Consider the following 288,358-nt stretch of genomic DNA (forward strand, 5'->3'; position numbering starts at 1 on the left):
CCATTGCCATCCCAGAAGATTATAAGATCATACGCAAGGACCGTACCGGCCACACAGGAGGAGGAATCGCTGTCGTCCATAAGAAATCAATCCGCATCTCAACCTGCTCTGACGCCAACCTCGCCAACTCCGAACACCTTCACTTCCAAATACACATCGACCCCAAGACCACACTCAGAGGCACCCTCCTCTACAGACCACCAGGACCCCGCGCAAAATTCAGTGAAGACATCACGGACTTCATCACTCCACACGCGCTCCCCTCCAAAGATTACATCCTTCTGGGAGACCTCAACTTTCACCTTGAAAAGATCAACGACCGCAACACCACCACCCTCTTGGACAACCTCGCCAACCTCGGACTTAAACAACTAGTCACTTCCCCCACCCACATCGCAGGTCACACATTCGACCCCATCTTCACCTCCAGCAATCATGTCTCCTTCAGCCACACTACGGATCTCCTCTGGACTGACCACAGCTGCGTTCACTTCACCTACAACAAGCCGAAACCCACCAACCACCTCCAACCAACTCTGCAAAGAAACTGGAACAAAATCACCACTGACCAGATCTCCGCATCGCTCCTTCTAAACACCCCAGCCCACTCTTCTAACCCAAACCAAGCCGCCGCCAACCTCACCCTATGGCAGAGGTCTTCAATCTGTGGGGCGCGACCCCCAGGGGGGGCGTGGAGTCATCTGAAGGGGGTCGCGCATTCACCAGCCTCACGTCTGCCTCATATCCAAAACGTTTCCTCTTCGTTTTGGATTAGAAATACTCGCATCTCAGGAGGCTCTCTGATTGGAGGACTAGGTAAAATAAGCCAATCATAATGTGGCCACGTCATCAAAACATGTCCTCCAATCAGAGAGACTGCAGCATGCATACCAGGAAATGCCCGCAAACTTTGTCCATAAAGATGGACCAGAACCTTTGAAATGCAGCCTGTACTTCGAGGGAGTTCTGCAATATTCACGCTGGTACTGCTGCCTTCCTTGGCCATCCCTGCTTTCACCTCGTGTGCTGCTTTGTGCCTCGTTGCTGCCTCTTCATTAGGATCTCCGCGTTACTTCCGGCTGATTTCCAAGGCAACCCAAAGCTTCCCAGTTTAAGTAGGTAACCTGCCTCTTCCCCGCTGCAGACATACACTGAAACTGACTTGCGCACACACACACAGATTCTTATTTGTTTCCCGATTGAGCCATGAGGGGATTTGGGCAAAGGCTCCGGTTGATCTTTATTTTCTGTGTTCTGTCCGTTTTTATTCTTTCCTGCATGTGTCTATTTATTTATGCTGCCTTAACTCCGTGCTCAATTTCATTGATTGCTCCAGAGAAACACAATGGAAGATTGAATGTTTCTATTTAAACACAGCGCGTCCCATAGCTGGCAAGGTTTCAGATTACTATGTGTGACATTTTCATAAATTCATTGCAACAACCATGAGAGACACTCTCGAGCAAAATCAAGCAATGAATATCAGTTTACCATGACTGAATATTATAGCATGTATTCAGTATAAATAAGTAATGTTAACTGTATACAATCGGGTGTGGAGCTCATTTCCATACAATAATCTCTCCCTGTGCGTTAGCTTCTACTGTGCACAACATGAAAAGAGCCTGCACTCAGCAAAGTATGCTGTGTATGAGGTTGTGTGCATGTGTCTGCACTCAGCACAGGGCATGAATAGTGAAGTAAAGGCCGCAGTGTGCGCGTCTGGCTATCCTAGGTAAGTAATAAGGCACAAAGTGTAAATGTCTGGGCTTTCTTCCTCCTCCCTGGCAACCAAACAAGTAGCATCAGTCTACTCCAGGGCTTATGTGTCCCACGTGCACCCGGGCCGAGATTCCTAAGCTGGGAGAGGCCCCATCTCATCAGCTGCATAATAAATGAATATATCCACAAGACTCGGCTGACTCAAGTCGCCCGAGTCCCCGCAGACTGGCACTGGGCATGTCTCACGACAGGGAGGTTGAAGCATGCTACATGTATAGTTACCTCGAAACAAAATAAATAGAAAGAGAGGTGGGACGGGTTGTCATGATTGTGCGCTATTAAAATATTATTTTGTGTAATAAAAGCTGCATGTGGCTTTGCAGATTCAGTGAATACGCTAGTTTTGTTTGCTACTCACTGCTCCCTCACACCAGGGCTCCTAATGCTTAATCTTCAATAATTCATGCGCCTACATAATAACACTGCTGGCAGGCAGAGGCTCAAAATTATGGCAAGCATAATATTTGGAACTGTAAATGAATTGGCTATTTAGAACGTATTGTTAAATGCGACCTAGGCTTGCCTTGCACACACTCACTTTTTGCAGCGTCAGTCAGAGACGAAGGCTCAGTTTAGCCAGTCTGACCGTGCAACATGTTGTCCAGCACCTGCACCAAGTGCATGGGAACACATGTTCACAATGGATGTCATTCTCCTTCCAGATACTAAGCCTCCCACTGTACTGAACGTATGGCCTGCAAAGAAGGGCACTTCTAGGGACACTGATGTGAAAATGGTCATAGGGACAAGAGATGCACCATGAGTATAGGTAGTCTGCTTCAAGATGAACTTTGAGTATAGCCCAAGCACACAAATTACAAGGGCATACCCATTGGCCGTACTTGTACCACGAGAACATAATTATAGTCTAGGTGACTGGACACCCAGGCAGCCAGCCGCTTAGCATTTTCTCGTGGCCTTCAGAATTTATTGTTCACTTGGCCAAGATGGTTACCAAAAACTGAAACAAATAACAAAACCCAAAAGACCACGAACCATAGTCATCTACAAACATTTGGTTTTGCTAAACACTGTTTAATTTAATTTCCCAACTGTAAAATGATTTGCCGTGAGAATTGGGGGCGCTTTTGGTTGTCGATTATGGTGCGTACGAAGTTCTAGACATTTTGGTCAGGAAGGGGTCCTCATGCCTAACATTTTTTGACAGGGGGGTCTCTGCATCAAAAAGTTTGAAGACCTCTGCCCTATGGTTATCCAACACCGCCGACACCTTAGCACCACTGAAAAAACGTCAAAGCAAACCTGGCAACAAGAAGGCCTCATGGTTCAATGATGATCTTAACCCTTTCGATGCTGATGACGAGCTCAGCTCGTCATGATGCACGGTTGAGCTGTGCTGATGACGAGCTGAGCTCGTCATGAACAATGGTGATCAAAGCTTTCCAGCACACGGGAAAAATATGCCTAGCAGCCAAGGTGTTAAGAAGTCCAAGAAACTCTGCCGCTCCCTTGAAAAGGCCTGGAAAAAAGACCCAACCACTAGCACCAAGGACGCCTTCAAAAACGCCACCCGCACTCACCACCAACTAATCCGAAAAGCCAAGAAAACAGCATTCAAGGATCGACTCGACAACAACGCCCACAACAGCAAGGAACTTTTCAACATCGTCAAGGAATTTTCCAATCCCTCGGCCAACTCCAACGACATCACCCCCTCTCAAGCCCTCTGCGACTCCCTAGCCTCATTCTTCCACAACAAGATTGCAGACATCCACAACAGCTTCGACAACCAACCCGGAGACCATCCCACCCAACCATTTGCTGAACATTCTCCCCCCGTGAACACCCTTAACGACTGGAATCCAATCTCCACTGAGGACACCATCCGCCTGATGAATTCCATCCACTCAGGATCCCCCACAGACCCATGTCCTCACCACATCTTCAACAAAGTCTTCCGCATTAATCGAGAAGACTGGAGAGGCAGACCGCCGGATTCGTGGCTGAACACTGCTTAAGGTCCAGGGACATACGGATCCTTTTATAGCAACGCCTACACGGTAGGAGGGGATTCCCTCGCCCGCATTGGAGCACGTAACTTTGAATATCGTGACTGCGTCTTTATTAAAGATTTCGAAGATTCGTGAGAGGATCTATTACAACCATTGAACATACATGATACCCTTACCGGGTTGGAATTATCACCGGTTAAGTGGGACTACAATATTCGCCATCATTGCAAGAAAGCCCTGAAGAGTCAGAGCAATCTGTACTCTGACGAAACACGTGTCGGCTGGCGAAAAGATTTTTGGGCAATAAAACAGCAGAATATTGCTCAAACAAAAGAAGCGGAAACATTTATTTTCTAGGATGAAATTTATTGATGTCTGTTTATAATACAATTTGTACCTTAATTGATTTGTGTGTGCATAGGAAATTGCGTTGTATGTAGTCCAGGTGTTGTAAGAACACCGTACAAAGGGTTCAGAGGGTTTCCCTTTTCCTGTGGCACCACTGTTTTACACTACCTTTAACTTGACAAGTAGTCAGTAACCTAGTAGAGCGCAAGCAGTTCCTGTCGATACAAAACCCATTGCCGTTGAGACTATATCTTCAACAAAGCAGACTCCGTCATAGCACCGCACCTCCAACACGTCATCAACTGCTCCTTCAACTCCGCCACCTTCCCAGAACACTGGAAACACGCTGAACTCACCGCCCTTCTGAAGAAACCCACAGCGGACCCCACCGAACTCAAAAATTACCGCCCCATTTCGCTCCTTCCATTCCCGGCCAAAGTCATCGAGAAAGCTGTCAACAACCAGCTCACCGCTTTCCTCGAAGCCAACAAATCCCTCGACTCCTCACAATCTGGCTTCCGAGCAAAACACAGCACTGAGACCGCCCTCATCGCAGCAACAGACGACATTCGAACTCTACTGGACAATGGAGACACAGTCGCCCTCATCCTCCTCGACCTCTCTGCAGCATTCGACACAGTCTGCCACAGCACCCTTTTACAATGCCTCAATAACATCGGAATACAAGGAAAAGCACTTGAATGGATCACCTCGTTCCTCACCGGAAGAACCCAGAGAGTCCGCCTTCCACCATTCAAGTCCAAGGCCACTGAAGTCATCTGTGGCGTACCACAAGGATCCTCACTCAGCCCCACCCTCTTCAACGTATACATGAGCCCCCTCGCGGCCATCGCCCGCCAACACAACCTCAACATCATCTCTTACGCGGATGACACTCAACTAATCCTTTCTCTCACCAATGACCCCAGCACCGCCAAAACTAACCTACACGAAGGAATGAAAGAAGTTGCCGAATGGATGAAACAAAGCCGTCTGAAACTGAACTCAGACAAAACAGAAGTCCTCATCTTAGGTACATCCCCCTCTGCATGGGACGACTCTTGGTGGCCGGAAGCCCTTGGAAAAGCACCCATCCCGACTGACCACGCACGGAACCTAGGCGTCATCCTGGATTCTTCACTCTCAATGAACAGACAAGTCGGCGCCGTATCCTCATCCTGCTTCAACATTCTTCGCATGCTCAAAAAAACATTTCGCTGGATCCCCACCGAAACCAGGAAAACAGTCACCCATGCTCTGGTCACGAGCCGACTGGACTACGGAAACACCCTCTACGCAGGTACTACCGCTAAACTCCAGAAGAAACTCCAACGAATCCAAAACGCCTCAGCCAGGATCATATTAGACATCCCGCGCAACGAACACATCTCTGGTCACCTGAAAGACCTCCACTGGCTACCCGTCAATAAGAGAATCACTTTCCGACTGCTAACCCACGCACACAAATCACTCTACGACATCGGACCGGAATGCCTCAACTCACGACTGTCCTTCTACACCCCCTCCCGCCAACTACGTTCTTCCAACCAAGCCCTCGCTACTGTACCTCACATCAACAAGACCACCATGGGAGGCAGATCCTTCTCATACCTGGCTGCTAAAACATGGAACTCACTCCCCGCTCACCTTCGCCTCACCCAGAACCACCTAGCATTCAGAAAGCAACTTAAAACGTGGATATTTGACAAGTAATCCTCCTCCCCTTCCTAAGCGCCTTGAGACCCTCTGGGTATGTAGTGCGCTATATAAATTCTCTGACTTGACTTGACTTGACTTCAGTCTTCTACGTTGAGTAGGATGTCAAAGGGTCCAGAGTTTCGTTTCTTATGTTTCTTCAGGATAATCTGAGTTGCATTGGCACTGCTCCCACTCCTTTTCGAATCTGGTGGGCTGGATTACCTGCTAGGTCCCCTCCTATGGGTGGGACCCAGGAAGGGGGTGGATACACCCCTTACCTTTGATCCAGGCGGCGCTGGGACTGGGGCTGGTGTGCCCCAGAACCGGTTTGGCCGGATAATGCAAGGGGCAGCCTTGTGCTCCCCAGGCAGTGTCTGGTTTCTTTGAAACCTCCCTGCTACAATCTGTAGGAGAGTAGGGTCTGCAATCCTATGATCACCCAGATTTTTTGCTTTTGTTTCACTGGTTTACGACTTTCTCTGGCTGTGGGCCTGCTAATCAGACCCACAGCCTTGCTGTTCTCTCACTAAATTGACACATGTACCTTAGGTGCATTATCCAATTGGTACTGGGCCACCTTATCAGACCCTGTAACTCAGGGCATAGGTATACCCAGGGCCTACCAGGGGCTGAAGCATGTATTATGCCACCCTTGGATGGCCATCTAAATCTGACACAACTGGCTGCACGACAGCTGGGGCAAGGTGGTGTAATCACCCTTTGCTTTAGATATAGTATACCTATATCTAACCCTAAAATGGACACACAGATTCCTATCAGTCACTCCTATGGCAGGCCTTGACAATCCTGAAGGCAGAGTGCTTGGAATCGTGCGAAGTGGTGCTCTGGCATGAGCCGAGCCCATTTGCAACTTGCGGAACCAAGTCCTAATAGCTGTTCCATGATAACGCATTCCATATACTCTTAAGTGCATTATAATCCTCGCGGTTAAATGCTATCTTTGGTATCGCTTTATCAAAACATGTCGAGTAAGGTGTCATACGAATTGGAATACTAACCCCTCGCCAATTCTGGCGACGGGGTTAGCATTCCACCCTTCTAGAGGGACACGACATGTATGTAACTGTGAACCCCGGTTAAAGTTAACTCTAGCCTCAGCATCACAAAATGGATGCTGCCACCACAGACACGAGTCTGACCCCCTGCAGCTGGGAGTCCTTCCAGCGAGGGGAGCTTGGACAAAGGGTTTCCTGTCAGGGGCGGTGCTAGCACCATCCCAGACAGGGTTTTTTGTATCCTGGGTAGGCAGGGTTTTACAGGAAGGTGACTGCAAGTGGCATGGCGGTGCTCACTATGCATCTGCCGGCTAGAACCAGTTCCAGGGGTAAACCAGCCCCTGGACTGGGGAAAGTCCGGCATGGGAGAGGGGTGTAACCACCCCCCTTCCTGGTCCCACCCCTAGGGCAGGACCTAGTCGCGTACCCACCCCTTTCTTTAGGATAAAGGCAGGAGCGGGGACCCTTCCAAATTAGATCATCTTTGAATCAAGACACTACTTTCTACGAAAGGAACTCTTGCCTTCTTCTTAAGATTTCTCCCTTGTGACTAAGGAGTAGTCACCCTGCATCCGCAGGCACCATCTAAGAACTCTGCGGTTTGCTGCACATCCTTCCTCCTGAATCCGACTGACCAGCCCGATGAGACCCGGCTTCCCTGGCACCTCTGACCTCTACCTACCTCTACAGCTAAGCTGAGAACCGTAGGTGCGACGAGACCTCGAGGGACCGGCCATCATCAGAACTGCACGACTTCTATTCAGCACGACCGCCGAGGGATCCTCTGGTGAGTGCTTTGGGGTCCGAGAAGCCCCGACCCTGAGCAGCTCCAGCACCGAAGACCAGCCCCCCAGCATCCACGAGATCTGCGTGGGGCCCTTCTGCTTTTTGGCTGCTCACCGCGTTGTCTGGCTACTAGCCCGCTGGCTTGTGGCCTTCCCGACGACGACCGACGACATCACCACTGCTAGTCTGGTTGCTCCAGACTGGCCCTTGCTTCCTTCCAAAAGAGGAGCACCCCGGACCCTCCTGGTCCACTCCAGACGCCATTTTAGGTCCACCGCGTGGGCTTGAATTTGCCAAGACTTGTTGCCCCAATCCTGGATCCAGCAACGTCGACAGCATCAACCATCGTGGGACAGCTCGCACCTCCATCCTGGTCGCCGACAACGCCTCCTGGTCCGTGAGACTGCAGAGCCCAGCGTCGCGCACTCACCTGGTCGAGGTGACTTCGCCCGGTACCATCCTGGTGCCCACACAATCACTGGCTAGTGATTAAGAACTTGGTCCCCTCTGCTTTCAGGTGTCATCCATCTTCGATCCAGGCTTGGATCACTTCGAACTTCAACACTGGTCGCCTGCCAGCAACTCCTTCTTTCAGGCTCCTGATTCGTCAACGAGGATTCCCGACGTCTTTTCAGACCTATGCAGCCTCAGCCCCTGGGCTAGGTAACTTCGGCATTTTGGTGCCCCAGCATAGCCTCACTATCCAAGGGTCCAGATCCACTTTCGTTTTCAACCTACCTAGTCGGGTTCGCCCGAGAACACTAACTTTGCTTTTACTAGCCTCCATAGACTTTGTCCCGCATCCCGCGTGAGAGCGCACACTCTGCACCCGAGTCCCCTAGGCCTCCTACTAGTAATCTGAAGGTTCAGTAACGTAGTCCTAGCAATTCCAAAGCCTATTAGTCCAGTACTTACCTGCTAGTAATTTCGCATTCCACTTTCATAGTATATGGTTTTTCGTGCCCCTCGGGCATTTGTGTAAATTGTGCAACTTAAAGTATTTTCGTAAGAGTTTTGTTGTGTGCTTAGTACCCTGTCCTCATAAAGAGTACAGGGCTGTTGTGATCTAAATAAATACACTGTTTATTTTCATAACACTTGTGTGGTGTCCTTTCACTTGGTGTTCAAGGGGTATATGTGATGGTATAACAGCTGGCTTAACACGCCCTCTAGAGTTTAGCCCGAAGACTGCTCGTATCCATGCTACTAGGATAGCTGGTCTATAAGGTTGACTTACAACCAATCACCATAAGGGTTGTTTGGACTGATACAAAGTGCTCACTAGAATAGTGAACATTATATATCAGGCCAACTTCTCACATTGGTGAGCAGCGGTTGGGATTTGAGCTTGCTGTTGTTTTACCACACTTATCCTAAGAATATCATTGTGAAAGATCACATAAGTTAAGGTACATATAACTTAGCTTAGAATACTCTGAGTTCTACTGAACCAGCTGTTGTAGTTCAGCAAGGCTTAGCACACCTTGACTACAACTCTTAGCAAGGGATCAGTAGGCAAACAAATAGTGTAGGTAGGTGCATCACTTACACCACACTAGAAGCATGTCTAACCACGGAGAGTCTACAGAGACCCCTCTTGTGGTTGTGGACCTTCCACAGGCCACTTCCAGATATGCTGCTCTTAGCTTCCAGGAGATGAGGCAAATCTGCACATCCAGGAAGCTAAAACAGGGTTCTAACCCTACCATTCCCTTTCTGATTGGTCTCTTAGAGACTTATGATGCCAGGAGGTCTGCCAACACAGATCCTTCTCATCCAGATGGGAATATGCCCCCCTTAGAGGGAACCCTTGGTGGCCCTGACCGCCACCTCCAGGCAGCAGATGATGCTGAGGGGGAGGAGGAAGATGAATTATCAGAGGATGAGGCAGACAAAGGTCAGGTAGAAGTCAGTAGACTCACTAGGACCAACTTAAGTAGGCATGAGAATGGATTTGGGGGACCCCCAGGGCCACTCTCAGGCAGACTTAACATTGGGAATGGACGAGATAGGTCTCTATCTAGAGGTTCTAACAGATCCATTCGAACCAATGGCTCTCAGACCTCTTCTCACAGAGGGATGTCATCCCCTAAGAGAAGGGAGCATGAAGCTAAGATGAGGGAAGCCAATCTGAGGATTGAAAGCGAAGAACTTGCCCTGGCCAAAGAGAGGCTTGCCTTTGCTAGAGAGCAAAAGTTAAGTGGGTTAGATCTCACTGGTGGCAGCATTCTCCCAGGAGAAAAAGACAGGAGTTTAGACAGTAGACACCTGAGTAAGATAGTGCCCCCCTTTAAACAAGGGGATGATATCCACAAATGGATGACTGCTTTGGAGAGGGCTTGCACTGTACAGTGTGTTCCCCAGAGTCAGTGGGCAGCTATCTTGTGGCTCTCCTTTGAAGGTAAAGGTAGAGACAAGCTCCTCACTACTAGAGCTGAGGATGCTAACAATTACCAAGTCCTGAAAAATACACTGATAGATGGGTTTGGCCTAACCACTGAGCAGTACAGGTTGCTGTTCAGGGATACCCAGAAAATTCAGTCTCAGGATTGGTCTGACTTTGTAGATTGTGCCACTAAGGCTTTGGAGGGCTGGTTGCTGGGCAGTAAGGTTACTGATTATACAGGATTGTACAATCTGATCATGAGGGAACAGATTTTAAACAATTGTCAGAACCAGTTGTTGCATCAGCACCTTGTTGACTCAGATCTGACCTCTCCCCAAGAATTGGGAAAGAAGGCAGACAGATGGGTCAGAACAAGGGTTAAGCAGAACCAGGGCCAGAACCAGGGTGGTCAGAAGAAAGCAGACCAGAAGGGTAAAGATACTAAAGGGGAACAAAATGACCAGAAGTCTTCAACAGGTCCCCAACAACCCAAAGAGGGGGGGGGGGGGTCAGGCTTCCCAGAAGAAGAAGAATCAAGAAGGCCAATCTAAAAGGTGGTGCCAATACTGTAAAAGTAAAACTCACTGGTTTAGTGAGTGCACCAAGAAAGGAGGGCAAACTCCTGCCACTACAGCCCCTAAGGCAACTGCACCCCCTAGTACAGTCAGCAGTGGTAGTGCACCTCCCAAGGGATTAGTTGGGTTAACCTTGGGTTCTGAGGGGTATGACAACTTAGTTGGCACACTCACTCAGGCTGTCCTTGTCTGTACAGGGGATATGGATATATCCCCTGATGTCAGTCCCAATACTTTGGGCAAATACAGGCAGACACCTTTGATAAATGGCAAAATGGCTCAGGCCTATAGGGACACTTGTGCCAGTGTCACCATGGTGGCGCCTAACTTTGTGGACCCTGGACAGATCATGCCAGGTACAGATTTCCTGGTGACCAATGCCAGCAACGTCACTACCAGTCACAGTATGGCGATTGTTGCTTTCTCCTGGGGAGGGGTAAATGGCCAAAAGAAGGTTGTAGTTGGTTCAGACCTCCCAGTGGATTGTTTGTTGGGCAATGATTTGGAGTCATCACAATGGTCAGAAGTGGAGCAGAGGACTCACATGGAGATGTTAGGCTTGCCAGCACATGTGCTTGCTGTGACTAGGTCACAGGCCAGAAAATGCCCCACTGAACAGGTGCTGGATCCTGGAACAATGGACCAGACACCTTCCAAGAAGAAGAGCAGTAGGGTTAAGGTATTGCCTTCCCCCTTGCCCCAGGTTGAGGATCAAGTCTCAGAGAAGGCTGACCTAGAGGAATTGAGGGAAACTGAGCCTAAAGAATTTGAACTTGATCAAGTTGAATTTCTGGGCTCAGGGGGACCCTCAAGAGAAGACCTGGGGAAGGAACAGTTAGACTGCCCTTCCCTTGAACCCCCCAGAGAGCAGGCTGCTGCTAAGGTTGCAGGGAACGCCACAGGTACCCACAAGGTATACTGGGTTGATGGACTCCTGTATACTGAGGCAAGAGACCCCAAGCCTTGTGCAACCAGGAGGCTGGTTATCCCCTTGTCTCAGAGAGGTTTCCTTCTTACCTTGGCCCATTAGATTCCCTTAGCAGGACACTTAGGCCAGACAAAGACTTGGGACAGGCTTGTCTCACACTTTCACTGGCCTCACCTGAATGGAGATACCAGGGAGTTTTGTCGCTCCTGTGTCACTTGCCAAGCCAGTGGTAAGTCAGGTGGCACAACAAAGGCCCCCCTTATACCAATGCCTGTGGTGGGGGTGCCCTTTGAAAGAGTGGGGATTGACATTGTTGGTCCAATGGAACCCCAGACAACATCAGGGCACAAGTTTATACTGGTGGTAGTGGATCATGCCACCAGGTATCCTGAAGCTATTCCACTTAGGACCACTACAGCACCTGTAGTGGCAAGAGCCCTAGTTGGAGTGTTCTGCAGAGTGGGCTTCCCTAAGGAGGTTGTCTCTGACAGAGGTGCAAACTTCATGTCAAGCTACTTAACTGCTATGTGGAAGGAATGTGGTGTCAACTACAAGTTCACTACACCCTATCATCCACAATGCAATGGGCTTGTTGAAAGGTTCAACAGGACCCTAAAAGAGATGATTCATGGGCTACCTGAAAAGCTCAGGCGTAGATGGGATGTCCTGATTCCCTGCCTTTTGTTTGCTTACAGAGAGGTCCCACAGAAGGGGGTTGGCTTCAGCCCTTTTGAACTTCTGTATGGGCATCCTGTGAGAGGACCCCTGTGTTTGGTGAAGGAAGGATGGGAGAGACCTCTCAAAAAACCTGCAACCAGCATAGTGGACTATGTACTTGGTCTCCTCTCCAGGATGGCTGAGTATATGGAAAAGGCATCTGAAAACCTTAAGGCCAGCCAAGAACTCCAAAAAGCTTGGCATGACCAAAAGGCTGTCCTGACTGTGTATCAGCCTGGACAGTGATGAAAAGTGGAAAATGACTCACTCTCCCCACCAGGGATCTATCCAGCAGTTTGCATAATAAAGCAGCAAAGGAATTGACAGCCAATCTGTAAAATTAAAAGACATCTTTATTATAATTAATTATGAGGCTTCGTCGTCCAACCGTAGTTTTACAATTGAAAGAGGGAGCCTGCCTGAGCTTTCTCAGGCAGGCTTTTTATACAAAAAGTTTGCCCCTAGGCTCACATTCTTGCTGTGACACACATCATTGTAGGTCGCTCCCATGGTACCATAACAAAGCAGGCTATAATTATGAATTCCATTCTACTTGCCCAAACTGACCAACCCATCTTCCATCATGAACATATGTCAAACTTCACATATTTTCCTGTGCAGGCTGGAGAAGCTCACAATAGAACTGGTTTCCTCCCCATCATATAAACAGTCACCTCCCCATTGTAAAAGCCCAGAAGCAGAGAAACAGAGCCAGGTGTGGAAGATAGAAATGTAGGATAAGGGATGCTTGTGGGTCATAAACAGGCATGGCTACTGTATTCGGCCTTCTAATCTTGCTCAGGCCAATGTACACAACAAGTTGCTCAGATCTTTAATATAGATTGACTAGAGGGCATGGACTGGTTTGGTGAGGCCAACATCACGTAGGCAGATTCAGCCTGTTCAGGTCAAATAGGAGTCAGAGAAAGGTGGACGTGTCCTTTGGATCAAATTCGGCCTTTAATCAATTGACTATATGAGGGCAAGACACAAGATGGATGCCGTGGGCTCAGGACAAGAACAGTGATTTAAGGGTGATAGCATCACTCGATCGTGACGCAAATACACAGGCATAATGTCCTGCTCATTACCGGTCTATTGATACCAAATTCGTTGTGGTATGATGATATTTTCTGCACGAGTGTTTAGGCCTTGGTACACCATTATGGCAGGGTCCGGAATTTTCAGAACCACAGACGCTCCTTTTGCCCTTATATAGGCAATAACCTAAACCCATGTCTGTCTGAATCTAGGTCTACACTTATCAGATCATCAAGGGGTTGCTGTAGTATTATCTTACTACTTAGCAACTCTCTCGGGACAAGTCTTCTTGCCAGGGCCGGACTGGGAACCAGAACCGGCCCTGGCAAAGTGCTCGGCCGGCCCCCCTCCCCCCTCCGGGAGGAGAGGGGAGGGGGGAGAGGTGCGACCGCGCTCTGTGACAGGGCCGGTTTTCGGCCGTTTTTGTTACAGGGCCGTTTTAGCAGCATAACGGCCCTGTAACAAAAACGGCCCCTGGGGCCCAAAACCGGCCCCCAACCATGCGGCCCACCGGGGAATTGCCCGGTGCCCTCAAAGGCCAGTCCGGGCCTGCTTCTTGCCCACGTAGTGGTACAAAGGCCAATATATGGCAGGACCAAATAGTGAACACCTCTATCTGTAGTATGTGGTATAAGATCACCCACCCAACAATTAGTGATGTTCTAGTGTTGATGTAGAAGCTGTACAGAAGGGTTTATCAGTAAACTCTGGCCTAACCAATGTATGTTCAGGTAAAATATGAACGTCATGTGAAGAAACAGTAAAGAAAGAGTAGGTTGAGAAGTTGGTGCAGACGTCAATTGTGTAGAAGAAACAAACCAAAAAATATAGTAGCCAATAAAATACATAAAGGTATTAAAATAGATAGAGCTATACCGCACTTAGAGAACAATATTCTATAATGTCTGTTTTTCATCTCTTGCTTTTTATCGTCATTCCTCAATACAATCTCCATTTTCTAATGTCGCTCACGCAATCTTGATAGAGTACTTCAGCTGTGATTATTAGCAGGTCATAGGGACACTGCAAGTCCTGCAGGCCTACTGCCACTACTCAGGTCACAAACTGAACCGTTTGTACTCCTACGTGACCCTGCAACTGGCAAATGGTAACCAATCAAGAAATTTAACAGAAAACCATAATACAATTTCAGAAAAAGCAAGAGAGAAAAGGAAAAGCAAAAGTCAAATGCAAAGAAGTAATAGTAGGAAGAGACATAGGTTGGGAGGTGGGTACAGATGTCAATTGGGTAGCAACAAAAACAATCCCACCCATAAAAGACAATGTCATTTTAGAATAACACTAGAAAACACGTTGTTGAGAACATATAGACCACGGGAGGACGTAGTGACCATTATTACGAATGAAATCATAATTTTCCACAATCCTAAACAGAAGGCAAATCCTAGAATTATCTAATAACATTCCATATAGCTTCCTATGCATTTCAGTAATCTATTATATGTTCAAGTGAAACAGTGGCGTTCCTGATCAATGCTCTCAGATGAAAAAGGGATACACTTCCACAGAGAGACTTCATTCTGCTTTTACTAAACAGAATAGTACTTTAAAACAAATGCCAGCAAAGCAGCAAAAATTAGTTTCCAAACTTCAAGTCTATACAAGCTCACAGAAAATACCCAGAGTCCGCCAAAGCTTCTCCTTGCAGGCTTCTATTGTCCATCAAATCCGCTTCCAGTGTCTTCTTCGCGTTGGGCCTCTTCAATTCAGGCTTTTTCATGAGAAGACAATACTGTTTAGTAGGAGTGCCCTCCGGGCAAACACTCACAGCTCACTCGAAAGTCTCAATGTCTCAAAACAATGCACCAGTGTCTCTTCTTTGTGGCAGACACTACAAATGATGCGCTCTTCATTAATCAAGGGCACAAAGCATCTCGTGCAGATCCAAGCACCACTTAGCAACAAACCTAGCAAGGTCAGCAGCACTTTCAGACTCCAACACTCATCATTTAGTGTCAGAGGACGCTCAAGCTGCTCTCTCATGGGCACCAGAATGTAGTGCCTTTTTCCAAACGTGGATCCTTGGGTGCACTGCCGTTCCGCTGGTACAGAGCCCAAATGAATAACTCTAATTCTGTGGAAAACAAGGAACCGGCTTCTCCTTTTTTCTGCAACGCCTTTCAAGCAGATGCCTTGCTTTTGGAGGTACCACTGATGTCGCGCTGATGATCGCTGTCCAGCTTCGCGATTTCCTTGTTGCAGGATTTGTAGAGCAATCTGTAGCGGTCACTGATGGGGAGTGGGTTTAGTGTTGATCACAGGTCTGCAGGGAATCACTCTTCCTTTGACTCTGGAAGATCCGGCAGGAACCTAGTGATGTAGGATATGTAACACAATTGTTAGTTTCCTTCAAGTCAGATATAAAAACAGTTAAGCAAGTGGCCTGTAATCTGCAAAGGAGTGGCAATACACCATGGGAACCTAAATGGATGCCCTCACACAGTGGCATTGTCTAATGGGGTACATTATTTAATGGGGTAAATACATATTCTCCTTAATGATGAAGCCTAGGTGTTCCTAAACTCCTTATCTAGAACATCTCAAATAGAGCAATGACAGAATACACATTATCAAGGACATGAAGAAGTCCCTTCTTTAAACAATGTGCATCAAATGCGCTATGTAATACAAAGGCTAATGATCAACTGTGCAGACAAAAGGACAAGAACTAGAGAGTCCTGGTATCTGCATGATTAGAACACATCTTATTAAAAAATTGGAACAGCAGAAACAGAAGAGAACTGAAAAATTAAAAATAGACATTAAAAATATGTTGTACTAAAAAGAATGTAAACTTGAGATATCTCCTATTGAGATGGAAAATCTCCTATTGAGATGGAAAACTTGTATTGGGTCAATTTAACCAGGCTATCACTATCCTGACAGTCAGTCTGAAAAGGCATTTGAAGTAGGCCTAAAGAAAATTCTTGAGAACCAGTCTGGTCACACAAAAGGGAATGGTATGTAGCATAAGGGGAGTTCCTAATACATCACTGCAGTCTAGAAGTGTGAACATGAACAATACACCCATAATAATAAATGGGTTGACTGGTGAAAGGAAGATGGAGAAGGGAAAATGGAAGTAGGACACAACTAAAAAATCTTCAATAACAAACATGATGCAACATTGGTCAGGGAAGGAGCAAAAAGAAAAATCTATAGGAAGGACAAGAGTTTGCTTGGGTGGCCTAAGGCATGTGACACAGCACCAAGAGCACGGGGATACATGAAAGACCAATGTTACAGAAATTTAACTCTACCGCTGACAATCTATACCCTACACGATAATTCTAACTAATGTTCAGTTGTCTCTTCAGGGAAAAAAATGAATCCATAGGCTTATTCAGGAATCAAAAAATGCGATCAAAAAAAAAATGCGATATCGAAATTAGGCCACCTTTAGTCACGGATCTATAATTCCATCCTTAGGCCCAATCAAGGATACATAAATGCAGAGCTGCCTGTCCTTAAGGAAAAAGGCAGTTAAGTGACTAACAACGAATAGCACACTTTAATCCAGTATATCATTTTAGTTTTCTTAAAAAAATCATTACAGCCAAATTTAGGCATGCACTGGAAAAACTGCTGCCTTACTCGCTCACAGTATGTGGTGCATATCTGTGAAATTTATCTTAATACAAATTCATCCAATTTATTGTGAAACAATGCATATCGTCATATGCGTTCCTTCACAACACAGGGGAACTTGTACACAAAAGTAGCACCATAGAACAGAACATACACACAAAACATTAAAATAAAGAAATCAAATAACGCGTTTCAGTGGACCAAATGTATAAATGAAACATAAACACACATTTTTTCTTAAAGAAATTACGCAAAAAAAACCCATTTCTCTTCAACCAGCCAACTCACGTGTCTTGTGAATCAATCCATGAATTATCTGTAGGAAGAAGCAGAAAAGATACACAACACACACATTTCTCATAATATAACATCAATTATAACCCTTTTTATCAGACTACAAAACATGACACAGCGTGACATATAAAAACTTTTCATTACTTACCTGTAACTTTTTTTTTATGTACTTTGCAAAAACACCCGTTCTCACTCAGGCCTAAGGCCTTTAAGTTGCAGAATTTTGGGGAAGGGCTTCTACTTATTGCCTATCTAAAACTTAATGTAACACTTCGTTTTTCTTTTTGTCAAATAAACTTCCTAGCATGGAGACACACATATACCAGTTCTACAGATCATTTAGCAGAATGTTTGATATTTGTTTTCTCAAAGAAATCACTTTTGCATTTGCCCTTTTAAAATCATGTTCCTTCATTTTACACAGTGCTTAATTTGTAAGACATGAAGTGCAGGTGCTACAATTTTGCATGAAGGAATACCTTTCCTATTTGTTTATTATCTCAGATGTGTGCTTTTAACGCAGATGTAATGTGAATGCGGTAAATGAGAACAAGCCAGCCTGCAATGAATGAAGGTTACAGATTTAAATCATATACAATCAACTACATCTCATTATATAGCGCTTGTGTGCAGCATTATGAAAGCAACTGGGAGCTATGCAAACCACGTGTGGGCTCTAAAATCCTTCAGGGTACTGACAAATGAGGCTGCAGTTTTACAAAATTAGTGTTCCTTTTATTATTATTAGCGGGATGCAATGCTGTGTCAGCACATATCTAATTGAAAATAAATGTGTTGGTGACATAATTTACCAAACAACAAGCGTTTTGAGGAACATGCTGGAGCTATTATTTGTTCTTTGGCTAAAATGCAATCATCATTGATGTACATGGCCCTGCATCCTTTGCTCATTTTAGTTCCCAAAAACGAAAATCCCATCCCAGCTAATGTCATACTTGTAACGCTCTAAGAAGATACTTTTAAATTATAAACATGAGCAGGAATTAAATTTATCGGAGCAAGTCAGGCTATTCAAGTGACCTCAGGTCAGGACCGTGGCAGGGGCAGGGATTTAAATACAAAGAGGCAGCTGAAGTTAGCATCAGATGCATGTTTAACCATGTCATGCTGCATTCCACAGGCGAGGCCCTAATTAAAAGGTCACAAATGTCAACAAGACAGCCTTACAAGATAACATCTCGGCCGCTACTGCTGGAACACGTTATACAGGTTCTGCCAGTCCCCTGCTCGTGGTAACTGAAGCTGACAAGGCCAGTAGGTTTAACCACTTCCACATAACCTGCAATATTTCACTATATTTAAAACAATAATTTCTTTCTTTTTTTTTCTTGCAATTCTATGACACATTGACTCGCTGAATCATAAGAAGGCACAACCTGCAAACATATATATTAAGATCTAAATGTATGTATTTACTAAAGAGACACTTTAAAAAGGGGCCCTGAAACCATTCAAAACAGTCTATTTATCTGAAAATCGACTTTGGTATTCTAGATACTAAGAAATACATATCCTACAATTTTATTGCATAATGGGTATTACTAGAATGTCTAATACCTAATTTAGGAGTCATACATTTGAAAATAATAATTTATACCTTATAGAAATGAGCTTGTTTGAGCCTAGGGTAAGGGAAATTGCGCACAGAAGTGTTTGGTCATTTTCGTGGTACAACATAACTTAAATCAAACATTTTAATGCTAAGGGGTCATAGTATGAGTGTTAAGCTTCACAAATATTAAAAAACGATTTTTGTAGCACTTTGTTTTTAATATTTATTTTTCATAATTAATAATTTTTTCCTCCTAATGAAGCCTAATTATTGCTATTTGTGACTGTTCTACATGTAAAACGCTCACTACATCCCTTGCCTATTATTTAGATACATATTAACACACAAGCCTAGGCGCAGCTGCCTAACTGGGACTGCGTGAGATTACTGCGCCACATTTATTTAAAAAGGACTGTTTGCAAAATTCCACCACCCGTGTTTAACTAGAGAGGTGCTGGCTGAAAGAACATTCTTATTAGATATACTACAGCTGAAAAGACTTGGCTGTGAACCTCTAACACCGTGTGTCTAAAGAACAGGCAATTTCGTTTTTTCATTTTTTTTTTCTTGGAGCCTTATTTACATCTATCGAACGTGACCCATACACATACATACATTGAGCTCATTCCAGACACAAAACAGAAGGGGGTCAAACACTCAGGACACACAAAACAGCGCGCTCTAACCATTTCTTGTACATAGCGCCGTTCTTGTACATAGTGCCGTCGCAATTTACAACAAAACCCACAAACAACATAGACATTTAAACACCCATTTTAACCCATAGGTCAACACTTAGGACAGGAACAAGGAACAGCCTACAGACTGTGTTAACCTGCCAATACTAGTTGTAAACCGTATTTACAACAAAAACGTTTTAGTTCCTATTTTTCTTTCAGATTTCCAGAAGGCTGCAAAAGGGACAGCCTCACAGACCTTTAAAGAGAGCTCATAAATTGGAGTTCCAACCGGAGGTATCAGACGCGAATCCTCCAACCGGGAATCCTTTGTTGCAACCTAGTCAATACTAATACAAAACAAAATACCGCGACCAGGCATCTGCGCTCACTAGTCGGGTTTCAAACTTCATGGGGCTATCTCCAACGATATACACGCAAATGTACGTGACCCACGGTTTTTGAATACTGCAGTGTTCAAATAAAACTAAGGAACCAATACTGAGGAAGATTATCCAACGATAATCTGAACCACAGCAACCAAAGGCCTACCAAATGAACCAAATGTACCGGTACCCAAACCAAAGATTATCTTAACAAAAGCAACCATTGATAATCTACAAAAGCAACCAAGACTAAGGACCGCGTCACATTTCTGCGACCAATAAATAACTAAGGACTGCGTCACATTTCTGCGACCAATAAATAACTAAGGACTCAGAACCAAAAAGGACTTGGAGCGACCCATTTTTATTCTTCAACTAAAACAGATGGAGAAAATATCTCTTCAACTGCCTATACAAATTGCAATTTGCATATACACAAATATTTGTCCAGATTATAACTGTCAATTCCCCACTGCACTAACAGTCTGTTAAAAAATACTTACAGCAAAAAAAAGAATGGGTTCCTTAGTCAGGAGTGACATCTTTAGGGGAGTTTTAAGTCAGAAAAATCGAAAAACATACTGGGCCACAGAGACAGATAATCCCCCAGAAAACCCTGTGCCCAGAGTACCTCTTTTTGGTAGAATTCTGTCTTGTCTTCCCCAGCAGTTCTTCCATCCTTTGACAAAACACTCCTGCAGATAACCACTCCATGATAAGGCCCCACAGTGGGCGCCAACTGAGGAAAAGTGGAAAATGACTCACTCTACCCACCAGGGATCTATCCAGCAGTTTGCATAATAAAGCAGCAAAGGAATTGACAGCCAATCTGTAAAATTAAAAGACATCTTTATTATAATTAATTATGAGGCTTCGTCGTCCAACCGTAGTTTTACAATTGAAAGAGAGAGCCTGCCTGAGCTTTCTCAGGCAGGCTTTTTATACAAAAAGTTTGCCCCTAGGCTCACATTCTTGCTGTGACACACATCATTGTAGGTCGCTCCCATGGTACCATAACAAAGCAGGCTATAATTATGAATTCCATTCTACTTGCCCAAACTGACCAACCCATCTTCCATCATGAACATATGTCAAACTTCACATATTTTCCTGTGCAGGCCGGAGAAGCTCACAATAGAACTGGTTTCCTCCCCATCATATAAACAGTCACCTCCCCATTGTAAAAGCCCAGAAGCAGAGAAACAGAGCCAGGTGTGGAAGATAGAAATGTAGGATAAGGGATGCTTGTGGGTCATAAACAGGCATGGCTACTGTATTCGGCCTTCTAATCTTGCTCAGGCCAATGTACACAACAAGTTGCTCAGATCTTTAATATAGATTGACTAGAGGGCATGGACTGGTTTGGTGAGGGCAACATCACGTAGGCAGATTCAGCCTGTTCAGGTCAAATAGGAGTCAGAGAAAGGTGGACGTGTCCTTTGGATCAAATTCGGCCTTTAATCAATTGACTATATGAGGGCAAGACACAAGATGGATGCCGTGGGCTCAGGACAAGAACAGTGATTTAAGGGTGATAGCATCACTCGATCGTGACGCAAATACACAGGCATAATGTCCTGCTCATTACCGGTCTATTGATACCAAATTCGTCGTGGTATGATGATATTTTCTGCACGAGTGTTTAGGCCTTGGTACACCATTATGGCAGGGTCCGGAATTTTCAGAACCACAACAGAAGGTATGGGTGTTGGAGCCAGTGGCCCCAGCAGCACTCAAAGACAAATGGTCTGGGCCCCACACAATCCTTGAGCAAAAGGGAGAGGTCACCTACCTGGTGGACCTTGGAACTCCCAGGAGCCCCCACAGGCTGCTCTATGGAAACAGGCTCAAAGCATATGTCGACAGGAAGGACATGAGCTTGCTCATGGCCATAGATGAGGGACAGGAGGAAGAGAGTGACCCTCTCCCAGACCTGCTCACTCAGAATCCTGATGATGGATCAGTAGATGGTGTTGTCTTTTGTGGCAGCCTCTCTGAACATCAACAGAAGGATTGCAAACAAGTTCTTCAATCCTTCAGGCATATGTTCTCTCTAACACCCAGTCAAACCAATTGGTGTACCCATGAGGTTGACACTGGTGACAGCTTGCCAGTTAAGAGTAAAATCTACAGGCAGCCTGATCATGTTAGAGACTGCATCAAAACAGAAGTGCAGAAAATGTTGGAGTTGGGAGTCATTGAACCCTCAGATAGCCCTTGGGCTAGTCCAGTAGTTCTAGTGCCAAAGCCTCAGACCCAGGGTGGTAAGAAAGAGATGAGGTTTGACACCTTCGGGTTTAGTTTGCGCGATATAAGTTGCTTAATAAATAAATAAATAATGAGGTTTTGCGTAGACTACAGAGGCCTCAATGCAGTCACTAAGACTGATGCCCACCCAATACCAAGGGCAGATGAACTTATAGAAAGATTGGCTTCTGCCAACTACTTAAGTACATTTGACCTGACAGCTGGGTATTGGCAAATCAGGTTAGCTGAGGATGCCAAGCCCAAGACAGCATTTTCAACCCCTGGTGGACATTATCAATTTGTGGTAATGCCCTTTGGTCTGAAAAATGCACCTGCCACCTTCCAAAGGCTGGTGAATCATGTTCTCACTGGGCTGGATGACTTCTGTGCAGCATATCTTGATGATATAGCTGTCTTTAGCTCCACCTGGGAGGATCACCTGGTCCACCTGAGGAAAGTGTTAGAGGCACTGCAAGCAGCAGGTCTCACTATCAAGGCCACAAAGTGCCAGATAGGGCAGACACAGGTTGTATACTTGGGCCACCTTGTAGGTGGGGGCCAAGTTCAGCCACTGGAGAGCAAGATACAGTCAATCAGGGACTGGGCTCCTCCAACCACCCAGACTCAGGTTCGTGCTTTCTTGGGCCTGACTGGTTACTACAGAAAGTTTGTCAGGAATTATGGATCAATTGTGACTCCACTTAATGAACTGACAAGTAAAAAGATGCCAAAGAAAGTTCAGTGGACAGCAGGCTGTCAAAAAGCATTCGATGACCTAAAGCAGGCCATGTGCACAGCACCTATCCTCAAGAGTCCAGACTACTCCAAACCATTCATTGTGCAAACAGATGCTTCTGAGTTGGGTGTGGGAGCTGTTCTATCACAACTGAATTTTGATGGTCATGACCAGCCCATTGCTTTTATAAGCAGAAGGCTGACCCCCAGAGAGAAGAATTGGGCAGCTATTCAGAGGGAGGCCTTTGCTGTGGTTTGGGCCCTGAAGAAACTGAGGCCATACTTGTTTGGCACTCATTTCAAGATTCAGACCGACCATAAGCCCCTCTTATGGCTAAATCAGATGAAGGGTGAAAACCCCAAACTGCTTAGGTGGTCCATTTCCCTACAGGGGATGGATTTTACAGTGGAGCATAGACCTGGCACTGATCATGGCAATGCAGATGGGCTCTCCAGGTATTTCCACTTAGAGCAAGAAGACTCACCTGGTCAAGGTTAGTTTATTGTCCCAAAGTTTGGGGGGCGGGGGGTCATGTAGGAGAGTAGGGTCTGCAATCCTATGATCACACAGATTTTTTGCTTTTGTTTCACTGGTTTACGACTTTCTCTGGCTGTGGGCCTGCTAATCAGACCCACAGCCTTGCTGTTCTCTCACTAAATTGACACATGTACCTTAGGTGCATTATCCAATTGGTACTGGGCTACCTTATCAGACCCTGTAACTCAGGGCATAGGTGTACCCAGGGCCTACCAGGGGCTGAAGCATGTATTACGCCACCCCTGGATGGCCATCTAAATCTGACACAACTGGCTGCACGACAGCTGGGGCAAGGTGGTGTAATCACCCTTTGCTTTAGATATAGTATACCTATATCTAACCCTAAAATGGACACATAGATTCCTATCAGTCACTCCTATGGCAGGCCTTGACAATCCTGAAGGCAGAGTGCTTGGAATCGTGCGAAGTGGTGCTCTGGCATGAGCCGAGCCCGTTTGCAGCTTGCGGAACCAAGTCCTAATAGCTGTTCCATGATAACGCATACCATATACTCTTAAGTGCATTATAATCCTCGCGGTTAAATGCTATCTTTGGTATCGCTTTATCAAAACATGTCGAGTAAGGTGTCATACGAATTGGAATACTAACCCCTCGCCAATTCTGGCGACGGGGTTAGCATTCCACCCTTCTAGAGGGACACGACATGTGTGTAACTGTGAACCCCGGTTAAAGTTAAACGAAGCCTCAGCTCCACAAAATGGATGCTGCCACCACAGACACGAGTCTAGCACCATCCCAGACAGGGTTTTGTGTATCCTGGGTAGGCAGGGCTTTACAGGAAGGTGACTGCAAGTGGCACCCCGGTGCTCACTATGCATCTGCCGGGTAGAACCAGTTCCAGGGGCACACCAGCCCCTGGCCTGGGGAAAGTCTGGCATGTGAGAGGGGTGTAACCACCCTCCTTCCTGGTCCCACCCCTCGGGCAGGACCTAGTCGCGTACCCACCCCTTTCTTTAGGATAAAGGCAGGAGCGGGGACCCTTCCAAATTAGATCATCTTTGAATCAAGACACTACTTTCTACGAAAGGAACTCTCGACTTCTTCTTAAGATTTCTCCCTTGTGACTAAGGAGTAGTCACCCTGCATCCGCAGGACTCTGCGGTTTGCTGCACGTCCTTCCTCCGGAATCCGACTGACCAGCCCGACGAGACCCGGCTTCCCTGGCACCTCTGACCTCTACCTACCTCTACAGCTAAGCTGAGAACCGTAGGTGCGACGAGACCTCGAGGGGCCGGCCATCATCAGAACTGCACGACTTCTATCCAGCACGACCGCCGAGGGATCCTCTGGTGAGTGCTTTGGGGTCCGAGAAGCCCCGACCCTGAGCAGCTCCAGCACCGAAGACCAGCCCCCCAGCATCCATGAGATCTGCGTGGGGCCCTTCTGCTTTTTGGCTGCTCACCGCGTTGTCTGGCTACTAGCCCGCTGGCTTGTTTTTTTAAAAAAAATTTTTTATTGTGTTTATCATGCAAAAATAACAGCACATTACAATGTACGAAGAGCCATTCGCCTACAACCCATCTCGGGCCGGCAGTGGGCTGCCTCGCCACAATCATGACACTTACGTGTAGCAGGCAGAAGGGCATATAGATCAAGTTTAGGTCTCAGCAGCAGTGCGGACCAAGCAGGACTACCCCCGCCTGCTAATCCTATCTGTGTTGCGGTGTGCACTGTGTATATATGAACAAAACTGTACATTTTTATCATTTTCTCCCAACCAATACCCCAACCCATGAACCCCCCCAACCCACAACTGTTCCCCTGTTTGTGCTCCTCGTGTTTGTTAGTGTGCGTCCCGGTGACGTGTTTTGGCTCGTGCCGCATGCAACCTTCCAGCAATCTAGAGGGTGTCTCCTATTGTCTCACACAGTTAGGGGTGTGGTGGCTTCTCCCGCCCAGTGACATACTATAGTGTAGGGAAGAGCCCTGACGGAGTTATCCAGGCTCCATGTGCGGGTCACTCTCTTGGTCTTCCCCCTCCCCCTCCACAGACACATCCTCGTCCATTCTGGAGGTTAGGTAAGTCTGATATAGCCCCCAGAAGTTCTTGGGTCGACTTCGGGGCGGGAGGAGCTTGCTGTATGCGTCCGCTTGAGTGTTGCAGTACTTCATGTCGCCAGTCCACCTCTTCAGTGTAGGAAGGGGGCCCCTCATCCAGCATAGAGCCACTACCCGTTTTGCAAGGAGCATGCCCATGCTCACCAGTTTCCTCACCGAGAGGGGTATCTCCTTTGTGTATCCCATCAGAGCGAGGGCCGGGTCAAGTATCAAGTCCAGCTCCACTATATTGCTAATTTCTGCAAATACGCAGGCCCAGAACTTCTGAACTCCCGGGCACCACCAGGCTAAATGCAGGAAGTCCGCCACTTGGGCATGACATCTCTCACAGCGTGGCGTGTCCCGTAGGCCGTACCTGTGCAATCGTTCCGGCGTGTGGTACACCCGTTGCAAGAATTTAAAGTGGATCAAGCGGTGCCGTCCGTTCAGGGAAATGCGCCTGGAGGCCGCGCAGCAGTACTCCCACATGCCGTCGTCAATTTGGGTCCCTAGATCAGTCTGCCAGGCTAAGCGCGCCCTAGTGTAGTGTAGTGCCGTGTGCTCATGACCTATCTTATAAAGCCTAGAAATCAGCTTCTGCGGGTTCTCAGTATCTATGACGAATACTAGTTCCGGGACTTCAGGAGGTTCTTCCAAGTCGGGGCCCAACTGATCCAGCAGCGCACTCCTCACCCTATGATACTGGAAGCGTTGAAGCATGGAGGTACGCTCCCCCCCGTGCGCGAGCTGTTCCCACGTCTTCACCTTCCCTTGCACAAAGAGGTCCCCCATGGTGCGTGCGCCTAGTTCGTTGAGGGCCTTGTATACACCGGGTTCCGTCAATGTTGGGAGCCATAGCGCCCACTGTATCGGCATGTTGGGTGCGTACATCAGCACTTTGTCCTGCCGCTGCAATTTGGAATGCCAGACATGGTTAGTGGACAGGAGGGAGTCCAGCACGCCCACTCTGCGGTCCTTGGGACCGCAGATGGTCGCTGGAAGTGGGGTGGGGTCCGCGAACAGCCGCTCCAGGATCACATGCGGGATGTCCTGGTCGCCATGAATCCAGGTGTGGAGATGGGAGGCCTGCGCAATCCTGTAATAGCGCTCCAGGTCTGGAGCAGCCAGACCTCCTTGCTCGTATGGCAATTGTAGTACCTTCCATTGCACTCTAGGTTGCTTTCCAGCCCACGCCAGTCTCACCAGTAATTTGTTCATGGTCGCAAAGAAAGCTTTCGAGAGGACCATCGGGAGGTTATTGAAGAGAAACAGAAGCCTCGGGAGAATTACCATTTTCATCATAGCTATTCTACCCATCAGCGACAGCGGAAGCTTAATCCAAAGCTCCACGTCGTCTACGAGTTTACTGTAGGCAACCCCGTAGTTCTCCCTCATCATAATGTCAGGATCTGTGTGGAGCATGATGCCCAAATACCTTACCGGTTCTGTGGACCATTGGAGCGGGTAGTCCATCTCGAAAGGTTCGGTGATTGGGGTCAGCGGGAAGGCTACTGATTTTGACCAGTTGACCTTTAGTCCCGAGAGTGCGCCAAACCTAACCACTTCCCTCAAGACCGAAGACAGATTATTGGCCGGGTCTCTGACGTACAACAGAGTGTCATCCGCATACGTGGATATGCCAATCTTGTAAGTAGGGTAGCTGATGGCTTCATAGGAGTGGTATTCCCGAATCGCGCACGCCAGTGGCTCCGCCACCAGTGCGTATAGTACCGGGGAGAGGGGGCACCCCTGCCTCGTGGCTCTGCTAATGGCGATCGGCTTCGAGACTGCGTCCCCCAGCCTGATCCTCGCCGTGGGCATATGGTAAAGCGCGCCCAGGAGTTGGAGGAAGAGCTCCCCCAGCCCCAGCCTCTTCAGCACTTTACGCATGAAGGGCCACTCCACGGAGTCAAAGGCCTTCTCCATGTCGAGGAAGACCGCCATGGCTTTAGTATCATGCCTAGTGTGTTGCATGGCCCCCATGACAGTGCGGATGTTGTAAGTGAGGTTCCTAGCTGGGATAAACCCTGCCTGCTCCGGGGCTACTAGCTCCGGGGCCACCAGTGCCAGTCTGGTCGCCAGGACCTTCGCATAAAGCTTAGCGTCTACATTTAGAAGGGAAAGAGGGCGGTATGAACCTGGAAGATCAGGAGGCTTGCCTGGCTTCAATATCGTGACGATGAGCGCCTCTCTCATCGAGGGCGGCATAGCGCCGTACTCGCATATCTCGTCAAAGAGGGTGGAGAGGTAAGGCAACAGCTTGTCCTTGTACGCCTTATAGAATGCCACCGTCAGTCCATCTATCCCGGGCGCACTTTCGGACCTCATGGTGTCTAGCGCGTCCGATATTTCCTCACGGAGTATAGGGGACATCAGGAATTCCCTCTGCCAGTTCTCGAGGAACGGCATTTTGATATAGTCTAAATAGTTGTCAATTTGGTCTTCCACCCCTGTGATCTTGGTAGTGTATAGGTCCTCGTAAAATCTCCGAAATTCCGCTAGAATGTCGTTCTCCGTAGTTACCATCGCCCCCCCTGGAGTTTGTAGTTCCGGGACTGTCTGTCTGCGCCTGGTGCCCTTCATTATCCTAGCTAGCAGTGCTCCAGGACGATCTCCCTCTCCATACGTGCGCGCTGTCGCATATTTCCCTAGATGTCTGACCTCTCTATCTGCCTCCTCGTGGAACTCTTTCAGTAGGCCTTGCAAGGGCCCATCCCCGAGCGGCGTCGAGTCCAGTAGCTGGCGGCGTTCGCAGTCTGCAATCTGCCCCTCAAGATACTTAAGCCTGTTTCTAATCGCTTTGAGGACACTGGAGTGTTTCGCCATGACTACCCCCCTGACGTACACTTTGAATGCCTCCCAGACTGTCCCAAAACTGTCCACTGAGCCTACGTTAGTGGCGAAGAAGGTATCTATGTCCTCCCCCAGGTCAGCCCTAAACGCCTCATCTAGTAGTGAATAAGGCGGGAAGCGCCACGTGAACGGAGGGATCCTCTGCTTGGGAGTAGTCAGTACCAGCAATACTGGGGAGTGGTCCGACAGGGTGCGGGGAAGCACCCTGCAGCCCCTAATCATGGGGAGCAGTGTGTGTGTGGACAGCCAGTAATCTATCCTGGTATGGATGTTATGATACGCGGAGTAGTGTGTGTATCCCCCCTTGTCGTTGTGCCTATCTCTCCAAACGTCTACCAGTCCTAGTCGCATCATTTCAGCCTGCATCTGTAGCGCGGCCGCCGGCGGGCGCCGGGGGGGCCCGCCGACCTATCTAGCTCTGCGCTAAATGTGAAGTTGAAGTCTCCCCCCCAAAGCATTCTATCAGCGGGGCACTCAGCACAGTGGCCCGCCACTGCCGCATAGAAGTCAGGGGAATCATAGTTCGGGCCATAGACGTTCATGACTAGTATGTCGTGGCCCTTGCCTACGCACCTGTTCAACACAAACCTTCCTTCCGGGTCCGCTTTCAGTAGTGTGAGAGATAGCTTGGATTTCGGGTTGACCTATGTGAGAACCCCTCTTGCGTGTGTGGTGAAGCCCGCGTAAGTGGCGTTTCCCTGAAGCCCCCTATGTGTGAGCATCTTACTGGTGTCGGGCAAGTGAGTTTCCTGCAGTAGCGCCAGGTCTATGTTATGTCGGAGTAGGTATTGCAGCACCTTGCGGAGTTTTCGGTAATCATTTAACCCCCTCACGTTCCATGTGACAGCCTTGAGGGTCTCTGTGTCACTCAGTAAGTCATCATGTGATGCATCACCCATTGTCCTTCAAAGAGCACATCAATGTCAAAGCCCTTACATTCACCACCCCCCTCTGTACGTAGCATCTGCCTACGCCCTCCAAGGTACACAACATTTCAGAGCACAGTTTGGACCCCCCGAACATTTCTGAACCCATAACTCCCATCTCCCCCCTCCTCCCACAGTCAACCAACCCCAACCTGGTGTGACCGAGTACCCTGCATCCCTCCCCCCCACCCGCCTTCAATCCCATTCAAAACTTCCCCAACCAGGCTCAATAAGAGCCGCAAGCACTGTAAGCACTAGGGCAGAGGTAGCCTACAAAGATGCTTTATCGTCCACCGTCCGTTCGGACCTCACGTGCAATGTCCATAAGCTGCTCCTTCGCCAGCGCCCCCATATACTAGTGCGGCAATGAGTAGTAAGTGCAGTATCCTACCGGCATTCACGGGCCTTCCCCCCCCCCCCACACCCCGACCTCTGTATTCCTTCCATGTGTCAGGCCCCCTCGAGACCGCCCCAGCCCAATTTCACAGTAGCATGGTGATCGCAGCTCCCCATTAGAACCAATGCAGCCTGTGCAGATCTCACCCATAATCTCGGATACAGTAGTCCGCCTGCCTCAGTGGCGCGCTCCGAGTGGGCACTTCCCGGTCCGTCAGGTGGGGATTGTCACAGTGGCCAGAGTATCTGAATCTCCGGAAAGTGCCTCTGAGTCCCCTCCTTTCCTCAGTCCTGCTCATCCAGGTCTCCTTCGCCAGTGTGTTCCTCTCCAGGCGCCGTCGGGTCTCCTCGGTTCTCCTTCATCCATTGCTTCAGGGATTTTTGCAGTTCTCGGGGATCAGTGAAAAAGTGCGAGTGGCCCTGCCTGTTGATGCGCAGCCGCGCCGGGTACAACATGGCGTAGTCCAACCCCAGGTCTCTGAGTCGCTGCTTGTAGGGGACGAATCGCCGCCTCTCCTCCTGTACCTTGGAGGTGAAATCAGGGTATAACGAAATGTTCATTCCCTCGTACTGCAGCTTCCCCTTCTCTCGAGCGGCACGGAGGGCAGCGTCTCTGTCTCTGTAGTTGAGAATTTTCGCTATTATCGGCCTAGGATTCGCACCTGGAGGAGGCCTTGGTCCCAGGGTGCGGTGGGCGCGCTCCACTATGAACATGGGGGAAAGGGTGTCGTCCCCCAATAACGCATAGTTCCATTTTACCCGTTTGGGTCGACTCTGCCACACCCGTGACGCGGATGTTAGATCGCCTGGAGCGCGCCTCCAAGTCTTCCGATTTCTCCTGTATCACCTGAAGCAGCCTCCCAAATTGCTTGCGGTCAGCGTCCCATTCAGTCTGCGCCTCCTCCGCCTCCGTCAACCTGCGCTCTGCCATGTCCAGCCGCTCCGCATGCTTGTCCACTCTCTCCGTCATCCGGTCCATCCGATACGCCAGGGCGTCAATCTTGGTGCCAATGGCTGACATGCCCTCCTGCAGGCCTTTCTCCATTGTATTAAGCATACCTTTTATTTCTGCGCACAGTGCGGCACTCGGGTCAGCAGCAGCCCCCGGGGACTGGGCGGCTGGAGGTTCTGGCGCCTTCTGCCTCCGCTGGTCAAATGTGAGTTTCGACTGCGTCTTGTCCCCCTTGCCCATCGTTCCAGTGGCTGGGGAGGCCAGTGTCCACAAGCCTAAGAGTTCAATAGCCCCCCAAATGAGCGATGAGGGATCCCTCCCCGTACACAGGCCGGTACCGGTGGTCCGTTGGCCTGGCCTCCTTTTCCGTATAGGCTGGCGTGCTCAGTGGGGCCTATAGGCCAAGATGGCCAGTCGACGATAATCCCTACACAAGGTTCGTCAACCCTAGGACGCCCCTGGGCCTCCTCTGCTTGTAGTCCTCGTGTCTCTGGCCCTCGGTCCCAAAGCAGCCTCTGTCTCCCCAAGCCTTACGCCGCGACTTCAGATGACCAGGGAGTCCTTACCGGCAGTGTGCCAAGGCGCTTGAGCTAGCGCGGGGCTCCGCCAGCGCCACGTGGGCTCGACCGGTGAGTACCCTGCAAAGTCTCCTCACGCTGGATTCCACTGTGCGCTTCGGCGCGTTCAGCGAGCTCTTCAGAGGCCCTTCGCTGTGTTTGCGGCGCGCAGGAGGGGCCGCAGGAGCTGCCGACCACGGGGCTCAATCAGCGTCGGGGCGCTAATACCAGGCGGCCGCACGTCGGGTGACGCAACACGGCTGCGTGTCCCAGGAAAGGCCGGGGATCTTGGCCTGGTCCGTCGTCCTCCGACCGGCGGTGCTGCAGGGGGCTCCCGTGCCCGCACCTCACCCAAATTCACGTCGGAGGTCCACAGGGGGTAGGGGAGTCAGCCCCCACTGGAATCAGACGGTGTTCGCCGCTATAAAAGGATAATTTACGGATCTTTGGCAGCGCTAGCACGGAGCTCCGCTCTTATGCGCCCGCCATAGACGCCGGCTAGCTGCGCCCCCCCTAGCCCGCTGGCTTGTGGCGTTCCCGACGATGACTGACGACATCACCACTGCTAGTCTGGTTGCTCCAGACTAGCCCTTGCTCCCTTCCAAAAGAGGAGCACCCCGGACCCTCCTGGTCCACTCCAGACGCCATTTTAGGTCCACCGCGTGGGCTTGAATTTGCCAAGACTTGTTACCCCAATCCTGGGTCCAGCGACGTCGACAGCATCAACCATCGTGGGACAGCTCGCACCTCCATCCTGGTCGCCGACAACGCCTCCTGGTCCGTGAGACTGCAGAGCCCAGCGTCGCCCACTCACCTGGTCGAGGTGACTTCGCCCGGTACCATCCTGGTGCCCACACAATCACTGGCTAGTGATTAAGAACTTGGTCCCCTCTGCTTTCAGGTGTCATCCATCTTCGATCCAGGCTTGGATCACTTCGAACTTCAACACTGGTCGCCTGCCAGCAACTCCTTCTTTCAGGCTCCTGGTTCGTCAACAAGGATTCCCGACGTCTTTTCAGACCTATGCAGCCGCAGCCCCTGGGCTAGGTAACTTCGGCATTTCGGTGCCCCACCATAGCCTCACTATCCAAGGGTCCAGATCCACTTTCGTTTTCAACCTACCTAGTCGGGTTCGCCCGAGAACACTAACTTTGCTTTTACTAGCCTCCATAGACTTAGTCCCGCATCCCGAATAAGAGCGCACACTCTGCACCCGAGTCCCCTAGGCCTCCTACTAGTAATCTGAAGGTTCAGTAACGTAGTCCTAGCGATTCTAAAGCCTATTAGTCCAGTACTTACCTGCTAGTAATTTCGCATTCCACTTTCATAGTATATGGTTTTTCGGGCCCCTCGGGCATTTGTGTAAATTGTGCAACTTAAAGTATTTTCGTAAGAGTTTTGTTGTGTGCTTAGTACCCTGTCCTCATAAAGAGTACAGGGCTGTTGTGATCTAAATAAATACACTGTATATTTTCATAACACTTGTGTGGTGTCCTTTCACTTGGTGTTCAAGGGGTATATGTGATGGTATAACAGCTGGCTTAACACGCCCTCTAGAGTTTAGCCCGAAGACTGCTCGTATCCATGCTACTAGGATAGCTGGTCTATAAGGTTGACTTACAACCAATCACCATAAGGGTTGTTTGGACTGATACAAAGTGCTCACTAGAATAGTGAACATTATATATCAGGCCAACTTCTCACACAATCCACTATCTCCTGTCTGGGGTGGAGTAACACCGCCCTGCGACAGGAAACCCTTTGTCCAGGCCACCATCTGCTGAGTTTCGGTCAGCAGCAGGAGGCCAGACCCGTGTCTGTGGCAGAGGCATCCATTTTGTGGATCTGAGGCTCTTTTAAAATCAACCGCGTTTCAGTAAAGTAACATGCCTTCTCCCTCTAGAAGGGTGGAATGCTACCCCCGTCGCCAGAACTGGCGAGGGGGTAGTATTCCAATTCGTATGACACCTTACACGACATGTTTTGATAAAGCCAAGCCAAAGTTGCTATATAACCGCGAGGATTATAAGGCACTTAATAGTATATGGTATGGCATTATCCCGGATCAGCTTAGGGAGTTGTTCCCGACAGCTGCAGACAGGCTCAGCTCATGCAGAGCTCCATCTCACATTAAACCACGCACTCTGCCTCCAGGATTGATAAGGCCTTCCATAGGAGTGACTCACAGGTTTATATGTGTCCAGATATAGGTTTAGATATAGGTATACTATATCTAAGCAAGGGGTGATTACACCCACTTGCCCCAGCTTAGTAATCAGCCAGTTGTGTCAATTTAAGAACCAGCCAGGGGTGGCAAAAGCTATGCTTCAGCCCCTGGTAGGCCTTGGTGGCACCTATGCCCTGAGCACCTATAGTGCATGGTACAGGGGCTGACAAGGGGTCCATTTCCAATTGTGGTATGTACCTATAGCACATGTATTACAAATTTAGAGAGAGAACAGCAGGCTGGGGGTCTGATTAGCAGGCCCACAGCCTCAGTAAGTCGAAAACCAGTGAAGCAAAAAGCAAAAATTGGGGTGACCATAGGATAGCAGACCCTACTCTCCTACAGTGTGTATGCTGCTACTAACTTATTCCCCCTCAAAGGCACGGGATTAAAAGCACGGAACATATCCTCGATAGCAGACGACTAATCCCATGAATTAAGAACCACCAATAACCACTGGATTTCCCTCTCAGTGTCAATGCAACAATTTTCAGATATGCATTAAGAAACGCACCCACTGTGGCGTGTAATCAATCCGGGTTCTTCAATGGTACCTGTGGAGGACATGATGCCTTGTGATAACTCCGGGCCATCTCAAACAACCAGTCCCTCGCCAGGGTATCCTTTCCTATGCTGCGTCCCCCTCTAATGGAATCCTGCTCTCTGTGTTCTTCTTCTAGTTTCTTGACTTTGGTGAATTTTGTGCATCCCTCCACTTTTTTTTTGGAGATGGTCTCCTTTTAAACCAACGAACCGGACCTGCCATTTTGTCTGACCTTTGTCCCGTTCCTTTTTAGGTTTTGCCTGGCGTCCACTGCGCAGCAGAGCAGCGCAGGCGAAATCTTTTGTTTTTCAGTACGGGGCTTTATTCAGCCTCTCTCTTCCATTGGCTAGCTCCATAAATGGAGGCTAGCATTGGAAAAGAGATCTGTCAGTAATTCTCCGAGCAGATTCGTGGGCGTTCCGGTGATATTTTCTCTCTCCGCCCCTTTTAGAGCGTCATGCGGCGGTGGGCAGTAGTTTTTTTTTCTACGCCATGTTTTTGTTATTTCCATCATGTCTTTTGCAGGAGTGGGCTGCACTTTGTTTCCTGTTGTCTCCGTGTTCCGTTGTCTGTGGCTTCTTTCCGTCTTCTGTTTTTGTTGTTTTTGTTATTTTGTAGGTCTACACCGTGCCCTGTCACATGTCCGCCTTTATCATTATTTCACTTTTCCTTTCCGAACTATGCAAGTAAGTGCGTAGGTTCATAGAAGCCTGTAGCTCTCAGACCACGGGTACTCTGTATGGGGTCAATGAAGGCTGCCCCTGTCTCCCCCAGAAATATGGTGTCTTCTACGCCCCTGGTTACTGAGACGGATGAGCGGTAGCGAGGAGCTGTACCGTTCGTGCACCGGGGCTACAGAGGAGCAGGGCTGCCGAGGAGGAGCAAAGGTTCCGAGGATGGACAGGGGACAGCAAGTGACCACCGGAGGGGAGCTGGCAAGGGGCAGATAGTGTCTAAGATCAGCATGGCGCAGGCAGGAGCGCTGTGACTCACAGTGCACTGCTCTGAGGAGGGGCTGGAGCAGAGGGGCGTGGGGAGGAGAAGGCTCCGATCCCACACCCGGAGCGCGCAGCGCCGCGGAGAAGTTCTGTCCGAGCCACGGACTTCACTGAGTTTTGCGGGTGGATTATTGACTGGGGTGTGCGTTCGCTGTTGGATCGGGTCGTCTTCTCTGGATGTGATCTCCTCAAACTGCTCTGTTCTTGGTTGCCTGGATTTATTTCTTCTTTGTTTTTATTTTTATTTTTTTTCTGTCCTGTGGATCTCACGTTTCCCAACCCCCTGGTCCTCTGGCGATTCTCCCCCCCCCCCCCCTCCCTGTCCTGACTACCTCGCCTCTGACGTGACCTCTTTTCCCAGGATACAATCCACATTGTGCGCTCCACACCCTTCCCAGGAGTCCCGTTTCCTTCGTAGCTTAAGAAGAGTCCCCTGCCCCTATCCTATGACCCCAATACTAGCCCTCCCCATGCTCTCCCAGTCCCAGGGATACATCACTCAGGGGTACTCCCTGCCAGTCCCTATTTCTCTGACACTTTTTTTTATCTGACCTTTCCGACCCTAGAGTGCCGCCCTGTTTCCTCCCATACCCGGGGTCAAGATCTTGCCCACTCTTTCCCGTCTCAATCACAGCCGGGCGGGGCCGGTGGCTGATAGTAGTAACTAAATCTTAGGTTGTAGTCGCCGACCGCGCCTTGAAGACTTCCAGCAGTGCTGCTCCCAGCGCAGGGGCCAGGGGTGCGGGGTGATGGTGCATTGCACCCACGTGGGGTGGGGGAAGGGAGAGGGCAGGCGAGGAGACTGTACCGCATATGTGTGTGCCAGACACAGCCCCAGCCCTCCTTCCCTCGGGTGTGAGGGACCAATAGATCAATCTTTGAATAGACAATTCAGTGAATGAATGAAGGAATGAACCCCGTCGATCCAAGCGAAGCGCCTCTTGGTCCGTCCGTGCATGCCATGGCACCCCACCACTCCCCTCCATTGTTTGCGCCCCCAGTGCTCTTGGGTTTGCTCTGATTCACATAGCGCCTCATGCGCCAGTCTAGCGCCCACGGTGTGAGGAGCGCACTTTCAGAGTCATGCCTCCTTTTACCACAGAGGCCCCGGTACCAGCCTAGACCCCCAAAGGAATGTTGTGGCAGTGTGCGGTGTTCACCTGCCTCGCAGCGTGACAGTGTGACGCTGTGACACGTTTTAAAATGAACCCCTCAAGGGTGGCACCGCCCGGCGGCCCTGCTTCTGCCAGAGGTGTTTGTTTTGTCAGCCTCTTTCTTATGCATGTGTGTACCTCACACTCATCTATTAAACAATATCATTATTAAATGTCGTTCCTGCCTTTGATGAGCATGATTGCGATTGTTCTGAACGCAGAGCCACGAAGAACCCTCCTTTCAACCTTTCCTGAAGTGACACCGAGCGGGCCCAGGCCTCACTGGAAGCAGTGCCCTTACCCTTTCATCATTCCTTCTCTCCATGTACCCAGCCGTCCGTTCACCCACCATCAATCGATCCATTCTATCGGTCCATCCTTTCACTGATTGATCATTTCACCCTTCGACCCCTCCTTTCACCCTTCCATCCCTCCTTTCACTCTTCCATCCCTCCTTTCACCCTTCTATCCCTCCTTTCACCCTTCCATCCTTCTTTTCTCCCTTCCAGGGCAGAGGGCCGCTCAATCGTTCCGCCACAGCATCCTAGGGCATTATCCTTTTAGAGCCTGTGAGAGGCGCTTGGGCAGTTTCTGATTCAGAGTCCCCCGAGCGGGACGCCAACGTTCCAGGCATTCCTTAAAGTTGCGAGACGCGTTGCTCTCTGCCCTCACAGGTGCCCTCTGCTCTGAATCCTCTGCCATCTGATCTCACCTCGGGCCCTCACTCACTCCTTACCCCTGTACTCTCAGCTCTTACCTGTGCCCTCCGATCTTACCCGTGCCCTCATCTCTTACCTGTGCCCTCGGCTCTTACCCCTCTGCCCTCAGCTCTTACCCTGCCCTGTGCCCTCAGCTCTTCCTAGACCCTCGCTTCTGACTCCTGTGCCCTCAGCTCTAACCTGTGCCCTCAGCTCTTACCCCTCTGCCCTCAGCTCTTACCCTGCCCTGTGCCCTCAGCTCTTCCTAGGCCCTCACTTCTGACTCCTGTGACCTCAGCTCTTACCTGTGCCCTCAGTTCTTACCCCTGTGCCCTCAGCTCTCACCTCTCTGCCCTCAGCTCTTACCCCTGTGCCCTCTGCCCTGAACCGTGCCCTCAGCTCTGACGCCTGTGCCCTGTGACCCTCGCCGGTGACTATGGCCAGCATGGCGGGGGAGATATTGGCCTTCCTGCTGGCCCTGTCGGGCTAGGTGCTGGTCTGCTCCACGCTGCCCACCGACTACTGGAAGGTGTCGAGCATCAATGGCACGGTCATCACCACGGCCACCTTCTGGTCCAACTTGTGGAAGACCTGCATTGCCGATTCCACCGGCATCTCCAACTGCAAGGACTTCCCGTCCATGCTGGCCCTGGAGGGTGCGTCCCGATGGGGGGAGGGGGGACTGTGTGTGTGTCTGTGTTTATGGCTCTGTGTATGTGTGTGTGTGTGGCTCTGTGTGTGTGTGTGGCTCTGTGTGTGGCTCTGTAGGTATGTATGTGTGTGGGACTCTGTGTGTGGCTGTGTGTTTGTGTGTGGCATTCGCGAGAGATTAAGCTATTGGCATTGTAAATGACAGTGCCATTTATTTATCTGTTTTCAAAACAACACATACATACAAATGTTGTCATTTCCAATGCCAATAGCTCTAACTTTTTCAAAGGCGAGACCGTTGCATTGTAAATGCTTGTTCCCTCATGATTCCTCCTGATGACCCTTGATCGTTTTTCTCTTTTTGGTAGACTGTCTTAAATATATATATATGTAAATATATATTATATAATTGTCCAACCCTAATTGCTGTTAACATGTAATCCTGTGTGAATTTACTATTTGTATATGTAGAACTCTAACCACTAGTTTATGTAGTAGACCTTTGTACTTACTACCATTCCTATGTGACTTTAGAGTTTTTCTGTTTGTATCTCTTCCTTGAGTGACTTTACAACTTGTACATGTGCAACTTTTTCCTGTTTTTATCTCTTTCTTGAATGACTTTACACCTTGTACATTATTTGCAATTTTTTTCTGTTTGTATCTCTCATGCAACTCATGTAATCCAAAGTCCTTATGTAACGCAACTGGTTCTTTTGTAAGGCGCTCTGACACTTTCGGGTAATGTTCGCGCTATATAGAATCGCATTAAATAAAAAATAAAAAATAAATACTCTAGCATCATGGCGTCCGGTATTGCCTCACTTTTGTTACTTCTCGTGGAAGTCAGTGCTCTAGTGCAATAGAATGCCTCTGTGCATTAATTCACAGCAGTCCGTCTTTTCTCTCAGTGCCACGGCCCTAGCGACTAATACAGGATACTCTTTGCTGTGGCGCATGTTCCCTGACTTTGTGGAGCAGAGATAAACGTTTATCAGAAAACTCGGCACATTAGCGGAATAAACACAGCATAATAGTCGTGCTCAGTGAGCTCTATAATAAATAATGTGTGCCATGAACTTCATATTGAAATAACTGAGCATCATAGTGGCTGACCTGAAAATTATAATGACATAAAAAACAAGAGGCTTCCAGGCGCACACCGGCCTGACTCGGTTGTCAGTAACTGACGTCATAACTCGAGAGCAGGACTGTGCCACGTTACCGCCGCGCTCCCTGCTTCAGGGATAAGACTCCGCCGGACCTCGACCCCTGCAAGATGGCGGCTACAAGCGTGAAAGTTACCCACCTGTCCGTTCTCTATTTCCATCATAACAAACTCGTGGTCCAATCAGACAGCGCCAAGCCAGGTTTGCTGGAAAACTACCCCTCCCGGCAGACACTGCGCAGGAGACGTCACTGGCGAGTTAAAAGGTGAGTTGACAGCAGGAGCAGGAAGGAACTGGAAGAAGAGACCCAGGTGAGAGGAACTGGGGGCCCTGATTGCATAGGGTGCCCATGGGCTTTAGGGGGGCTGAGTTATCAGCTGGGAACGGGTACCAAGTAGAGTAAGGTAGGAGGAACCATCATGAACACCCTGAAAGCATAGGAGAGATGCATTACACTGCCCCAATTTTTTGAGTCTGCAGTAGTGCTTTAAATGGGCAGGTGCTGTCCGGTACTGAGCCCCTGCACTTCTTTCATTTGAAACGGAGAGTACCAACAGGTCTCAGTGCTGCTGCAGTACATGTACTCTGAATAGTAATTGCCTGCACTTCTAAATTTCAATTTAAAGCACTGATCTGCAGTCTCAGTCAGTCAAACATAAATTTATTTTAGACCTTGGCCTTTAAAATCATATACACAATAAGACTCTTATCTGGGCAATGTAAAACCATTCTAGATAAAATCAATCCAACCCTACAGTTAGTAACATAAAATTGCTCCTGGCCAATAATACAGTAAAATTCTCTAATGTTTGTTAAAACTTTATTAACAGGCAATAAAAATTGCCCCAGTGCTCAGGTTACATCCAAGAACTGCACATCCAAAAATAAATAAATGAGCTCTATCCCCCTTTCTCTAATGCCGTAGTTTTGTAAAATTGACTTTAATAAAAAACTTAGACTGGACCATAGTGGGAGGTTGCAGGAAAAGTATTCTTTCTAAGCACCTACCTTCTTCGGAATCCCAATTTGATTTCCCACTGATACAGACTACTTCAACACTGTAATGGAACTGTGGCCGTATCGTTCCTTGATATGCTGCTAGTACCGGTTTTGAGGAGGGACCTCCGTACACTTTATAATTTTTTTTAGCATTTCTACAATCAATCAGGGGGTTTATAGAGCTCGCTACTCACCCTTGAGGGTCTCAAGGCGCTAGGGGAGAAGGGGGTAGGCAGCTCTGGCTCAGACGAAGAGCAAGGTCTTGAGGACCTTCCTGAAAATGTGCAGGTTCAGGGAGCGTCTGATAGTGACTGGGAGTTTGTGTAGGTTCAGGGAGCGTCTGATAGTGACTGGGATTTTGTTCCAGGTCTTCGCTGTGATGTAGGAGAAGGCCCTTCCTCCTGCTCTGCTTCTGTGGATGCGGGGGTCTCTGCTAGGGTGAGGTTGGCAAATTGGAGATTTCTTTTGGGTGCGTGGAAACGGACTCTCTCGTTGAGGTATTTGAGTCCGATGTTGTGGAGGAATTTGTAGGTGTGGGTGAGGATCTTGAAGGTTATTCTCTTCTCGACGGGGAGCAAGTGTAAGTCACAAGGTTGTTGAGTCATGCGTTCGTGCCGAGGGGTCCCGAGAACGAGTCTGGCCGCAGCGTTCTGGATGGGTTGGAGCTCGTGGGGAAGGGTCTTATTTATGCCGGCGTAGAGTGCGTTTCCATAGTCCAGTCTGCTGGTTATGAGTGCGCGGGTGATGGTTTTTCTGTGCTCACGGGGATCCATTTGAAGGTTTTTCGGAGGATGCAGAGGCAGTTGAAACTTGTGGAGGCGACAGCGTTGATCTGGCGGGTCATGGTGAGTGAGGAGTGGAGGATTTATTTGACGCTGAGGTTCTGGACGTGGTCTGTCAGGGTGAATGAATGAATGAATGAATGAATGAATGAATGAATGAATAAGGAACTTGGTTTAGCGCACTGCGGCCAAGCGGCTTCCTGGCGCTGAGGACTCAACAATACTCACAGATGGGATCCAAGAGGACTAGCAGAGGAATGCCTGAGAAAAAAGGAAAGTTTTGAGGGCCTTGCGAAAGTGGGTGTAGATAGGAATAGAGCGAATGGAAAGAGGAAGACTATTCCAAAACCGGGGAGCCAAAACCGGGAAACGGGTGCCCCCTGTGCGTGATTTCCGGAAACGGGGGACGTGAAGAAAAGAAAGTGATGAAGAGCGGAGAGTGCGGCTAGGGGCGTGAGAAGTGATGAGAGAATTGATGAAATGTGGGGCGGAACGAGCGTGCGCCCGAAAGGCCAAGCAGGCTAATTTGAAGTAGGATCTGAAATGAACCGGGAGCCAGTGGAGGGACTTGAGTGCAGGGGTGATGTGAGAAGATTTGGGAAGGCGAAGGATGAGGCGGGCCGCCTGGTTTTGAATGGCCTGGAGGCGGCGGGTTTCGTAGGCAGGGATGCCTACGTACAGGCCATTCCCATAGTCCAGGCGAGAGGTCATGAGAGCCGTGGCGATGGTTTTGAGGGTATCAGCAGAAAAAAAACGGGAAATCTTACGGATTAAACGAAGGGACAAAAAACAGGAAGACACAACGGAACTAATTTGGGCATGCATGGACAGATCGTCGCTGACCTTGATGCCAAGGGTCCGAACAGAGGAAGCTGGTGAGGGAGGGGGACCAAAGGAAAGGGGCCAGTGTGCCGGGGACCAGGGGTCAGAGAGACCACCAGTGAGGACGAGCTCTGTCTTGTCCGGATTGAGCTTCAAATGATTGAAGCTCATCCACTGAGAAATAAAAACTAAAGTGGAACAGAACTTGGGAAGAGAGTCAGCAGGGGACGAAAGATCAAAGATGAGCTGGAGGTCATCTGCGTAGTTGTACACAGAGACCCCCAGCTCAAGAAGAGAAGAGATGAGAGGGCGGATATAAAGATTAAAGAGAAGTGGGGAAAGGGAGGAGCCTTGAGGGACCCCACAGGTGACCGGACGAGGGGGAGCGGAAAAACCGGAGAGGTGAACCGCTTGCGATCTTCCTTGAAGGAAGGACGCGATCCAAGAAAAGGCAGTGCCCTGGATGCCCGCTGCGCTGACACGATCGAGAAGAATGGCATGATCGACCGTGTCAAACGCAGCGGACAAATCAAGAAGGACCAGAGCTTGGGGGAGGTTGCTATCAGCTTTCGCCTTGAGTTCATCCAGGACCGCAAGGACCACTCCCTCAGTGGAATGGCCAGGGCGAAAACCCGCCTGGTGGGAGGCCAGAAGATGATTCTCCTCGATGTAGGAGGATAGGCAAGATGTTACGTGGCTTTCGAGGATCTTCCCTAGATAAGGGAGCAAAGAGATAGGCCTGAAATTAGATAGGAGAGAAGGGTCAAGACCAGGTTTTTTAAGGATAGGAAGAACTATAGCAGATTTAAATGAAAATGGGACAGAACCCAAAGCCAGAGAAGCATTGAGGAAAGTGAGGGGAGGGACAGGGAAACTAGTATAGAGAGTTCTAAGAATCCGTGCGGGAGCGCAGTCCGCCGGAGAACCAGCCTTAACCTTAATAAGCAAGTCAAGAAAAAGCTCAGAAGAAATGGGTTAAAAGTGATCCAGAGAGGAAGAGAGCGGAGGAAGGGAATCAAAGAGTTCAGATTGAGGCACAATAGGGATGTTGGCCTTAATGTTAATGATCTTGTCAATGAAATAGTCGTTCAGTGAGGAGCAGAAAGTTTGAGATGGTGGGGGCGCTACAGAGGGCAGAGGGCCACCAAATGTCGTCCCATGCGGAGGTCGAGGGTCCCAGGATGAGGACCTCTGTTTTCTCTGTTTTGAGCTTCAGGCTGCTCTCCTTCATCCAGGTAAAAACATCCCTCATTCCTTCCTGAAAGCTGAGCCTTGTGTCTTTGGGATCTTTCGTGAGGGAGAGGATGAGCTGGGTGTCACCAGCGTAAGATACTGTGTTGAGCCCATGCTGTCTGACGATGGCGGCTAGGGGACAATGTAGATGTTGAAGAGCGTGGGGCTGAGCTCAGTGGGTTCGGAGATGAAAGGGGGGAGTCTGGTTCTCTGGGTTCTGCCAGAGAGAAAGGATTGGATTCAGTTGAGGGCTGTTCCTTATATTCCAGCATTGTGCAGTCTGGCTGCGAGGGTGTGGTGTGAGACGATGTCGAAGGGCGCAGAGAGGTCTAGCAGGATGAAGACTGCGGTGTGTCCCTGGTCGAGTAGCATGCAGATATCGTCAGTGGTGGCGAGGAGGGCAGTCTCGGTGCTATGGTTGCTGCGGAATCCAGACTGGGAGGCGTCTAGAATGGAGTTCTCTTCGATGAATGCGGTCAGCTGGGCATTTACGAGTCTTTCGGTGACTTTGGCAGTGAAAGGCAGCAGAGAGATGGGCCGGTAGTTCTTCAGGTCCGTAGGGTCGGCCGTGGGTTTCTTCAGGAGGGGCTTGACTTCTGCCTGCTTCCAATCCTCCGAGAAGATGCTGGACTGGAGGGTGGCGTTGATGGTCCGCCCTAGTTCGGGGGCGATGGCGGCCCGCTGGTAGATGTGTAGAGTCCTGGTGGTGATGGTCGGCTGGTGGTCAGCGGAGGGGGTAGGGGTGGTGAATGGCGTCTGGTTATGGAAGTGGTCGTAGAGGGCCTTGATCTTCTGATGGAAGTAGGAGCTGAGCTTCCAGAGTTCCTGGGATGGTGTGACATCCGTGGCCTCGCTGGGGGGTTTGGTAAATTGCTCTATGATGTGAAAGAGTTCTTTGGAGTTGGTTGAGTTGGTGTCGATTTTGCTCTGGATGAAAGTCCCTTTGGTGTCCCTCATGAGCTGGTGGTATCCCTTCAGGGTGCTCCTGTGGTTGTTAAGGTCTTCTGTGGTTTTCCGGCTTCGCCATGTTTTCTCGAGGCGTCTGCAGGTGCGCCTGGCGACTTGGAGTTCAGTGGTGAACCAGGTGGCCTTCAGGGGGCGTGGTTTGGCAGGGTGGTGGAGAGGGGCAATCTTAGTGGCGCATCTGGACATCCTTCGGTGAACTTCTTTGGCTGCTGAGTTGGCGTTGGTGATGGGGGTGGGGGGGTCTAGGAGGAGGTTATAGTTGGGGTGCTCCTCTGTGATTTTTCTCCAATTCCGTTGTGGCGGGTGGGGGGCCGGTTTGGGTGTGGTGGTGTTTAAGGTGAAATGTATGCAGTGGTGGTCGGGGGCTGTGCGATGTGGCTGAAGTGGACATTTGACCCTCCTGCGAAGATGGGGTCAAGAGTGTGTCCTGCTCTGTGCGTGGACGTGTTGACAAGCTGCTTCAGTCCGAGGTTGGAGAGGTTGTCGAGGAGAGCGGTAGAGTCGGGGTCACTGCTGTTGTTGAGGTGGGAATTAAGGTCTTCGAGTAGGATGTAGTCCATGGAGGTGATGGCATGGGGTTCGACGAGGTTGGTTATTGCTTTTGTGGCCGGGGAGCGGGGTCACGCGGGTCTGTAGGCGAGGGTGCCGCATAGGTTTGAGGGAATTGCATTCAGACGACCGCTCCACGTATCCACATCTCTGCCCTAAAAATGGAGCACTTTTGGGAGTATTGACGTTTCCAAGTCACCTTTAACTATATTCCAAACCTCTAGTTCGGTTGGAACACCATGTTTTATTAAGCAAATTCGAGTGGGCGTCACCACTGTTCTCTATCTACCTTTCTCATCTTCCAGTGTTTGTCATCTACTGGAATAAGACAGGCTCTTTACCAGTTAACATAATTGTGCATGAATACAGACTTCCTGAAGAAGGCTCACGCCGAAACGCGTTGAAATGGGAATGCACTTCTGTATTTTATAAATTAATTGGATTGTTTGTCATTATCCACACATTTTCTGTTATATGTAATGGATTTTTGTATGTACTAAGTTATAAAAACAAGGAAAAAATGTATTTCAATATAAAAGTTGATATAAAAAACAATAAAATATTAGAATGTATCAATATATATCTTCAGTGTCAGTTTAGTCATTAGCGTTTAGTTTTCCTTCTCTTTAGTTTAACAGGCACAAAACCCGGTGCAACTTTGCCCTCTTACCCCATATGTTGTTTCCTTGCCAGGGTTTATCCTATTAGGCAGGGGCCCCTTTCTTTCTAAAATGGCGAAGGTGCCGCATAGCATGGTCCTGTGGGATGTCCGGATCTGGAAGTGGAGGTGTTCTGTGATGGAGTGGGGGTCGCTTGTGCTGGAGGTGAAAAGTTGGAGGGGGGTCTTGTGTGCAATGGTGAGTCCTCCTCCTGGGCAGTGAGGGCAGTCATTCCCCTGGATCTTGTACTCTTCGGGGATTGCGGTGGCGATGGTCCAGGTTTCCGTGAGGAAGGCAACTTCGGACTAGAGGGTATCGATCAGGTCCCAGATCTCTACGGCATGTCTGTGGAGGGAGCGCACGTTGAGGAGGATGCACGTCAGGGTATTAGGGGCGTGGGCGTCCCGTGGGCCTGCGGCTGGTGTGTGAGTGCTGTTGATGGTGCAGGAACATTGGCAGTGTCTGCTGGTGAATGGTCCATGGGTGGTGTTCAGTGAGGCGTTCTGGCAGTCTGGGTGTCTTCCGGAATTGAGAGCAAGGACGGTGGCGGTGCCATTTTGGGGGGGGGGGCCTGGGGCCAGGGTTCCTGGCGCTGGCCTTGGTCGGGTCGCGGACGGGCGCAGACGGGATTGCCTTCGGTGCGCCTGCTGCACGCGTCCGCTGCGCGACCGCACTTCGTCGGCATTATGGAGGGGAGGGACGCTCAGCTGGGAGGTGCGAAATGGGCGAGGGCAGGGGGGAGGGGCCGCGGGTCAGCAAGGGCGGGCAGCAGGGAGAAGGGAACTGCGAGTGGAAGAGAGGGGCAGTGAAACAGTGAATGGAGAGCAGAAAAGAATACAGTGAACGGGCACAAGCACAATAATGAACGAACCAACAGACAAAAAAATAAGCAGTAAGGCAACAGTAACTCAGAGGTCAACAGTAACAGCGAAGCGACAGGCAGGGCATAAAGCAGCCTCAAACTCTCAGGCAGGGGGCTCAGCGGCGGTGACGGAGCGAAGGAGGTGCCGGGGAGTGTGCAGGCCTATGACCGGGTTCAAGGTCTTACCTTGACCTACAGAAGAAAGTTATTTTTCTTGCAGAGTTTTAGTGTGATTTTTTTTTTTTCCTCAAAATAAATTATTTGAGAACCGCATCCCAAATATTTGTATTTGGTGGCAGTCTTGATTTTTATTTTATATGGCCCAAATAGATTTTATCCTCTTAGCCCCAATAGGGAGCACTTTAGTCTTCTCCACATTTATAGTTAGTTTTTTCTTAGTACAGCACTTTAGTCTTCTCCACATTTATAGTTAGTTTTTTCTTAGTACAGTAGTTGTAGAAGACATCTAGCTTCCTCTGTAGGCCGATTTCTGTCAGAACTGTGATCACTAGATCGCTCGCATATAGGAAACAGCTTACATGTATAACATTTATTTTGGGGCAGATACTATTAGATTGGCTTAGCATTTTTATTAAATCCACCAAAAATAAAGAAAACAGTATATGTGCCAAAACGTAGCCTTGTCTAAGGCTGTTCCTTGTATCTATTCTCCTTGAAATAGACCCCTCGACATCTAATTCCACTTGGACTGTGCAATTCCTGTAAGAACAAGCTTAAACCATGCAGGATTTCTTAATGTTTTTAGACCATCCCAAAATAAGTCCCGATCAACAGAATCAAACGTGGAGCGAAAACCCACCAAGCAGCAATATAACCCTCCACATTGCTCTATCAATTTCTTGGCTATAGCCCATAGACTGAAGTAGTGATCTGTTGTCGTGTGTCCCCCTTTGAATCGTCCTTGCTCTAAGGGGATCACTGAGTTTTTTTCTGCCCATTCTTTCAGTATCCCCAGGATGATTTTCGAAAAGACTCTCCCACCCACGTCTATCAAATTTATTTGCCTATAATGTCCCGGAAGGGGGTCTCACCTTTTGTATATATGGGTTTAATTACCTCTATTTTCCAGCTGTCCGGAAAGCTGCCTGTCAGTAGGATTTTTGGAATAGGGGATAAAACAGGCTCGTCCACCAGTCGACATTTGTTTTTATTATAACTGCCGGCAGGTTATAAGGCCTGGCTGCTCTTGTGAGCTTTAGGGACTCAATTGTCATCTTAAATATTTCTATAGAAATTGCTCCTTTATTTCCTCATCAATATAGAAGTTTTCTAGGCGCTGAATAATTAATACATCTGTATTGTACACTTTCTCCAACTATTCAACCCAAGCTTCTTCTCCCACTAAGCATTTCAGCTTCTCCTGGTTCTTTCCTAGACCATAATGTACCAACTTCCAAAACCTTTTGATATTATTCGTCTCTATTGTCCCAAAGATGACATTCCAGCATTTTTCAGTATGCACCTGTTTCATGCTTGCTATCAGTCTTTTGAGCTCTTTTTCTTAGATCTGTGAGACGTTTCTTACCCTCACTGTTCCTAGAGAGCCTTGCATATCTTTTTAACTTCCTTATTCTTCTTTTTAGAAGTCTATATTCACCATCAAACCAGATGTTCTTTGTTTTTCTCTATCATATTTCTACATTGTGTTTTGTTAAATCACTTTAGTTCCCCCTTTAGACATGCTACTACTTCATTATTTTGATCTTCATACCACATATCCAGGTGGTATCTCTTCTGCTATAATTTCTCTATTTTTGTATTGAAGAGCCTTTATCTGATTAACCCCTTCGAGGCTGATGACGAGCTGGGCTCGTCATGGTGTAGCCTCCTCAAACACTGATGACGAGCCCAGCTCGTCATGAACAATGGGTTTTTTAAAAAGTCAGCATTCCAGCAGAATCAAAGCAGCGCGCATGTGGTTAAGTGCTTCTCTGATATCCTTGTTCGTAACCTTTTAGGATAGCAAATAAATAGGAGGAGCACTTGCTTCTTCTTAGCAGTGAAACGCAGTCTTAATGTTGTGCTTTGTGGATAATGATCACTCCCTTCTATCTGCAGTACCTTGAACTTCTCAATGTAACTCAAAGCCCACGCTTTAACTAACACATAGTCTATTGGGCAGTTCTCATTACTCTAGAGAAATGTTTTCCTTGCTGGACTATCTGTTGGAACACAACCATTCAGACTAACAAAACCATTTGATGTGAGAAAGTCTAGCAGGGATCTATCTCATGCTGTTGCAACATACACCGGGAAGCTATCAATGTTTATGTCAAAGGTAGACAATAGGTCTCTATACCGTTGATCAGTCATTGCGAGAACTAATTTATGATTAAAATCGCCAATTACAATACACCTAACTCCATTTCCCTACTCTGAGAGAAGTGGGAGGGCTGGCTTGGGGCTCTGGAGGATGAGGATTGGAGGGACGCCCTGATGGCTCCTAGGACGATTGCGGTATTGGCGAGGCTCCGCCTGGTCCAAATCTATTTTCTGCATGCCGCCTATCTTACACCCCTGTGTCTCCACCAAGTTGGGCTTCGGCCTGACGCCCACTGCCCCGCTGCTCCCACTCCCACGCTGATTTCTACCATATGGTGTGGTTGTGCACTGTGATTCAGGGTTATTGGGAATCTTTAACACAAGACCTGACGGGTCCTGGGATGGGAGGTGCCTCTTGATCCCATACGTGTTCTGCGGGGCGTCACCGACGGATTGGACGGCTCCAGGGCTGAGAAGCTCTTCAATCAATCAATCAATCAGTGACACTTATAGAGCGCGCTACATACCCGTAGGGTCTCAAGGCGCTGGGGGAGGGGGGGTGCCGCTACTGCTCGAACAGCCAGGTCTTCAGCTTCTTCCTGAAGGAGAGGTGGTCTTGGGTCAGGCGCAGGTCGGCCGGGAGGGAGTTCCAGGTCTTGGCGGCCAGGTAGGAGAAGGACCTTCCTCCTGTAGTCGCTCTTCGGATGCGGGGGACGGCGGCGAGGGCGTGGTTGGCTGATCGGAGGTGGCGTTTGGGAGCGTAGAAGTTGATCCGGCTGTTGAGGTAGCTCGGGCCTTGGTCGTGTAGGGCTTTGTGTGCGTGGGTGAGGAGGCGGAAGGTGATTCTTTTGTTGACAGTGTTGGTGGTTGCCAAGAGGGACATTGCTGCTCACTGGCTGGACACTCTAGGGCGCTGGGCCCGGGGGGTGGATTGGTGCGCTGCGCAGGAGCAGCCTCTCTACGTAGCCAGGGGTTGTCCTGAGAAATTTCGCCGCATGTGGGGCAAATGGGTTGGGGTAATCGACGACTGAGATGGAGTGGTCCGCTCTTCAGATACACGTGGATACACTATTATTGATTTCCTTATGTAGCCTTGATGTCACTGGGATGTGTTTGAATCCCTAATCTGACATTGTACTATGTAGCTCTGAATGGTGCTGTTTGTTGTTCCATCCAAAACTCAATAAAATCGATTGTAAAAAAAACAAGCATTTACAATGCAATGGTTTCGCCTTTGGAAAAGTTAGAGCTATTGGCATTGTAAATGACAACATTTGTATTTATGTGTTGGTTTTGGAAACAGATAAATAAATGGCATTGTCATAAACAATGGCAATAGCTTAATCTCTCGCAAATGTGAGACCTATTGCATTTGCACACACACATACACACAGAGTCACACACACACACACACACACACACAGCCAGCCGCGCGCACACACACACACACAGAGCCAGCCACACACACACACACACACAGAGCCAGCCACACACACACACACAGAGCCAGCCACACGCACACACACAGAGCCAGCCGCGCACACACACAGAGCCAGCCGCGCACTCACACAGAGCCAGCCGCGCACTCACACAGAGCCAGCCGCGCACTCACACAGAGCCAGCCGCGCACTCACACAGAGCCAGCCGCGCACTCACACAGAGCCAGCCGCGCACACACACAGAGCCAGCCGCGCACACACACAGAGCCAGCCGCGCACACACACAGAGCCAGCCGCGCACACACACAGAGCCAGCCGCGCACACACACAGAGCCAGCCGCGCACACACACAGAGCCAGCCGCGCACACACACAGAGCCAGCCGCGCACACACACAGAGCCAGCCGCGCACACACACACACAGCCAGCCGCACACACACACACACAGCCAGCCGCACACACACACACACACACAGCCAGCCGCACACACACACACACACACACACAGCCAGCCGCACACACACACACACACACACAGCCAGCCGCACACACACACACACACACACAGCCAGCCGCACACACACACACACAGCCAGCCGCGCACACACACACACACACAGCCAGCCGCACACACAGCCAGCCGCACACACAGCCAGCCGCGCACACAGCCAGCCGCACACACAGCCAGCTGCACACACACACACACACACACACACAGAGCTTGGCCTTGATAGTACAGGTTTGCTTTAGCTCTATTTGTAAACTGGCCTGGAAAGGAAGTTAAAAGGGATGTTTCCGAAAGAACCGCATTTCCTTACAGCAAGTGAACACACACCCTGTACACTTTACTCGAAGCAGATAAGCTTGTGTGATTAAAGTGAAATGTGTAAAGGATAAAAATTGTATTTATTACTTATCCAATAGTAAAGGTTTTTCCTACATACAAAAGACACAAATCATTCTCATGGTTGTGCCTTAAAGCATCTGTATTACGTTCTTAAGACCATCAGCAGAAGTAGAGACCTTAGACTAACGAGTGTAGAAGTGAGGCTAACCACATGACAGAGGATTCATGCTGTTCGGGGTAAACCACGAAGGATCATTTGCCTTCAAAAGACAGCTGAGCTAAGGAGTCTCATTACTCATTCTAATGACTGTCAACAAGAGAACAGAAACACACTCTAAATACAGACTATTTATGACATTTCTCTTAGTGGTGCAAACTATGAAGTAGAAAAATCCAACCTGTCAAATTATTTAGTGAAGAAAAATATTAACAATGGCTACTTTCAATACATATCCCTGTGTAAAACCAGACATGTAAAGTAACGAATAGCTTCTTTAACAGAGTAACCATCAGAAATCAACGCGTAGCTGCTGTACCGTTTACAACCAAAGGGCTTGAAAAGGTTTAATGTAAGGCATGAGCTTTTCAGAGCAACTTTGTTGGGGACCTTTAAAACTAGAACCTCAAAGATAAGTCTCTGTGCCAGACTCTGTAAATAACTGAAGAGTGCAGAGCACGAATGGAAAGTGATGGCAATCAAAGGACATGGTTGGTCTACACTGTTAGCAACTGTCCACAGTGAGGGCAGAAGTGAGTACCAACAGTTCAGATGGCAGACACGTGAAAAAAGACGGAGCAGCCCCATGCCTAGTTCGCACGATTTGTGGCAGGGGTGTAGTGTGTGCAGGGGCGGCTGGAGTTTGTACCCAGTGTGCAGGAGGTGAGTGTGCAGGTGGCGCAGCACCTTACCGAGCTCGCAGGACTTGTGACAATTTGCAGGGGGTGGTCGTAAAATGTTCCTAGATAATGTTGTAATCTGTGACGGAGGGAAGGTACATAATTTGCAAAGATAGATCATGTTCTGTACAAATCCATAAGGTTAAAAAGACGGACCCCATTTCCAGTGTCTGGCTAGGAACCAAAATCAACACTAAAGAAAACGATCACTCTAGCCCTACCCCGCAGGAGATTGTTGCTAAAATAAGGCCATGGTACTCGGGAGCCCATCCTTCTCTGAAAGCAACCACCTAGCCTGCTGTCTGACGTTTAAATACCAGGGCTGCAGAATGGTCAGTCCGGATCTACCCACATAGTCAAAACACATCTAAATTACAAAACCGGACTCCGGCTGTCCGAAAAAGCCACTGTGCCTCGTCAGGGACGATGTTAAATGATAACTTATACTTGAGCATACACAGGACTTAAAGGTACGGCAGCTGACAGCAAGCCTGCCCTTCTCACGTGACTCCACTTTACCCCCATAGTTCGCCTGTATCTTAGTCTTTAACTCGAGTCCACAAGCGCCATTTCTTACCCCCGTACGGCTTGCTCAGGGAATGCTCCAGCTTCAGATATTCGTCAGTCTGGTCTGCCAGTAAGACCTCCGCGAGAAGTATTAAAATATAAATTAAAACCGTAAAGTTGTTCTGCCACCGGGAGCCGCCAACAAACGCCATTTTCTTCCGCTCTCACCTGCGAGCAAACCCCGCCCATAGAGCTCGCATTGGACGAATATGAGCTTTTACCCGCCTTCCAGTCGTTAGTTCCTCACTATTCCTACTTGTATACAAACAGTTGCCTGGCATTACGCTGGTCACTTCTATTGGTCTCTGAACACATCGATCAACGTGCCTGCCTTTCCCAAGACCAAAGGCCGGCAATGCTTGACCCCTTAGGGTTTGTCTAAGATTTCAGTGTCATCAAAGGTCATACCACGCTGTAGAATTCTATGGGGCAGAGTCGGATTAGCCAATAGGACAATCGGGCAGTGACCAATGGGCTTTTCTGATTCAGCACGGGGGGGGCGGGAGAGGACACGGACGGCGGGAGGGGGGCGGGCGAGGACACGGACGGCGGGAAACGTGCACAGGACAGCGAGGGGAGGGGGGACGGCGGGAGGAGGGACAAGGAGGAAGGCAGGACAGCAGCAAGCACGGCCCAGCCGGACCAGATTCGGGGGCGTTCCCGGCTTTTGGCTGACGTAGCATGACGTAGCCAAAAGCCAAAAATTCTCGGGAACGCCCCCGAATCTGGTCCGGCCATGACGGACGCCTCTCTGTTCCAATGGCTAGCCTCAATTTATGGAGCTAGACAATGAAACAGAGGGCGTATTCCAAGAGTCCCTTACTGAAGACTAGAGATTTCTCTGGGGGCGGAGCTCACGCTCCGTTCCGCAGGCGAAACCTAAAAAGTGGGTAAACTGCTGAAAGCTCAAGCCTGAAGCCTGTCTCCGCTTGCGGTCCTAGTGGAATCTTGAGCCCATGACAAGCTCAGCTTTCACGTCTGGCTCCCTCCCTCTGCCCAGGATGTGGCGTTACGGCCAGTGCTTCTGACTTTGTAACTAGGGAACTAGGTTTGAGTCACACTGTTGGCTGAAAATTCAGTGATTCTGGGCAAATCGCTTGACTGAAAATCACTTGATTTCCCTGTGCCTATAAGTGATGAATGAGACCTTGTGTAATGTAACTGGTGATCATGTAAAGAGCTTCATTTGGCCTTTGGGTGGAGTTCATGCTGTATAAAAATTGCACAAGGAGGTAAAAACAAAGCCTTAACACAAGGAAAGACCAAAAGATCTTCATTTCCTGGCTGATTTGTATTAAAGTGAAACCAGAAAACCAGGATAAATCGTGGCATCACCACTTAAACTGTGTATTCTTAGGCAAATATTTAATTTCATCAAAACTCTTATTTTCTTCATTACTTTTAATACATACTCCTCAGTACAGTGATATAATGTGACGTACTAATGTCAAAGCATCGCATGTTAAAGTAATATGCTTTTTTAAATATTAAAGCAATTGCATCATATTTTACCTGATGTTTGTTGTGTGATTTACAGAGCAAAAATTTTTAGTGCTCGGCTCGTGCACAGGCTCTAAAATCCGAGCCAGACCCGTGTCTTACCTCTGGCTCGGCTTTCCTTGTAAATGTATCCCTCACCTTTTAATTTAAAAAAAAATGCAGGAACTTCATGCAGGGGACACAAGACAAACAGCAGGCATGGCTCTTAGAAAGTACGGGCATTGACGGCGAGATTTAAAGCAATAATCTAGGGTGGTTAACACAACACAACCTTGTCTGTGAGGGTGTCTACACTGTCCAGTCCCCCAAAAACGGATTTATAACTAAACACTACAGCAGCAACATAGTCTCTGAATTACTGACATGGAGGCAGGCGGTGGAAGGAATTATGTCAGATTTTCGCGCTGAAAGGTAAACCCAAGCCAGGAATTCTCTCGGGGAAAGTCAAGTCAAGTCAAGTCAAGTCAAGTCAAGTCAAGTCAGGAGATTTGTATAGCGCGCTACATACCCATAGGGTCTCAAGGCGCTTGATGAAGGGTGGGGAATTACTTGTCGAATATCCAAGTTTTAAGTTGCTTTCTGAATGCTAGGTGGTTCTGAGTAAGGCGAAGGTTAGTGGGAAGTGAGTTCCAGGTTTTAGCTGCTAGGTAGGAGAAGGATCTACCTCCCATGGTGGTTTTGTTGATGCGCGGTACAGTGGCAAGGGCTTGGTTGGAGGATCGTAGCTGATGGGAGGGGGTGTAGTAGGACAGTCGTGTGTTGAGGCATTCGGGTCCAAGTTCGTAAAGTGCTTTGTGTGCGTGGGTTAGGAGGTGGAAAGTAATCCTCTTATTTACGGGGAGCCAGTGGAGGTTTTTCAGGTGACCAGAGATGTGATCTTTACGCGGGATGTCTAGTATGAGCCTGGCTGAAGCGTTCTGGATGCGTTGGAGTTTTTTCTGGAGTTTTGCGGTGGTACCGGCGTATAGGGTGTTTCCGTAGTCCAGGCGGCTCGTGACCAGTGCGTGGGTGACCGTTTTTCTAGTTTCGGTGGGGATCCAGCGAAATGTTTTTTTGAGCTTCCGAAGAATGTTGAAGCAAGATGATGAATCGGCGTTGACTTGTCTGGTCATCGAGAGTGTGGAGTCCAGGATGACGCCCAGGTTCCGTGCGTGGTCCGTCGGGAAGGGTGCTTTACCAAGGGCCTCTGGCCACCAAGAGTCATCCCAGGCGGAGGGGGAGGTGCCTAAGATGAGGACTTCTGTTTTGTCTGAGTTCAGTTTCAGACGGCTGTGCTTCATCCACTCGGCTACTTCTTTCATTCCTTCGTGTAAGTTGGTTTTGGCGGTGTTAGGGTCTTTGGTGAGTGAGAGGATTAGTTGAGTGTCGTCAGCGTAGGAGATGATGTTGAGATTGTGTTGGCGAGCGATGGTCGCAAGGGGGCTCATGTATACGTTGAAGAGGGTGGGGCTGAGTGACGATCCTTGTGGCACGCCGCAGATGACTTCAGTGGCCTCTGACGTGAATGGTGGGAGGCGGACTCTCTGGGTTCTTCCGGTGAGGAACAAGGTGATCCATTCCAGTGCTTTTCCTTGGATACCGATGTTTCTGAGGCGCTGTAGAAGGGTGTTGTGGCAGACTGTGTCGAAGGCTGCGGAGAGGTCGAGGAGGATGAGGGCGACTGTCTCCATTGTCCAGGAGAGTTCGAATGTCGTCTGTTGCGGCGATGAGGGCGGTCTCCGTGCTGTGTTTGGCTCGGAAGCCGGACTGTGAGGAGTCGAGGGATTTGTTGGTTTCGAGGAAGGCGGCGAGCTGGTTGTTGACGGCTTTCTCGATGACTTTGGCCGGGAATGGAAGAAGCGAGATGGGGCGCTAGTTTTTGAGTTCGGTGGGGTCAGCAGTGGGTTTTTTCAGAAGGGCACTGAGTTCTGCGTGTTTCCAGCTTTCAGGGAAGGTGGCGCTCACTTTAATTGCAGTGGTGTGTATTTACCTTTGCTCTGACGGGAGAACATGGCCGCTGGCCTTCCAGCCTCAATACCTGCTTGCTGTCAGCACTGAATTGCGCCCTCCTGGGGATACTGGGTGCGTACAGGGGGGGCTCCAGGTAACCGTCGCCAAGGTGTTGCCGCTGAGGTCCAGAGGAAGGGAGGCCCGTCCGCGAGCACTGGGGATAGCGTATCCGGAAGTAGGGCTGCGCCGTGCTGCCTGTCAGCAGAGGCAGCGGGCACTATCGGATAGGAGAGAAATAAATGAAGGTAAATAAGAGAGGGCTGATAGTGGATAGGATCGGACTGGGACCAAAAAACAGAAGAGGGTCCCTGAAAGTCAAAATACAGGGAGAGGAGGGCAGGGAAAATCAAAGAACAATAACAACAAACCTCCCCCTATCAATTAATTAATGTGTAGGTAATACATCCAAAAATGGCGAAACATCGTTGTCCCGCAGACAATATTGTTTTCTTAATTTATTTTATCAAACAATTGTATATATACATTCAGTTATGACAAATCTAATCATTTCTAAACATAAAATCACTAAAGCAGCCTCACCAAAACATAAAGCAAACAAGTCAGGTCCCGGGCCGGCCAGCCAATCACAGCGCGGCCCGGGGAATGACGTCAGTGGGGTGTCCCGGGCCGGCAGCCAATCACAGCGCGGCCCGGGACAAAGGGGCGGGACTTAAAAAAAGCCCGAGAAACGCCCCCGAATCGCGTTTTCCCGAGAAAGCGTGATTGACAGCCTCTGTCTCCCAATGGCTAGCCTCCATTTATGGAGCTAGCCAATGGGAAACAGAGGCGGTCCGAACATCCCTACTGTAGACAAAAGTGCCCCTCGCCAGGTCGAAACCTAAAAATCACCCATTAGTACAAGCATATAATCTGGGTACAAAGATAGTATTTTGACCAGGTCCTCCTCAATTATCTCCATATTTCTCACATAATGGAAGGTACTCTCTGCGTGCAGGGAGATATAAAGAACAATTGAGCCTGTCCTGTTAAATATAATCTTGGTCTGTCCTGACATTAGACAGTTTTACTCCACAAGCTGAAACTCAGTTACTTCTGGTCTGAATTTCCCGTACCCCTGAATCAAAGTTTGTAGATATTAAAATTAGCATACTCACTGATGGAAGTTATTTGATGCACCCTGGTAGACTAGCGCAAAGCCACTGATCTGTGGGGGTTCCTGCGCACAGCCATGTTTCCTGGAAACATGCGATCGCATACTGATCTAATTTTTTTTTTTAAAGATTTGCTGCTTCAATATGTTACTAAACCCATGTGTATTCCAGGAGAACAGTGTAATGCTGTGCACAGCATCGCATTCCTAGTCTATATTGCTGAAGTTGCCCCAATCCTCCTATCTTCTTTATCCCATCCTAGGCAGCATACTTATTTGGGCCAGGTTGGTATTGCCCCCCTTATCGCCCTCCCTTTATGGGGCAGGATAATTTTCAGATTAACTTTGCTACTTTTCAATATATGCCTGTGTGTGTCCAGTCTAACTTTACTTAGCTGGAGACTTCCATGGCATTACAAAAAGCCCGTCATTGGGGACTCCTTCCTTTCCAGCTCCACCTCCAATGAAAGTTCTACCCCTTGGGAATTTTAATTCGCTTTTGGCATTACGTAGACGATACCCAGATTGTAGTATCCATCTCAAGCAATCTGGAGGAAATGGCGGCTCGCTTCAATCCGTGCATATCCCACGTGGACCTCTGGATGAACGCAAACTGCCTAAAGCTGAATGGAAGCAAAACAGAGGTTCTCCTGTTCGGATCCTATCTCCTTTTGGTCTCAGAACTGGTGGCCTCTGGGTATGGGAATACTTCCCACCCCAGGGCACAAAGTCAAAAATCTGGGCTTCATCTTTGATGACAGAAATGAAATGAAATGAATGAAATGAAATTTGATTTATAAAGCGCATGGCTGCCAGGAAGCGTCCCAGCGCTACCCGGAAGCGTCCCAGACTCACCTTCCAACATCAAACTAATAAAGTCGCCTCTCAGGTTCATCTAACACTAAAACTAAACCGGAAGGGGAAAGCATACATTCCCCCAGCTGCAGTAAAAACATTGGTAACGACCTTAGCAATGGCCAGACTGGACTATGGAAATGCCCTTAACTTGGGCCTCCAGAAACAGCACATGCAGCTGGTTCAAAACGCTGCAGCCAGGATGTTGCTGAATATTCCTAAGTTCCAGTCTGTGTGCCAAGGCCTAAGAAAACTACACTGGCTTCCTGTGAAAAAGAGATCTGAATTCAAAGCCTTGTGTCTAGCATTCAAGGCTTTACAGAGAATAGGACCCGCATGCCTGAAACAGCATTTACTATGGTACCATCCAGGCAGAATGCTTCGCTCAGCTCAGAGCAAACTTCTCGAGATACCCAAATTCAGGAGAATTTGTTAGGTAGGAATTAGCTTTCTCCTCAACACCGTAAAATTATGGAACTCACTTCCTTTAGCCATAAAAAACTACCCAACATTACTATCCTTCAGAAAAGCTTTCAAAAACTGCCTTTTCTCAAACTAAATCTTCTCCTATGACTCATTTCCGGTAGACTCCTCCGCTGCAGCGACTAGACGCCCTCGGGTATTTGAGCGCTATATATATATTTCAAATTCAATTCAATTGAATTAAGCAGGCCATCTCTAATTACGACTGAATATAGCAAGATTTTTGTTACATCTGTGCCTGCTTTGTTCACAGAAAGCTGACATACTTCATATCACTGAATGATATTAAATAGAGGCTTGGGCAGTTTGCAAATATCTGGAGCAATCAAGATCTTTTCAAGGAGTTTAGCTTCCTGCGTCTTTTCCCACATGTGCTTTCTGCATCTGGTACCAGAAATACCCATAAGCAACTTACGTTCTTCCCTTGTATTTCTACATTCCTTTTATGTATGAAGGATCCCACTGCCTGTTTATCACCAGACATACTACCCACTTCTGCTGTAGACATTGCTTGCGGATTATGTACATCTAACCCAGCTTCCTTTTTCCAGGGGCCCTCTCCATTGGGACCATTGTTCTAGCGAGTTCTCTCTGTCCACAGGTATTATATTCCTGCCACCATTTATGGCTGCGAGACCCATTTCTGCTCTTTTCTTTTCTACAGCCAGGAGTCTACCCTCCACAGCTCGTCTTCTAGTCATCCTTGCTATAAGGTTGTCCTCCTTATTGATGCGGCCTTCAGGGTCACTTGGGGTGTCTGACCCACCTGTGTGGGAGCCTGGTACCCTCTGCACTACTCTTCGAAAGATGGATGCAGGGGCAACACCTTCTCTGTGTAGGTGAAGAGGTTGGGAATGACCCCCCCCCCCCATCCCCATCACTACTTTCTCCTCCTGCAAGAAGGTCCACCTCTCAGAAGGGTGTTCCTTCGCATATTCTGCCAAGAGCTCCTAGACCTTGGTCTTGGTAGGATAGGAACCAGTTTTAAAGTCTACAGATTGTCCTTAGCTCCTTCATGCCAAAATGGAGGCAAGGGGCTAGGTTGATCTCCACAACCACATTCTCTGTATCCATTATTTTACTAAAGTTGGGGCTTTCTTTGAAAGGGCCAACAAAAACTTTCACCCCATAGTATAGTTGGCTTTTTAAACTTTTAAAAATGCAAAAGGGACTTAACCAAGGCACTAACAAGAATTAAAAAAAATTGGAAAAATTGTTGCTTCAAAAATATAGTTGAATCTAAAGGCAATTTTGGATTGTAGACATAAGGTCTAGTATGCACAGTCCAGTGGCTCCCCAGAGCTATGCAGGGGCTTAGTAGATAACACTAATGCTCTCTTTTGTGGTAGCTTGTGCGAACACTTAGGCTTATCAGAGGACAGTGCTAAGCATTTCTTGTACACACAAAGGCAAGAAATGATTACACACACTCAATGATTAAATCCAAGCCCAAGGTATGTAAAAATATTACTTTTAGTATATTTATTTTATAGAACTAAAGATACTTTATTGTAGTAAAATCCGTTTTGCAATAGGACTGTCTTTCAATGTAAATAGTGGACACTTTGCATTTTGCAATCAGTACGATGTTATCCTGTGGGTGGAAACACAATCAACAATATGCAGGTAAGTAAACGGTTTACGAAATTGAGCTTTTGGAGGAAGAATCCGTACCAGGCAAGGTTCATGTTAGTGACCTCATTGCACCACCAGCGGCACAGGGGCGACCAGGTGCAGAGGTCAAACTCGGGGTCTGGTGCCAATGTTATCCAGTGGGAAAAGGGGGCAATTTAAGTGGTGCTACTTGCAGGTGATTTGCATGGTTTTGGAACCAAGTCTCTGGGGGTTACATTAAGCACAGGGGGGCAATTAGGTAGCACCAAACTTCTGCCTATAGTGGCACAGAGGTGGCTGGTTGCAGAGTGCCAAAACAGCGTTGGGTGCCCAATGCAAACCAATGGGGAATCTCATATTTGGAAACAGGCTGGATGGAGGCTCAGGCCAGGAGCCTGGATGAAAAAACCTACGGCTGCACAGGTAAGGTGGGATGTGTTGGGGCGTCGGGACAATGTTGATTGATCTCCCCAAGGCCCAGGAGGTCCGGGTGTAGGGGTTTCCTTCGGCATCAGAAATCAGTTTACGGGTGAAGGTTGCGATTGGGGGAGTGGCTGTGCAGAGGCTGCAGGCATCAACGTGGAGTCCAACAGGGGTCAACCAATGGTAGACTCTTGCTCCAAATTTCTGAGAAACCTCTGCTGGACCAGTGGACCACTGGAACTCCGGCTGTGGGCATCGGGTGCAGAGATTACCGGTTTTCTGGTTCCGCAGGCAGGGTACTTTTCTTTTTAAAGTTGGTTTTCGTCTGGACAGGTTCTCTGTCCATGGGAGATTAGGAGTCTTTTTAGAAGACACGCAGTCCACCCAGGGTGTTGGAGGTCACTGGTCTGCGGGATGAGTCGCTCTTGTTTAGCAGGGTCTTTGAGGGCTGCAGATAGGCCGGTATGGCTGGGGCCAAGTCAGTTGATGTCTTCAGTCTTCACTGCTCACAGCTGTTCTTTGTCTTCTTCATAGGTGGTCAGTAATTTAAGGATTAAGGTTTTTTTGGTGCCTCTAAATTCTCAATTTAGGGGCGTTACCGGGATAGAAGGTAGTAGCCAATGGGCTACTTACATTTTGGGTGATTACACTTTTTGTATGTCCACTACGTCTAGGGAGGGGGCATAACCCTAACCCTATTGGCTAGAATCCTCCAAAACAATTTGGAGGATTTTCAATGGAGGGGGTCACTTCAGCTCAGGGCACCTTAGGGGTGGTCGTGGTTGAGTCGGTACACACCTATCTTGTTTACTAATTTTCCCGCTGCCATAAGTGGGCCTTGGTCAGGGGGGTGGGCATCTCCACTATCTGCAGAGGCTCTGGTCAACCTAACAAAGGGCAGGAAGTCTTTGAGGCTAACTGCTGTTCTATGCGCCTGTTCCTGCTTCGGGGTAGCGGTGAAGCACCTCCACCCATAGGAGGCGTTGTTTCTGACACACAAGAGCAAAAGGCTCCGATCTCAGGGGAGGATCACTGAAAAAATATCGAGGGTCTAAATATCGACTGGCAAAAATATCGTGGACAAAATATCGACAGTCAAAATATCGAGTTTGTATCTACAAACAGGTAAGTACAAAAATATCGAGTACAAAATATCGTTTACAATAATATAGTTATAAAAAATATCGACTTTGTTAAAAACAGTGTTTAATTAAATTAATATTAAAATGTAATTACTAAAATATACTTAAAAATACTTAAATTAAATTATAATAATTAAATAATAAACAAACTTAATAAAAATAATTTTTTACAATCATATTTTGAAAAACATATATATATAATAACATACTATAATTAAATAGGATACTATTCTATTAGCGTACAATACCAGAAGTGTAAAAAATACTATTCCCACTCCAAAGAGTAACGACGGTCACATTATCGACTTGCAAAAATATCGTTTAAAAACTGAAAACTGACCCTGAACCCTAAAAATACCCCTTTACCCAAAAACCCAAAACTGACCCTGAACCCTAAAAATACCCTTTTACCCAAAAACTGAAAACTGACCCTGAACCCTAAAAATGCCCCTTTACCCATGAACTGAAAACTGACCCTGAACCCTAAAAATACCCCTTTACCCTAAAACTGAAAACTGACCCTGAACCCTAAAAATGCCCCTTTACCCAAAAACTGAAAACTGACCCTGAACCCTAAAAATACCCCTTTACCCTAAAACTGAAAACTGACCCAAAACCCTAAAAATGCCTCCTTACCCAAAAACTGAAAACTGACCCTGAACCCTAAAAATGCTCCTTTACCCAAAATTTATCAATATTATTTAATTACCAATTAATTATTAATTAACAATAAAGTTAATATATTAGCACATTAGCTGTAATTATTTTAATAATTAATATTATTTTTTCCCAATTAATTACTTAAAAATAACACAAAATTATATATATTAAAAATGTACTCTAATTAATGTAATTAACTAATTACAATTAATTAATTACCAATTAATTATTAATTAAAAATATTAACAAACATATATTAATTAATTAATTATTATTAAATTACTTCCCACCCTATTTCCCTATAAACCCACAACCCGCTACAGAATTACATTACGCAATTATTATAAAAACAAAATTCATTTAATAAAATATTTTATAACATTAATACACACTTTCCACACATATTATTACATAAAAATACACTATAAAATATTATATATTATTAAAAATTCGATATTTTTGCTATCTATATTTTATACAGTCGATATTACTTCACTTACCTGAAAAACGATATTTTTGTAGTCGATATTATGTCCAGTCGATATTTTGTCCAGTCTATATTTAAAACTCGATATTATGTCCAGTCGATATTTTGGAGTCTATATTTTGTCTGTACACCCTCAGGGGAGTCAGACAAATGTTTATAGGTAGCAAGCTGGTGAAGATCAGTCAGGCACAAAATTCTGGTTTGGTAGGTTTGCATGGGGCCCCCTGAGGTGCCCTCCTAATGCATTTGTTACTGAATCCAACATTGGCATCAGTGAGGGCTCATTAATCTGAGATGTTTAGTGCCAAGCATCTTAGAATTCGGTGAAGCCATCACAGAGCTGTGGGACTTGTAGTGTCAACTTCCCAGCCTTGTACTCAGTATGACTTCACTGTGCACCTATAATGTCTAAGAATGGACTTAGAAACTATAGGGGCATATCTGCTCTTGCAGTTATGCCCTCACATAAGGTATTGTGTACCCTGCCTTAGGGCTGTAAGGCCTGCTGTAGGGGCAACGTACCTATGCATCTTGCATTGCTGATAGGCCTGGCACACAGAGATGTGTGCCATGTTTACTCTTCACTTTTGTCTGCACCAAAACACACAGCTGCAGTGGCAGTATGCTTGTGTTTTGTGAGGGGTCTCTAATGGTGGCACAATACATGCTGCAGTCCTTAGAGACCCTCTCTGGTCATAAGGCCCTTGGTAGCACTCGTACCTTTTACAAGGGACTTCTATATGAATCAGAGGTGTGCCAATTGTGGAAATAAAGGTACTGTTTTTGGGAAAGAACACAGCCACTGGAAACCTGGTTTCCAGGAACACAGTGCACACTCAGTCAAAGATACATCAGAGTCAGGCTAAAATGGGGGGCCTTGCAACAGAAACCCACTTTCCTACACCAGCCACTGAACTTTCTATTGGTTCAATGACCCCTCAAGTTGGGTAATCTGTCTAGTTATTGTCTTATGGGAGCATGCACACGGTGGGGAATAGGCCTCACTTTCTGTGCAGCAGGTTAACTTTAGGTTTCAGTTTAATGCTGTGTTGATTGTCCTTTAGCAGCCCTAACCATGTAAACCAGTTCACATTGAGGGTTTCACTAGCAGTCCCTGGTCAGGGCTATTAGCATCTAATCTTATACCTAACTCCATTTGATGACGCCACCCTAACAGATTGGACCCCTTCGTAGACTTTCCCCACCGTACTCCTCCTATAAAATGTATCTTCATATTGATCATGCCTTCCAGCGGGATGAGATTGCTATTGTAACCCCCTGGTTTGATGTCTGGTTCTTTCAGTTCATTTTTGCTTGTCTGGGAACAGACCACGAAACAGATCCTTATCCTCTATATTGCAAGGCGAACAGGAATCTGCAAAAACAGTGATGGGCGAACTGTCAATAGAAACTCTGCAAGAAGGACAATTGTGGTGTTTAATTAAAAAATGTTTTTGATTTGTTCTTGATTTACCAGCTCAACTGCCAGAACAGGTTTGGAGTGCAAATTCCTGCAGACTCTGGCGAAATGCCCTTTTCTCCCACATTTCCGGCAAGTGACTGGTCTGGCCTAAATTATTAGCCAGCTGTCCCCTACTGCCACACCTGTGACGTTTAAGTTTGTCACCATTGACTCATTGACTTTTGTGTTTGACATCTTTTTTTCTATCTTGTTTACTAACTTTGTTAACTTCTGGTTTGGGATCATTGCGCACCTTCCTTCCTTGAAACAGTTAGCAGTCTGTTCAGCACTTAAACCAATGTCTATAGCTATTTTTAAATATATTTTTATTTTATTTTCTGTGACAAACACGTTATACCTGGAATCCTTGGCGTGGCTTCTCCTGCTTTTTAGAATTATTTTCTTTACCTCTGCCTCTTGTATTTTTTCTGTGTGCTGGATTTAGTTTTCCTGCTCTAGTTGTTGTAGGTACTTTGCCACTGCTGATCAGTGCCAGAGTGCAAGTGCTCCCTATATACATTGTGTTTATGGATTGGTGTTTCCATGATTGGCTTATTTGGTTTACTTCTAAGTTCCTAGTACAGTGCAATTTGTGTGCCCATGGCCTGTAAATCATAGGCTGCTAGTGGGCCTGCAGCACTGGTTGTGCCACCTACACAAGCAGCCCTGAAAAGGGTTCTCAGACCTGCCACTGAGAGTGTCTGCGCAAGGTTTTTACTGCCATGTTGGCCTAGCAAGTGCACTCACTTGCCAGACCCTAACCTCCCCTTTTCTCATATATAAGACACCCCTAAGGTAGGACCCAGGTACCCCTATGGGCAGGGTGCAGTGTGTGGGGGAGAGGTAGGACATGTATTGGTGTTTGTGGCATATCCTGATAGTGAAATACTGATCATTTTGTTTTTCACTATTGAAAGGCTATGTGTCCCACAGGGTTACATGGTAGTGTATTTGTAACCTCTTAGAAGTATAACTTTCCATTGCTTACAAGGAACCAAGAGGGAGATAAGAGATGGGCACGCATAGCGTGAACACGCACTCCGATTCCGGGCTGACACAGCCACACAGCCACACACAAACACCCCCCCAACCCCTCTCCGAAACGTGCAAAATCACCCGGTGCTGCAGCGCAGTACTCCAGCTCCTCCAACGCAGCACGACGCGGGGCTCTCCCATTAGGCATGGGAGTCCCTGCTATTCACTGGTCTTCACCCGGGCCCTTTCCTGGGACCCGAGACTTGTTATTCCTTGGCATAATGGAGCACCTCAGTCAGGCAGGGTCAGGCTTTCTCCAGGCAGTGAAGTTCGAGACAAGATGGAGGCGTAGCTCGGAGCTGCGTTATCGCGAGACTTCCGCATCACGAGGGCCGTTCCCTTAAATTGCCGGCTGTCTTGCAGTGCCGGTAATATCCAGACTTTGGGGAGACACGTTGGAGTACTGGCATTGCCCGCACCTTCGACCTGGTGTGTGAGGACCCCATGAGCGCTCTTCCCGCCACACTTGTGTTCTGCTTGGACTTAGCATAACCCATGCGATGCCCCTAGTTTTACTGCGACACTTGCAGCGATGTCTTTATAACTTTCTACGATCACTGAGCAAACGCTGGACTTCCGAATGCCCGGGATATTTTCGCCCACTAGTGCGCTTCTAACGTGCACAACCTGACACGCTGCTTGCTGGTATAGGCGTCAGTGACCGATACCGGCAGCCCTTAGTTTCACTGCGACCCTGGCTTGCAGCGACGTCATTTCAACTTCCGACGACCGTGGAGCAAACACTGGGCTTCCGCTCGCCCGGGATTCTTTCTCCGACTAGCGCGTTTCCAACCACCATAACTAGACATGAACGTCTTTCAACCGTGATGCTATTGTGGGTGAATTTTTTACCCTCCACCTTGCTGTTCTCTCTTCTTTCTCCCCTTTTTCCTCCCTAACAGGCGGTTGTAAAATGACTATGCCAGGCAGGCAAATGTTCAAATTGTCAGTCCTGATGATGATCCCATATATTAGAGCATAAGGGATCGAAACGTCGACTTGTTTATAAGTGTTTTCACAACCCGACTATTATGTTTGATTAATGTAGTGTCTAGCACTTTTTGGGCATTACTTAAAACCAACACTGAATTAAAAGTGGCCAATAATGCTCTCCCTTGCCTGAAAAATTCCCTTCCCTGTGTGTCCCCAGTATGGTACAGGATTGTGCCTTACCTACATTCCTTTGTGTTTTCAATTGATGAAAAATAAAATACCCTGTCCAGCTGGACAGTGGACAAATATAGTTCCCATTGTGGCCTATGTTTTATCCCTATTTTGATCCTAGATATACTAGGGACCTTTGTTCCTTCATAAATCATTGACACCCACGGTCCTTAGTTAACTGAATGGGTTCCCTTGTTTACTTATAAAGCCTGATGGTATAGGCATCATTGACTGACACCAGCAGCACTGGTTGGCTCACACACCCGCTTGGTGCCCTTCGTCCACTTCGGACAAGAAGTACATATCCCACTTGCCAAATAGGGGTCCATACATGCTCACGCCCCATTTTTCACGCTAAAACATAAAGCAACTGCTTGTTCATCCTGTGTGTGTTCTTTTTACTCCCAGTGTCTACATAGGTGGCAGAGGTCTGGGGCATATTTTAATGTAACACAATCCAGGCAAAAGAAGCGTATTTTGCTCCCTTTAGGGTAGCATCTAGTATGCTCCTTCAACTCAATAATGATTTTTTTAAACAAACTTTATTGAGATTTCCAGTTCGGCGCAAACACATATTGTATACATTGGTATCGGAAGCTACATATCAAAGGAGGTAACGATATAGTCATATAATACACAGCAAATGATACCTTCAATGCCTGGAACTTACCCTCCCTCCCACCCTTTGTGAAGAAGGAAAAAGGCTACAAGGCCCGACCCCCATATTGCGTCGCAATCACACAGCACTCGTTCTGATGATACTTCAATCATAGCTCCTTTCTGAGCTCCTTCAACTCAATAATGAGGAGTCTATTGTTACATAGGTGCTTTCTTGAAAACCGCTGACCGTGCTCGCCTATCGATGAACACTGTCTAAATCTGAATTATACAGTTATGCTTCATGCATGGCTTTTACGTTATGGCCGTCATAGCTTGTATGTTAAATATTTAATTTTATGACTTGTGTTTTTAACAATTTATATGTTTTATTTCACATTGTATGTGGTTTTTGTTGTGTTTTAACAGACTTTTAGGGATAACTTTGTACCCGAATAAAGATTAAATTGAATCGTGTTTTTTCCTCACGTGGTCTGTGACTGCTTAATAATTCTGTGTCACACTCTGTGTAGTCTGTGTCATCCCATGTGCGTTCTTTTTTATGTGTTCTCTGCTTGATTACTGAGTCTGTGTCTTCCTGTGTGTGTTCTGTTTCCTCATGTCATTTGCAATGCAGTAGGCCTTGCAATTGTGAGATTTTCATCTTTTGGTGTTGTAAATGACAATGCCTTTTATTTATATGTTTTGAAAATTAACACATAAATAAAAGGCAATGTCATTTACAATGCCAATAGCTCAAACTCTCGCAAATGCGAGACCTATTGCATTGCAAATGCTTGTTAGTAAAGTTGGTTCTTGAATTGTGTGTTTGAAAATGCCAATTTTAGAAAGTGGTATTTTTCTTGCTTAGCCATCCTATGTGCCTTTGCTGTGTTGTGTATTGACTGTCTGGTTTTGGAGTGACAGGAGTGACAGGAGCGGGGGATGTGCATTCACTGTAGACAGCCACTGGGAGGGTTGAAGTATGCAGTGCCTTTCCTCGATGACTCAGAGCTGAGCTGAGCTGAGCTGAGCTGAATAGACCTGGGCTGCATTGAGATTAGTGGGAGGGTTTTTTCTTCCACCTGAATAGGGCCGCTCTCCTGTGCACAATGCTGTCTCCACCTCTTGCCAAGAAGCTGGACCAGAGAGGACAGAACTGGTTTGGAGTGAGCTGAGCGACATTTTGCCAACAGAGAACAAAGGAAAACGTGGTATAAATATTGGGGCCCAGTACTTTAGAATACTTCTGGGCTCGAGAGGAACCTCTGCCAAGGAGAAGAGCTGGAGAAGCTGAAGGAGGAGTACTGCCCCATTGCTGTGTGTATGCTTTGCTGAGTTGGCCTGCAGTGGCTGCTTCTGCCAAGGAGAGGACAAAGATTGAATTGTGCTGCGTATCCTGCTTGAAGCACATCTCCAAGTGCTTGGTGTAGAGCTTGCCTCCTGTTCTGAAGTCTCTGGGACACAAAGACTTTGTTTCCTCTGTCCTCCTGCACCTGGAACTGCTGTGTCAGCTGCCACGGAGGGAAAATGCAACACTGACGCTGGCGAGCGACTCTGCGACCTGCAAGGAAGCTGTGGGCACTGTTCGTGAAGTGCACAACGCACCGTCCGACTTGCACCCCAGGCACGACGCTGCACTGTATCAACTCTGACACCGTCACCGAGGCCGCTGCCTGCACCAGCGCCGAGGGCAGCTCTCGTGACACACTGCCTCGACTCACACCACAGCCGAATGCCGGTGCTTCATGATTGCGGAGCCGATACCGGATGTGGGTGATCTCCCGAATCCATTGACCCCCGCACTGTCGTAAGGAACCAACTCATCGTCGCCAACGCCAAGTCATCTCCCCGGTAACAGCAAGGAACCGACGGCTCGGCTTCCCTGCCTCGCAGTAAGAAACAGACGGTTTCTGCCCTTTGACAGCTACCACTCATATGCTTCTCATTTTTATAGTTCTTTGCTCCTGAACATCCTGCCAACTCCAGAGCCCTTGCGGTATTCAGGATGCTGGCACCAAGGCCGATAAATGAACCGTATCCTCATAGTATAATGGGAGTTTGGATGTGTAACAGTAGGGTGACCAGATGACTTCAAGTCGCGGGACACCAGTTTCACAGTCTTGGGATTTAATTTAACAAATCGATGCATTGTAGATAAGAGACGATTGGTTTGATTCCATTAAGCCAATTTCACCAACACACCTGAAAGTAATTACTGGTAAAAGGAAAGCCCAGGACTGGAAAACTGTTATCCCAGTGACGAAGAATCACCTGTTTACCATACATAAGCGGGCCGTGTTGTTACTGAGTGTAAGTGGGACCCCTGGATATATTTGGTTTGAGATACCACGTGGCATTTGAGGAATGGAACTAGAAGGCGTTTAGGCGAGAATGGCTCGGCTGGTATGGAGGTCTGAAGCAGCATTAGGGTTTGGGGTAAAAGATGCACTAGGCAGTTTAAATTATTGGTGGGCGCCTGCAGTTATTTGGTGTAGGAATGTCAGGAGTAACTGCGGTAGGAGAGGCAAGGGAGTCTTGTGTAACTATCCAGAATCCTTTTCTGTTCATGTTCTTTCACCAGCTGCTTGCAGGTTATCACAGGCAAGAGGCATCTATAGAGCTTTATATCTGTTTTAGTTTTGGAAATCCGTCTAGGAGCAGGGCAACAGCCACTCCATCTCCTCCTTACCTTGAAATGTAGAACAAGCATTGAAACTGATTCACATGAAACATTTGTCTAACACAAAATATATTCCGTATCATTTCCAGTTTGGATTTAAGCCAAAAATAACCTAACTTAAAAATATAATATAAAATCTGTAAATTCATTATACCGGTTAGTACACACAGTTGTAATGACGGATTACCTCAACTGGCTCCTCTTCCAGCTTTGTTTGTTAAACAACTGCTGATCACCCTTAGCCTGCTACATCCTCAGGTTTATTTCTCTCGCTCATTGTGTTGCTGAAACAGTTCATCTTCATCCATCTGTTTCTTTTTGTGAGAGCTGGAAGATGGAGACCACAAACTTCAGTGCTTTAAAGGAGTGAGTGTCAACGTGTCTTTCTTGGCTCTACATTACCGACTGTAACATTCATGACGCGGGGTACCACGCCAGACCCTAAATAGGGCCAAGTACAGGAAGAAACGCACTCTAAATAACTTCACCTTCCTCCTGTTGTCAGGATCTAGGAATGACCGAGATGATGAATAATCCTTCCGCGAGCTTACACTGTGCGCTGTACAACAGTTCTGATAACGCTGCAGTTCAGTGGATCTTGCAGAAAATTCAGCTGTCTTTAAAATGGTCCCAACATATGCTCCCTGTCACACTGAAACTTGTTGAGGCCGAAGTCAGAAAGCTGTTCGTGTTATAAATGACACTTAGCACTTTCGAGCGCAAACCCACAAAAGTAAATGTGAATTGTAAATCGATGTACTCCTGTATGACAGTAGTAGGGCTTAATTTTATGAGTGCGTAAAGAAATAGGTGCTGTTTGTGGGCATTTCAGAGTGGGACACCTGCAAGAGTGCTCATACCCACAGACTGGCAGGCTTATCTTTATTCACCAACATTTTGCAGGTGGTTTTTAGGCTGAAAACGATTGCAGAATTGCTCTGGTCTGAGTCAGACGTACATCCATTTTCAGGGTTTGGAATTGTAGGAACCCCTCAAAATAGATGAGGATGTATAGGAAGAGATTCTCCACAGTGAAAATATTTGGTCAGTGGAGAAATAAAATCAATTTAGCAAGTGCAAATGCAGTATTGTATCTTTGTTTATCAGGTAATAATGGATACACCGTCTCCATGTGCAGCAATTCTTCGTAAGTGCTGTGAGTATATTATTCGCAGCACACAACAGTTTTAAGTAGAGTAGAGAGAGAGTTTTAAGTAGAGAGATTAAGCACTGCTGCAATGCATGGTCCCACCGGAAGCGTGTTGGTTTGTTTTATTTCCACAGTCCTGGTTCCAGTGCTTTTTCATATCTGCAGTGGGCATGACACTATCTGTTGAAGGACATCTGTGGAGTGTTTAGAATGATAGTACCCCAATCTATGCCTAACCAGCAAATACAAGTCATGCCTGATTTTTACAGTTTAGGAAACTTGGAGTTGTTTTGCTTTAGTTGTTCCTCCGTGACTTGTGGTTCACACAACATTCCGTGAGGTACATTATCTCAGAAATAATACATTTGGGTGGTTCTGGTGACCTGAGAATAAACCTTGTGGTTTGTACGTTTCCACTGGACCCTAAACTATAAGCATTGGCCCATACTGCATATGGTGCTTGTAAAATATTGCTATATTGTATGTACATATTTATACACATTTAAATTGTTATTTTACTGGAATGACATGCATAGTTCCAATTCATTAAACATCTAATTCACTGCAGCGACCGCTCATCATTCCTGTTTATTGTGAGTGTAAAAACGGCCGCTGCTCGAGTATTAACCGTAAGCCATGTCAGGCGAGGCTTTGGGCACAGATGTTTCAGGAGCTTTGCAAAGCTTGTGGGGAGCAGGAGCTGGACTCACATCTGACACCAGATTCTTGATTTTGTTTTCAGACGTGCAGTCAAGATGCTGAAAGCAGTGATCCTGATTGGAGGGCCACAGAAAGGTGAGTGCCTGGTGGGGAAATTTGCTCAAACTCATGGGTGAGCGTGCTTGAGTATGTTGGTTTGGTGTTTGAGTATGTTAGCTCTTCATGTCCTCATGGTCCTTCTGGTATCGAAGGGCACTAGTGGGTTGACTAAGTTAGCCAGTCTTATTTGCTCTCACTGCAGCTTTTAAATCTGATTACTTTGGGGCGATGAGTGAGCATCAGTCTGTCTTAAGTACAGGACTGAGATTGGAGGCGCCCAGGAGGGTAAGTGAGGCTGTACTTGAGTCTGTCTACATCACACTCAGGAGCGTCAGAGAAGTTGGGCTGGAGTCTATTTTAAACTCCTTTCAGATCAAGGATCATATTAGTTCAAGAAGACTCAGCAGTACATCAGGCCACTTTGATCTTAGGGCAGGACTTGAACCGGAGGGCCCAAGGAGAGTGAGACAGTAATTGAGTCTGGCCTAAGTTTACGTTTGTCTGGAGAACTCGAAGAGGCTGAGGCAGTACATGTGATAGAGCGCGCAGTTCACCCGGGTCACCAATTTCTTACACGCACTGGGCCCCGGCGTGCATTTAGTTTCAATCAGTGATTCTCGTGAACCGGGTGAGATCCTGGCACGCTCCTATGAGTAATCAATGGTTCAGAATTACCTCTGCTTACCATGCACCTGACTTACCACAGGCACAAACTTTCGATGGACCTAGAGCTAAAAGGGAAAATAGTAGACAGGACCTTAAAACATTTCTTTACGTCCATATATTTTATCCACTTTCTGTAAAATGACCACAGACACCTGATGAAGTTTTGATACTTTATATGAAATTCAAAAGGAAGATGCCAAGACAATAAGCGATATGCAGAACACTATGTCAAACATAAATATCAACATCAAAAGGTAACTTTGCACAAAGAAAATCACGACCATTAAGATATATGGGAAAACTAGAGGTAGGGTTCGAAACAGAACTAATCACGGCAACGTTATACTAGGACACGAGGTATAAGGTTGGGACCTAAACATGTACTTAATCCTTAAACTATTCTTTCTAAGTTCACTGCAATCAACTAAAGGAAAGGGAAAAACAGGAACATACTATTATTTATGATAAACACAATGAGCTCCTAAAGGGAGGGGGAGAGAGAAGGAACCAAACTAAATCAGTAACGGCAATAGAGCAATATCACAGGTAATAGTGCTTTAATAGATCATACGAAAGAGAGAAAGGAGAGAGAGAGAAAACAGGCTACAGAAAATACGCAAACCCACAAGCAATATTTACCTAATTCAGATTTGAAGTCTAACCCTGGCCACGGGTCAGATGGGAAGACGGGGACAAGGACCCTCGGAAAAGGAACACCAGAATGCGAACAGGTACAACCCACGGACAGATCAGGACAGGATACCCCTCAGGTTCGGGTCAAAGGACTGGGCCTCCCAGGGAAACGACCAACACCCACAGCTTCGGACAGCAACGCCTGCGTTACCCCTTTCTGCAAGTAATCCGCCAGAAACCCCGATTGGATTTTCGAATCTCCCAGCAAAGTGCTTCGCCAGCACTTAGGAATTTCCACCCCTTAGGAGCTTGTGGAAAATATGGACAAAGTGCTCCGCAGCACTTTCAGATTGGACACCTATTGAGATCGTAGGGTCAGTGACAGGTCTGCTACTCGGACAAGTCGGACAATTTCCATAAGCTAAACTAGGGCAATTATACTGTTTTGGGGACCCTCAGACCACCCACTAATGTTGCCAGTGACAGTTTCCCATATTATGATTGGTCAGGAGAGGTGGTGCGGTCATTACCACCTCCTAGAATTCCACTTTCTCATACTTAATATGCAATTTTATACACCCGCCCCCCGGGTTCACGTTCCCATCCATAGAGTACAACAGAAAATATGAGCGCATAAGACAGTTGCAACAAGTTTGTTAAATTCAAGGTGATTGTCCACACTGGGTGCTGGATTCCCAGGCGCATTTTGCTTCAGGAGCCAGCTGGCTTTGTTCAGCTTCTGCGCAGTTTGGATTTTTCCCAGTCACGTGACGGGGTTCAGAGGAGCCTCAGCATGGCGTCGCTCATGTATGCCCCAGCCCACAAAGACGCGGTACATGAAAAGTAAGCGAAAACAAATTAAAATCACATATAAAATGATCACACTGTATACCAGGAAAAAATCTTATCCCACCCTTACTTTATAATGACTATAGCATTAAGGGTTTTAGTGCGAAAAGATAGATAGGCTGAAGCAGCAGCAATAGCAGAGAGCGTGGTGAGAGTCAAGCGGCCATTTTAGCAACAATGCGCATGTGCACATAACTCCCTCCAGAATGCGAGTGCGTCACATCACATGGGTATGACCGACGCATGCGCAGACTGAATTTTAGCGAAGCAGCCATTTTCCTTAGCGCAAGCTTCGTTAATATGGAAAAAGACATACAGGCAAGCATCCGGGGACACCCGCGTGTTTGGAAAAACGTGTAATAAACGACAATAATGATTTTTAGTAAGGTTATACATTTGGCGAGGTTCTTGCACGGGGCAAGGCGCTTCACGTGCAAATCCTTGCTCCATCAATCCCCTCTTTGATGATATTTACTATCATCACTACATAATGGAAACAGATGCCAACTTTTTCTCATTCATCCACATCACTCATGTCAATTTCAATAAATTTATTGTTCAGTTTTCTTTCAGCTTCTCTATGAGAGTGGTGATTTTTCGCCTTTTTATAGATGGAATTCTTCACCTCTTCTAATTCCAGTTCATCAATATTTCTTTTCACCCCTCTCTGATTTACTGTGTATTTCCTTTTGCACTTCTGACATTTGCAGCAGATAAAAATAATCAATATAATTACACCTATCACAATTATTGGCATCACTATTTTCCACAACAGGTTTCTACCTAGGTTAGCAAACCAACTACCTATAGAGGAGAGACCTCCAGTCAGTCTCGTCCAGGCACTGTCAACCTCCAATGGTTTGAGTTCCTTTTCCAAATTAGTTATGTTCTTCACATATTGCTTTAATTCGATACTTTTGTCAGGAATGTAAGTGCAACAATGTTGCGCTTTCAGCATTCTACAGACTCCGCCCTCTTTTGCTAATAGGGTGTCAAGGGCAAGACGGTTTTGTAAAACCATTGATCTGATCGCAACCATTTCAGTATTGACCAGCAGGAATCCAGCAGCAGTGTCCGTTGATAACCGGTCCACTACTGTAGACAATTTGCAGATTCTATGGGTGTTCAGAACTACCCCCATTCCAGGTATCAGTGCACTGAATATATCACCTATAACTTCACCTACACTTTCGCGCTTACTACGCACTAAGCCATTAGTTTCTTCATCGCTTCCAGCTGCATTATTCACATGGTATATTTTCGGGAAAACAATGCCAAAGTAGCAGCTTCCATACCAGTGATCCGGCAATTTGAAATACGCCTTGTTCCCACATATATAATATATTCCAGGAAACACAGGTTCTGACCCATTTTTGAAACCCCAACCTCCAATTACCTTGTAATTATGTTCACACTCGCTGGAACCGATGAATTCATTGTTATAGTACTCTGTCTTTTCCCTATGGATACAAAGTTTCCCTTTTCGTTCAAAATCCAGCAACAAGGCAGGATTAGCTTCGCCTTGCGAGGTGTTATCCATGTGTTCAGCCCACCTAGGGACTCTATCTTTCTCGTCATTTGCTTTCTTTTGAAACTTTTCTCTCCTTCTGTCTGCCATCTTTATGAACATCTTTTCCTGCTCTTGCAGAGAACAGGTCAGATTAGATTCTCTTGCTTCATTTAAATCTATATTACCTATAGTCAGAAAATATTCTCCCATATAACGGGTCACGTCACTTGTAGTATGTACACGGTTCAAGTGTTTTCTAACAGGAAGTTCAGAAAAAACTACGTCATCATTTGAATAATAATATTGCAAGGTGCTTCTATAGAACAAGCTAGCTAAAATACTACAGGAAATTCCATAGGTTAACGGTAGGTGATGATATGTCACACCTTCAGCTACTGAGGTAGGTAGCTTCATGCAGACATAGCAGTCCTCTATTTCCATAGCTTCTACGTAATGCACTAACAAGTTAGCAAAGACATTTAGATGTGTCCTGTTTTTCATTTTGTGAAAATGTAGTCCATCCTCATCTGATGCTTCTAATTTAGGTCGTGTGTGTGTCAAGCCTACTAGCTTGTCGCGTCTTTCTAAGCTTCGTGGTGTTTCTGCAGTCGGGTCAGCCCCTACATCTACTGCCTCAGGTTCAGTAGGGGAAAGGTTAGGATTCTTACTTATCATAAATGGTAAGAAGATTGTTAGTCCTATCCATATTACTATTAGCACAGCTACGCTACATAAGCATACTTTACAGCAAGTTTTTAGACACCCACATCTGGATCTCCCAGAGACACTCGGATCAGACATTTTAGCTTACAGGTGGCTTTCGCTACCCCTCTTTGTTTCCTTGTACCAGAGGTTCACTTCTGGGCTCTCTCAAGGAGGGTCTTCGTCAGAGCTCCGATCAGCAATGGACTCGTCTTCACTGTTGCCACTGTGGTGTGGTTCGTCTATTTCTTCCAACACATAGTAAGTCCACTCAGGGCTTCGATACTGTTTGCTCTGTTTCTTTATTCTGTCGCTCTTTCTTAGCGATTTTCCTTGGGCTGTCCTTCTTTCACTTTGAGCCCTTTTTCGGTCTTTGTCGTGGTCTGCGGCTGTCTTTAGCCTGAGCCTCAGTCTTTTTACGTATCGAGGTGCACTTCTGCCTCCTTTCCTTCCAGTAGTTGAGGAAACTTGCCCTTCTTCGTGCACTCTTTTTACTTTTTGTTGTGGCACTTCTGTTTCCCTACCTGACTGGCTAGTTCCAGGTCTTTCATCTATCTCTTCTGCCTGGTCCCTAGTCTGACCCTGCTCAGATTCAAACCGCACTTTCTTTTTCTGTTTAGTTGATTTTATTTCAGATGTCTGAGCACATTGATCTATTTCTATCTGTTCCTGTTCATGCGCTTCGATCTCTTCGTTTTCTTCTGCATGAACGTCAGCTCTAATTACTATTTGTCCCTTTCCAGACTCCGGAGTTCCAGGAGGAGTCTCGATGCCTTGATCTGACCCTACTTGGCCTACTTCCTGATCAGGTGTGATGTGATTCTCGCGGACCTGATCTGCTTCGTCTATTTCTAGCTCACCTGGACTATCCCACTCACTGTCTAAATAGGAATACTTCCTGGTTCGTATTGGATCATGAACCGGGTCGTCGGCGGGATACCATTCAACGTCTCGACTGGTGCTCGGCAGTTCGATGTCAGCTAGTTCTGGACTCTCCTCTTCGGAAGCTTCCTCAGCTGAGCTGCCTTCAGCTACAGTCGCGTCTTCTCCAGCTACCCGCTTCGTGTGGCTGGCGTGGATCCACTTCGGTACACCAGCACACTTTACAGCAGTGGTAGTGACGAGGATCACTTGTCGTGGCTTTCCCCACCTGGGTTTCAGGCAACTGCTCCGGGTGTGTTTCTTTAACGCCACCCAATCTCCTGGTCGCAAGTTGTGTGCTGGAGTCTTTGGCCACTCGTCTTCTGTCTCTCCAATCTGCTGAGAGAGAGAACGCACTTGGTCACCCAGCTGCTTGCAGTATTCTAGCACCATATCATCAGAAATGCTTAGCAGTTTGTGTCCGGGTACCCATGCCTGCCGCATCACTCTTCCCATCAACACTTCATGGGGACTCAGGCCAGTCTTTCGGTTCGGGATACTTCTCAAACTCATCAGCACAAGGGGTAAAGCCTCTATCCAGTTCATTTTTGTGGAATCACACATTTTTCCCAACCTGGACTTCAGGGTGCCGTTTATTTGTTCCACTACCCCAGAAGCCTCTGGACGGTAGGCACAATGTATTCTTTTCTTCATTTTGAATGCTTTACAGAGTTCTTCTAGGACATCGTTGGCAAAATGCCCACCTTGGTCCGTTTCGATAGTCTCTGGGATTCCGTACCTAGGTATCAATTCCCTAAGCAATAGCTTAGCTGTAGTTAAGGCATCAATTTTCTTTGCTGGGTAAGCCTCCACCCACCTGGAGAACAGACAAACTATGACTAGGATATATCTATATCCCTTGCAATTTGGCATTGTTACAAAGTCTGCCTGCATTCTTACAAAGGGACCTACTGCCTTCCCAATGGTACTCTGTTTTACTACAGTCTTCTTTCCTGCATTAAATTGCTGACACACTAGGCACCTCTGGCAAAACCTTTCCGCCTGGTTCCTGAACTTTGAGTTACAGAACACTTGTTCAAACACCCGACACATAGCGTCTCTTCCCATATGTGTTGGTTCATGTATCATTCTGACCATGGGGTCCACCAAGCTATCAGGCAGTACAGGCACCCCAGCCGAATTTACCACCACACCATCCTCTCTCAACTCGCATTCATTTGCTGCCCACCTTCCTTTTTCTTGCCTGTCTGTAGCCTGTTGCAACTCCTTTAGTTCCTCCCACGTAGACACATTCTCAAACAACATAAGTTGGCAGCTGTTTCCACTCCACAATGCAATTTGGAGAGACATGTGATGTCGTGCACAAAACTGTGCCATTTGGTCAGCGTATCTATTACCGGCGGTCACATCATCATTTCCTGATCTGTGAGCCGCACACTTGACCACAGCCAATTCTTTGGGCAATTGGATAGCTTCCAGTAAGTTATGCACCACTTTTCCATTTCTGATAGGGGTGCCGGAGGAAGTCATGAATTCTCTTTGCAACCACAACTGGCCGAAGTCATGAACAACCCCGTAACAATACTGGCTGTCGGTGTATACAGTTATTCTTTTGTTCTTCCCCCTCTTACAGGCTCTAGTTAACGCGATGAGCTCTGCCACCTGTGCAGATTTCACCGCGCTCAGGTATGATGCCTCTATGGTCTTTGTCAATGTAACCACAGCATAGGCAGCACTCAGGCCCCCATTCTCATGTCTTAAACATGAGCCATCCACGAACATTGTCACATCCCCAGCAAGCAATGCTATTTCACGAATGTCTGGACGGGGCTTTGTACTGAACTCAGTCAGATCAACGCAATTATGGTCCCCTTCTTCTTCGGATTCTACATCCAGGGGGACAGGTAACAGTGTCGCTGGGTTTAGGACATTGCACCGGGAGATGGTGACGTTTTCAGCACCAATCAGGATTCTTTCATACTTAGTCAGCCGACTAGGTGTGAGGTACTGGGTCTTGGTTCTAGTTAGCAGGATTACAACAGAATGAGGAACATATACAGTGACGTGATGTCCCATGACAATGTTCTCACTCTGTTCCAGGCTGACACAAGTAGCAGCAACTGCCTTCAGACACCCCGGTAGTCCAGCAGCCACTGGATCTAGGGTGGCCGAAAAGTAGGCCACTGGGCGTCTAACTAACCCGTGCTCCTGAGTCAGAACTGAAAGAGCACAATTTTCTCTGGTGTCACAGAACAGTTCAAAAGATTTAGAGTAGTCCGGCATACCTAATGCAGGAGCGGTACATAGGCAATTTCTCAATGTTACCCACGCATTCATGCTTTCACTGTCCCAGCTGACGGGGTCTTCTACTCCTTTCTTGGTCATGTTTATCAGGGGCCTGGCCAGTGCAGCAAATCCTACAATCCATTGTCTACAGTAACCCACAACTCCTAGAAACATTCTCACTTCTTTCTGAGTTTTGGGCAGTTCCATTGCTCTAATTATTTTGATTCTTTCAGTAGTTACTTTCCTGATTCCTTTTTCTATCTGGTGCCCCAGATACTTCACGGAGTTTTTACAAAACTGCAACTTGTCAGGCGACACTTTATGTCCTCCCTTTCCTAGGTGATTCAGCAAGGCAATGGTGTCAGTGACACAGTCAGTTTGGGTTTTAGATGCCACTAACAGGTCATCTATGTACTGCACCAGAACAGACTCTCTTGGTAGCACTAGGGATTCAAGGCACTTTTTCAGTATCTGGTTGAAAATCGAGGGACTTTCGGTGTACCCCTGGGGGACACGATTCCAGACATAGATATGGCTGTCGAATTCAAAACTGAAAAGGAATTTGCTTTCTGGATGCAATGGGATAGAAAAGAATGCATGGCACAGATCAATGACAGTGAACCATTCTGCATTCCAGGGAATCTGGTAGAGAATGACTGCAGGGTTGGGTACAATAGGACAGCAAGGTACGACAATTTGGTTTACCTTGCGCAGATCTTGCACTACCCTGTACTTCCCACTAGGCTTTTTGATCCCAATGATAGGCGAGTTACAGGGGCTGCTCATCACTTCTTCTATGATTTCGGCTTCGAGCAGCCGGGTAATTTCAGTCGCCACTCCTGCTTTCACTTCTGCACTCATCTTATACTGTCTGGTTTTGGGGTATATAGCATTCGTTTTTATTGCTATTTTAACTGGGTCCACATTTGCCATCAGGCCTACATCTTTTCCTGTGAAATCCCACACTTCTGGTACTACTCTTAATTGGAGCTCTTCAGGTAAATCTTCAATTGTCAAAGTCTTTATATCCGCATCTTGTCTAACTAACATCAGTTTGTATAGGCCATCTTCATCGGGGGTCTGAATTTCGACACCATTTGGTGTGCAATAGATGGTACAACGCATCTTGCACAACAAATCACGTCCTAGCAGGTTTACAGGACTGGAATCACAGACCACAAATCTGTGCATTTCCTTGAAATTCCCTATAGAAATTTCCATGGGTTCAGTTACTGGAGTACTTATTATTTGATTTGAGACTCCCACTACTTGGATTGCTTCTCCCGAGAGGGGTAGGTTAGGAACATCCACTGTTCTCACAGTAGATCTGGTAGCACCAGTGTCCAACAGAAAGGTGACATCTTTTCCTTCAACCTTTCCTTCAATGTATGGTCCAGTCTGGTCTACCGGTAAGGAGGCGCCAAGCACACACTCCTCATCCTCCCCTCTCAGGCCCCGTCAATCTTGACCTTCACAAAGGAATGTATCATTTAGCAAATACTGTGGAATGACTGCGTTTCTTTCACTCTCGACTTCCCATACTTCCGCCCTTTCATTCTGCTGACCCTGAGTCTTAAAATTCTGTCTAGGAGCGCGAGGCACTGGGGGTAGCTTTACCTGTTGCTGGTTCTTTCTCGTCCCCTCTTTCGGCACCTGTGGATTTAAACCATTTACAGGGGCATTACCGGCCTGCAGGTGTGGACACTCGTCTCTCCAATGCCCTATCTGGCCGCACCCATGGCACGGGAATTTCTTCATGGCTTCTTCTCTACTCATCTTAGTGCGGGGCTTCCCTCCTCCCCCAGCAGTGGCATTCTGAGTATTATTATCAGAAGTTAATCTACTTAACTGTTTTTCTTGCTGTTCGGCTAATTTCACCTGTGCCCACATAACTTTCTCTTTGAGGGCCTTCCTTTTGTTTTCGATTTCATCTTCACAATATTTTGCATATTTCAGGACAGCGTCTATTGGTTCTCCCTGCCAACTGATTTTATTGTCCCTAATCCATTGGGAAATTTCAGGCCTTAATCCTAGCACAAACCTGTAACTGAAATGGGTCATGTCTTTCAGGTCCACATTGTCGATACCGCTGTATGTTTTAAACACTTGCAGTAACCTTTCATAGTAGGAGTGAACAGTTTCATCACGTTCTTGGGTGGTTCTATCTATTCGGGTCCAGTCTGTTTCCTTTGCGGGAACCTTTTTCTTGAGATATTGTATGACTTGATCATACTTCCTCATTACTTCAGGTGCAGGCGCACCTGTTTTCTCATCTCTGGGAAATTCCTCACTGGGCCAATCAATTTCAATTTTACAGTCGGTCCACAGATCTACAGGGACCACAATGTCGAAAAACCCATCCAAGTCTTTCAGCAGACATTTCTGAACTTTTATGAAGCGCTCTACCTGCCTGTACCAATCAACAGGCTTCTCCCGTAATTTCGGGAAGTCATTTGTAAATGACACAATATCCTGTCGGGACCAAGGGACATGGACATATTTTCCTCCCGGGACCTCCCTCATGGGGCACAATTTTTCGGCTGGTGTTACTTCCTTTAATAAGAGTTCCGAAGTCACTGACCCAGCCCTGCTGCTTTCCTTTTTCTTTGCCCACCGGGTTCTCCACTTCCCCACCTCGCCCCATTTCTGCAGGAGTTTCAACAATTCCTTTACCTGGATCTGTTTTCCCATTACATTCAGGCTTTCTAAATCTTTGTCTGAAAAATCCACTCTGTAAGGTTTCTGAAGGATTTTGGAGCGACTAACATCTATTCCCATTTCTTCCGCTGTATCCATTATCCTTTCATGGAGCGACCTAGCGTTCCGGGTCAGATATTTACTGATAAACAGCAACTCTTCTTCGTTATACGAGCTTAGGCGCTCAACCCCTACGTTCCCAGCCATCATTTCTTCTATTTCTATTCTCAATTTATATATTTCCAATGCTTTAGGTTGGGGAGTGGCCTCCTTCTCTAGCTCCTTTGTCCATCTATCTAGTTCTTCAGGGGAAACTAAAGTAGCACTCCTAATTCCCGTTGCACTTTCAATTCCCACCTCCTTTGGTCTGGGTTGACTTCTAGTCCCTATTATGCTGGCCCTTGATTCCCTTATGGGCAGATCCATCAAGCTCCCCGATTCACTCACTCTCTTGATCATCATCTATGAATATCTCCTTTTTCGAAGTCAAAATGCTAGAAGTAGGCAGCATCGAGGGGAAAACAGGAGGCTGGGGACCGGTCATGTCATTTTTATACAAAGGAATAGCTGGACCAATGGTTACTGGAATAGTCAAGGAATCAGGATGGGGCTGCATTTGGGTAATGGTTCGAATTAATTCATCTCGCTGTTTAGTCAGGACCTCTCTCTCTTTTTCTCCCAATACCTTTCCAGTAGATTTGTCATGCAATACCTGGGGTACTAGGGACGGATAAATATTCGGAGCGGTCGGAGTGACCAGCCGCGGAGGATCTTCTCCGAACGGCTGATAATTCGGAACTGTAGGTTTGGGTCTGCAAAACCCGTCCTTTTCACTGGTCTTACTGTCTGTCCCGGTTCCATCTGTATCACTATCCCTCCTACATCTGGGATACTTTGCAAAGGGATTTCGAGAGGGCACAGGTTCTGAGTCTGCATCATAGGGAGGTGGATTTTTCATTAGTAAATCTTCCAAGTGGTCATCATCCAAGTCCCCCATAGGAGCTAGGTGATGGGTCTTTTCTTTGCATTTTTCTTTCCTTTCCTCAACCACCCCCATCATCGGGAACAGCCCTTCAGTTATCATAGACTGCCTCCACTGTTTCATTTTCTGCTCTTTAGTTGGCGTTGGAAGCTTAGGATACCATTTACTCACTCCCTTATCCATCCTGGGTTTATCTCGCTCTGCAGCCTCAATCTCCCATTCCTCCAGAGCTTCGTACTGGGTCAACCTAGGTCTAGGGTGCAATTCATTCATGCGGGTCCTTAGGTTAAACAGGATCCGACCATTAAAAGTACCTTCAACAGGGAATGCTAGAACTCCGTCATCTACTGTATATTTTGCCCAATTTTCTAACCAAACACAAGTATGATACCCTTTATCAAACATCATGAAAGAAGCAGGGGTATTTGGTGGGGGAATGAGCACACCCTCCCTCGTTCTAATGGGCTTGTCGGTTTTGAAAAAATTCTTTATTTTGTCAGAAAAAGACAATTTCCTCTTTATTCCGTACATCATGTGTGGTCTACCTCGCATAAGCTGATCCTTATAAAATCCTAGGTACTTTGGATTCGGTATAAAATCTGGATACCACATATAATCTTCGGGACTCTCTTCGAACTCGGCTTGATTAATTTTGTTTACCTTTGTGCTTCCAATGCTAGCGCGACTTCTATTTCTCACTACCCAATCAGGCCAGAGAATACAAAACTCTTGGCCAATGGGTGCGCGGCCTTTTCGCGAGACAGAGTCTCACTCTGCGGCACTCACCCCTCCTTTACAAATTCAGCTTCACTACACGCCCGCTGTCTTGACCAATACCAGCGCGGCACGGAGTGACGTCAGAGCAGCTCTCCGACTGACTCCCTCCTTTACAAGGTAACGGAAACTTTTAACTTTTCCTAAAGTGCGATTGTAAAACTTAGTTACCAACACACAACGTCTGCCACTATGTCTGAGTGTTCTAAAAAGATAGAAAGACTTCCTCTCACTGCAAGTAAACCACTTCTGTCTACTTCTCATTCACTCCGGGTAGACTTCTTTGCCTATCCTCACACTCGAGTAATATAGAACCCGTTATTCTTCCGACTCATCCACTGTCGTCAGGGATATGTACTGAGCCGGGATTTCACCAGTGAACTATTTTACTTACCAGACAAGCCTCGGAGACCCTACTACTCCTTCCGTATGCGACCCTTACTAGGTGATATCGCAATGAAAGTTTTATACCGGACTCGTAGCTATCAATTATTCAGATATAACAAAGATCCTAATTAGTGCTTCCAGTTATTCATTTAACCCTGCACTAATGTTTCAGACCCTAGTGACTTCAACAGCTAACCGGATTCTACTCACCGTTAGCTAAAATACTTCCCCGGGGATTCGGACTACACTGAACATTCACAAACAATTCTGGGTTAATTCAACATTTATAGCAGCAATGTAAAATCATATACATTTACATATAAAAATTTAAAACATTTCAAAAATTTCAAACAATATAGTAAAAGTCAGCAGCGCATTAATTTTCACGGTTTGTTCCCTGTCTACCTAATCTAACTAGTCCAAACCATCCTCTGGCTGCCAGAAAATTACTGATAGAGCGCGCAGTTCACCCGGGTCACCAATTTCTTACACGCACTGGGCCCCGGCGTGCATTTAGTTTCAATCAGTGATTCTCGTGAACCGGGTGAGATCCTGGCACGCTCCTATGAGTAATCAATGGTTCAGAATTACCTCTGCTTACCATGCACCTGACTTACCACAGGCACAAACTTTCGATGGACCTAGAGCTAAAAGGGAAAATAGTAGACAGGACCTTAAAACATTTCTTTACGTCCATATATTTTATCCACTTTCTGTAAAATGACCACAGACACCTGATGAAGTTTTGATACTTTATATGAAATTCAAAAGGAAGATGCCAAGACAATAAGCGATATGCAGAACACTATGTCAAACATAAATATCAACATCAAAAGGTAACTTTGCACAAAGAAAATCACGACCATTAAGATATATGGGAAAACTAGAGGTAGGGTTCGAAACAGAACTAATCACGGCAACGTTATACTAGGACACGAGGTATAAGGTTGGGACCTAAACATGTACTTAATCCTTAAACTATTCTTTCTAAGTTCACTGCAATCAACTAAAGGAAAGGGAAAAACAGGAACATACTATTATTTATGATAAACACAATGAGCTCCTAAAGGGAGGGGGAGAGAGAAGGAACCAAACTAAATCAGTAACGGCAATAGAGCAATATCACAGGTAATAGTGCTTTAATAGATCATACGAAAGAGAGAAAGGAGAGAGAGAGAAAACAGGCTACAGAAAATACGCAAACCCACAAGCAATATTTACCTAATTCAGATTTGAAGTCTAACCCTGGCCACGGGTCAGATGGGAAGACGGGGACAAGGACCCTCGGAAAAGGAACACCAGAATGCGAACAGGTACAACCCACGGACAGATCAGGACAGGATACCCCTCAGGTTCGGGTCAAAGGACTGGGCCTCCCAGGGAAACGACCAACACCCACAGCTTCGGACAGCAACGCCTGCGTTACCCCTTTCTGCAAGTAATCCGCCAGAAACCCCGATTGGATTTTCGAATCTCCCAGCAAAGTGCTTCGCCAGCACTTAGGAATTTCCACCCCTTAGGAGCTTGTGGAAAATATGGACAAAGTGCTCCGCAGCACTTTCAGATTGGACACCTATTGAGATCGTAGGGTCAGTGACAGGTCTGCTACTCGGACAAGTCGGACAATTTCCATAAGCTAAACTAGGGCAATTATACTGTTTTGGGGACCCTCAGACCACCCACTAATGTTGCCAGTGACAGTTTCCCATATTATGATTGGTCAGGAGAGGTGGTGCGGTCATTACCACCTCCTAGAATTCCACTTTCTCATACTTAATATGCAATTTTATACACCCGCCCCCCGGGTTCACGTTCCCATCCATAGAGTACAACAGAAAATATGAGCGCATAAGACAGTTGCAACAAGTTTGTTAAATTCAAGGTGATTGTCCACACTGGGTGCTGGATTCCCAGGCGCATTTTGCTTCAGGAGCCAGCTGGCTTTGTTCAGCTTCTGCGCAGTTTGGATTTTTCCCAGTCACGTGACGGGGTTCAGAGGAGCCTCAGCATGGCGTCGCTCATGTATGCCCCAGCCCACAAAGACGCGGTACATGAAAAGTAAGCGAAAACAAATTAAAATCACATATAAAATGATCACACTGTATACCAGGAAAAAATCTTATCCCACCCTTACTTTATAATGACTATAGCATTAAGGGTTTTAGTGCGAAAAGATAGATAGGCTGAAGCAGCAGCAATAGCAGAGAGCGTGGTGAGAGTCAAGCGGCCATTTTAGCAACAATTCGCATGTGCACATAACTCCCTCCAGAATGCGAGTGCGTCACATCACATGGGTATGACCGACGCATGCGCAGACTGAATTTTAGCGAAGCAGCCATTTTCCTTAGCGCAAGCGTCGTTAATATGGAAAAAGACATACAGGCAAGCATCCGGGGACACCCGCGTGTTTGGAAAAACGTGTAATAAACGACAATAATGATTTTTAGTAAGGTTATACATTTGGCGAGGTTCTTGCACGGGGCAAGGCGCTTCACGTGCAAATCCTTGCTCCATCACATGCGTCTATATTAACCTCAAGGCAGGACTGGGATCCGAAGGCTCCAGAAAGGTGAGGTAGTGCAGGAGCCTGTCATAACCTTGCTATTTGACCCTGTTCAGGGACACTGAACCGACGGGCTACTGGGCCACAGCAGTTGTGGTTGAGGTCCTTTCCCTCTGTGCTTCTGCATATGGGACGAAGTACAACCCTTTCCGCACTTGACTCTCCGCGTAGCAAGGGTGAGCGGTCAAAGGCTTTTCAGGGAGGTCCAGTAACTAATGTCTCACCCAGTAATTATCTTTTTCAGAAAAGAAAGTACTTTTTAATGTCACAGCAGAGCTAAAAACTACACAATTCAATCCAGTAGACAGGGTAGTGGTCTTAGTTATAATTCCACATTTGTAAAGCGTGAACTTATCACCCCTAAGGGTATCCAGGCACTGGGCCGGGGGAGCATCGGGGCGATAAGTGAGCTATTCCAGCTGTTTTCCTTAATTCTAATTCTACCTGGGGATGCATTCATGGCGTGATCCACCACATAGGGTTTATCACAGTAACATGAATCAGGGTTTAGTGCAGAGCCAGTTGCCCCACAAGTCAAACGTGCACTAAGTTCACATATCTCAAGATTACTGCCATGCATTTAGTCTCTCACGCTTTTTTCAAGCGGATCCCGCATCCTTGCTGATCTCCGGCAGATGGAGGCTGTGGAGGGCGAAGAAAGTCTTGTGCTACTGAGGGGGCCTGTGATCAGAGTACTACAGGAGGGTAGTGTACGAGTCTGTCATAACATCAAGGCAGGAGTAGGATCAGAGGACCACTGGACAGTGAGAGAGTGCATGAGTCTGCCCTAACCGCACACAAAGCTGGGATCAGAGGTCCCCCGGAGAGGGATGCTACATGAGCCTGTCTTAATCTCACACCTGCCTGGGGTTAGAGCGCCCCATAATTCAAGGAAGGACTGGGATCCCAGGGAGGTTTGCCAGTACATGAGTCCGTCTTAACAGCAGAGTAAGATTGGGATTGGGGCACCCGGGAAAGGTGAGGTAGGGCAGGAGTCTGTCACATGTTTCCAGAAATAGGGTAACTCTGTATTCAAGGTATCCATACAGTTAAAGCAACAGCAGTGGTTACCCTGTATTTCTTTACATTAGTTATAAGTAGTAATGTGTGTTTCGAGACTGCAGTAGCAACTATTGTGTGTTTTATTCTAGAGACAGGCCTGATAACATATACGTACAACATGGATGCAGGGCACAGTGTTTGTGTGCTCAACTCAGTGATGCTGATGCTTTTGGGAATGAGAATTTCAAACAACATAGCAAAGTCTTAAAAGGGAGGAGTATAATTTCAGTGACGAGTTGCTCCAGATTGAGGTAAGTCTGATGGTAGTCAGTGAATGAGGGCATCGGTAATCTACTTGTACAGAAGTCACTGTTTTGACACCGAGGTAGTGAATCCATTGGTCATTTCATGACAGAAAAGATGAATGAGAGCATCGGAGAAAGGACTTATAAACTCTGTGAAGAGACATTGCTCTGTGGCTGCCGTACTGGGACTCTTCACCGCTTTACCTCTCCTTTAGCTGGCGGCACCTTTTTTAGTCCTGTCTTTACTTCTGATGCATCAGCACTGGGTTGCTGAATTTAGAGAAGGCAAACCTTTTATGGGTAGGTCTAACATTCCATTATGCTGAGGTTTAGGGTATAATGTCTCATTATGAGTAGCCCAGTAACCCTGCTAGGTTTGGAAGCCAGAGTTAAGAGCCCCGCTAGGTTTGCATTGTCTGCAGGAAGGCTACAGGACTAGAGTGTTTCTCACGTATGCTTCGCCTACTCAAGCAGGCTAAAGGTCTGAGTGAAACTCTGGTGGAAAACATGAATGAATGGCTGCTGGAACACCGCTTTCTGCATATTATTCCAAATTATATTCATATAGTTAGTAATTCTGAGACATAGGAATTGTGAGATGATTACTCGGCCACTAATGATGGCCCGTACACCCTGATTTGAATAGAGGTGCAAATTGTGCACCTGATAAATACTGAGTTCTCACAGTTTGTTGCTTACTGGGTACCTTTATAGTGAGCGACCCATTTGCATTAAGCACATTGCATGGGAATAACATTCTAATTGCACATTTTAGTCTCCCTTCTTAGGTTCTCACCCACCTCACGTGTGGTGATTGTGAGTTGTACCAGGATTGAGTTAGCAGAAATCGCACAAAAAAACCCGCTGGGGTGCCCAATTTACTCCCTGGTTGCAAAACAGGATCTGGGCTGATCTTGCTAGTTGCACAGCAAATTGTAATCAAGGCCTGGGACATCACTTTGTTGCTTACCCCAGCAGAGGCCAAGTGGTCTTCATGTTGTGGTCAGGGTGTCATGAAGCTGAGGGTGGCGTCTTTGTGAAAGCCCAAGGACATGGCACTGTTGGCGTAGCTTCGGGTGAAGCATCCAGACTTTATGAGCCCCTCTTATATCTAGTGTTTGAAACCATGGGTGAATACACATTCCTTTTTTTATTAATCTTTTTATTGCATAAACAAAAGCAACACAGACAAAGAATACTGAAGTGCAGTGCAGTGCAATCTCTATCATTGTCAACAATCTCATTGAAGCAGTACAACAATTATCATAGCGATTCACAGGATCCATAATGCAGTTGTGTGCCTCATATAGTACTTTTTATTCAAAACATTACTCAGCTTCATGGTCTGCCCGCAGTGGGGAAGCGTCAGTGAAAGTTGTACATATCAACCCTATGCTTACATACCATGGACCCCAGATTCGAGTCCATTTCTCTGGGCATCTTCTGCCTTCATATATGACCCTCTCCGCCTGCATGCACCAATCCATATCAGATTTCCAGTCCCTGAACCTTGGCTTAGCCACTGCTTTAAGTGTTCTAGCTATGTTGCATTTTGCAACCATACACCCCAGGGAGACCCGCAATCTCTCAGTTCTCAACAAGTCGGTAGCCTCCCAGATGATAAGACACAGGCGGGGTGAATTTCGAAAGATTTATGACAAGTTAAAGACAGCTCTGTTGTAACCTTTCCCCAGTACGTCTGAAGGATTGGGCACTCCCACCACTAGTGTAGGTAGGTCCCAGTGAGACCACACCCGTGAATATACATTCTTGTGCAAAGAAGATTACTATATAAAAATGTGCTGCTTAGTGGTGCTTACCATCTCAATACTTAAACACATCGGAATCTTACTGATAACAATTTTCTCTCCTAATCCTTTCTTCCTCTTTGTTTACTACTAATACATTTATTAGCACCACAAGGACTCCTGTTTCTACTGCTGATCTATGTCTCCAGCGTTATAACCACTAGAGGCAATTTTCAGTAATTTGAACAGGTAACGAGGCTGTAACTAGCTCATGCTTGCATCATGATCTTTGTCTGAGACAGATATAAAGTCACACATAATCCTGGTAATGGGGAATTCGCTGTAGTGCAGAGGAAGATCCGCCTGTCGGCTTTCTTGGCGAATCCTCTGTCGATAGTTGACACCTATTCACCCGGCCTCCACAAAGTATCACATGTAACACGTGCTGTGGGCGAGCCAATGGGTATTCTGCCTATGCTGACAAGAACGATGACTATACTTACATCTACTCCTATCACACTAGTCTTACCTTTTTGTCTAGAGGGTCTTTGAGTTCTAATAATGCTTGCCCACTAAATAACTCACCCCACTCTTTGCAGAGAAAAGGATCAAACCCCCCCTACACACCCCAAAGCTGTCAATCATAGCTGATGCCTCCACCCACACTCTGGCCAGAGAATGTGCCCACATCTCAGTAACTCCACTGACCTATTTCATCAGCAGCTGTTTTCCCCCAGAAACCGGAGCCAAATCTGACCAAACAATCAGTTCGCTTGTCAATCCTCCCAGAACATCTCCATTGACTGTAACGTCTGACCATATCTCTCAACAATGTTGGAAAAATTGTTTGGATACCATTGCAGTTAGAATCCTTTTGCATTCTAGAACCCTCCACATATCGCTCCTTCCTCACATCCTCAAATAACATCATGGTCCATGCAGAGACCATCAAGAAGTTCTGCTAGACATGTCCGATGCCTTCAACACCGTCCTCTGTAACTCATAGATTCACACTGAGAGGCATCCATCGCCATGTGTCCAGTGCGCCAACTGATGTCTATCATTAACTGGGCTGCTTTCAGCAGAATTGTTCCTTCTGACATACTCCAGCCAAACTTTCCCTGTCCTCCTCTGCCCCTCTTCAAACATAGTCAACTTTATAAGCTGCCCTATAACCTCCGAGTCCTAGAACGGGCATCCAGACACGTGCAAACCAAGCATCTGCTGGTGTTAATCAAATATGTGAATGAAGAATCAATATATTTCCTGATTTCATTCGAATCAGTCGCGTGTGTAAAAGGTTCATTGTGTTTCGGTCCTATCAAACATACCTATTCAACATCTCCGCAGCAAGAAAGGAGTCCAGTCTCTGAAGTCTGGGAGCCTAAATACAGCCGGATTGCCTGTCATCTGGGTCTGTGACTGCAAAGAGCTGGCTTCATATGCTATTAATGAAGCAAGTTGATATGTCAAGAACGTAGATGAGAGTAAAAACCAAGAACCATGTCATTCCGAACAGTAAATGTGACCAGGAGATTGACGTGCACCAGAGTACCATTAATGCCCCAATGCCTAAGTAATTAGTTGCTTTAGCTTTCAACTGAAATCTAAACTATGCAAGTATCCTGTTCAAAGGCTTTTAAAACACGTCCTTAACAGATCACAGAAAACGTAGGCACAAATAAGTCACCTCAGGGATAAGAACAAGTTATCTCAACCCTGCAGTACCTCAAAAGCTGCACTGGCTCCCAACTGTAGTGAAATACTGTGCCTTATTTACAAAAAGTCTAAAGAGAATCCCTGGAAAAAGCAATTCACTCACTCACACTGAATTTTCTCAGTATTACTTGTAATCACTGGTCACAAACTAATTTATACCGTTCACAGACTTTTTAATAAAAAAACCACATGTAAATAAAATAGAATACATTACATAATACATTTTGTAATTCATAAAAAGGACATGCACTACATGCAATATATAAAAACAAAGTTAAAAATAATTCATCAATGTATACAAATAAAACAGAGAAGAAAAATGCACATTTTAAAGTGTCAGCAAATCCTAACAAGGTTCATCACAACTTAATCTACGGCAAAACATAGAACACCTATGAATCAAAAGCAAGACCCCACAAGAATAAAGAACACCTGTTTCTGCTACTGATTTCAAGATTCAAAAGCCCTTGCAGTGTTTCTAAGACAAATCTCATTTCACAATAAACCTAGTTGCAGAGATTTACTGGGCTTGAATTCTGAAAAACAAAAAAAAGTGTCGACGCGTTTGCTTTTTCCAGGGATTCTCTTTAGACTTTCTGTCTGTAGTACCCTGTTCCCTGGAACTTGTGGCGTCGTCTCTCTTCTTGTTGACCTTATTTACAAAAGCCTCACCCCATAGCTCTCTACCATTGCTGTCACAGTATCTCATACCTGCAGCCCAGCAGACTACAATCTACCAGCAACCGCCTTCTAGCCAGTCCCATCTCCGGACCTGCACTGTAACTATGTATATATATATATATACAGGCCTGCATATTCATCTTATGTATTCTTCAACTGTGATTTCACAAATTAATTATGGATGTGTCCTAATATATACTAATATATGTTTTTATATCCTTCCTAAATTACTCAACATAGACTCTGCAGAGAATTTTACGTTTTCAATATGTAACCCACTGAGCAGTGCACCAGCACCCTGGCTTTGCGGTGCATTGCTGTGACATTACTAACACGTAAGGAGGAGAAAGATACAACCCGGCTTTGATTTTGTGTACCTGTTTTGCATGATCGAAGTGACGTAACACACATTTGTTGGAAGGAAGTTGTTGCAGAAACTGAGGAGTTCATCCTGTACTTAGTGTGGGGTTAGTGGATTATGTATTTTTGTATGAATATGGCTGGACGTGAACCCCACCAGAAGACCATGGAGCGCTGTACATGGTGGAAGACCAGAATGAACTCCGTGAGTGATAGGAGAGGTCGCTGGGCTGTGGACAGTTCATGCATGGTCATGGAGTGATCCATGAAGAGACAAAGTCTTCAACTCTTTCTTAAACTGGAGCAGCTCCGGGGCAGTCCTGATTCATCTGGGAACTGTGTTCTAGATCCTAGGTACAGAGATGGAAACGGCCTGTTGTCCTGTTTTTTTGTTTTTTACACGTATTAGTCTGCAGTCTGATAGTGTTCTGTCTGCGGATGTGTTGAGAACCTCCATGGCTGATGCTGTTGCTTTTGAAGATGGTGCGGAACGTGTTCATATTTCTTCAGGACCCGGATAAGACATGCTTCGGCCTGTAGGGAGCCCCAAGGGGGTATCAGGGAGGCCATGAAGTAGGGCACTAACACCATCCAGATTCATGCCAGCTATGCATGCATTGTCTGCCAGATGGTTATTCTTTTCAGGGTTTTATATACTTTAGCTGTCTTAGGCGATTGGAAACTTAAAGATAGCTCCACCTATTCCACGTAGTGCTGAGAGGTAGTGAGATGTATTGGCAGCAGTACTTTAAATTACTTGTATTGCAGTTATTGACTCAATATTTCTCTCTCTCTCTCACTTTCCATCTCCCTTCCTCATGATACCATTGCCTAAGGAGGGGGAAGGGACAAACAGGTTACATTATTAGTTATTAATGTCCCTCTACATTTTGCACTTTTGGCTCAGGTCATTAATGGTGGGACAGGCACTAAACAGTTGTTAATGCCCATTGGATATGGCATTAACCATTTTCTTAATAATGACCGCATGCAGACCTTTAAATAGACCGCTCTGGTTGCCTGAACTTTGAATGGCTCCGGAGGGTCAATGGCATTCTTATTGTGTGAGCTTTTAATGGTTCACAGAGCCTCATTGGTCTGAAATGATGTTGACTGTTTCCAATGTCTCGTTGCAGGTACCAGGTTCCGCCCCCTGTCGTTTGAGGTGCCGAAGCCTCTGTTCCCTGTTGCTGGAGTCCCCATGCTCCAGCACCACATTGAGGCATGCACCAAGGTGAGTGAAGGGTGCCCCATTTTAAGGGGCATTGGAAGTGGGGGAAATGCACCAAATAAGTGATAAGAAATTTCCCCTTTATAAGGGATGATGTCAGCAGGCCTTGAACAATTAACCTAATAGTCAATAGTGGTCCTATGAGTTTTAAGCCGGTGGTGAATTTCCTTTTTATAATCAACACATAGCTATAATATGGATATTTTTATTTTCCATACTTATTGTGCACAGTTCTCTGTATGTTTAGTAGAGTTGGGCAGGAGGTGGCTACATGTGGCTTGCTCTCCTCCATCTGTACAGACCTTTGATGCAAACCTTCCATGTTTCCGACTCATCCTAAAACCTTCGGAGCTTTCAGGGCTGGTCCTAACGTGGTTTGGTGTGCTCTTTTCTCATAACATTTTCTGATGTGCTGTCTTGACTCATGGCTGAGTCCACCTTAACCCTACTGGCTGAGGAGAGAAATGAGGGCGACTATCATGCTAGTGCGACAGTAAGTGTAGATTTAATAGATTTAACTACACAAGTACACACATACCTTGACACACTAATATGTATGTGTATATATATATATATATATATATATCTTCAAGGTATTTAAATGTCAAGTTAACAACAGTTAATTTGTATGTACCTTTTCTTTTGGGAGGAGATAAATAAGGCCATTACATTGGATACGTTATTTGACTATTTTTCTCCAGGTACCAAACATGAAGGAGATTTTGCTGATCGGGTTTTACCAGCCCAATGAAGCTTTAACCAAGTTCCTAGTAACTGCTCAGCAGGAGTTCAGAGTGCCAATCAGGTAAGACGTCAACTGTGTGTGCCTCACAACCCTGGCTGCAGGCAACTTGCCTTAATTCTTTTGACCCCTCAACCGTCCTCCAGCCTTTCCACGACCTGTATCCTATCTGGACCTAAAATACTCTAGTATGCCTAAAGGCCCGCCTGAATGTCCAGCCACGCCTCACCATTGGCCCTTCCTACTCTGCGAGGGGCCCGCCTTGCCTCAACAGCGACATTCTAAGCCCCTCAGTGTACTGACCCTTTACCTCTCTCCTCCAACCCCATGTAACAGAACAAGATGCTTCAAAATTTAAACTAACTTCAGCTTGTTCATAAAAACTATCAGACATCTGGAACAGCAGCATCACTTGTGCAGCATGTTTGAATTAGAAATGCTCTTAAGTTCCTGATAGTCCTAAAAAGACTACATCCAATCTACAGCCCCTACTGCTGCAATCTAAATTTTCACCTATACTCGGCCTTCCCCTTGCACTTCAGACAGCAGTGGCTTTATACTAGTCGGTATAATCACCTGATAAATCACTTCACTTCATCACTTGTTTAGTCCTCCTTCCTGTTATATCTAATACAGTTTTAGGATTTCATGATGACCGTATCATTGATACTGCTGTCCCCCCAACCACATGACACCCACAAACTCCTCTGCCCCTTTCACAACTATTTCATCATCTGGATTTATCCTTTGCCACCAATCTCATCCACCGTCCACGAGTAATGCAAAGTAAACCTGCCGGCACAAAGATCCTATACTGTTCACTCTGTGGATCGCTCCAGATATCTACCTACATCTTGGGTCGCCGGCATCTGCTCACTAAAATGTAAGCTATTCTGAGGCCAGTTTTTAATTTGAGACGGTGGTTGCAGGTGGGGCCCACTTGCACTCATTGTTTGAGACCGGCTCTTATTTTTCCTCATCAGATTTTAATCCAGAGGAAGAAAGGGGAAAACACAAAAGAGGGAAAGAAAATAGTAGGGAAAGACAGAAAACAGTAACAAAGGGAGAAAGCATGGATGAGAAAGTACCTGCATAAGTTAAATAAAAGGGCAGGGAATGTCTGGTTGTAGATGAGAGGCATAAGGGGGAAACCAAGAGTACACAGTCTTAGTTTTTGCTACCATGACCTTCAACACCACAGACTACGGGTTTCTAAGCACAACTTTGGGCGCCGGTACTTATTCTTCTACAAATGAACTGCTACATGGTCCTTGGGTGAATGCAAAGGTTATTGCATCACCCACAGACCTACACTTCGAATTTGCCCCCCCCCCCCACACACACCAAGTTGAAATAAAAAGCCAGGGAGGAGGGATTGGGATTTCTTCCTCTATCACTTTCAACCATATTGACACCAATGATGTTTTAACAAAATATTTTTGATTTTTAGAAGATTTGTGCAATAATATACAACAGCATAGGCACAGAGCTGTGTGTGGAGCTCTGTTCATGGAAAGTGCATGAAAAATACTTTTATAGTTACAACAGATCCATGTTGACTTAACCTGAATGGTTGACCTTCACCTGGGAAACACACTCAGTAGTTATTAAATGCATCTACTATGCCGTTATATCCCACTATTCAGCGTCAGAGTTTCTTTGCCTCTGAGTCTTCCTGTGAAATCACGTTGTGTCATCATAAAACCAAAATCCTAAAATAATTTCCCATATTTCTGAAGTTCCCATGCATTCTATTTTATATAATGACATGAGTCTTGGCCTTCTCCATAGAGGTGAATTAATTCTGATTATGGCCTCTGCTTCTGGACCTTTGTTTTCTGGTGAGACTCCTTTATGGAGATTTACAAACTGTACTCTCTCTTTTAATTGGATGAGGCGATGCAGCCTGTACTGCCTGACCTTTTAATGCAAGGTCTGCAGCCGTTGAGCATCTAGGATATGAGGCTCTGGCTAGGTTGCAGGGGACCTTTGTAGAGTGTGTGTCTGTGTACTGTGCATGGATTATGGTTGGCAACCCAGTCCTCACATCATCCGTAAGCACCCAGCCTTCTGAGTTTTAGCCTAGTATTTCCTTACTGCATGAATCCAGATTGGTCTGAGTGGAGCAGCTCTGCCCCATCCCACCCTGATAAACTAGGTTAGCATTCAAACCATTCAATCAATCAATCAATCAGTGACACTTATAGAGCGCGCTACATACCCGTAGGGTCTCAAGGCGCTGGGGGAGGGGGGGTGCCGCTACTGCTCGAACAGCCAGGTCTTCAGCTTCTTCCTGAAGGAGAGGTGGTCTTGGGTCAGGCACAGGTCGGTCGGGAGGGAGTTCCAGGTCTTGGCGGCCAGGTAGGAGAAGGACCTTCCTCCTGTAGTCGCTCTTCGGATGCGGGGGACGGGGGCGAGGGCGTGGTTGGCTGATCGGAGGTGGCGTTTGGGAGCGTAGAAGTTGATCCGGCTGTTGAGGTAGCTCGGGCCTTGGTCGTGTAGGGCTTTGTGTGCGTGGGTGAGGAGGCGGAAGGTGATTCTTTTGTTGACGGGGAGCCAGTGAAGGTCTCTCAGATGTCCGGAGATGTGGCTGGTTCGTGGGATGTCGAGGATGAGTCTGGCTGAGGCGTTCTGGATCCGCTGGAGTCTCTTCTGGAGCTTGGCGGTGGTACCGGCGTAGAGGGCGTTGCCGTAGTCCAGTCGGCTAGTGACGAGGGCCTGGGTGACGGTCTTCCTGGTCTCGGTGGGGATCCACCAGAAGATCTTCCGTAGCATGCGTAGGATGTTGAAGCATGCCGAGGAGACGTTGTTGACTTGCCTGGTCATGGAGAGGGAGGAGTCCAGGATGAAGCCCAGGTTGCGTGCATGGTCTGTCGGCGTAGGAGATTATGCTGAGGTTGTGTTGGCGTGTGATGGCCGCGAGGGGGCTCATGTAGACGTTGAAGAGGGTGGGGCCAGGAACCTCCCACTCTATATTTGGGCAATGGTACCACAGTAAGCACCATTTCCAACCTTTCCCTATCATCTCTCGCAATGTCAGAGCTGGCAGTTTCACAAGAATCCCAGAAATCTCCTGTTTATCTATCTGTGTTTCCCTAGTAGAATTTGTTAAGTGTTTATTGAAAACCCAAGCAATACCTGCATTCCCCATAATCTGTGAACCGTCCCGAGCCTCAACCTCAGCAGTCAACCTATCTCCAACACCCCTTCTGCTGAGCCTTGCTACCAACTTCATATATCTCTTCTGCATGACTGTGTAATGGTTGCTTACTTCTTTGTTAACCAACTATAGGAATTCTAATTTCTTCAGTTTGGTTTCCTGTCCATGGCAGGGTCCACCCTTCAAACATCTTTTCAAGTGTCAGAAGGTCCGTCTCACCCTCTATTGTTGCCTGCTTCCGAGGTATCCTACCCACTTTTCTGTTAATTCCTTTATTTATGACCACATTATCTGTACGCCTCCCAGAAAGTAACCTCTGACCTGATGGAACATTTGTTTTCCACAATACTTAATTTGTCCTTTTCTGTATTCTGTCAGCCTTTTCTTTTGTCTCTAAATGCCCATTCACTGGTTTCCCTCCCAGTCCATATCAATTTGCACAATCAGTAAGGGTGTAGGGTCTGAGTCCTCGGCAGTCATGGGTGTCCTCATTGTACATCGGACAGAAGTTCAAGGGAGCAAATAATTCAAAGGTTCCCTTTGCTTTGAATCCCAAACCAACCCCCTCATCATCAATGGGGAGACAACACGTTCACAGGAGCTCCACCTACTTGAATCAAAGATGGGAGACCACACTGGAGGGTCCCATACATAAAAGAGGGCGCCTTGGAGGGCAGTTGGAGCCCGATGGAAACCACATGTCGGTCGGTTCTTCTCTTGCAAAGCCTCTTTGATGGACCGCTCTCTACCAGTATCATCTCTACACCTCTTACTACCCTGAGACTGTGCGGCACCAGACTTCACTGTCGTTCTCCAGCCCCCGGCCAGCCCCAAACATCTGGTGATGTGAAGTGTCAGGACGCCTCCAGAATGTGTGGCCTCGTGAGGAACATCATTTTGAAACAAATTTCTACTTCACAGTTTACGAGGTGCTTTCCCAGCTCTAAAAGGAAAGCCGATGCTAGTTTTGGTCAAGCTGCTCTGAGAAACCTCCCTCCTTAACTCAGAATTGAGGTTCCTTCAGATTTCTACTCTACTCTGTTTACATTGTTTTTAGGTTGAGGGCCAAAGGCTGCGCTTGCGCAGTCTCCGGGAGGAGATTTAATGATTTTGAGTATGGGGCTTGAACCCGCCTCTCTCCTCCATTGGCTGGCTTCCTAAACGGAGGCCAGCCATTGGAGGAGAGGGGCATCACTCCGGTTAAGCCCCGTCTCTTTCGGATTCGGGGGTGTGTTTTTTTGCGTTCTTTCGGCTGTGACGTCATCTGTCACTCAGAAAGCCAAAAACACGCCCCCGAATCCGAAATTTTCGGAGCTTTGCGGCCGCCATTTTGCTGCTCGTTAAGATGAGGTCGCCCGCTCCTGCTGTCCTCGTTCCCGCCCCCTCCCGCTGTTCGTGTCTTTGTTCCCGCCCCCTCCCACTGTCCGTGTCCTCGTTCCCGTTGTATCCCGCCCCCCTCCCGCTGTCTGTGTCTTTGTTCCGGCCCCCCTCCTGCTCCGTGTCCTCGTTCCTGTTGTGTCCTCCCGGAGGTTTTAGGTCACCAAGGCCCCAGGCTCCCTGCCGGTGAGGATCGTGTGTGCCGGTGTTACGCCCCGCCTTTAGTGCTGTTGACGATCCCCGCGACTGCACCCACCTATGCCGGACTGCCGCCTTTGCCCTGGATTTCATGGGAGGCATCGCGATGCGGAAACAGCTTCGGGGAGTCCCCGAGTCGGAGGGGAGGAGCTCTGGTGACTGGTGCCTGGGGATTGCGGGAACGTACTGTGCCCTGTGACTGGAGAGGCGGTGAGTTTCCCCTGCAATGGCCCCCAGCTGCCCCCCTGTCCCTGCGACCCGGCTGCTTTGTGGTGGGGTGCCGGCAGAGACTACCACGGGGTGGGGCGGGAGCAATGTTGTTTCACAGCGCCTCAAACCCCTAACACAGCTCAGAAGCACTTTCGGGCGACATCCGCAGGACGCCAATCAGTTCCTTAAGTGCCACTTTTAGAGCGTGGGTTCATAGAGAGGAATGTGAGGAAAGGGCTTTGGGTTGATGTGCGACATCCAAAGGGGTGCCACAAAAGTGTTGGGGCACACTTATTGCTTCGCTTATGAGTGGAGTAGAACAAAGAGGAATGAGACATTTGCATTTTGTACACAGTGTGCACACCTCGTGTCCAACAGTTCAACCCGGTATGCTACAACCAGCATGGGCTAGTAAAAGAGGCCCAAGCGCAAGCCATAGAGCAAGTGATTCATAAGGAGGTGAACGAGCACCATGATGGCCCCTGGGGCGACTGCCGACAGTTGCCCTTCCATCGAGCCCTGGCGTTTGCAAGCCAAGCCTTTCTGTAGGTCCGATCGTTGAATTCCACATCTGAAAACACTGGATTCCAACTTTTGAAACAACTGGCACTGAGTCTCAAATAAGCACATTCCTGGCACTGCATAACAATCTGGTACTGGATCCCAAATTAGGACATATGTGTCCGTCTCTACAGAAATTAGCAATTGTTTTGAACAGGCTCTTAAATTCACAAATTCCTGGCACTGGATTCTAAATTAGCATAAACCCTGCCCTAGGCTGCAAAATAACAAATGACGGACACTGGATTGCAAACCTGTAAACATGGATTCCAAATTATAAAACGCTGGGCGCTATACACCAAATTTAGTTAATAGAGGGGAAGGGGGTGTTAGTACATTTTGCAAATTTGATAGTGAAACATTTGGCATCTGCAAAAAAATATAGCCACCAATACATATTTTGAAAGAAAAGAAGTTGCTCCTATGTTCTTATGAGACCTTTGAAAAACATCACAACACCAGATGTAAAAGACAAATTCACAACTGGTAATTAATTTTGGGGCATTCTGTACCAGTGCAGATACTTAATTCGGCAGAAAAATACAAGTTTCCTTCAAGTTTCCTTCATGGAAAAGAGAGAGAGCGAAAGAGTAAAATAGCAGCAAAAAATGCAAGTTGAAAGATGTATTGGCATGTTCTGCTCGGGCGTTTCCTACTAGCCCTTTCTGTTCCTTAAGAACACTAAAGGCCGACTTAATAAATTAAAACAGTGCTTTCTCCATCCACCTGGCTTACACAATACTCTTAAAAAAACATATTTTCTGAGACTTTAGGGCGAAAACGACCTTTCAAAGTAGTTGGCAAACTAAGTTTTCCAAAGATCCTGTGCATCATTCTGAGGGACTCAGAGGACTTAAAAACTATCCCGGGGGGCATTCATTATAGCGTGCCTATGTTTCTATGACATAACCAGGAGCAAACATGGGACAGAAGTAGGAGCAGTATTGAGAAACTAAGGTGGTAGTGGGTAGAGGAAACAGAGCCAGATACATGAGAGTCGCTCTGTGTGAGTGGCTCTGTGTGTGTGGCTCTGTATGTGTGTGTGTGGCTCTGTGTAGGTGTGTGTGTGTCTGTGTGTAGCTCTGTGTGTGTGGCTCTGTGTGGATAGCTTTTTGTGTAGGTGGCTCTGTGTGTGGGTGGGTGTTTGGGTGTGTGAGAGTGGCTCTGTGTAGGTGGCTGTGTGTGTGGGTGGCTCTATGTGAATGACTCTGTGTGGGTGGCTCTGTGTGTGTGACTCTGTGGGTGTAAATGCAATAGGTCATGTATTTGCAAGCGATTAACCTATTGGCATTGTAAATGACAATGCCATTTATTTAACGATTAAGATATTGGCAATGTAAATGACAATGCCATTTATTTATGATTTAAAAAAAAAGTCATGAGCAATGCCGATAGCTCTACCTTTAATAATGCCGAGACCATTTCATTGTAAATGCTTGTTTTATTCCTTATGCCGAAAATCCTCAGACTACAAAGTTATTTTAATTTGATACTCTATTGTAATGTTTATGACGATGAATGAAGAGCCTACAATATTAAAGAAATTATTACTTACCTGTGATCCTGGTTGCACATTGAATACATTTTTATTGATTATGAATGGCCCTCCCTCCACCCCAGCTTCCTTTTCTTGGGCATCTGGAATGAAATCTTCGAAATACATTTCTAGTTCACACTATTAATGCTATCCTGCAGCTTAAGCCATTACCAACAACACCAAAGTATGCCCTCACAACACAGTTAATTTGTGCAGATCAATCTGGCCCACTCTTCCCAAAGGTGCTAGAGTTAGCGAATACACCCCCTCAGATGCCGACGCATAAGTTAGCACAGCAACTCTTTTTTTATTATAAGCCTTAACACTTACACTTGTGCCACAACTTAATCTGCACTTAAAGTTAAAACCATAGCCCCAATATGATACAGGCGGCAGACATTACAATCAACTCAACGAAGCACGACCACCATCTCGTAATAATTAATTCATACATACACCCGAAACACAAGCAGAAGGGCGCAAGAGAGTTGGTTAAGGAAACAGCAAGAATCTTGAAAGAGGTGGACGCCGATGACCTAATCCTGGCAGGAGATTTTAACCTCTTTCTATTCGGAAGCACAGAGGACGAGGAACTCGCACAAGAACTCAATAGAGCCTGGGGAATCCCACCGCAAGCACAAGTGCAGGCGACCAAACAAACAAAGTGCTCAAAGCGATTATTAAAAGACTTAGAGCAACTAAACCTGAGGGCATTGAACGGCCGGTTTAAAGAAGATACCCCCCCAGCATCGACCTACCACACCTCCACAACCTCCACCTACCTAGACTACACATTTGTAACCCTCTCTTTCTTCAACAGCATCAGATCATTCCAACTAGGCGCCAGCGGTCAAAGCGACCATCTGCCGCAAGAAATTGTCTTAAAAACCCCCAGTGAGAACCCCAACGAACCCTGTGTAACTATAGGCAATGAGTACACAACAGACTTAAAACGCATCAGACTTAAACAAAATAACATTGAAGCTCTGTTCACCAATGTGCAGGAGACATTACAGCAAGGCCATACGGCTGCAAACGAAATAGAGGCCTGGGAAGGGTTCACCAAGGCCCTTGGGACAAAATACGCAACCAAATCAAGGACATTAAAAGGCAAACCCCCGAAGAACACACTAAGAAAGACATCCACACCGGAGATAAAAAGCCTTAAAAGGGACATAAAGCAAACCCTGAAACAACTGCGAATACAGCCTATAAAAGAACCTCTACAACACACCCTACATGGTCTAAAAACAAGCTTAAAAAAAGCAATTTGGGAAAACAAAAGGAAGGCGAACGACGAACTATGGGCAAAAATAAAGCATGATTCCAAACTAAAGAACAGCGCCAACTTTTGGAAAACAATTCATAGCTTGCAACACCCAGGGCACCAGGGATAAGCTCATACATAGCAGAGCCAGCCTGGGCAGACTACCTGCACAATCATTTTAACAAACCAAACGAAGACACAGCCACAGGCTCGTCAGCAAATAAAAGAGACAATAGCAAAGAGGACGGACCAGTAACAAAGGTAGAAAAAGGGCTCTGTAATGTAGTAGAAGGCAAAAGAGCATTAGTCAACGAAAAGATGGCAGGGGGAGAGAAGGATAACAGTACCCCAATATCCAACACCGAATATGACATCAAAATATCCGCAAATCGGATAAAAACCCAAATAAAGAAGGGGAAAATGGAGGGAGCCCCGGGTCCTAACGGGATTCCACCGTCAATATTTAAGCACGATATCGAGTTCTGGAGCAACACACTAGTTCCACTTTTTACAAGTACATTGGAACTAGAAGCATGCCTGGAATCCTGGAAAGGCTCTACAATAAGTCCAATTTACAAGCAAGGAGACAGGAGCAACCCAGGCAACTATCGGCTGATAGCCCTCTTAGACATGGAGGCAAAGTACTATGCTGGCATAATACTAGAAGAATTGACACAGTGGGCAGAGACAGAGCACATAATTCCTTCCACCCAAACAGGATTCTGTAGAGGGCAGGGAACAACCACCAACATCATGGCTCTATTGTTATTAACAGACGCTGCAAAACTAGGAAAAACCCCACTGTTCCTATGTTTCATCGACTACAGTTCAACGTTTGACCATGTGGACCGGGGCAAACTATGGCAAAAGCTTAAAAAATGGGGGATTCCAGAACTGCTGTTGAAACAACTTATCCTACTCCACACCAACACCCGGGTCCGGATCAAGCTGGGCAAAGGGACGCACCTCTCAAAGCAAATTAACACCTACAATGGCCTGAAACAAGGGTGCATCTTAGCCCCCACCTTATTCAACCTCTACCTGGCAGACCTCCCAGAGGAATTGGATAAAACCAGCTCGCACGCGCCCCGGTTGGGTGATATTACGCTGACCAACCTCCTTTATGCCGACAACCTTGTTCTAATAAGCCGCACTCCAACAGGCCTTCAACATCTCATAAATACCACCAGTTCATTTTCACATCGTAACGGCCTAACCATCAACCTAAAAAAAACAAGAAGCTTGGCAGTGAACAATAATAAGACCAGGAAGAACAGCTGGTTCTTGAATGGTAACAAACTGGACCAAGCGACGTGCTATAAGTACCTGGGTGTTCTGGTGGACAGCAGAGGGTCATTCAAACCCCAACTGGAGACACTTTACCAAAAAGGAACCATGAGTTACCTGGCAATGAAACCCCTTAAAAAGATACTGACAGACCACACGCTCGATCCCTTCCTACAAGTACTGAGAGCTCGTCTCCAACCAAGATTAACATACGGGAGCGAATCAACCCTAGGAAAGGATGCACAGACACTAGACAAAGTGATCAGCTTCCTAGATACGTATATCCAGCACAAATTTGTCTGGAATTTGGGATACAAAAGCAAACGGTGGAAAGAAGGGGCAGCTTTATAAAATGCTGGCACAAGATCAGAAACGGAGAGCCAGGCACCCTAAACACCCACCTCTGGACTGAACTGCAAAGACGTGAACGATCACACGCTAGAGAGTACTTGATGCAATCGCTAGAAAGCCTAGAACTGACTGGCCTCTGGAATAGCCCATTAGATCATAAAAGCTTTAAAAAGCAAGTAACAAAAACAACGAAAATAGTATCGCTACTTGAAGATAAAGTAACCCTGGCGAAAAGAGCCCACGGCTTGATAGTACTAAATGACTATAAAACCCTCAAACCACAAGCATACCTAGACCAAGGCTTCAAGCAGAAGACAAAGGAAAAATTCTTAAAATTCCGACTAGGCGTACTACCGATCCTCCCCCATCTGGCGCCATGGGAAAGGAACCATAAAGATCTAACCTGCCGTCTTTGTGGGGCAGGACCTGAAGACCTAACTCACATAATATGCATTTGTCCCAGCTTAATGGACATAAGGAGAATACTATTACGTGTAAAATGGAACCAGGAGGGGGTCAGGACATGTTATGTTATGTTATGTTATGTTAGCTGCATTTATTTTGCGCACAGCTGCTCCAGCGAAGGAGCGTCCTGGCACATGCCGACAGGCAGTTAAACTGTGCTTCAACCCAAGCGAGATCCAACTAAACTGCAGAACCACAAAATTTCTTGATGCAGTGGCAAAGAGAATCAAGGAGGCACAAAAAGAAGCAACTGCCCAATAGCCGAAAACATGTCCTGGGGTATCTTTCGAACCTTTGGTCAGACTGCAGAAGAAGTTGAACCACTGAAACATTTTAACTTTTGATACTTAACGCTTTTATTCTTGTTAGTAACCACCCTTTCTTTTAAACAATGTATTTTAAATTGTGAGTTTTAATTAACTGAGCAATAAACTTTACTATTACTATTACTATCTGCACTGGCAATACCAGTTCTGACATTGAACCAAGGCTTACACTTCTGGGAATGCCATAAACTGTCATTAGAGCTGGCTGTCTGTGCCAATATTAACTCTGATATTTACATTTAATTTTTGAAAAACAGAGCACCTCTTTCGACCATTTGCTCTCAACACAAGGGTGATCCCATCATTAAGAGCAGTTTCGGGAGAATCATTGTGAGTTGTGTTACTCCCGTTCTGCTACGTTTCTGATAGTTCCACCCGGAGCCCATTCCCCTCATAAGCCACAGCTTCATTGTAATGCATTTGTAATCTGCTATTGCTACAGACAAGCGAAGCTGCCACATGGGCACCAGCAGTATTACTTTGTGTATATTCAGGCATGGCAAGGAGCAGTGCTAGGGAAGATAAGTCTCCAGTAAAAAGTCAAACAAAAGGCACACACACATACACCTACCCCACCGTACCCCTGCTACTTAGTTGAGGAATACTGCTTTACAGTTGATGCCCAGAATGTGAATCCATAAAAGATATTTCTTGCCTGGTATAGTTTCCCTTGGGACTCTGCCCACGTCTCTGTGAGGTGGGGGACTAGCAAGCAAGAACACACTGTATATTTTGTTTACATACTACACTACCTAACGCATGTGGAGTATGGTAATACGCTTGTGTTTGCGCTGCAGGACATTGGAGCTTTAGGGTGGAAGTACATGAACTCATTCAAGAGGCATTTATGGCTGGTGTCCACAACTCAAAATCCATAGAAACATATTTTACTGTTTTGAGCGTATGTGTTGGTGGAATTATACTAGGAATCTAAAATGAGATTAAGTGCAAAGCTACTTTTATATTCATTATGTAGCTTAGCAGGATAAAGGACTGAAGGCACCCAACTTGTGACCATATTCATGACGTAGAAAAGCCACTCCCACAATCTGGATTTCAAGTAGGTCCCCTATACAACTCACTATGTCCCGCCATGGCACACCACAACACCCCTTGCCATACAACACACATTAGCATTCCATGGTACGCATCTTGTAGTTTACAATCATCTTAGAATTTAAAACATACCACCCTACACATCCAGCTTTTCTTTGTATGTAAGATTCCTGTAATTTCTATCCTTTTCATAGCTTACTCCGTTACTTTGGGTCTGTTGTCTCCACATCCCCATTGCATGCAGGAGGCAGTCGCACACATGTTGGTGCACCACCTCCCCCTATTATATGTCCAGGTGCACAACCTGCCCCTCGTTACTTGAATGTTGTCCGCAGCCCAGTGGTCTTGGGCTGCAGCTGCCTAACTCAAGGTCTGCACAGAGGAATTATATCCTGTTTGACTACAGTTTTGCAACCAGCACGGGTCCACACAGCTCCATACCCTGTCTCTGACGCTGATCCACATTTAAAGTGTGAAACTAGGCGACAAGAGTAGTGGTTTGGTGTCTGTTTGTCCGCACCTCTTTCTCCCTTGAGATGTCCAGGGAGACTATAGGACAAGCTGGGATGTTTCTTTATTCATCCATTTAAGATCTCCTATTGTCACTACTAGCTTACATATACTGTATTACATCATCTAGCAACCGTGCAGTGGCTGCAGGGTGAGAGATCCTCCTCTCACTTGGAATACACAACTTTCTCACCCTTCTTCTCCATCTTTTTTTCACTTCTGCCCCTCTCCCCTCCTGCCCCTCCTCTTTCTCTTTCATTTTATCTCTCTGATGAGTATATTTCATTTGTTTTCTGTCTCTCTGAGTATGTGTCTCTCTCCCCCGAGTATATTGCCTGCTGCTTATTCACCTGTGGGGCTAATCTCTGTGATTCCTCCTTTAGGTACCTACAAGAATACTCAGCTCTAGGAACGGGCGGTGGCATTTATCACTTCCGTGATCAGATCCTCTCTGGCAACCCAGATTCCTTCTTTGTACTGAATGCAGATGTCTGCTCAGAATTCCCCCTGTTGGAAATGCTGAATTTTCAGAAGAGTCGCGGAGACACTCACAGCTTTGTCATGTTGGGAACTACGGTAAGCACAGTTTGTAAAGGAGGTGATATGTCAGTGACAATTGGCGGGGCTTTTAATACAGTAAGAATGGATAGACATGGAAGGTTGAGTAAAGGAGTGCGAGTGGATTAACGTTGGGATGTGAGTCTTGGAGCAAGGCATAACAAAGCTGCATCCTTCACAAGTGGTAAAGAATGGGTGAAATTCTGAGGTGATGGGTGAGACTGGCATCGAGGGTCATTCAAACACTGGGGTGACCAGTGTGTAACATGCTAGGGCCGAGGATGGATGGAACACTATATGCATTATGATTGGGTAAGAGGTCATTGATGTGCTGTTTGTTTGTCAACACAAATGCTATACAGTGGAATGATGAAAGAATAAATCATCTACTCATCATAGGTGGATATTGGTCCAATGAGTAGTCCTAGGCTGATTTCCAAGGCTTCCCTCATGAGCCCAAGACTTGTACAGACAGCTATCTCCATGAGCATTTGAAGACACGCAGTAGGTACCTGAGCCGTATTCGCTCACTAGGAGGACCTGAGATTGCATACACATGTAGAGATCCTCATGCGTGTGCTTCATTCATCAATACAACTCCCAACTGAGCAATCCTTATCAGTAAACAAATCCCTTGTAGCACCTCTTTGACCTAAATCATTCATCATGGAGCAGGTGCTGCATCAGCAGAAGGTGCTCTGCATGAGAAACCTTAAACAAACAAAACAGTCCTGTTTGCACTGCTTTGAGCATTGCTCATGTGTGGCTCTTCTCCCTTCCACAGGAGAGTAGTGTACTGTTGCGTTCACAACTCTTCACTGAATCCCATGCAGTGATCCCCCTGATTGGTGTTTGCTTTCTTCTGGTGTTGGTAGTGGACGGTCGGCAGTGCAGGCTTGCTAAAACTTGGCTGACAAGCAAACTTTGATAGTTAGCCCACACTTAAATAGATTACATTCTGTGGGTTAGGATTCATACATCTACCATTTGATGTGTTAGGAAGGCCTGCGCCTAGTGAGGATGGGGCGTAAGTAATGTGGCTATGCAATATGTCTGATTTCATAGCTGGACAATTATAAAGATCTCAACAGCTCACCGGGTTCTGAAACAACGACACGATAAAATAAAGAAAGAATACGCCATCACAAAATCTACAAATGCACCCTCGTCAAATGTCATAGATCATCCAACTTCCTAATTTGAATAACCTAAGTTTGAAGAAACGACACATGCAGGAAACCATGCTCTCAAACACCCTTGGCAAAGAACACCAGGATTTAACTTTTTTAAAAAGCAAAAAACTCAGTTCTATAGTGCTTGGACTCGTCCCTTGCATTTGTTAGCGCCCTCCATCTGCATTCTGTTTCGACTGTGTGCATGGCTAGAACTATCATTAGCGCAGAAGCTGCAGTGGCACCAAAACGCAGGTGTGCAAGGGCCTACTGTGCTACAGTTATTGCTGTCTTTCACTACCCTTTAATTTTTTTTTTTAATTAAACAATTTTTATTGAGAAAACAAAAGAAAGGTACAAGGCAGTAATAAAGCAATAATTGGGTCCACAGCACAGAATTACAAATTGCGACACAGAGGACGTACAATAAGCACAGTTCACTTCCCCTAGTTATAGAATATTATTGACCAGCGTGTGTGGTGTGCATACAGTATATGGGTAAAGCAGTGGGCAGACCAGGCCCACACACCAATTGACATCCTGTAATCAAGTGGTCACCTCCTGCTGTCTAGGGCGGGGGCACAGCATCAATCCCAGGATCGTATAACCGCAGGCATCTGTCACGTTGTAATTCAATGGTAGGGGATACACATATACCTCCTCTGGATTTATTCCACCTACCCCACTTATGGTCCCACTTCTTAGGACACCCTTATTTTAAAGAGTTTTATATAGCGCTGGCTAGACCCAAAGGTATCAGAGCCCTTTCATATAAGATTCCACATAGTTGCCAAATTACATCAGTTACAAATTACAAAGAAAATGACATTAAAAACATTTAAAGAACTTAGAGGGTAAGTAAAATGGAGTGAAGAAGGGAAAGGGTTAAGGTATAGATACGGCGGAGAGACTAAGGGAATGTCTGCCCCAGGTCCGGCTGGGTAGGTGACGGCCACAGGGGAATCTACAGCCCATCTCCTCTTCAGCTATCCGGTAGCTCCACTGGGCATCGGTCAGATAGCTAGGTCTCAACGGAAAAACATTTAAAGAGCGAAGATGACGAGAGGAAAGGAGCATAGAGGGGGAAAGGGGTAGGGTGAGAGGGTAGAAGGGGAATAAGACAGAGAGACAAAGGACGGTCTGTCCAAAGTTTGGCTGGGTAGGTGATGACCGAGGGGGAATCCACAGCCCATCTCCTCTTCAGCTAACAGGTAGCTCCACCGGGCGTCAGTCAGATAGCAAGGTCTCCACAGACAAGGGAAAGATCAACAAGTAAACGTCCTGGAGGGAGAGCAGGGTGAAGGGCCAGTGAGGGCTTTAATTAAGATCGGGTAGATGGCCAGATCAATTGTCCATGAATGGTAGGGTGTCGTGGGGGGACCATCTGAAGCGGCCGTCTTGAGGTCAGGCAAGGTGGTGGAGTTCTTGCTGCTAAACTCAGTCAGTCTCCAAAATTCTCAGTAACTCAGAGGCACAGGGGGTGTAGTCAATGCAGTGGTGCAGCATGACGACAGGGCCAGTGTCAGTATGTCTTCAGGGGGTTGGTGAGCGCAGGTGAGTAATATCCGCCAGTGAGAGAGACAGCAGCCATTTGCAGATCCGGCGGGGCACCTCAAGCGTCATTCTCGATTGATAAGGGCAGGCTAATCTGGGTCATCCCTTTAGGTCTGGGAAGTAGATGCAATTTCCGTTCAATTAAGAGGCATGTACATCGAAGATGAAAACCGGGGGACTCTTTTGGGGTGTTGCTTAGACTCCAAGCGACAATCTACTTTTGGCACCATTTTGGAATCAGCCTCCTAGAGACTTGCTCAAAAGTTGATGTGGAGGCGAGATATGAGCTTGATTATAGCCGTTATAATGCAGCGCTTATGCGTGCTGCGAGATTGACTCGTTGGTGCCACAACGATCGGCACTACGAGTAGCCACTGTGCGCCCTAGATATTCTCAGACAGCCGCCCTTTTGTGCTCTGATATTGCGAGGGCTGATTAACCAGCGGTATTGACCAGAAGTAAAACGTTTCAAGGCTGATTATGTAGGGTGCATTTTACTGACCATCTCGCTTCGCTGCCTTTATATAACGTTTATATCAGCATGGGCATTAATCGCGGCTCCTACATGTCTTCAGTAGCTGCCATTAAGAAGTCGGGCAAGCCGACGTTGATATCGCCGAGCGTCGCTGATCCTAAAAAGAAGGTTTAAATACCTTAGCGGCAGACTTATACAGTCCGATTCGGGTCATGCGGGAATTTTCGGCCACCTTTTGATGTTGCCATTCAGCTGAACGAAGCCTTTGTAGGTCGAGCGTTAGTCAATCGCCATTTTACACATCCCTCTTCAGCTCATATCGGTATTACAATCTTTGATTTTGACCAAATTAGGCCACCGCAGTGCATGTCGACAACATCATCTTATGCAGGGCATATTCTGACAGCGAAATTTGCGTTCGTAGAGTTTCATCCACACCGTCTCCCAGGCTCCGGACACGTCGTCTGTTGTCTCGCGTCGGCAGGCGTTGTTGTTGCCCTGGTGGTGCCCATGTGCCACATGCTTGAACACATCCTTCTCGGCAATCATTGCCCAATCCATATCAGTAGCCCAATCCCGCAAGCACGGGCCGCCCCCATTCCCCATTTTTGAGCTATGTTGCGTTGTGCAATGCTCCACCCCATTGAGGCCACGTTTGCTCAGTTTGCGTGAGGTCTGTGGCTTCCCACATATTAAGGAGGCACAGCTGGGGGAAGGCCTTCAAAGTCTTACCACTCGCTCTCTCCATCTGTTTTGTAACCCTATCCCAGTACTGTTGCACCGTAGGGCAATCCAATAGAATGTGGAAGAAAGTGCCCGGCTGGTTACTATTCCGAAGGCGCAGGGGGTCAGGTCTTCTACCCATTTTAAACAGGGTCCTTGTGTCAAAGTATACGCGGTTTTCAATTGGACCAAGTGCAATCTCATTGGGATAGCCACACTTCTCTAGGAGAAGCCAGTGCATCGCACCAGTCTCCTTCATTTATGCTCACCAGATCCGCCTCGCAGCTCTGCTGCAGACACTGCATGGGGTCAGGACAATTGTTTAACAACTTTTTGTAGGTGAGAGATATGGCTTTTGTGGGCATAGCGTCAAGTATCAACCTGTTCTGCAATGGAGAGGACTCGGACTGTTGAATATCCTTGGGCAAGACGGCTGTAATTGCATGACTGATCTGTAAGTATCTAAAAGCCTCCGCTTGCACTACCCTTTGATTGTTTGCATTATGGGCTCTCTCAACTTTGTTTGATACTGACTATCTGGCAGATTTGCCATTATTTTCAAATATGTATGATGTTCTGAAGCTGCATGAGCAATATTACACATGACCCAAATCCTCCTGTACATACGTGCACACATTAGCAGCAAAAAAGGGGTCCAGAGAAACCGAGTTATTCTGTATTTAAGACTGACACAACTGGAAACCTGTCAGTTATAGCTCACTGACCCACAACACTTAATTAGTCAGAGATTGTAATAATGGCGGATAGCTGACAGAGCTATATGTGTTTGCCTGACGGAATCTGCTGCTGGGAATCTCTGGAGTCATCAACAACAATGGTGAGATGGAAGAAGTTGCTGGGAAAATGAGAAATGAACCTCAAAGTAGAAATTCAGCAGTTTGGAAATTTAGCAAGTACACTCGAGAGGGGCACAGAGTCTAGAGGACAACATAAAATCTTCTAGAAAACAGTTTGCCATCCTTGCTCATGGACCTAATACTGTGAGACTCTATATCAAAGTTAGAAAAAACACTGTCTTACACAGCACTCAACCAGTCTCAAGTCACTGGTTCACCGCACCTGAAAAGCAAAGCAAGTTATTATTATTAAAGTTGCTTGTGCCCTGTGCGATACAGGGCGGATATAGTTCCTTGACCTCCTATTAAAGAGAATCACACTGTTCTTTCTGAAAACATATGTGGGTTGGTCAGTACATAAAGGCACACTGGGCTCTACCCAGGTGCTTTGGAGCAGGTGGTGGAATCCTTCTCAAAACGAAAGGTCAGTTTGGATTCCAGACAACGGACCCATCATTACTTTGCCTGCTTTTGGAAAGATACTGGAATCAAGAGTTACCACCCAGCTACAAAACTATCCGCAAAGTAAACCTCTTCTTCTCAGGTTATCTGTCTGCTTAGAGAGCTGTCCGAGACATCTGAGCACAAGCGCTAGAAGTGGATGCCAAGGGTCAGCGTGCACCTTGTTCCTTTTAGAACTCTGGTGCCTTTGATACCATGAACGCCTTGCGGCTGCTTCCCCATTGGATTCAAGATCTGGGAGTGCACTTTGGCTGGACATGTTCATTTCTGACTCTCGCCATCAAACAGATCCACTGAGGCAATGATTGCTCCCCTCTATCTGCCCTTTTATTTAACTTCCATTTTTTGAATGATCTCTGCCATGGTCTACGGTATGAAGCAAATGCCAAAGCGGTCATATCCGGCTGGATGTACATTTGGAAATAAGTGACATTAACTCTAGCTTTGAATTCTTGCAGGCTGGTTACTGGTATGCTTGGGAGACTGTGATATTCCTATGGGAGGGCAATGAGACTAGATAACTGGGTTTTCATTGGTCTGCTGCTTTTTGGGGGGTGGGGGAGGGGAGAATGCTCCAAATAGTGACCTCAATATGAAATCTGCTGGCTGTTTTTGATATTAACTTCTTTTGAACTGCTGGCTTTAGCAGTAGCAAAAGCAGCATATTCCCCCCTTTTTAATGTTCCACACCTGGCCCATTACTTGGGGTGGCAAAGCTTTAACCTTCAGTTCAAGCATTGGTACTTTTTCGACTACACTGTAAGTTACAAGTAGTTCAGATGAGGCCAACCACACTGTTAGATGTCTGCAGTGACTTGGTGACGTGCTGAGTGTTGACATGTTTCATCTGCCTGTCAGTATGTGGACTATCTTCCAGTGATATCAGTGATACGTTACAGTTTAACCAGTCGGTGATGGCTCAGCAATGGACTGTAAATTTACTATTCTCAAATGCCTTAATGGGTTGCTTGGCAGTAATCAATCACTTCCCTATCTGTATGGACTGTATTTGTAAATTAATAGTGAGTGTGCAAACAATATATAACTCTTTTTGTACTCTGTTTTTTAGCATGCTTTTATGGTTTATGGTCATATGAAATGTACCGAAAGCTTTTTTGATTTGATTTGAATCACTTCTAGAAGCTGTGTTTTCTATTTCATCCTTTTTAAATCTTAAACAAACCTGTGTTTCGGTTAGACTTCTAGCCACAGATTCTTCACCTTTTGTCTCTTTGAGACACTTACCTCAATGAAATCTTTGTTGTACGGTGTGCAAGGGGCATCACCTCCCAAAACAACAGTTTTTAAGCCCCGTTGCAAGAATCTCTTCAGATTTCCCCGTCGTGCCTGGCCCAAATCTAAGGCCTGTAGTGAGTGTGCGTTAATGAACCTGAAGCCTATAAGAGATCACGAGGTGAAACCATACATTGTTAAGCACCAGAAGACTCTGCGATGAGACTGATCAAAGTTGAAAGTTCGGTCCCGTTCACAATCCAGAAGTCGCAGGAGTTGTTCCAGAGATCAGTCTTTGTCTTGATCAAAGTCTTTGGATAAGTCACAGAAAAATACAAGATATCTAAGCAGGACTTTTCCCCCTCTTGTCAATGTCACTCCACTGAGAAGACGGGAGTGTGGCACCATACTTCTCGCTCTCAAAGTCATTTGACTTTGGAGATTAACCCACAACTTGTTCCGGCACAACACGAGTTTCCAGGACCACCCGCTACTCCTAACTGGAACAAAGAGTTTTGTGAGGCTCTGTTCCAACTCTTTAGGTCCTTCCTGACTCCTTCTGGTGCACTTGCGAGCCCCACTGAACCAAGAAGTTCTCCCTCTGGATTACCACCAGTAGGGTCACCCTTACCTTCCTCCAAGTCAACTCCCAGCCCCTCTACTGGGCCACCCTCAGGCTCCAGTCAGGACTCTTCCTCCAATGAACACGATCACCGCTTGTTCCCAGTACTTTGATGCCAATGCCTGCTCAAATGTCGCCAGAAGACTAGGCCCCAATTGTCCTCTGTGATGCTGAGTCAGTGCTGGTTCAACAGGTAAGTACGTCTCTAGTGGTTACTGGACCACAATTGGATCAGTAGCAGTCCCCTCTCTCTTTCCCAACCCGGAGCTGACAATGGAGACTGATAACTCTTCTAGGTTGGGGTGGGCATGTGGGATAGGTGAAGATCAGAAGCTTCTGAGTCCCAGCTTCATATCTGCTTTCTGGAGCTCAGAGCCATCCATTTGGCACTGAAAGCCTTCCTCCAAAGTCTTTGGGTGAGTTGAAGAAAAATACAAGAAATCTAAGCAGGACTCTGCCCCTTATTGTCGCTCTCACTCCACTGAGAAGACGTGAGTGTGGCAACAAACATCTCGTGCTCGAAGTCATTTGACTTTGGATCTGAACCCCCAACTTGTTCTGGCACAACCCAAGTTTCCAGGACCACCCGCTACTCCTAACTGGAACAAAGAGTTTTGCGAGGCTATGCTCCCATCTATCAAAGGTAAGCTGATACAGGTGCTTATGGACAACACCACTGCCATGTAGTATTTGCAATAAAAAGGGCAGGGTGCGGTGATGAACCCTATGCCAGGAGGCCCACACATCGGGAAATGGCCGAACTACCAAGGAATTTTCCAGGTGGTGAACGGCCTGGCAGAATGATTGAATGCCTAGGCAGATGAGCTCAGTCGGCGGCGGCAAGAAGATCACAAGTAGCAGTAACACCCAGAGGATGCGTAAGGTCTCTTCTGCGAATGGGTGGAACCTCGGATTCATCTGTTCAACACCGCAGGGAGCACGCAAAGTAAGCACTTCTGCACGACGCGTACTGCCTTGAGTGGAACTCAGGAGTCTTGTTTACCTTACTGCCTATACCACTCTCGTCCAGAGTCCTACAGAAGATCTGGACTGGCTGGGCCCAAGTAATTTTAGTAGACCTGGATTGGGCTTGGAGAAAATGGTATCCAAAACTCCTGGGTCTGAGCATTTATCCTCTGATCAGGCTGCTCCTCCGGGTGGACCTGCTGTTGCAGAACAGGATAGGGTTCTGCATCCAGGCGTTTGCAAGCTCCATCCTTATGCTTGTAGATTGAGCAGCGACAGCTGAACACCATTGTCCTTCCTTCAGAGGAGGTTAATGTCATCATGGCAGGCTGGGGTCCTTTGACGGTATACACATGTTGCTGGGGCAAATTTGTGGCTTGATGCAGTCCTCACTTGATAGATCCCCTGCAAGGTTGTCGGATGTGTTGTTATTTGTGACATTCCTAGCCCAGCAGTGCTTTGCTCTGGATAGAGGTAAAGGTACCTTTCAGTCTTTCTGCCTTTTTTTAGTGGTTGACCGATCAGCCGTCTTTGTTTAACCTGTTCCGTGCACGCTCCGGCCGTTGGCCGACGTGAGCACTACCTCCGTGGTGCTGCGCACGACCGTTGGCCGATGCAGCCCCGCCTACCGACTAGAACACCTGCACCGCGGCGGAATTTGTGCCACAGTAAACTAGTTAAGTCTCCAGTTGGTATGCGCTTTTTGAAACATTCAAACATGTGATTCTCTCCTCTTCCTGTGTCATGCCACAATGGGACTTAAACTTGGTTCTTATATTTCTGATGTGCGGTCCCATCGAGATGCTTCACAGCTTCTCCATTCAACTTCTTATCTTCAAGACTGTTCCTTTTCACCATACCGTCAGCGCTGCGTGTGGGGGAGCTTTAATCTCTCTACGTGAACACGCCATACACCACATTCTTTTGGGACAAGCAGGTTTCGCAGACATGGGCATCTGTCTTGCCAAAGGTTATTCCGCTGTTTCACGTCAGTCAGAACATCACCTTGCTGGAGTTTTATACAAATGAGAAAAACAAGGACCCCCTGGGTAGTAGTAAAAACAGACTCCTAGGGCAGGGTAATTGAATTATGTGTACAAAATTTCCTAGGCCGTCTAACTAATAGGCAAACAATTGATCTGACCCAATAGCAAAAGGAACATTCAAGAAGTACAATTATAAAACAACCATATTTTTAATTGACATAATAAAAATCGTATAGAGACCTGAACAAAATTCAGACTATATGATAAGGTTAGACCAATATCATAGCATATACATACATTAGTCAAAACATATACATTTAATACTTAAAAATATTTTTAAAAAAAGAAGAAATTAAAACAATTCAATAAAAAGGGCACCCTAAATCATAGGTGGTGCCTAAAGTGAAGGGATGTATAACAACTCGACGTGCGTTTCCTCAGGAGTCACAGTAGATTATCTGGAAGTATATATATAAAAGACAAATATATGGTACATTTCTAGTATATTGTAAACATACAGGTCGAAAATTAGATCCTTCAGTACAACATAACTCGAAACAAGGTATAACATAATATATCTTTAACAAGAATATCCTTAACGCTGTTCGGTTCAGATTTACTAATTTGTTTCCTGTGTGTCTCCTGATGGACAGATCTTTTCCTTCGATTGTGTAGTACTCAATCACATGAAATAATAATGTGCAGAACAATATGTAGCAATTGAGTAGAAGTTGCAACGGAGACAATGTAATACTGATGGCAACGGTGCACTAGACATTCCACAATGATTGTTGTACTATATAAATTAATGTTAACTTACTTAATAAACTTGATGCCAAAGCAGATGATGTCTTCATATACAGATAGAAAACAACAACAGGTAAATGATGTTCCTGGGCAATAGAGACAAAAAGGAAGTTTTTGTCATAATGATGTTTATTTATCAAGATCAGGAGAGATATTCCAAGAGTCTAATGAACACACGATGCCACATGAATGCATAACATGATGGGAGAATCTACCTGGAATATGAGCAATACAGGAGAGTGCACCTTCTAATACGATATGGGATGCAAGAACGGATAAATACAATTTTATACTCCACCCCATACTCCATCGCTTGGATCCCAATACAATGCCTAAGGCAGAGGAGAGACTCCATCGTTTGACTCCCAATAGAGCTCTGAGCTTTTACATAGATTTGACCAAAAACACCAGGTGAACGATCAGCATTTTGGTGGCTTTGCGGAAGAGAACCTTCTTCCGCTGGATCGTGCTCTACATTAAGATTTTAATCATGAGGCAGCTGTAGATCACCACAACCTGAAACGGAGCACAGCGTTAATGGACGACTCCTGTCGTCTCAATATTTCTCATGAAATTAACAATCTTGACTCATTAAGCTCAAAGGCATGTCAATTTAATCAACACTTTGTGTATGCTATATTTTCAGCAACTTAATGTTGAATACAATTCATTATTATGTACACAAAACATTGAGTATCACAATGTAATTCATCATATACTTATTTGCACATCATAAGAACATGACCAAAATCACTCGTTTGCAAGAATACATTGCCAAAACTTAAAGCAAAGGATCCCAATGCATTTCGGGTTCAATCACCGAACCCTTCATCAGGGGATATATATATTAAATGTTCGTAGAAAACAGGATATGTCCAAGTGTTCTGTCCACAGGAACCTACAACACAATTAAAATCATTTTGATATAAAATAATAACTTTCTGATAACAAGTTCCAGATATTTCAAAATTACAACATTTCTAATTAGAATTTGCACTCTCAAAAACCTGAAAGCAAAAAGAAGAGGAATATAAACGTAAAGTGTGAGACCTCATCTCAAAAACTGAAATTAGTTTTCATGTGAAACTAATCGGTTAAATGTCTGTCTCTGACTCCCACTGTGTATAGAAGGATATTCAAAGCTCCTCGTGTTTGAGAGACCACGCATAAATTAAAACAAGCATTTGCAATGCAATAGGTCTCTCATTATTAAAGTTAGAGCTATTGGCATTGTAAATGCCAATGCCTTTTATTTATGTTTTTGTTTTTAAAATATAAATAAAAGGCATTGTCATTTACAATGCTAATAGCTTAAACTCTCGCAAAAGTGAGACCGATTGCATTGCAAATAAACTCACAGAGGCACCCAATGCCGGTCAGGTGGCATGCTGCGTAAAGCACAAGATTTCAGTGTACATGTTTAAGCCACGCTCTCAAATACATAGCCCATGCCTCTTTGAAGAAATTGCTAGTTACACTTCTTTTGCCATGCCCCTTTTAGAGACTCTTTTTCATCCTATCTGAAGCACTAGGTCTAACCTAAATCGAAATATATGAATTAATTAATCCAACAACGTACAGTTTCAGCCTTCATTGATAAATGCAGCAAGCTGAACTCACTTACTGTGATGTCATCAGGCTTATTGTTGTGTGATAGGACCTTCTTGCAAAATTCTGGGGCATCGGTCATGTGATGTCACACCTGTGATGTTATTAAGTTCAAACGGCGTATGATGTCCCTTCTGCTACCCCTAGCATTTTGGTGAATCACGTGCATGGAGGCAAGTAAAATGATCATGACCTCAAATTAAATGTAACCTCCGTGCATGTTAACAACCCCAACCCGAAATCCTGCACCTACTTAAATGACATTGATAAATCAACGTTTTCAAACAATCCTACACACCATTACAGATCGTGTATGTCTAGGTGAGAAAGACTTGCTCTCAGCTCTCAGACTAGCACCTTACATGTTGCATTCCAATTTTAGGTATGTTCCTAATAAATGTATCGTATTCGGACAGTACTCGAAATAAAATAAACAAGTACACGAACTTCATGTTCAAAATAGTGGCATTATTGGAAGTTACTGGCATACGAGAAATAAACAGTGTAATGGGCGAGAATGTCACCCAAACAAACTCTTCCATGAATCCATAAGTTTATAAAATAGCGCATAAACACAGTCAACTGCAGGCAGGCGCTACATGCACCATACAGAAAGAAAAGCAGAAAGCGAGTATACAGAAATACAGAAGAGCAGGAAGAGAGTTCAAGGTCAACAAGGTGTCATCACAGCCCCGGGCTGCAGAAAGAGAAAGTTCTGCCATGCAGAGTTGAATATCTCGACGGGTGAAGTGGTCATAAAGGCGGAGACAAGGTTATTTGAGGCCCAGGCCCTCCAGACATGCAATACTTTCAGAGCTGACGTAGGAGCTGCCCTTAGCTGAGGTGAATGCTGTGGCCCGCGTCAGTCACATGCCCTGCAAAAGAGGCGACATGACCTGAAGCGCAGAGTCATGTAGAGTATGACGACGATGAGGCACGGGCAGGGTGCGTGGAGGACAGGAGGCAGAGATGACGGTGCTCCCTGCTCACCTCACCTGGATGAGTGTGCTTTGAGCGCGAGGGGCACAGCCAGGATGGAGGGGGAAAACGGCAAGGAAAGGCTTAAGTGCAGTGAAGTGGATACTAATATTGTGTGCCCAGTAACAATCAGCATACGCTATTTATGGCATGGTAAATAAAAGGCAGCCTGTGCTCAACGGTCACACAACAAACCAACACGTGAAGTACACAACTGCCACAAAACACAAAAAAGACAACACGCATCCTGCTTGCACAAAATGTCATAAGTTAGTGGTGTTTTCTGGACCGGAGACATGGAGGTGAACCGTTTTACTTCACACCGGCGCTGCGCACAGGGTTTGATCGCGTTGCCTTGCACATGTACATGTAGCAGTAGCCACCAGTGAGGTTGCCAGGCCGCCCAGGAAGTGTAAGGTGTCATAGGGCATGCTGGAAGGCTCCGGTCAAATGTGACAGATTCAAATAAACAAACGCAAGGGAGGTTTGTGATGTCCCCAAACTATCTTTAAAAAACCGAACATCGCCGCCGGCCTGCGACCAGGAAGTCAGGTAGGCCGGGCGGGACAACCGGAAACCGGAAGTAGGAGGGCGGGAGCCTACCCCGCCTCCCACGGAAGAGCCGCAGCTGTTTTGAGCACCGGAGCAGGCAGGAGCCTACCCTGCGACCCGGTGCCGAAGGAGGGAGGAAGAGTCCTGCTGCCGGGCCCTGCAGCTGCCGATGAGAGGAGAGTTGCAGCACCAAGGAAGCCGGTGAGTGGGGCTTCACCTTGTTGCTGAGCTGCGAGGGCGGGGGGCATGTGTGTGCGCGCGCGCGTGCGGCGGCGGGGGGCTGTGTATCTGTGCGTGCATGCGTGTGTGTATGTGTCTTGGAGTCTGTGTGTATGTGTGTGTGACTGTGTGTGTGTGTGTGTGTGTGCGCGCGCGCACGTGTGTCTGTGTGCATGCACGGCTGAATTGCTGCAAATGTAGACGGAGCCGACGTGCATGAGGTCAAATCCAGCGGAAAAGCTAGTGGCACCCTCTTGTCCGTCATTCCCCTGAAGTCGATAACTATAGTTGTCGATCTGGACTGCATCCTACGGATGCTTACCAGCTCGACCTAAAAAACTGCTGAAATAATAACCAAGGTCATCTTACCGGTCAGTCCTCACAAGTCTAAATGTAGCGATGTTCCATGTGAAACTATTTGCCCAATCGAACTAGTATTATAAAATATCAGTCAACCACTGCACGAGTCTTTTTGCAATAAGAAATCACACGAGGTGTAGACTGTGAAAAACGATAGTAAAAAACTTCTCATTGCACTGTTCTCAAGAATGGAATACCGCAAGTGTGTTTTAACCACAAGAAACAACTCTTACCCCGACACTATTAGAACTTGAAATGATGACCATGAGCCGTGTGGTATAGCAATATAATCCAAAATCCTGCAATCGTATCTGAAAAGAATCAGTGCACCGGACTGTAAATTCAAGCTCTCTTAGGAAATACCGCAATCGGTAGTGTCAAGAAATTCAACTGCGCTCACCAGTAATTGTACCGTCCCACGAACACCAAACTAGGTTCGCCGCCTCATTTCTCTCCCTTCCGCATTCAGTTACACGCTATCCCAGCAAGCTTTACGGTTTTAAAGGCACCGTGTCGTATTCATCCTGAAATTCCGACGAGTTCTACAGAGTTCGAGGCTGCCCTCCGTATAAGATAAAAACGTTTGAAATACATCAGAAATTCTACGAAATGTAGAATATTGTTCTTACTATTACTCCTAGAGTGAAACTGGGAAAATATACGCAAGAAGTGTGAAAAAGTCATGTGAGCTAGTTCCTTTGTCAACTCTAACTTTATAGATCGCCAGGATGCCTAGTGCTATCCTAACAATTAAGAAGTTCCCCGAACGGTAATACAGTTCAGGCGAAAGATTATCTAAGTGAATATAAAAAAAGGTGCAAGTAGATGAATGCACACATACTGTGTAAAAAACAACTAGTGCAAAAGATGAAGCTCTAATTACCCCTATGAAAATACATGGTAAAAAATATGTGTGTGAACCATAGATGAGTTTAAATACCACCACATTGATAAGAGAGCACTATAGCCTCAAAAAATAGGAAAGAAAAGAGAGTGCAAATTCTGTACATAGTCCTGAACCTAAGCAATGTATTTCACAGAAAACAAATCATTTCGTAATGGTCATTTTACCCTCCCGGAGTCACAATACCTAGAGTTTTTGCACTACCAATTGCGGTATTACCTGAGAGTGCTTGAATTTAGTCAATCAATCAATCAATCATGACACTTGTATAGCGCGCTACTCACCCGGAAGGGTCTCAAGGCGCTTGGGGAAGGGGTCCGCTATTGCTCGAACAGCCAGGTTTTGGGTTGTCTCCTGAAGGCGAGGTGGTCCTGGGTCAGCCGAAGGTGGATGGGGAGAGAGTTCCATGTCTTGGTCGCCAGGTAGGAGAAGGATCTGCCTCAGGCGGTGGCTCTTCGGATGCGTGGTACGGCAGCGAGGGCGAGGCTGGCAGACCGTAGCTGGCGGGTGGGCGTGTGGAAGGTCAGGCGGTCGTTGAGGTACTTTGGGTCCAGGGTGTGGAGAGACTTGTGTGCGTGGGTGAGGAGCCTGAACGTGATCCTCTTGTTGACTGGGAGCCAGTGCAGGTCCCTCAGGTGGCCGGAGATGAGGTTTCGTCGGGGGATGTCCAGGATGAGTCGGGCGGAGGCGTTCTGGATGCGTTAGAGTCTTTTCTGTAGCTTGGCTGTGGTTCCGGCGTATAGGGTGTTTCCGTAGGCTGGTGACGAGGGCCTGGGTGACCGTCTTCCTGTTTCGGTCGGGATCCATCGGAAGATCTTGCGGAGCATGCGGAGGGTGTGAAAGCATGAAGAGGAGACGGCGTTGACTTGTCTGGTCATCGAGAGGGAGGAGTCCAGGATGAAGCCCAGGTTGCGTGCATGGTCTGTAGGCTTGAGGGCGGTGCCCAGGGCTGGGGGCCACCAGGAGTCGCCCCAGGCGGAGGGTGATGGTCCCAGGATGAGGACTTCCGTCGGTGCCTGTTCGGAGGCAGGTTAACTTGCAGGTTGTGCAGGTGAAGGGTCCGTGGAAGCGTTTCGGGGCAGCCTGGCAGCAGGTGAGCCTCCGGCCGGTATTGAGTGCGTTGAGGGCCGCGGCGTCGTAGGTTTGTCAGGTCGTCTTGCGTCGGTGGGGGCCAGGGGTCCTGGCGCTGGGCACGGTCCAGGCGCGGACGGTTGCAGACGGGCTTGGCTTTGGCGCGCCTTCGGCGCACAATCGGCACGCCCACTGCGCGTTCGCGCTGTCACCATTTATGGCTAAGTGGGAGGGAGGAGCAGCTGGGAGGCGGGAGCGGGGAGGGCACAAAACGAAAAGGGGGCGTGGCCGCGTGGACGGCGGCAGGAAGCAGGGAGCGGGGCGGGCAGGGCACAGGGGGACTGTACTAACAAAACAATAGGCTAATTCTACAACGTGCACAGGGGACAACAGCAGTGACAACAAGAAAAGGCAATGAAAAGAGATAAGAAAAATAATTACACACGCAAACACGGCGGAGGGGCAGGGATCAACGAGGCAGGCAGCTAGGGCGGAGAGGCAGGCACAACGAGGCTGCGAGCAGCAGCGAGGCGAGGGGCACACACACAGCTGGTGGCCGTGCGGCGCGGGGTTGTCCTGAGGACAGCTCACAGTCCGGTGCACTGTGATTCTTTTCAGATAGGATTGCAGGATTTTGGATTATATTGCTATACCACACGGCTCATGGTCATCATTTCAAGTTCATATAGTGTCTGGGTAAGAGTTGTTTCTTGTGGTTAAACACAATTGCGTATTCCATTCTTGAGAACAGTGCAATGAGACGTTTTTTACTATCGTGTTTCACAGTCTACACCTCGTGTGATTTCTTATAGCAAAAAGACTCGTGCAGTGGTTGACTGATATTTTATAATACTGGTTCGATTGGGCACATGGTTTCACATGGAACATCGCTACATTTAGACTTGTGAGGACTGACCGGTAAGATGACCTTGATTATCATTTCAGCAGTTTTTTAAAATTTATGCGTGGTCTCTCAAACACGAGGGTCTTTGAATATCCTTCTATACACAGTGGGAGTCAGAGGCAGGCATTTAACCGATTAGTTTCACATGAAAACTAATTTCAATTTTTGAGGTGGGGTCTCACACTTTATGTTTATATTCCTCTTCTTTTGGATTTCAGGTTATTGAGAGTGCAAATTCTAATTAGAAATGTTGTAATTTTGAAATATCTGGAACTTGTTATCAGAAAGTTAATATTTTATATCAAAATGATTTTCATTGTGTTGTAGGTTCCTGTGGGCAGAACATTTGGACATATCCTGTTTTCTACGAACATTTAATATATATTCCCCTGATGAAGGGTTCGGTGATTGAACCCCAAATGCATTGGGATCCTTTGCTTTAAGTTTTGGCAAAGTATTCTTGCAAACAAGTGATTTTAGTCATGCTCTTATGATGTGCAAATAAGTATATGATGAATTACATTGTGATACTCAATGTTTTGTGTACATAATATTGAATAATAATGAATTGTATTCAACATTAAGTTGCTGAAAATATAGCATACACAAAGGTTTGATTAAATTGACATGTCTTTGAGCTCAATGAGTCAAGATTGTTAATTACATGAGAAACAGATTGAGACGACAGGTGTCGTCCATTAACGCTGTGCTCTGTTTCAGGTTGTGGTGATCCACAGCCTCCTTATGATTGTTCTCATACATTGAGAGATATTGGGGTCTGATCTCTCCCATTAAACGTTAGCACGCATACAAGCTTAAGATTGTTTTAACCTTTAATCTCACACACACTAGGAGTGCAGGCACATTTTTCACTTTTGAGTTTATTCCTACATTAAGATTTGCCACGCACTTGCTAAAAAGTAGCCTTTGGAAGGGCTGCGTGTTTAGTCTACCAAGGCTAAAGATTCTACCACTGAGTTGGCATGCAGAATCCCTGTCCTTGACATGTACAAGTTCAAGTTCATGAATTTGTATAGCGCGCTACTCACCCAGAGGGTCTCAAGGAAGGTGGAAGAGGTGTGGCGCCACGGCTAGGGCGACTGACTCCGGAATCTGGGGATCACGGTTCGATCCCCGGCACTGGCGGCAGATTAGCCCAACACCATGTGACTCTGGGCAATAGCTTGCTTAATCTTCCCGACGGTCCCCAGTGCCTAGAGACCCTTACGGGTGAGTGTGCGCTTTACAAATGTCGATTATATAAGGCGCTTGGGGCTGTCCCTCCATGTGTTGACAAGGCACTATTGTTTAGACCGTCAGGTTCGCTGGGAGTAAAATTTGGCCCACTCTGTTCTGCAGGAGTTTTAGGTTTGAGTCCATGTATGAACCCACATCCATATGGATACTACTTTTGTAGCCGTTCAAAAGGTGAGGAATCTGCGACTAGAAATTTCGATAAGAACAAGTTACTTACCTTCCTTAACAATTTTTCTGGTGGAGACTCTGTCTAGTCCCAGATTCCGTACCAACCTTCCTACCCTCCCTGTTTCGTGGTTGGACTCTATCCATTTAAACACCCCAAGTCTAAGAATCTGCACACTGGTCACACCAGTTTGCTTGTGAGGTTATGCGTCTGTAGGACGTAGATATTCTCGAAAGCAACAGACGTCAGCATGCTGGGCTGACGCCTTAATAGGCTTCACAAGTCATTTCTGTAGTGGAACCCCGTCAGTGAGGTACACTGCATGGTGCCACTACTGGTGTGCAGAGGTAGAGCTGAAGAATCTGCAGCTAGATAGAGCCTCAACTAGAAAGAGCGTTACCAAAGGTAATTAACGTGTTCATTGGTATTGGTATTTATATTCAAAGCGAGGGTCTAGTTTTTTATGTTTGTTTATAGGTTCGCTTTATTTGTGACATGTCATCCCAGACCCCAGCGGGGTACATTTGATGTGGGGATGGGGTTCTTATTACCCTCCTTCAGATGTAGTCCTCTTGGCCCAATCGAGGCTTCATTTCAAATAAACAGCAGCAGCTCCTGTCTTGTCTGCTGTCTTCCTGCCTGTTAGTATTTAATGTTTAATGAAAAACATTATTTTACAATTCCCCTTAAGGAGATTTCGTTCACCCAACAGACCTGCTTGTAGATCATAACTTCATACCCATGTTCTGAGTAACACAGAGTAACCCCATTATATTTAATGCCACTTGTCATGCCAGGCATGGAGGGATGGGGGCTGCGAGGTGTTGGTCGAACTCCAGCTAGGTGAAATATTCATTACGTATGAGCAGGCGTGTGGGGACTTTGTGCTGGGACAGGGCCACTATCTGCACTACGCGGGTCTGACAAAAATATTTAAAGTGACTTGACCTGAATACCTTGCTATCCCCACATGCCTTAAATATATTACTAACCTGCGTCTCTGGGTGTATATTGATTTCTCTATCATATATTGCAGTGAGGCAGGATGTGCCTGGTCCTCCTCTAAGGTCGGCGTGGGACGCAAACTTGGACAACCTTTAGATGACAGGACGTGGACCACCATAAGCGCGCTTACCCATACAGTATCCTGTAATGCATGTTTTATATTGGTGCATTATAATTTTCTAGATCATACATATATGATGCGAGTGAAACTTCAGCATATTACCCTATTCCTTTTGGATGTTTGCCCACGTTGTGGAGAGGCTTTGGCTGATTTCCTACACTAAGCATGGAGGTGCCCTAGGGTGAGCCAGTTTGGACCCAGGTGGTGAAAGATGTGCAGAGGGGCATGGGCTTTCGGGTTGGAAGCTCACCGCAGCATTGCTTATTGGGACACATTAGGAAGCCTCAGGAGCGCAAGATAGCTTACATACTATTGCAGTTGCTCTTGGTGAAGGCGAAGCGCAGGGTTGCTATAACATGGATGGCACAATGCGCCCCCGATGTGGACGCATGATACCGGGACGTACGTGAATGAGTGGACTCTAGAGGAAGAGTCCCGTATGAAATTTAACAGAAGGGATGATAAAGTGGAAGATGACCTTAGAGAATGGAGGGATGTGTGTGTCTTATTTCTGTCCACGAACTAGATGAGGGTGATCTGCATGACTCTGACGCTAGCGAGAGCACTTCTACAGAGGAGGCGGAATGAGATGCTGTAAATGGGTGACGTGTCTCATAGTCAACTGTGAATTGAACATCCTTAGATTGCTCCTGCTGTTTTATCAATGTATGCTCTGCCGTATACTGCCATATTCTTTTACCACCTGTAATTGAATGACTTCTGCAACTTTTTTGAGAATGCAAATGAAGGTATTTTTTTAAAAAAAGTGTAATTTTATTTGTCTGCTTCTTTAGTTGTTTGTAGATGCCTTGAAGTTTGATTTATATCTGTAATGGTTACATAATACAAATAGTGTCACTTATTGGAGGACCAGACATACAACGGTTTGATTTTTTTTTTAATGCTACCAATAGACTGATACTAGAGGTGAATGGTTTTCAAAAGATAAATCAACCAATGAATCAGGTGGCTTGTAAAGTGTGACTACTCACCCGTAAGTGTCTCAAGGCGCTGGGAGGTAGACCGGTTGGGGGAACATCTGGTCTGCTGAAGTTGCTGAGGTTCAGTCGAAGATCTAGGTTTTGAGGTGCTTCCTGAATTGGGCAGTGACAGTTATTGCTGCGAGGTAAAAGAAAGCTCTTCCGGCAGTGATCTTGCAGATACAATGGGCGGTAGCCAGGGCCAGTTGGACAGAGCGGAGGTCTCTGGTGGGTGCATGGAATGGGAGGCAATGGTTAAGGTATGCCGGTCCCGTGTCGTGTACCAAATTGTAGGCATGTGTGCGGAGCTTGAAGGTGATTCTTTTGTTGACTGGGAGCCAGTGGCATTTTTTTCAGGTGGCCGGTGGCCGGTGATGTGGCTGCGGCAGGGGATGTTGAGGATGAGTCTGGCGGAGGCGTTCTGAATGTTCTGTAGTTTCTTGAGGAGGTTCTGGGTGATACCAATGTAGAATGCATTGCAGTAGTCAATTCTGCTGCTGATAAGTGCGTGGATGACCATCTTTCTGGACTCAGTGGGGTTCCACTTGAAGATCTTTCAGAGCTGACGTTCGTGGCAGTAGGATGATGAGATGGCACTGATCTGCCGGCTCATGGTGAGCGAGGAGTGCAGGATGATGCCTAGGTTCCATGCGTGGTCTGTGGGGTTCCAAGTGCTGTGGGCCACCAGGTGTCTTCCCAGGCGGAGGGCGTGGAGCTCATGATGAGGACTTCGGTATTTTCTGAGTTGAGCTTGAGGCAGCTGTTTTTAATCTAGGTGGCTACAGCCTTCATCCCATTGTGGAAGTTGGTCTTGGCGGTTATGGGTTCGTTGGTGAGGGAGAAAATAGAATGGATGTTGTTGGGTGTAGGAGACAAAGTTGAGTCTGTGGTTCCTGTGAGACGGGCCATGTAGATGTTGTAGAGAGTGTGGCTTAGGGAGGAGCCCAGGAGCACACCGCAGCTGGTCTCGTGGGTTCGGAGTGGAACAGTGGTAGTCTGGCTATCTGAGTTTGGCCTGTGAGGAAGGAGCAGCTCCATTCCAGTGCTTTGTGGCTGATTCCAGCGTCGTGGAGTCTTGTGCATAGGGTGCGATGAGAGACGGTATCAAAGGCGGCTGAGATGTCCAGGAGGATGAGGGCTGCAGTTTCACCTCGATTGAGGAGAGTATGTACGTCGTCTGTGGCGGCGAGGAGGGCGGTCTCTGTGCTGTGGTTGCTTCAGAACCTGGATTGGTAGAGGTCCAGGATGTGGTTTGCTTCGATAAAGTTGCACGTTTGATGGCCTTCTCAATGACCTTGCCTGGAAAGGAGAGCCGAGAGATTGGTCTGAAGTTCTTGAGGTCCATCGGGTCTGCAGGGGGTTTCTTCAGCCAGGGGTTAATCTCCGTGTGTTTGCCAGTTGGTGGAGTTGATGGTGCAGCAGATTTTGGCGGCGATGGAGGTACCCGCTCTGTTAAAAAAGTGGTGTGGGCAGGGTTCAGGAGGGTCTGCTGTGGTCTGCTGTTGAGTGTGGTTGTTGCGGGAGGGGTGTAAGGGTCCTGTGTATCGTGGCTGTCAAAGCCATAGTTTATTGTTGTAGTCGCTTCAAAAGGGCGTAGACATCACTTGGTTCAATAAGGAGTTTATTAAGATGACAGACACAACACCAACGCGCCCGTCGTCTTCAGCCGGCGAACAGTCACTGGCTGTCAACGAGCGGCGCTCACATTGGAACGTTCGGAATGTTAGAGCATACCACTGCGCCGCGGGGGCGTGCCCGCAGCGTGGACCAAGTCACATCATACCCCCCATTCCTCTACACGCAGGTAGGGAAAGAGTGGTGAACAATACAGGAAAGTAACCAACAGATCAGCCAACAAGGAAGTCATGCAAGTGTTGAGGAAGCCTCCTGGCCCGTAAGGGTCTCTGATGTGTCTGAGCGCCAGGAGGGTTCTGAGGCACATCAATTGGATCGGCTGCTCTTTGGCCAGTGTCCAAGTTATCCCCTCCGGGGCCCGGTGCCCTCGTCTCAGTACCTACGCGGGCACTGTCAAGCAATTGGCGATCATGGGCTAGCATGTATCCTGAGCATGTACCTTTGTTGACTGCATTTCCATTAAAGGTTTCGGAAGAATGGTTTTTAGAACAATACTTTGCTACCCTACGTAGGTTCCATTTGTCACCATTCTCTAATACAACATAGAAAGGGTATACTTCTTTAACTTGGAAAGGTCCAAGAAACTTACGCAAACCTCTGACCACACGTCCAGAACGAACTTTGACCCAATCATCAACCAGTATGTTAGACCTATTCCTTTCCCTTCCTTGTACCTCCTTTGAATCACGCCTGTGAATGCTTACCTGGACTCCTCCCTCTCCATGACCAGGCAAGTCAACGCCGTCTCCTCATCGTGCTTCAACATCCTACGCATGCTACGGAAGATCTTCTGGTGGATCCCCACCGAGACCAGGAACTATGGCAACGCCCTCTACGCCGGTACCACAGCCAAGCTCCAGAAGAGACTCCAGCGGATCCAGAACGCCTCAGCCAGACTCATCCTCGACATCCCACGAACCAGCCACATCTCCGGACATCTGAGAGACCTGCACTGGCTCCCCGTCAACAAAAGAATCACCTACCGTCTCCTCACCCACGCACACAAAGCCCTACACGATCAAGGCCCGAGCTACCTCAACAACGGAGTCAACTTCTACGCTCCCAAACGCCACCTCCGATCAGCCAAACACGCCCTCGCCGCCGCCCCCCGCATCCGAAGAGCGACAACAGGAGGAAGGTCCTTCTCCTACCTGGCCGCCAAGACCTGGAACTCCCTCCCTCCCGACCTGCGCTTGACCCAAGACCACCTCTCCTTCAGGAAGAAGCTCAAGACCTGGCTGTTCGAGCAGTAACGGCACCCCCCCCCCCCCCCCCCCCCCCCCAAGCGCCTTGAGACCCTACGGGTAAGTAGTGCGCTTTATAAATGTCTTTGATTGATTGATTGATTACGTCACAATCTCCACTTTTCCACTCCTCAATCACATTCCTGATTCAAGCAGGCACTAGTTTTGAGGCAGGTTTCCTGCCTCGCATGGCTACAAAGGGGATCACACCAGTTGTAGAATTCTCAGTCGTGCGATACGCCCATACCAGATCATTCAGAGTCCTTTCAACATCAAGATTGTTGCTAAGTGCCAGACCTATCGCACCCTTGATCATGCGATTGGCCCTCTGGACAATCCCATTGGATTGTGGATTGTACAAAGACGTGAACGAATGCGTTATACCACACTCACTCAGGAATTCCCTCATCTCATTTGAAGACAATTGGGTCCCATTGTCCGTGATGAGGACCAAGGGACAACCCTCCTCCTTGAAAATGTTGCGCAAAACTTTGATAGTTATGCGGGTGGTAGTCTCAGGAAGTAGGTAAGTAATAAGCCACCGAGTATGGACATCTATAACTACTAGGCCAAACCTTTTGCTAGGGTGGACACCGGGCATAGGCCCAATAAAATCAAGGCATACACTGTGCCACACCACACCAGGGTCCCGGATGGAACTGGGGACGGATTGGGTTCCCACTCTGAGTCGCTTCTCTGACTCACAGCACCTCTCCACCCACCTAACGACGTCACCATCCATTCCTGGCCACCAGAACTCATTCCTCAACCTTTTTTTTTGTTATGGTTTGGCCCAGATGCCCTTCATGGGCCAAGTCGAAGAGTCTCTTGCGGACGTCAACAGGGGAAATCAACTTATCCTCAAGCATGATGATCTGATCATTTACGGTAGATAGCTCGTCGATGACTGCATGATAGGGTCGAACACTAATTGGTAAGGTACTCTCTCTACGTCAACCTTTAGAGATGAGGCTCCTGACATTTCTCAAAACCTCGTCATGGGACATGGCTTCAGCCCACTCTTCCTTGCTGACTGCACCACAACTCCATTGGACTACCTCATCAACACACGAAATGGCACCTTCACACTCTTTTTTTAGGCACACCTGTCTTGTCCACCTCCTCCCACTTCAAAGACAAGCGAGACATGCAATCCGCCTGAACGTTGCGCCAGACCGAAATGAACTCAAGATCAAAGTTGTACTCTAGTAATCTTGAGGCTAGCCTGGCTAGTCTGGCTGACCCCTTTCCTGTTCCTCCTGGTGAGAGTATTTTCAGCAAGGGTTTGTGGTCGGTGCGAAGCTTAAATCTACTTCCCCACACATACATTCTGAAGTATTTAACACCCCAAGCAGCCGCTAAGGTCTCTTTTTCTATAACTGAGTAACATCTCTCAGTTGTTGTCAAGGTATGGGATGAGAACGCTACTGTTCTTTCGCTATTTCCGTCACTCTGTGATAACACAGCTCCTAATCCTGTATCACTCGCATCCACGGTGATGATTGTCTTACCCTGCACATCAAATGGGACTAAGATTCCTACATTGCATATCTCAGATTTTATCTCCTTAAAGCATTTCTCTTGTACATCCCCCCACATGAATTTGACCCCTTTCCTCAAGAGCACTTTGAGTTGTTCAGTTTTGCTTGCAAAGTTTTTCACAAACTTCGAGTAATACTTGTTAAGCCCAATAAACGAGCGCACTTGGTCTTTATTTGTGGGGGCAGGAGCCGACTTAATGTCAGCTAAGAGATCTCTTTTTGATTTCACACCCTCTGATGAGATGGAATGCCCCAGATATTCTACCTCTGTTGCCAAAAAAGAGCATTTCTCCCTGCGCAGAGTCAAGCCAGATTCTAAAATTCTCGCAAGAGCATTCTTCAAGGCAGAATTGTGGTCACTCACACTTTCACCAAACACTAAGATGTCATCTTGGAAGTATATTACATTTTCCACACCTTTAAATATTTCTGTGACCAACCTCTGAAATACGCTTGCAGCTGAACATAGGCCAAAGGGCATCCTCATGAATTGGAATATGCCTTCATTGGTGACAAAAGCTGTCAAGTGTTTTGAAGCATCATGCAAACGTATTTGGTGGTAGGCATGACGAAGGTCAAGTTTTGAAAAGTACTTCGCCCCTTTTAGCAACACCATCATCTCGTTTATGTTGGGCAGGGGAAAGGTGTCAGGGATTACATTCTGGTTAAGACTTCTGAGGTCCACACAGAAGCGTAATTTGCCATCGGCTTTCTGTGAAATTACAACCGGAGAAATCCATGAAGAGCATTCTTTAGGCTCTATAACTCCGCTGGACAGCATATCATCCAGCATTCTCTTCACCTCTCCCCTTACAGTACTTGGTACCTTTCTTAACTTGTGTCGTACAGGGACTGCATCGGTTTTGAGTTTAATTTTATGCACATAACCTTTCAAATTGCCTAGTTGTTCTCTGAATACACCTTTACCACCTTCTAAGATGTCTTCTACCGAGAGGTCATCTACTACCATGACTTGCTCGATAGCGTGTGGGTCAATTCTGATGTGTAGGTCAAACTGATGATACCATCCTAATATGGGGGGTCCAGATTCTGCAACATACATCTTCCCCCTCACAGATCTTCCTTTGAATTTAATGTCAGTTGCCATGTATCCCAGAATGTCTATTTGTTTGCCCTGATACCCACCCGGATTTATGTCTTTTGGCATCAGTCTCTTGCTAGGCCACTCCTGCCTGAAAATTCTCTTGGGAATAATGGTATACAGTGACCCTGAATCCACCATTAGCTCTACACTCTTATCCCCAATGATAAATCCAGCCTTCGGCCTGTGTCTCCTATCATTGGGATTATGATTCTCGGTGAAAAGAACCTCATCTTTTCCGCTACCTTCACATGATGATGGTTCCACACACACGATTCTGTATTGTTTGTAGTGTTCAGTAGACTCCTCAGATAACATGGCTACTTTACCTTTGTTGGCATCCCTACACATTCTAGCAAAATGACCCTTGCGGCCACATTTCAAACACTCTTTCCCTATGGCCCAACACTGCCTTGAGTCTGATGCATGATAAGCACTTCCACACTTCCCACAAATTTTGTTACTGGCTCTTTTGGGATATGTTCTACCACCAGGGCTATTCCTTATGCCTTTAAACCTTGTTGAAGCAGCCACTTCACCCTCACTACTCTCCACAACAGAGGTTTCGCTTTCGCTAGACACATTGGGCTTTGAATCTCTGCGATCCATCTCCTTCATACATGAATCAGACTCTTCTATTATTTTTGCAATGTCAATTAAATCCTTAAGGGAGGGGTCTTGAGCAGCCCATAGGCGTTCTTGGGTCTTCCTGTTCCTATATTGGACAATTAATTGGTCTCTAATCATCTCTTCTGTCATGGGTCCAAATTTACACTTCAATAAAGTTCCCTAAGTCTAGTGACGAAGTCATCAATGGACTCCCCTACTCTTTGTGGCTGAGTATAAAACTTATATCTCCTCAGCGCTATGTTAGTTTCTTTTGCAAAACGCAATTCCAACCTTTTACGTGCTTCTTCAAACACATCTGCAATGGGTTGGCCTCTTTCATCATTAGCAACGGGTAAATACTTAAAAATGTGTTGACCTTTCTTCCCTAGATTAGTAAGTAGGATAGCTTTCTTCCTACTGCTGGCATAGTCTTGAGCATCTAGTGCCTCTAGGTAATTATCGAACATTTCAACCCACTCCTCCCGTTTTATACCTAGATTACCTGGTTGATTTAAGAAATGAGGAGGAGTAGACACAGCAGAAAGGTCAATGGCATTTACATCCATGTTCTAATTAAATGTGTCGTCCGAATCGCCTGACACAATATTTTTCCTAGTTTTTCCTTTTTTTTTTTGATATGAGGACTCACCATGGACAAAAGCAAATTGAAACTCTATCTCTGTAACATGTGCCTTGCGCTACACTACTTATAATATTCTTCTGAATAAGTACTTAAGCGATACTTTAAGTAAATTGTGTGTCACCTCTACCAGGGGGTGGCAGTGTTACACTATAAACCTGAGCACCTGTGGTAAGGCAAAGTCACTTTAAGAGATAGTCTCTAGTCCATCATAGTACAGCGCCGCACATCACTCTACTTCCTGTCATAAAACACAGTTCAAAATCTAGAGCAGTTCCAAATCTTGTGCATGATGGTTTTCCTCACTGCAGATGCTCCATCACCTTTTAACATTCCCCTCGTTACTTCCGCTAGTATACTGTATTCTCCCTCCGTCTTTCCCACCAAAACTATGTTATTCTTCTTCTCGGCGTTCAACAGCACTTAGGCATTTCTCACGCATGCAGCTCTTCTCTTCTCGCAGCGGTGGCGTTGCAGAATGACAGGTCTTAGCCTGGTGTGAGGCGTTCCTGCTCTTTATTTTAATTTCACAGCCTCACTACTTCCCATTGCCGCCTGCACAGCGCTGGTTGGTAACGATCTCGCTTCGCTTGTTCGTTTTTTTTATAGTGCCCCTCATTAAGTGTCTTTACGCGCTCTTCCTCATTTCTAGTCAGAGTTATTTTTTTTACTGCCTCTGCTGCGCTTCCTTCACTCACGAAGCACACCACTATGCCGTTTTACCTCACAGGGACGCGTGAACACCAGCGCAGCACTCGGCTGTTTTCAGACACCTCACTTTCGCTGCCTCCGCTGCGCTTCCCTCACACGCGAAGCATACCACAATGTCGATCTTCGTCACAGTGACATGTGAATATCATCGTTGGGCACTCAGCGGTTTTCAGGCACCTTTCACCATCTCCGCTTGCCGCATAACGTTGCTGAAGTCTATGGCTCTGCAGGCAACGCTTCCACCCTCACAGCCGCTGCATCACTGACAGGAATGCACACCCCGACTTCCTCTTACTTCTGTCAGCTGACGGCTTCCGATGTCTTCGCCGATCTCCGTCAATTTCTTCGCTGTATGTTGTGTCATCCTCCGTCAGAAGACTGTCCTCGTCGCCAAAAGATGTTGTAGTCACATCAAAAGGGCGTAGACATCACTTGGTTCAATAAGGAGTTTATTAAGATGACAGACACAACACCAACGCGCCCGTCGTCTTCAGCCGGCGAATAGTCACTGGCTGTCAACGAGCGGCGCTCACATTGGAACATTTGGAATGTTAGAGCATACCACTGCGGCGCGGGGGCGCGACCGCAGCGTGGACCAAGTCACAACATTTATCTCCTTAATTTTGCAGTAAAAGAAGGTGCAGAGGTTGTTGCAGAGGTCTTGGTAGGTGGGATGTCTGCCTTCTCTGTAATGGGTCTATTGTGCCTTGGCATTGATCCTTTCTTGAAGGCGCTTTCTTTGTTTAAATGAGGTGATGGTGTGCAGAGGCAGCAGTTTTGATGGCTGAGTAACCTCCTGAGGTTTTGCTGCTCCTCCATATCTTCTCAGGCCTTCTACAGGTGCGTCTGAACTCATGAGGGTTGGCAGAGAACCAGCTTGTTTCTTGGGTGCCACTTGCCTGAGGCTTTCTTCAGGGGAGCAAGAGCGTTGGCGCAGTTGAAGAGCCATTGGTGGAGGCTGCGTACTGAGGTGTTGGCATCAGTGGATGTCAGTGGGGTGGGGGGACATGGGGAGGTTTCCTGAGGCAGCTGGTGAGCTGTTTTTCTGTGACCTCGATAGATGGAGAGAAAATATGCAGAGACAGACACACCCCTTTTTCTGCTGTTGCTACCTCTGTTTTTCTCTGTCACTTCACTTTTATTCTTCCTCCTTGTTGTTTCTGTTTTAACTTTGCTTCTTTTTTTATTTGTTACTTACTCTATTCATTCATCATTTTTCTTCTGCTTTCCTTCTGTTTCATAATTTTTTTTATGCTTCTCCTCATGTCCTCTATATGTGTTTTCATTTTTTTATGCTGCTTCCTTTATTCTTTACTTCTCTTCTTCAGAATAATTATTTATTAATTATGTGTCCTGATATCTCATTCTCTTTCTGCTTCCCCGTATGTCCCTTTTCCTCGTTCTTCTCTAACTTTCATTCCTGCCCTATACATTTCTTTATCTTTTATGCATCGGTAGAGCTGCACTTCAGATTTTGTACTTCTTCCTGAGATATCATTGTTGATTTTGTGTTCCTTCTCATAGGCCAACCGGAAACAATCCCTCAATTATGGCTGCATCGTGGCAAATTCAGACACACAAGAGGTAATTCATCCTGTTCAGATCCTACAGAAAAGGAAGACTGAGACATGGATAGTTAGGATGGGATATGTGGGTTTTGTTCCCTAAAGTATGTACAGAAAATGTTATTTTCCTCCCAAGGTGAGAAAAAAGATTTCCTTTGTAGTTTATGTGATATTCAGCCATCAAAAAGAAAACAAAATAAAGTCACAAAAAATGTAAAGTTGAAAAACAATAATGCTGTATTTTATTTTGAAGGCTTGTAACGTCTCAATCTTTTGCCGAAATTGCTTAAATAAATGGCTAGTTTTAGTCTTAGGTGTGGATATTAGGGAGAATATTAATCTTGGAGTATGAGCAGCTGCTAGATGTACTTTGAGGTTGAATTACCTTCAGATCTGAAAGAGACACGTTAGTGATAGATTCCTTACCGTAGAATATCCCCAGGCGTCAGACTGGATCCGGAAACTTTTGCGTAGCAGTACCCTTGCGCGTCGGTAGGCGACGTCTGCGGCTCCGCGTCCGTCGTCGGCGTCGTGGGCGCCGTGATGACGTCGTCGGAGTACTTAGACGCCGCCTCCGCGTGCGGACGTCAGTTCTTCTTTTTTCCGCGCCGGCCAGCGCAGATCTGGAAAGAGCAGCTACCCTAGTCAATTTTTGACTGAGTTTTTGGTGATCTTTTGATCCATTTCGAAGTCTGTACGACTCCGACGGTGCCGTAGGGATGCCCGGCTTCAAGCATTGCGACGAGTGTGACCGTGCCATGTCGGTCAGGGATCCCCACCGCCTGTGCCTGACATGTTTGGGCGTCGACCATGACGACGAGGCCTGCTCCGACTGTCGGGCCCTTTCGAGGAAGGCCAGGCGGGAGCGGTCCCGCAGGCGGCTCGAACTCCGACAGTCGGCCCTGTGCCGTGTGAGGTCCCGGTCCCGGTCCCGGTCCCACGGGAGGTCGAGGGACAGGTCGCGGGGACGGAGCCGTCACAGCTCCGGGAGTCGGCGCCACTCCTCCGGGTCCAAGTCGTCAGGTAAGAAGCATAAGAAGTCGAAGAGACATCATCGCTCTTCTGGCTCACGCGATGCGGCCGGGGGTTTCGGGTGACACCGCCCACGCGGCTCCTCGGGAGTCGCGGGCGCCGCGTCCGGCCCCATACCCTCCGGTCCCTGGGCTGAACGCGACGCCGGAGGAGATTACGCGTTTCCTCATGGCCATGAGGTCCCTTTCTCCTCCGACGGGCTCCGCGGCGCCTTCGGGCCCAGCGGACCCGTCTGGGGGCCCTAGTGGGTTGGGGGCTTCGACCCCGACGCCGTTGGGTGCTTCGGCCCCGACGCCGCCGGCGGCTTCGGGCCCGGCGCCGCAGGGCCCCACGATCCCGACACCGCCGGTGCCCTCGGGCCCGGCGCCGCAAGGTCCAGCGGCTCCGGCGCCACAGGGTGCCGCTGGACCTTCATCGGGCTCTGGTTCGTCACCGGTGGACCTCACGACCCCCCCGGCGTCGGTCCGTGTGGTGTCACCTCCGGCGCCGTCCTCGGGCGGCGCCATCCCCGATGCCTCCTTCCATTCGGTTCCGACATCAGGACGGCGCCTATAGGCGCCGATCCTGACGCCGTTTGGAGATTTTTGCTTCTACGAGCCAACCTCATACAATTGCGACCCTGAATCTCAGGAGATGAGGGATGAGGAGGATTGGGAGGGGTCTGAGGACCCTCTGACCAAGGAGTGCCAGTCTGGTATGGACTGGGCAGGAGACGTTGGGAAGGCCATTGGCCTGGACACCTCTCCAGACACTGGATTTGTCTCTCCTCCTACCGTGGCTTCGGAGGAGGGGGCTGCCTATGGTGTGGTGTTGACGAGGGCTGCCAAGGCCTTGGGCCTTGAGCTCCCCGTCGCGGCCGTGAGGACTAACCTCCTCACTGAGGTACTTAAGCCGCAGTCATGCTCCACGGAGCCTCTGCTGCCGTTTAATGAGGCCTTGACGGACGTTTTTTTGGGCACTTGGTCCAGGCCCGCTACGGGTTCGCCCGTAGATAGGAACGTAGCCAGACGCCACCGCCCGGCTCCGGGCGACCCATGTTTCCTGTCCTCCCACCCCACCCCCGAGAGTCTGGTCATCCAGGCCTCTAATTCCCAGACCGCATTCCCGACGGCCCCGTCGGACAGGGAATCCAAGAGGTACGAGAACTATGGCAAGAAGATATTCTCGTCCCTTAGTTTGGGACTGCGGTCTTCCAACACCGCATGCCTCTTGGGCCGCTACACCCACTCTCTGTGGGAGACGGTGGCGGAATTGCTGCCAGAGTGCCCGTTGGAGGTACGGGCCAAACTCGGCCAAGCCGTTGTGGAGGGCCGGGAGGCAGCCAAGTATTCCATCAGGTGTGGACTGGATACTACTGACTCGCTGGGCAGAGCGATGGCTACGACGGTGGCGGTAAGACGCCACGCCTGGCTGAGATCCGCCAATTTTTCGGCAGACGTCCAAAACACTCTTATGGACATGCCGTTCGATGGCCGTCGCCTCTTTGGCGACAAGGCAGACCACGCGCTTGAGCGCTTTAAGGACTTCAGGGCTACGGCCAAGTCCTTGGGCCTCTCGGCCCGCGCCAGCAAACGGGTGCCTTTTGCTCCTTTCGTGGCCAGGGAAGGGGCGCCCCCACACGTGCCGCCAGCCACTCGCTGCAAACTGTCGTCCAGAGCGGTGGCGGCCGTGGAAATCGCCGTGGAGGCGGTCGGGGAACCAGGCGGAGTCAGTCCACACCTGCCCCCGCGGCATCCACCTCTAAACCCTCCTAGACCGTGCTTTTCGGCCCATGTAACGCCAGTGGGAGGCAGGGTTCGCCATCACCTCTCTCACTGGCGCACTGTCTCTTCGGAAAGGTGGGTGCTGCAGATCGTCCGAAGGGGCTACTCCCTCCCCTTCGAGACGACTCCTCAAGCCATGCCACCGCAACACCACCGCGTATCGGGGGATCACTTGCGGCTCCTGCAGGAGGAAGTTTCGGCCCTCTTGGCCAAGGGGGCCATCGAGCGCGTTCCTGGGCTAGAAGTAGGACGTGGTTGCTACTCCCACTACTTCCTGGTACCCAAGAAGGGCAAAGGGGGCCTTCCCCCTATCTTGGATCTGAGGAACGTCAACGGCTTCCTCCGGAAGGAGAAGTTCAAGATGCTGACACTGGCTCAGGTCTTAGCTGCCCTAGACCCAGGAGACTGGATGGTAGCGTTGGACTTGCAGGACGCGTATTTCCACATCCCCGTCCTGCCGGCCCACCGGCGTTACCTGCGGTTCACGGTAGGTCACGAGCACTTTCAGTTTACCGTGCTCCCCTTCGGCCTTACCAGCGCCCCACGGGTGTTCACGAAAGTGATGGCGGTGGTCGCAGCTCATCTGCGCAGGTTAGGGGTGTCAGTCTTCCCCTACCTCGACGACTGGTTGTTGAAGGCGGGCTCGCCCCAGGCAGTCGTCAGCCACCTCCAGACTACGGCGGATCTCCTGCACCAGCTGGGATTTTCCATCAATGTGCCGAAGTCACACCTGTGCCCCTCTCAGAAGCTCCTTTTCATCGCAGCGGTTCTCGACTCGGCGCAGTTTCGGGTTTACCCGCCCGAACAGTGGATTCGGGATATACAGGCTCTGATTCCGATCTTCCGGCCTTTATCCCGAGTTTCGGTCAGGTTGATGCTGCGGCTTCTGGGGCTGATGGCCTCCTGCATCCTGCATCCTTCTGGTGCATCACGCACGGTGGGGGATGCGGGCTCTGCAGTGGGACCTGAAGTTTCAGCTGTCCCAGCATCAGGGCAACCTGTCCGACCATGTCCTGATCTCAGAGGGCACTGCGAGACAGCTGCAGTGGTGGCTCACGGACCGCGATTGGGTCAACGGCAGATCCCTCTCCCTTCCCCAACCGGAGCACGTGGTTTTGACTGACGCGTCCCTCCAGGGCTCGGGTGGCCACTTGGGAGAGGCGGAGATCAGAGGACTCTGGTCTTCGGCGGAGTCCCGGCTCCATATCAATCTGTTGGAGCTGCGGGCGATTCGTCTGGCACTGAAGGCATTCCTCCCGTCTGTCCGAGGGAGTGTAGTGCAAGTGTTCACGGACAACACAACCGCCATGTGGTACTGCAACAAACAGGGCGGAGTGGGGTCGTGGACCCTCTGCCAGGAGGCTCTGCGCCTCTGGCAATGGCTGGAACATCAGTGCGTGACTCTGATGGTTCAACTCCTGGCACGTTCTCTGAACGCCAGGGCGGACGAACTCAGCCGTCGGTGCTCGATGGATCACGAATGGCGTCTGAACTCGGACGTGGCGCAAGGCCTCTTTCTGCGATGGGGAGAGCCTTGGTTAGATCTATTTGCCACCGAAGAGAACGCGCAATGTCATCAGTTCTGCACGTTGGAATTTCCAAGGCGGCACTAGCTCGGAGACGCTTTTCCTCGCGAGTGGAGCTGCGGTCTGTTGTACGCCTTTCCACCTATACCACTTCTGCCCAGAGTGCTGAAGAAGATCAAGCGCGACCGGGCACAAGTCATCCTTGTGGCTCCGGACTGGGCATGAAGGTACTGGTATCCCGAGCTACTCAGTATGTCAGTCGATCCCCCGGTTCGTCTGCCTCTTCAGGAGGACCTTCTGTCGCAGCAGCAGGGGACAGTCCTCCACCCGAACCTGTCCAGTCTCCACCTCCATGCTTGGAGATTGAGCGGCGACAGTTGAGGCCATTTGACTTGCCTCCTGAAGTTTGCAACATCATTCTGGCAGCCAGGCGTCCCTCCACAAAGTCGGTATACGCCTGCAGGTGGAACAGATTTGTGGCATGGTGCACAGCAAAGGCTGTGGATCCCCTCAATGCCCCTCTTTCTGAGGTTCTCCTCTTTCTTCTCTCTCTTGCCCAGCAGGGGTCTGCTCTGGGCACTGTCGAGGGCTATGTTTCAGCTCTTTCAGCCTTTCTGAGGCTGCCGACCAACCTTCTTTGTTCAAGTCCCCTATCGTTAATCGTTTCCTGAAGGGCATCACTCTACATTTCCTCCTGTTCCCTTCGTGATGCCTCAGTGGGACTTGAACCTGGTTCTTACTTTTCTGATGTGCGCTCCCTTTGAGCCACTTCACAACTGTCCTCTTCGCCTTCTTTCTTTGAAGACTACCTTCCTGGTAGCCATCACCTCTGCCAGGAGAGTGAGTGAGCTCCAGGCTCTATCTTGTAAGCCTCCTTTCCTTTCAGTCCATCCGGACAAGGTTGTGTTACAGACAAGGCACTCCTTCTTACCCAAGGTAGTCACGGCCTTCCACATTGGGCAATCCATCACGTTGCCCACCTTCTTTCCGCCTCCGCACCCCTCGAGAGAGAGGAGGAGAGGCTCCACCGTCTGGACTCAAAACGTGCGCTCTAATTTTATCTGAATCGCACACAACAGTTCCGGGTGGATGATCAACTCTTTGTTGGATAGGCGGGGGCTAAGAAAGGGAAAGCGGTTCACAAGCGGACCATTATCTTGTGCATCTAGGGTTAAGGTCATCCCCTTTCAGGGCCCTAGTTTCATGGCACCAGTGTTAGTTTTTGTCATGGCTCTGCGCTTCTGGCGCGGAAAAGCTGTGGCTAAGAACTGACGTCAGCACGCGGAGGCAGCGTCTAAGTACTCCGACGACGTCATCACGGCGCCCACGACGCTGACGACGGACGCGGAGCCGCAGACAACACGTACCGACGCACAGGGGTACTGCTACGCAAATGTTTCCGGATCCAGTCTGACGCCTGGGGATATTCTAAGGTAAGGAATCTATCACTAACTAATGTCTCTTACAGATATATCGTTACACAAGTAGTAACTTGTGCTTTACTGACGTAGACGTCAGGTTAGTATTAAGGGCAGCTCAAGGTTAGGATAAGGTTTAAAGTGAGTCTTACTTGCTAGCAAGAACATTAGGCTTAAGGTTTGCATTAGCCTTAGGACTTCAGGATTTGCCTCAAGCTTTTAAAGATGCTTATGGCTAAGCATGGGGTCGGGTTTAGGGGTCAACTCAAGATTACGTTAAGAATTAAGTTTAGCCTTAGCCTAAAGTTTTAAAGTAAGCATTAACTGTGGGATTTGTGTTTACATGCGGCTAGGCTTGGGGTTAGAAGTAAGCAGGGGTTTGTATGTTATGATTTAACGTTTGCCTTAGATTTAGCACTGGCTTGTTACATTTTGTTTGCTCTTGGTAGCTTTCAGGATTGGAGTCAACAGTACTGTTATCATGTTTTAGTGAATCCAGATTTGGTACTTTGCTTTCAATATAGTTATTGTAGGTATTACTGTGCAGGTAGTATGACCTGTAACCATTCAAATGTTCATTGTTAACCTCTTAACTAATTTGCTGTAAGGGACACTACGTAATGACACCTATCCAATGAGCTCCAAGTCAGTATATAGACAGGCAGAACACTAAATTGGCCAAATATATAGTACAACTTTAAAAATGTGATCTGAATGATACTTTCATTAAACTAAGAAATATTTTAATTGCTAACTTATAAGATCAGGTGAGCCTGCTCCAAGTGGTTCTCAAACTTCTGAACCAGTTGCTAAGGAGGAGTATTTGTTTCAGTTTTTTATGTCACATCAGCGGGGGCTCCTGCTGGCTACTTTGAACGTGAATTGCAAGCCTGTCTGCGCATGACTGGGGCCGGGGGCCACAACCCCTGGTCTAATGCCCACTAAAAGTATTACGTTCTCTCCTGACCAAATTCCAGCTAAACAAGACTGCCATTTGTACTCTGCAGACAATATACTGGTAAAACCTGTCCTTGCTGTAATTTCTCATCTACCACCTCCCAGTCCCGCTTCCCTATACTAACTGGACTCAATCACAACACTCAAACGACTGTTCCCCCCCCACCAATGACCTTGCATTCCTCAGTCTCAACTGTCGCTCACTCCTTAAACACAAATTGTACATTTTTAACCTTCTTCTTGATGAGCAGCCTGATGCTCTGTTTCTTACGGAAACCTGGCTTCATGAGCGCGCCGGTCCCAACGTTGTCGCAGCATTACCTTCTAACTATGCCATTGTAAGGACAGAATGTCCAAATCGGGTGGGGGTATAGCTATTATTTTTAAAAACCCTCTACAATGCAGATTTGATCCATTGGACATTCCTGTTTGTGAAGCCGCCCTCTTCAAATTAGCCGTAAACCCTAATTTCACACTCTCCGCCCTATTAGTCTAACGCCCGCCAGGACACCCTACCTCGTGGGCCCAATCGTTTCCCACCTATATCACCCCGCTACTTTTGAGTTCAAAAACCTTCTTGCTTTTAGGCGACCTGAATTTACATCTAGACAACCTTTCTAATTCTATTTGTAGTAACTTTATCTCCGATCTGGCCACCATGAATATCAATTTATGCAACTCCGTTCCTACTCACAAAGCAGGTCACCTGCTAGATCCCATTTTCTCAAGCCTTCCCCATATCCATTGTGCCCCGGCTACGCACATTTGCTGGTCTGACCACTTCTTATGCAAATTCAGACTCACTCTCCCTACCTCATCAACTCCATCTTGTCCTTCTCTTAAAATCCCTAAACGGGACTGAAAAATTAGACATAAACGCTTTAAACACTCTTCTGTATTCCAATGTACCCTCATCTAACCATCCCCTTGGTGTGGTGTCCACTAATGTTCTCAATTGGCTTTCAGATGCAATCGATTCCTGCATTCCCCTTTCTAATAAACGTCTTAACAGCCATCGACCCCCAGCCCCTTGGTTCAACGACATCTTAAAAACTGAAAAAAACAAATGCAAAGCATTGGAACGGCGCTTGAGGAAAGATTATGCACTGGAATCCAGGAACACCTATTTTAGGGCTAGGAAATGCTACCACAACCTTTGTAACCCAGCTAGGGCCAGCTTTGCCTCTAAAACTATTTCGGAAGCTGCCAATTGCCCCTAAACTCTCTTCGGGCTAGTGAAAGAACTGGCCGGATCTGAAACTACTGCAAAGCCTTTACCTCTTAACAAACGTCAGTGTGACGATCTTGCCTGCTTTATTATGGACAACATCGAAAGAATACATTTAGAAATCACTAAGTCCCATACTAGCAGGCTTACGATACAGAAATCCTTAATCTTGCCCCAGAATAGTGACCCAGTGGTCACTCCCCACTTGGAGCTCTCCACGGAGTCTAACATATGTTCTTCCTACCTAGACTGTTTGCCCCTTCTAAATAAAGTCTCCCTTAAAGTCCTACGAGATAAAGTCAAGTCTGGCTCCCCTAAAGACCCTCTCCCAATCTCAATACTGAAACAGCTTGATACCCCCCATCAGCATGTCATCTTAAACACTCTTAACTCCACTCTACGGGAATCAACGGTTCCCTCACAGTGGAAACATGCTATGGTGACCCCTCTTCTGAAGAAACCCACTGCTGACCCTGACAGTCTCTCTAATTACCGACCCATTTACCTTCTGCCAGCCTTTTCTAAAATTCTCGAGAGACGTATTCACCCCCACCTCTCACAGTTCATTAAATCAAATAATATTCTTCACCCCTCTCAATCCGACTTCCGAACCATATTCTCCACTGAGACTACACTGTTGGGAGTCACGGAGAGGCTACAATATAATCTAGATGCGTTTGAGACAGTGGCGCTCATATTGTTGGACCTCAGCGCAGCGTTCAACACAATCTCCCTCCCCATTTTAATGAAGACATTGAGGTCCCTTGGTATCCGCGGCTCTGCCCTACACTGGATTACATCCTTTCTGGACAACCGCACTTTTCCAAATCTTTTCTGCTACAGCCTGCTCAACCACTCTCTCGTAATCGTACGGGGTACCTCAGGGCTCTATTCAAAGCCCACTGCTTTTTAACCTGTACGTCAGGCCTTTAGTGGACATAGCGGAACTAGCTGGTCTGACGCGCTTTACGTATGCCGACGACTCCCAGATCATCATCTCTGTTTCTAACACCGACCCCTGTACTCCATCTCTCCTTCAGCAGGACCTCAGTGATATTGCAAAATGGAGGAATAGCAACTACTACAACTAGCTGAGATGCCATGTCCGCAATCTGGGCATAACCATTGATGACGCCTTGACAATGCACCATCAAGCAACCAAGGTTACCGTGGTGTGCTCTACCATCCTGAAATGGCTCAGGAAGATCATCTGGATGCTGCCTACCTCCACACAAAAACAGTGGTTCATGCCCTCATTACCTCACGGCTGGACTACGGTAATATTCTGTACCTGGGCTCTAACAAGGCTGTGATCCGTAGACTACAGCTGGTACAGAACTCCACAGCAAGACTTCTTTGTAGAGTTCCTAGAGCTTCATCCATCTTCGGGTCTCTCCGCGACTTACATTGGCTCGGGGTGGAGAACCGAATCAAGTTCAAAGCCCTGAGTTACATGTTTAAGATTAATTTTGGCACTGCACCTCAGTATTTACAATCCCTTGTTCGTCATTTGAGGTTGGCCACTCTTGGCAATTTCAAGGTGCCTAGGTTCAAACTCGCCAGGATGGGCGGTAGATCTTTTTCTTATCTTGGTCCGACCCTCTGGAATGCACTTCCTCTGACTACACACGATTTCGCAGAGCCCTTAAGACCTTGCTATGTGACCAGTAACCACTCACTTCCGCTCTATTTCTGCACCTAGTCCGTTATGGCGCCGGGAAGCATTTTTAGGGTATCTGTTGCGCCTTATAAATGTAATGAATAAATAAATAAATAAGTATTGTAGCACCGTGCCGATATAGTCTGGTTGTGAAGGCAGTGTGGCGAGGTATTGGTGGGGCTAGCACTGAAAAAGGGTTCAATTAAAGATGTGTTTGAGCTCAGGATTAGGTTTGGACAACACTTGCTACAGTGCAGATTAGGTAAAATCTTCCTATTTTGGCTGTAGAGTGAAATTGGAATTAAAAAAAACAAAAATGTCTCCATGGATGTAATAGAAAAAGGGGTGAATTTCTTACCCATGAAGAGAAAACGTTCTGTGTGGGGGCCCGCTCATGCCTCCCTGGGTGACAACCACAAGAGCCCATAAATGTACTCCCTACAAGTAATATTAATAATACAATCTTTATTCAGGAAAGCATACAGCCATAAAAGATAAAATACATTAAAAACGATTAATCAAGTAATGGTAAAAGGACTCATTCATTTTGTTATCACAAAGAGGGTAACAACACATTATATACTCCTCTAGCAGGGTCACTGAATTATGCCTTTGTCTCAATGTTTACTGTTATTTCCCGGTATCTAATTAGAACTATTAACAACTTGCCGAGCGCTCCCCTCTATCTTAATCGTTCCAAGATTTCCTAGATCTCACCATTGCTCTTAAAAAGTGGGTTACCACAAATAAAGTGTGTTCAGTCTACAAAAGTTGCATGTGCAAAAGCGTAATTTGAGCCTGTCTAAAACCCTGGCTTTTAAATATGGTTTATGATGCAATTGCCGGGGGTGTGTAATATATTTACATAAAAAGACAAAATTTAGAATATCCTGTGGAGACCTATTGTTTAACAACCACCTACAAGTAGAACACAAGATAGTAACTTTGCTGCAGTATGTGGTCAAATGTAAAATTACCTCCTGTTTTTAGGTCTGGGCTAGGGACAGTTTTTTCTTAATCTTCAAGGTTTATATAATCAATAAAAAACAAAGAAATAAGATGGGTACTTTGGTCCAGCCGCCTTCAGACAATGCTGTGCTCCAAAGTCACTTACCAACTGGATCAGTCCACATAGTGTCATACTTTGGGTCGACAACGGGTCAATCGACCTCCTCACCCATTGACTTTGTTGCCAATGTCAGTCACATCTGGGGCAGCTCCTATTACAGCCATTCAGGATTTGTCCTGTCATACAGGGTGAGTGAAAGCATTTACCCTCCTTACTTTAGACATTCACATCCAGAAGAGACACAAGTAAACTGGGGACAACAGGGAAAGGAATCCACCTCTGGAGACTCTACAGCTGCAATAATACGCAGAGCCAAAGCATCTTAGTGTAAAATGTCAAGCGAGGTTATGCTATTGGCTTCACTGAGTGATGCCTGGGGCAATAGACAGCAGCAGGTTAAAGTGACGCACCTAGGGACAACTGAAGACCACATCCACTGCCTGGTTGTGATCGGTCCACCCGTTCTCGTAAGGCATGTCCCTAATGCTCGGCATACCCGTTGCATTGCTAACTAAAATGATGGCAACTGAAACAATGGGCACAGACAACACTGTTATTCACACCCCTCTTCGCGGCAATTAGACTGCAAATCAGTTTAGAGCCAGCTTCACGTCCGCCTCTTCTTCACGTCTTGAAAGTTGGTAGAGACGGAGTCACAGTAGAGGCAAACTCTCCGGTCGGATGGGAGGAGAGGCACATGTTAGAGCACTGATCTTGAGGCATCACATGAACAATCACAGACATTTCCTGTGTTCTTTTCTGATAACTCACAATTCAATATGCTGGAACCAATCAGCAGTGCCTAATAGGGTGCGGATTATGCCAGGAAATGAAGTAATATTGTCACCTGCTCCGGAGTGATACCACATGCAATCTTTAATCAAGTACGTGCTAAATTGAATCTGCATTTGTTACATCTAGCGAATAATGAGATCACATTTTATTGAGGCACTACGAAGGCCGTTGGTGGGTCCCAGTTTCATAACGCCACATTGCGGAATCTAGACTTCTGAGTGTTGGGCCACGTCAAGGTGCCTCTTTGGTGTCATGCAAATGACAGTGCTTTTTTCCATGAGGAACATTCAGTCTGGTTAATAGCCTATGTCAAGCCAATGAGCCACTTACTTCCTAGCTTTTAAGCTGCTGTTATGCCGGTGGGATTGGCAGTGTCCCTGGCTATGCATTGGGGTTTGCTGTAGTCTCTGTCTTTCCTCACAAGCTTGTTCTGAAGGTTGAGTTTGTGAATCACTTTGGTCCAATTTACTAGTGTCAGTGGTGATTAGGAGTCGCTTACAGAGGCTGTTAATATTGGATTTGGGATGACAGATCAAGCGGGTTTGTAAAAATAAAAAAGGATGTGATGCATTTGACTGTGCGACATTCCCTTAATGTTGTGGACTTAGTGCCAATTTTGATTATGTGAAAAAATGCCAAAGCCGAGGGCAAGGGAATGGTTGGCTTAAGGCTTTCAATAGAACTTGGTCCTTGACATGAAATAGTTGAGATGGGCAGTCTATGGTATGAGCTGGATGCGGCTGTCCTGCCGGTGTAGAATATTTGGAATTAGCATGCTGTTGTACAAGTGTACGGCAACTGTCTCAGACTTGGGGGTGTCGGATTTTGCCAGTGGCATCATAAGTCCTGCCTGCCATCAGTGCGAGCCCAACAGTAGAGCGCACCAGATAGTTCCTGAAGTGCTATCCCCAGCAGCAGCAGCAGTCTCCCGTCCTTAAGGGTATGGAGGGGACCTGCATTCCACTCTTTTGGAGACATAAATAGTGTCTCTCAGGATGAGCAAAGGTCCGCCTGACAGGCACTCTTTATGTTCAGGCTGCTAGAGCCTAGCTGCCTGAGCTGAACATTGCCAGGCTGAAGGTGTCGTAGCCCTGTGGACATGACCTGCCTCGGATCTGGGCTCTTCAGTTTTAAGGTCTGATGTGCCCAAGGCAGAGTGCCAATCGGTAACAGTTGAGGACTGCCTCCTCCTCCAGGAACCTCGGAGGCCAAGATCAGTGCTGCAGCCAGTAAGTAGTTTTTCAGGTTTGGTGTGTGTTGTATAAATGTGTATGTATATTTGAGTGCCTGCTGTGAATGAGTGTCTCATTACCGGCCGCCATTGGTCACCAGGCTGATTTTCTCAGACTCTGGTACCAGTGAGCGCCTGTCACACCCAGTCCCAAAGGAAAGACTGGCAAAATATTTTATTTATCAGTGATACATACTCATATCAGAACAAAACAAATTGCTCAATCCTTTCACATACTATAATTCTTTTACAACACCCCTCACTTGTATCACTATTATAATATCTCACTATATAACTCGCCCATTTGCCACACTGCACTGTCTTCCTTGTCCAACATTGTTCGGATCCCAGGGTCCTAGTTCTGCCAACGGCATGAATTAGGCCGGGGCTACCACTTAATGTTAATCTGTGTCGGGCCTGTATTTTCTGTGCTGCTTGATGGTCATCTGGGCTGGTTCCTTTGATTTGTGAGGTTGCAGGACCTAGAAGGTAACTCTGCTGTACAGGTGTTGACTTCTGAGATTGTCCTAAGGTGAAGATTGTTCTGCTATGTAAGGAATGAGCCAATAATCGAGTTCTGCTATCCCATAAGGAAAGTTCTACACTCTAGGTCCAACACCTCTTGTTCTGTGTAACTTGGAAACAGTCTGCTGGCCAAGGACTCGCACTGTCAAAGCAGAATTGCTACAGTTCTATCCACCCGTTACTCCTTGTATGCCATATTTGTGCATCTACGCGCCCCACACAACGTACAGCCATTAGAACAAAGAACCTTTTTCCCATAAAGTAGGCTGGACCTGTTGGTTTTGCCAGTACTTGTTTTAGCATGTAGTTGACATCTTTCTATTTTGAGTTGAGCAGTTGTTCTTTGCTTGTTGATGTCTCTGTTAGGCACATTGTCACTTGACAACGCTTCACTGTTCATTTACTCTGCAATCACATCTTCGATTTTGCCCCTTTGTTTCAGGTGCTGCATTATGTGGAGAAACCTGAAACATTTGTCAGTGACATCATCAACTGCGGCATTTACCTCTTTACGCCGGCTATCTTCCAGCACATTGGAGAAGTCTTCCAGCGCAATCAACAGGAGGTGCAAATGTGAGTGTGACGTTGAGTGTCCTCCTACCCTCTACTAACCCTTCCCCTCTCCTTAGCTGACAGTAGGAGGTGAATGTATGAATGATGCCAACCACCAGATCACCCTCTTACCCCCTGTTGCCTCCATCTTGACCTCTCACTCCTCCTTCGCTACCAGCAAGAGCTGCAACTGTAAATAGGGGCGACCACCATAGTATCCTTCTACTCCTGTTTAACCCCTCATGCCTATTTCGCTACAAGCAGCTGTTGTAACTGTGAGTGACGGTGATCACCAGCGGGTCCTCCTACCCCCTGCTTACCCGTCACTGATCATCAGCTACCAACAGGAGGTGCATTTGTTACTGCGACCACCAGAGCTTACTTCTAGCCTGCTGATCATTCACTTCTCCTTACCTACCAGGAAGAGGGATTGAAACCAACAACCGTCACCTGGCCCCTCGCGTATCCTTAGCTGTCAGCCGCAGGTGCAGCTGTGAGCGAGGCCAACCAGAAGAGCATCCTTCTACCCCCACTAACTACCAACCTTGGCATCCTCCTGCCCCACTACCCTCTCTCCCACTAACGACCAGTAGGAAGTGCAGGTGTGAGTGAAAGCACCACTGCTCCTAACCCTGCTATGGAGCAGGTTGTGCATCTGTGAGTAAGAGAGACCACAAGCACGCCTTTCTGAGCTTTCAAGCAACCACACTACAAGCAGAAGGTGCCACTGTGGGCATTAATCAGTATCTTACCTTAGTCTCTGTCGCTACACCTTCCAGAAGAGCCTCAGGATTGCAAGCACAGGGTGACGCAGCACATTCGTTTCTCCGCTTCCCTCACCCACCTTCACATCTAACCCCTCTATACGCCAGCAGATGAGTCTTTCAGGGGTTCTTCTGCTCTGTATCACTGTGTCACCCTAACTTAAACTTAAATAAAATAACGCCGCTCTAAGCGCAGCTCCAGATGCTCTTACCGCCTTCTTGATACTCCCTTTTCAGTTAGCAGGACTTGTAACAGGGAATGCACACAACAGCACCCTCTGCTGCTTGCATATTGTTGGCCTAGCTCCCTCCTTCAACCTCCACTGAACCCACTGTCATCTGCTCCTTCCTGTACACTGCACATGGCCATTCTCAATTCTTCCAGTGCAGGCAGCACCTCAATCCCTCCCTTTGGATTTGCATCAAGACCCCTGCCTCTCTTAACAGCTCTCCCTCTCCTCTAACTTATGTGCACTGCTGGCAGTAAGCCCTTTCTCGGTGTCCATAATGCTACTGGGGACCTAAATGTTAGGCTACTTTTGCTTTCCTCTGTTCCCATCCAAGAAGCTGCAGTCTCGCTCTCAACAGCTATGAAGGCACCAGCACAAGTTAAATCTTACTCCCTCTTTCTCTCCACCATCGTATGCCAATCTGCCTCTAATCTCCATACTGCACCCTGCGCACTGCATGGTGTTCACACTATACAGTGCCGGTTTAAACCTCCCTTACTGTGCATTGACTACTCCCTTGCTCTGCACCTTTTCTTCCAGTACTGCACACAGCTCATCTTACCTTTGACCTAGGCTCCATACTGTCACTCACTGCCTCCATGCTGTCACTCCCTGCCTCCATGCTGTCACTCACTGCCTCCATGCTGTCACTCACTGCCTCCATGCTGTCACTCACTGCCTCCATGCTGTCACTCACTGCTTCCATGCGGTCACTCACTGACTACTTTCCTCCTGTACTATCACCCCTTACACGTAACAACCTATTGCTGGTTTTGATCATTCACTGTAGCATCTTACCCGTTACCAGTAGCCCGTCACCCATTTTTATCTGCTTCTTGCTCTTTTCTTGTAGTCTCTGTGACATCACCTCAAGCCGTCTACTTCTTGTTCATTGCCTGTCGCTTATATTATCTACTGCTCCTTGCCCCGTGCCGTTTGCTCTTTGCCCCGTGCCGTTTGCCCTTTGCCCCGTGCCGTTTGCCCTTTGCCTCGGGCCGTTTGCCCTTTGCCTCGGGCCCTTTGCTCTTTGCCCCGGGCCCTTTGCTCCTTGCCCCTGGCCGTTTGCTCTTTGCCCCTGGCCGTTTGCTCTTTGCCCCGGGCCGTTTGCTCTTTGCCCCGGGCCGTTTGCTCTTTGCCCCGGGCCGTTTGCTCTTTGCTGCGGGCCATTAGTTGCCCCTGACTATATGCTCACTGCCTCCTGCCTCTCGCTTATTGCCCCAAGCCTTTGTTGTTCCCTGTAGTCTCCTTGCTGTGTAAAGTGATCGCAGTCCTGCACTTCTAGTTGTCTAAAGGCTCCACATCTCAAACGATTCACTTGTGAAACAGTAGGATCACATTCTTGTCTTTAATACCTCTACACACACATCCTTCTACTGCAAAACACAAGTATATTCATGTAATAATCTGTAAGCCAGCACCTAACCTAAAGCCAACATATAGCTTTGTCTTAAGATACGTTTTCTTATAGCACCTGCTCAGGAGACTTAGAATATTGTCTTTCCCCATTTTCTTAGGCCATTGAGTCTCTTCCAGTGATCATGTACTCTGTGATCTGCACTGTCTGAATCGCTGCTATTTACAGGGTGTGCTTGGAATGTCACAACACCGTGACATATATCGTGGCCTTCTTCAGGAGCTTTGTTCATTTCGTTAATAGCCAGTGGATGCAGCTGACCCCTAATTTTCGTTAACAAATTTTATTCTGATAGCATTTGTTAAGTGTGCTGGCATGTCCTTGAACATCGCAGAGGAAGGGCCGATGGGCAAACTCTCAAAAAAAGGGCTTCAAAGGTTTGTTTTTGGCAGTGGCTCGCTCGGCGTTTTCAAGCACAATCTGTAGGTGACTGAACCCTGTGCAGTCTTCATTATGTAGGGACCTGGACCAAAGGATTTCTCAAGTGTGTGTGTGTGTTTTTTTTTTTTTTACTCTTTTTATAGACACAGAGAATCAACATTATGCGTACAGATAGGAGGAATAAAGCTGCGTTAAATTACAATTACATCTTTACATTGAGCCACACAGGTGGTCCAAACAAATTCAGGACTCAAGGCGTTACAGGTTCCTCTTGGGAGGTGATAGCAGGTGGAACACAAGTCGCCCCGATATTTGTTCCAATCAAGTGGTTATTCTTAATGAGAATGGGAAGATTTCCTCAAGCCTGCATTGATCACCTGGAGTGAGCTGAAAACACATGATGCCATTGAGAGGTCATTCAGACAGCACAGTCCTATTGCTGTGATAGATGCTTCATTTGTGCCGGCACGTCCTTTTTCCCAGTGATAAACCGTGTTTTACTTTCTTATCCAAGGAACTGTCCTTAGAAGAGATGTAAATTTAATCCACTTGTTGTTGACAACCAAGAGGAATTGCAGATATAATTTTCAAATTCTCTCTTGACTACTAGCCTGAGTATTTTTATTTCACTTTGATTGGACGGCTGAAACACGTTATGAAAAGAAATTTGTTCTTAGAACGGGAGACCAAGTCAAATACAGAAGCTGCACGACCGCCATAACAAGATGGAGATGTCTCAAAGCAGACTGAACCATGAAGGACAATGGTGGCCCATGCTTTGGTGGCAATTGCACCAAACATCAGGAACACATCCCTTCATGCTATGCCCTGACTACACTTTTAACCACAAGTTTGAAAACGGTGTCTGAGCTGAACTTAGATGTGGGGTTCTGATCTGCAATGTTTATCGGAGTGTGAAGTTTAACCCTTCCCAAACCAGTTACATTGCATTAATCTTATATATTTGTTAGCTCATCTGTGATGCAGAGCTGCAAAAATCATATTTTTCTTGCTTGTAAGAGATAAGATAACCTGGAAAGACAAGATGAACAGATGGAAGGTGCACAGAAAGTTCATGCTCTTCAAATGGTTTTAGCAAAGTTTTTATTGCCACTCAGATCCTAGAACCCCATATGACGGATCCAAGACCTTTACTCACTAGGCTCTGGTCTCGTTGCTTTAACGTTTGGTTTACTGAGCTTTAGATTGCATTTTGATGTGGAGTCATCTCTACTGCAACTTCAGTCTGTCTGTCGAGCATTCTCCTACAGACTCACGCCTCCGTAACAGACCTTATGCACCTCATGTCTTGGTATTAGGCCTTTTGCTGTAGGCTCTCGTCGTCATGCAACGCTGTGTCCTCTAGACGAATGTCTTGATATCAGGCCGCACACCTTAGGCGTGTGTCTTGAAATTAGGCTGCCTTCTGTAGACTCTTGTCTTAATGTCAGATCCTCTTCTGCAGGCTCATGTGTTGATACCAGGCCTTCAACTGCAAGCTGGTGGCTTACCCCCTGGCCATCCACTGCAGGCTTGAATCTAGCTGCCCCCAGTCTTCTATTGCTTACTTGTCTTTTGGTGTCAGGCCTTTTGCTGCAGTTTTGTATTTTGCTGCCTGGCCTTTTTGTACTACTTGATTAAGTCTTCGGTCTTGCTGTTTGACCACCTTCTACCTCAGCCTCACATCATGTTGTCAGGCCTTGTACTGCTGGCTCACATCTTGTTGTCAAGTCACGTTATTTGGGAGATTTCAATCTTGTGTTTTGCTGCCAGGCCTTCAGTTTCGGGTTGGCAAGTTGCTGTCATGTTTTCTTCGGTTGTTGGTTCTCGTAATGATGTCAGGCCTTCTACAATAAACTTGCATTCTGTTTGTAGGCATCCCATTCATCTTCTGAAGCTCAAACGGGTAATGTTTTAGTGCATTTTTGTTTACTCTCACCTGCTGTTGTAGTTTTGTCCACATTACAAGAACAAGTGTTGATTTCATGGAATTGTGGTACTCTTTTAGCAGTCACCGTTCTTTATCCCCGTGCTCTACAGCGTAAGAGGACCCTGCCGTAAAAAGGAGTAACTCGGAAAACTTTTATTCAAAGTAACAAATGTTCTAAACGATCTACTCTCCTGCAGCTGTTCCCTTTCTCTTCTGATTTCTTGAGCCTGCCTTTCTTTGCTCACCCGGTATTTGTCAATTCCTCAACTTGTCCCCCCACTGCTTCTCACCCTTCCCCATGGTGCTGCTGTCAGACCCTCCTCCCCACCAGTAGCCCTGATATTGCAGTTGCTGAATTAAATTTGCATCCCTTGTGGTACACACCATTGTTTTCATTAATCCAGCATGTACAGTGTGTCTATGTTGTGCCTGGCGTGAACATAACACGCATGGTGTATCCATGCCTGTGATATCCCTTGTCGCTCATCCTCAGCCACTTGTGTCTCATTTGCTTCATTTTCCCCTGTCTTATAGCCTTCATGTCTCCTGTTTTGTCTCCCTTTGTTTATCTTCTGCTGTCTCTTCTGTCACCGCACTCTTCTGTTTTATGTCTGTCTTCTCTAGTATCCTCCTTTACTTGGCCCACTTCCTTTGTCCATCCTGTCTTGTGGCCTTGTCCTTCATCCCTACTGTCTCATGATGATAGGAGGATGGCTTGGTGAACTGAACGCTCGCAGCTGGTAAATGCTGGCACAAGTTCGGATCCAGCAAAGCAAATAAAGCTTTCCAACCCTGCACATCTAGGCAAACTGAGTAGCATGGGTAGTAATATCTGTTACTTGCAGCACTTAGAAACAGCAGAAGTGCTGTGTGAGCACTATATGAAAACAACTCATTTTAAAGGTCTGATTCAGAGTTTTGCAGATGTGATACTCACAAAAGTGATGGTTATTCTATCCGCCGCATTAAATGTGCAATAGTATATAATGCACTTTTAATGTTATCAATCGTGTGTAACGTAGTGTCCCATCAGCCACACTCTCTATCAGGCCCTCACCGTCACTTGTCTCGTTGCCTTTGTCATCAGTGTATCCGGTTTTACTTTCACCGCTTCTATATCATGCTCTTCACGCACCCCCTTCGATGGGTTTGTCGCCTCCTTAAACCTCGTGTCTTGTCCTTTTGTCTTCCACCTCCTCATATGTCCTGAAATCTTCCACTTCTGTCTTACTCTTCATCGTCATCCTGCCCCCCCCTTCTGCCTCTCCTAGCAGCCCCCGCCTCATGGTACTTGTCTGCCCTCATCTAATGTGGTGTTTGACTTGGTACTCTTGTCTGATGACCCTTCTCCCCTCCATTACCCCTTATCATTCACTCCCTTTCTGTTTCAGATGCCTTTTTCCCTCTGGGCCTCATCTTCCTCCAGAGGGAAATGGAAAGATGATTGCTAGAAAGCTTGCATGCCTGTGCCAGCTACTGGCAATTACTCAACGACGCGTTGGTATATAGTTTTTTGTCCCCTTTGTTCCTTCTGAAAGGACCAGCCATATGTGAGCAATACTTGGTCCTGCTCCAGTAGAAACATTGCTCAGCTAAGTGCTCCCTAAACACAAGCAACCCAAGGCCTGTTTCTGGCTAGTCTCATCCTCCTCTGGCTCTCATCTGTTGGCCCTCATCCCCTTCTGTCTTTTGGTCATCATCACTCACCCATTTTACCGGTTACCTTTGTCCTCCATGCCCTGTGTCTAATGCCCTTAAAACACCACACGTCCTGTCTTTTGGGTCTTGTCTTGTGGCGCATCATTACACCCCTCTTGTCTCATTTCCATTGTTTCCTTCTGTTTCACTTCTTCTTCTTTCACTCCCTCCTGTCTCATGGCCTTTATCCTCCTCACCCTCTTGTCTCACTGCATCCTTCCCTCCTGTCTCATGTTTTTTCTATCACTCCCTTCTGTCCCATGGCCTTCTTCCTCCTTAACCTCTTGCCTCGTTACATCTATCTCTCCTGTCTCGCATCTTCTTCTTCCACTCCCTCCTGTCTCATGGCCTTTATCCTATTCACCCTCTTGTCTCATTGCATCTTTCCCTCCTGTCTCACGTCTTCTTCTTTCACTCCCTTCTGTCTTATGACCTTTATCCTCTTCACCCTCTTGTCTTATTATTTCACTTCCTTCTATCCCATGGCCTTCATCCTCCTCAGCCCCTTCTCTTGTTGCATCTTTCCCTCCTGTCTCGCGCCTTCTTCTTTCACTCCCTCCTGACTCATGTCCTTTATCCTCCTCACGCTCTTGTCTCGTTGCATCTTTCCCTCCTGTCTTGCGTCTTCTTCTTTCACTCCCTCCTGTCTCATGGCCTTTATCCTCCTCACCCTCTTGTCTCGTTGCATCTTTCCCTCCTGTCTCGCATCTTCTTCTTCCACTCCCTTCTGACTCGTGGCCTTCATTCTCCTCACCGTCTTGTCTCATTCAATCGTTCCCTCGTGTCTTCTTCTTTCACTCCCTTCTGACTCACAGCCTTCACCTTCCCCACCCTCTTGTCTAATTGCCCTTGTCCTTGGCCGGTTTTGTCCCCATCAGTCATATCCATTCATGCTGTCTCTTTTTCTCCTCCATCCCCCACTCCTTCAATGCTCCTGTTTCCTGCCTGCCTCATTTAGGTGTTCCTGTATCAGGTGAGTGTCGACCCCTTCTCCTAGTCCTGCCTCACAATCCATCAGCACTCACAGTCAAGCATCCTAGCTGGAGACCAGTTTTGAGGTCACACAATGGGCTCCAATGGGAGATCCTGCTTTTTTTTACGAAATATGCATACCCTGTCTTCACGGAAAAGGGTGGTTCATTCTGCAGAGCTCCCAACATACATTCGGCAAAGGTACGGTGGATGTACTGCCATTTTGACGCTTTTTTATGTAATAGAACAATCACAGTTTGGAAAAAATATCCAACAAAAAAGATTATTATTAAAGAAATAAATTCATTTTACCTTCCAACAAAATTCAAAAACATTTTAGTCCGACATGGTTAGACACGTAAAAATGGGTAGACTATATTTGTATTCTTGAGGTCCACCATGGTTTCCTACTGCTACAGTATTAAGCTTCGCATGCCTTTTGTCACGAGAGCTGCTGAATCGCCATAGAAGCATGAGCAGGCTGGCCTGGTATGGGACCTGGCTAGTTAGATGTAGGACTTAAGTCCAGGGGAGACATTTATCGTTGGATTTAATCATCGTATTGATAATGTTCCCTCTTATGGGGAGAGGCAGTGATAAAGTAATCCGCTGAAGACTGACATCCTCAGTAGCTGCTCAGTGCTGCTGAAGAGTGCAACATGGTGGGTAGGCGATTGGTCAGGATTTGTACATTGCAAGCCTCTGTCAGTTTATTCCTCTCACTTAGCCTCAGCTGTAGAAAGGAAGTTCTTTTGGTGTTGTATGCCAAAGCTAGCGTGTTCGCTTTGGTTGTGGACTCTAGCAGGTATTTCTCTGTCGGTATCCCTAGATTTCCTGTTGGGTTTTCTGTCCTCTTGCACCTGTGCAGTGATGGGGTTGAGAGGTGCATAAAATGTTTTTCAGGGGAACCAAAAGACAACAAATAGATACCTAGATAGATTCTATATTTTTTTATGACTCAATTTTATTCGGCTGTCACAGTGTTTAAGCACGGACATGTCTGACAGAGAGAAAACAGTTTGGCTTCACCGATTCCTTGCCGTACCAGATATTACGTGGCCAGGATTACACAGCATGTTTCTAAAGCCGGATTGGCACCTGGATCAACATGCACTAAATTAGAACTACCTGTCCCGAGTAAAATGCTTGGGAAGGGAACAGGCTGCTGGTGTTCTGTATACACTCAAAGGTGCAGTGTGCTGAGTTAGACGGCTCACAGTGACATACACCTCAGAGGCTTTTGGGTGTGGAGATCAGGATAGGATGTCTGTCGTCTCCTGGGAGGACACGCTGGAGAGACATTGGGTGTCCAGCTAGGGGTTTCTCACTAGATGATGGGGAGCATTCCTGGACGCTGTATGCTGGTTTCCTGTGAGTAGAGCACATGGACATTCTGTAGGTGACATTCCACTGGGTCACAGACTTTAGTAAGACACTGGATAGAATATTGGTGTCTTTACACTTTGTTCATAATTTTAGGAGGTCGGACACTGTATGTTCTGTTAATAGAGCGGGACATTGGACATTGAATTGGAGGTATAATTGAGGCCAGTCAGTAGGGAAATCATGCATAGACCATTGGTGCTGTCCCATTGTGCGACCCTACACAAGGGGCTCCAGTTTTGCTGTATTGGGGTCCAAGGACCGCAGTCTCTGGAGAGCTGCGTCACACCTCTGTATGATCTCCTGGTGAAATGGTTACATGGGGCTTGGATTCACGCGTGTATCTCACTGGTGCAATAAAGTAGCTCACACTTGTCACATGGTGAAGGAAGCTGGTGATATTGATAATTCACAGGGTGGGGTGTGCAAAGATTGTGTGACTCGAGTACTTGTCTGTGGGTGAAGGAGTGCGGTTCTACAGGAGGCTTGGTCCTGAAGAGGAGAGGTGTGTGTGTGTTTGTGTCTCTCATTCGTTCCGGAGACCGAGCCGTATTTAATGCATGTACCCTGAGGCAGGATCTCTACGTAGCTGGTGGTCTATGAAGCACCCAAATGCTTCATGGGTCGGGTCTTCGAACAGAAGGGTTGGACAAGTATTTAAATCACCTGACAATTGAGCTGTGTGAAGTTCAGAAGATGTGAGAGTGCTACGCAAGCCATTTCCAGTGGTTAGACTTATTGCAAGCAGCCTTCCATCACGTTCGGTATGTTTCAGTTCAGAAGAAGGGAGAGTGCTGCCGAAACCATTGCCAGCGGTTAGACTTATTGCAAGCAGCCTTCCATCACCTTTGGAATATGTCAGTTTAGAAAGGGCCACCTGACGGAGATGCATGGGAGGATGAAGGACTGTGAGACTACAGCAAGTTGCGGAATGTGGATGGGTGGTCGGGCACAGAGAGCTGTGTCCGTGTACGGACAGCATGCTTAGTATGTAAGAGTGGAAGTGTGAATGGCTGCAAAGGTGTGCATTAGTCTGAGAAGGAGAAGAGGCTCCGGAATAAGGGCCATAAGCTGGATTGTGGGGGTAAATGCACATCATGTGAAGAGACGGTGGCAAGGATTGATGTGCAGGCCGGGGTGTTGTGGAGTTGAGCCAGTGACTGGAGTGGTGCAGTGTTGTGTAGGGGGCGACAGTTTTCAGTGGCAGGAGTTATTTTTCCTACATTCCCTTCAGAGTCGTCCATTCCTATGCTCACTTCTCCTTTCCTGTCACACAGCGAGGAAACTTCCAATGGCTGGCACCGAGCGGAGGTCATACGTCTGGAGCAGGACATCTTCACCGCCCTGGCTGGGCATGGCAGCCTCTACGTGTACAAAACAGATGGCTTCTGGAGTCAGATCAAATCAGCGGGGTGAGTAGGAAGGGAGGGCAGGTATGCTTGGGGTTGTGGAAAGTGAGAGGAGGTTGGTTCATTGACTAGAGTGGTGGAGTGTCCGAATCCTTTCGAAGGACCTGCTCTGGAGAGACGAGAGCTTGATCCTGTTGGTGAAATCCATCATAGCAAAGAGCGTTCTCATGGGAATGCGTGCTACTCCGCTTTGTGTTTTCTCACTTCTGAGTTGTACATTTTTGGTTATCCTCATTCCAAAGGATGAGCGGAAATAGACCCATTTGGCATCAACTGATTTTAACGCTGGATTCAGAGTGTGACCGGTAAGATTGGAGAACAACGGGTAGGTCTAGTTTTACTGCAACCAGAATTTTCACAGTTCCTCATTATCAACCTGTTTACCATACACAAATTCTGATTGTGTACGATTTTGCATGGGTGAAGGGGAGTACAGTAATTATTCACATCAGACCCCAAAATGAGATATTATCGGATTCCTTGAGGCACTCACAATGAGGGTGTATTTGTTATATAGTGAACTTTTTTTTATCACAAGAGAGATATGGCAGTTCTTGGTCCCAGCTCTCATGTGCTGGGAGAACATTACCTGCATGTGAGGCCCTTTAGTTTCTCATCCCCCCTCCTCAATAAAACTTTTGCTTTGGAAGTTTTTTTTTTTTGTTTTTTTTTTTAAAGTAAATCCACTTAAGGCACAGAGTGCTCCACCTGATTGACTGAGGATTTCAGCCGGGGGAGCAAAATCCATTGCAGCCACTAAACTGGCCTGTCACCCACCAGAGTCTAAATGACTCTAGAAGTGTCACTCGATAGCAAACAAGGTATCTGCTGTCTCAAGCTGTCAGTTAAGGCTCTGGCAGTCTAAGCGATTGAAGATAAAACACCAGGACCAGTATCTGGGTGAAACTAGGCCCATCTGTGGAGATACAACATCTGGCTACAAATGTGGGGCAGGAGTGATGGACTCGGGTGATGCGCAGGCTCTTGGAAAATCAAAGGTAAAGTCAAGGTTGCACAAAAGAAAACAGAAGAAGGTGCTTTCAGATTTCCCACCATTTATGATTCTGCAAGATGAAAAAAGTAATTTTCAGAGTAGAATGAACGGCAATATAATGTGAGTTACACACCAAGAGCAACAACTCTTCAGGTACACTTGTGAGTAGGATGGAGCAGCTGAACTGTGGTGATGTGGTATAATGATTCAGAAGAGGGGGTGGTGATGAACAGAGTGTCTGAATTAAGCAGACTACTCTTACCCAGTCCAAAGATCAGGGCTTGATCCATCACCGTTTTTTAGCTCACTGCACCATCCCAGCTCAGAACTTGGCTATATGCAAATTAGTCTGACCCTGGCCCAGTGCATCATGGGAACAGGGCAGACCAAACTACCAAGCCAATTCTTATACTGGGAAGGAAACAAGCTACCGGGGACCGGTTTCTGGCATTTCAGCCGTCTTCGGCCCAGCTTGCTTGAATCCTGATGGTGCAATGAGCTAGGGACTCACATCTGAGTATACCCTTCCACGCTTATGGTGGACAAAACGATTCAGAAAAGGGGGGTGGTGATGAACAGAGTGTCTGAATTAAGCAGACCACTCTTACCCAGTCCAAAGATCAGGGCTTGATCCATCACCATTTTTTAGCTCACTGCACCATCCCAGCTCAGAACTTGGCTATATGCAAATTAGTCTGACCCTGGCCCAGTGCATCATGGGAACAGGGCAGACCAAACTACCAAGCCAATTCTTATACTGGGAAGGAAACAAGCTACCGGGGACCGGTTTCTGGCATTTCAGCCGTCTTCGGCCCGGCTTGCTTGAATCCTGATGGTGTAATGAGCTAGGGACTCACATCTGAGTACACCCTTCCATGCTGATGGTGGACAAAAATGATTCAGAAAAGGGGTTGGTGATGAACAGAGTGTCTGAATTAAGCAGACCACTCTTACCCAGTCCAAAGATCAGGGCTTGATCCATCACCGTTTTTTAGCTCACTGCACCATCCCAGCTCAGAACTTGGCTATATGCAAATTAGTCTGACCCTGGCCCAGTGCATCATGGGAACAGGGCAGACCAAACTACCAAGACAATTCTTATACTGGGAAGGAAACAAGCTACCGGGGACCGGTTTCTGGCATTTCAACCGTCTTCGGCCCGGCTTGCTTAATTCAGACACTCTGTTCATCACCACCCCCTTTTCTGAATCGTGGTATAATGAAAAACATGATGAGTGCGTGGAAGCTTTAAAAGAAAAGGAAGAAACCGCATAAGCTAGATACACTGGCATTTTGGCAATCTTAAAAAAAAATATGTACAGTGCTGAATATCAGATTAGAAAGATCTAATACCAAAGAGAATAATTAGGTGAGATTCCTTTATACAAGGGAAAAACTGTTGGTTACCGAGTATAGATGGGAAATGGTGGACTGAACGTTCCCTGGTTGCAGATGGTACTCACACTGAGTGCTGTACAAGGACGCAACCTCTGATTTCACACGTGTCAGGTCACACTAAGTTCATATTAGGCAAGTTATGCTTAAGGAGAGACTTGTCCCTATCCTGACTCCTGTTTGTTTCTTCAGGTCTGCAATCTACGCAAGTCGTCTGTATCTGAACTGCTACAGCAAGTCCCACCCAGAGAGACTGATGCAGGACAAGGCTGGAGGACCCACCATTCGAGGTACGTTCTCTCTGTGGTCTCTCAACTATTGAACTCTTTTTTTGTTAGCACTTTGCTCCTGAATAGCGTGCTTAGAGCCAGTGTATCTTTACAGTCAGTTGTTGCCCCAGAGCCCTCTCAGACAGTCCGACCTCCCTGCAGGGTGTTGCTAAGCTCCTGTGCTCTGCGACTGGGTGTTGGTGATGTGAAATGATACTCTGTTGCCTTCTCTGACCTGTGTGTATTGATGACTGCAGGTTGTAGACAAGAGAATGCAGAGCAGGAAGAAAGGTGTATGTAGCAAATGATGGCAAAAGTGTGATGTCAGGAGAAAGCAGGGACGAAAAAAAGATTTTGCATGAGTGAGGTACGAGACTGGGAATGCGAGGTGGTAGAGTGAAATAGTATGAGGTGAAACTCCAGAGTACTCAGCCTTGTTATTCAGCAGCCCTGTTGTACAGAGCATAGACGTCTCAAGAAAATCTTTGAGCCCGTAGAACTTATTTTTTAAGCCAAGCATAGTGGCATAGATTGACAATAAAGAAGCACACTTCAGTTACAGAAAGATAAAGTAACCTATTCTGGGGTTCGATATTTCTGTGAATGGTATCAAGCCTAAAAAGAATATTATGAAGACAAATGAGGCGACTCCTCGACCAGAGAAAAAGGAGCGATTTTGGTTTCGCTGAATTTTTTTCATTATATGTATGTAACTTTGTGGAAGTGGCTGTTCCAATGAGAGTTCTAAAGAAGTGTATTTTTTATTGGGGGTGGGGGGTGTGGAAGCGCCTTTGCAGATGTGAAAGGGCTATTGTTCCTACATCATTTGTAGGCCATTCCAGTGTCTACAAGAGAGCGTTTGTCACTGCAGGTGCTAGTAATGTGGGGCTAAAAGCTGCACCCTCAGAAAAGGCCATGAAAGAATAATAGGCTTTGCTACAATAGCAAACGAGGCCAACGTCTGCTGTTGGGGAATCAATCATTTTAGGTAGGATCTATGAGGCTTTTCCCACTAAGGTCAGAATGGATCTCAAACCTCTGTTGCATATGTTCACATGCGAAGAGTTCTGGAAGCGAGTGTAACACCAGACATAGCACGATGGACGCTCATTGTTAAGGATTATAATTTTGCGGTAGAGTATGTAAAGAGGTGAAGAATATTGCAGCTGATTGTTTACCACGGCTTCCAGTTGAAGACGTCATATACAGAAATAGAAAAAAATGAAGAGATTTCCATTGGAGGAGAATTTGCTGTCCTTGAGGGGGAATGGGTGAGAGCCATAGACAAATTTGGAGTTTCTGAAAAGATAAAAAATCGGATGAGGAGTGGTTGGAATGAATCTAAATATTTAGGGTTGAAGTTGTATTTAGTTTGTGGAAGCAAGATTTTGCGACGTGACATCATTGTTCTACCAGAAAATGTGAGTGAGTAGGGGGGATTGGATTGCGCATGAAAGACGCATTGGAGGGAGGCTGAGGCAACTTTCCTGGTGGCCTAACATGGAGCGTGAGGTCAAAGATATTGTGCAGAGTTGTTATGCGTGTGGAAAACAGTGATAAAACAATAATAATTAGGCAGCCACCACTCAAAAGAATGGACTTGCCCCAAAGGCAATGCAAGAGGTTAGCCTTAGACTTTACAGATTTGGTTGATGGATTGGGAGTAAAGGACCTTTTCCTACCGATTTTGATGGACTACCACAGTAAGGGTTTTTTTTAAGAAGGCTATGGATTAGGGGAACCCAAGCAATGTAGTAAAGTTCTTAAGCAAAACTTTAATGAGAGAAAGAATACCCAGAGTGCAGGTGACAAATGATAGGGTGCGATGTATCTCCAGAGCTATGTTGAAATTCTTGGAGTAATTGGGGTCAAGACTTGAGTGGGTAGAATAATTTAAACCACAGGCAAATGATGCCGTAGAAACAGTGAATCGAACTGCGATGAAGCTATTCAGTTTTCTTTGGGGAATAGGTTATTGTGGAAGGATGAGTTGGGCCAATTGGTTTGGGCGTACATGGTAACTCCTCACTCTGTGACCGGAGTGTCACCTTTTGCAGCACTAAAGAGAGAAGAACTGGCCACAAAGAAATTGTCTGTGTTTGGGCGGAAGAAACAGGCCAGAGTGGCCAGAGTGGACAGAGTTATGAGGATGAAGGTAGCAGACTTGCAGAGTGTGTGAAAGAACTTACAGTACCAAAAATGGAGTGAGGACATGTTTACAGTATGGGTACTGGGTGGATGTGAAAAAAGACGGTCTGTCCGAAAAGGGGAAAATAGATATTCCCAGCATCAGTGAGTGATAAATGTAAGGCATTGGGTGGTAACCATAGAAAATGGCAAACTGTGAAGTTTTGGGGACATCTGTAAAATTCCAGGGCCCAGAGGATAAACTAGCATTCCTGTGCCTTTCCTGTCCAGAATTGTTGAATTTGTTGTTGATGACTTTAGCTGAGCTTGAATGTATGTGTCCGTTGTCTATTTCTTCTTGTGTATTTTTATATTTTTAAAGGGAATTTTTGTAGAGTTTATGCTTGATGTGTTCTAGTTTTTATGGAATTGTAGTATACTGGTATTCCCCTGGCATTATTACACTTGATGATGCATGAGGAATTGGTGACGGTTTTAGCTGCATGTCACTTGAAACTGTGAGACAGCAGCTGGTGGTTATGATTTCTAGCGAATAAACTTTTAGAGTTCCACTTTGTCCTGTGTTATCTCAACTCGCAGCCTTTGTTGAGAGTGATGATCCTCACAGCAGGGCAGTCTCTAGCCTAAAGTGACTAAAACAGAGGGGCAAAAAGTTCTCTACTTTTTTCACCTAGCTCATCAAAAGCAAGTGAGCAGGAAAGAAATTAGGCAAAGGCTGGCCTCAGCCAAAGACCTAGGGAGCTCCGAGTATGCTGGGGGTTATGTTATCGTAGGGTTGCGGTTACAGTAAGGTTATAATTTTTCCACCTTTCTGTAAATGTATACAGGTATGGCATTCCACTCTGCTTAATCACGAGTGGGCCGTTGTTCTCGATCCTGGATTTACCAGGTGCAAAAACAACATACCCGATTTAACCAGCCAGAAAATGTGGGCAGTAAAATTACATTTGGTGCCTGGACCTGTTTCCCTGCCCCTACTCCCCAACCCTCAGCCCTGGCACATGGGGACCAGGCTGCAGCCCCCCCCCCTCCCCCCCCAAGCCTTCCCTCGCCCTTTTCTCTCGCGCTCCCCAACAACCCCCTCGCTTACGTTTACAAATTACCCAGAACAGGTGTACATGTGAGCCATAATACGCACTGAAAAAGGATGCCCTGAAAATTCTGTCGAGTAAAACCAGGTCAAAACAGTTATTTCCAATTTCATAGGGATACACTTGTAACTGCATGGTACTGATTGGGTGTTGCTGCTTGGTAACTGTTTTTACCAGTGTGAATTTACCAACCCACCAATATTGTGCCAGTCTTAATCGGGCCACACAAGGGCCGGAAGTAAGCAGAAAGTAGCTCCAGAATTGTGAGTCTCTGCACACCCACAAATGTACATGTTTAAGGGTGTTCACAAACTCCTCTTCAGTTTAATTCCACAATGTAGAAAGTTGGAAGTTAACTCCTGCCAAAGGCAGGAGTAGGTATTTGTCATGGTATGAAAAAGGTGTGTAGGAAAGTTGCTCAGCAGATTTTTGCGTGAGCAAATATGTCTGTAAAGTTGCTTGTGAGAAAATGCATATTACGTTTAGTGGGATTTCTGGAGTGGTGTGTTTTCTTTTTATATGACTTCCGTCTGACAACTAAAACCGTGGGCTTTAGAACACCAATGCCCATTTTGTTCTTATTTTATCCCACTAACCGGTGGATTTTGGACATATTATATGATGGCGGCTTAATTCTCACTGTTATACGCCGTCTTTTTACTACAATTGCGGCACACGGCGTTGCCCATCGCGTGACCGCACTTTTGGCGTCTTATGTGCTGAAGTTCTCGCCGGCGTTTGCTTCCACTCAATTTGAGACACTCCCGGACGATGCGGCTATTGCTGGTTCTGTGATATTTGGTGAGTGTTAAGCGTACAGGATGCTTTGCAGCACAAACGTATTTAGCTCATTTGACCATGTGTTCCTTATATTTCTAGAGTACTGACGTATCCTGGTTGGGCTCTCGTGAACCAACACGGATGAGTTTAGGGATTACTGCCCAGACAATTAATTATTTGGACACCGCATTGGGGAGTTTTTTTTAATACTCTAGGTGAGTCCCTATATCCTAATTTAGCTGGAGTGGGTGGCACCATCCCAGGTATCTGGAAGGGATGAATATTTCAATATATTTTGTTTGCAGGGTCCTTCTGAACTGACGGGTGGTCGGTCCCGCTTACTAGCAATGAAAATTTCGGTGAACTGTTTTTACATACGGGTGTTTCCCTAGCACCCCACGGGGCTACTGTTTTCGGAACGGGGTGAGATTAGTGTTGATCACAACTCATTTTGATGCATTTACCTGTTTGAGGCATATTGGCACATATATTCATGGTCATACTCTTTTCAACAAGTCGTTAAATAATTTTACATGCTTTATAATAGCACTACTGCCTATTAACTCCAACTTTATCAAGGGGTTTAAGTGTTCGTGCCGCACGTGACTATTGGATCCTGCGTGTAAGTGTCATATTATGAGTTTGGGTTTTACTTATATATGCCTGTTTAGCCCAAAAAGAGTGTAATGAATTTGGGCAACTGAGGGTAAAAACTTATTTTAGGAGTTGGGTCCACCCTATTTTCGACTAGGATCTCCAGCGGATTGACTCTAATTGGGGTAAACTGCAGGATTTATTCTTAGGTGGTTAAGATATGTTCACACGACCTAGGTACGATTTAGCTTCCGTCCTGTACATAGGATTGTTGGACCTCATTACTCAGTGTGATGTATATGTAGTTGAGCCCACAATATGGATTGGGTTATTGGACATTACCTCTTTTAGTGACACTGCCGGTCACACTAGGTTGTTTTTTGCAATATTTTTTATTGGGTCAATGTGCTATAGACCATATGTGATATTTTTTGGGGTGTTTAGTATATCATGTTTGCAGGACTTTTGTTTCTTGTTCACTTTTTTGTATCCGAAACATTCTTTTTGTTTTATATTATTGGCAGTTTAATTGTGACCTTCGTTATCTAGAAGCATCCGACTCGTCTTGTGAACACTGGTCCGGTTATAAATTCTGGTGGGTGTTGAAATAGCATCTGCTAATGATCAATTTTGGTGTCTTGGGCATCACACTTTCTGTGGCATTTGGTGCTACAGAAATTTTCATCGACCTCCAAAATCACAACAATGGTGGAGGTCTACCGGCTCTTCACTCCTTCTCTCCATTCCTTGATCGCACACCGAGTGTGCCTCGCCCACATGACTAATTATGTATCTTGTAAAAACTATTATTTAGTAACACTCAGGATGTCTATTTCTCAGGCATCCTTTATAATGGATTCTAACACACGGTGTCTCTTCTCTACTTCCTTTTCCCCCTTTTTCTGGAAATATATGGTCCAGATAGGACTGACACGAATAGATGTGATATATATTGTCTGTTGAATATAGTAGCTCATGCAGGCCATGTAATGTTTATATTCCAGCCTTGAGAAAGTATGAATACATATTTGTACAGACGAAACACGTGTTGGCTCCAAGAATTGGATTCAATATTTGCTGGAAATTTGACGCAAATAGTAAAAGAACTTTGTTTCTTTCATCCCTTGTGATTGGTGGATGGTCCTTTGTAAAACGACAGTGGATGAAATAGGATACGTTCACCCGTGGACATTGGAGATAGTATTACAGACTGTTATTTTGCTATATCCTTATTTGGAAATATTGTTTTGATTGAATTTATTGGGACTACAAAAGGGTGTGCTACAACTGTTTTGTTTGACATGTCAGCAATACACTCACACTATCTGGGATAACAACCTTACTTCCATCCAGACCAGAGCTTCCTGGATAGATCTCACAGGCCTCCATTACTGATTCCACTCATTCATAAATCCCTTGAGGATAAAGCAGCTTACCAGGCCATGCTCCACGACGATCACAATAAGATCAGGGCAGCACCGGAAGCGCACAATACTTCTACAATAGCCCTGGCAGGCGATTCTGCCAAGGAACTTTACAAAGTGATAAACAGCTTCCTGAATCCTCGCACCTGCACAGCTACCACTCCGACACCTCAGAAACTCTGCGATTCACTAGCCATTTTTTTTAAAGATAAAATGAACACCATCTACAAGAATTTTCCTGCCAGTTTAGAACAATCAGATACAGCACTGGACCACCTTAACCAGATGCCAAGGCTGTAATGGAGGTCTTTGAACCTTGCTCTGAGGATTAGGTGAAGAAGATGCTAACCCTTGCCAGATCAGCTCCCCCTTAGATCCCTGTCCACCTAGGATAGTGACCAGCCTAGCCAACTGTCTGGCCCCATCAGTAAAAACGCTGTTCAATCTTTTCCCTAACTTCTGCTAAAGTACTAGCTGGTTGGAAGTGTGCACTGGTATCACCACTTCTTAAAAAGCTCTCTGCCAATCCGGATGCTCTTGCTAACTACAGATGTCTCGCGCTGCTACCTCTGCTCCAAAAAGTCTAGAAAGTCGTATTAACAAACAACTAAAATACTTTCTAGAAAAACACAAAATCTTAGACCCCTCACAGTCTGTTCTTTTTAGCAATACATAGTACTGAGACAGCACTGTTGGCAGTCAGTGATGACATCCTACTCTCTTTAGACGTAGGATCTCGCTTATGTTCGTATTATTGGTTCTAGCTGCAGCGTTCGACATGGTCTCCCATTCCATCTGCAGACTACATGCAGCAGATATCCTCTGCAGAGTGCTACCCTGGCTCAGGGACTTCCTTGATTACCTTACCCAACATGTCTGTCGGGGTCTGTTCAAATCAAGAAAGATGCTTACCAACAAAGGGCCCCCCAGGGCTCGTGCCTAAGCCAAGCTTTATTTAACATCTATGTATCACGCCTGGCACACATTGTGAGATCTTGTAGTGTATAGATTGTGTCATGAGCAGAAAAAAACTAATTTCTCATTTGTTTTGATCCTGATCCAGACAAGGTGAAAGACCAGTTTGTGCACTGGATGGTCAAAAACTGTCTCCAAATTAATAGTGAGAAGTCAGAGATTGTGCTGTTCGACAAAGCTCACAAGCTCTGGTCGGCTGACTGGTGGCCCTCGGACCTTGATCCAGCCCCTTCTCCTAAGTGATGAGAAATTTGGGCGTAAAAATATATCAATTATTATCCAGGAGAGATCAAGTTAATTCTACTTGCAGCACTTGTTTTGCCCTCCGCTCTCAAAATAAAAGAAATACATTGGCGCCTTTTAGAAAGCGGGCAATATCATCATCATGGTCCATCGTGCAGGGCATGTTCCCATCCCAGCACCTACGAATAAGATGTCACCTCTGTTGTTGCTGTGCCAGTGTGTCCTTCTGGTGCAGTGTCACCCTGTCCCCCTTGCCTGTCTGGGCTCTACCAGTGTGTCCTGCTGGGGAGGTACCACCTTGCTTGCCTCTGTCTCCAGTACGTTTACCTTGTGGAGTGTTAAGTGGCTAATCCTCCTCTCTGCGAGTAAGTCCTTCTGGTCAGGTGCACGTTGCCACTCTGTCATTGCTCTGCCAGTTTGTTCTTCTGGTGAGGTGTCACGCTGTTCCCCTCTGTTGGTGTTTTGCCAGTGTGTCCTTCTGATGAGGTGTAATCCTGCCCCCCCCCCCCCCCTCGCCCATCACTGCTTTGCCAGTGTGTTCTTCTGGTGAAATGTCACTGGGAATGCCACGTCCTGCGTGGTCTGTGACCTGCTAGTGTGCCCTTCTGTTGAGGTGCCCCCCTGTTCCCCTTCTGTTAGTGCTTTGCCTCTGTGTCCTTCTGGTGAGGTCCCCCGTTCTGTTGGTACTTTGCCTCTGTGTCCTTCTGGCGAGGTGCCCCCTGCTCCCCTTCTGTTGGTGCTTTGCCTCTGTGTCCTTCTGGTGAGGTCCTCCCCTTCTGTTGGTGCTTTGCCTCTGTGTCCTTCTGGTGAGGTCCCCCCCTTCTGTTGGTGCTTTGCCTCTGTGTCCTTCTGGTGAGGTCCCCCCTTCTGTTGGTGCGTTGCCTCTGTGTCCTTCTGGTGAGGTCCCCCCTTCTGTTGGTGCTTTGCCTCTGTGTCCTTCTGGTGAGGTCCCCCCCTTCTGTTGGTGCTTTGCCTCTGTGTCCTTCTGGTGAGGTCCCCCCCTTCTGTTGGTGCTTTGCCTCTGTGTCCTTCTGGTGAGGTCCCCCCTTCTGTTGGTGCGTTGCCTCTGTGTCCTTTTGGTGAGGTGCCCCCTGCTCCCCTTCTGTTAGTGCTTTGCCTCTGTGTCCTTCTGGTGAGGTCCCTCCCCTTCTGTTGGTGCGTTGCCTCTGTGTCCTTCTGGCGAGGTGCCCCCTGCTCCCCTTCTGTTGGTGCGTTGCCTCTGTGTCCTTCTGGCGAGGTGCCCCCTGCTCCCCTTCTCTCAGAGCTCTGCAGTGTTCACTTCATGTGAGGTGTCCGGCTGCCCTCCTCTTTTGATGCTCTGCCAGCTTGGCCTTCTGATGAGATGACACCCTGCTCCCTTCACTACGGCTCCTCCCCATAGCTCGTTTCTATTACATTGTTCTATTTCTCTCCTTGCCAATTGTATTTATCGCTCACCTACACATTGTCAACCATTAACTTGCTTTTGAGATATTTCAGAAGTTTTGTTGATTGTAATTGGTGCTCTAAAAACATTAACAAAAGTACAGTGTTGACGTAGGGCCAAAATCCATGCGGGTTTGTTTTATTGTACTTCTCAGTTTCCCCAGGGCTGGGCACAGCATCCAACCAAAGGTGCCAGCTTCTCATTGAGGGGTGAGGGGAGGAGCAGGGTTGGCAATTAGTGCTTACTAGATAATGAAGCATTCCTCTTTATATTAAATATTTATTACATGCAACCCAATGTAACCTAAAGTGTGGAAGTAAATTCAGGGAAGTGCTGTACTATCACGCAGTAGAAAGGGTATATATACATAAACATAAGGACTTGCATTTACTGGCTTTCATGATACTTTGATGCGCTTAATTGAAATGAAGTCCACACTGACAAAATCAAGATATTCCCAGAGGGAGGATGTGCGTTCTTGGAGTTTTGTTATATTCAAAAATATTTTTTGTTTCTAATTAACCAAGAAATACTTGTCAGCCACTCTCCATTCCACCTCCTCACACTAGTATTTTTCTGTAACTTTTTCTTGTCTGTTTACAGGGAGTGTGTACATTCATCCTACGGCTGTCGTTGACCCGTCTGCAGTGGTGAGTACTGCACAACCAGCATCATTCACAGGTGTGACGTCTGCGGGTGGGAAGAAGGCGCCCATTTTATAAATGTCATGCATGATGGTGATCGGATGCTTGGGTACAGCATGAGTCGCCAAGTCGGGTCTCTGAACACCACCAAGCGTACCCTTCCCAGTGGGCTTGATTCGCAAAACGTTTCCATGAGTAGGTTTAACGTCTTGTAAATTCAGGAGTACTCACATCAGTTCACAGATAAACCTTTGTGAATCGGGACCACAGGGTGGAGGAGTTGCCCAGCTCATTCCTGCTGCTCCTCTCTGCATTGTCGACGTACTCTTCTTGGTCGCGCGGAGTATTCCCAGCAGCACAGCATGGGCACCGTAACGTCATTCTGTACTCTAAATGACTTAGAACAGTGCCTTGTCTGCAATGTGTTGTGGTTTCGTACTACGCTATGTTATTTTTACAGCTCTTCATAGTAGACCCTCACTCTTGGGTAGAAGAGGTCGGGCCTTTTAGCGATCTTCTGAGTAGATTAGGGTCAGTGGGGTCCTTAGATTAGACCGATGTTTTCGAGGATGATGATTCCCTCCAGAGGCAGCGCGGTTATGTATGAGGGAGAATTTAATCTGGGTACATTGAGATATGTGGAGTCTGCGTCTCCCAAGCTAATTGTAAAAACCTTTGAGGGTCAAGCTGCCGAATGCTTCTCTCTATCTACCTCCAATCTTATACATACAGAGTTATGCATTAAACAGTTGTGCTGCGCAAAGTCAAGGGCTGGACTGAGGACTTGATGAATGCATTGTGTAGGCTTCCACTTGGTTGGTGGTTTGAGTCGGTCTTGGGACATTCCTGGATGCGCTAAACACCACTGAAGATAGAGGTGCATTTCCCCATACTTCCTATCAAATGCAGGTTAAAAAAATCTGTTATTGTTTCAGCTTTCTAAAAGCTTTTCCCTAATGACTGCCTATTGTTCTTCCCCCTGTTGCAACCACATGGCATTGCATACAGTCACTTCCTGCACCCTACAACCCCTGAACTCAGTACTCTGCTGTATGCTGTCCTGAGCACCTGGGGTTCTATGGAGGCTTCTTTGGGGTCTCGGCGATGGTGGAACGGTCTTTGGGGGCTGAGCGGGCAGGATCTAGAACTTCTTTGAAGAAGAGGTCTTTGGACGCCTTTTCTTGTCCACCTTCATCATTTCCAGCAGCTGCCTTCTCCATGTGCTCTTATCTAGTAGCTGCATGGTTCTTACCATGCTAGCTGGGGGCCTTAGATTGCCACCCTGCACCAGGTAGCTTGAGGCCAACTAAATTTAGATTCACTAACACCTGGGTCCAGCCACCCACCCCCAGCTGCTGTTGATACATTTATGATCAGCCTTGGAGTCGTGGGAGGTGATGTCTCTCTTGGCTTTCTGAGGTGTTTGTAAATGTGGGATTGGTGTCTTTTGGACTACTTTGAAAAACAGAGACAAGATCTTTGTCTGGGCTTGGGTGACTGAGGCTTCGTGGTGGGCTTCTTGATTCCATCACCAGCTCTGACACGAGTCTTACTCAGCATCACTGAGTTCAGTATGAATATGAAGAAAGGAAAATGACTGACAAATTTGCCTCAGGCAGACTTAGTAGTATCGCTCTAAACGAGCACTAGTTCGACTAAAACTATTTTTATTTCAATCCTACTAGACTATTGCAAGATGTATTGTGGTCTTATCAAGAACATATAGGGACTTGAAGCCCACCCATTGCTTACATTGTTTAGCTTTCCTGTCACTCTTGTTTGCCTACTTTTCATTTGTGTCCTAGCTGATCAATCTTGTGTTTGTTTCTCCCATTTAGCTTTACCTCTTTGCTATCACTTTTGATTGACTAGCTTCCAGGCTTCTACTGCTTGCTTCCCAAACACGACTTCTTTCTTTTGGGTTTCCCTCGTGTACTTCTCTCCTCCTGCCCTCGGAGTTGGTCTTTGGTATCTATGTGCTGCCCCCCCCACCCATTCCATGTTGCACCTACCCTCGTGTACTTCGCCACCCTGATGGGCTTCTTGCCTGTGTGCTTCTTAACCACCCTTTCTGCATTGTGCCTCACCTGTTTCTTCTCCTCCGCACCCCCTCTCTCACCGATAGATTCTCATCCCCAATCCTGTACTCCCCTCCCCATTCCCTGCTCACTTGAGTGCATCTACACCGCCCACCCCATAGTGCTCTCTCGCCCACTGCTTCTCTAACCTCCACCCATGCCTTCCATGGTGCTTCCATCCACCCACTTTAAAAAAAGAAAAAAATATGCAAAAGCCTTTTTTTATTTCTTTTATTGTTACCGATCCAAATCTGTTAGTTAAATACGGAACAAAAGGGGGTGGTGATGGGCGGAGCATCTGAATCAATCAAACACTCACACCCAGTCAAAAGATCTGGGTTTAATCCATCACAGTTCTTTAGCCCACTCTGCCACCCCAGTGTAGACATGGCCATATGCAAATCAGTCTGACCCTGTGCCTCATGGGAACAGTCCAGCCCGAACTGCCAAGCCATGTCTTCCCTGGACCGGAAACAAGCATCCTTGGACCGGTTTCTGGCATTCCAGCCGTCTTCATCCCGGCTTGCTTGAATCCAGTGGCAATATAAGGCACAGGGTCAGACTGATTTGCAAATAGCCATGTCTGAACTGGGGTGGCAGAGTGGGCTAAAGAACGGTGATGGATTAAACCCAGATCTTTTGACTGGGTGTGAGTGTTTGATTGATTCAGATGCTCCGTCCATTACCACCCCCTTTTGTACCGCTTTTGGCCGCCATGAGTGTGGCAGGGTATGCTCAGACGTGAGTCCCTTGCTCACTTTGCCACTGGATTCAAGCAAGCCGGGCTGAAGACGGCTGGAATGCCAGAAACCGGTCCTCGGAAGCTTGTTTCCGGTCGAGGGAAGGCATGGATTGGCAGTTCGGGCTGGACTGTTCCCAAGAGGCACAGGTCAGACTGATTTGCATATAGCCATATCTGAACCCGGGGTGGCAGAGTGGGCTAAAGAACGGTGATGGATTAAACCCAGATCTTTTGACTGGGTGTGAGTGTTTGAATGGTTCAGATGCTCCGTCCATTACCACCCCCTTTTGTTAATTAACTAAGCAGAAAAAGCGGTTCCAGCCTCTTTTTGTGGGCACGCTCACAAGTTGTCGGCACCTGCATCAATTTTTGGTATTTTTTTTCTTTCGCCCATGCTGCACAGCATCAGGGATGCTCGTGGACCCAAGTGAATATCCAATCAGTTATGAATATATTGAAGAAATCCATTTTTATTAAACTAAAAATACTATGTAGAATTTCCTTGTGCATCCAGACTTCTAGTTGATGCGTCATATATTTTATATCACTGGCTTTTTGATGTGATGTAGTGTTCTAAACCCATCTTTTTACCTTTGCTTGCTTAGTGTGTAATGCTTTATTTCGTTTCCAGCTTGGCCCCAATGTTTCCATTGGTAAAGGGGTGACTATCGGCGCCGGGGTGAGGGTACGAGAATCCATTATTCTGCACGGTGCCACGCTACAGGTAGGTGGCGCTTTCTCAAAGAGCTTTTATCACCTATAAAGGATATTGAACTTCTAGATTTTTTTACATTATATGGTGTTCCTGGGAGAGAAGAAGGTCTAACAGCACGATCATTGTGAAAGACAGTTTAAATCACATGATGGATATCATTGAATAATCTGTTCCCAAAGTTATGATAAGCGAACCCGGAGTCTAAGATGCACATTAGTGTGAACAGACACCCAAAATACACATTAATCTGCCTCTCCCTGCCATTGAATCCTCAGACCTAATAAACTGAAATAAATTGTAATAAATTTACTGCAGCTCTAGAAGCGGGTCACTTTTTTCTTAAGGAACTGTCTAGTCTTTATACAGGAGAATGGTATCCAACCAATACACCAATAAAGTATAAAATCTATGTGCTCTAAAGAACCTATTGAGGCTTAAAAGAAGGCTCTACACAAGGTGCAAGCAAAGAGGAGACACATTACATTGAGGTAGATCATTGTTAGCGTGTATGCGTATTTTAGATTTTGCTTGCACGTTTTGGCGCAGTTGACAATATTTTTAGGGAAGAATTTGCCCACAGAAACATTTCTTCCAGTGAGAATTCTCCTACAGAGTGTGCTTATGAAGGCATGGTGGAGGTAAGGAAGGAGACCGGTGTCTCCCAAATCCTACTTTTCCCTTGATTTTAGTAAGATTTTTTGGTATTTGTAAAGCTTTGAAAAGCCTTTTTTAAAGTGTGAAGGGAATCATTTGCAACTTTGCACGCCCTTACATTATGCCAGTTTCAGCCGTGGCCAAAGTGAATACTTCCAAATGTACCCTAGATAAGAACCGTTAGCATGGTTGGCACGAGTGACAAATTGGAATGTGCACATATGTCTTGAAGCCCAGCAGTCAGGGGCCAGTCCACTTCTTGATGTGAAGGCCTGATCAAAGTTGGGCTCTCGACCACATACCATTTGATGTACTTCTCATGAGTTTGGTTCAGCTCAAAATTAACCCTAAGTTGAAAGAACCCTGCATCCACTTCCAAAGATGAGGCCATGTCTGTAACTACCTCACCTAGCCGTTGTGTGACTTGGCAAGACATTCTGCTCCTTGTGCAAATACCAAATGAGGAGCAAATGAGATTTTGCAGCTCTTACAACAACTCTTGTTGTTTGCCTTTAAACATTTTGCCATGTATAATCTGATTGGTGCACCTCAGAATGGGTGAAAACGTACACAATTATAACGTTATCCCTCATTTTCAGAGCAACAGATCTGAATAGTTATTGTAACAGTGCATCTACAAAATACCACACCATGCAGTATCGCAAATTGCATGCCTATGTTTGCTGTAAGACTGAAGGAGCCCCAAAATGGGGAGACTTGGGAGAGAGAAAAGGACATATGAAAAGTCTTAATTGAGAGAGGGCCCCTCTGAGCTGTGTGCTTTTGGTACTGCAGGTCTGCATTCAAAGCCTGCGTGGTTCAGACTTCAAGTCTGCAGTGGTGCAAGTTAAGACGTCTGAATAAGAGAAGTGTGTAAATACACCACAAAAAAAGAAACCCTTTCCCCCTTTTTGTGAGAGAAAAATTATTAGTTTTTATTTATTTTTTTATCCCAAATTCACTGTCCAAAAAGATCTCTTCAGATGACGGCTTCTTCCTTTCACATGCAACAGAAGGATCTAGACTCCTTCACTCACCAGTTCAACAAATTTCACTTATAGTGGGAAATACCTCAAGGTTTTGTTCCCTTTTCCGTGATAGCCAATGTGTAAATTCACGACGAAACACCAGTTAATCAGCTACAAGCTGTGCCGTTGTTGTCCTGAGGCCGATATACACACCAAATGCAGTTACGTAGCTACTCTGAAGCTCCGTACATCAAACGTTGTAACTAATCGGTTGTCTTGACAACAGCCTCCAAGGAAGCCATATATACGTTGTGCCACTCAAGAAGACCTTGCTCATACGTTCTACGTACGTTCCACTCCTCATGTCAGTGCTGTCGCAGCAGTGAACAAGGAGACATCACAAGGCTCAGACAAAATCACAGACTCAGCCAGGAAAGTACGCACATAGAATTCCACCACGCACATCACAGAAGACTTGTGCACAAGGGAAGGGGTGACCTTTATGAAGGCCCAACTGCTCACCAAAAGTTCCCTAAAATGGCCCACAGCATATGATTTTGTCACTTCCAAACACAGTACCTTAAGTCTCCCAATAAAGTGACGCCGATTTCACAGAATGGTCCGCGATGTCGATTTCAGTCAAGTGTTGAGATGTTTCACTCCTAGAATTGGTCCTGTTGACTTCTCTCTTCAGCCTAGTTCCTGAATGCTGAAATAATGCTATCCAAGATTCTGCAAGTGCTCCCACAAATCGTCGCCAATATGAAAATGCATCACACATAAAAGTCCTTAGTTCTTCTCTCCCTACACTTCTCTCAAGTCTCCTATCTCTCTACAGGATCACAGCTGCGTGCTGAACAGTATTGTGGGCTGGGACAGCACTATTGGCCGATGGGCGAGAGTGGAAGGTACACCGAGCGACCCCAACCCCAACGACCCGTATGCCAAAATGGATAGCGAGACGCTCTTCAGAGATGGGAAACTGACGCCATCCATCACGATCTTGGGTAAGAGACTGCTTTTGCATTCTTGTACTGTCTTGTACTCAGAAGTTCTGTGCTTCCATTCTTCGACCTCTTTTTATGCTTCAGTCAATCAGGTTTCTTGTGAAGTGCGACTACTCACCTGTTAGGGTCTCAAGGTGCTATGCGGTGGGGAGGGGTGGTGGGGGGGGGGAGAAGGGTTCTGCGGTTCAGTTGAAGTGCCAGTTCTTGAGTTCCTTCGTGAATTGAGGCAGTGACCGAGATTGCCTGAGATGTAGAGGAAGTGAGTTCCAGGTCCTCAAAGCGAGGTAGGCGAAGGATCTTCCTCCAGCTGAGGTCTTGTGGTTCTGTGGGATGGTGGCCAGGACCAGTTGAACACTCATTGCTTTTTGACACTGCCCCATATTTGCAAGGTATGGGGCATCACCAAAACTATTGCCAGGGAATACCTGGTCTTAAGCAGGCGATACAAGGAGAACTGTTTCATTTCTCTTTGTATTTTGCTCTGTCTATGTGTGTTAGATTCTGCAGCACACAGAAACAGCAAATCGCCTGCAAAGATTGTGTATGTGCAGGAAGGGATACCTCCTGTGCATAAATAATGATTCCCTCCAAGGCAGTCACCCGTGCAGCATGGCGTACGGATGCCTACACTGGTGGTAGGCATCTTCTTTAGCGTCAGCATTAGGGGAAATTCAGAGGTGCACCATATTTTTGTTAATACAGCGCACCCCTGTGTTTTGTAACTGATGGAGCTTGGCGTTACCAATTTTGGCATAAGACGTCGCTCCCCCAGTTTCTAGTAAATATGTCCCAAAGTGTCCGCTCTCCTCTCTTGATGAAGTTTGGTGCAAATGTTAGCGTAGGACTCTGATCTTTGAGATGTACACTAACGCTATGTTGTTTGTTGTGATATCCTGAAGAAGGACGATTTGAGCTTCTTTACTATTTGTGTTTTCTCTTTCCAGGCTGCAATGTTTCCATCCCGGCAGAAGTTGTGGTTCTGAACTCCATCGTCCTTCCACACAAGGACCTGGGCCGAAGCTTCAAAAACCAAATAATCCTATGATTGGGCCATTGGGATCCTGGGTGTCGACCACAACCCATTGAGAGGGAGCAGGGGACAGTGGGGTGTGAATGAAATGGGTGTGTGCAAGCCACTACCTTTGTGAGTGTGAGCGTATCAATAGTAAGTAGTTACTTGAGTCTGAAAGCTCAAAGGAATTGGATTTGTAAATTAATATTTGAATCCCTCAGGCTGTGAGTCACCGCAGTTGAAGATCTTCTCCATTGTTTTGGGGGAAATTATAAAAAAAGACCACCTGTTTGCTGTGGCAGGCTCTTGAATCGCATGAAGAAATAATAATAGCCACATGGCTTACACCGATGCAATTATGGCTGTGATGGACAAGAGATTTTTAGAGAAGCTACAGTGTTACATATAGATAATTATAATCAATCTAAATGTGTGACTTTCTCTATGAGCCTCCTATTGGTAAAGCATCATTTGCCAGAGATTTTCAGCTGAGGAATGATAAAGTTGTGGAAAATGTGGCCACCAAATGCCATTCACAGGAAGAGAAACTGTAACTTCCAGGCATGTGTGACTTACAGGAAGAGGTAACAGGAAAGGGCACGTGACTCCCATTTAGAGGCAGTGACAAATTGTTTACGCGTCACTCACAGGAAGAGGTAATATGCGCCTGTGACGTGCAGGAGCAGGAAAGTCTGACTGGCAGGTCAGCTAATGAGGTGGTTCTTATTGTGGAAGGTGGGCAGATCCCAACAAGAAGACACTGTGACAGAAGTATCATGGTTATGTCTCACAAGATGAGGTAGGGAACTGGCAGACAGAGCCAGCTAGAAGAGGTTGATGCAGGAACTGTAGTAAGGGGTGCCTTGGGAAGCTCAGTAGGGCTGTGAACAGCAGAGATAATCTGAGAAAAAAGAAAGAGACCTTGAAAATCATGATTCAAAAGAAAAAGAAGCTATAACTGTCAGGGATGTGATTAGCAAGAAAGAAGGCTCTAACTAATAGCTTGTGACTCAAAAGAAAAAGGTTGCGGACTGTGGAAGAGGAGTGGCTTAAAGGAAAAGGAAACTATAATGGGCTGGGCACAAAGAGGAAGTTGTAAGTGGCAGTTGTGAGACTCAGGAAGAGATAAACCTAAATGGTGGATGAGTAACTCACAGGAAGATGAGGTTTTGGCAGTTTACTATGGGTTAAATTATAGCTCTAGCATCTGGGTGATGCTTGGGATGGGAGGCTGTGCTAGATGGATGACCTTGAAAGAGAAAGCCATGTCTGAGGTAGGCGTTTGGCTCCTGGGTGGTGGAAGGTGTGGGCAGATCAGTGGTTTACGCGCTCTTATGCCATTGAAATCACACCCAGGTGTAGATTTACTAATGCTTGTACAGGCACTCGTGCAGGGCAATTTTGTATTTGTATGCCTCAATAATATAATAGGCACTACATTGGATGTTGTATTATACCACACCAGTGTCCGTGCAAACCATTAGTAACTCTGCTTCCTAGTTTTTGTATATTTTCTGTAATAAACTATATACATTTGCAATGTTTCTCTTTGTTGATTTCCACTTTCCGTGAGAGTGATCTACACTACAAACAAGTGCAATACTTCACTTTAGGAATTTAGAAGAATCTGCACATAATGTGGGTGAGGCCTTTGAGCCCTTGGGGTCCTGAGTAATTGAAGGGTTATTGATCTATGTCCTGTGTGGTAGTCATTTACTATTTCTATCCCAGTGCTCCAATTCTAATGCCCTTTGGGTGCTGGCTTTGTCCTGATAAACAGGGTGGGCAGTCAAGGCTTCTTCCAGGAGGTGCTGAGGGTTAGAAACAACATGTGGTAAGAATATAACACAATAACATTCAATGACTATAATGTCCAATCGGATCTTTGTCTTAAAGTAAAAGGGACTTGAGTAGGCAAGTCAACAGAGCAGTTAACTTCCTTGTAGACGTAAACAACCAGAAGGTGAACGCAACGTTTGACAAAAATAAAGGATCCCCGTGCATCAAAAGGGTACTGGGGCAGGCGAAAAGGAACATATTAAGATAAAACACCCCATCTTCCCATGATAAGCACTAGCAATTAAGTCAATAATCTTTTAGAGCCCAGAGACACTTAGATGTTGTTCATACATTTTATTGCATATTCTTTTTTCAATTTCATACAAAATATGAACATTTCTATACAAAGCACATTTAAGTCAATTACATAGCATAACACAATATTGCACAGTGTATTGCATACCCTATGACATTCTCTAATAAATAACCTTCTGCAACTCCCATAATAACACAACTATCTCCCTAAAATCACTACACCACTCATCAACATCCACACACCACTATCCCCGGTCACTCTTATTCAATACAAGCTTCCATTCAAATTAAAACATATATATATATATATATATATATATGTATATATATATATATATATATATATATATATATATATATATATATATATTACACCATAATTCTCTCATAGTGTAGATAGAGTAATCCATTCTTTTTTCTCAATACTCATTCTATAGGTATCAGTCACATATTAGTCAACATATTTGATGAGTGAGGTGTAGTGATTATAGAGATATAGTTGCGTTGTGTGAGTTGCAGACAGTTTTTAAAGCTTTAAACTTTCTTCTAGGCAACACCAAATAAACAATCTATAGCAGGAGTTCTTCTCCTGTTAAGTACTGCGGACGCACATGATTTAGTTTCTGAAAGCCAGGTCTAAGCAATTTCTAGGATTTGGACCTCCCACTAGTACACACAATGCAGAAACAATTATATATCAAACAAGTACACAAAATATAAAATATTTAATTCAATTCACATACCAAAGACATACTGAAATCAAAAATGTCATTTTATTGGGAAGGTTGGAGCTTTTCAAAATTGTTTTATTTCTAAAAGGCAAAGCATTATGCTAACCTCTGAATATCACTGTGTTTTTTGCCCCTAACGCATGCTCTTTTTTGTCAGTGCTTATCGGTGTTTCAGCTGAGGCCACTAAACATGCATACTGGATTCAGAATTGTATGGAAGATGGTTTTGAAGTGTCAAATCTGATTCAATGTATTGTCCATTTGGGTTCAAAACAATAGATAATTCTAGTGAGAACGTGTCCATACAAGCACAGGTAGATCAAATGAAGTGAATAATTGCCAAAGATATGCCCAGCTGAAGGACAAACTTCAGGTAGTAGTGCTAGAGAAAGATGATCTCACATCGTTCAAGAAACAAAACAATCACCTATTAAAGAATAGGACAGTCAGAAGAAAGGGTTATAAATGGGATGATGGACCCGTGGCCCAGTTCTGTAAAGGCACAGCAAATTACAAGAAAATGTGTCCGTGTTACTTGAGTATGACACTGAGTTAAACCAAAACTTTTAGGAAGGAGCTGGAAATGTAGAGAAAGAGCACCCTGAAGCTCAGAAGACTAATGCAGGCTCCATAACTTACAAACAAGAAATAATACTCTTCACAAAAACTGAGTTTCTAGATGGAATGATTGGACCAAAGATAAAAATAGCTATGTCACTTGAGGGAAGATATTCAAAAAGCACAGGAACCTCTTCCAAACATTAAATAACTGTAGGTAATATATCCATTAATTTTCACATACCATCATTATTTCACACAGAAAACGTTATTTAGAAAAACATATGGTTTTATTATTTAGAGTCAAAACGTAGTTGTTTCATAGAAAAACACTCCATATAAATAGATATACAATGCATATTGATCAAAAGAAACACATCCAGATAGCCACAACCAAGTTCATACATACAGGTATCCACTCAATCATCCACATATGTCAGACACCAAGAGAAACAAGCATTTGCAATGCAATGGTCTCGGCATTGTTAAAGTTGGAGCTATTGGCATTGCTTATGACATTATTTTCATTTATGTTTTTGATTCTAAAACATATAAATAAATGGCATTGTCATTTACAATGCCAATAGCTTAATCTCTCCTTCCTGAGACTGAAAATCAATATAGTCTAAGCTTTTTAACTTCTGTGATGCTCAAAAAATGAGAGAGAAATACTGCTTGTCCACATTCGGAGAAGGAACATTCATCAGTCTGGTGACCTAAGCACACCTACAGCTGGAGTTAGAAAAAAATACCCAATAGATGGACATTGTGTCCTTAACTCAGCCTCACACCCCTGCAGACCAAATGGGGAGCTGGCCTTGTTCGCGAATTAATAATTCCAGAATAGAATAACAACGAATGTTTAGGAATGAGATTGTTCAAGTAACCCATATCCACCACACCTTCTGCCACGTGGATGCCGTTAATGCAGACTTACTATGGCAAAAGAAAAACAGTTCCAGGATAAATAGATCCTCCTGATATACAAATACGAAGCGAGAAAGAGGGAAAAGGTAACAAGTGCCGCCACTGACACACTTTATTATTTGAATGCAACCCCTCGCTATAAAATCACAAGCATTCAATCCAACATCAGGGCGTCTTCATGACCGCTACCCCCAAGCATCTGATAAATGCAATTCTCACAATAGCTAAATCCCTGGGTCTGAAAAGACTACTGCAATCAGTGAACAAATATCGATAACCGCAGCAAAGGAAGACCACGTGATAAACTCTTATAAAGATGCAATATCCCTTAACACAAGCAAATGAACTGCACTTGCTGCACCGTCGACAGTTAAGCCCCTGCTTTAAACTCTACCTTACACAGACATCCCAGTTATAAACCTAGAAACTGCCCTGTAGGATTTCAAAAGAACACTTGATGCAAACGCTTTGCCCCTGAAGCCGTGTGGGCAATGATTAAATATTTCTTCCATGTTTGGTGCGCAAATGCAGCGCTGGGTTCGACTCAAGCCGATGTGGTGACAGCAGCCGCTTTATTGAACAGGTAAACACATGACGGCACAGGGCAGGTGTTACTTCCGTGAGAAAGCATCACGTCTCTGTGGCACTGTACATGCTCGTCAATCATTAGCCTGCACAGGTTGGAGCCAACAGGCCCTGTACAAATTCCCCACAGGCAGCCAGCAGTGCGTTCTCGTCGGAGAATTGTCAGCAGCTTCCAGGAACTCAAGAAGTAAAGTAAACCAAGCAACAAGTAGAGAGAAGGGGTGAACGTTAAGGGGTATAAGTCACAAGCAGTTTCTCCTCTACAGACGAAAAAGCAAGCATAGGCAATGCCTATAGGTCTGTGTTGCATGTGCAAGCATGAAATGATATGCTACGCACTTGCACAATGTTTATATGTGCATCTTAATGGCACTACCAGAATCTGAACCCACTAATTCAATTTCAGAATGTATGAAAACATGAAAAGAAAAACAGACCCAGTACCAACATGCAAACGAATACAAATAACGTCATTAAACAACATCACTAATACTGGAATATAACACCAATTGACCGTAGCCTACATACCGCGATAAACGGGGAAATCTTATACTTACCGGTGTCTGCAGGAGCTGTCTGGCGTGCTTGGTTGCATCAGCTGTTAACACAAAAGTAGGACCAATAGCTGCGGCGCCCCACCTTTCTGATAACATAGAAAAAAAACTACGCAAACTCCGGAAGTCAGGCAATGTCGCCTGTGACGGGGGCGGGCCACGTCCGGACCGGAAAAGGAGGCAAGCGAGTAAATGCGTATCGTGGCCCGGGGCTCCTGTGAGCGGTGGAGAACCCTGGGGCCGCCAGCAGGAGGTTACGCTACTGTTGCGGGGCTCCCTTGACCAAGAGGGAGCCCTGTGAAAGGAGCTGGCAAGAGCTGCAGCGGCGGAGTCCCCCGAGATTGCCCCGGTAAGTTAAAAAGGGGTGGGGGGTCTGTGTGCGACGGGGGGTGGGAGGGGGGGTGGGAAGCACTCGTGTGTGTGCGTGCGCGTGTGTATGTGTGGGGGGGTCTGTATGTGTGTGCGTGCATGGGCTCTTGTGTGTGTGTGTCTGTGTGAATGCGCAACAGCAGCTGCCCACAGCGTGCGCGTTTGAAATCGCCTCCAAGGCGATGCGCGCGGCCAGGATTGTCTCCTGGGAAGCACACACGCCGACAATAGGTTCTCGGCGGAGACGCGCTTCCGCGCGGCTTACCCGAGACCTAAAAAGCAAGGCACAATAAACAAGAATAAAGGATTACAAAAAAAGAAACGAGGACAAAAATAACACAAGCAAAAACATGGGGCCGACGCGCGTTTCGGAAAGGACAAATATCCACAGTTCCTTCGTCAGGGCTCAAGGAAATTCATGTAAGTTTCTTCACAGTATAGAATCTCTTGAGTTTTCAAGACAATCTTGTTATTGAAGGCGAGATACAAAAAATCATAGGGGCTATATCTTAAGACTGGGGATAGCAAGTATAAGTACAATCTGTGGGGACAATGAGAACGGTTATTAGGCAAGGTACAAATAAAAAACATGAAGTACTGCTGGAGAGACCACCACCAATAGACCAGGAAGTCAAGATTATAACAACCCAGTGTCAGGGAGGAAGTAATAATGAGTGTAGATAAGGAAGAGAAAAAATCGAGAGTAAAAAGAGAATTCAAGTACATGTCTGTAGAGATACCCAGGCAGATACATATAACCAACAAGGGGATAAAGCCAAGATCCAAGAAAGATATATAGCTCTACAGACCACTCCCAACACGCACTTAACATAGAAGCCTACGCAGAGAATAGGGGGAAAGGCGTGCCGCTCAGTTCTGTGTAGCCGGTCACTATCTGTGGTCCAAGAAGTAGAGCCTGATGTAAGCAAACAACAAGCAAGAGAAAAGATATAAATACTCCTTAAGGAGCCGTCCGGACTCCATCGGGAATAAGGTTACCAAGCTACGCTACTACGAGCACAGAGCAGTCAGTCATTCGGAAGTAACTGCAAATAGGTAATATCATAAAATATACCTCCAGGCCCTATCCACAACCCGCTGGGATAACCAAATACTTACCCACATGGGTAAGCTTGGGGGCACACCAGGAATATCAGTTGTCTGAGGTGTGAAAAATGGTGGAGGATGACTGGGCTGGAAAGAGAAAGGGAGAGAGTCTAAAAATTATTCTAAAAATGATTCCCCAAAGATCGGGAATGTTACGATGGAAACATCCATTCCCTATAGGGCCTAGCCCATTAAATGCACTCCCCCAGTATACCTACCCAAATATAACTACAGATACACGAAAATTGGAAATACATTTTTGTATCCTCTCTCTCCCCCACGAGAATCCGAGGCCGATGGAGCAGCCTTTCATCCACAGCAGGTAGTCTCAATAGATGAGGGACACTTGAGGGAAGATAGACTGTTGGAATACTGGACCTGCATTGCCCATATTTATTAACCATATTGCAAGAAATAATTGAAACCCTTAGAGGAGTTCTCTTGACGCAGTTGCTGATGCATCAAAGTGCATCAAAGTGGAAACACCAATCTAACTGGAAATTGCTGAAGTGCAAGCAGCTCTCTGCACTCTCGTTCTTATTGGAAAGAGCTGTATCAAAATAACTCAACGGTCTTGTGTTTTGGGCACTGGTTCCACTGCATTTGGACCATCCACTAAGAAGAGGAGTCATGGCTGGAAGCAACTAACCTCAAACACTTTGTATCAAGTATTCTGTAGTAGGGGATCTCTTTGCATAGTCATAATCTAGTGAATAGTCCCGCTCATGTATGGGAACCCCGGAGCAATCAAAAAATAATCTCTTAAGCTCTCTTCTTTGCAGTACTGCATAGGCACTTAAGAGAAAATTAAAGACAAATAATGCAGCCTATACACGCAAGGCTACACTGTCCAGTACTTCAACTAGAAATGCAAGGATATTCCACAAATATCCCAATATCCCACTTAGACCTGTCTGCCAGGTTTCACCATGGAGAACACTTCCCTCCCCCACCCCCCTTCACCAAATCCTTGGATTGATAGAGAGGAAGGACAGAACAGACAAGCCCCCATAGGCTGCCATTATGTGGCTTAAAAAGGGATACCGTGCCTTTAGGGAAACTTTCTAGAACTCTCCTGGTATCCCAGAATGCACAGCAACTCCCTCCACTTTCAGTTCTTTTTTCAGGCTCCTGCTAGCAGGACCCTGGAGCATTGAGCTCACCCTTTTTTTGGGTTTGTTTTCTACTAATTGTGCACTTTTTTGAAAGTGGTAGTGTTTTCACTCGACGTGTTTTTGCCTTGTCTCATCTGGCTGGAGTTTCTCTGCTGTTTTGGCTGCTCTTTTATCAAATATGCCTGCATTATTTGATTAATGTCCTGAGTGCTCCAGGAAAAAGGCAAAATCGAATCCTCACAGGGTGTGCATCCTGTGCCTGCCTTCTTCTCATGTTCCTGATGAGTGTGATATCTGTCGGCAGTTCCCTAAAAGGACCCTCAAGGACAGGGAGAAGACCAGGCTCCAAGGCTTGGATCTGAGAAGGCAGCAAGGGCAAGGTGGGTCTGGGCATGAAGGGGCTCCTTCCTCTGCCGTGCGTCGGCCTCTGGGGGGTTCCCCAGTAAAGAAAAGGCCAGAAAACGCCACCGATCTCCCTCGACGTCGATACCCTCGATGTCGGCGTCGAAAGGAATGACCACAGTCTGTTCCCCGGGGCTCCGGGTCGAAGCACCGTCGACGTCCGACGTCGAGGGGACTGACGTCGAGACCTTCGACGAGGACGATGTCGAGGACTGGTTCGTTGTCTAGCTACCATCGACGGCGAGAGGGGTCAAGACGCCGGCGCTCGCCATCGAGGCCACACCGCCGGTCACAATCGACGTCGACACGTAAGTCAGCGACTACGAGAAGAAGATCAGCGTTGAGACGGAGCTCGTTGACGCCGAGGAGATCGCCGTCGTCGAGGAGACGATCGACGTTTAGGCACAGACGGTTGACGTCGAAGAGATGGCCATGGGCGCCGAGCAGATGCTCGTCGGCGTCGACACGACGGTCGTCGACATCAAGGAGATGCTCGTCGACGTCGAAAGGACGCTCAGCGTCGAGGAGGAAGACTAGATGTTCTAGGACTAGGACGGAGTCCTCGGCTAGAGCGAGCACGCCGTCGCTCGTCCACGAGGGAGAGGGCCTCTAGATCGCCACCCGCTGGTCAGAAGAAGAAGAAAAGGAGGGTGGGACAGTCTCCGGGCTCGGAGTACTCTCAAGTCTATTCACGCTGCAAACCGAGGTCACCAACACCTCCTTCTTTACCCGTGGATCCTCCTCCGCATACCCCGACTCCTCCACAACCTACTAGGCCTCCACCACCTCCGGTTCCTCCTCACCGCCCTCCTCTACCGGCTCTGCCGAGGTCTGTCTTGTTACCTCATTTGCCAACGCCGCCTACGGGGCTTCCACAACCTAGGCTCCCGGCTCGGCCTCCACAGCTCCCTCCTTTCCGGCCCGCAGACTGTCCAAGGCTGCGGAGATCGAGGTCTCGCTCAAGGCGGAGAGATAGGTCCAGGAGTCGCCATCGCTCGTCTACGAGGTCCAGACGGCGCCATAGGAGAGACAGATCTAGATCCCGCCACACGGATTCGTCCAGTGCCAGGGACTACTCGCCGACCCTGTCGGACTTCCCTCGGACGAGGGTGTCCCCGATAGACGACATTGTCTCCTTCCAGGAGGCGTTGCTGCGAGGAGCGGCAAAACTGGGCATCACACTCACTACGCCCATGCCCTTGACTTCCGTCATTTTCGAGACCCTTCACAAGAAGCAATGGTCTCGCCCCTTGTTGCCGTTGGTGCCAGGGCTGGTGGAACCCGCCATGGAGGTTTTCCTCAACCCTGCGGTTACTAAAGCAGCGCCTTCCTGTTCGACATGTTTCAGCCTGCTTCCGGATTGCTAAGAGGTACCGACGGATAAAGCGGGGCCTCAACCACCGAGCAGTTGCCGGGTGAGGGGAGGCTTACTCACACAGAAAGCTGGGAATGAAGAGATAGATCTCATCCACGTATACATTGGATTTATACCTGGTAGGGTGGTAATACACCACTGATCTGTTTACTTCTTTATGAAATTTGGATGTATAATATACTTCACTTATCATTATTTTTCCTGCAGTAGCAATTAACATCAGCAAGGTCCTGAAGAAAGCCGGGCAATTTGGCCGCACGGCTGAAACATGTCGACCTCACTCTTTGTTAGGAGATAGTTAATTTTTTTCAATACTATCAGTCGGTTTTAATTATGGCATCAGGACAATACTTAATAAACATATTTTTGTCCTTTTAGTCATTTTTATCTCACACACATTTATCACCTGCACTGCACTTCATCAGTGGTCTCATATTTTGAACAACAACTGTGGCTGAGAACTTCTGAGAGCATGAGGTCAAGTTTCCATTCATGTTAGCCTTAGAGCAACATTGGCTACATCTGACCCTCCTCTCGTAGTCTTCCAGATGACGACGTTCCGCCAAATGGGTGGGCTGATGGAGACTTTTCTCATGCCAGTGTTTGGGCAAGCTATGTTGACCTGGTGAGCAGTTTATTTTGAGCATTTGAGGTTTTTTCGTCACTTCCTAGACTGACTTTCTCCCCGTAGTTATATATGTTTGTGATTAGGGGTGTGGAGTTTAGTTGGTCTATAAATACTATCCCCTAGACCCTCCTACACATATTTCTTATTTTTATAACAGAGATACCCCTACTACAGAAATGGAGTTACAGGTAAGAAACTACTCTGTATAGTTGAGAAAGGACAACAAAACGAGGAAAAATCTGAAGGTGCAGATGGGTAAGTCCTCTTGTTCGGTAAAGATCTATTGACATCCGGGGGGATGAAGCTTCAGCAGTCCATACTTCATCTGGAAGATGTTTGGTGAAGAAGGAAAGATGGACTATGCGTGCTACATTTACAAATGTTCCAACCATCTTATCAGTCTTGCGGGGTGAAAAAAGATGAGTGAGTTTTAAATTGGTCCCAGCTTAGCTCAAGTTGCCAGTGTGCAGAAAATGTCTCCCTAAATAGATCCAGAAATATTGAACTTTGGAGATTTGCTATTGTCAAAGTGGGAGAATCTGAAGGCAAAGATGCTAGAAGAGGCTGATGTGTTCTCAGCCTGTTGGTTTGTTGAGCAAGCCTTGAAGTGGAACATAGTATCAGACATTGTAAGGGTAGACCCTTCAGAAAAAGTAAAGTTGTGTTACACCTGCAGACACAGTGTGTGCAAAAAATATATAAGGGCTTTTATGAGTTATAAACTTCAAAGAAGCTTGGAGTTCCTATGTTTCGTCTATTGTCTGTAGTAAGAGCAACAATAATATGCCTTGTGCATACATCAGAGAAGGCAGACTTCCAGATCAATGTACAACTTCAGGAGTGGACGATGCATCAAATAGTCTTAAGTAATGCTTTTTTTATGTTCTAGACCTCAGAACAAGAATTCAACTCTGCCCCAATTTTGGCTTACGCTGAAACACAAATACTACACACAATTACGATGGCTAATTCTGACCGTGGATTCCTCATCCTAAAATGTCACACAAGTACCTGAGTTTTGTAGCAGCGCTCCAGTGTTCCGCTAGGTTGTGTCGTGCAGCTCTGCAGAGGCTCCATACCACCCTGTAATTGATGGAGCGGTGCTGCACAGTAGTGCCACCCCTGCACTGACATCAGTTTCTTGTATTTTCCCTTTCCCTGCCTGCAGATGTAGAGGGCGATTAATTGTTGGTAACAGTGTGTTGCTCACTAATGTGGGAATTTGTTTTCAGACTGTAAAATAGGTCATTCTTTAGAAGGGAGAGGTATGCTATTGAGCAAGATGGAGTCAGCGTGAGTCGCGCGCTGCTCGGCCGCTCACGCCGGTCACTGGATGCTGTGATGATCGGCTAGCCGCCCTGCGTGCACATCGGTAAGGCCTGACCTTCGAGCACACAGGCATCGGCATCGGCAGCCAGCACCCGCGAAAATCTACAGAACGCTGCCAGGAGGTACGGGATTGCACGGCGCGATTCCTGGCTATGTTTGGAAAGGGCTGAGACAGCTTATATCTGCATTGTTTTTTTTTACCGCACTTGCCACAGAAGCTGAATTTTTATCCTTCCATGCGGCTGACGTGCACGAAAGGGAGACACCTGAGGAAAGTGATGACAGGCGCTGCTGGGAACTGAACTTTTCGTTTCTGGCTGCAGCATTTACCTTCACATACCGGCTTCCAAGCTGCCCTTTGACCCCAGAGAAAGATAATTTCGGCACTTTACTAAACGCAAGGATGAATGCACGTTGGGCCAAGAAAGGGCTCAGACAGAAAACGCCCATCTCAGGCAGAGACCCCTTGACAGCGGACGGTGCCAGGAAGAACAAAGCTGAACAGGTCAGTGGGGTCAGTGGGACGAAAAAAACGAATTTTGGGAAGACAGGGGTAGGGCCCCCTAGTAAAGACTGCAAAGATTCCCTACAGCCCCTCCCTGCCAAAATTTTCCTGGTAGCTAAAAACCAGGCTGCCCATGCTAAGAATAGCACAGAGAAGCCATCACTTTCTATACCTCCTGATGCTCTCCTACAGCAGGATAATGCCATCACTGAGGGGGCTCAAATTACTACAAATAATACTTATATCTCTACCACCCCCTCTTGTCTCGTAAATTGTCAGTCAGAGCCCATTCTCTCCGCACACGCCCCTACTGAAAGTCATGACCATACCATCGCATCTGAGGGGTCCCCGGATGTTTTAGATCTTCCTACACTCCCGGATACCCTACCAGCCACCCCACTCACTGTACCAGGACGTCCGGAAACAGCGGAAAGAACCATTAGCGGCGGGGCCCACGCACTTTTAGAGAGTCTTAATGCCAGGGCACAATCACAATCAACTGGGACAGAAGTCGCTATTCAAAACCTGGAAATCCCATCTGGAATCCCAATTCCTTGGACCCCAGAAATTGGTCAAGAAGATTTCTACTCTGTATCTGACAGTACCCCGAGCTCGTCAGCGGATGGGGGGACAGAAGAAGAGGACAACACCAACAGCGCCAGTGAGGAGAGCAGCGAGGCCTCCCGTATTAACCCTGAGACAGTTGTGCGCCCTAAAAAATCAAGAAACAAGAGTAAGCGGCGAAGCCAACTCAAATGGGACTATTCAGACTCGCAGATGTCTTACCATCTGGAGGAAGATGAAGTAACTCAACCACAATGGCACAGCCCAAGAAATCCACAAAGCAAAACAACCGAGACAATAGAGCCCTCATTGACGGCTATACTCGCCTCCATCAAAGACTTCCAAGAGGAGGTTAGAGCAGACAATCGGACCGCCAAGAACGCAGCAAAAAAACTACAGGGCGGGCTTAGAAGACTGAACAAAACTTGTACAGACATCAGCGATCGGGTTGGAATGGTTGAGGCTAGGACGGAACATTTGGAAACCGAAGCTGTAGCTACTAAACAAATCACTGAGTACAACTCTGCTTGTCTTACAGACCTCATGGTCAAAATGGAAGAACAAGAAAATCGACAACGCAGGAACAACCTCCGCCTGCTTGGTATTCCGGAAGGGAAGGAGGGGGAAGATCCGAGACAATTCATAGTCAAGTTACTACAAGACTCTTTTCCGGAACATCCAGGTTGGGACTGGAACCGTGAAGTGCAGCAAGCTCATCGCTTCCCCTTCTTTCTGAAACGGCAATATAACAATGGGAAGCCTACTGAAGGGCAACCTCGGGTATTCCTTGTGTATTTTGGCAACTTCCTTCTAAGACAGTTGGTGTATGACCAAGCTCGCCCCAACTCTAAAAAAGGGGCCAACGGAATTACCTTCTTCGCCAAACCAGACTTTTGTCACCAGACCGTGGAGAGAAGATGGCACCTACGACAACTGATTTCCCCCTTCCAGCAGCTAGGCGCTGAGGTATACCTCATGAATCCGGCAAGGCTGAAGGTTATTCTGTTCGGCACTACCAAGGTTTTTTTGTCCGAGATCAAAGCTAAAGAGTACCTGGAAGAAGTAAAGCCTAAAAAGGGACACAAAGCTTAAGACTGGGGGAAAAAAGACAGGGAAACAAAAGGGGGGCTGCCGCTCTCCTCTCTCCTTTTCTGAAGCTATTGTAACCTACTGGTAACTAACTCCTCCAATCAGTGGGGAGTAACCTCACCGCCAAAATGCAATCTTTTTTATGCATACAGTCTTTTTTTTACATGTTTGGGGGGGCACTTAAGTAGGGGTGAGCCCTGACAGAAAGGGGGGTAGAAAGGGGGGTAGCGAGGGCGAGAATGGGAAAAAACAAGCATTCATACACTTTTAACTAAAAAAATATATATATATATTCGGCACTTAATCTCTGCACAGCACTGGGTAGGCTTAATATCCGATCACAAGATTAAGATTATTTATGTTTCTGGCTGGCGTGACCAGCAGCCGAGGCTCATGTATGACCTCCATCATTCAGGCTTGGCCTGATTGCTCACGTAAGGGGGTGGGTGGCGAGGGTTGAGGGGGGGGAGGGGGGGGGAAGGGGTGGGAAGGGTGGGAAGGCACACAGATATTACACATGGGCGCAAAATACTCACAACACTCTTTTGAAAAATTTACTATATCCCTAAAAACGACTTTATTGATTTTCAATAGGCTCTTACCTTTACATTACTTAAATGGCTAAGCTAGATTCACTACGAATTGTTTCAGCTAATGTCTGCGGATTGAATGACGCCTCTAAAAGGCAGAAAGTGTCTCTGGGTTTACGAACACTTGGGGGGAGCATTATATGCCTACAAGAAACCCACGTAGAACAATCACAAAAACATCTACTGAATACCCTTGGGTTCAAAGTAGTGGGCGCAACCACGCAGGGGGCTAAAACAAAGGGAGTGGGTGTTTTAGCTGACAGAAGATTTGCTACTGGCAACCCACGAGTCAAATCCGACCCACTAGGGAGGTGGGTCATTACTCAGATTCAACTCCCTAATAACTCTTCCATTACCCTTTGCTCAATATATGGGAGCAACACCGACGATCCCGGGGCTATTAACCAGGTCTCGGGTGAACTAGCGCACTGGCCCACTCCCATAGTGCTCTGCGGGGATTTCAATATACATCTACCTTGTGACTGGGCCAATAACACAACATGGAGATACAAAGGTAGGAAGCCCCTAGTTTTTCAGGCCTTAACAAACCTTATTCAGACACATGGATTAATAGACAGCTGGGCGACTAAAAATCCTTCACAACCCGGCTATACCTTTTACTCTGCCCCACATCAAATCCTAGTTAGATTAGACTACTTTTTTATCTCTGCCTCACTTACCAACAACTACACAATTGATATCGCACCTCGCTTTTTATCTGACCATAATCCTCTCATTATCACTTTCAAGGGGCTTGGACAACCTAATGAGGCCACTAATTGGAGTTTTGAAAAAGCCCTATTGTATGATATTAGTTACGTAAATCATATGCAGGGATGGATTCAAGAATTCCTGGAAATAAATATTGGATCAGCTTCTCAAATGATAGTCTGGGACACACTGAAGGCAGGGATTAGAGGCGAGACTCTAAGGTTCTCTATTCAGAAAAATAAAAGGGAAAAAACTCTAATCAGGGATCTACAAGAAAAATTAAGGAGCATAGAAATTAAGCTAACCCAATCTATCCAGGCAGGACTAGACTGCCAAGCTATCCAACAAGAAGCAGTCGAGGTCAGAGCTGAAATAGGAGCTATTTTTTGGGAAAAAATCACAGCAAAGTGGGCAGCAGCAAGGGAAAAAAACTACGAGTGTAGCTGTTAGGACACGACAACAGGTTACTAACAGCGAAATCCACTCAATCAGAACACCCTCTGGCTCGGAGATCACAGACCCTAGTCTTATACGCAAGGAATTCCAGGAGTATTATGCCAAATTATACATGGAAGAAAACTCTTCTAACAGGGAAGCTCTAGACAGGGAAATCTCTAATTATCTCAGCGAGATCGAATTAAGGCAACTCAGCCCAGAAGATAGTAAGCTTCTAGATCTTACACCCACTTGGGAAGAAATTCTGGATGCTTTCACCAGCCTTCCGAGCGGAAAAGCATCAGGCCCTGATGGAATTCCCGTTGAATTCTTTAAAGTCTTTACTCCCCAAATTAAAATCATATTCACTGAGGTAATAACATCTATATTCAACGGGACTCCCCCTCCGGCCTCCTGGTCTAGAGCTTGAATTTCGATCTTCCTTAAAAAAGAGAAGTCCCCTTTGGATATGAGCTCCTACAGACCCATAACCCTCATCAACTGTGACTCTAAAATTTTCTCCAAGGTGTTAGCCTCCAGAATCTCCCGAGTAGTGGAATCTCTTGTCTCGGAATGGCAGCACGGTTTCATACCCAAAAAAGGGACTACGGAACATATCAGGAGAGTTATCACCCTGTTTGATGCTGCACAAGCTGCTCGAGACCCGATGTCGCTCACGTTACTCGATGCTGAAAAAGCCTTCGACCGGGTCTCCTGGCAATTCCTATGGGGGGTAATGTGCAGAATGGGGTTCGGGGATTAACTCATATTGGCAACGCAGGCACTCTATATTAATCCAACTGCCAGTGTTGCCATAAATGGACATCTCAACGATCCTTTTAATATCTCTCGGGGCACCAGGCAGGGTTGTCCCTGCTCGCCTCTATTGTTTGCCCTCTATCTGGACCCTTTCATCAAACAGATAGAGAAAAATGACAACATCACCCCAGTAATCTACTTTCACAATAGTTGCAAAATCTTGGCCTATGCCGACGACCTGGCCATCACCTCTCCAGACCCTGCTAACACCATACTCGCACTGGAAGGCGAGGCCCAGAAATTTGGGAGGTTATCTGGCTATGCCCTCAATAAAAACAAGACACAGATTTTAGTAAATAAAAAAATCACTTGGCCTGACGACAGGGTGGTACCCAAGGCTAAATATTTGGGGGTGTCTATTTCACCCAAATTGGAGGACATAGTTACAGATAACTTGGCTCCCCTTGCCGTGCAGACCAAGAAGGCTCTAAAACAGATTGACAACCTCCATCTAACACTAGTGGGCAGATGCAATGTCATCAAAATGACATACTTTCCAAAGCTACTCTACCTCTTTCGTAGTATACCCCTTGAATTTAGCAAGAAAAAACTTCTCCAATTCCAGCAGATCTACACTCAATTCATCTGGGCTTATGCCCAGCCAAGACGAGCACTGAAACAACTCAGCCTCCCAAAAGAAAGAGGGGGCTGGTCTTTTCCGAATTTAACTTTATACTACTGGGCGGCAGCATTACAATATAGCTCAGTACTAGTAAGAGAACCCACCGACGACTCAACAATCGGGCCATCTCTACCCTCGCCCTTCCGGCTCTTACTAGTGGATCAATATTGGGGCTGCCTACTTTGCGAAACAACATATGGGTACTACAACCGGGTAAAATTCAAGACATTAATGAATTCATTTAAAGTACTCTGCCATATCCGGAGAATATTTGGAATTGGCAGACTTAACTTTTATTCTCCCATAGTTAATAACAGCAACTTACCAGATATTTTCAGTCCTTCTTACTTCTGCGAATGGCACAGGGCTGGAATAGTAAAACTTGGGGACCTGATTACAACCAGGGGGATTGAATCCTTCACAAATTTACAAACTAAATTTAAACAAAAAAATCAAGACTTATTCAAATACCTGTCTATCCAAGGCTATCTATCCAGGAAGGTGGGTGGGACCACAGGGTTTGCCGAAATTGAACTATTACATCCTCTACGCAATATTACCACCATTCGTATCGGAAGTATCTACCAAATGCTCAATAGGCAAACACCAGATGACCTAGAATCCATCTCTACAAAATGGCATGTCAAACTTGAGTCGCCTCAAAGTTTCTTTTATAATTCTCTGCTTCTATCACAACAGATATTAATTTCCGCTAAATTACAAGCACAACACTTTAAAACAATTTTCTTTCATTATATGACACCAAGTAAAATTATTAAATGGGGATCCGGGAAAGGAACACTATGCCCACGATGCCCCGAAGTAGGGGCAGACTCAATACATATTTTCGCAACTTGTCCAAAACTAGCCCCAACCTTGCTTAAAATACAAAACCTACTTAGCGAAATAATTAATCAACCAATTGTGTTAAACCCTACGACCATCCTTCTGGGGACCCAAACTGATTCACTCAGGATTAAGGAGGAAGGGCTGATTTTCATAGCAATGGCAATATGGAGGATTTGTGTCTCCTCCGGCTGGTTAGATACTGATTCCCCCTCTTTCGCACAATGGCTGGCCAGACTGGTTGCCACGTTCCATTTTGAAAAGGCAATATACACCAAGAAAGGACGAAGAAAGAGGAAGATAGGCACTGAGGTTTGGGGGAAATTTTCTACCTGGATTGAGCAACAAGGGCAACATGACCCGGGCAGATAGCTAGCGATGCCCTAAAGAATTCTTTTTTTTCTTCTCTTTTTTTTCTTTTTTTTTCTCTCTTGACACCTGCCTAATCCTCTTTCATTCTACTCTTCTTCGTTTGTGTTTTCTCTTCTTTTTTCCATTTTCTTTTTTTTCTTTTGCTCTACTTGTAGTGTCTTGCGCCTTCCTTAATCTCAATACATTAATGATTTTACAGGCCTTGACGGGTGGGGGGTGGGAGGGGGGTAGTTGTAATTAAGTAATCTTTTTCTGTTGGACACTGTACTATTGTTGAAAAATAAAAATACTTTAAAAAAGAAAAAGAAGGGAGAGGTATGAGGGCAGTGAGGAATCTGTGGATAAATGATCTACCAAAAAAAACTTTACTGAAGGTTAAGTAATTAGTTCTTCTGATGTGTACTTGTAACTGAAGATGAATCCTCTTAGAAGTTACTGAAGCTGCACCTCCCCAGTTTGAAGGGTCATTGGAATGGGATCAGAACAAAATGTATTGCACAACTGATCAGGCAAAGGGTTCTTCAGTCTGGACCGGACTGTCAAGGCATTAGTGCTTTGTAAACGTACGCACCAGTGCTCACACCGCTGCCTGGATGCTATCAAGGACATACACCCCCTCGCACTAGCGCAGTGGTAGTGGCCTCGGCACTGGCTAGGAGGACCTCGGTTTTCCGGGGGCTGCTTCTCAGACAGTGTATTAAAGATCTTAATGCAGAGGACAGTCCACCTCAACAAGGGCCACGTCTGCACAGTCTTGATTTTTCGGCCCCAGATAACCAATATATAAAGTTGATTGTCGACTCAGTGGTTATTGTTATTTGCACTTATACAGCGCGCAATTACTATTGGGCGTCCTGGCGCTAAGTACTGGTCTTCCTGGGGAGCTCTAAAAGACTACTACTATGAGGAAAGCCATGTTTTCAGGTTCTTCCGAAACGTGAGAAGATTTGGGGCATTTTTAAGGAAGGAAGGGAGCTCGTTCCAGGCTCTCGAGGCACAGTGAGTAAAACTCCTGCCTCCCCAGTTTGCTTTTTTCGGCATGGGAACTTGTACTTGTCTAGCACTGGTAGATCTAAGCGTCCTCACTGGAACATACCATTGGAACTTTTGCCTAAGAAACTCCAGACCGATACCGTTAATGGCATTAAAGACTATACAAAGAGCCTTAAAGTGAGTTCTTTGTTTTATTGGGAGGCAGTGTAGCTTCTTGAGCTCGCCTTTAACAGAGACACATGTAGGTGTTCCAGACAGGAGCCTGGCCGCTGCGTTTTGGACTAATTGAAGCCTGTTCATATGTTGTTTTTGCATATTCAGATATAGACTATTATAGTAGTCCAAGCGCAATGTTATCAGGGCCATGACCACTGTCTTAAGATTACTTTCGGTCAGGAAGAGCTTGATTTTCCTTATGATTCTAAGAATCATGAAACAGGCTGAGGTCACCAAGCTAACTTGATCCCCCATGGCAAGTTTGTTATCCACTACTATCCCCAAGTTTTTGGCCTTCTTGGTGGGTGTAGGGCAAAGACCCAACTCTTCCGGCCACCATTCTGGTGTCCACACCAGTGAATTACTCCTGAACTTTAAGACCTTGGTCTTATTAGAATTAAGCTTTAAGCAGTTGGAGGACCTCCAACACAATACTGCACCCATGAAAACGATCCCCAATTTCTTTCTCACCTCCTTTAGTCCATGACAACACAATTTGTGTGTTGTAACCATAGGAGTTGAGCTGGAAGCCAAAAGATCTAATAACTCCAGCTAGAGGTGCCACGTTTATGTTGATAAGCGTAGGGCTAAGAGAAAAGCCCTGTGGCACCCCACACAGGAGTATAAATGGCTTAGATGAATTACCATCCAAATCCACAGTTTGGGACCTGTCAGCTAAAAAGGACTGTAGGAGTTTCCATGCTAGTCCTTCCACACCAATCACAGACAACCGGCCCATCAACAACTTGTGATGGACCGTGTCAAAAGCTGCGGACAAGTCCAGTAAAATCAGGACAGCACTACCTCCTCAGTCTACGGCTTCTCTGATTTCCTCTGTAGACTTCAACAGAGCCAACTCAGTGCTGTGATCAGCCCTGAACCCGTATTATGAGGGGCCCGTATTAGAGAGTTGTTACGGTGGAGAAATGCACTGAGTTGGATGTTCATCACCTTCTGCAGAATCTTAGCAGGGAAAGGGAGCCGCGAGATGGGCCTATAGTTGTTAGGATCTTTTGGATCTAAATTCTGCTTTTTCAAAAGTGGAAGAACAGAGGCTTGCTTCCAGATTTTAGGGAATATACCGGAAGCAAAGACAGTATTTAACAAGGGGGTCAGGGTCATTCCTATCACTTCCGGTATTTGTTTAATGACCCAGGCAGGACCGGGATCACTGGGGGCTCCTGAGCGAGTTAGGGTCAAGACCCTGACCAATTCTCATACTCCCACTGGTGAAAATTGAACAAGTGTCCGTGAAGAATCACTGCTGCCCAACCTGTCCCTGTTGGAGTCTGACTGTCTCATTTCATTAGCTTCAGAGAAGGAAGAAAATATCACTTCAACTTTGTTTAAAAAAAATCGGCGATTTCATTGCAAAATGAGGAGTTACTATGGCTCCTAGGAGCAGTAGGAGTAGTACATTTTTTAATGGTGTTAAAAAGTTCCTTAGAGTTGGACTTAGCCAGTGTTATCTGCATGGAAAAAACTGTCTTTTAGCTTCTAGTAACATTTGTTTATAACTTGCAATGGAATATTTATATCTTTCCTTGTCTGTATCATTCTAATTTTTGCGCCATGCCCTTTCTAACAGTTTACACTCCAGTTTTTTGGCTCTAAGTTCTCCAGAGTACCAAGGGGCCGATGGTATAGCTCCTGTGGGAGTCCACTCTTTGCTGGGATCTAAAAGATTACAAGATGTAGCTAGCCATTGATGTTAAGCGGCTGCCGCGATTACCACTCTAATTGGGGGGGGGGGGGGGGGGGTCTCATCGAGCAGATTAGGGAGCTTTCACATTTTTTAATGTCCAGTTTTCTCCAGGCTTTAGTCACAATCACCTGGGCTGGTTTAATTTTAGCTAGTTGAATCCCACCACACTTCAGTTCAAACTGAATAGCACAGTGGTGCGACCATAAAAGAGGGAGAGCTGAAATACAACCAAGATCATGGTTGTTTGAGTATATACAATCTAGAGTATGTCCTTTTTCGTGCGTAGGGGCATTCACCAGCTGATGAAGGTCTCCAGCCCCCATAATTTGATCCCGCTGATGAGTATCAGAGTCCAGGTGGTTTTCTAAAACGACAAAGCAAACTTGGCAGCAAGAAGGCCTCTTGGTTCAACGATGATCTTAAAAAATCCAAGAAACTCTGCCGCTCCCTTGAAAAGGCCTGGAAAAAAGACCCAACCACCAGCACCAAGAACACCTTCAAAAATGCCACCCGCATACACCACCAACTGATCCGAAAGGCCAAGAAATCCGCCGTCAAGGACCGACTAGATAACAACGCCCACAACAGCAAGGAACTTTTCAACATCGTCAAGGAATTCTCCAATCCCTCGGCCAACTCTAACGACATCACCCCCTCTCAAGCCCTCTGCGACGCCCTAGCCTCATTCTTCCACAACAAAATTTAAGACATACACAACAGCTTCGACAACCAACCCGGAGACCAACCCACCCAACCATCTGCTGGACCTTCACCCCCCTCGAACATCCTTAATGATTGGAACCCAATCTCCAGTGAGGACACCATCCGTCTGATGAACTCCATCCACTCAGGATCCCCCACAGACCCATGCCCTCACCACATCTTCAACAAAGCAGACTCCATCATAGCACCGCACCTCCGAGACGTCATCAACTGCTCCTTCAACTCCGCCACCTTCCCGGAGAGCTGGAAACACGCTGAACTCAGCGCCCTTCTGAAAAAACCCACAGCGGACCCCACCGAACTCAAAAACTACCGCCCCATCTCGCTCCTTCCATTCCCGGCCAAAGTCATCGAGAAAGCTGTCAACAACCAGCTCGCCGCCTTCCTCGAAGCCAACAAATCCCTCGACTCCTCACAGTCCGGCTTCCAAGCAAAACACAGCACTGAGACCGCCCTCATCGCAGCAACAGACGACATTCGAACTCTACTAGACAACGGAGACACAGTCGCCCTCATCCTCCTCGACCTCTCCGCAGCCTTCGACACAGTCTGCCATAGCACCCTTCTACAGCGCCTCAGAAACATTGGAATCCAAGGAAAAGCACTAGAATGGATTACCTCGTTCCTCACCGGAAGAACCCAGAGAGTCAGCCTTCCACCATTCAAGTCAAAGGCCACTGAAGTCATCTGCGGCGTACCACAAGGTTCTTCACTCAGCCCCACCCTTTTCAACGTATACCTGAGCCCCCTCGCGACCATCGCCCGCCAACACAACCTCAACATCATCTCCTACGCGGATGACACTCAACTGATCCTATCTCTCACCAAGGACCCCAGCACCGCCAAAACTAACCTACACGAAGGAATGAAAGAAGTAGCCGAATGGATGAAACACAGCCGTCTGAAACTGAACTCAGACAAAACAGAAGTCCTCATCTTAGGTACTTCCCCCCTCTGCATGGGACGATTCTTGGTGGCCAGAAGCCCTCGGAAAAGCACCCATCCCGACGGACCACGCACGGAACCTGGGCGTCATCCTGGATTCCTCACTTTCAATGAACAGACAAGTCAGCGCCGTTTCTTCATCTTGCTTCAACATTCTTCGCATGCTCAAAAAAACATTTCGCTGGATCCCCACCGAAACTAGGAAAACGGTCACCCACGCTCTGGTCACGAGCCGACTGGACTCTGGAAACACCCTCAACGCCGGTACTACCGCTAAACTCCAGAAAAGACTCCAACGAATCCAAAACGCCTCTGCCAGGCTCATATTAGACATCCCGCGTAAAGAACATATCTCTGGCCACCTGAAAAACCTCCACTGGCTTCCCGTCAATAAGAGGATCACTTTCCGGCTCCTAACCCACGCACACAAAGCACTCTACGAAATCGGACCAGAATGCCTCAACACACGACTGTCCTTCTACACCCCCCCCCCCGCCAGCTACGATTATCCAACCAGGCCCTTGCCACTGTACCTCGCATCAACAAAACCACCATGGGAGGTAGATCCTTCTCCTACCTGGCAGCTAAAACCTGGAACTCACTTCCCACTTACCTTCGCCTTACCCAGAACCACCTAGCATTCAGAAAGCAACTTAAAACGTGGATATTCGACAAGTAATTCCCCACCCCTCCTTAAGCGCCTTGAGACCCTCTGGGTATGTAGCGCGCTATATAAATTCTCTGACTTGACTTGACTTGACTTGACTTCTAGATAAAACCTAAAATCCCCCATTACTGTATAGGATTCTAGACATAGTCCTTCTTCGATTAAGGTACCCACTGTCTCCAGGAATCCTTTTTTTGGATCTGCTGGGATATAGCAATATGCCTGGTGGGCGATATAGCAATATGTTTTTAAAAGGTTCTTGGGATGATCAGTGTGAGAACCCTTTTGAGATCCAAATTATGGAGACCCTCCTCCTCTATAAAGTGGGTGAGTGGGGCAAAGAATTGTGGTAAAGTGGTAGACTGCCTGACGTGAAAGGGAGTTCCAAAGTTTGCAAGAAGGATGAACAAGGACCACGGAAGAGCTGGAATGGAAGCAGAAATAGGGCCAATAAGTAGCAACATTGGTCCTTTCATATAAGTCCAGTAAGTTTCATTTTGCACTGTGGGAGTTTGAAAAAGGGACTGGTTGTCAAGGAAACCCTTGAGAGAAGACAGTTAAGCTGAAAGACCAATATGTTTGAGACGGTTGCCGTGGGAAGAGAGATGAAGAAAGCAACATGCAAAAAGGCAAGCAATGCAAGACTTACATTTGGCTTTAGAGAAAAGGCTTTTAGTGTTGTATGTGACAGAAGAACATTTTGCAAGCCACATGAATAGACCATGAATTCCAGAAGTGTTCAATGTTAACAGCAGCTGCGATTAACACAACGATATTACAGGAAAGGGACAATGTTTGCAAAGGACGAGTTTTCATGTGAACATGCCTTTGAGACATCGAATGAGGCCCTCTCGTCCCAGCCCTGGAAACTTGGGATGAGAGGCCATGGATAAGGGATGTACTCCTAACCAGCGGAGCACGTGCTGTCCTGTTGATTATCTGTGAACAAGATGGAGAACCTGCAATGGACTGACAGATTCTTGACAATTTGGCTATAGACTTTGTTGGTATATTACTTCCATCAATGTCTGAGTCCCACATCTCTAGTTTATCATTTCTTTACTATTCGGTCTTCCTCGTTACAGGTTCATGCTCGGAGTGGCAAATTTGGACTTTGGATGCTATTTCCAGCTCTGCGAAATTGGCAGAGATAATCGGGAGGTTGGTTCCTCATTTTGGCAGAGATCATCGGGATGTTGGTTCCTCATTTTTCAAGGAGGCAGTTTTCTTCCAATCTGCAGGAGCCTAAAGATATGAAAACTCCACAGTGGCACATAAAAAACACAATTCACCACTTAGTTACTTGATAACTTACGTTATATCTAGACACTGCGTAAGGCCTAAATCTTACCTCAAAGTTTTCCCTTCCAGGATCCTACTGCGAAGAGCAATGTTAGAACATCAAGCGTACTGCAGAATTTCCTGGTGGAGGCGACTATGAAGAACTATGTTAACGGGTAACCTCCACAATAATTTTAATGTGTTAGTTTATTTTTGAGTGAATGTTCTACTTTTAGCAATCCACAAAATACAAGTGTAAAGTTACTCAAACATGTAGACGACTTGCGCGTATCCGCTCTCCTATAAATGAGGGTGGAGCCAAATTTATGTGTATACATCACAGCTGCCCAAAAATAACAGTAGACATGCTAGCACCACACATGGCCAACTACTATTAACTGTTAACACCCTCTCCTGGAAAATAATGGATGGAGGGACTTAAAATAAAACACCAAATATCTTTAATCATTTAAAATAGTTACAAATATAAATAAATGTAATTAAATGTAAAAAAAAGATCTAAAATTAAACATTACTAAATAGATTAACAACTTTTTGAATGTATACATTAATGCAACATACATTTTTATTAAAATATAATTACACTTCTTTTAAATCTATATATTGCTCTTTATTATTTATGTATAATAATTTTTTTATTGTAAGGGATTTTTTTATTTAAACTTTAATAAAATTATTTTAATATATTTAAATTCAAAAAACGAAAGTAGAGCTGTAGCATGTTTTCTTTTGGTCATGGTGGTGATTGGGAAATGCTCACTTTCTACAGTGTTAGGTGAATTTAAAATTAATCATTGGTTACAATTCATGTTGCTGCTTTTAAATCCACTCTTCCTGCTTTCATATTTTGGTTAGTAGTTAAAAAAAATCATAGGAAAAAAGATCACTGAAAAAATGAAAGGTGTCAAAAATGTTGGCAACTGAAAAAACTGAATGAAAAAAAGGCTCTTGGTCCAAAAAAAAACCAACTGAATATTGCTGTGCCTTATAGGACAAACTTAACAGCACTGGGGGCAAGGGGGCAGCCTAGTGCTAAAGGAGAGAGGAGCATCTGCATGTACAATGAGGTGGGGGAGAGGGACTAGTAAAGCTTTAAGATTCAGGGAAGGGTAGTTGTCAAGTGTAGTAGGAGTTGATAAGGTTCAGAGATTGGTAGCATTATGGGATAGTTAGAGGCTTTTAAGATTCAGGTAATCATAGTGTTAAGGGTAGTAAGGGTTTTTTAGGGTCTAGGGAAGAGCAGCATTTAAGAGTAATAAAGTTTTTTGTGGCCTTCAGAGAATGGTAGCATTAACGGGTAGTTCAGGGTGTTTAAAGATGCAAAATGTCAATGGGGTACCAGTGGGTTATCCGGGTATAGTTAGATACATTTAAAAAAGATTGTAATAACAAGCATTGGGCACGCCAGTAGGCCTCGCCTTTGGTGTTACAAAAAGGCGAGACGCTATATAGCATCTTTCTACTTCAAGAGAAAAATATTGAGCACACAATGTGGGACCAAACTGTAGTGAATAAAAGTAGGTCTGGTCCAAGTAGGTTTATTCAAGATGAGCTGTTACAGTGTAGAGCCGCACCAGGAGCCTTCCTGCTGCTCAGCCCGTCCACCAACTGACTCACACACTCACCAACATTCTCTCACTACGGTCACTCTGGCTGAGCAGCAGGTATAACATATATCCTTTCTTTATATTAATTACAGAAAGACTCTAAATGGACAAGCAATAAAATCTAATGCAAGCAAAGGAACAATAGCATGCAACAGAATGACATCAGAACCATTGCCACAAAAAAGCAACATAGCAACGATCTGAAACGTGAGCATAAAGATGGAAAATATCAAGCTTCAAGAAATAAAAGAAAGAGAAAACAGAACATAAGTGCTATAATAAAGATGCCCTTCTGCACCATCTCCCATTCTACAACAGCAAAATACACACACAACTATACCGCAAACCACAAACAAACCCAGAAATCTACAACATGCAAGCTGGCCAGGCAAACATACGTTAAATAAATAGGATGCCAAACACAAAGTGTAGAACAAAATGAACCACCAACATCAACAACTAAAAGTCACCCAAGCCGAAGAAGCATAGGTGGAAAGTGTGGAAAAAGAAGAAAACGCTCACAAACCCAGAAAGTAACTACAAAGTTCCACATCCAACATTGTAGTAAAAGTAAGAACATCAATCACTTAGAAACATAACACTCACTCATGAAAATCTGGCTTCAAATCAGCCCTTCACTCAAACCCGAAGTAAGGGCGTACGTTTGGAAAGGCGCTCCACACGAAACATGTTAAAATGTACAACACCCAATAAATTGTAAGAACAGCAATCATTAAGAATATACTCACTCTTGGAAATACGGCTTCAACTTAGCCCTTCTCCCAAACCCGAAGTAAGGGTGGTACGTGTGGAAAGGGGCTCCACATACAACTGTAAAAATGCACTGAAAAACTCCTAACACTAGTAAAAAGGCAAATTGTACACTTCGCCTTAACCACATTCCTGACAAACTTCACGTCTCCGGCAACACTTCTCAAAGAACACAACTCACAGCAGTCAGTCTTCAACAGTTCGAACCCATCATGGAAAAGGATGTGATGAGTCGCATACAAAAAATTAAATCAGGCTCCCCTCATGATCCTTGTCCCACTGCAATAGCCAAACTAGCACCAGATGCCATCGCCAAGGGACTCACTCCCCTCTTTAATCAGATGCTGGAGAAAGGGGAATATCCTTCCAGATGGAAACGAGCCTCCATCCTGCCCCTGCTAAAAAAACCTAACTTAGACATCACGGAAATGAACAACTATCGCCCAATCGCCCGACTCCCCCTTCCTGCCAAAATAATAGAAGGTAGCCTGAATGCACAAGTAAGCACCTTTCTAAAAACAGGGGATCATCTTGACTCTTCCCAGCACGGTTTCCGTGCGGAACACAGCACGGAATCCGCTCTGATCAAATCAATGGAAGACAGAAGGCAAGTGATGGATACAGGAGGCAGAGCGGCCCTGATCCTGTTGGATCTTTCTGCGGCCTTCGACACGGTCCACCATAAACTTCTGGTGGACCGGTTGAGGGCCTGTGGAATCCAGGGAAAAGCACTAAAAATCCTTCAGGCGTTCCTGTCCGATAGAACACAGTCAGTGGCGCTAGGAGACCATGAATCAGTCATTTGTACTACCCTGTGGAGTCCCCCAGGGATCTTCGCTTAGCCCTACCCTTTTTAATGTTTATGTGTCTACCCTTGCCCCGGTGATTAGATCGTTCGGTTTTCAACTCACGGCCTATGCCGACGACACACAGATTGTGGTGTCCCTGCTACCCCGCAACACTGACAACACCGCAGACAGATTCAGAAACTGTATGCACGAAGTGGGATGCTGGATGGCACAAAGCTGCCTTAAACTGAACTCCTCAAAGATAGAGGTCCTGCTTTTTGGAGCTAGAGAGAACTTTTGGTCCCCGAGGTGGTGGCCAGATGAAATGGGACCACTCCCCGTGCCAGTTGACAAAGTGAAAAACCTGGGCATTCTTGTGGACAGCTCACTGTCCTTTAAACCTCAGACTAACGCACTCTCTTCCTCCCTCCACTACACCCTCAAAACCATTAGAAAAATTCTCCCTTACCTGGAGAAGAAACACAGGAAAACCATTGTTACTGGTCTAGTGCTTTCTCGCCTAGACTACTGTAACAGCCTGATGTTAAACGCCCAGCAGAGTGTACTCAACAAACTCCAACTGTTGCAAAATGCAGCCGCCCGCCTGATCACCGACACTCCCAAATTTGCGTCAGTATCCCAGGACCTGGTAGCTCTACACTGGCTGCCAATTCGTAAGAGAATTGCATTCAAGGCTTTGTGTATGGTCTTCAAAGCCCTTCATGATATGGGCCCCAGACACATGAAACTGCTCTTTCGCTGGCATAAACCAGCACGAACCCTGAGGTCAGGAGAATTGGCCCTGGTTACGGTCCCCAGAATCAAAAGAGCTCGATGGGGAGGTAGGAGCTTCTCCCTTAGGGCGGCAGAGGCCTGGAACAAACTCCCACTTATGCTCAGACAAACTCAGAATCTGATGGCCTTTAGAAAAGGACTCAAGACTTGGCTTTTCACTCAGTAAGCCTGCACTCTCACGTTTGCCCTATCAAACCAGCGCCAGGACACCTCCAGGTAACAGAGCGCTCTACAAATGTGCTAAATAAATAAAAAATAAATAAGAAAAACGCTGTGACTCAAAATCAAGCACACACCTCACAAAGCAGAACAGAAAAAAAATCATAACTCCACAAAAATTCAGTACACAAACGTAATAAAGAAAACCTTGCATAGTCCGTCCTGGAGACAAAATAAAATGAAAGAAAATACAAAGAAAAACGAGTTTACACACAAGAATCTGCGCAAAGGTGGAAAATAACACTGCCATGGCAAAACCAACACATCACAGGAACTACTGTAATAATTCCCACACACTGGAAAATTGCGTACAAAAAAAATGACTTCCCATCATGACAGAATTAGAGTAAGGAAATTCAATACAATTGTGAAAGGAGACACTGAAGATGCATAAATGATACACTAAAACATGGCACAAAACCACAAACAATAGCGTGAAAAGCAAGAAAACATCTTAATTATTTGCAGAATAAGGGGCAGCTAGAAACACCTCGGCCCCACACGACGCCACAGCTACACTCCAAGGAACAGGAATACACTGTAGGAACTGGCACGCCCGGGTTGGGGCCCGCCAGTGCAGTGGTCACTGGTGGGGCGTAGAGCTGCCAGCTTGTTAAATTGCAACTTCCTTGATATCCAGATACTTCAAGCTTGATAGTTACAGTCCAAACAGGTGGCACACGTAGATTCTTTCCAGTAAAGTTGCCAAAATGTGGTGAATAAAAGTAGGTCTGGTCCAAGTGGTTTCCATGTAAGTTTATTCAAGATGAGATGTTACAGTGTAGAGCCCCACCAGGAGCAGCCTTCCTGCTTCTCAGTCCATACACCAACTGACTCACACACTCACCAACATTCCCTCACCCTGGCTGAGCAGCAGGCATCACACAAACCTACATGGATCGCAACGGGGGCAGCCCTCTTGAGACGTGCAGTCAGTCATCCACTCTTTAATCGAGACACTTCAAAGCATGGTGAGACCAAAGGGTATGAAGGAGGGTGTCCAGACCTCCGACGCAATACTAGGTCACCTCACACAATTGGGAGCAATGTCACAGAAAAGACCCCCCCACCCCAAGCCGCTGCAGACTCAAGGGGGATGGTGTTTGAGAGGCTCCTGCAGGCCATTAACGATGTTAAATCAACGCTGGAGCCCAAACTAGATGCACCAACGATCGAGTCGAGTCTCTTGCTCGCCGATCACAGGAAGCGAGTCGGCTGTGTTGACAGCACGGAATCCGTACTGGTGACCATGTGACTGACCCTAACAAATATGCAAACGAAATACAAGAGCTGAGTAAAATGGTGACTTTCGTGGAAGCGAAAGTGGATGATGCGGAGGCCGCTTCGGCGGCATCATGTGCTTGTCGTAGGGAGGGTAAGGACCCAGCATGAAGCTGTACCTTGAGGGCGTGTTAGATAGCATGTGTTTGGGGGGCAAGGGGAATGAGGGAGAAGTTGCACTTTTTCCTTGGTGGAGCAGGCAAATAGAGACCCTGCCAGACAACCCTTACACGGGGCAGTTGAACTACCATGACAGGGACCACTTCATACAAGTCTTGAAAACTAGAGGCCCTTAGCAGGTGACACTGCAAGTCCTTCAATGGACAACAAGTGAAAACTTTGCCACCTTGGCATAATATACTCCCTTAAGGTGCCAGCTAAACTCTGGGTGCTGGATTCAGAGAAAACTGTCTTCTTTACATCACCATCAGAGACATGTGATTGGCTGGAGAGGGCACACGGGGTAAAAGTGGACAACCGCCCGCAACACACGATGGCTGAGAGTGGCATAAGGCATGGCACAGATCAAATACGGTTGCCCGGGGTAAGCCCTCAAAAGTGCAAGAAGCTAAAGACAGCCACGGTGGTGGTGTAACTTGAACCGCAAGGCTGCGTTAATATAACTCCACTCCAGACTATAGGATACCCCAATGCATGTCGCTGACAACCTGACAAACGAGGTCATGCAGGAGCTGCAACTGGACCAGACATTACCCTGATGCCTCCCAAACGCATCATTTAATGAAATTGTTGATTTCCTTTGCATATATCGAGCATAGTGTGGTTAACTTATGCACAGCGGCAGCAGAAAGGGGAGGGGAGCAAATAAACTATGGTACTTCGACGGAGGGGAGACATGGTGAACACGGACTATCCCAGGTCACAATGGGAGGCGCCAGAGCTGCGAGTTGATATGATTAGGTACCACTCAGGACTGGGATGGACTGACTGAAAACTTACTTTGGATGGGAGTTTGTGAGCTGGGCCTGGGGAGGGGATAGCAATACCTCCTGTGGTGTAAAACACATGTTGATGGGTGTATTTGATGTGTTGGAGTGTCGAATCAGGGCAGGTCAAGTTGGGGGTGGAGACGGGAGCAAACACACTGAACTGCGCCAAGAGGACAGGTCTATGACGAATCAGCTTGGGTGGATAGACTACAGGGAGTATGATGCCTCACATCACCATGCAACAAGTTGACCAGCTCTGTCACCTTCGGCGTGCTAACTGTTCTGCTCAAGCTGGATTGCGATCCTTAGATATGTGATCATACCGGCCTATCTCGCTTTTCAATACCGATTGCAAGATATCAGACAAGGCGCAAGCAAATAGAAGAAGAGGCTCAGCACACAGTATGGGCCTACTCCGAGTTCAAACAAACTACTAACAAAGCCATCAGGCTGCAATAACTTCTAATATACAAAGCAACTTTGATGAACAAAAACTATGCGTGGGTGGCTATGCCAACATATGAAACTCTAAAACCTCAACTGTACTTCCTGGACCACTTCTCAAGATCAAATAAAGTGCAGCCGGATGTTAATGAGGTCAATCAGCAACCCTATAGCCACTGAATAGAAAAAGAAATGCAGAGAGGTGCTCTGTTCAAACAGCCAACATCAAACCTGAACAAATCTAATGCGCAATTAGAGAACTTGTACAGGGACACAAGCAACCAACACATGGGCACCCCAACGAGTTCTTGGAAACCAGACCCGTAAGCTCTTGGGAGTTCTCCTAGCACAGGATTATTGATTTCTCCAAGAACTCATTTATTATGCATGAACCGCTATTCCTTACGGGTACATTCCTAACGTCTTCCGCTGCACGACTTTACGTCAATGCTAACATTCCAAGGCTCCTACCAGGTATAAACATACCTTCCCTTGCCCAAGCAAGTGGGAGGGAACCTCAACTTTATGGGAGCCCGTGTCCTGGCTTAACGCACTGGCGAGAGGCGCTGTCATCCCTGCTCGCAGAGAATCCAGCTTCCAGTCTTCTGCCTCCCTTCGCGGGGTGTTAGAGTTAGAGACCCGGAAAGAGATTCCCACCTCTCTCATTCTAAGGTATGGAGCAGACTAGAACCTAGAGGGACTCTTGGCATGCCATAATGTAGCATACCATACTATAGCATACCAAACTATAGCATACCAAACTATAACTTACCATGCTATAGAATACAGCACCTACTTATTACCTTGTACTGCACTTAGGTTAGGTACACTGGGGTAGAACTAGTTAGAGAAGCATCTTATGAGTACTCACATTTTAGCTTGTGTTATTTATTTATATTAATATGTGTCATAGCCAAAAGATAATGCTAGCGCAGTATTATTTCTTTCTACTGCTTACGCTGTACATAATATATCTTGCATACTGTCTTACGATTGTAACAGCTCGTATCTCTTACACGAGAAACAAGACTGTTCAGTAAATTCTTTTATTGAAACGCCCGTCTATTCTTTCTGTGTAACTCTCAAGAAACTAAGCATGCATGATTAGCTGACTGAAACTGTTATCTGTTGTTTTCACGATTCCGAGAGTATTCCGATTCAAAAGGGAAACAAAGTTGTCATGTTTATGCAGTTGCCAGAAACTGCTCCCTTCTTGTTTACAAGGAGTTTCTAGTGGCCTCTGAGTTAGCTGTAACACAAAGTAATTAAGTTTATTATACTCGATAGGGGCATACTGACCTCAGTCCTATGCCAAAACTATAGTGTATATTATTCCAATGCGCAGAGCCTATTAGGGAAATAGGAACTACACTACAACATCAAGGCTCAGCTCTTTGGATTGAAGGACTCAAGAGGACAATGTGACTTTTCCATCTAAGACTACTGCATCAAGCACATCGCAAGCAGACTGGGTTTCTGTGGTGAAATCAAACACAAGATCCCAATTTCAATGATTGCACAGTGCACACAAGCATCCGGCACTGTGCAATCATTGAAAATGGCATCTTGCACAGTGTGAGCTGTAGTTTTCTGTTGCTCAAGTAGATTTTTACTCAAGCGGCAGCTTTCTCAATGCGGAGAGATAGTTTCTCATTGCGAGCGGTCGCGAGCATACGCTACCGCTTGCAAGGAGAAACCTGACCTGCCGCGTTGATAATCTCGAGGGGAAGATTAATTTCCACGCTCGCGATCGGCAAATTGATGTTGCTGATCGCGATCGAGGAAAAAGTCTCGCCAGAATGTCATTTTGCTTGCTATCGGTCGCCAAATTGACGTTGAGGACCACGAGCAAACAAAAAAATGACAGCTGCGTTACGCTACGAGTGTTTGCACTGTGCTACGTGAAGTTCACGTAGTGCGAAGTAGCGGAAACTTGACCGACTACGTGAGAGTAGCGTAGTGCTTCACCCAGGGTTAATGTATAGCACATTACACCTCACAGACCTTGAAAACTCAGCCACCAGCCTCGTCCTCAATGTACCATCCTGAATGCATAGCACGTTACACCTCACAAACCTTACAAAACTCAGCAACCAGCCTTAACCTCAACCTAACAGCCTGCATGCATAGCACATTACACCTCCGAGACCTTACAAAGACCAGGCACCAGACTCATCCTCTCAAGCCACCAGCCTGCATGCATAGCACGTTGCACCTCTCAAACCTTACAAAACTCTGCCACCAGCCTCATCCTCAACCTACCAGCCTGCATGCTTAGCACGTTACACCTCACGGACCTTACACAACTCAGCCATCCACCTCGTCCTCAACCCACCAGCCTGCATGCATAGCACGTTACACCTCACAGACCTTACAAAACGCAGCTACCAGTCTCATCCTCAACCCACCAGCCAACATGCTTAGCACATTACACCTCACAGACCTTACAAACTCCGCCACCAGCCTCATCCTCAACCTACCACCTACATGCATAGCACGTTACACCTCACAGACCTTACAAAACTCAGCGTCACACCTCGTTCTCCACCTACGAGCCTGCATGCATAGCATGGTACACCTCACAGACCTTACAAAACTCAACCACCAGCCTCGTCCTCAACACACCAGCCTGCATGCATAGCAGAATACACCTCACAGACCTTGCAAAACTGAGCCACCAGCCTTGTCCTCAACACACCAGCCTGCGTGCATAGCACGTTACGCCTTGCAGACCTTACAAAACTCAGCCACCAGCCTCGTCCTTAACGTACCAGCCTGCATGCATAGCACGTTACACCTCACAGACCTTTCAAAACTCAGCCATCAGCCTCATCCTTAACTTACCAGCCTACATGCTTAGCACGTTACACCTCACAGACCTGACAAAGACCAGCCACCAGTCTCATCCTCAACCCACCAGCCTGCATGCATAGGACGTTACAGCTCACTGACCTTACAAAACTCAGCGGCACGCCTCGTTCTCCACCTACTAGCCTGCATGCATAGCACGGTACACGTGACAGACCTTAGAAAACTCAGCAGGACGCCTCATTCTCCACCTACCAGCCTGCATGCATAGCAGGTTAGTTTACAACCTCCCAGACCTAACAAAACTCAGCCACCAGCCTGATCCTCATTGCACGTTACAACTCACAGACCGTACAAAACTCAGTAGCACGCCTCGTTCTCAACCTTCCAGCCTACATGCATAGCATGTTACACCTCACAGACCTTAAAAAAGCCCAGCCACCAGTCTCATCCTCAACCTACCAGCCTGCATGCATAGAATGTCACACCTCACAGACCATACAAAATTCAGCCACCAGTCTCATTCTCAACCTACAAGCCTGCCTGCATAGCACAGTACACCTCACAGTCCTTTCAAAACTCAGCCATCAGCCTCATCCTCAAACCACCAGTCTGCATGTTTAGCACGTTACACCTCACAGACCTTACAAATGTCAGCCTCGTCCTTAACCTACCATCCTGCATGCATAGCACGTTACACCTCACAGACCTTACAAAACTCAGCCATCAGTTTCATCCTCAACCCACCAGCCTGCATGCATAGAATGTCACACCTCACAGACCATACAAAATTCAGCCACCAGTCTCATTTTCAACCTACAAGCCTGCCTGCATAGCACAGTATACCTCACAGTCCTTTCAAAACTCAGCCATCAGCCTCATCCTCAACCCACCAGTCTGCATGCTTAGCACGTTACACCTCACAGATCTTACAAAACTCAGCCACCAGCCTCGTCCTTAACGTACCAGCCTGCATGCATAGCTCGTTACACCTCACAGACCTTACAGAACTCAGCCATCAGCCTCATCCTCAATCCACCAGCCTGCATGCATGGCACGTTACACGTCACAGACCTTACAAAACTCAGCAACCAGCGTCGTCCTCAACACACCAGCCTGCATGCATAGCACGTTACACCTCAAAGACCTTACAAAACTCAGCCACCAGTCTCGTCCTCAACCTACTAGCCTGCATGCACAGCACATTACATCTCAGACCTTACAAAACTCAGCCACCAGTCTCGTCGTAAACCTACCAGCCTCCATGCATAGCACGTTACACCTCACAGACCTTACAAAACTCAGCCACCAGCCTCGTCCTCAACCTACCAGCCTGCATGCATAGCACGTTACGCCTTGCAGACATTACAAAGACCAGCCACCACTCTCATCCTCAACTCACCAGCCTGTATGCATAGCACGTTACACCTCACAGACCTTACAAAACTCAGCCACCACTCTCATCCTCAACTCACCAGCCTGTATGCATAGCACGTTACACCTCACAGACCTTACAAAACTCAACCACCAGTCTCATCCTCAACCTACCAGCCTGCATGCATAGAATGTCACACCTCACAGACCATACAAAATTCAGCCACCAGTCTCATTCTCAACCTACAAGCCTGCCTGCATAGCACAGTACACCTCACAGTCCTTTCAAAACTCAGCCATCAGCCTCATCCTCAACCCACCAGTCTGCATGCTTAGCACGTTACACCTCACAGACCTTACAAATGTCAGCCTCGTCCTCAACCTACCATCCTGCATGCATAGCACGTTACACCTCACAGACCTTACAAAACTCAGCCATCAGTCTCATCCTCAACCCACCAGCCTGCATGCAGAGAATGTCACACCTCACAGACCATACAAAATTCAGCCACCAGTCTCATTCTCAACCTACAAGCCTGACTGCATTGCACAGTACACCTCACAGTCCTTTCAAAACTCAGGAATCAGCCTCATCCTCAACCCACCAGTCTGCATGCTTAGCACGTTACACCTCACAGATCTTACAAAACTCAGCCACCAGCCTCGTCCTTAACGTACCAGCCTGCATGCATAGCACGTTACACCTCACAGACCTTACAAAACTCAGCCATCAGCCTCATCCTCAATCCACCAGCCTGCATGCATAGCACGTTACACGTCACAGACCTTACAAAACTCAGCAACCAGCGTCGTCTTCAACACACCAGCCTGCATGCATAGCACGTTACACCTCACGGACCTTACAAGACTCAGCCACCAGTCTCGTCCTCAACCTACTAACCTGCATACATAGCACATTACATCTCACAGACCTTACAAAACTCAGCCACCAGTCTCGTCGTAAAATTACCAGCCTCCATGCATAGCACGTTACACCTCACAGACCTTACAAAACTCAGCCACCAGCCTCGTCCTCAACCTACCAGTCTGCATGCATAGCACGTTACGCCTTGCAGACATTACAAAGACTAGCCACCATTCTCATCCTCAACTCACCAGCCTGTATGCATAGCACGTTACACCTCACAGACCTTACAAAAGTCAGCCACCAGTCTCGTCCTCAACCTACCAGCCTGCATGCATAGCATGTTACACCTCACAGACATTACAAAGCCTAGCCACCAGTCTCATCCTCAACCCACCAGCCTGCCTGCATAGATCGTTACACTTTACAGACCGTACAAAACTAAGCCACCAGCCTCATCCTCAACCCGCCAGCCTGAATGCATAGCATGTTACACCTCACATACCTTACGAAACTCAGCCACCAGCCTCATCCTCCACCTACCATCCTGCATGCATAGCATGTTACACCTCACAGACATTACAAAAGTCAGCCACCAGTCTCGTCCTCAACCTACCAGCCTGCATGCATAGCATGTTACACCTCACAGACATTACAAAGCCTAGCCACCAGTCTCATCCTCAACCCACCAGCCTGCCTGCATAGATCGTTACACTTTACAGACCGTACAAAACTAAGCCACCAGCCTCATCCTCAACCCGCCAGCCTGAATGCATAGCATGTTACACCTCACATACCTTACGAAACTCAGCCACCAGCCTCATCCTCCACCTATCAGCCTGCATGCATAGCAGGTTACAACTCACAGACCTTACAAAAAACAGTCCCTGGCCTCATCCCCATAGCACGTTACAACTCACAGACCTTACAAAACTCAGCAGCACACCTCGTTCTCAACCTTCCAGCCTGCATGCATATCACGTTACACCTCACAGATCTTACAAATCTCAACCACCAGCCTCATCCTCAACTTAGCAGCCTCCATGCATAGCACGTTACACCTCACTGACCTTATAAAGATCAGCCATCCGCCTCATCCTCAACCCACCAGCCTGCATGCATAGTACTTTACACCTCACGGACCTTACAAAACTCAGTGTTACGCCTCATTCTCCACCTACGAGCCTGCATGCATAGCATGGTACACCTCACAGACCTTAGAAAACTCAGTGGCACGCCTCGTTCTCCACCTACGAGCCTGCATGCATATCAGGTTACACCTCACAGACCTTACAAAACTCAGTGGCACGTCTCGTTCTCAACCTTCCAGCCTGCATGCATAGCACGTTACACCTCACAGTCCTTACAGAGCCCAGCCACCAGTCTCATCCTCAACCCACCAGCCTGCATGCATAACACGTTACACCTCACAGACATTACAAAACTCAGCCACCAGCCTCGTCCTCAACCTACCAGCCTGCATGCATAGCAAGTTACACCTCACAGACCTTACAAAACTCAGCCATCAGCCTCATCCTCAATCCACCAGCCTGCATGCATAGCACGTTACACGTCACAGACCTTACAAAACTCAGCAACCAGGTCGTCCTCAACACACCAGCCTGCATGCATAGCACGTTACACCTCACGGACCTTACAAAACTCAGCCACCAGTCTCGTCCTCAACCTACTAGCCTGCATGCATAGCACATTACATCTCACAGACCTTACAAAACTCAGCCACCAGTCTCATTCTCAACCTACCAGCCTGTATGCATAGCATGTTACACCTCACAGACATTACAAAACTCAGCCACCAGCTTCGTGTTTAACGTACCAGCCTGCATGCATCACAGGTTGCACCTCAAAGTCCTTACAAAACTCAGCCACCAGTCTCTTCCTCAACCTACCAGCGAGCATATGCTACCGCTTGCAAGGAGAAACCTGACCTGCCGCGTTGATAATCTCGAGGGGAAGATTATTTTCCACGCTCGCAAACGGCAAATTGATGTTGCTGATCGCGATCGAGGAAAAAGTCTCGCCAGAATGTCATTTTGCTTGCTATCCGTCACCAAATTGACGTTGAGGACCACGAGCAAACAAAAAAATGACAGCTGCGTTACGCTACGAGTGTTTGCACTGTGCTACGTGAAGTTCACATAGTGCGAAGTAGCGGAAACTTCACCGACTACGTGAGAGTAGCGTAGTGCTTCACCCAGGGTTAATGTATAGCACATTACACCTAACAGACCTTACAAAACTGAGCCACCAGCCTCGTCCTCAACACACCAGCCTGCATGCATAGCACATTACACCTCAAAGTCCTTACAAAACTCAGCCACCAGTCTCGTCCTCAACCTACCAGCCTGAATGCATAGCACGTTACACCTCACAGACCTTACAAAGCCAAGCCACCATTCTCATCCTCAACCCACCAGCCTGCCTGCATAGATCGTTACACTTTACAGACCTTACAAAACTCAGCCACCAGCCTCATCCTCAACCTGCCAGCCTGAATGCATAGCATGTTACACCTCGCATACCTTACGAAACTCAGCCACCAGCCTCATCCTCCACCCGCCAGCCTGAATGCATAGCATGTTACACCTCACATACCTTACAAAACTCAGCCACCAGCCTCATCCTCCACCTATCAGCCTGCATGCATAACAGGTTACAACTCACAGACCTTTCAAAACTCAGCCCCAGCCTCATCCTCATAGCACGTTACACCTCACAGACCTTACAAATCTCAGCCACCAGCCTCATTTTCAACTTACCAGCCTGCATGCATAGCATTTTACACCTCACAGACCTTAAAAAAACCCAGCCACCAGTCTTATCCTCAACCTACCAGCCTGCATGCATAGCACGTTATACAAAACTAAGCCACCAGCCTCATCCTCAACCTACCAGCCTCCATGCATAGCACTTTACACCTCACGGACCTTACAAAACTCAGCCATCCACCTCGTCCTCAACCCACCAGCCTACATGCATAGCACATTACACCTCACAGACCTTACAAAACTTAGCGTCACGCCTCGTTCTCCACCTACGAGCCTGCATGCATAGCATGGTACACCTCACAGACCTTAGAAAACTCAGTGTCACGCCTCGTTCTCCACCTACAAGCCTGCATGCATAGCAGGTTACACCTCACAGACCTTACAAAACTTAGCGGCACGCCTCGTTCTCAACCTTCCAGCCTGCATGCATAGCACGTTACACCTCACAGTCCTTACAAAGCCCAGCCACCAGTCTCATCCTCAACCTACCAGTCTATATGCGTAGCACGTTACACCTCACAAACCTTACAAATCTCAGCCTCCAGCCTCGTCCTCATCCTACCAACCTGCTGTAACAGCACGTTACACCTCATAGACTGTACAAAACTCAGCCACCAGCCTCATCCTCAACCTACCAGCCTTCATGCATACATGTTACACCTCACAGACCTTACAAAGACCAGCCACCAGTCTCATCCTCAGCCCACCAGCCTGCATGCATAGCACGTTACACCTCACAGACCTTACAAAACTCAGCCACCAGTCTCATCCTCAAACCACCAGCCTCCATGCACAGCACGTTACACCTCACAGACCTTAAAAAGACCAGCCATCAGCCTCATCCTCAACACACCAGCCTGCATGCATAGCACGTTACACCTCACAGACCTTACAAATCTCAGCCACCAGTCTCATCCTCAAACCACCAGCCTACATGCATAGCACGTTACGCCTCACAGACCTTACAAAGACCAGCCACTAGTCTCATCCTCAACCCACCAGCCTGCAGGCACGTTACACCTCACAAACCCTACAAAACTCAGCCACCATCCTCATCCTAAACCCACCAGCCTGCTTGCATAGCACGATTCACCTCACAGACCTTACAAAGACCAGCCACCAGTCTCATCCTCAACCCACCAGCCTGCATGCATAGGACGTTACTGCTCACTGACCTCACAAAACTCAGTCACCAGCCTCATCCTCAAACTACCAGCCTGCATGCATAGCACGTTACACCTCACAGACATTGCAAAGACCAGCCACCAGTCTTATCCTCAAACCACCAGCCTGCTTGCAAAGCCCGTTACACCTCACTGACCTTACAAAACTCAGCCACGAACCTCATCCTCAACCCACCAGCCTGCATGCATAACACGTTACACCTCGCAGACCTTACAAAACTCAGCCACCAGCCTCATCCTCAACCCAGCCTGTATGCATAGCACGTTATACCTCGTTCTCCACCTACTAGCCTGCATGCATAGCACGGTACACCTCTGTAGTGTAGTTCCTATATTCCCAATAGGCTCTGTGCATTGGAATAACATAAACGACAGTGTAGACGTAGGACTGAGGTCGACTAGGTCTCCATTGAATATGTTAGACTTAATTATGAAACGCCAGCTAGCTCAGAGGTCACTAGAAACTTTCTTGAGTAAACAAGAAGGTGTTAACTTTCCTGATTAGAGAATAAGGGATTAGTTTCTGACAAACGCATAAACATGACCATTTTGCTCCCCCAGAATAAGGAGTATATCTCCAGAGTCGCGGAAACAATAGATAGCCATTTCACTCAGTCAATCGTGCATGCTTAGTTTTACCAGGAGTTCAGAGAAATAGAGAGACGGGCGTTTTCAATAAAAAGGTTATCTATTGAGCAGTCTACTTTCTCATGCAAGAGAAGTGAATTTCCATAATTGCAATACTTGTCATAAAGTAAAGTGCGTACAGTAAAATGAGTATTATGAAATAATACTGTAAAAACATTTATATGGTTTCTAAGCCATAAGATACTTAAAATGGATAAAATACATACAAAGATAAAATAATGACTAAACGTACTCAACTGGTGTTTCTAAGATGCGCCTACCCCAGTGTACCTAACCTAAGCCTAGTACAGGGAAGGAGTAGATGAGTTTCAGTTTTTGCCAAGAATCTGAATCAAGAATTCTCTGTGGGTCCAATCAGCTCCGTACCTTGGTTATAGAATGAAGGAGGTCTTGTATCTCTTTCTCAGGACTCGATCTCCCAGCAACCCGCAAGGGTGACAGGGAAACACTGGAGCTGGATTTCTCGGCCGGAGAAAAGACAGCGTCTCTCTCAGTGCGTCAGCAGGGAGGGTCAGCTTCCTTCGGCACTCGCATTAGCAGGGCGTCGGGCAAGTAGATAGCCGATCTGCTCCAAACCACCGTGTGTTGCTTAAGGCAGATGCTGGTATATTTATACCTGGAAGGTGCCGAGTTTGACGTAAGGTTGGACATAAGACATCACTAAGAACTCGCAGTTCTTTCAGGACTCCAGGAGTTCTAGGACAAATCAATACAGAAGCAGTGGGATTTCCCGGGCTGCTGGAGGCTTGGTTTGTTTAAGAACGCATTGTGCTTTCTAGGAGTCTATGGGAGTAGCCTTGCCGCATTTGGACTGCATTGGCTATGTCTTAATATGGGTATGATTCTTATGCCTCTATAAGGGTATGATTTGATATAACCACATAAGGGCATGAAATCGGGAATATTAACTAGAGTCTTAGAATCATCTACAACACCCACTCCACGTATAATGTCCATCATTACTAAATACTAAGCAATGTTTAAGCATATCTAAGCATGTGTTTTCCATCCCACCCCAAAATACATAAAATGCATTTGAAATGGTATATACACGAAAATGAGTATTATACTGTACGTTTTTTGTAAGCAGTGGTGTAATTCAGATAATGCATATATTGTACATTTAGAATGTTGGCGGAATGAGTCTCAAAATTTACATTTATGAGATGGCTCTTAATTCAGAAGAGAAGGTCGAGACCATTTCATCACATATTTATACAAGACTGTTCATGTGCTAGAGACTAAGTAAATATTGTCTCTAGAGTTTTCTAAAAATAGAAATCTTGTTCTCTAAGAATAGTTCTACTTTAAGAAGAGAATCATGTGCCAAAAAAGGTAAATATTTTGGGAACTGGAAAAAATCAATTTCGCTCACCGGGGGAAAAAAATTGTTCCAAAGTTTTGTAGGTTCTGTGTATCAAAACTGAAGGCCGAATTCAGATTTCACGGAACGCCATGTGCTTGCTTTTTCAACAGTTATTCTCGTTGTTAGGGGAGAACATCAACTCAGATAGGCTGGCAAAAAGTTTGTCTACAACAGTAGGTGAAAGTTGGGCCACTTCCGAAAAAGTGGAAATAGTGCATATGTGAGATGCATTACCGTCAGCGTTATCTGGATCAGCAATGTTCACAGAAGGTTGTACCTGTGTGCCGCTTTCATCTCGTCCCTCACCGCCACCTAATCGTAATGGTAAGGTCTCAACGAATCCCGTCATCAGAATGGGTAGCCGCTGAGGACAACATGTCGCATGAGCCGTTACCGAACCAAGCAAAGTATTGATATCCATAGGTACTGCTGATGGAAGTGAGAAACAGATGTCTAACACACATTCTTCTCCGCATAGCAGGCATCGTAGAACAGGTAAGATGCAATCTTCACACACCGCGAGTATCTATGCCTCCCAGTGTCCACAGACGAACTGATAGAGGCCTTTAACTCACTACCTAATAACAAAGCCCCAGGCCTGGATGGTCTCCCAGGTGAATTTTATAAGACATATCGGGGACATACTCATACCCCACTTCGCTGAAATGCTTGAGGAAGCTTATGAAGAGGGCACCCTGCCGGAAACACACTCTCGGAAGCCTTGCTGGTGGCGCTGCCGAAGCCAGGTAAAGATCCCCAGGAATGTGACTCCTATAGACACCTATCCCTAATTAACATGGATGCAAAGATCCTAGCGAAAATAATAGCCAACAGATTGCAGCCACTTCTTTTCAACCTGGTGCTGCCAGATCAGGCTGGCTTTCTGCCAACGAGATCTACTGCTCAAAATCTGCGAACAATATTCTCACTTTTTTACCAACTAGACCCGGAAATGCCGGCGGCGGCCGCCTTGCTGGACGCCGCAAAGGCATTTGATTCTGTGGAGTGGAGGTTTATGAATGTTACATTGCGCAAAATAGGATTTCCGGAACCCTTCCTGCAATGGATCTCACTCTTGTACACAATGCCCAAAGCAAGAGTACGTATAAATGGTCTAACATCGGACCCGATATCAATCACCAGAGGCACAAGACAAGGGTGCCCTTTATCGCCTATATTATTCACCCTGATACTTGAACCCTTGGCCTGCAAAATTAGACAGAGGCACTCCGCCACAGCCCTACAATTTACTCTTAGACCAATCAGTATATCACTATACGCTGACAATATGGTGCTGTATACCACGCACCCGGATAGACACCTCAACTAGCTTATTAGGGACAATATACAATATGAACGTTACGACGGTCTCAGCATTAACTGGGACAAATCGTTAATTATCCCACTCACGGTAATAACTGAGAAGCCGGAATTAGATTACCCCTTAAAGTGGAGCACCGACCCAGTCAAGTACCTGGGGATATGGGTCCACAGAGATTCGGAATTAGTCCTACGTGAAAACTATGGGACTGCAGTGACCAAACAAGAGCAAGTGGAGAGAGGGATAAAATTGCCTCTGTCCATGGCTGACAGAATAGCCCTCCAAAAGATGGTCATATTACCCAAGTTCCTATATCTATTCTGGAATGTGCCAATATGGCTGTCGAACGCGTTTTTTAACAAACTACGCTCTGTGCTTCAGAGACTGACATGGGCCGGCAAACAGGCAAGAGTAAGCTGGAAAGTCCTGACCCAGCCATATCGCCTGGGAGGTTTTGAGGCGCCGGATCTACAACTGTATTATCTTTGTGCACAAGCCCAACATGCGCACTACTGGACGAGACCGCATGCATTCATACCCCACGTCGCAGTAGAACATGGCAGCATCTCTCCAAAGCCGCTCCTGACATTGCTCGCCAACCCCATTGCATACACTCCGTCAGATACGATTAATACTGCAAACAACACCTCAAGGGCGTGGCATGCATTGGCGCGCAGGGCGAATAAAGCCCCAATATACGCATGGGCCCTGCCGACCGCAAAACATCCCAACCTCTCGGTGACACAGGCGCCACGAATGCAGACTCTACTGGAAGAAATGGGCTTCGCCACTATGGGGCAAGTTCCTCCGTTGGTCTGACCCTGCCCTGTGCGCACACCAGACCCCTATGAAAAACTTCGCATATTTGCACTTCCGAGCGGCAATGAAGGCAATGTACCCCACATTCCCCAGCGTACCGGAGCCATTGGAGACGCTACAGGCGCTCCTATTGGCCCGACACGTACGCACTTGGTCACGAAACTCTACACCTCGGCACAATACGAACAAGCTACAGAATTTACCCAGTCAAAATGTAGGTGGGAGAGACTGCTAGGTGAACCACTAGATGAACAGGAATGGCAATACAGCTGCGCGCAGCTCACACTCCTCACTTCTAACTGTAATCTCCGCATACTCCACTTCAAATTCTTACACAGGTGTACTACACACCCACAAAACTACATAGATTAGGGTTGAGAGATAATGACTCCTGTGTACGATGCAGTGCACCTGGAGCAGACTTTCTACACATAGCATGGTCCTGCCCAGGTCTACAACATTACTGGCGCGCAGTTACAGACACACAACAAACCATGATGAAAGAACATATCCAGAACACACCACAGGTATGCATTTTGGGGATTAAGAAACGTAAGCAGGCTAGACAGAGGAAATTCTTGGCGGTAGCACTGCTTCTGGCAAAGTGCAGAGTAGCAATCAGATGGGGTGCTAAGAGACCGCCTAGACTAAAAGACTGGATAACTGACATGACGTACTGTAAAAGGACTCTGGAGACCTATGCCGAGGACCTACCAGTGACATCTAGACCCAGAGATTTTTGGGAACCACTGACGTCCTACTTGCAGAAATAAGCACGGCATACGAACAAGGATAAGTTCCCGTACTGGCGAGGGGGGCAATGCATATATGTCACTGTCTGCGGGGGAGGCAATATGTTGGGCGGGGATGAATGCTGGAGGAGTTTCAGTGCGGTCTTAAGCACTTGTTAATGCAATACCCCGTTGTGTGTGTTTAGCAACACTGACCTTCATGGACAATACAAAATTGATTTAACAATGTACCTGCCATATTGTGTTATTTGCCATTACGTACTTGTAATATATATATCTGCTGATCAGAATGAAAGAAAAAAAAAAAGATGCAATATTGCCAGATTGGTCTGAATGAAAGAAACCAGGTAGTATTCAGATCTCATAGCCGAGCCAAGCCGAGGACTTTAGTAATCCGCTCTCGGTACTGTATTGCCTAGATCGTGTCTTCCATTTTAGCCTGAGTTTTGTCTGTGACTTGACTTGCCATATCAGAGCAGAAGGAACAAAAATAAGATTCCTGCTTCGAGTCCCAAGGTGAGAGGCAGGCCTCCGAACACAGAGTGCACGAAATTCGGGAAGATGCTCAGGACTGCTTCAAAGGGTGCTAACCACCCCGAAAAAATTGTCTTAAATACATGTGGGTTGCCACTGGTATCAGACACGTTTAAGATTTGGCTTAACATTTCTACGAAATGTACGGGGCAGTTTGTCGATAATAATGTATGTATCTCTGCTGCTGTCCTTGCAACTTGCAGATCATACGTTTCTCTAGACAAGGTTAAAGGCACAGTTGTTTGTAAAAGAATAGACTTCATTCTGCTTAAAGTATCAATTTGAATAGAAGAGATATTCAAAGAAGGCCATATTGCCGCCTCCATGTCTAGCTTGTTGTTTGGATACAATACTTGCATACAACAAGTGACCCTGGAAGTAACGCTCACGAGATAGGCCGTTCCTGGCACCATGCCACAACAGCTGTGGTCACTTATTCGAACGTAGCTGCCGTTGGAAAGCTGTCTGAAAAAAGGCTCTATCTGTGTAGCAGGGGTGCCGTAAAGGTGGCATAAAAGGTTATTTGATGAACCTTTGCAGACTCCGTGTAAGTTATTTCCTTGACACAGAAGTGTACCGCTTAGTGAATTTTTACAGTTGTTACCACTAAGGAATACCTCTTTCTTGCCCCCACTCCAACATCTATGTGTGTAAAGTAAATTCCAGGTTGACTTGATGTACCCTTTACCCAACCTTTCATACAGGCCTGCTGGTATATATTTTTGGCAATATTGAAACTGAAAAGTTGTTATCGGAATTGTAATGGTGCCATGTATTATCCATTCAATGACAGGTCTTTCGGAGACTGTCAATGGTAATCTTTCTAGCTTTTCAATGTTCTGCACCGTATAGTCTGCCCCTCTTTGTGCCAAAGAGATTTGTTTATGAGTAAGGTTAAAGATAGAATATAATGACGTTGTGTTTATCAGACGCCATGGCACGTAACATGAACGCAGATTTTGTAACGTCCAGCCTAACTGTACAATAGAACATAGACTGGCCATGTTGTAACATTAGCATATCCTGTTCTATTATATCAATAGCAGATGATACAATACTGTCCAGTAAATAAATTATGGAGGACAGAGTCATTAACCCATTTTCCACTACAGACAGTGATTTTTCCAAATTAATACGATCAATTTCTCGTATTTTTTCTGTAGTTTCAATTTGTGTTACTTTCCAAGCTTCATGGTAAGCTGCGTATATACCGGCGTATATGAAACGTTTTTTGACACTGTTTGTGAGGTCCCAGTAAGAAATCTCGCAAGTCAGCACCTTCTTTAAGTAAAGTCAAGTGTTGCTCAATTTCAGGTAGTGTGGATTTCTATTAAGCATGGGCGAATTTTGCGAATCTCGCGTTCGCGAATTTTGCGGATTTGCGAACTCGCAATCCGCAAAATCCGCGAATTCTCGCGAATTTGCGTATTTTTTTTTGTGTTCGCGCGGGTTTCTGCCAGTTCGCGAGGGTTTTGTACAATTTCGCAAAACGCGAACTTACCTGTCGGGTCGCAAGTTTCGCGAACTTGTTGTTTCTACGTGTCCAGCCTGTTTGGGACACTCTTCTTCATCACTGCCACTCTCTGTCACCACTGCCACTCTCTGACTACTCATGCCACCCTCTGGCCCACCCATGCCACCCTCTGTTTCATCACAGCACCCTCTGGTTGTCCAGTCAGTGTACATTATTGTGGCAACGCAAGCACACCTTCCCTGCCTCAAGTGACCTGAATTAATTTGGGGCTGATTAATGTGTCACAGAATATTTTTTTAGCTGGCACCTGCTTCCTTAGTGCTTCCTGATTAGTGATCTTTTGCACTTGCTAAGTGCTTTCATTGTTGCAAAATTAGTTACAACACCTGCCCTGCCCCAACTGACAATAATGAATTAGGGGCTGATTAATGGATTTGAACTTCCAGCCTGGCTCCTGCTTGTCTCCCTTAGCTGTAATTCAGGACCTTTGTGGCATATGTGTAACTATTCTGAGGTTCAGAGCAGGGTCACATAATAGTTGCAACTGGCAACTGAACTCTGGAGGGGCCCCTCAGGAAGCACTACAGGAAATGGCTACTAATGATGAGCCTGAACTTTTGAACCTGGTAAGTAGTTTCAGTTTTGCTAAAATCGTATTTCTGCAATTTAGCGCTTATTCGCGGGGCGCGAAGTTGTACTGGGAAGCCGCGAACTCACGCGAACAGTGCGAGCAAAATCCGCTGCTCGCGGATTTGCGGATTTTGCGGGAGATTCACGAATCTCGCGGATTGCGAATTTACCGAAAATCCGCAAAATCCGCGAGCGAAACGGATTTTCCGCCCATGCTTAATTTCTATAGCCATTCGAGGCATAGTTTTCCTACACTATAGGTTGTTATTATCCCTGGATGTTGTCTCTGGGAATATCTTGGGTCTGGCCTATTCTGTTTGAACCCCTGTATTTTGTTCAGGAATCCATCTTGACAGTTATTAGTGTCTGTGGGCCAGATCAACCATTTTTTCCAATTATGAATTGTTCTGTTATGTTTTAAAATATGGGATACATCTATCTCCACTTCTGTAGTGCTATTACTATTAGGAATGGGTTTTGGTATAGACGGTTTGTTTAAGTCTTTTATCTTAGCTAGGCCAAGACAGGTCGTTTGTTGAATGGTGTCATTCAGAAACATTATTTGTTCTGGGATAATGCAGGCTCTGAATAATGATTCCAAACCTTGTACCTGCCAGTCTTTTGTACCCCAGATGGTTTTTGTCTCAATGTTGTTTTTCCAAAATTCAAAACCAAATGTAGACATTTTTTCATAAACTTTTTCAGAATAAATTAGTTTAGTATTTGTCAACATGTTTTTCATTCCTGTCTTATTCATAATTTTAAAATAAAAAGTTTCTGGATCAGTGATATTAAACCCTGAAAAGTATGGGAATTTCTCATAAAATGTTTTTGAGCAGCTTTTTGGCAGGGTTGGACAATGTTCCCATTGATTATACATAAAAACATTTCTAGGATTTGCTGATTTATGCAAATAGTGATGCCCATAATGATTATAGCAATACATTTCTTCATAATTTGATGAACCTTGTAAATAATCATGTTCTGTATATTTAGCTGACATTTCTAAATCTGACATCATATTGTTAATATTTTCAAAGTGCCAATCATCAGAGAAAGTATTAGGTGATACAAAGTCACTTAAAGAAATCTTGAACTGATGTGGATATTTCAAGAGTTCAACTGGGCCATAGATGTCGTAATCAGTAGTGTCCCACACTACACCACCAGGTATAGGAATGGCTGTGATGTTCACTGATGATAGTTGGTAGTGTGGCTCACTGGTTAGAGGCGGCAGACCCGAGAGCAGAGGACGGCCCGCGACCAGGGTTCGATTCCCGGCGCGGCAGGTTTCTGGACCAGGGTCAGCGGACTCGATAATTCTCTCGCCTCGGTGCCAACTCTGATCAGCGATCACACTCGGCAACTCTGGGCATTAGCTTGCCTCATCCTCACTAACGGCCCCACCAGACCGCCGGGGATGCCTGGTCTCACCCTGGAGATACCCATTAAGGGACCATCTCTCAGGGAAGCCAGGAAGGGTTTCGCAGCGGTCGAAGCGCCTTGGGACCCTCCGGGTAAGTAGTGCGCTATATAAATGCCTATACATTTACATTTAGTTCTCTTTTTTCAATGTGAGAGGATCTGTGAGGTTTTAGCACCAGGTTAATGTTCTGACTTGCTGTGACCATTGTACTGTATTTTCCATTAATCATTCTTCTCAAGCTTAGAATTAAAATGAGCCAGAGCAGGAGGAAAAGTACACCTAACACAATCCACAATTCAATCCACAGTGAAATCAGATATGTTCCCCAAGTTGATGAAAGAGTTCTGTAATTTTGTCTTTGAAAGTTTTGTTTACTGGCTTGTCTTCATGTTCACTTGGACCATCAGAAAAGTCATCGAAATTGAGGAAGTAGCCAGATGCAGTTCTGTCAATTGTTTGGATGGCATCAGGATTGTTATTAATCTTTGTAGTTGCTTCTTCCTTTTTCATATTGGTATAGTCCGAGGCTACATCATTGTAGACAGGCGTTTCTTGACGAACTGTTGCAATGTTGCCTAGTCCTTTTTTATTCACTGCAGGTTTATCGAATGTGATTAATCTCTCAGTTTGAACCTCTTGGATTGTAGCAAGGTTTGGTCTTCTGCTACTTCTTGGGAGTGCACTGGGCCTACTACTTATTTTTGGCCACATGGTTGTGGTTTTACCAGGTCGATTGATACAACTCCGTTCTCCTTTTTACCAGCAAGGGGCGGTAGTACGACTGATCTTGTTCCGCTGATAGCTAAGACAGGTACTGCTTTTCTGTAAGAAGGCCCAAATTCCTTCTTCAACGCGATTGTTTCTCTGACTAGATCCCCAATCTTTGGAATCCAGACCGGTCTTGCTGGGACAGGTGGTTTCTCTTCAGTGGACGTTGGCTTTAGCTTTGTGTTACTTAGACTTCTTCTCGTTTCATTCAAGTCCTGTGAAACAGCCAAACGATCTTTGATATCAAACGCTTTTTGTTCCACCACTGAAGTCTGACAATCGAGATCTTCGATTATCATTCTTGTACCAAATAAAAGTTCATATGGAGTGATTCCACCCAGAGAATTTCTTGGCAGATTATTAAGACAACATTGGACACTTATTAGATGTTTGACCCACCCATCACCCGAACCTAATACCCTCGCTGTTATAGATTGCTTTATGTCACAGTTTTTTCTTTCCACTACCGCATTTCCCTCAGGATGGAATGGACTAGAGTACCGCAATGCAATGCCCAAGCTGGTCATGGCCTCCTTGTAAGCTCGAGTGCTAAACGCAGGACCCTGGTCAGAATGTAGCATGCCAATTGCGTATGTGCCAATAAAGACTCGCAAATCTTTTATAACAGTTCTGGCGTCAGCTGAGCGCTGGGGCCACATCCAAATGAATCTCATCTTAATATTTATGGGATCGCATTTGTCCGGTCGGACGCCTGCATGTACATAGTCTAATGCTGTCTAATGGTGGTGTCTGGGCTGGTCTTACTGTGCTAGAATCAGATATCTGGTCCGGTTCATAACTGCAATCTCTATTGCAGTCCTGACAATCCATTGCAAAGTTATAAACTTGCACGCTCATTCCCGGCCACCAGTATCTTGATTGCAATTCTATTAGAGATTTCAGGATCTCTTGGTGCCTCAGACCCATTCCCATGTGTGCTTCTTGTATCAAGAAGACTATCCGGTTCGTGTTTGGAATTACTCTATCCCCCACTCCAGGGATTTGAGCAAAAGGAACGGAGTTCGCATCAATTATGTATGTATTTCCGAGTGGATAATTCATAGGTAACGCCGCATAATTGCCTTCCATAGAGGCTTTTACTGCAAGTAGCGTTTCACCATCTATTTGTTTTTTAGAACAATTTTTTGTAGCTAAGGAAGCCGGTTGACCAGCTACCGCTGTGGCTTTATTAGCCAATGAATTCCCTGCAAAGTGAACGCCATCATGCTGATGACTCAGTGTATGTATCACGTGAGTCTTTTGTAGTTCTTTCTGTAAAAGAACTACTTGTTCCCAGAGCATTTTATGCTTTATTGTGCCACCTTTTGCATCTTTGAAACCATTTTGAACCCAGTTCTGTAAGTATTCATTGTAAAACTGGACGCAGTAATAAGAATCGCACAATATTAGTGTGGGGAATTCGCGATCGCTATTTTCAAGCGCCATTTTAAAAGCCTGTAGTTCAGCTCGCTGAGCTTTACATTCTCCAAGTGATTGAGTTTTAGTGACCAATGGTCTAAATTTTCCTTTGTGCCATCGACCTTTAACAATCGCGCACGCAGCACTATATACTTGTTTACCCCCTACTGCGGGTTGTGCTGAACCTTCGGTATATATTATACAGCCGTAATGTTCCTAAGGTAGAATTTCAGTTGGCAGAGGACATTCGTATTCGTATTGGAGAAATTCTTGCGTTTTTAAGTTAGGATCAAATTTGTATACTACGTCTGATGCAGCAAGAGAATTAACCCATTGTATCCATCTCGGATGTAAGGCTTTAGCATTCGGAATGCTTGCTATTGTTACTGCTTCTAGGGCAGGTATTGGTGTAACGATTATTATGCGTTTACCTTGTGCCAGGGCTCTTTCTTTTGCTTCAGCAGTTTGTACCGCAGTTAGAATATTTTCAGTGGAACAAAATTTAATTTCAGCTTGTGTGTACAAGTGTGATTTGTAAGCTATTGGTACCGTTTCTCCCTCATTAGAGGTTAGGTATGTAAATCCGCATCTTCCTGGGATGACTCGGATTGCAAGGTTGCGTTCGTTCGCGCTTGTTTGCAGTTTTGTTTTAGTTAACATGTCTGTTTGTAATGATTGTAAAATTTTTGTGTGTTTCAGAGTCCAATTATTTGCTTTGAAATCAGGTTTATTAGTTTGTAGAACGGTTTAACCCTCTCTGCATAATTTAGAATGTAAGTTCTTCCGAAATTCAGGAAACCTAGAATTGATTGTAAGTTTTTCAGCGTTTTTGGTACTTGGAGTACTGCACATTTCTCTAAGAAGTTGTCTGCTAGGCTTTTGCCTTCACTTGATAACTCATATCCTAAAAATAGGACAGTGAGGTGAGCAATTTGTGACTTTTTAAAGTTAAATTTGTACCCTTTAGATGCGAACGCAAGTATTATGGTGTTCACTCTTTTCAAGTGTGTCTCCAGGTCATCGTCTGTTAGATAGATATCGTCGACATAAGATAATGCCTCATCATCATACATTTGTAGTAACTCTGTTACTCTGGCTGAAAATAATCCCGGGCTATTCTTAAATCCCTGTGGGAGACAACAACATTGCTTTTGGGCCCCCACACTGGAGAAAGAGGTCAAATACCTGCTTTCTGGTGCTATGTTTTGACAGAAGAAACCATTTGAAGTATATAATGTTGTTTTATATTTTTTGCTCATGATGTTATTCATCAGTGCTGCACTGTGTGAATTTTGTACTGCAAATGTTTTGCAACAGGAGTTTAAGTGTCTGTAGTTCAATACTAGACGATATGAATTGTCTGGTTTGGATACAGGAAACAAAGGATTATTCATTTGTGAGTTGCATGTTTCAATCACCCCTTGGTACTCAAGTTGATCTAAGATCTCCCTGACTTGTTTTTTAGCTTCTTGCTTAACAGGATACTGTCTCTGTGCAGTAGGTTGATTTATTTTTTAACTAGATTTTATGGTGAGGAGAATCCTCATCCTATCCTACATGATTTTTATATAATGCAGGAGCTTGGGCCAATGCCCATTTTCTAGCATATGTGTATTTTTTATGAATTGGAATGTGATTTGAGAAGGCAGGCATAATCATTTATTCGCCATGTGGGCACTCCCTGACAAACTCTGGTGGCCAGTCCTTTTCTGCTAGAAGGATATCATAACCTTTAGATAGGTTCTCCCAGAAGAGACCTCTTATTTTCCTAGTTTTGTCCCCCTCTATACGTAATGTTATTTCATATAATTTATGGGGCACGCTAACTCTGGTATCTGCAGTTTCCACTTGAATGTATTCATTTATGTCCACTGTCTCCAGAAGATTCATCAGGATCTTGCAAACTATGGTCACTTCTGCTGTGCTGTCTAGCATTGTCTGGGCCCATTCTCCTTTCTTGAGTTGTGTCCTCAGAATCCTCGGCATGTTTTACTTTAATACTGGCTACCTTCTTTTTGGGAAACTGTAATTTTTTATTTTGATGAGCAGGTTCTTTGTCTTTGGACTTGACGCGCTCTTCTTTATGTTCTGACCGTCCTCTTCTTTTCGATTTCTGTGAGGAAGTCTGAAAAGATCGAGAGGGATGTGTATCAATATCTTGATATCTGTCAGGTTTCCTCAAATTTTCCCTATTTCTAAGGTTATATCTTTTTTCAGAGGGCTCCGGCTGGGGAGACCTACCCCCTCGGTCTGGAGATCTATCTCTCCGTTGGGGAGACCTTCCTCTGCTCTGAAACTGTTTTTCTCTGGGAGAGGTCTGTTTATTACCTTCCCACTTCTTCTTTTGAGTTATTAAATTATTTGTAATGAATGTCTTTTCAGGATTTTCTGTTAGTTGTGGTTTTAGTGGTTTCCCACCCAAACTGTCTCTACCTAATTCTTCATAGGATTTTTCAATTATTCTGGCAGTTCAAAAGGTTGGTCTGCTATTTCTGTTTCTTTTAATTTCTGGCGGATCGCCACGGATGCTGCTTCACCTTTTATGTTGGCTAGTAGTATAGCCGAGACTTGCTTAAAGTCTTTCAGTAATTTCATACCTAGATTTTAAGCAGGCTCTGTACCGTATTCATTTCAAATCTGTCTTAGTACGTCTGGTATAACCGCCATAGACAGAACACCATGTGCTTTTATGTAGATTGAAGCAAAGACTGTTCCCCAAGTGTCACAGTCCTCCACATGTGGTGCAATCCCCATTGGTAGGCAGATTGTCAGAATTCTGTGTTTTTCGTGAGGGGTAGTATCAGGAAATACTGCCTCTATTTGAGTAATTTTTTGAGCTAACCAGAACGGAACTTGTTCCCGTTTTGCGGGTAATTTACCAATGACTGATTGTATAGTCTGTGGTGTAATTTTATTAGTGTTCCCCTGGTGAGGGGTGTGCTGTGGAATTTTTACCGAAGGTTGGACTGTTAAAGTCCGCATGACATATAGTACCAATTTTGTATGTATTTTAATTAATTGTTTTAGTTGAAGTAAAAGTTCTGACATTTCTTCAATGTCGGGATCTGGTGTATAGCTGGCTAGAACCGGCCATGTGGCTCCTGTTCTACCTAGTGGACCGAGCCTGGTAATGTGATTTTGATGCCATTAAACCAGAGCTGATGCTCCTGGTAAGTTAGTGAAATTTTAACGTCCTCAAAAAGGAACGTATTCCGCTGGAGGTTCCCCTGCTTTGTAGTAGTGGAACTCGTGTGTTACAGCATTTGCTGCTGGAAAATTTATCCAAGATTAGAATACCTCTGTCTGCCGACATTCATGTGCCTCAACAACAAATATGACTGTACCACCTCCCGATGATACACCATTAGCTATAGGTTTTACACTCTTCCTTACATTTACCGGGATTTTGTTCGCATCCAGGTAAATTTCATTAAACCCTGTAACGTCAAAACCCGGTTGATTTGCAGTGTGGAGAAGTGTGGCTCAAGTGGTTGGAGCGGCAGACCCTGATGCAGAGGTCTGGCCCGGACCAGGGTTCAATTCACCGCCTCGGCGGGTCTTGGGCAAAAATTTCCCCGGACCTGACAATTCTCGCCTCGGTGCCTATTCCAATCATGGAGTCCCACTCTGTAACTCTGGGCAATAGCTTGCTTAATCTCCACAACGGCCCCTCGCAGCGGGATGCCTGGCTTTCACCTTGGGGATGCCCAGTAATGGGTTATCTCGCAGGGGAATACCAGGACGGGTTCCCTATGCAAGCGCTGGGACGCTTTCGGGCAGCCATGCGCTCTACAAATCAAATTTCATTTCATTTCTTTTCATTCATTTCATTTCATTTCATCTACTGCAGCTCCACCGGTTTCGTTGTTGTCGCCGTTAGTTGACATTGTTTAATGAGAGTTTGCAGAGAAAGTTTCAAGGAAACAAAGATTAGGTGCACAATATTTTGGAACACTGTATCCTTCAACGTTGACTAAACCAAAAACTAATACATAGGAATCTCTTCCTACTAAGTTCTGGTGGATATTAACCTTTTACCCACTCCAGACGTCTATTGGAGTTTTTACGGAAAAAGGGGTTACTCTAGTATCTAGCGTTAAATTATCACCTTACCAAACGTTGGGCGCCATGTAGTGTTGTTCCTATATTCCCAATAGGCTCTGCGCATTGAAATAACCTAAACGACAGTGTAGACGTAGGACTGAGGTCAACTAGGTCTCTATTGAATATGTTAGACTTAATTATGAAATGCCAGCTAGCTCAGAGGTCACTAGAAACTTTCTCGAGCAAACAAGAAGGTGTCAACTTTCCTGATTAGACAAGAAGGGATTAGTTTCTGACAACCGCATGAACATGACAACTTTGCTCCCCCAGAATAAGGAGTATATCTCCAGAGTCGCGGAAACAATATATAGCTATTTCACTCAGTCAATCGTGCATGCTTAGTTTCATCAGGAGTGCAGAGAAATAGAGAGACGGGTGTTTTCAATAAAAAGGTTATTTATTGAGCAGTCTACTTTCTCATGCAAGAGAAGTGAATTGCCACAATTGCAATACTTGTCATAAAGTAAAGTGCGTACAGTAAAATGAGTATTATGAAATAATAATGTAAAAGCATTTATATCGTTTCTAAGCCATAAGATACTTAAAATGGATAAAATACATACAACGATAAAATAATGACTAAACCTACTCAACTGGCCTACCCCAGTGTACCTGACCTAAGCCTAGTACAGGGAAGGAGTAGATGAGTTACAGTTTTTGCCAAGAATCTGAACCAAGAATTCTCTGTGGGTCCATTCAGCTCCGTACCTTGGTTATAGAATGAAGGAGGTCTTGTATCTCTTTCTCAGGACTCGACCTCCCAGCAACCCGCAAGGGTGACAGGGAAACACTGGAGCTGGATTTCTCGGCAGGAGAAAACACAGTGTCTCTCTGTGTGTCAGCAGGGAGGGTCGGCTTCCTTCGGCACTCGCATCAGCAGGGCGTCGGGCAAGTAGATAGCCGATCTGCACCAAACCATCGTGTGTTGCCCAAGGCAGATGCTGGTATATTTATACCTGGGAGGTGCTGAGTTTGACGTAAGGTTGGACATAAGACGTCACTAAGAACTCTCAGTTCTTTCAGGACTCCAGGAGTTCTAGGACAAATCAATACAGAAGCAGGGGGATTTCCTGGGCTGCTGGAGGCTTGGTTTGTTTAAGAACGCGTTGTGCTTTCTAGGAGTCTATGGGAGTAGCCTTGCCGTATTTGGACTGCATTGGCTATGTCTTAACATGGGTATGATTCTTATGCCTTTATAAGGGTATGATTTAATATAACCACATAAGGGCATGAAATCGGGAATATTAACTAGATTCCTAGAATCATCTACAACACCTCACAGACCTTAGAAAACTCAGCAGCACACCTTGTTCTCCACCTACCAGCCTGCATGCCAAGCAGGTTACACCCCACAGACCTTACAAAACTCAGCCACCAGCCTCATCCTCATAGCACGTTACAACTCACAGACCTTACAAAACTCAGCGGCACGCCTCGTTCTCAACCCTCCAGTCTGCATGCATATCACGTTACACCTCACAGACCTTACAAATCTCAGCCACCAGCCTCATCCTCCACTTACCAGCTGTAGGAACTGGGGTCACCAGTTCCCCGGGGGTAGCCTGGCACGAGCAGGTAGGCACCCGAAAGCTTGGGTGTTAAGTGACCACACAGCACACGTATTCACTGAAACAATAAACGCACACGGAATGACTGAGACCACACCAGTGAGTTTGATTTAAAACAATATGCTTTTATATAAGATCAAGGTTCAGGGTAATAAAAAATCACAGTATCAAATACTCATCAAAGCATTTCATCAGAGGGGAGTAAAGGGAGCAGTTCAATATCCAATTTAACACTTTGCAATAAACATTTCATTAGCATTTCAGTACTGTACAATAAACCAGGGTACATTTCATTAGGCATTAAATACCAAGGCACCCCGCAAAGGTGAGCCTCGCATTAAACATGGACAACCAGCTCACCAGGCAAAGATGAACATATCCTGTAGCAAGAGTCCACGTCTCACCAGGTGAGAAACCTGTTCAGTAGGCTAACCAATTAACCTCTCACCAAGCAAGGGGAACATTACATAAAACTCCTTAGCAGGATTAAACTGGAGATCCGACAGGAAGAAACAGTTAACGATAAGCCTTTCCTGGGACAACACACATTGCATCAGCTAACAAGGTGTATCATTCATCAGGGCCTACCATTACCTGATATTCAACTCTACTAAACTCAGGCCCCAGAGGTGTCCCTTGGGGCTCAGGCCCGTCTCAGGGCAATGAATCACAAAGATCGCAATGCCTCAGTTACACAGTTCCTTAGCAGGAATAATCATTTCCTTGCATGAGTAAAAGGAGGGGTGATTCCTGAATCAATACAGCAGATCCCTCCTAAACATTTAATTCGAGGAATAAGCTTTTCCTTATTCAGCACTCACATGTCATTATATAGCTGTAGATGCTCAGGGAACACTGTGTTAGACAGGATTAAAACATTTCCTCAGGGAACTGCATGCAGTCCCAATCTTTTAGAATTCAGGCAACATCTCATTAAGCCAGAATACAACCTTTCATTAGGCCAGGGCGAACATTTCCATAGGCACAGGCAGATCACTGTTGTGGCAGGAGTAGAGAACACTTCCCTGAGCAGGAGTAAAGCATTCCATTCAGGGTGTGACATAGGAGGTCACTGTGGGCATTTTCATCTAAGATAAACATGTTATTAGGCATGAAGAAATCACCATCTCATAGAAAACCCCTGCAGTCTTCTGGAAAATGCAGGCATGAACATTCCCTGTGGAGATAACCAGTTCAGCGGTTAAGCACACAATCCATTAAAGCAAGGATCCCTTCACTCCCTAACTATGGGCATGTAGCTCACCTTCCGGCAAGCATGAATAAACATCTCCTCAAATAGGAGTAACCAGTGCATTTAACTAGGAATGTCGGTTTAGTACTTAAACCAGGCCGATATTTCATTGAATAGGGATGATCACGCAAGCAACCTCTTCTTCATAGGACTGTAGGCATTTCCTAACAGCCCCTAATCAGGGATTAACTTTTTATGGATTGAGGCCTGTAACCTGTAAACGCTCGTTTCCATAGGGCTGAAACAGACAGGGCATCGGGCCACCACTTTAAGAGGAATTCAAAGCCATCTTATTCATCTTATTAGCCACCTGTAGCCATTCAGGGGATGCAGCACTAAACAGGAGCCTACACTTTTCATTAAAGGGAGAACATTCAATTAGCTTAAGTGAAACATTTCATTACCTTATGTGGCGAATTTCAGTAATCAACAATAAGCAGTGCCTAAGGTAAAAAAAAAGAAAAAAAACACAGTGATGGACAGAATACAGAACAATGTCTTACATTCACCCCAGTACAAAGATCTGGGCCTAAATCCATCATTTATTTGCACTCCACACCACCCTAGGTCAGCCAATGGCTATATGCAATTCAGCCTTGACCCTGTGCCTCATAAGAACAGTCCAGTCCGAACTACCAAGCCATGTCTTTCCTAGACCGGAATCAAGCATCCAAGGACCGGTTTCTGGCTATCAGCCTTCTTCAGCCTGGATAGCTTGACTCCAGTGATGTGGAGTGCCTGGGACTCAGGTCTGAGCATACCCAGCCCACTCGGGGTGAAAATTGCAAAAAAACACTGTTAATGGACAGAATGCAGAACAATGTCTTACATTCACCCCAGTACAAAGATCTGAGCCTAAATCCATCGTTTTTTTGCACTCCACACCACCCTAGGTCAGACAATGGCTATATGCAAATCAGCCTTGACCCTGTTCCTCATAAGAACAGTCCAGCTCGAACTACCAAGCCATGTCTTTCCTAGACCGGAATCAAGCATCCAAGGACCAGTTTCTGGCTATCAGCCTACTTCAGCCTGAATAGCTTGACTCCAGTGATGTGGAGAGCCTGGGACTCACGTCTGAGCATACCCAGCCCACTCGGGGTGAAAATTCCAAAAAACACTGTAAATGGACAGAATGCAGAACAATGTCTTACATTCACCCCAGTACAAAGATCTGAGCCTAAATCCATCGTTTTTTGCACTCCACACCACCCTAGGTCAGACAATGGCTATATGCAAATCAGCCTTGACCCTGTGCCTCATGGGAACAGTCCAGCTCGAACTACCAAGCCATGTCTTTCCTAGACCGGAATCAAGCATCCAAGGACCGGTTTCTGGCTATCAGCCTTCTTCAGCCTGAATAGCTTGACTCCAGTGATGTGGAGAGCCTGGGACTCAAGTCTGAGCATACCCAGCCCACTCTGGGTGAATATTGCAAAAAACACAGTTGATGGACAGAGTGCAGAACAATGTCTTACATTCACCCCAGTACAAAGATCTGGGCCTAAATCCATCGTTTTTTGCACTCCGCACCACCCTAGGTCAGACAATGACTATATGCAAATCAGCCTTGACCCTGTGCCTCATGGGAACAGTCCAGCCCGAACTACCAAGCCATGTCTTTCCTAGACCGGAATCAAGCATCCAAAGACCGGTTTCTGGCTATCAGCCTTCTTCAGCCTGGATAGCTTGACTCCAGTAATGTGGAGAGCCTGGGACTCACGTCTGAGCATACCCAGCCCACTCGGGGTGATTTAGGCCCAGATCTCTGTACTGGGGTGAATGTATGACATTGTTTTGTATTCTGTCCATCACCTGTTGTTTTTTGCATTCGTCACCCGGAGTGAGACGGGTATGCTCATACGTGAGTCCCGTGCTCTCCATGCGACTGGAATCAAGCTAGCCAGGCTGATGAGATCTGAAAGCCCGAAACCGGTCCTTGGATGCTTGTTTCCAGTCCAGGGAGGACATGGCTTGGCAGTTCGGGCTGAACAGTTCCCATGGGGCACAGGGTACAGACTGATTTGCATATGGCTGGGTTCAAAATGGAATGGCATGGTGAGCAAAAAAACGATGGATTTAGGCCCAGATCTCTGTACTGGGGTGAATGTATGACATTGTTCTGCATTCTGTCCATCACCTGTTGTTTTTTGCATTCGTCACCCGGAGTGAGACGGGTATGCTCATACGTGAGTCCCGTGCTCTCCATGCCACTGGAATCAAGCTATCCAGGCTGATGAGGGCTGAAAGCCCGAAACCGGTCCTTGGATGCTTGTTTCCAGTCCAGGGAGGACCGGGCTGGCAGTTCGGGCTGGACTGTTCCCATGGGGCACAGGGTCCAGACTGATTTGCATATGGCTGGGTTCAAACTGGAATGGCATGGTGAGCAAAAAAACGATGGATTTAGGCCCAGATCTCTGTACTGGGGTGAATGTATGACATTGTTCTGCATTCTGTCCATCACCTGTTGTTTTTTGCATTCGTCACCCCGAATGAGACGGGTATGCTCAGACGTGAGTCCCGTGCTCTCCATGCCACTTGAATCAAGCTATCCAGGCTGATGAGAGCTGAAAGCCCGAAACCGGTCCTTGGATGCTTGTTTCCAGTCCTGGGAGGACCTGGCTTGGCAGTTCGGGCTGGACTGTTCCCATGGGGCACAGGGTCAAGACTGATTTGCATAGGGCTGGGTTCAAACTGGAATGGCATGGTGAGCAAAAAAACGATGGATTTAGGCCCAGATCTCTGTACTCGGGTGAATGTATGACATTGTTCTGCATTCTGTCCATCACCTCTTGTTTTTTACATTCGTCACCCCGAGGGAGACGGGTATGCTCAGACGTGAGTCCTGTGCTCTCCATGCCACTAGAATCAAGCTATCCAGGCTGATGAGGGCTGAAAGCCCGAAACCGGTCCTTGGATGCTTATTTACAGTCCAAGTTGGACCTGGCTTGGCAGTTCGGGCTGGACTGTTCAAATGGGGCACAGGGTCAAGACTGCTTTGCATATGGCTGGGTTCAAACTGGAATGGCATGGTGAGCAAAGAAACGATGGATTTAGGCCCAGATCTCTGTACTGGGGTGAATGTATGACATTGTTCTGCATTCTATCCACCACCTGTTGTTTTTTGCATTCGTTACCCCGAGTGAGACAGGTATGCTCAGACGTGAGTCCAGCGCTCTCCATGCCACTAGAATCAAGCTATCCGGACTGATGAGGGCTGAAAGCCCGAAACCGGTCCTTGGATGCTTATTTCCAGTCCAGGGAGGACCTGGCTTGGCAGTTTGGGCTGGACTGTTCCCATCGGGCACAGGGTCAAGACTGATTCGCATATGGCTGGGTTCAAACTGGATTGGCATGGTGAGCAAAAAAACAATGGATTTAGGCCCAGATCTCTGTACTGGGGTGAATGTATGACATTGTTCTGCTATCTGTCCATCCCCTGTTAATTTTTCGAATTTGTCACCCCGAGTGAGACGGGTACGCTCAGACGTGAGTCCCGTGCTCTCCATGCCACTGGAATCAAGCTATCCAGGCTGATGAGGGCTTAAAGCCCGAAACCGGTCCTTGGATGCTTGTTTCCAGTCCAGGGAGGACCTGGCTTGGCAGTTCGGGCTGGGCTGTTCCCATGGGGCACAGGGTCAAGACTGATTCGCATATGGCTGGGTTCAAACTGGATTGGCATGGTGAGCAAAAAAACAATGGATTTAGGCCCAGATCTCTGTACTGGGGTGAATGTCTGACATTGTTCTGCATTCTGTCCATCACCTGTTGTTTTTTGCATTCGTCACCCCGAGTGAGACGGGTATGCTCAGACGTGAGTCCAGTGCTCTCCATGCCACTAGAATCAAGCAATCCAGGCTGATGAGGGCTGAAAGCCCGAAACCAGTCCTTGGATGCTTGTTTCCAGTCCAGGGAGGACCTGGCTTGGCAGTTTGGGCTGGACTGTTCCCATCGGGCACAGGGTCAAGACTGATTTGCATATGGCTGGGTTCAAACTGGAATGGCATGGTGAGCAAAAAAACGATGGATTTAGGCCCAGATCTCTGTACTGGGGTGAATGTATGACATTTTTCTGCATTCTGTCCATCCCCTGTTGTTTTTTGCATTCGTCACCCCGTGTGAGACGTGTATGCTCAGACGTGAGTCCAGTGCTCTCCATGCCACTGGAATCAAGCTATCCAGGCTGATGAGGGCTGAAAGCCCGAAACCGGTCCTTGGATGCTTGTTTCCAGTCCAGGGAGGACCTGGCTTGGCAGTTCGGGCTGGACTGTTCCAGTGGGGCACAGGGTGAAGACTGATTTGCATATGGCTGGGTTCAAACTGGAATGGCATGGTGAGCAAAAAAACGATGAATTTAGGCCCAGATCTCTGTACTGGGGTGAATGTATGACATTGTTCTGCATTCTGTCCATCACCTGTTGTTTTTTGCATTCGCCACCCCGAGTGAGACGGGTATGCTCAGACGTGAGTCCTGTGCTCTCCATGCCACTGGAATCAAGCTATCCAGGCTGATGAGGGATGAAAGCCCGAAACCGGTCCTTGGATGCTTGTTTCCAGTCCAGGGAGGACCTGGTTTGGCAGTTCGGACAGTCCCATGGGGCACAAGGTCAAGACTGATTTGCATATGGCTGGGTTCAAACTGGAATGGTATGGTGAGCAAAGCAACGATGGATTTATGCCCACATCTCTGTACTGGGGTGAATGTATGACATTGTTCTGCATTCTGTCCATCACCTGTTGTTTTTTGTAAGGTAAAAAAAGAGCATAGATACACTAGGCATCAGGGCCTGAGAAACTCCTTCCATGTATGAGGAGTAAGACTTGTTAGAACTCAGGCACCCTTTCCGATCGACACCGTAACAGGCAAAAGGGAACAGTTCATTAGATCAGACTAAACATTTCATGAATCTCATGAATAAACATTGCATCTAGCACAGGGGAGCGTTTCATTAAGTGGGGGGGGGGAACCATGCATAGGGCTTATAGGAGCTTTTCAGTACTCCTGAGTAAAGCGTGCTTGAGGCTACAAGAAAGCAACATGAGCCCTTAACTTTACCCCAGGCAGGGGTTCACTCTTATCCAGTGAGGCCCTCACAGTGTGTTTAGGGGCCCAGTCTTAGTTCTCCCGGGGGGAGGGGCGATCTTGGGGCCTCCTTCTGGCACCCTGGAGGCCCCACATCCACGTGAGTTTGCCACCTTCCTTCCCCAGGGGTTACCTGAAGTCTTCAGCCTACTCAGGCTCTTGTGGAGGTTTTCGGTAGGGGGAGGGCTCCTATCCTCCTCTGAGCCCTCCGGCAGTGTTTCCTGCTGTTCCCGGGCCTACGATGGTGGAGTAGTGTGGCTCACTGGTTAGAGGCAGCAGACCCAGAAGCAGAGGACGGTTCGGGACCAGGGTTCTATTCCCGACGCGGCAGGGTGTTTGGGCCAATGTCAGCGGGCTCGATAAATCTCGCCTCCGTGTCACTCTAACCATGGGTTCCACTCAGCAACTCTGGGCAATAGCTTGCTTAATCTCCACAAACGGCCCCATCAACGTCGGGGATGCCTGGCTTCACCTTGGGGGTACCCAATAGGGACCATCTCACAGGGAAAGCCAGGACGGGTTCCCCAGCGTTATACAGCGCCAGGAAACCTACGGGTAGCAGTGTGCTTTACAAGCTCAAATACATTTACATTTACATTTACGATGATGTCTGAGGCCCAGGAACCAATCCAGAGGCTGGCGGGAAGGGGGCTCGGCCTCCTCGGCCAGTCGTAGCGCAGTCACGGTGAGGTAGGCGGGGAGGGGCTCGGGACTCCTCTGAGCCTCCCCCGCGTGATGAGGCAGCCCGCTGCGTAGGGCCGGTACTGGCAGGGGCTGACACGGGGCCTCCGGTACAGCCGTGGAGGTCCCACTCTGGTGAGGGACGGTCCCTGGCCCTCCTGAAGGCTCCTGGGGCTGGGGACCAATCAGTGGAGGCCAAGGCAAAGGCGCGCCCGCAGTCGCCAATGGAGGTGCGGCTTGCGGTGGCCCAGCCTCAAGGCCCAATGGGCATGCAGCGCCGGCAGGGGCGGGGAAGACGCGCCCCCATCACGTGATAAGGGTACAGGCTTCAGGGCCTAGCGCGGCCAACTCCGGAGTCCGGCGGCCCTCTCGTGATACCGGGGGCCGCCGCGATGGACGGACAGCAGCCGGGCCCACCTGGAAAGCAGTGCCGAGGTTGCGACGGCGACAGCGGGGCCCCGGGCTCCTCAGAGGCCCCGGGAATGATGACGGCGCTTCGCTAACGGGGCGCCGGGCTGCGACGGTGAGGTCTTGAGCAGCGCCTCGGGGCTTGCAGCAGGCTTGGCTGAGTCAGCGCACGGGGGCAGTTTCCGCAATGTCGCTTCTCAGGGGCAACAGCGCTTCAGGCAGTCAGCGTTTCGTGGGCAGCCTTGGTACCGGGAGTCACATCGCTTCTCAGGGGCAATTCCCATAAATAAAGCAGTTCTGGAATTAGCGCTTCTCTGGTGCCACAACAAGAGAGCGCTTGAGGGCAGTTCAGATAATGCAGGACAGGCCACACAACAGTGGCAGAATAGCACAGGGACCCAGGTCAGGACAAAGGAGGCAGAAGGAGCACAGCCCGATACCTGGTGGATCCCCAGTGGTCCTGGTTAGCGCAGTTAGACTTCTTCTTGGCACTTGATGGTTTTGGCGCCCTTGTGGACAGTTCCTTGTTTCTTGAAGGGTGGGGTTGAGTTGAGGGCTGCTGACAGGATTCCTCAGCAGGTCACTGTTGATGGTACCTGGGCTCCCCTCCCGCCGGGCCCGATCAGTGGGCTAGTTCAGGGTTCCTCACTCAACTTGAAAGGCAGCACCTAAGCCCTGTCACTCCCAGTGGCATAGGTCCCTGACTAGACCCTACTGCCTAAGTCTCCAGCGTAGGGTCCCCCAGATCAGTGATGCCCCATCTGACTGGAAAGTTTCCCTCCCTTTTTTTATATAGGGCCAGGTCAGGTGACCACCCTCTAAGGCGGCAAAAATAGGCTCCGCCCCTTTTCTAGAAGGTTTCAGGAGCTTCCCCACTCTAACTGTGGGCAGGCAAGGCGGGCTGGAATATTTACAATGTTTAGGGGTTTCAGCCAGCTCCTGGCTACTAGAATGCACCTGACAAGACCACGCTGCAGTAGCAGGGGTGAGTGGCAGCCACGTTGGGGGAAGAGGGCACCTGCACCTTAGCATGGATTTTAATATCACACAGGGCATCTCAACCTCCCAGGGCCTATACAACTTTATTACGAGGGGGGACATCCAGAATTAGAGGAGCGAAAAGCGAAAACTTTCAGGAAAAAGTCCAACACCAGCCTACATCCATAGCATGTTACACCTCACAGACCTTAACCCCTCCCACACTCCCGGTTCTCGTGTGCTTATGACGAGTTCAGCTCGTCATGACCTTTAGAACGCTCGCACGATGGGAACATTTCCCTGCTGTGCGAGCGTTCTAATTTAACGGGTGTGGTCATGACGAGCTGAGCTCATTATGAGCACACGACCATCGTGACTCATGACGAGCTGAGCTCGTCATGAGCACCGGGGTGCTGTGCGCGTCCCCCCTCCCCCAGCATGGCAGGGGAATGACCCCAGCAGCCAAGGGGTTAAAAACCCAGCCACCAGTCTCATCCTCAACCTACCAGCCTGTATGCATAGCCCGTTACACCTCACAGACCTTACAAAATTCAGCCATCAGTCTCATCCTCAACCCACCAGCTTGCATGCATAAAACGTCACACCTCACAGACCTTACAGAACTCAGCCACAAGCATGGCCTTCAACCTACCAGCCTGCGTGCATAAAACATCACACCTCACAGACCTTTCAAAACTCAGCCATCAGCCTCATCCTCAACCCACCATCCTGCATGCTTAGCACGTTACACCTCACGGACCTTACAAACCTCAGCCACCAGCCTTGTCCTTAACGTACCAGCCTGCATGCATAGTGCGTTACACCTCACAGACCTTACAAAACTCAACCATCAGCCTCATCCTCAACCCACCAGCCTGCATGCATAGCATGTTACACCTCACAGACCTTACAAACCCTCAGCAACCAGCCTCGTCCTCAACACACCAGCCTGCAGGCATAGCATTTTACACCTCAAAGACCATACAAAACTCAGCCACCAGTCTCGTCCTCAACCTACCAGGCTGCATGCATAGCACGTTACGCCTTGCAGACCATACAAAACTCAGCCACCAGTGTCATTCTCAACCTACAAGCCCGCCTGCATAGCACGGTACACCTCACAGAACTTTCAAACCTCAGCCATCAGCCTCATCCACAACCCACCAGCCTGCATGCTTAGCACGTTACACATCACAGACCTTACAAAACTTAGCCACCAGCCTTGTCCTCAACACACCAGCCTGCATGCATAGCACGTTACACCTCACAGACCTTGCAAAACTGAGCCACCAGCCTCGTCCTCAACCTACCAGCCTGCGTGCATAGCACGTTACGCCTTGCAGACCATACAAAACTCAGCAACCAGGCTCATTCTCAACCTACACGCCTGCATGCTTAGCACGTTACACCTCATGAACCTTTCAAAACTCAGCCACCAGTCTCATCCTAAACCCACCACCCTGCTTGCATAGCACGTTTCAACTTACAGACCTTACAAAGTCCAGCCACCAGTCTTATCCTCAACCTACCGGCCTGCATGCATAGCAGGTTACTCCTCACAGACCTGACAAAGACCAGCCACCAGTCTCATCCTCAACCCACCAGCCTGCATGCATAGGACGTTACAGCTCACTGACCTTACAAAACTCAGCCACCAGCCTCGGCCTGAACCTACCAGCCTACATGGATAGCACGTTACACCTCACAGACCTTACAAAGACCAGCCACCACTCTCATCCTCAACCCACCAGCCTGCATGCATAGGACGTTACAGCTCACTGACCTTACAAAACTCAGCCACAAGCCTCATCTTCAACCCACCAGCCTGCATGCATAGCACGTTACACCTCACAGACCTTAGAAAACTCAGCGGCACGCCTCGTTCTCCACCTACTAGCCTGCATGCATAGCAGGTTAGGTTACACCCCACAGACCTAACAAAACGAAGCCACCAGTCTGATCCTCATAGCACGATACAACTCACAGACCTTACAAAACTCAGCAGCACGCCTCGTTCTCAACCTTCCAGCCTGCATGCATATCACGTTTCACCTCACAGAACTTACAAATCTCAGCCACCAGCCTCATCCTCAACTAACCAGCCTGCAGGCATAGCATGTTACACCTCACAAACCCTACAAAACTCAGCCACCATCCTCATCCTAAACCCACCAGCCTGCTTGCATAGAACGTCACATCTCACAGACCATACAAAACTCAGCAACCGTCATTCTCAACCTACAAGCCTGCCTGCATAGCACGGTACACCTCACAGTCCTTTCAAAACTCAGCCATCAGCCTCATCCTCGACCCACCACCAGTCTGCATGCTTAGCACGTTGCACCTCACAGACCTTACAAAACTCCACCACCAGCCTCGTCCTTAACGTACCTGCCTGCATGCATAGCATGTTACACCTCACAGACCTTACAAAACTCAGCCACCAGCCTCGTCCTTAACGTACCAGCCTGCATGCATAGCACATTACACCTCACAGACCTCACAAAACTCAGCCACAAGCCTCGTCCTCAACACACCAGCCTGCATGCATAGCACGTTACACTTTACATACCTTACGAAACTCAGCCACCAGCCTCATCCTCCACCTATCAGCCTGCATGCATAGCAGGTTGCAACTCACAGACTTTACAAAACTCAGCCCCCAGCCTCATCCTCATCCCACCAGCCTGCCTGCATAGATCGTTACACTTTACATACCTTACGAAACTCAGCCACCAGCCTCATCCTCCACCTATCAGCCTGCATGCATAGCAGGTTGCAACTCACAGACTTTACAAAACTCAGCCCCCAGCCTCATCCTCATAGGACGTTACAACTCACAGACCTTACAAAACTCAGCAGCACGCCTCATTCTCAACCTTCCAGCCTGCATGCATATCACGTTACACCTCACAGACCTTACAAATCTCAGCCACCAGCCTCATCCTCAACTTACCAGCCTGCTTGCATAGCACGTTACACCTCACAGACCTTACAAAGCCCAGCCACCAGTCTCATCCTCAACCTACCAGCCTGCATGCATAGCACGTTATACCTCACAGACCTTACAAAACCCATCCACCAGTCTCATCCTCAACCCACCAGCCTGCATGCATAGAACGTCACACCTCACAGACCATACAAAACTCAGCAACCAGTCCCATTCTCAACCTACAAGCCTGCCTGCATAGCACGGTACACCTCACAGTCCTTTTAAAACTCAGCCATCAGCCTCATCCTCAACCCATCAGTCTGCATGCTTCGCATGTTACACCTCATGGACCTTACAAAACTCAGCCACCAGCCTCGTCCTTAACGTACCAGCCTGCATGCATAGCACATTACACCTCACAGACCTTACAAAACTCAGCCACCAGCCTCGTCGTAATCCTACCAGCCTCCATGCATACCACGTTATACCTCACAGACCTTACAAAACTCAGCCACTAGCCTCTTCCTCAACCTACCAGCCTGCATGCATAGCACGTTACGCCTTGCAGACCATACAAAACTCAGCCACCAGTCTCATTCTCAACCCACCAGCCTGCATGCATAGTACGTTACAGCCTCATCGTCAACCCGCCAGCCTGAATGGATAGCATGTTACACCTCACATACCTTACAAAACTCAGCCACCAGCCTTATCCTCCACCTATCAGCCTGCATGCATAGCAGGTTGCAAATCACAGACCTTACAAAACTCAGTCCCCAGCCTCATCCTCATAGCACGTTACAACTCACAGACTTTACAAAACTCAGCAGCACGCCTCGTTCTCAGCCTGCATGCATATCACGTTACACCTCACAGATCTTACAAATCTCAGCCACCAGCGTCATCCTCAGCTTTCCAGCCTACATGCATAGCATGTTACACCTCACAGACCTTAAAAAAGCCCAGCCACCAGTCTCATCCTCAACCTACCAGCCTGCATGCATAGCACGGTATACCTCACAGACCTTACAAAACCCAGCCACCAGTCTCATCCTCAACCCACCAGTCTGCATGCTTAGCACGTTACACCTCACGGACCTTACAAAACTCAGCCACCAGCCTCATCCTTAACGTACCAGCTTGCATGCATAGCAGGTTACACCTCACAGACCGTACAAAACTCAGCTATCAGCCTCAACCCACCAGCCTGCATACATAGCACGTTACACCTCAAAGACCTTACAAAACTCAGCCAACAGTCTCGTCCTCAACCTACCAGCCTTCATGCATAGCACATTACATCTCACAGACCATACAAAACTCAGCCACCAGTCTCGTCGTAAACCTACCAGCCTCCATGCATAGCACGTTACACCTCACAGACCTTACAAAACACAGCCACTAGCCTCGTCCTCAACCTACCAGCCTGCATGCATGCATAGCACGTTACGACTTGCAGACCATACAAAACTCAGCCACCAGTCTCATTCTCAACCCACCAGCCTGCATGCATAGCACGTTACACCTCACAGATATTAAAAAACTCAGCCACCAGCCTCGTCCTTAACGTACCAGCCTGCATGCATAGCATGTTACACCTCACAGACCGTACAAAACTCAGCCACCAGCCTAGTCCTCAACACACCAGCCTGCATGCATAGCACGTTATACCTCAAAGTCCTTACAAAACTCAATCAATCAATCAATCAGTGACACTTATAGAGCGCGCTACATACCCGTAGGGTCTCAAGGCGCTGGGGGAGGGGGGGTGCCGCTACTGCTCGAACTCAGCCACCAGTCTCGTCCTCAACGTACCAGCCTGCATGCATAGCATGTTACACCTCAAAGACCTTAAAAAGCCAAGCCACCAATCTCATCCTCAACCCACCAGCCTGCCTGCATAGATCGTTACTCTTTACAGACCTTACAGAACTCAACCACCAGCCTCAATCTCAACCCGCCAGCCTGAATGCATAGCATGTTACACCTCACATACCTTACAAAACTCAGCCACCATCCTCATCCTCCACCTATCAGCCTTCATGCATAGCAGATTACAACTCACAGACCTTACAAAACTCAGCCCCCAGACTCATCCTCATAGCACGTTACACCTCACAGTCCTTTCAAAACTCAGCGGCACGCCTCGTTCTCAACCTTCCAGCCTACATGCATAGCACGTTCCACCTCCCAGATCTTACAAAGCCCAGCCACCAGGCTCATCCCCAACCCACCAGCCCGCCTGCATAGCACGTTACACCTCACAGACCTTACGAAACTCAGCCACCAGCCTCATCCTCCTCCTACCAGCCTGCATTCATAGCAGGTTACAACTAACAGAACGTACAAAACTCAGCCCCCAGCCTCATTCTCAATCTAACAGCCTACATACATAGCATGTTCCACCTCCCAGATCTTACAAAGCCCAGCCACCAGGCTCATCCTCAACCCACCAGCCTGCATGAATAGCACTTTACACCTCACAGACAGTACAAAACTGAGCCACCAGCCTCATCCTCAACCTACAAGACTGCATGCATAGTACGTTACACCTCACTTGACTAACAAAACTCAGCCACCAGTCTCACTCTCAACCCACCAGCCTGCTTGCATAGCATGCTACACCTCACAGACCTTACAAAACTCAACCACCAGCCTAGTCCTCAATCTACCAGCCTGCATGCATCGCACATTACACCTCACAGACCGTACAAAACTCAGCCACCAGTCTCATCCTCAACCAACAGCCGGCATGCATAGTAACCCTGGGCGTAGTTCGCAAAGTAGCGCTACGTGTAGCTATGCGAAGTGCACCTCGCACTACGCGAGCTACGCATAGCACTGCGTGAACTGCTTAGTGCCCTGTTCGCACTGTGCAAGATGCCGTTTTCAATGACTGCACAGTGCGGACAAGCATCCGGCACTGTGCAATCATTGAAAATGGCATCTTGCACAGTGCGAGCTGTAGTTTTCTGCCGCTCGAGTTTTTACTCTATCAGCAGCTTTCTCAACGTGGACTGGTAGTTTCTCATGGCGAGCGGTCACGAGCATACGCGACCACTCGCAATCAGAAACCTGACATACCGGCGTTGAGAATCTCGCCGGCAGGTTTATTTTCCACGCTTGCCATCGTCAACTTGACGTTGCTGATCGCGAACGAGTAAAAAGTCTTGCCGGAAAATCATTTTGCTTGCTCGCGGTCGCCAACTTGACATTGAGGACCGTGAACATGCAACAAAATGACCGCTTCACTACGCTACGCGTGTTTGCACTGTGCTACGTGCAGTTCGCATAGTGCGAGGTAGCGGAAACTTTGCAATCTACATGTGCGTGGCTTAGTGCTTTGCCCAGGGTTAATGCATAGCACATTACACCTCACAGACCTTACAAAACTCAGCCACCAGCCTCGCCCTCAACCTACCAGCCTGCATGCATAGCATGTTACGCCTTGCAGACCGTACACAACTCAGCCACCAGTCTTATCCTCAACCTACAAGCCTGCCTGCATAGCACGGTACACCCCACAGACTTTACACAGACCAGCCACCAGTCTCATCTTCAACCCACCAGCCTGCGTGCATAGCACGTTACACCTCACATACCTTACAAAACTCAGCCACCAGTCTCAGCCTCAACCCACCAGCCTGCATACATAGCACGTTACACCTCAAAGACCTTACAAAACTCAGCCAACAGTCTCGTCCTCAACCTACCAGCCTTCATGCATAGCACATTACATCTCACAGACCATACAAAACTCAGCCACCAGTCTCGTCGTAAACCTACCAGCCTCCATGCATAGCACGTTACACCTCACAGACCTTACAAAACACAGCCACTAGCCTCGTCCTCAACCTACCAGCCTGCATGCATGCATAGCACGTTACGACTTGCAGACCATACAAAACTCAGCCACCAGTCTCATTCTCAACCCACCAGCCTGCATGCATAGCACGTTACACCTCACAGATATTAAAAAACTCAGCCACCAGCCTCGTCCTTAACGTACCAGCCTGCATGCATAGCATGTTACACCTCACAGACCGTACAAAACTCAGCCACCAGCCTAGTCCTCAACACACCAGCCTGCATGCATAGCACGTTATACCTCAAAGTCCTTACAAAACTCAATCAATCAATCAATCAGTGACACTTATAGAGCGCGCTACATACCCGTAGGGTCTCAAGGCGCTGGGGGAGGGGGGGTGCCGCTACTGCTCGAACTCAGCCACCAGTCTCGTCCTCAACGTACCAGCCTGCATGCATAGCATGTTACACCTCAAAGACCTTAAAAAGCCAAGCCACCAATCTCATCCTCAACCCACCAGCCTGCCTGCATAGATCGTTACTCTTTACAGACCTTACAAAACTCAACCACCAGCCTCAATCTCAACCCGCCAGCCTGAATGCATAGCATGTTACACCTCACATACCTTACAAAACTCAGCCACCATCCTCATCCTCCACCTATCAGCCTTCATGCATAGCAGATTACAACTCACAGACCTTACAAAACTCAGCCCCCAGCCTCATCCTCATAGCACGTTACACCTCACAGTCCTTTCAAAACTCAGCGGCACGCCTCGTTCTCAACCTTCCAGCCTACATGCATAGCACGTTCCACCTCCCAGATCTTACAAAGCCCAGCCACCAGGCTCATCCCCAACCCACCAGCCCGCCTGCATAGCACGTTACACCTCACAGACCTTACGAAACTCAGCCACCAGCCTCATCCTCCTCCTACCAGCCTGCATTCATAGCAGGTTACAACTAACAGAACGTACAAAACTCAGCCCCCAGCCTCATTCTCAATCTAACAGCCTACATACATAGCATGTTCCACCTCCCAGATCTTACAAAGCCCAGCCACCAGGCTCATCCTCAACCCACCAGCCTGCATGAATAGCACTTTACACCTCACAGACAGTACAAAACTGAGCCACCAGCCTCATCCTCAACCTACAAGACTGCATGCATAGTACGTTACACCTCACTTGACTAACAAAACTCAGCCACCAGTCTCACTCTCAACCCACCAGCCTGCTTGCATAGCATGCTACACCTCACAGACCTTACAAAACTCAACCACCAGCCTAGTCCTCAATCTACCAGCCTGCATGCATCGCACATTACACCTCACAGACCGTACAAAACTCAGCCACCAGTCTCATCCTCAACCAACAGCCGGCATGCATAGTAACCCTGGGCGTAGTTCGCAAAGTAGCGCTACGTGTAGCTATGCGAAGTGCACCTCGCACTACGCGAGCTACGCATAGCACTGCGTGAACTGCTTAGTGCCCTGTTCGCACTGTGCAAGATGCCGTTTTCAATGACTGCACAGTGCGGACAAGCATCCGGCACTGTGCAATCATTGAAAATGGCATCTTGCACAGTGCGAGCTGTAGTTTTCTGCCGCTCGAGTTTTTACTCTATCAGCAGCTTTCTCAACGTGGACTGGTAGTTTCTCATGGCGAGCGGTCACGAGCATACGCGACCACTCGCAATCAGAAACCTGACATACCGGCGTTGAGAATCTCGCCGGCAGGTTTATTTTCCACGCTTGCCATCGTCAACTTGACGTTGCTGATCGCGAACGAGTAAAAAGTCTTGCCGGAAAGTCATTTTGCTTGCTCGCGGTCGCCAACTTGACATTGAGGACCGTGAACCTGCAACAAAATGACCGCTTCACTACGCTACGCGTGTTTGCACTGTGCTACGTGCAGTTCGCATAGTGCGAGGTAGCGGAAACTTTGCAATCTACATGTGCGTGGCTTAGTGCTTTGCCCAGGGTTAATGCATAGCACATTACACCTCACAGACCTTACAAAACTCAGCCACCAGCCTCGCCCTCAACCTACCAGCCTGCATGCATAGCATGTTACGCCTTGCAGACCGTACACAACTCAGCCACCAGTCTTATCCTCAACCTACAAGCCTGCCTGCATAGCACGGTACACCCCACAGACTTTACACAGACCAGCCACCAGTCTCATCCTCAAACCACCAGCCTGCATGCATAGCACGTTACACCTCACAGACCTTACAAAACTCAGCCACCAGCCTCGTCCTCAACGTACCAGCCTGCATGCATAGCACGTTACACCTCACAGACCTTACAAAACTCATCCACCAGCCTCATCCTTAACCCACCAGCCTACAGGAATAGCATGTTACTCCTCCAGACTTTACAAAACTCAGCCACACGCCTTGTCCTCAACCTACCAGCCTGCATGCATTGCACATTACACCTCACAAACCTTACAAAACTCTGCTACAAGCCTAATCCTCAACCTACCAGTCTGCATACCACGTTACACCACATACCTTACAAAACCCAGCCACCAGCCTCATCCTCAGCCAGCATGCATACACGTTACACCTCGGGGATCTTACAAAGACCAGCCAAGAGTCTCATCCTCAACCCACCAGCCTGCATGCATAGCACATTACACCTCACACACATTACAAAACTAAGCCACCAGTCTCATCCTCAAAACACCAGCCTGCATGCATAGCACGTTACACCTCACAGACCTTAGAAACCTCAGCCACCCGCCTCGTCCTCAACCTACCAGCCTGAATGCATTGCACGTTACACCTCACAAACCTTACAAAGACCAGCCACCATTCTCATCCTTAACCTACCAGCCTGCATGCATAGCATGTTACACCTCACAGTCCTTACAAAACTCAGCCACCAGTCTCATCCTCAAACCACCAGCCTGCATGCATAGCACGTTACACCTCACAGTCCTTACAAAACTCAGCCACCAGTCTCATCCTCAACCTACCAGCCTGCATGCATAGCACGTTACACCTCACAGTCCTTACAAAGCTCAGCCACCAGCCTCATCCTAAACCCACCAGCCTGCTTGCATAGCACGTTACACCTCACAGACCTTACAAAGACCAGCCGACAGTCTCATCCTCAACCGACCAGCCTGCATGCATAGCACGTTACACCTCACAGTCCTTACAAAACTTAGCCACCAGTCTCATCCTCAAACCACCAGCCTGCATGCATAGCACATTACACCTCACAGTCCTTACAAAACTTAGCCACCAGTCTCATCCTCAAACCACCAGCCTGCTTGCATAGCACGTTACACCTCACAGACCTTACAAAGACCAGTCGACAGTCTCATCCTCAACCGACCAGCCTGCATGCATAGCACGTTACACCTCACAGTCCTTACAAACCTTAGCCACCAGTCTCATCCTCAAACCACCAGCCTGCATGCATAGCACGTTACACCTCACAGACCTTACAAAGACCAGCCACCAGTCTCATCCTCAACCTACCAGCCTGCATGCATAGCAAGTTACACCTCACAGACCTTACAAAGACCAGCCACCAGTCTCATCCTCAAACCACCAGCCTGCATGCATAGCACGTTACACCTCACAGACATTACAAACACCAGCCACCAGTCTCATACTCAACGTACCAGCCTGCATGCAAAGTTATATTACACCTCTCAGACCTTACAAAGACCAGCCACCAGTCTCATCCTCAACCCACCAGCCTGCATACATAGCACGTTACACCTCACTGACCTTACAAAACTCAGCCACCAGCCCTCATCCTCAATCCACCAGCCTGTATGCATAGCACGTTATACCTCACAGACCATAGAAAACTCAGCGGCACGCCTCGTTCTCCACCTATCAGCCTGCATGCATAAAAGGTTACACCCCACAGATCTTACAAAACTCAGCCACCAGCCTCATCCTCATAGCCTGTTACAACTCACAGACCTTACAAAACTCAGCGGCACGCCTCGTTCTCAACTTTCCAGCCTGCATGCATATCACGTTACACATCACAGACCTTACAAATCTCAGCCACCAGCCTCATCCTCAACTTACCAGCCTACATGCATAGCCTGTTACACCTCACAGACCTTAAAAAGCCCAGCCACCAGTCTTATCCTCAACCTACCAGCCTGCATGCATAGCACGTTATACCTCACAGACCTTACAAAACTCAGCCACCAGTCTCATCCTCAATCCACCAACCTGCATGCATAGCATGTTACACCTCACAAATCTCAGCCACCTGCCTCATCCTCAACCTACCAGCCTGTATGCATTGCACGTTACAACTCATAGACCGTACAAAACTCAGCCACCAGTCTCATCCTCAACCCACAAGCCTGCATGCATAGAACGTCACACCTCACAGACCTTAAAAAACTCAGCCACCAGCCTCGTCCTCATCCTACCTGCCTGCGTGCATAGCACGTTACGCCTTGCAGACCATACAAAACTCAGCCACCAGCCACCAGCCTCATCCTCAACCCACCAACCTGCCAGCTTAGCACGTTACACCTCACAGACCATACAAAACTCAGCAACCAGTCTCGTCCTCAACACACCAGCCTGCATGCATAGCATGTTACACCTCAAAGACCGAACAAAACTCAGCCACCAGTCTCGTGCTCAACCTACCAGCCTGCATGCATAGCACATTGCATCTCACAGACCTTACAAAACTCAGCCACCAGTCTCATTCTAATCTCAACCTACAAGCCTGATTCCATAGCACGGTACACCTCACAGACCTTTCAAAACTCAGCTATCAGCCTCATCCTCAACCCACCAGCCTGCATGCTTAGCACGTTACACCTCACAGACCTTACAAAACTCAGTCACCAGCCTCGTCCTTAACGTACCAGCCTGCATGCATAGCACGTTACACCTCACAAACCTTACAAAACTCAGCCATCAGATTCATCCTCAACCCATCAGCCTGCATGCATAGCACCTTACAACACAAAGTTCTTACAAACTCAGCCACCAGTCTCATCCTCAACCTACCAGCCTGCATGCATAGCACATTACATCTCACAGACCTTTTCAAAACTCAGCCACTTGCCCTCATCCTCAATCCACCAGCCTGCTTGCATAGCACGTTACACCTCACAGACCTAAAAAGACCAGCAATCAGCCTCATCCTCAACCCACCAGCCTGCACGCATAGCACCTTACACCACAAAGTCCTTACAAACTCAGCCACCAGTCTCATCCTCAACCTACCAGCCTGCATGCATAGCACATTACACCTCACAGACCTTACAAACCTCAGCCACCAGCCTCATCCTCAACCCACCAGCCTCATGCATAATACGTTACTCCCCACAGACTTTACAAAACTCAGCCACCAGCCTCATCCTCATCCTACCAGCCTGCATGTGTAGCACATTACACCTCACAGACATTTAAAACTCAGCCAGCAGTCTCATCTTCAACCCACCAGCCTGCATGTATAGCACGTTACACCTCAAAAAGCTCTACTGACTCCCTATCTGCAAATAAGCATCAGCCTTATGTACCTCAACAACAGCATCTACTTGCACAAACCTGCCAGACATCTCTGTTCAGCCAGACTCCTACTTGTCCTCCTCCTCCTTAAGACACAGGACCAGATCCAGAGAGTTTGCGCCTCATTCCATCTCGCTGATAAAGCCTGGGACGATCTGCCCTTGTTCGTCAGCTCTTGAATCCCCAAGCAGCTGAAGCCCTGCCTCTTCCCTTAGCCCCGAACCTGGATCGTCCCATATAACTCCAGCTTTTGTGGCAGAATACCCTCCATGGTTACTTGTGTGCTGTACAAATACACATAACATAAGTAACATAACAGGGGGCGTGGCTTTGACTCCGCCGAGCATGGTCGCCTGAGCCCCGAGCTCCAGGCTGATCTCGGTATTTATCCTGACCGAGAACCTCCCCGGCGGCACCACTGACCCGGCGGGGTTCCCGACCGACGTGGAGCACCTCGGCATCGGCCGAACAAGAGAGGGGACCCGCGGCTGTCTGCAGGCGGCCACTGAAACGGAGCCCGGACTGCGGCGGTTGGCCATTTTGCAGAGGGGGCGCTGCGGCCCACTGAGCCCCGACCTCGATTGCTGAGGGGTCGACTGGGGACCCGGCCAGGGATCGGAGCAGACCGGGACACGGCCCATTGGCGGGGATAGACGCGGGCGCCTGGCGCTGGGGCCCGCGCACTGGTGGTCCCGTCTGACCAGCGGTAACGCCCGGAGATCCCGACGAGAGGGGGCTGTGGCGTCGGAGTGGAGTGGTCCCGGAAGGGGGCCCATCATCCGGCGGGGCAGCTACCCGGGAGCGCTGGTCTGCCTTGTTTGGTGCACCGGAACCACGGACCCCGACTGGGGAGCAGAGACACCTCGGAGCTGTGAGAGGGGAGTGGCGCCTGGCCTGCTGGGTCCTCAAATAGCCATGCTGGAAGACTAGAGGCCATTGGATTTGCGGTTTGCCCAGGATCGGACGGAGAGGGGCCCTGCCCTTGGCCCAGTGCAGACACGGTTGGTGACGTCTTGGTGTCTACGCCACAGGTCCCTGGACTTGGGAGGACTTCTGGCCCCCCGGCGCGGCCCTCCTGTACACGGGTGAGGACCTGAGGGCGCGTTGCCGCTCCCCCTAGATCTGCCATCTGGGTATCCTGGTTCTCACAGAGGGGCCGGGGTGGCCTAGCGTCACTGGTGGGCCTCATTGACGGACGTGGGGCCTAGCGAGTGGGAGCCCCCATTGGAGCACCGGGTACCTGAGGCCGGACGGCGCCACCCGGAGCGATCTTTTGGACGCAGTTCCAGCTCGTTGCTCAGACCGACTTGAGGGGCGGCGGCCCCCATTGCCAACCGGAGCACACCCCGTGACAGACTCTTGGCGATTGGCATAAGTGCGAGAACCGGTGGTGCGACATGGGAAAACCACGGAAGGGAGCGGGCACGGCACCACCGGACCAGTCTGAAGATTCTCTTGAGGCCCATGACCAGCGGCTGATGGATGGCCAGGCTACAGGGCTACAACAGCAACAGATGGACCAGATCCTCAAGGCCATAGGGGACACAAGAGAGGCGCTACGACAGGACATCGCTCAGGTCTCCACAGGCCTTGGCCTCCTGAAGGCGGACCACGACAAGCTCGCTGATCGAGTCAAGGCAGCGGAGCTGGTGCTAGAGACGCTGGAACCGGCCCAGAGAACATCGGACGCCGCATTGGAGGATCTAACGCGCAGGGTGCGGCAACTGGAGAAGAGAGCGGCTGACGCAGAAGGGCGCAACAGGCGCAATAACATTCGCGTGGTAGGTCTACCCGAAAATGTCGAAGGGGGCGACATGGTCTCATATCTGGAGAACTGGCTGCGAGATGTGGTGGTCCCTGAGGGCCTGACGCACTTCTATACACTGGAAAGAGCTCATAGGGTTCCGGCTCGACCTCCGGCCCCGGGCCGCCCCCCCCGACCAGTGATAGCCCGGCTGCTACATTTCAGGGACCGGGACATTATCCTGCGGCACGCCAGGTCGGATGGTCCGTACAAGGTGGACAACGCATCCGTGTCTCTATTTCCCGATTATTCCCAGGAGGTCCAACGCTGCCGCTTCTCCTTCGTCGCTGTTAAGAGAGCTCTCCGCGACGAGGGGGTGCAGTACTCTTTGCTGTTCCCTGCGCGCTTGAAGGTGCTGGTAGATGGAGTGGCGACGTTCTGCGACACACCAGACGACGCTTGGCAGTGGTTGGAACGGTACAGAGCGGGCAAGGATGGCACGGGTACCTGGGCGGAGGCTGCGGAGGACCGACCGAAACCGCGTAGGAGCAAGCGCAATCGGAGGCGAGAGCAGAACAGGCGGTCCCCATCGGCGTCGCAGACTGAACTGGAGAGGCAGGCCGCCCTTCAGGCGGTGTCGATCATCTCTGGAGTGGTGACGGAGGCCCCGGCGGTGGACTCGGGCTCCCGGTTGGGCTCTGATGAAGCGGAGCGTGGAGGTTCGGATGGGGGCTCGGAGAAGGACCCTGAGGAGTTGCCTCAGGTCACTCCGCAGACTGCCGATGGACTGATGGACGAATGATCTCCAGGAGGCTGAGTGAAGGACAGTAAGGAGGTGGGCTCAGCCTGTGGGGGGAGACATTACCGGGGTTGATGGGGTCTTGCTGCCTGGGGCGCTAGGAAGGCCGCTGTCACCTGTCCTACTGGGGTGTTGCTGGAACGCGAGGAGACCCTGGTACAATCAATGGGTCGGTGGTGCTGCTGGGGGGGAGGGGGGAGGTCTATTCTTAGTCGGGATCAGCCTCTCACGGTGTGGTGGGTCTCTGGCTATCCGGCCGGCTGGTGTGGAGTCACCTCCTCGATCTCACATAACTTGTGAGTCTCTGGTAGTTCCCAGAGTTTCCCTCGTTAGCGGGGGTAAGGTTTGGATGGGTAACAATTGTTTGGCGCCTGTTCTGGGGGTGGGTGGGTTGGGGGTTGGTTGGGGTTGTTGCAGGTTGCAGGGGATTGTCAGTGTGCCGACAGGGCTGTCAGGGACTGGACTCCGCTATAGACCTATTGATGGCGGCTAGATTGGAACTGAAATGTGTTACCTGGAATGTGCGGGGGCTCAACTCCATGAGGAAGAGATATAAGGTGCATGCATACCTGGTGCGCAGGGGGGTTCAGGTAGCTTTTCTGCAGGAAACGCACTTAACACTGGCAGAGGGGCAAGCGCTGCAGCGGCGATGGAGGGGGCAACTCTTCTATACTACCTATTCTGCTCATGCTAGGGGGGTGTTGATTTGGGTGCGAGCAGGTGTCCCCTTTCAGCCCATGACGACGAGGGTGGATTCAGATGGGAGGTTTGTGGCAGTACTAGGGCGACTGGATGGTCGGGATGTTACGCTCTGCAGTGTTTATGTTCCAAACTTTGACCAGGCCGCGTTCTTCTCTACGCTGTCGAGGAGGTTGGCGACTATGCTGGTGGGCACGGTGTACATGGGGGGGGACTTTAACTCAGTGGTGGATGTGGAGATAGATCGTTCCCACCCTCCGCTGGCTCAATCGGTGGTGCGCAGGGTGGCCAAGGCTCGGAGGCACTGGCAAGGGCAGTGGGGGCTTTTAGACGCCTGGCGGACGCATCACCCCGTCGATAGGGATTATTCGTTCTACTCCACGCCACATGATCTACACGTGCGCCTTGACACTTTTCTTTGTACGGCTGGGGCCCAGGAACTCACACGCAGCAGTGAATACCTGGCGAGGACCATCTCGGACCACAACCCTTGCTTACTTACGGTCCTCTGGTCCAGACAGCGGCAACCGATCCCCACGTGGCGGCTGAACCCGCTGGCACTGGAAGACCCGATATTTCACGCAGAGGTGCAAGAGTGCATTGAGCGTTACTTTCAAGAGAACACGGGCACCGCGACCACTAGAGCGATCGAGTGGGACGCCTTTAAGGTGGTGGTGCGGGGCGCGTGCCTCTCGTCCTCGGCGGGGGTACGTAGGTCACTGTTGGCTGATGTAGCGCGGGAGGAGACCTCACTGCGGCAGGTGGAGAAGGATAGCCACGTGGAGGGGGGCAATAAGGAGGAAGTGTTGGCTGCTAGGGAGCGAGTTGCCGTCCAAGTGGAGAGGCTCCGCTGCCATGATTACCGGGAGTACATGGTCCGAGCACACGCAGAGAGGGACCGGGTCGGTTCGCTGTTGGCGTGGCTGGCCAACCCTCAATCTAGGGGTACGCCAATACTATCGCTGACCACACCGGCCGGGGACTTGGTTTATTCGCAACAGGAAATCAATAACCAGTTCCTAGCTTATTACTCGGAACTCTATCGGAGCAGATTGTCGGCGTCACCGGCGGGATTGGATGCCTTCCTCGATGAAGCGCAGTTACCACGGCTAAACTCGGAGCAGGGAACCGCGCTGGGTGCAGCTATCACCCTGGAGGAGATCAGAACGGCGGTTAAGCACATGGCCAGGAAGAAAACGCCAGGGGGTGACGGACTCCCGGTGGAGTTTTACGCCGCATATGTTGACCTCCTAGCGCCTCAACTACATCAGGTGTATGGGGAGGCGTGGGATCGGGGCAGGTTACCAGTGTCGACGAGGGAGGCGATTATAGTGCCGTTATTGAAGAAAGGCGGGCTTCCCACGGCTAGAACGGCATATCGCCCGCTCTCGATGCTCACTGTGGACTATAAGGTGTTGAGCAGGATCCTGGCCACACGATTATCTGTCCATATGTGCTCTCTGGTACACCCGGACCAGTCGGGCTTCATCCCCACGCGGAACACCTCGACGTGTATACGGCGCCTGATACGGGTCATGGAAGTTGAGGGGGAGGGCCCCCAGGATGCGGCCGTGCTCTCGGTAGACATCGAAAAGGCATTCGATAGTGTGGAATGGCCATATCTGTTCTGCGTGCTTCTTCGGTTCGGGTTAGGGGACGGTTTCGTCCGCTGGACGCGGCTGCTGTATGAGTCTGCCACTGCTAGGGTCCGCACGGGCCGCTCAATATCTGCGGCATGCCCAGTGGAACGAGGCACCCGACAGGGTTGCTCTTTGTCCCCGCTCCTCTTCGCTTTGGCGATTGAACCTTTGGCAGCACAGGCTCGACAGGGACGGCATTATGAGGGGGTGTCCCTGCGCGGGTTGTCGCATTATATCTCCTTGTATGCCGACGATCTCCTGATGTACTTGGCTGATGTGGAGGCTTCGGTGCGGGGTGCGCGGGCCTTGCTTCATGAGTTCGGCGAATTGTCGGGGCTGCAGGTTAACTGGCTTAAGACCTGTCTATTCCCCTTGACTCCCCGTTGCATCCAGCCTGCGGAGCTCGGGGGTTTGCGCTGGGAATCGGAGTGCCTGCCATACCTCGGAGTCTGCATTTATCATACCCACTCGCACCTATATGAAGGGAATGTGGGCAGAGCCCTGAGGGGTATTAGAGGCAGCATGGGATTTTGGCGCACTCTCCCATTGTCTGTGGCCGGTCGGATAGCGCTGCTGAAGATGGTGGCCCTACCACGCCTGCTTTATTTTTTCCGCACGCTGCCGGTGTGGATCCCGCTCTCTTTTTTTCGGATGCTGCGGTCGATGGTGATAGGGTTTATCTGGGGCTCTGGCAGGAGACGTGTAGCTTTGAACACCTTGCTTAGGTCCCGGGAGGAGGGCGGCCTGGCGGTACCGGATTTTGAGTGGTATTACCTGGCGGCGCAGCTACAGTGGCTCACGATGGCTGTGGCGCGGGAGTTTAGAGGCCCGGACGGCCCGCAGGGTCGGATTATACAACGACACGTCCTGTCCTTCATCGTGCTCCAGCAGGGGCTTCGGTTGGATCAGCTGACTTTGGAGGAGCGCACCCTTCGCCAGTGCTGGCTTCGTAGCCAAAAACGGGCGGGATGTCACACTCCTTATGCGCCAGAGATCCCCCTGGGCATGTGTACTGCCCTCCCGCATGGTGGGGACTGGTCGGCGCTGGCCACCTGGGAGGATCTCGGGGTCCACATGATAGGGGACTTGTATGGGGATGGTGCCCTGCTGTCGTTCCGCGACCTACAGGAGGCCTTCGATCTGCCGAGGGGTGACTTTTTGCTCCATGCGGCTCTAGTGACTGGGATTCAGAAACGCTGGAGGTTGGGGCTGGTAGAACCTCCCACCTCGTTGGGCTGCCAGTACGTTGTGATGGCAGATGGCGCTCATAAGGCTATCACCTGCCTATACCGGAGATTGGCGCTGGATGGGCCGCCCCCCCTGGATAGGTTGCGGGAGCGCTGGGAGAGTGACATCGGTCGGCCGATACCGGAGACGACCTGGCCCCAGCTTGTACGTAGGGCCTGGAAGGGCACGCGCAATGTTAGGTTCCAACTGGTCCAATACTTCACTCTACATAGGGCGTATTGGACGCCGGCCAAGATCCAACGGGTCTTTGGAGGCGCGCACTCGGTATGTCCTCGCTGCAATACGGAGGGTGCTGATTTTGGGCATATGTTCTGGGCATGCGCGGGGCTTGGCACATACTGGGCTGATGTTATGTTTTGCTTGAATGAGGTCACGGAACGACAGATCGATACGGACATGGGGGCCTGCCTCTTACTCTGGTTTCCACATACTCCAGCCACGAAAATTACCAGTAAGTTCTTCGACCTGGGGCTAATCCTGGCCAAAAGGGAGCTCACACTGCACTGGAAATCTAGGGGGGGACCCAGCTTCCTGAGGTGGCGGGAGTGTTTCCAGCAATGGGCGACTAGTGAAGGGACACTTAGATTACAATTAGCCAGTCGCGCCGCTAATGATAAAGCGCTAGATGCGGCCAGGGCATGGAGCGCGCTAGTGGTGGACCTACAGGCACTGTCAGAAGCTGATGGGGATGATGAGGTTGACGTGCCGGCGAGCCAGGAGGGGGCGACAGTTGGGGAGAGAGCGGGAACATTGGTTGAGGATGTGGCATGCTAGACCGCGTAACCTGCAGCAGGCGAGATTGACGGCATGGGCCGAACGGGATGGAGGATGGAAGGGGTAACGTGCGCGGATTGGGGCAGCGCCTGGACTCCCGCTTGGCCGGGGGGCCGAACTTGGAGAAGCTCAGGAGGAGTCGCCCGCTTTCTTATGGAGGTCTATTGTATGTCACGAGAGAGACAGTAGAGGGCACACTGACAAGGGGGGGTGGGGGTAGTGGGGGTGGTGGGAGAGATGGATAGGGCTTTCTTAGTTGGGGATGTTGAGACGCTGCATTATTGAGCATCAGCGCGATGGAGGAACGTATGAAGCATGACTGTGCGGTGCTACACAGACTCAATAATGATCTGTTTGGTTAAAAAGAAATTCATTTGGGCAGTAGGGCCAGCTCTTTGCTGGGGCCAGGGGTGGGGGAGAAACGGAAAAGCAGATACTAGATCGTTCTGTCGAGCAGATGTCATTGTTTCCTTGTACGATTTCCTGGACCGGTGTTTACTAGCTATTGCCGCCCGACCTCCGGGATGCGGGTTACACGGCTGTGTAAAACTTGTTTTACAACTGATGTAGGTCATTGCTAATTGATGAGACACTCGAAATAACTGTCTGTATGTTTACTATATATCTGCAATAAAAATACAGTTTACAAAAAAAAAAAAAAAACATAACTAACATAACATGGGATACCACAACACAACCTAACACAATACAACACAAAACAGCATAACATAACAACATGACATTCTTATGTGCATGGCACAGCATAACATAGCACAGCACAATGTAATATAACACAGCACATCATAACAACATGACATAACACAACTTAACTAATATAACTTTACACATGCAGGAATATGAATTTAATATTGGCAGTGAGGCGAACAGGAGCAGTCCCTGTGGCGGGGAAGTGGCAACTGCCCCATATTCTAGTCTTATTGACCATGGCAAACCCCTGCAGTCATGTGGAAGCAGGATGGTTACGAGACATTATTTATTCCACCGAGAGGATAATGATGAAGACTGTCTGCAGCTCCCAGCCAGCTTCTGGCAAGCCCATGCTCCTGCCCCACGGGTGAAGAAGGGAGGGTGCCCACGCAGAATTTCCAAGGTTTTACCCCCTCACTTGAAGAGCAGCTAGGGAGCCAGCTTCTAATTTTAATATTTTCCGAGTCTACCACCAAGTATCCTGTATTTGCAGACATTAAGGTCTTCAGCAGTAGTCACAACGGGCCCGATTCACAGAACTAACTGAAGACAAAATCATAAACGTACTACTTTTGGTATTCACAGAAGGCATTTAGTAGTAGTAAAGTTAGGATTTTGTCTTAAGTTTGACTTAAGACAAACTTGCGACAGACTTAAGCTAGGATTTTGTCTTCAGTCCGTCTTAAGTCCGTCTTAAGTTTGTCTTAAGTCCGTCTTAAGTTTGTCTTAAGTCTGTCTTAAGTTTGTCTTAAGTCAAACTTAAGACAAAATCCTAACTTTACTACTACTAAATGCCTTCTCTGACTACCAAAGTAGTAAGTTTAGGATTTAGTCTTAAGTTAGTTCTGTGAATCGCCCCAACATCTCTGCCCCGGCACACAAGATAGTGGTTCAGCACTCAATTCGAAAGTTGTTAAATGTGTATAATGAAACTTGAGTCTATTGTACACAATGTGTAACTTCAAGCAATGTCATCATCTAGTCTCAATAAACAGATGTGAAGATAATTTCTTCTTTCAGTAAATCTTTATTCATCTCCATTTTTCTTAAAATCACCTCAATCGAACAGTAGCCAATGTATTTCGTCCGCCAAGAACTTCTTCAGGGCTAAGTACACATGCTGTCAACATTTATACTTCTTAGTTTGAAGAGTATTGAGGTTGGTTGTTGTATATAAAAGTTAAGAGCGCAATTGCTCCAGCTGTTTGCCAGTGTGGCGTCCGGTTCGAGTAAAGGACCAGGGAAATGAGGCAACCTTCTGGCATTGCATCCACGCTGTATTACAGATGCAGTAAAAGAGGCAAATGCATAGTAATTGTACACTGTGAGAAATCAGGGCCTGTTTGCAGTGTCGCCCCACTTTTAACCCCCATTCTGCCTACTAGGTGCTGGTTTTGTGACTTTGACAGCTCCATTGGCTCTGCTAACCAGACCCAGGGCCTCTGTTTGGATTGAAAGTATGTTATAATTCCGTATAATTAGAATTGGCAATGAGAGACCCTGTAAGTCCCTAGGATATAATAAGGTAAGGGGGATTCAAACTACCTATAAGTGCCTAGTCCCTAGTATACAATGGAGCAGGGGGTTCAGAGACCCAGTAGATTTGCTGCACTGGAGTGTGATTTCCTAATTGCGACAAATAGCACCTCACAATTAGAAAATTGCTATTCAGAATGCACAGTAGTAGTTGCATCAACAATTTGAGAATCAGTATTTGTTTGGTGCGCTACTTAGGTAATCGCATTCTGCAATTTGTTAAATTGTGAATTCTGTCAGAATTAGTGGCTGTCATATTTTGTCATAGCCTGATGACCTCACCACTATAAATTGATGCTCGATTGGAAACAGCAGAGTGTGCATGCTGGAGATTGTGGACAGTAACCAAACAGCATCGACCTGTGTGTGTGGCATCCACCGATAAAGACATCGAATGTCAAGAAAGGACACAGAGAAGGAGGCTGGGGCCTGGAAACGCAAAATAAAATATTCAAGACAAGAACTGGAAATATTGACAGAGCAGTGTGCTGGGCACCATGACAAACCTTTTGGGAAATCATCCCTCACAGTGCCTTTATCACAAAAGAAATAAATATGGAAAGCAATACAGAAAAAATCAACTCTGTTGATGTGATGCAGAGATCCATTGAAGGAAATCAGAAAACGATGGCAAGATCTCAGATCATGGACAAGAGAAGGTTGCAAACTGTCTAATCGAGGCTAGAGCTACTGGAGGAGGTCCACCACTGCCCAAAACGAACTGTGATAGACAAACTAGTAAAAACTACTCTGAAATCAGGTCAGTCAATGGATTCAATAAAATTGATGCACCTGACATTCCAGGAGCCTCTCTAGGGAAGTATAAGATGGCATTGCTGCATACAAACATATATGTGGTTAGGCAGCATCAAAACACTTATACATTATACAACCTTTTTAATTCTTGTGTATATATAAATAGGGAATTGAATCCAAATAATAGGGTACATTAAAAAAGCAGTGATTGTTCATAGTGTATCATGGTAGATGTAGTGAAAACACATTAACACATTAGCTTGAGAGTACAACAAATTTATGAATCATGATTCCGTTTTCTAACAGATATCCAGTCTCAAGGAAGTGATGTGTCAGAAGCCGAGGCACTTGTGAAATCTCACGGACCAATTAATCTTCATAGCCAGGGCACAGCACTCTAAGCGGAATATATAAATGACAGAGTCACAGAGCATACACATTTAGTGCAAGAAGTGTCTGGAAGAGACACACGGCTTGTCACCCAGGAAACTGTAGAGGTACGACAAGTCCGGTCGATGTGGAGCTCGCACTCGCCATGTTGCCAACACACAATCCTAACAAACTCTGGGAACTGCTCATAGTGATGAAAATGTGCAACTCTTGGGAGGTTTGAAGGCGTCGATGCTGAAGGTTCAGAACCTGGAATGAAAAGACAAAGATGAAGAAAATCATTACATTTGGTTTTCAAAACATTTGGCATACTCATGCTTGAACCCAGATTTCCATGAAGGAAAAGCTAGGCATTTTATTTGTCATTTTTATTTTTGGTGTGTTTAGCATAATAACACACATGGTATACCTTTTATTTTATATTATTATAAGGCACACATAAACCTTTCGTACCTTATCATTTACATTTTGTGTCATAGAGTAGTGATACATTACTTTGCTTACATACGTTACCATATCTGAAAGTAAAGCCAGACTATGGTTTACCAACTACAAAGCATTCGTATTATTATGCTAAAATGATTTGGTCCATTTATAACTTACCCTTAGTGAGGCGTCCGCGACCGTGGGCTGTTCTTGAGTCATCATCTCGTTGAGGTGCTGATGGCTCTTAGCCCTCTTTATCAGACTCTGACTCAGACATCCAAACTTCCAATTCTTTCTGAGTCACTATATTATGAAGAATTGCACATGTTGACACCATTTTATGACTGATTTCTGGAGAATATTGTAAGACATCACCACACCAATGGAGACATCAGACTTTGCTTTTTAAAAGTCCAAAGCTCCTCTCGTACTTTTACGTGCAACATTGTGCCGACACTCAATCCGTGTAGAAGAGTTCAGATATCAGTCATTATCCATGGGCTTCAGTCATAACCGCTATTGTATTGTCGTTCTTATAGAATAAGAAAACTCCCAAGCTCTGGGTTACAGCTGGTGGACTTGCTGAAAGGTCGTTGGTTTTTCTTCCATTTTACCTATTGGGTGCTGCAGGGCATGAGTCTCCACACAGATTGCTTCCCTGGCTTGCGCTGTCGGTGGGCTAATCTTGCCGGTGGTTTGGGATACTCCTTCCCTCAAAGAGCTTGGAGACTTGCGCAAGTTAGGGCTATCGATGTGTGGGGGATGAAGAGAGGGCTCTTCTCCAGATGTAGCAAGCGTTATTTGATGGACTTGTGAGGATTGACGACAGTGCTGGCATAATTTCTTTAGTTTTCTGTGCTGGACATAGTTACAGGAGGCCCACTTGGGTCTTTTTTTTTTTAAGTTCAGCTTTTTCTTCTTTCCTATTTGGGGGTCTTGTTGCTTGTGTTCAGGTGGAAAGTTTCGTTTAAAGTCAATACTTTTGTACTTTTTTAAATCATCCTGTAGTTGCTGCTGGAGTTTGAATGAGGAATGTGTCCGTTCAATATCATGCTCTTCTGAAGTTGTTAGATCACAGCTTTCATTGTGATTAGTATATGAAGGGGGTTGTGGCTCAGATTCTAATGTTTTATTTCCTGTGAAAGGGAGGGAATAATATTTCGTTTTTCGGTTAAAGTTGGTTGCAGTTTGATTTCATATCAAACTTTTATTTCATGTGTCTCTTATGCTGTTCCTTTTTTAAATACAAGGCTTAAGTTCTTCTTTTAATATATCATTGTGCGGCAGTTTTCCTTGATTTTGCGCTGCAGCCACATCCTCTTATTCTTGTGTCCGTGTATATTTGCATTTTTTTCGTTGTGTTTGCAGACTCATTTGCCAAAGGCAATAAGTCCATTGTTGAGGTGGGTGATGGATCTTCCCCTAAAAGCCAGAGATTTTCATAGTTTCGATAATTTTTGGGGGTTTTTGTGATGCACTGTAGGCATATTGTTAGAGAGTGACCAGGCTCCAGGTGTGAAATTAGCGTGCCCCACTTGGCAAATGTTGGTTTTTGTATCGTAATGCAGTCAAACACATTATTGTATTTTTTTCTATTGTTATGGTTTTTCAAGTAATCATGGTCCCTCTAAAGTTGTATTGCGGTTCTAATGGAATAAAAAAAAGACTCAAGCTCTGGGTGACAGCTGGTGGACTTGCTGCAAGGGTGTTGACTTTTCTCCCATTTTACCTACTGGGTGTTCCTTGGCCTGAGTGCTGGCACAGATACGTGCCCTGTCATGTGCTGTCAGTGTGATAATCTTGCTGGTGGTTTGGGATACTCCCTATCTCAAAGGCTCGGAGACATGTACAAGTCAGGTGCATCTATGTGCGAGGGATGAAGAGAGGGCTCTACTCCAGATATAGCTAGTGTTATATTTTGGACTGGTGAGGAATGAGGACAGTGCTGGCATAGTTTGTTGAGGTTTTATCATTATGTTAAATGACCCTAAACACGATTTGGACTATCAGTTAGATATCTGCATCTGCTCCGCTGGGCAAAATGATGGAGGGGCAGATGGTGGCTGCAGGGAATGGGGGGAGCGAGGACATAGCTGAGAAGGTTCCAGTAGAGCTTCCAAGGTCAGAGAGGACACAACAGGTGAGTTGGGGAGGCCAAGCAGTTTTAAACCCAGACAGGGAGGGACAAGGAGTTGGAGGGGTTCAGAGGGGAGTTATTCACATAGCTGCTGCCATTGGTCTCAACTGACCGCGTTCACTCCAGAGTCTCAGAGACTCCAGGAGACATGGGAAGCCAGACTGGGTAGATCAAGAGAAAAGCAAAGCGTCTCACTATGTATCTACAAAAAGCATGCAGCGGAGGGGGCAAATTAACAGCTTTGACCTGGAATATAAATGGACTTGGGAACAAAGCAAAGAGATGCATAGAGGTTCACTATTGACATGAAGGGGCAATGTTACAAGAAACACACCAGAAAGGAAACAACTGTGAGGCACTGAAAAGGGAGATATAAAGTTCTAGCACATTTGGCACACACATCTGACTCAAAGGGAGTAGGACTGCTATTTAAGAGGTCAACACTCATCATACGTGTGTCGACGTGCAAGGGTGATAAGTTGAAGAGTCGGGCTGCTAGGACAGCATGCAAATCAACCTTTGCTCAATATACGTCCCACCTAAACTCCTTGCATAGACCTTGAAGACGCTGGGCACTCTCCTATTGCGCCTACCTGACTGGGTACTAAATTTAGGCAACTTCAATCTAGTGGTGAGTGATGGGGAGGATAGATACCCACAATGACAGGGACGGGCAAGGGGGATTCCTTTGGTGGGATTCCTTTGGGCCAAAGGTCTATCTAACATCTAGACAACCAGCACACCAGGGCATGACAAAAGACTTTCCCCTCCAGAGCATGCAACAGTTTATCAAATAATGATCATTATATTGGGAAAATCACTACACTAGACTGATTGCAAACGGGATTTCAAATAACTCACAGATGTTGGCCAAGCTGCAGGTCCCATATGTGGATAGAGACAGGGCCTGGACTCAATAACTATGGTACCTGAAAGATAGAAGCATCACTCAGGAGTTGAGAAAAGCACTGTCCACTACTTTGAAGAAAACTTAGGTAAAGGAACTTCAGAGCTCATAACATGGGAAGCCTACATGGTGGTCCTGAGGGGCTTCAAAAGTATGTAAATAGGAAAGTAAGCCATTACTGAGGGTTCGAGAGCAAGATTAAGGGGACCCGGCTGATAATAAAGAGAGACCCCACCACCTTGACCTCACAGTACTGAATAAACAAGATAGGCAATAGATAGTGAGGTTCCTGTATGGATGAGCAAGAAAGGGATAGAAATTTGGTATAGGAAATACGGCGGAAGAAGGAGCAGCTCGTCAAGAGGCCAACAGAAATAGTGGCAGAAATCGCAAGTTACTATCAAGACCTATATCGGTCAATCATGAGCAAGTTACAAAGTGACACAGGAGGCTTCCGCAAACCTATACGCCTCCTGGTCCCGATGCCAGAGGAAACAAATTAACTAGATGGAGACATAGTATGAAGTGAGACAGTTAGGACCATCAAAGACATTCATCTGGGACAGCTCCGCGGCTGAACACATTTCCAATAGACCTGTATAAAAGTATAGCTTAGCGCCGCACAAGAGTCAGATGTTCCCTGAGCCAATTAAATAAGCCAGATACCCTATGACCAGCAGTTATCTATGGTAGTGGCAGTCCCGAAAGACAGGAAACCAGCAGATAGTTGTGCCTTTCTATAGGACTATATCACTGCTTAATACTAGCGAAAGTACTGGGCACTCGACTAAGGCAGTTCATCTTGAAACTGGTGCACCTGGCCCAGTCAGGCTTCATGCCTTACTAGGCTAAACCTCAAACACCTATATGGCAACCTTACTAGATTTAGAGATCACCGAGAAGATTTAGTCATGCTATAACTTTATACTGCGAAAGTCTTTAACACTCTGTAAAGGACATACCTACCTGAAGTGTTGGAAAGGGTGGATCAGAGGTCAAGATCTGCAACACTCCGGAGAGGACATACCTACCGGGAAGTGTTGGAAAGAGTGGGTCAGAGGTCAAGGTTTTCAACACTCCGGCGAGGATATACCTACCGGAAGTGTTGGAAAGAGTGGGTCAGAGGTCATGGTCTTCAACACTCCGGCGATGACATACCTACCGGAATCGTTTGAAAGAGTGTGTCAGAGGTCAAGGTCTTCGACATTCCGGCAAGGACATGCTTACCAGACACGTCCAAAAGAGTGGGTCAAAGGTCAAGGTCTTCAACACTCCGGGAGGACATACCTACCTGACGCGTGGGAAAGTGGGGATCAAAGATCAAGGTCTTCAACACTCGGGAGAGGACATACCTACCTGACATGTGAGAAAGAGGGGGTTAAAGGACAAGGTCTTCGACACTCCGGCAAAGACATACCTACCTGAGGACATACCTACCTGACGCATGGGAAAGAGGGGGTCAAGGTCTTCGACACTCCGGTGAGGACATACCTACCTGAAGCGTGGGAAAGAGGGGGTCAAAGGTTAAGGTCTCCGACACTCCAGCTAGGACATACCAACCTGACGCTTGGGGAAGAGAGGGTCAAAGCTCAAGGTCTTTGTCACTCCGGCGAGGACATACCTACCTGACGTGTGGAAAAGAGGGGGTCAAGGTCTTCGACACTCCGGTGAGGACATACCTACCTGATGCGTGGGAAAGAGGCGGTAAAATTTCAGAGTCTTCAACACTCAGGCATGGACATACCTACCTGACCCATTGGCAAGAGGGGGGTCAAAGGTGTCAAGATCTGCAATACTCCGAGTACATACCTACCTGACGCGTGGGAAAGAGGGGGTCAAAGGTCAAGATCTTCGACACTCTGACAAGGACATACCTACCAGATGCGTGGGAAAGAGAGGGTTAAAGGACAAGGTCTTCGACACTCCTGCATGGACATACCTACCTGACGCATGGGAAAGAGTAGGTCAAAGGCTTCGACGCTCCGGTGAGGACATACCTACCAGACGTGTGGGAAAGAGGGAGTCAAAGGTTATGGTGTTCGACACTCCGGCTAGGACATACCTATCTGATGCATGGGAAAGAGTAGGTCAAAGGGTTCCACATTCCGGAGAGGACATACCTACCGGAAAGTGTTGGAAAGTGTGGGTCAGAGGTCAAGGTTTTCAACACTCCTGCGAGGATATACCTACCGGAAGTGTTGGAAAGAGTGGGTCAGAGGTCATGGTCTTCAACACTCCGGCGATGACATACCTACCGGAATCGTTTGAAAGATCCGGCGAGGACATACCTACTTGATGCGTGGGAAAGAATGGGTCAAAGGTCAAGGTCTTTAACACTCTGGAGAGGACATATCTACCTAACTCTTTTTGGAAAGAGGCGGTAAAATTTCAAGGTCTTCAACACTCCGGCATGGACATACCTACCTGGCGCATGGGCAAGAGGGGGGGGCCAAAGGTCAAGATGTGCAATACTCCGGCGAGGACATACCTACCGGATGCATGGGAATGAGGGGGTCAAAGGTCATGGTGTTCAACTATCCGGCGAGTACATACCTACCTGACGCGTGGGAAAGAGGGGGTCAAAGGTCAAGGTCTTCAACACTCTGGAGAGGACATATCTACCTGACGCTTGGGAAAGAGGCGGTAAAATGTCAAGGTCTTCAACACACCGGCGTGGACCTACCTACCTGACGCATGGGAAAGATGGGGTCATAGGTCAAGGTCTTCGACACTCCTGTGAGGACATACCTACCTGAAACTTGGTAAAGAGCGGGTAAAAGGTCAAGTTCTTCAATACTCCGGCAAGGTTGTACATACCTGACGCGTGGGAAAGAGGGGATCAAAGGTCAAGGTCTTCGACACTCCAGCGAGGATATACATACGTGATGGAAAGTGTTGTAAAAAGAAGGTCAAAAGTGAAGGTCGTCGACACTCCGGCTAGGACATACCTAGCTGTTGCAAGGGAAAAAGAGGTCAACGGTCAAGGTCTTAGACACTCCGGGGAGGACATACCTACCTGACACGTGGGAAAGAGCGGGTCAAGGTCTTCAACGCTCCTGAAAAAGCATATATACCTGACGCGCCGGAAAGAGCGAATCAAAGGTCATGGTCTTCGACACTCCGGCGAGGACATACCTACCTGACGCGAGGAAAGAGTGGGTCAAGGGTCAAGGTCTTTGACACTCCGGCTAGGACATACCTACCCGACGTGTGGGAAAGAGGGGGCCAAAGGTCAAGGTCTTCAACACTCTGGTGAGGACATACCAACCGGAAAGTGTTGGAAAAAGTGGGTGGGTAAAAGGTCAAGGTCTTCGACACTCCTGCTAGGACATACCTACCTGACAAGTGGGAAAGAGGTGGTCAAGGTCTTAAACACTACGGAGAGGACATACCTACCTGACGCCTGGGAAAGAGAGGTCAAAGGTCATGGTCTTCAACACTACGGCGACGTCATACCTACCTGACGAGTGGGAAAGAGGGGGTCAAGGTCATCAACATTCCAGTGAGGACATAACTACCTGAAAGTGTTGTCAAAAGTGGGTCATTGGTCAAGGTCTTCGACAGTAAGACGAGGACATACCTATCGGAAAGTGTTGGAAACAGTGGGTCAAGGGTCAAGGTCTTTGACACTCCGGCGAGGGCATACCAACCTGACGCATGGGAAAGTATGTGTCAAAGGCCAAGGTCTTCGAAAGTCCGGCAAGCACATACCTACCTGTCGCTTGGGAGAGAGCGAGTCAAAGGTCAAGGTCGTCAGCACTCCGGAGAGGATATACATACCTGATGCGTGGGAAAGAGGGGATCAAAGGTCAAGGTCTTCAAAACTCCAGTAAGGACATACTTACCGGAAAGTGTTGGAAAATTGGGTCAAAGGCCAAGGTCGTCGACACTCCGGCTAGGACAAAGCTACCTGTTGTGTGGGAAAAAGGTGGTCAAAGGTCAAGGTCTTCGACACTCCGGCAATGATATACATTCATGACACGTGGGAAAGAGGGGGGTCAAAGGTCAAGGTCTTCAACACTCTGGTGAGGACATACCTACCGGAAAGTGTTAGAAAAAGTGGGTCAATTGTGAAGGTTGTCGACACTCTGGCTGGGACATACCTACCTGACGAGTGAGAAAGAGAGGGTCAAAGGTCAAGCTGTTCAACACTCCGGCGAAGACATATCTACCTCATGGGTGGGAAAGAGTGGGTCAAGGTCTTCAATGCTCTGGAGAAGATATATTTACCTGACGCTTGGGAAAGAGGGGGTCAAAGGTCAAGGTCTTCAACACTCCGGCAAGGACATACCTACCTGACGCGCAGGAAAGAGGGGGTCAAAGGTCAAGGTCTTGAACGCTCCGGCGAGGACATACCTACCTGACGCATGGGAAAGAGGGGGTCAAATGTCAAGGTCTTCAACACTCCGGTGAGGACATACTTACCAGAAAGTGTTGGAAAAAGTAGGCCAAGGTCATCGAGACTCGAGTTAGGAGAAACCTACCTGTTTCATGGGAAAGAGGGGGTCAAAGGTCAAGGTGTTCGACACTCCGGCGAGGACATACCTACCTGACGCATGTCAAAGAGCTGGTCAAGACCTTCAATGCTCCCGAGAGGACATAACTACCTGATGCATGGGAAAGAGGGGTCAAAGGTCAAGGTCTTCAACACTCCGTCGAGGACATACCTACCGGACGCGTAGGAAAGAGGGGGTCAAAGGTCAAGGTCTTGAACACTCCTCCGAGGACATACCAACCTGATGCGTGGGAAAGAGGGGGTCAAGGTCTTCAACACTCAGGCGAGGATATACCTACCAGAAAGTGTTAGAAAAAGTGGGTAAAAGGTCAAGGTCGTCGACACTTCTGCTAGGACATACCTACCTGACGAGTGGGAAAGAGGGGGTCAAAGGTCAAGGTCTTCGACACTCCGGCGAGGACATACCTACCTGACACGTGGGAAAGAGTGGGTCAAGGGTTAAGGTTTTTGACACTCCAGCTAGGACATACCTACCTGACGCGAGGGAAAGAGTGGGTCAAAGGTCAACGTCTTCAACACTCGGGCGAGGACATACCTACCTGACGTATGGGAAAAAGGGGGTCAAAGGTCGAGGTCTTCAACACTCCGGCAAGGCTATACATACCTAACGCGTGGGAAAGTATGTGTCAAAGGCCAAGGTCTTCGAAAGTCCGGCGAGGACATACCTACCTGTCGCTTGGGAGAGAGTGAGTCAAAGGTCAAGGTCGTCGGCACTCCGGAGAGGACATGTCTACCTGGCGCATTAAAAGGAGGGGGTAAAAGGTAAAGGTCTTCAACACTCCGGAGAGGACATACCTACCTGAAGCATGGGAAAGAGGGGTCAAAGGTCAAGGTCTTCAACAGTCCGGCGAGGATATACCTACCTAATGCGTGGGAAAGAGGGGGGTCAAAGGTCAAGGTCTTCAACACTCCGGCGAGGACATACCTACCTGACGCGTGGGGAAGAGGGGGTCAAGGTCTTCAACACTCCGGCGAGGATATACATACCTGATCCGTGGGAAAGAGGGGGTCAGAGGTCAAGGTCTTCAACACTCCAGTGAGGACATACTTACCGGAAAGTGTTGGAAAAAGTGGGTCAAAGGTCAAGGTCGCCGACACTCAGGCTAGGACAAAGTTACCTGTTGTGTGGAAAAAAAGTGGTCATAGGTCAAGGTCTTCGACACTCCGGCGAGGATATACATACATGACACGTGGGAAAGAGGGGGTCAAAGGTCAAGGTCTTCAACACTCTGGTGAGGACATACCTACCGAAAAGTGTTGGAAAAAGTGGGTCAAAAGTGAAGGTTGTCGACCCTCCGGCGAGGACATATCTACCTGACGGGTGGGAAAGTGCAGGTCAAGGTCTTCAACGCTCCGGAGAGGATATATCTACCTGACGGTTGGGAAAGAGGGGGTCAAAGGTCAAGATCTTCAACACTCCAGCAAGGACATACCTATCTGACGCGCAGGAAAGAGGGCGTCAAAGGTCAAGGTCTTCGACACTCATGCGAGGACATACCTACCTGACGTGTGGGAAAGAGTGGGTCAAAGGTCAAGGTCTTCGAAAGTCCGGCGAGGACATACCTACCTGACACGTGGGAAAGAGCGAGTCAAAGGTCAAGGTCTTCGACACTCTGGCGAGGACATACCTACCTGACGGGTGGGAAAGAGCGGTTCATGGTCTTCAACACTGCAGAGAGGATATACATACCTGACGCGTGAGAAAGAGGGGTTCAAAGGTGAAGATCTTCAAAACTCTCGCGAGGCTATACCTACCGGAAAGTGTTGGAAAAAGTGGGTAAAAGGTTAAGGTTTTTGACACTCCGGCTAGGACATACCTACCTGACGCATGGGAAAGAGTGGGTCAAATGCCAAGGTCTTCAACACTCCAGCGAGGACATACCTACCTGACGTGTGGGAAAAAGGGGGTCAAAGGTCAAGGTCTTCAACAATCTGGTGAGGACATACCTACCCGAAAGTGTTGGAAAAAGTAGGCCAAGGTCGTCGACACTCCCGCTAGGACAAACTTACCTGTTTCGTGGGAAAGAGGGGGTCAAAGGTCAAGGTGTTCGACACTCCGGCGAGGACATACCTACCTGATGCGTGGGAAAGAGCGGGCCAAGGTGTTCAACGCTCCGGAGGGGACATATTTACCTGATGCATGGGAAAGATGGGTCAAAGGTCAAGGTCTTCAACACTCCTGCGAGGACATACCTATCTGACGCGTGGGAAAGAGTGGGTCGCAGGTCAAGTTCTTCGACATTCAGGCTAGGACATACTTATCTGACGTGTGGGAAAGAGTGGGTCAAAGGTCAAGGTCTTCGACTCTCCGGCGCGGACATACCTACCTCTAGAGTGGGAAAGAGGGGGTCATAGGTCAAGGTCTTTGATACTCCAGATATGACATATCTACCTGACGCGTGGGAAAGAGTGGGTCAAAGGCCAAGGGTTTCGGCACTCCCGCTAGGACAAACCTACCTGTTTCGTGGGAAAGAGTGTGTCAAAGGACAAGGTCTTCGGAAGTCCGGCAAGGAAATACCTATCTGATGCATGGGAAAGAGGGGTTTAAAGGTCAAGGTCTTCATTACTCCGGCAAGGACATACCTACCTGATGCGTGGGAAAGAGGGGGTTAAAGGTCAAGGTCTTAAACACTCCGGTGAGGCTATACATACCTGACGCATGGGAAAGAGGGGGTCAAATGTCAAGGTCTTCAACAATCCGGTGAGGACATACTTACCAGAAAGTGTTGGAAAAAGTAGGCCAAGGTCGTCGACACTCCCGCTAGGACAAACCCACCTGTTTCGTGGGAAAGAGGGGGTCGAAGGTCAAGGTGTTCGACACTCCGGCGAGGACATACCTACCTGATGCGTTGGAAAGAGCGGGTCAAGGTGTTCAACGCTCCGTGGAGGACATACCTACCTGACGCGTAGGAAAGAGGGGGTCACAGGTCAAGGTCTTGAACACTCCTCCGAGGACATACCTACGTGATGCGTGGGAAAGAGGGGGTCAAAGGTCAAGGTATTCAACACTCCGGCGAGGATATACCTACCAGAAAGTGTTGAAAAAAGTGGGTAGAAGGTCAGGGTCGTAGACACTCCTGCTAGGACATACCTACCTGACGAGTGGAAAGGAGGGGGTCAAAAGTCAAGGTCTTCGACACTCCGGCGAGGACACACATACCTGACACGTGGGAAAGAGTGGGTCATGGGTTAAGGTTTTTGACACTCCGGCTAGGACATACCTACCTGACGCGAGGGAAAGAGTGGGTCAAGGTCTTCAACACTCAGGCGAGGACATACCTACCTAATGCGTGGGAAAGAGCGGGTCACGGTGTTCAACGCTCCGGAGAGGACATATCTACCTGATGCATGGGAAAGAGAGGTCAACGGTCAAGGTCTTCAACACTCATTCGAGGACATACCTACCTGACGCGTAGGAAAGAGGGGGTCACAGGTCAAGGTCTTGAACACTCTTCCGAGGACATACCTACCTGACGAGTGGGAAGGAGGGGGTCAAAAGTCAAGGTCTTCGACACTCCGGCGAGGACACACCTACCTGAAGCATGGGAAAGAGTGGGTCAAGGGTTAAGGTTTTTGACACTCCGGCTAGGACATACCTACCTGACGCGAGGGAAAGAGCAGGTCATGGTCTTCAACACTCCAGAGAGGATATACATACCTGACACGTGGGAAAGAGGGGTTCAAAGGTGAAGGTCTTTAACACTCCGGCGAGGCTATACCTACCGGAAAGTGTTGGGAAAAGTGGGTAAAAGGTCAAGGTCGTTGACACTCCTGCTGAGACATACCTACCTGACGCGTGGGAAAGAGTGGGTCACGGGTTAAGGTTTTTGACACTCCGGCTAGGACATACCTACCAGACGCGTGCGAAAGAGTGGGTCAAAGTTCAAGGTCTTCAACACTCCAGCGAGGACATACCTACCTGACATGTGGGAAAAAGGGGGTCAAAGGTCAAGGTCTTCAACAATCCGGTGAGGACATACCTACCCGAAAGTGATGGAAAAAGTAGGCCAAGGTCGTCGACACTCCCGCTAGGACAAACCTACCTGTTTCGTGGGAAAGAGGGGGTCGAAGGTCAAGGTGTTCGACACTCCGGCGAGGACATACCTACCTGATGCGTGGGAAAGAGCGGGTCAAGGTGTTCAACGCTCCGGAGAGGACATATCTACCTGATGCATGGGAAAGATGGGTTAGAGGTCAAGGTCTTCAACACTCCTGCGAGGACATACCTATCTGACGCGTGGGAAAGAGTGGGTCGCAGGTCAAGGTCTTCGACACTCGGGCTAGGACATACTTACCTGACGTGTGGGAAAGAGTGGGTCAAAGGTCAAGGTCTTTGACTCTCCGGCGTGGACATACCTACCTCTAGAGTGGGAAAGAGGGGGTCATAGGTCAAGGGTTTCGGCACTCCGATGAGGACATACCTACCTGATGCGTGGGAAAGAGGGGGTCGAAGGTCAAGGTGTTCGACACTCCGGCGAGGACATACCTACCTGATGCGTGGGAAAGAGCGGGTCAAGGTGTTCAACGCTCCGCAGAGGACATACCTACCTGACGCGAGGGAAAGAGCGGGTCATGGTCTTCAACACTCCAGAGAGGATATACATACCTGACGCGTGGGAAAGAGGGGTTCAAAGGTGAAGGTCTTCAACACTCCGGCGAGGCTATACCTACCGGAAAGTGTTGGAAAAAGGGGGTAAAAGGTCAAGGTCGTCGACACTCCTGCTAAGACATACCTACCTGACGCGTGGGAAAGAGTGGGTCATGGGTTAAGGTTTTTGACACTCCGGCTAGGACATACCTACCAGACGCGTGGGAAAGAGTGGGTCAAAGTTCAAGGTCTTCAACACTCCAGCGAGGACATACCTACCTGACGTGTGGGAAAAAGGGGGTCAAAGGTCAAGATATTCAACAATCCGGTGAGGACATACCTACCCGAAAGTGTTGGAAAAAGTAGGCCAAGGTCGTCGACACTCCTGCTAGGACAAACCTACCTGTTTCGTGGGAAAGAGGGGGTCGAAGGTCAAGGTGTTCGACACTCCGGCGAGGACATACCTACCTGATGCGTGGGAAAGAGCGGGTCAAGGTGTTCAACGCTCCGGAGAGGACATATCTACCTGATGCATGGGAAAGATGGGTCAGAGGTCAAGGTCTTCAACACTCCTGCGAGGACATACCTATCTGACGTGTGGGAAAGAGTGGGTCGCAGGTCAAGGTCTTCGACACTCGGGCTAGGACATACTTACCTGACGTGTGGGAAAGAGTGGGTCAAAGGTCAAGGTCTTTGACTCTCCGGCGCGGACATACCTACCTCTAGAGTGGGAAAGAGGGGGTCATAGGTCAAGGTCTTTGACACTCCAGATATGACATATCTACCTGACGCGTGGGAAAGAGTGGGTCAAAGGCCAAGGGTTTCGGCACTCCGGTGAGGACAAACCTACCTGATGCGTGGGAAAGAGGGGGTCAAGGGTCAAGGTCTTCAACAATCCGGTGAGGACATACTTACCAGAAAGTGTTGGAAAAAGTAGGCCAAGGTCATTGACACTCCCGCTAGGACAAACCTACCTGTTTCGTGGGAAAGAGTGTGTCAAAGGACAAGGTCTTCAGAAGTCCGGCAAGGAAATACCTATCTGATGCATGGGAAAGAGGAGTTCAAAGGTCAAGGTCTTCGACACTCCGGCAAGGACATACCTACCTGATGCGTGGGAAAGAGGGGGTCAAAGGTCAAGGTCTTCAACACTCCGGTGAGGCTATACATACTTAACGCGTGGGAAAGAGTGGGTCAAAGGCCAAGGGTTTCGGCACTCCGGTGAGGACAAACCTACCTGATGCGTGGGAAAGAGGGGGTCAAGGGTCAAGGTCTTCAACAATCCGGTGAGGACATACTTACCAGAAAGTGTTGGAAAAAGTAGGCCAAGGTCGTCGACACTCCCGCTAGGACAAACCTACCTGTTTCGTGGGAAAGAGGGGGTTGAAGGTCAAGGTGTTCGACACTCCGGCGAGGACATACCTACCTGATGCGTGGGAAAGAGCGGGACAAGGTGTTCAACGCTCCGGAGAGGACATATCTACCTGATGCATGGGAAAGAGGGGTCAACGGTCAAGGTCTTCAACACTCCGTCGAGGACATACCTACCTGACGCGTAGGAAAGAGGGGGTCACAGGTCAAGGTCTTGAACACTCCTCCGAGGACATACCTACGTGATGCGTGGGAAAGAGGGGGTCAAAGGTCAAGGTATTCTCCGGCGAGGATATACCTACCAGAAAGTGTTGGAAAAAGTGGGTTCAAGGTCGTAGACACTCCTGCTAGGACATATCTACCTGACGAGTGGGAAGGAGGGGGTCAAAAGTCAAGGTCTTCGACACTCCGGCGAGGACACACCTACCTGACGCGTGGGAAAGAGTTTGTCAAGGGTTAAGGTTTATGACACTCCGGCTAGGACATACCTACCTGACGCGAGGGAAAGAGTGGGTCAAGGTCTTCAACACTCAGGTGAGGACATACCTACCTGATGTGTGGGAAAAAGGGAGTCAACGGTCAAGGTCTTCAACACTCCAGCGAGGCTATACATACCTGACGTGTGGGAAAGTATGTTTCAATAGCCAAGGTCTTCGAAAGTCCGGCGAGGACATACCTACCTGTCCCTTGGGAGAGCGCGAGTCAAAGGTCAAGGTTGTCAGCACTCCGGAGAGGACATGTCTACCTGACACATTAGAAGGAGTGGGTAAAAGGTCAAGGTCTTCAACACTCCGGAGAGGACATACCTACCTAAAGCATGGGAAAGAGGGGTCAAAGGTCAAGGTCTTCAACAGTCCGGCGAGGACATACCTACCTAATGCGTGGGAAAGAGGGGGTCAAAGGTCAAGGTCTTCAACACTCCAGTGAGGACATACTTACCGGAAAGTGTTGGAAAAAGTGAGTCAAATGTCAAGATTGTCGACACTCCGGCTAGGTGTTGTGTGGGAAAAAGGTGGTCAAAGGTCAAGGTCTTCGACACTCCGGTGAGGAAATACATACACGTCACGTGGGAAAGAGGGGGTCAGAGGTCAAGGTCTTCAAAACTCTGGTGAGGACATACCTACCGGAAAGTGTTGGAAAAAGTGGGTCAAAAGTCAAGGTTGTCGACACTCCGTCTGGGACATACCTACCTGACGAGTGAGAAAGAGAGGGTCAACGGTCAAGCTGTTCGACACTCCGGCGAGGACATATCTACCTGACGGGTGGGAACGAGCGGGTCAAGGACTTCAATGCTCCGGCGAGGACATATCTACCTGACGGGTGGAAAAGAGTGGGTCAAGGTCTTCAATGCTCCGGAGAGGATATATCTACCCGACGTTTGAGAAAGAGGGGGTCAAAGGTCAAGGTCTTCAACACTCCGGCAAGGACATACTTACCTGACGCGCAGGAAAGAGGGAGTCAAAGGTCAAGGTCTTCGACACTCATGTGAGGACATACCTACCTGACGTGTGGGAAAGAGTGGGTCAAAGGTCAAGGTCTTCAAAAGTCCGGCGAGGACATACCTATCTGACGCACTGAAAGAGTGGGTCAAAGGCTTTCAATGCTCCGGAGAGGATATATCTACCAGACGCTTGGGAAAGAGGGGGTCAAAGGTCAAGGTCTTCAACACTCCAGCAAGGACATACCTACCTGACGCGCAGGAAAGAAGGAGTCAAAGGTCAAGGTCTTCGACACTCATGTGAGGACATACCTACCTGACGCGTGGGAAAGAGTGGGTCAAAGGTCAAGGTCTTCAAAAGTCCGGCAAGGACATACCTATCTGACGAACGGAAAGAGTGGGTCAAAGGCTTTCACACTCTGGCGAGGACATACCTACCTGACACGTGGGAAAGAGCGAGTCAAAGGTCAAGGTCTTCGACACTCCGGCGAGGACATACCTATCTGACGAACGGAAAGAGTGGGTCAAAGGCTTTCACACTCTGGCGAGGACATACCTACCTGACACGTGGGAAAGAGCGAGTCAAAGGTCAAGGTCTTCAACACTCCAGAGAGGATATACATACCTAACGCGTGGGAAATACGGGGTCAAAGATCAAGGTCTTCAACACTCCGGCGAGGCTATACCTACCGGAAAGTGTTGGAAAAAGTGGGTAAAAGGTCAAGGTCGTCGACACTCCTGCTAGGACATACCTACCTGACGAGTGGGAAGGAGGAGGTCAAGGTCTTCGACACTCCGGCGAGGACATACCTACCTGACACATGGGAAAGAGGGGGTCAAATGTCAAGGTCTTCATTAATCCGGTGAGGACATACTTACCAGAAAGTGTTGGAAAAAGTAGGTCAAGGTCTTTAACACTCTAGCGAGGACATACCTACCCTACATGTGATAAAAAGTGGGTCAAAGGTCAAGGTCTTCAACATTAAGGCGAGGACATAGCTACCGGAAATTGTTGGAAAGAGTGGTTCAAAAGTCAAGGTCTTCAACACTCCTGCGAGGACATACCTATCTGACGCGTGGGAAAGAGTGGGTCGCAGGTCAAGGTCTTCGACACTCCGGCTAGGACATACTTACCTGACGTGTGGGAAAGAGTGGGTCAAAGGTCAAGGTCTTCGACTCTCCGGCGAGGATATACCTACCTGACGCATTGGAAACAGTGGGTCAAAGGCTTTGACACACTGGCGAGGACATACCTACCTGACGCTTGGGAAAGAGCGAGTCAAAGGTCAAGGTCTTCGACAGTCCGGCGAGGACATACCTACCTGACGCGTGGGAAAGAGTGGGTCACAGGTTAAGGTCTTCGACACTTCGGCTAGGACATACTTATATGACGCGTGGGAAAGAGTGTGTCAAAGGTCAAGGTCTTTGACACCCCAGAGATGACATATCTACCTGACGCGTAGGAAAGATTGGGTCAAGGGCCAAGGTCTTTGGCACTCCGGCAAGGACATACCTACCTGACTCGTGGGAAAGTGTGTCTCAAAGGTCAAGGTCTTTGAAAGTCAGGCGAGGACATACCTACCTCAAGAATGGGAAAGAGGGGTTCAAAGGTCAAGGTCTTCGACACTCCGGCAAGGACATACCTACCTGACGTGTGGGAAAGAGGGGGTCAAAGGTCAAGGTCTTCAAACTCCGGCAAGGCTATACATACCTGACGCATGAGAAAGTGGTGGTCAAAGGTCAAGGTCTTCAACACTCTGGTGAGGACATTCTTACTAGAAAGTGTTGGAAAAAGTAGGTCACGGTCGTCGACACTCCGGCTAGGAAAAACCTACCTGATGCGTGGGAAAGAGTGGGTCAAAGGTCAAGGTCTTCGACTCTCCGGCGAGGACATACCTACCTCTAGAGTGGGAAAGAGGGGGTCATAGGTCAAGGTCTTTGACACTCCAGATATGACATACCTACCTGATGCGTGGAAAAGAGTGGGTCAAAGGCCAAGGACTTCGGCACTCCGGCGAGGACATATCTACCTGACGCGTGGGAAAGAGTGTGTCAAAGGCCAAGGTCTTTGAAAGTCCGGCAATGACATACCTATCTGACGCAAGGGAAAGAGGGGTTCAAAGGTCGAGGGGGTCAAAGGTCAAGGTCTTCAACACTCCGGTGAGGCTATACATACCTGACGCATGGGAAAGAGGGGGGTCAAAGGTCAAGGTCTTCAACACTCCGGTGAGGACATACTTACCAGAAAGTGTTGGAAAAAGTAGGTCAAGGTCGTCCACACTCCGGCTAGGACAAACCTACCTGTTTCGTGGGAAAGAGGGTATCAAAGGCCAAGGTGTTCGACACTCCGGCGAGGACATACCTACCTGACGCATGGGAAAGAGAGGGTCAAGGTCTTCAACGCTCCGGAGAGGACATATCTACCTGATGCATGGGAAAGAGGGGTCAAAGGTCAAGGTCTTCAACACTCCGTCGAGGACATACCTACCTGACACATAGGAAAGATAGGGTCAAAGTTCAAGGTCTTGAAAACTCCGGCGAGGACATACCTACCTGATGTGTGGGAAATAGGGGGTGAAAGGTCAAGGTCTTCAACACTCCGGCGAGGATATACCTACTGGAAAGTGTTGGAAAAAGTGGGTAAAAGGTCAAGTTCGTCGAAACTCCTGCTAGGACATACCTACCTGACGAGTGGGAAGAAGGGGGTCAAAGGTCAAGGTCTTCGACACTCTGGCGAGGACATACCTACCTGACGCGTGGGAAAGAGTGGGTCAAGGGTTAAGGTTTTTGACACTCCATCTAGGACATACCTACCTGACCCATGGGAAAAAGGGGGTCAACGGTCAAGGTCTTCAACACTTCGGTGAGGACATACCTACCTCACGTGTGGGAAAAGGGGGTCAACGGTCAAGGTCTTCAACACTTCGGTGAGGACATACCTACTGGAAAGTGTTGTAAAAGTGGGTCAAAGGTCAAGGTCTTCAACACTCCGGCGTGGACATACCTACCTCACGTGTGGGAAAAGGGGGTTACCGGTCAAGATCTTCAACACTTCGGTGAGGACATACCTACCGGAAAGTGTTGTAAAAGTGGTTCAAAAGTCAAGGTCTTCAACACTCCTGCGCTGACATACCTATCTGACTCGTAGGAAAGAGTGGGTTGCAGGTCAAAGTCTTCGACACTCTGGCTAGGACATACTTACCTGACGCGTGGGAACGAGTGGGTCGCAGGTCAAGGTCTTCGACACTCCAGATATGACATATCTACCTGACGCGTGCGAAAGAGTGTTTCAAAGGTCAAGGACTTCGGCACTCCGGCGAGGACATACCTACGTGACGCGTGAAAAATGTATGTCTCAAAGGCCAAGGTCTTCGAAAGTCCGGCGAGGACATACCTACCCGTCGCTTGGGAGAGAGCGAGTCAAAGGTCAAGGTCGTCAGCACTCCAGAGACATGTCTTCAAAAGTCCGGCAAGGACATACCTATCTGACTAATTGGAAAGAGGGGTTCAAAGGTCAAGGTCTTCGACACTCCGGCAAGGACATACCTACCTGACGCGTGGGATAGAGGGGGTCAAGGATTAGCACTCCGGAGAGGACATGTCTACCTGACGCATGGGAAGGAGGGGGTAAAAGATCAAGGTCTTCAACACTCCTGAGAGGACATACCTACCTAATGCGTGGGAAAGAGGGGGTCAAAGGTCAAGGTCTTCAACTCTCTGGCGAGGATATACATACCTGATGCCTGGGAAAGAGGGGGCCAAAGTTCAAGGTCTTCAACACTCCAGTGAGGACATACTTACCGGAAAGTGTTGGAAAAAGTGGGTCAAAGGTCAAGGTCGTCGACACTCCGGCTAGGACAAAGCTACCTGTTGTTTGGGAAAAAGGTGGTCAAAGGTCAAGGTCTTCGACACTCCGGCGAGGATGTACATACCTGACGCGCAGGAAAGAGGGAGTCAAAGGTCAAGGTCTTCAACACTCATGCGAGGACATACCTACCTGACGGGTGGGAAAGAGCGGGTCATGATCTTCGACACTCCAGAGAGGATATACATATCTGACGTGTGGGAAGGAGGGGGTCAAAGGTCAAGGTCTTCGACACTCCGGCAAGGACATACCTACCTTACGCGTGGGAAAGAGTGGGTCAAGAGTTAAGGTTTTTGGCACTCCAGCTAGGACATACCTACCTGACGCGTGGGAAAGAGTGGGTCAAAGGTCAAGGTCTTCAACACTCCGTCGAGGACATACCTACCTGACGTGTGGGAAAAAGGGGGTCAAAGGTCAAGGTCTTCAATACTCCGTTTAGGACATACCTACTGGAAAGTGTTGTAAAAAGTGGGTCAAAGGTCAAGGTCTTCAACATTGAGGCGAGGACATACCTACCGGAAAGTGTTGGAAAGAGTGGTTCAAAAGTCAAGGTCTTCAACACTCCTGCGAGGACATACCTATCTGACGCGTGGGAAAGAGTGGGTCGCAGGTCAAGGTCTTCGACACTCCGGCTAGGACATACTTACCTGACGCGTAGGAAAGAGTGGGTCAAAAGTCAAGGTCTTCGAAAGCCTGGCGAGGACATACCTACCTGACTCTTGGGAAACAGTGGGTCAAAGGCTTTGACACTCTGGCGAGGACATACCTACGTGATGCTTGGGAAAGAGCGAGTCAAAGGTCAAGGTCTTGAACACGCCGGCGAGGACATACCTACCTGATGCGTGGGAAAGAGCGGGTCAAAGTCTTCAACACTCCTGCGAGGACATACCTACCTGACGCGTGGGAAAGAGTGGGTCAAAAGTCAAGGTCTTCGAAAGCCTGGCGAGGACATACCTACCTGACTCTTGGGAAACAGTGGGTCAAAGGCTTTGACACTCTGGCGAGGACATACCTACGTGATGCTTGGGAAAGAGCGAGTCAAAGGTCAATGTCTTCGACACTCCGGCGAGGACATACCTACCTGATGCGTCGGAAAGAGCGGGTCATGGTCTTCAACACTCTGGAGAGGATATCTCTACCTGACTTGTGGGAAAGAGTGGGTCAAAGGTCAAGGTCTTCAACACTCCGGTGAGGACATACCTACCTGACGCGTGGGAAAGAGTGGGTCACAGATTAAGTCTTCGACACTCCTACTAGGACATATCTACCTGACGCGTGGGAAAGATTGGGTCAAAGGCCATGGTCTTCGGCACTCTGGCGAGGACATACCTACCTGACGCGTGGGAAAGAGTGTGTCAAAGGTCAAGGTCTTTGAAAGTCCGGCGAGGACATACCTACCTCAAGCATGGGAAAGAGGGGTTCAAAGGTCAAGGTCTTCGACACTGCGGCAACAACATGCCTACCTGACGCATGGGAAAGAGTGGGTCAAAAGTCAAGGACTTAAAAAATCCGGTGAGGACATACCTACCTGACGCATGGGAAAGAGTTGGTCAAAGGCTTCGACACTCTGGCGAGGACATACTCGATATCTGACTAATTGGAAAGAGGGGTTCAAAGGTCAAGGTCTTCGACACTCCCGCAAGGACATATCTACCTGACGCGTGGGAAAGAGGGGGTCAAGGGTCAAGGTCTTCAGCACTCCGGAGAGGACATGTCTACCTGACGCATGGGAAGGAGGGGGTAAAAGGTCAAGGTCTTCAACACTCCGGAGAGGACATACCTACCTAATGCGTGGGAAAGAGGGGGTCAAAGGTCAAGGTCTTCAACACTCTGGCGAGGATATACATACCTGATGCCTTGGAAAGAGGGGGTCAAAGTTCAAGGTCTTCAACACTCCAGTGAGGACATACTTACCGGAAAGTGTTGGAAAAAGTGGGTCAAAGGTCAAGGTCGCCGACACTCCGGCTAGGACAAAGCTACCTGTTTGGGAAAAAGGTGGTCAAAGGTCAAGGTCTTCGACACTCCGGCGAGGATATACATACCTGACGCGCAGGAAAGAGGGAGCCAAAGGCAAGATCTTCAACACTCATGCGAGGACATACCTACCTGACGCGTGGAAAGAATGGGTCAAAGGCTTTCACACTCTGGCGAGGACATACCTACCTGACGGGTGGGAAAGAGCGGGTCATGATCTTCGACACTCCAGAGAGGATATACATATCTGACGTGTCGGAAGGAGGGGGTCAAAGGTCAAGGTCTTCGACACTCCGGCAAGGACATACCTACCTGATGCGTGGGAAAGAGTGGGTCAAGGGTTAAGGATTTTGACACTCCGGCTAGGACATACCTACCTGACGTGTGG

General features: G+C 47.2%; 1 protein-coding gene across 2 annotated transcripts; it reads left to right on the forward strand.

The window, feature by feature from the left end:
- The first annotated feature begins 38,725 nt into the window (after positions 1-38,725).
- On the forward strand, positions 38,726-179,757 carry GMPPA (GDP-mannose pyrophosphorylase A). Of its 2 annotated transcripts, none has more exons than XM_086954401.1 (13): positions 38,726-38,757; positions 70,494-70,546; positions 92,393-92,490; positions 93,189-93,292; positions 105,918-106,110; positions 135,081-135,140; positions 148,768-148,898; positions 158,927-159,061; positions 161,640-161,737; positions 171,001-171,047; positions 174,493-174,585; positions 177,037-177,205; positions 178,150-179,757. In XM_086954401.1, the coding sequence occupies exons 2-13, from the start codon at positions 70,507-70,509 to the stop codon at positions 178,248-178,250; spliced, it is 1,269 nt and encodes a 422-aa protein (XP_086810527.1). In that variant the 5' UTR covers positions 38,726-38,757; positions 70,494-70,506; the 3' UTR covers positions 178,251-179,757. The 2 variants fall into 2 exon arrangements, with proteins under 2 accessions (XP_086810527.1, XP_086810526.1); XM_086954400.1 differs by having other exon boundaries at positions 38,739-38,803.
- The last annotated feature ends 108,601 nt before the right edge of the window (positions 179,758-288,358 follow it).

The sequence above is a fragment of the Lissotriton vulgaris genome, chromosome 2_1 (genome assembly GCF_964263255.1).
Source record: "Lissotriton vulgaris chromosome 2_1, aLisVul1.2, whole genome shotgun sequence".
Taxonomy (NCBI): Eukaryota; Metazoa; Chordata; class Amphibia; order Caudata; family Salamandridae; genus Lissotriton; species Lissotriton vulgaris.

What these genes read in the sequence shown, in the direction of transcription:
- GMPPA (XM_086954401.1), top strand. Translation starts at nt 70,507, where the DNA reads ATGCTGAAAGCAGTGATCCTGATTGGAGGGCCACAGAAAG. An exon ending in TGGAGGACCCACCATTCGAG is followed by an intron (nt 161,738 to 171,000) that starts GTACGTTCTCTC and finishes GTCTGTTTACAG; the next exon opens with GGAGTGTGTACATTCATCCT. An exon ending in TGCACGGTGCCACGCTACAG is followed by an intron (nt 174,586 to 177,036) that starts GTAGGTGGCGCT and finishes ATCTCTCTACAG; the next exon opens with GATCACAGCTGCGTGCTGAA.